The sequence below is a fragment of the Podarcis raffonei genome, chromosome Z (assembly GCF_027172205.1).
Source record: "Podarcis raffonei isolate rPodRaf1 chromosome Z, rPodRaf1.pri, whole genome shotgun sequence".
NCBI lineage: Eukaryota > Metazoa > Chordata > Lepidosauria > Squamata > Lacertidae > Podarcis > Podarcis raffonei.
Window position 1 is genome coordinate 23561912 of NC_070621.1, and position 227862 is coordinate 23789773.

The following is a 227862-nucleotide window of genomic DNA, read 5'->3' on the forward strand; positions in this document are numbered from 1 at the left end:
TAGGAAAGCTTCCACTGAAATATACTGGAGATTTGAATGAGGCCATCTGATAAGCAAGTTCCTTTCTTTTGACAACTCTTGGGCTGGGATATTGCTTAGGGGCTTTTGTTGAGCTGTGGGTTGTTGCTGTTATTGATATTTGTATCTTTATTTTGCATCTTGTATGTGGAAAATTGTTCCATTTGGTTGTGTACTTTTTGATGTTTTATTTACTGCTTCTGACTACTTTTGCTGTGTTTTGAATTGTATAACTTTTTTTCACTTTGAAAGCCACCTTGAACATTGTTTATACTGTGGGAAAGCGGCATACAAATAAAATTATGTATGTAGGTGGCACAGAATAATGAGATATAATGTAGGTATTTATGTATGCAGTGCTTTTTTCTGGGGGGTACGCAGGGGTACGCATTTTGTGAATCTTTGTACTTTTGTCCATTTACTGCATTTATTTTTCTAGATTTGAACTATAAAATGGGGATTTTCTTGAGTCAAAATGAGAGTACCCCTAAACATTTCTTAAAGAAAAAAAATCACTGCCCCAAAACATTTTGTGAATCCAAGTTTCGCCTCATTGAGGGGCAGTATTTCAATATGAGTAGGAAAATGAGAGTACCCCTAAACATTTTTAATAGAAAAAAGCACTGTATGTATGTATATATCATTTTCTTCTGAAGACGGTAATCTTCTTTGCTATGTCAGAGGAGTGTGTCATTCCCTCTAACCACTAGGTGATGCATTACCTAATCAATGACTCAAAATGATTATTATCACCTGGTACTCCACCCAAATTTATCACTGGAATGGTGGCGGTTTGTGGGGTGGTGGCACTTGCTTGACCCCCTATCAATGGTATCAGTGTGACCTACCGTAAGGCAGAGGGGTGAGGTAGTGGTGAGGTCAGCTTGGTGCAAACATGAGTTGAAACATGGTGGAAATGTCAAATTGTCAGTGGCAATTTAATTTTCCATGTTCCAATTAAAGTTAAACACTTTTGCATTACATGACGTAGTTAACTGGGCTTCAGTGTATTTATAATTGGCTGGTTCCCTCCAGATGTTTTGGAGTGGAGACTGGGGCTGATGGGAGTTGTAGTCCAAAGCATCTGGAAGGCTGAACTACAAACATTCTAGCTGAAATAAAGAAGGAGTCTTGAGGCATCTCTTTCAAACTCTCTTTTAACAGATTGAAGCAACTGAGAATGAGTTGCTTTCTATAAAGTGCTTTTCTTAGATATTATGAGAATATCTCATAAAAATGCCATTAAAAAAATGCAAGAAAATTCCATGTTTAAACGTGTTACAAGTTATAGCTGAAAATAATCAGGAGGAGGATTCCTACCAACCAAGAAAGAAATATGTTAATTTTTAAGTGTGAATTGTATTGGCGCTGTTTTTTTATGAGCCAGCAAAATATAATCAGGATAATTAGGGGGGAAATACAGTCGCTTAATGATGTGATATTTAATTGCACCTTTATGAATGAGCTGACACATTAGAGCAAATCTCTGTTGAACACATTCAACGTGTAGTGAATTGTTCCATTGACTCAATGTGTGTGTGCCCTTAGACACCTCCAATGTAACACCTATTCCCACAATTAGAAAATGTGAAGTAAGCAGGATCTTTTGGGAATGTAACTATGTTTAGAGAAGGATGTTCTTTTCCAAACAGGATTCCAACACAGGATGAATGACTTGTGATTGTTTCCTCAAGGTGCATTCTAGAATGACTTTCAAACAGATTTACACGGCTGCCAAATTTGCTTCTGTAGTGTTTAATTCATTGATTCTGGCGTCTTGTAGGGAGAATTTTCATGATACATCTGCAAAGGTTGTAAAAACATCCTGTGCTCTTTCATACTGGTGTCCTTATAATATTATGCTGAACGCTTTCCTGTCCCTACCAGTGGAAGACATTGGCATGGTGTGAGGAAATTGTTATGTATATATTCTTCACACAGTGCACAGTTAAACTATGGAATTTGCTACTACAAGATGTAATGATGACCACTAATTTGAACAAGTCAAAAAGACAATCTGGCAAGTTCATGGAAAGATGGAAAGAGGCTGTTAATGGCCATTATGGTTATGTTCTACTTCTACTGTCCGAGGCACTCTGTTGCTGGGAGTCACAAGTGGGGAGTGTACAATGGTACATCAGGTTACATATGCTTCAGGTTACATACACTTCAGGTTTCACACTCCGCTAACCCAGAAATAGTGCTTCAGGTTAAGAACTTTGCTTCAGGATGAGAACAGAAATCGTGCTCTGGCGGCGCAGCGGCAGCAGGAGGCCCCATTAGCTAAAGTGGTGCTTCAGGTTAAGAACAGTTTCAGGTTAAGAACAGACCTCTGGAACGAATTAAGTACTTAACCTGAGGTACCACTGTACTATTGTGCTCAAGTCCTGCTTGTAAGATTTCCAGAAAAGGTATCTGACTGGCTACTTTGAGAACAGGATGTTGGACTAGATGCTCCTTTGACTTGACCTAGTTGAGCTCTTCTTACATTTTGTTTACCTGGACAAATAACTGTCTTCATTCAGATGATGCTGAAAACCCATAGGAGTTTCCAGGGCCAGCACTACCACGAGCCTTTCTGAAATAGTCACCTGAAGCAGCACTCTGGGAGAGATGGCAGATCTAAGGGTCTTAGTTGATCACAAGCTTAACATGAGTGAACAGTGTGATGCAGCAACAAAGCAAGCATCAACAGAAGTGTAGTTTCTATTTGCAAATATCTATAGGGCTGTCACATGGAGGATGGAGCAAGTTGTTTTCTTCTGCTCTGGAGAATAGGATTAGAACCAATGGCTTCAAGTTACAAGAAAGGAGATTCCGACTAAACTTCAGGAAGAACATTCTGACTGTAAGAGTTGTTTGACAGTGGAACAGATCCCACAAGACATGGTGGACTCTCCTACCTTGGAGGTTTTTATGCAGAGGTTGGGTGGCTATCTGTCATGTATGATCTGGTTGAGATTCCTGCATTACAGGGGGATGGACTAGATGATCCTCAGGGTAAATTTTTTTGCGTTATTCTTGTTTCCCTTGCTTTCATATGTATACACCATAAGAACAGAGATATGATTAAAAATAAAATATCATAAAACAAAAGAAAATAGCATGGGTGTGTTGAATCTTATTGATAGTATTTTCATGTAACCCATACTACAGCATTAGCTGGAGGGATAATCCGTCCCTATGCCTCCTTATTTGTAAATGACATAAATTAAACCATAATGCAAAAGGGGGGGCTGTTTTTTGTTTTTTTTTACTAGACCTCTTAGAGACTTTCAGTTTATGAGAATTTTTTCCTAAGAAGGCTGTCTGCCAGACCCTTGAGTACCAAGAGTCCAAACTAACTAACTCAAACATTTTCCAAAATCTGGCTGCCTTTATATGGCGAGAGACGAGAACTATTTTAAATAATTACATGCTTTGCATGGGGAACAGGATTAATTTTATTACATTTATATCCTGCTCTTTCCTTTTGGAAGCTTAGAGCAGAGCAGCCCTACAGATGGCTCCATAGAGGCGGAATCTTTAAGCAATTACTATACATCAAATAGAGAAGCCGTTTCCAATTTGGTGTCTTCCAGCTGCTTTTGGACCACAGTGCTGGCTGGGGCTGATGGGAGCTGTAGTCCAAAAACAGCTGGAGTGCGCCGGTAGGAAAAGACTAAATACAGTGATCGTAATTCAGTTCAGAAAAGCAGAAATCATCTCTTCAAAGAGATACCGGATTTGTGGTGTGTAAAATCAATTAAGACATCTAGACTTTTCTCACCCCTCACCCCCAATTTCCTCTCTGGTTAAAGCAATTGCCCTCTCACAGTGCATTTCCCCACTGAGCGGCTCTAAATAGTTTTAATTGCCTGCGGATGAGAAGAAGGATCAACCCCTGGAGATGTTTACTGAGCCTATACAGGTTTTACTCTCCCCTTGTACTAGCTGGTGGAAGCCACTGCTGGAGAGAGACTAGCAGACAAGACCATTACATTGTTCTGAGCCCATCTGGTAACACCCCAGTTCAAGTGGTCATATCCAGGGCCGGATTTAGGTTTGATGAGGCCCTAAGCTACTGAAGGTAATGGAGCCCTTTATATGTGCAGCTGTCCTTTGTCAACAACAAATTGTCACTAGTTTTGTGTTGAATATATGCTATATGGTAATTTATGGACCTAATAGGTACCTAAAGCCATTTGAACATAACAAAATATGTATTTTAATCAAAGTAATTGTTGAACCGAAATACAATTAAGAAGAAGTATATTAATAGTGAAATAATTATTAAGCTCTAACTGTATGTAGGTTTTATTTTATTTGTTTTTTATCTTATATTTTGGAAAGGTACATCTGGTTTTTTCCCCTTTAAATTTTTTGGGGGCCTCCAAGAGAGTGGGGCCCTAAGCTATAGCTTGTTTAGCTTATACGTAATTCCGGCACTGGTCATATCAATTAGTATTGTTCTCCTTTTTTCTTTTGCTTGTCCTTTGTCCCCAGTAGGTCTGCACAGATACTGCTGTAGCACCTGCAATTTCAAATCTGTTTTATGTTGGAGCATCTGCATTCGAATAGAGGTCTTTGGCTTTTTCAGAATTTGGAGCCACCTTTAATCCCCATCTTCTCTCCCTTTCTGATATTCTGCTGTTTCCATTCCTCTTGTAACACCTAGCTGTGGTCCTTTTAGATGATGATGATGATGATGGTGATAATGAAGAAGAAGAAGAAGGGGCGTTTGGATGTGATATCCCGCTTTAGCACTACCCGAAGGAGTCTCAAAGCGGCTAACATTCTCCTTTCCCTTCCTCCCCCACAACAAACACTCTGTGAGGTGAGTGGGGCTGAGAGACTTCAAAGAAGTGTGACTGGCCCAAGGTCACCCAGCAGCTGCATGTGGAGGAGCGGAGACGCGAACCCGGTTCCCCAGATTACAAATCTACCGCTCTTAACCACTACACCACACTGGCTTTAGATGGCTTAAATCAGCCTTCAGTCTAGTGCCACTACTACTTTTGGACCACAGCTCCCATCAACCACACGGGAATTAATATAAGAGCATAAGAAGAGCCTATTGGATCAGGCTGAAGCCCCACCTACTTCAACATCTTGCTCTCACAGTGGCCAACCAGATACTTATGGGAAGCATCCAAGCAGGACCTGAGTGTTACAGCACTCTTGCCATTTGTGATTCCCAGTAACTGGTATTCAGGGCCACATGGCATCCAACATAGCCATTGTGACTAGTAGTAATTGATATCCTTCATGGATTTGTCAAACCTTCTTTTAAAGCCATCTAAGTTGTGGAGGTGAATTCCATGCTTTAACTATACTGTATTTATATTTTAGTCCAAAACATCTGCTGGGGCTGATGGGAATTGCATTCTAAAACATCTGGAGAGCACCGTGTTGGGAAAGGGTGCTCTAAATACACACACTAGTCTGCATGACACCTCCCCCTGCCTCTGCTTTTGCACACTAGTTTCTTCCCTAATAATCAGGGCAAACTTAATGGGCAGAAATGTTAGCAGCACCACTTAAGGCCGACTTACATATGCCATCAAAATATAGCCCAGTATTATCTACTCTAGTGGTTGGCAATTTTTTTTAGCTGCGGGCCGGTCCACTGTCCCTCAGACTTTGTGGCGGGCCAGAGAAATGGCACCGGGGGGGTGGAGCTGGAGGAAGAGGTGAGGGGGGCAAGTAGTCCTCCTCCCGACCCCCCAGATCCAGACCCAGCCGCTGCACTTACCTTCCCTGGGGCTACGACCACCATCATTACCACCACTGCCGCTGCTGCTTCTCGTGGGTAGGCAGAGCAAGCTCATCCACTCCACTCTCTGACCCACAGGAGCACCAGGGCGGTGGCCGCTGCGGAGGGAAGATGAGCGGTGCGAAAGGCCTGGCTCCAGAGAGGGGCTACTTAAAATGGCACTCAGCCAGCTCAGCCCAGGCCCCCTCCTCATCTAGACAGGGCAGGGAGAATCCAGGAGGAGGGAGGGAGGGAGGGAGACGCTGCACGTTGTGTGGGGGGGGGAATGGAATGGTGCAGGAAAAAAATGGTGCATCCCGAACGAACAGAATCCCCACGCTGATCCATAGACACTCCGTGGGCCAGATCCTGAAGGCAATTGGGCCTGATTCGGCCGACGGGCCTTAGTTTGCTGACCCCTGATCTACTCTGACTGACATCAACTCACTGGCAGAGAAAGGTATTTTGCATCACCTCCAACTTTTTATTATTATTGTCCATTTCACCATACACACAACCCAAGCACTGTCCTGTGACCAAAGGCAGAAGGTTCTTGCATAAAACATACAGGTTTGTTTAAATGCTTAAAAAAACCCAAAAAACCACAAACCAAATGCAGCAAGGGAGACACCTAGTGGTTTCAACTATTTATTTGTGCTTTTATCTTGTGAGATCAGGATGCTGGACTCCACAGGCCTCTGGTCAGATCCAGAGGGGCTCTTCTTTCTTTCGTACTTACTGCCAAGCTGGCCCTACTGTGTTTGAGGTCTGCCCTGCTCACTCTGCCTCACGGGGCCATGGGCCTTTGCTTCTGAGGCTGTCCTGACAATACAAGGTCAGCTTTTCATTGGCCCTGCAATATGTGATCCTGCCCCCACTCCCTAAAACTGCCTTTTGTTACCTTCGAGACTTACTTACTTATTAAATAATTTCATTAAAGTAAATCAAAGAAAATAATGTGATAAAAGTAACAGAAGTACAAAAAAGCAGACCATTATATCTTAGAGAGACTTAACATTAGGTTGTTAAGGTACTTAAGACCATTAGGAAAATAAAATTTCACATTGTACTGAGGGAGCACTGTGTTTTTTGCATATAAGATAATATCCTACCATACAGCAATTGTGGGTTATTTTCTCAGCTAGTGCCAAACTCTACACATTTTGATACCAAAGCAAAAGCAGCAAATCCTGCAAGGTTTTCCATTTTGGGGGCAGTTGAGGTTCTGACAGCTGGCAGCATCCATATCAAGAGTTCCAAGGAGCTGAAAGAGATTTATTATTTTCTTACTTTTATTTACCTGCCTTCCTTCTGCCATGGAACCTAAAGCGGTGGCGTTGGGTGGGTGGTTCCCAAGCAGTCACCATTTAGAAACTGACCAGACCCAGACCTACTTAGTTTCACCAAGGTGGTGACTTCATGTGCCTTCAGACCACATTCCATGAGGTCTTCCTCACAGCCTCAATGGGCTCATGGCCTGGCCACATATGGACAGCTGGTCACTGCACCTGGATCATGATTCTGAGAACCTGGCTTCCCAGAGATGGTCCTGGACCCCCTTGCCTATGTGCCAGCTGTTTGTGAAAATTTCAGAAAGAGATGGTATCTAGTCTTACAACATTTTTCTCTGAGCAAAAGGGAGGGGTCACATTGCAGCTTTCAAAACTGCTCTGCTAAGCATGAAGGTTGCAAATAGGGGGGAGGAGAGAATAATGCCACAACAACTCCCCACTCTGGGCCTCATTCCATGACTGGCTGAGTTTTAGGGGGAATTCTGAGGTACTTAGTTCAACAACTACCCTCAATGTCTTCTAATGCTGCTGCTGCATTCATTATTAACTGCCAAGTCCTCAGGTCTTTATGCAAACTGCAGTGGGAGGCTGAACATGCAGTTGAGGGTTGGGATTCTGTACGCTTGCATGCCAAACAGATTGGACGCTGGTGTATTGGACTTGGAAGATATAGAAAATTTAGCAGCAGTACAATTCAGACTGACAAATGGATGCTTGAAAATGACTTTTCTCCACTAGATGGCACTTTTAATACATCATAGGAAATGTTTCTGTTTCCTACTTTTACAGCCACAAATTACCCATTTTAGAATTGAGTTGATGATATTCGGTAAGTGATCACAACATAGTTCAGTTTATTGACCTCCATTGGCTTTCTCAATTCCTCTCAACTTTAACATGGCTTACTGATTAACTGGTGTGCGTTGCTTTACAGAAATGCAAATAGACAAGAAAGAAAGAAAGAAAGAAAGAAAGAAAGAAAGAAAGTGCATTTAAAGAGAGTGATCCTCCTTCCTCTTTCGGAAAGAAAGCTTCATTCTGAAAGACTAATGTTACAGATTATTGCTGCTCATACCCTATGTTTAAAAACTCAAAAATATGGATAGGGCTATTAATGGCTACTAGCCATGATGGTTATGTTCCCTCTCCAGTGTCAGAGGCAGCATGTCTCTGTGTACCAGAATTGTAGAGTTGGAAGGGACCCTGAGGATCTAGTCCAACCCCTGCAGTGCAGGAATCTCAACTAAAGCATCCATGACAAATGGCCATCCAACCTCTGCTTAAAAACCTCAATGGAAGGAGAGTCTGCCACCCTCCTAGGGTGTGTGCTCCACTGTCAAACCACTCTCATTGTCAGAAAGTTCTTCCTGATGTTTAGTTGGAATCTCCTTTTCTGTAACATGAATCCATTGGTTTGGGTCCTGGCCTCTGGAGCAGGAGAAAACAAGCATGCTGCATCCCCTATGTCAAAGGCTTTTAGATATTTGAAGATGGCTATTCATATCTCCCTCTCAGTCTCCTTTTAAACACACCCAAGTCCCTCAACTGTTCCTCATAAAGCTTGGTTTCCAGGCCCTTGATCATCTTGGTGCACACATTTCTGCTTGTCAATATCCTTATTAAATTGTGGTGCCCAGAACTGGAAGCACTACTGTGGGTGTGGTCTGACCAAGGCAAAATAGAGCAGTGCCATTACTTCCCTTGATTCTTCTGTTCATGCAGCCAGTGGGGAGAGTTGCTGTTGCACTCAAGTCCTGCTTGCAGGCTTCACAGAAGAAGCATCTGGATGGCCACTGTTGGAGCTGTTGGAAGAGATGGACCTTTGGCCTGATCCAGAAGGTCTCTGTGTTTTTATGCTCTTACAAATAGCTATTGATAAAACAACAACGGTGTGGGGGGTGGGAACAGTATCTGTAGCATAGCCCTCTTCAAGGAGAAGGCTCCCCATGATCTTGTGGAGGTTCCTCATGCATTTTAGAAGCTTGGGAAATCATTGTAATAAAATGTTTGCAGAATATAAGTGCAGAACATCATGCTCCAGACAGTTATCTTCACTAAAGATGAATGTATAGACATTTTTTATACACACACCTTGATATAATGCATTTGGGTATACTGTTTTCTTGAATGTATGCATTTTTGTGCACATTGTTTGAAGGATTGCATTGCATAGTTCAGGTAACTGCAGATTTTGAAGGATAGCTGTGTTTTGGTTCATGTATTGCTTGGAGAAGTGCAAATTGGGTAATTTCTCATTAAAATGCAAACAGAATTAAATTTATTCCTCCTCCCTAGTTCCAAGTGTGTATGGAAGGAAGCAGGGGGCTGGGTGAGGAAGCAGGTGGGTGGCGGGGATGGAAGAGCAGGGATAATAGTTATGTGTGGCAGGACTGGCTGCTGCATTGCAGCAGGGGCAGCAGTTTGGGGCTTGTTGCTGTGTAGCATGTGAAATAGCTTTCTGCCATTCCATTCAGTCTAGAAATAAATGCATGAGTGAAAAGTGTAACAGTGGTGTCAAAGGACCTTCCAGTGTCAGCAAGGAAGAAGCTTTGAAGTATTCTTTGTAGGTGGTTTGTCAATGTACAGCTGCAGTTTAAAGCAAATTGCTTTGCAGAATAGAGTAAGACGGGTTTAAAAATAGAAATGTGTGGGCAGTGAAGAAAACTCTTCCCAAGAAGGCAGCAAACATTTCTGAAACCTTAAATGAGTTCTATCTGTCAGCTGAAGATTTCGACACACGTCTCTGATTTCAATAAAGCACAATTTGCAGTATGATAGCTTCTCAAAGGCATTATTAGGAGGTTATCTCAAGAAAGACATTGCCACAATATGTCATTCACAACTAGGTAAAAATAGCAAAAGATTCAGAAAATGTATTGTGAGGGGGTTTGGGGGTGCAAGTGTGGGTGGGGAGTGGAGATAGGCTGTTTGCCTGAGTCCCTTCTAATTCTTGAATCCAGCAAGGGTTAAATAACCTGGAATAACCAGGCCACCTTCTTGGTCAGTTAATGGTCCCTAAGTATGGGTTGTTAGAGTAGCAAAGGAAGTGGCTTTGTGAAAGAGAGCAAATGGTAGGTCTCTCCTTGACCTGGCTGGTAGTGACAAGGCCACGGGTCAGAGGTGTGTGACCATCCAGGCTTTCAGGTGGGAACTTTTTCCAGCTCTACCTGAAAATTTTGGGGACTGAACCTGGGACCTTCTGCATACAGAGAAGAGGCCCTAGGGCCTTTCCCCTTGGATTAAGATACCTGATTAAAATACAGGTTTGAGACCTAAGGGTACAAGTTGTGCAAACACACCAGCCACGAATCCCGATGAATTTCACAGCATTAAGAATGTGAAACAGATTGTGGATTTTGTAAAGGACCATTAGAAATGGAACTTTTAATTGCCAGAGACTGAAGATGTTCCACAGCATTCTGCTAAGCTGCTACACACCGCCATGCAAGAGACAGTGTGGTTTGACAGTTAGAGTGCTGGATGAGGACCTAGGAGACCAGGGTTCAATTCCCCACTCATACATGAAGCTTACTGGGAGACTTTGAGCTCTGTCACTCACTTTCAACCTAACTTACCTCACAGGGTTGTTGTGAAGGTATAATGGAGAGGGGAAGAACCCTTGCATGCTTCCTGGATCTCACTTGGAGAAAATATGGGATATGAATGTAATAATGCAGGGTGTGTGTGTGTGTGTGTGTGTGTGTGTGAAGGTGTCAGGCATCAATGACCACTTGACCTCTCCACATTTGCAGCATCCTTAAGCCACATTAGGCCTTGTTGGGCATACATAGGTAGCCCTTCCACTCTCTATTTTGAAGACTCAGCAATGTGGCAAGAGCTTAGTATACCAGAATTAGGAACAGAGTAGCTGACTTATTGGTAACCTCAAGACTCAATCATTGCAATGAGGTTGTATTTTGTCACTGTTGGGCTGGTCCAGAAACTCCAGCTGTGGCATAATGCTGTGCCCAGACTAGGGTTTCCCAAACTTGGATCTCCAGCTGTTTTTGGACTATGACTCCCATCATCCCTAGCTAGAAGGACCAGTGGTCAGGGATGATGGGAATGGTAGTCCAAAACCAGCTGGAGACCCAAGTTTGGGAAACCCTGCTCTCAACTGTTGGTGGGAAGAGACTACCACTAGCACATAACTGTTCGTCCTGGTTTGAGTTCATCCTGGCTCAAATCAGACGAACTCCCCTTCCTGGTAAAGATTCTTATATTTCAGCTGTCTTTTTAAGTATGTTTTCTTATTTTATGGCTAGTCTTAGCTGGTTTTATCTTCACCTTATATTTTGTAATCTTACACCCCTTAGTGACTATGGTGGAAAGCAGCATATAAATGGTTGAAAATTCATATGTAAATAAAACAGTATAATGAAGGTGCCTGCCTAATGCACATTTTGGAAAAGTAAAAATAATAAGCAGCAAGTACGAAAGCACATCAAAGTGCAAGTAGATAAATAGGTACTACTCTGGCAGGAAGGTAAACGCCGTTTCCGTGCGCTGCTCTGGCTCACCAGAAGCAGCTTAGTCATGCTGGCCACATGACCCGGAAGCTGTACACCGGCCCCCTCAGCCAATAAAGTGAGATGAGCGCTGCAACCCCAGAGTCGGCCACGACTGGACCTAATGGTCAGGGGTCCCTTTACCTTTACTGCAGGGCAGTGGAGAAGCAGCAACAGTGCTGCAGGGACTTCCTTTCCCTGCCACAATCCTGGCAAAAAATACTAAAAACATGAGAAGAGCCTGCTTGAGCTGACCAAAAGCCCACCTACTACAGCATCCTGTTTTCATAGTGACCATCCAGATGCTTGTGGGAAGCCCTCAAGCAGGACTCAAGTGCAGCAGCAACTCTCCCCACTTGCGATTCCAAGTAACTAGGATTCGGAGGCAGTATGCCTCCAACAGTGGATGTACAACCTAGCCATCATGGCTGAAAACCATTGATACCCCCCAAAAAATTGTCTTTTGAAGCTGACCAACTTGGTGATATCCCATATCACCAAGTTGGTGGCAATTCTGACCTCTGAGGTTGTTGTTTGTGTTGGGAGCAGCGGCACCAGCTCATGGGGGCTGAACTGTTTGGAGCCCCTTCAATATTGGATGAGGTCAAGTGCAGAGAAAGCCAAGTGCAGAGGAGGCCAAGCGCAAGAGAGGAGCCATTGTCCACTGAGGTGGCTTGGCGCTTGGCTTAGCATGCTCAGCACCACTTGGCACAGCAACACTGGTACGGGGTGCTTGGTGCATGCAGCTTCCTCCCAACCATGCAATGTCATGCGCGTGCAACGTCAGGCCCACTCAGTCATCGGCGGAAGGTGTTGCCTCTGATTGGGAGAGAAGCTTCCATGGCTTCTAACATGCCAATGATAACATAGATAAGTCTTGCCTGTTGTTTCATGGCTTGCTGAACAACAGGATTCTGCAAAGCAAGTAAAAGAAATTCATCTATATCATAAATCCCTGGTAGTTGAAAATATTCACCTCCCTTCCTTTCAAAAAGCCTTGCCTGGGGGTAGGTGGTGGTTGGGACTGTCCCTTTCTTGTGTTAGGCACACAGCAGGAAGAAGTACCTGTGGCAAAAACTCCTTTCCCTTTCCAGCATCTTGATCTCAGAAGAGGCAAGCTGTGACATTTGGCTCTGGTGTGTGGAGCAAAGCTTCTGTTGGCCTCCCTGAGCCATATCACTACATCAGAGTATTGAGTGCCTCTGAAGGTGACCTGTTTGCAGAGTAAGAAGCAACTCACCAGTGAAGCAAATGTCACCTTGTCTGGATGAATAACTCCACAGAGTGTAACTAAATATCTTCCTGGTTTGGGGATGTGTCAGGTGACCAAGATAGCTTAGGGCCCTTCCCAGAACACTTTGGACCATCTTAAGTCAATATTGTGCTGCACCACAGTTTCAAGCACTTTTCTTTCTTTTTCTTTTCTTATGAGTTCTCTCCACCTTTTCCACATTATTTCTCTACTGAAATTTTTCAATAATATATGTATATAAAATTAAAAGTCGGAGCTCTGGTGCCATTTAGATATTAAAACAATTGCAGGCTGCTGGGAGGGAGACTTTAACATTGGATCTCCATCTTTGACCTCAGAGCACTATCTCCAACTTTGTAGAGCTAGATACAGTCTATTTCATGATCCATGGGAGTTGGGGTGGGTAAATCTGTTAATTTCAGTTTCTGATTCTCATGAGAATCCATCAGCATTTACTGCAAATTTCTCCAAATATGCAAATTTTTGTATGCTAACCATTTCCCCTAATACAATGCATTTTTATGATATTTTCACTAATATATGTATTTTAATGGACACTTTATCTTAGTATATGCATTTTAGTACACATTATTTGGCTGTAGAACTGTATTGCAAAATTCAGAGAAGGGCAAATTTTGAAGAATCGCTGTGTTTAGGTTTGCATGTTGTTTTGGAAATGGTAACTAGGAATGCTTGCCTTTAAATGCGAACTGGATCAATTTATCCTCAACCTCTATTTGGTCCCTCCACCCAGGAGTTATGTAATTCACCCAAAGCCCAGTTCAGCCCAAAGCTTGCTGAGCCTTGCTAGGTTCGCTAGGTCTGCAGAATCAGTAAACTAGAGGAAACTTGAAGTACACAGTAGAGCATAGGTAAATGATGGATGAAATGTACAACTTCATGTTGTTTCTGTGCAAGTTGCTTGGAACTTTATGCTAGACTTCACTTCCTTCTGTGTGAGATCTCTATATCCTGAGGGATGACAAGATTAGAAGGCAGGAAACAGTTGTAGACCCAGTACAAAACCAAAAACATAATGCACTTTGGCCAACCCTGTGTGGGGAATTGCTGATGAAGCAAGAGTCCCAGCTACACTGCTCCCCTCTTGGATAGATTATGTCTTAAGTAGGTCCACCCATGTAAGTAGTGAAATAAGGGCAAGTCCATGCCCAAGGTCCGGTTTGTTGTTGTTGTTGTTATATACAGTTATTGGCTCACATTTGCATGCATAACAGGGTTAGCCTGAGCCCTGAGCTCAAGTTGCCAATGTGTTTATCTTAGCAGGCTCTGCCCCACCCCTTTTTTTCCTACCTGGAACAAGCAAGAAGCCATGCGGCCATGGCTCCTTGCAAGTGAACTGAATATCTCTAAAATGTGATTTTACAGCCTGCATCTTTGCTAACCCAAGATTGCACAATCTTTTTTGTAAGGAAATCAAGTCATTTTCTTTTCAAGTCATTTAGAACCCCTTACATATTCATTTCTGCCCATGGATGGAGACTTGTTTCCAACCCAGCCTGCATTTGCAAGAATCACAACTAAAACACCCATGACAGACAGACACCCAAGATCTCTGATATTAATATATTTAGCATATTATACAATGTTTAGGCCTGCATGCTCAGATAAGGTATAGGATAAATGAGTGTCAATGTTCTGCTATAGTCCTAGATTAACATCCAGTATGTTGGGGAAGTTCCCATCATGGGATGCCAGTTGCAAGAGGTCTTATTTCCTGTGTTGATGAATTATTCATTTCACTGACATCATGCCTCAGTGGAATCATCTTTAGGAACCTAAGAAAAACCTGCTGTATCAAGCCAATTGCTCATTTAGTCCAGCATTCTGTTCTCACAGTGGCCAACCAGATGCCAACAACAACATTATTTATACCCCGCTCATCTGGCTGGGTTTCCCCAGCCACTCTGGGCGGCTTCCAACAAAATATTGAAAATACAATAAAACACCAGACATTAAAAACTTCCCTAAACAGGGCTGCCTTCAGATGTCTTCTAAAAGTCAGATAGTTTTTTATTTCCTTGACATCTGATGGGAGGACGTTCCACAGGGCGGGCGCCACAACTGAGAAACACACAAGAGTTGAGCACAAGTTGAGTTGAGCACAGTTTCCAGCAACTAGTGTTCAGAAGCATTGCTGCTTCCAACTGTGGAGGTACAGCATAGCTGTCAGGGCTAGTAGCCATCAGTAACCCTCTCCTCCATGAATTTGTCTAATCGTCTTTGGATTGCAGGGGTTGGACTAGATGACCCTCAGAGCCTTCTTCCATCTCTACAGTTCTATGATTGTGGTCATCGTTGCTTCATGGGGAAGCATGTTCCCTTGCTGGTAGAAATGAAGTCTTGAATAGGAGCACTACTCTTAAGCCTCAACTGCAAAATTTCCTTGCAGTTCCCTACTTATATACATATTTTTATACATATTCTCTAGTGCAGTGGTGGCCAGACTTGGCCCTCCAGCTGTTGCTGGACTACAAGTCCTAGCTAACAGGACCAGTTGTCAGGGGTGATGGGAATTGTATTCCCAAAACAGCTGGAGGGCCAAGTTTGGTAACCACTGCTGCAGTGAGATTCAAATGCAGGATTTCCCAGCTCACAGCTGATATTCTTAGCTAATGCAGGGATGCATTATGAGTTTTGATAGGACCCAATGCTTTTTGTGTCTTTAAATTGAAGTTTATCTGGTATAGCAAACTTATTTTCTTTGGTGTTTTAATAGCAAATAACTTCCACTTCTATAGGCTTCATTCATTGCTGCTGATAAAATAGATCATTTACTGACACAACATATTATAGATACTTTTTACCACCCTGGCTTTGCTTAGCCTAAATTTAACTTTCCTTCCCTACATTTTCTGTGATTTAGGAACTCACCAGCTAATGAAATTTCATGAAATTCTGCCTCTGTTGAGATGTTTGATTCAATATGTTTAAAGATGACTTTTATTTCTTCACATTCAGCTTAGCTGCCTCAGCTGGAGCTGTTTGTGGCAGAATAAATTTCATTTCTCATTCAAAAGCAGGGCTGAAGTTAATCAGTTTCAAGTTTAGAAGCTGATATTGAAATGACACTTGCTACAATGGCTTACTCTAAGGCTTCCTGCAACCTTCATGTCAGCATGAGAACCAGGATAGCAGAGACTGTTGGAAAAGTAGCAGAATCAACTTCCACCTTTTTAGATGAGGGACCCACAGCCCCCCTGCTTTCGTTTAAACACAGAGATAGAAAAGGAAATAATGTTGCTGTCTTTGGTGTAACCCAGTTTAAATTGGGGGCAACCAACCGGCTAAGGACCAATGTATTGTTTTTGTTCCATTTTTTAAGTGGGTAATGGAATGACATTTGTTATTATTATTTTTGCTTTCTTAGGGCAACCAAAATGCCAAATAGTGTGCAAGTGTTCAAGTTCTCTAGAATCTGATGGAGGCCTGATGAAGAGTTCTGATGAACCTGAAAGCTTGCACACTGTTTCATGAAATTTTGGTTGCCCTTGTAAAGGCATTGCCCCAATATGGACTTTGGAATGTTTTATCATGGGCTTGAGCGGCACACTCAGAGCACAATCCAAATCTGCTAGGGCTTTATGGAGCAGGGCAACTGCTGCACCTGCAACCTTGAACTAACAATAGATGGGGTGGAAATGGGGATGAGACAGGGCAATTGCCACACTAAGCCTGGAACTGGAACAGTGAGTGGGCCTGGACTGGGTCTGATGCCACTGCAAGATGGCTCCATCCACCCTGGAATGCTCCATTTTGGGGCCTTCTGCAGGTTACCCTGCTAGGGATCCTGCCAATGGCACTCCTTCAGGGGGTTGAACTAGATGATCCTTGGGGTCCCATCCAGCTCTATAATTCTATGATTCCATGAAGAAAACATCTCTCTACCAACTGTCTCCATAATATGCCACACCATGCATACTTTTAGGAACTTACTTGGTTTTTCTTGAAACTAATAAGACCCATATGCTGCTACATTTCAGCATAGAGTTGCTCCATTCTGTGGATCATATAAAGGCTTCAACTGGCTGGCTAAAGCAGGTGAGGGTAGCCAATGGATCGCAAACACTTGGTGAGTTAGGGACTTCCCCTTTATGCAAAGACAGGCTCCGGCAGATTGAGTGGACAAGGCCAATAGGGGTTCTAACAGTCAAGAAGGCAGTTTAGGCTTGTGTTGTATGGGACAGGTTGGGCTCATCAACTTGGGGAGGTAGCCCATCTAGGAGTCACAGGTGAGAACTGATTGCGGAGTGGGGGCCAAATGTGGACAAACTGCCCCAGAAGGAGCATGACATGTCGCCACCAGAGGTACTACCCCCTCAACTAGCACTCCATGCACCCTGGAGGGTTGTGTACTCAGAGTAGGCCCATTGAAATGAAGAGACCTAAATTAGTCATGTCCTTTCATTTCGGTTGCTCTGTTCTGCATATGACCATTAAGGGAGAGAACAAGCTGGGGCTGCTGGGAGTTGTAGTCCAGAGGGCACCAAGTTAACATGGCAGATCTATAGAGAGAGACTCACATAAGCTGCCAAACATAGTTACACCAAAACACATTGATGCTAAGGCAAATACTGTACATGGATTTCCTGCTCCCCAGAATTGGTAAAATGTTCTCCTTCAGTTTGCAAATTGGAGGAAAGAATTTATTAACTGTTCTAATGAATCAGCCTTCAGAATGCAAGAAAAAGGGATCTTGAAAAGGTTCTACAGGGCAATTCAGTACTAGTGTGCTGTTAGCATGCTATGTCTCTCCATCGAGCAAAACTGGAACATCAGCGCCTTATATTGAGGGCTTATCCACACTTACCTTTCTTCTGCTCTTTCCAGGCCAAGTCCGTGATTTAAACTTCCATGTGTCATCCACCCCCTGAAGCTTTCCTTGTGAAAACCCACTCTTTAAAGCTCAGTTGGAGCAAATGTCAATCTGCAGAAAACCCAAATCGATGTTTGCTCTGATTCAGTTTTAAAGAGTGTGTTTTGGTGGGGAATGCAGAGGGGAAAACAACAACAACTCTGACACAGAGCGTTAAAGCGCAAACCTCTGCCTGGAAAGAGTGAGGAAAAAGTTAAGTCTGGATAAGCCCCGAGTCTGGCTACTGGTCTATGTAGCTCAGTATTGCTTATACAGACTGGTTGCCACTGGGGATTGAATCTAGGACCTTCTGCACACAAAGCACATGCTCTGCTGTGGAGCTATAGCCCTTTCCCATTATTGGCACCCAGTAATGAATCAGAGACCTGTTTATAAGGAAAAGAAAGGGAGTTGTTACCTTCAGACAGCTTGTTTTCCACCCCTCACAACCTGCTCTCCTCATCTTACCCCCATGTTTCATTGTTTGCTGCTCGATTTGCTAAGACAGTTTGTGACATCCTTGCTCGTGGCGTAAACAGCAAATAGTGGAGTTGAAAAATATACATGAATAAAAGGTCAAAACTCTTCCAGGAAGGAATAAAGTTATCATTTTTTAAAAAAATGTGTAGTTTATGAAAAGCAAATTAACCTTTTAGAACTTGAAGAATTTGTTCTGACAAAGGTTCAACTTCAAAATTAAGAGGCAGCTACTTTGCCACCAGCAAATCCAAAGAGGCTTCTCCTGGCCATCTCTTTTTATATTTCCAATATAAAAACAAAACAAAACCGTAAGCACATCAACAAATCAATATCCCTTGCAAATCAGAGTCTATAGTTCTGGCTTACTCAAGTGACTGTTTATTGAGTGAGATTAAAGGACCAGATGTCAGAGAGTTATGAGTGAGGGCTGCTAGGTTCAAATGTCTTAAGAAAATAAGAGGAGCACGGCTGTTGGATCAGACCAAAGGCCCATTTAGTCCAGCATCTTATTTTCACAGTGGCCAACCAGATGTCTCAATGGGAAGCATGTAAGCAGGACTTGAGTGCTACAGCACTCTCCCCACCTGCAGTTCTTGATAGCCCATATTCCTTTCCATTTCAAGGCAAGATGTAGCTTCTGGCCTGGTTTGGATGACATGGTATAAACCTTAGCTACAGCTTATGGTTAGTGAGGAGAGAGAGCTTAACCATGAGTCCAGGTTCAGACAACACACTAAGCTACACATTGGCTTAGCAAACACAGCATAGAAGCACAGACTCATGGGATTGCAGAACTGGAAGGGACCCAAAGGGTATTCTAGTCCAATCATCTGCAATACAGCAAAGTGGGGAAGCAAAACTGCTGTGAGTTCCTTGGTGGGAGCCTGCATGTTTACATATTCCTGAAAAGCCATAGTTTGGCTAAATGCAGTGGTGGGGAAGAACAAGCATGGGGCCAAATGTGGACCCCCAAGCCTCCAAGTCTTAGACTTTTCCCCAGGCTGCACCTCTCACCAGCTCTGCTTCACACGCTCCTTGAGTGTTTCTACCTGGCTGAAATGTGTCCTTGAACTCTGGTGCTGCCTCTTGGTTGCCTGGATAGGCTAGATAGAGGTGTGTAGAAACTAGCATACTATACACAGGTGGGGTGTATGCGTGTGCATGGCTTTTTCTGTGTTTTGTGTGTATGTGAACATTGGTGGCTGTGTTGTATTTAAAACAGTTCAGCTGGCACTGAAACATTTCCATGTTGTTACTGTCTCCACCCCCAATTTATAGTTTTATTGTAAGAAGAAAAGAGGTTAGAAATAACAATTGATATAAAAAACTGAACTTAAAATATGAGTGACAGAGTCTGTGAATCTTTGGTCACAGCATTTTGCCAGACATTCACTGACATGGAACTAATATACAGTACAGAAGACATCTAGATACTGAGAAGTTCTTCAAAAGGATTCCTGTGAGGTCAGCGGATGTGAGTCACCCGGCTCAGAGCAGACAAATGAAAGTCGTCCAAACCACATACCTTAAAAGGGGCCTTGTTTAATTTCACTCCTGGCCAACTTGCATCATTGTGTTAGGATTTCTGCAAGAGGTGTTTGCCTGATTCTGTCATGCCATTGCCATATCCTACCCTCCAGCATTCCACCAATTAAAATCAGGAAGTGCATCTTTCGGTGTCAAGCCAGCTGGGCCCCATCCCCTGTCTCAGTTACCAGCTGCTACTCTTAGAGCAAGCACCGTACCGGCACCTCCAGCTCCTCCTCCTCTTCCGTTGTCACCCTTGACTTCCTTGGTTTCTTCTCCTCTGGTGGGGGTGTCGTTGGGTGGAGGCACAACCTTTGGGCCCAGTGGGGGAGGCCTGGCCTGCACCACCACCAGCCCTCCTCCCCCTCCATGGGCTCCAACTCAGAGTCCTTCTTTCACATGAAAGATGTGCATCTTTTGGAGTTGAGCTCTTGCAGGAGCCTGCAGGCTCGTGCAAGAGCTTGGCACCAAAAACAGGACATCCAATCAGAAGCTGGGATGTCTTTTGTAATTATTGGTTACATTGGCATGCCATATTGAAAATCAGTCTTTACTCTTTTATAAAAAGATGGTTTTCATGTGAGCTACAATGGGGAAATGCAATATTAAATCTTTAATAGCCCTGCTTACAGCATACTGATGTGCTGCCACCATTTTTGTACCCATGAATGTACCCTCCTTGTTTTAACAGTCTTCATTTTGTAAAGGCATTGGCCTGGATTTAGCCATGTGATCTTGACAAGGGTCATATGCTGCCCACCAAGTGGTGGGACACCCACAACTGTGAGAAGACCTGATTTCTTGCTTGAGGCCCCTGCTATGCTTCTTGTCACTGTGGCTTCCCAATCATTGAGCGCTTTCAGGCTTCTGCCATCAAGTGGATTCTTCCTGTTCTGCTGGTCACATAACAGGCTCTTTTGAGAGGCTGCCTTTGATTCTGTTTCCAATGTCCTTGTGTGCTTCCCCTCCCACTTCTAACATCCTTTGGATGAAAACTATAGCACTAAACTGAAAACTATAGCAGTCCAATGCCCCATTGTGGCCCCATGCATTGAGTATGTACCTTCCTTCCTAGGAAAGATGCCTTATTCTAGGTGAGATTATTTACCCACAAAGCCTGTTACTAACTCTGATTAACAGCAGCTCCTCAGGTTCTTGGCTAGGGGTCTTCCCCATTACCTGTCAGCTGAGCTTTTTAACAGGGCATGTTTGGATTGAATGTGGGTCTTCTGCATGCAAAGCAGCTGTGCTACTGTTGCAGTTCTGTCTATCTGTGTATTTTAGTGGAACCCAAAGATCTACCAACAAACCAGAGGCACCAGGCCTGCACTATGGTGTAAAGTGCTTTTAACTTGGGCTTTGAAAAGAAAAGAAAAAGGCATCATGATTGGGTTTGTTTTGATGCCTCAGTTTACATGGGAATTCCTATCTGATGCTTGGAATAGAGCATGAATTCAGAACATATGACACAAAGGAGGCTTAAGGCTGTATAAAATCAAATTATTTTTATTTATTTTTGGTTAATAATTACAATACATTTTTGAATATATAAAGAGAGCAGGTGTTTTGGTTTTCCCCCAGTGCATTCTTCAGACAGACAGGGTCTGGTCTCACTGTACATTCTGTAGTGTTTGGAGCAGAACGGGACATTTGCTTATTTGCTTGCTCTGCCATCTCATTATTTGGGTCACAGGCATTTGTTAATGGTACTGACAACTCAGGAACAATGGGAAAATGGGGCAGTAGAAAAAACAAACCCAAGACTATGGGAGTTTCTGCTCAGTGCGGTTCCTGATAAAAAGTCTTCCCACAACCAAGGCCCGGAGATTTAAGGACGTATGAAGAGCCCTTTTGGATCAGCATTCTGTTCTCACAGTGGCCAATGGGAAGCTCGCAAGCAGGAGATGGTTCCAACAGCACTCTCCCTGCTTGTGATTCCCAGCAAATGTCTCTCTCTGTCTCTGTGTCTTTCTCAACCGAGAGGCAGAAGGCCAAAGAAATATAGGGCAGGAAATATGGTGATTATTGCTTTTGTCAGTGCAGCAGATAACGACATATAATTAGAGCAGGACGAGTAATATATTTCTGAAAGAATCATCTCACTGTAAGAATAGGTTGTGGTTATGAACAAATGTCTTTTCTGAAGCTGCTGATTATGGTATAAAGGGAGAGAAAACCAGGGCTGACTGAAGACATTTTGCTGCCTGAAGGGAAGCATGTGTCAATGTCTCGCCCATTTCCAGGTACAAAAGCTGTCTAGACTGCCAGCTGAATTCTTAACTTCAACACTAGTGCCGGGACAAACTCCATAGGCAGCGGGCAGGTGGTGCAGGTCAGCCACATGGTACACAGTTTTGTGTGCCCCTCAGTGTCATTCTACCTAATGGTGGAGCCGGCCCTGGATACAAAACAGGTTAATAATACTATCTTCTCTGGTAATGTAGGGTTGCTAAAGGAGTGAAAAAAAGATAAGGTCTGGCTTGAAACAAAGAGAGACAGGTTTGTACTCATTAACATTGAACGTATCTGAGGTTTGTCAGGTCACAAAGGCAGGTGGCTGAGTATCTTCTGAAGTCACAAAATATTCCCTGAGTAGTCTTAAGATACCAAAATATACACTTCTATTGGGCAACTGGCTCCTCTTTTTGTCCTGCAATTGAGATCAGCCTCACATGGGAACAAGGTCAGTTATGTCTTTCTTGCTCTTTGATCCAAACACCACAAGATTCACATAGCTCCCTGTTTTCTGAAAGAAGCCAGGTAGCATTAAAAATAAAACAAAGATGTCCCCAAAATGATAAGGAAGATGGGGAAGTGGGTGGTGTTCGGCAAAATTGGCAGTAATTGTGGAACTGGGGAAATTCTCATAAACTGGGGCCTGTCCTGCAAGCGTTAGTGACATTTTCAGTAAACCCAGGGGATTTCCTGCTCTTTGGTACTACATAAGAATTATACACATTGCTACATAAATGAAAGTCTATATAGAACTGCGTTTACAGATTAAACACAATGAGCAAGATCCTGCAGAAGTCAAACATATTGGTAGCACCTTTGGGGAGAAAAGAGGTTATGCAAAGGAAAGGCTCACCTCTACCAGTGAGATCAGGTGCTTTGCTTCTGCAGGATTATATCTATCTCATATAGCAGCTTAATTGGAAACACACACACATAGTAATTAAATTAAGGGAATGGGAAGATAAGGGCAGAAAAAATATTAGTAAATAAAATACAAGTAATACAGGTTCATTTTTAGGTAGTACACAGGCTGGTTAAAACAAAAACAGTGAGGAAGTCTATGAACCCAAAGTCAGAACCATTCCTGCCAAGAAGCTAGGCACTGAATCCAGATGGGGTGCTTCTTGCTTTGGGAAGAGCCATACTACACAAATTCTTCAATTCCATATTAGTTCAATGAAGGCCTCTTTGGGTTTCAGATCCAGAACAAGAGGTGAATTAGGCAACCTGCCTGCAAGAAGATAAGGGTCACACCTACTCTCATGCCATAAGGCACTTTTTACATCTCCCTTTCTCAGTTTCCAATTAGCTGAATTTAGGGAGAACACAAACATGCACCTCTCTTGCTACGTCTCTGCTCAGTGCCGCCTTTTTGTACACCTGAGATGCTGAATGCAGCAGGCCTTGAGAAAGCTGAAAGTTCTTCTGCTGGTCCTGAAACCAGTTTTCAGAGACCTTGTTAGAAGGTTATGTGTTTGTCAGAGTTTCAGGATTGGGGGCTTGGGCAAAAGAGTTAGGGCACTTCTTCCACTGCTCTGCCTCTGAGGAAAGGGCCACAAGGATCCTTAAGTCAAGCAAAGCAAGAATCCACAGCACAGTGCCATTCTCTGGATTTATCAGAGTGGCTGGTTGCATCTTCCCATACTCCTTCAATACTAGTGTGGAATGAGCAGATAATCTGACTTCCAAGGAGGTACAACACCAGCATGGGTATCTCCCAAAAGAGAGCTGCATGTTAACATTAACTGGAATGGTGTGTGTGTGTGTGTGTGTGTGTGTGTGTGTGTGGTGGGGGAAGGACATCACAGAGAAATGGCAACTACACCTTTCTGGGAGCCATACAATGATTTTCAGGACCACAGTATGGTGCAGATGCCCTGGGGTGGTTGTGCAGCCAACACACCTCTTTGTGGGGAGCAGGAACAAGGTGGAAGTAGCCACAATCTCCACAGCATTCATATTACACAGCCAAAGAAAGCATGTTATTGATCAGAATATGCAAGATAGTGACTGGAATACAACCCCTGCCCCACCTTAAATAGCCATCTCTCCTCTCTTCCTCTCAAGGAAATGTTTTTGCTGCTCATCAAGGCATACTGTTTTCTTTTTTGGAGCCATTGTCTGAAAAATCCCTACCAGAATCGAATAGATTTTATTTCCAAACACCTTTCAAGAGGATGCTTTTAAAGTCACAGCTTCACAGGGTCGCAGGCTTGCCTTCCAGCTTGACCTAGCCTGGCTCAAAAACACCTGAGGCATATTTTCTCTTTATGTTTTTCCAGTATTGTTGGATCTATTGAACCTCACTACCCTAGATGGCTAAAGGTCTTTTTGGTCCCTGCTGAATGACTAACATTCATTGCCAAGAAAGTTTTCACACCCATTTCTTTCTGTAATAGATTTTGAGGAAAGTGGAGCTAATGGCAAATCTACAGGCCAGGGAAAAGGATGTTATGTAATGGTCATTTTCTCCTCCAAGGGAGATTTGTATGAGGAAGGGGCTGGGATGGGGCTTGGGATCTGCAATGGAGAATTATCCCACACCCTTCCTAAACTGTAATTTCCAGGGCTCTTTGGGGGAAGTCATGACAGTTACAGAGTTATAATTGTCAGACTTTTCATTGGGAGAAAGAGAGAAGGGAAGTTTGCTCTGGAAAAGAATGAGCTCATCTAATTATTCCCTTATTAGCTTTTATTTATTAGGAACAAAGGACATTGGCTGTCAATATAAATATGAATCCCACCCCAGCCCTGTTTTGCAGTGCAAGCTAATTGTAATCTGATGTGGACTGGGGAAGGGGTGGGATTCTGGCAGATGTAAATATGGTAATGATAACAAGGAACCAAAAATGAGGAAAAGAGAAATTCTTATTTCTACCTGAAACTGTGAGAGAAGTGATCCCTGAAGAATATGCCCCTGTTAACAGAACCAGAATTTTCAGTGTATATCCCAAAGCTTTGAGAAAGAAGCCCCCACAGAATGACAATGCAATGGGTACAACTGCATTTCCCCCCCTTTAAACAAATTTGCTGTGCAGAAGGTTAGAAAATAAGAGCTAGATCAGCAGAAATATACCCTTTAAGACAGCTGCTCTTCAAAGAACTTCTATCTGCTTTGGGGGTTTAATACCTTGGACAGATGGACCTGGATAAGAGTGTGATCTCTTATCCCCTTTTTTGTGCGAAAAAACCACCCCACTGGTTCCATTAAGCAGGCAGCACAAATAGGAAGCCTGATGAATATACTGTATGGTCAAAGATGTGTAAAATGAAGAAGATCAGCCCTGAGCCAATTACACTGGAGGAGCAGAGTACTGAATCACTGAGTTGTAGTCAGGAGGTGGGCTGTGGCACTCCAGGGTGGGATCGACTGGCAGGAGAACATACTGTTCCTGGACGGCATCGTTCACCTGTGTTGCCGACAGGTACTTCACAGCCTCACGCTCGTTCTCCGAGAATACAGACTCTTTGCTCTTGTTGATGGCTTTTCTCCTGTGGGAGGAAAAATGATTGAAAATTCAGCAAAAATGTCCTCACAAAAACGAACCAGCACTTTCATACACATTTTTCATAACATTTTTTGTTGGACTACTACATTGCAAAATCCAGTGAAGTGTGGATTAAGAAGGATAGCTGTGCTTTGGTTTGTGGATTATTTATGGAAGTGGGAATTAGGAAGGTTCACATTAAAATGCAAACCAAACCAAGTCTCTCCTCCATCCCTACCCTTAAGACATAAAATATTTGTGTTCCGAATAATGGTATAGTGGGTTAAAGTGTCACACTAAGACCAAGGAGTCCCAGGTTCAAACGTACTTGGCTATGAAGTTCTCTGGGTTTTCAGCATAACCTACTTCCCAGGATTGAGGCTGTGAGGATAAAAGGTGGATGGTGAGACCCTTACACATTGCCATGAGCTACTTGAAGGAAAGGTGATATATAATGTAATGAATGAATAAATTAATCTCATATCTTTCTGGTTCCTGGCCCCACATCAGCTTGAACCATTGTGTGCTGCAGAGAATTCTGGGACGTGCCACACGTGGTTCACCAAGGACACTGGCTCAGCCTGTGGGTTTGAGTGTTGTCTCATGTGAATTCAAACCATAATTTGCAGCACAGAAGAGGTGGTGGCAGTTGGTGGTTGGGATACGCTGCTACCAAATCATAGGTACAGTAGCATCCTGGATTTCTCCTGTGAGCACCTGTTGTTTTGACTGCTCTAACATCCTGGGAAGTCCTGTCCGAAGGCAAAGGTATTATCTGTATAGTACTATTATTTTATGGTGTCTGCCAAGAACACAGGTGGAAAACCACTCTGAGTGGAACATTAGGAACATAAGAAGCTGCCTCATATTCAGTCAGAGTTCTACATGGGCTCAGAACTGCCTGTACTGACTGGTAGCGGCTGTCCAGGGTTTTAGACGGGAGTGTGTCCTAGCTGTATCTGGAGATGCTTGGGATTGAACCTGGGAACTTCTGCATGCAGGACTATGCTCTACCATTTAGCTAAATAAGGTCTGTAAGATCCTTGCACCTGGGAAGGGAGACATTTGAGGCAAAGTCTGTTAACTATGAAAGGCTTTAAAAGAGTATTGGACAAAATCATGGAGGAAAAGGCCATCAATGGCTGCTAGCATTACCCTAGTCTCCCACTCTAGACTTTTTTTATGGGTAGGCCCAATGTGAATGGCACTTCCTTGGGTTGCCCATAGCTGAGTCCTATTCAGCTGTACTCTCCACACCCAGTACCAGGTGCAGCATGTTTCCTGAGTTTCGCAGGGGGCTTAGAGGATGGGAAGAGGACCCTCTGTTCTTCACCCTCTGTTCTCTCCTCCTCCTCTAGCTGCTTTTGCACTCAGGTTCTGCTTATAGGCTGCCCTGGTTGGCCATTGTGAGAAAAGGATGTCAGACTAGGTAAGCCTTTGTTTTGATCTCTTATGTTCCTATGATAATCATAGGCATGTTTGTATCCTTGCATGCAGTTGGCTGCTCCCCTCTTTTTGTTAAACTCTTCCTGTGAAAACGTTACTATTCATCTATTTCTCACCCACACACCCTGCCTTTGAAAACCCCTGATGTTTCTTCTCAGCTGACTCCATGGCTTTTATAATTTACCAGGTATTAAACTGGTCAATGGGGATGGAGAAAAACACAAAAATATCTGTGTAACTTGGCCCTTGGCCTGGGCGAGTCTTGCAGTGCCCAATAAAAGAAGTGTTATTAAGGCTTAGCCTGGCCACACAATGAGACTCTCTGAGCTCTGTCAGCTCCCAGTATGTAGGAAGAAGGGAGCTTGCATTTCTGGTTCATCCCAGCCACCATGTCAAATCTGGGAATGACACTGTCTGTCAGCTAATGTTTAAAGCGAGCCTCTCAAACAATGACATTTAATATTTGCTCCCAAGTCAGAGGGATGACAAGTTTGGTCAGAGGCAAGGAGTGTGGTTAACTATCTCTGGCAGATTTGAAATGCAATTACCATCCTAGAAAATACTCATTTCACCCAAGCTGCATACCCTGAAATTAAGACAACTCTTCAGCCTTTGTTTCCTAACCCTTAACAACTTTCTGTATTTACTGAGATTTCATTTTGTTCTTCCCCTGCTCAGCAACTGACCCAATCTTGAGATGCTGCCAGTGTTGTTTACATGAATTTAGATGCACATTTTGTTTTCCCATTGAAGTTCTGGAAGCCCCCTTTGCATCTCCTTTCCTACTAAGAGGACCAAAGCCATGTGGTAGAACACCTGCTCTGCATGAAGGGATGGGAACATCCCCTGTCTGAAACCCAGGGAAGCTACAGTCATTCAGTGTGGACAATACTGAGCTAGGTGGACCAATGGTCTATTCTTTTCATCTATAAAGCAAAGGTGAGGTTATTTTTTTCTCCACAGTCAACTGCTCCATCCATTTCCCCCCTATTCTTGGCTGATGTTGTTTTTGTAGCTGGAAATGGAGAAAAGTAGATAGTGCAAGATTATGAGGAGGTTAAGGTGTGGGAGGGGGAAGCACTCAGCACTTCTTTTATTTTTAAAGCAAAACCCTGATTTATATGTAAATAAGGCAGAGACCTTATGGTGGCCTCATAGGAATAGTGGCTCCAAAACCCTATGAATGAGAATGCTTGAGCTCATGCATACTTTCTTAGGAGCAAGGTCCACTATGTTCAATTGAGCTTACTCCCAAATAAGATTGCCTAGGATTGCAGGCTTAATAGATTTTCCCATTCATTAAAAATTCTGTACACAAGGAGCAGCAGCCCTCAAAGAAAGACATCCCAATCAATTTGCTGTTTGCAGCAAGTTATACCTTGCATCTGAGTCCTGTAACAATTGCGGTAATTGAGCTGCAGGGGCTTATAATGGGCTTTATGGCTTTTTATAGGTGTTTAATGAGGCTTTATTTTTATTTTTTTGCAGGGCAAGCATGTTTAAGGCCTTTAATGGATTTAATAATGGTTGTAAGTTGAATTAGAATTTGCAGTAGTGAACGTGGTTGTTGAAACAATGGATATTTTCCCCACAATCTGCTTCATGGGACAATTAATGGGATGTAAAGGCCTGGAACATGCTCTCAGTCTGTATTAACATGCTAGAAACAGGTGGTACAATCACTGAAAATTCTAGTGATGCCAGTTGGATGCTCAGGTTGTCTCCCCTGATTTTAGTCAGATTAATTTGGGGGGATACTATTTCGACATTCAGTGAGCACCTAGATTACCAGAGAAACTTTGCTATTTTAATAAACATCAGCAAAGGACCATGTACCAGGTCAGACTATTGGTCCATCTAGTTTAGTTTATGTAATATAATAATAATAATTTATTATTTATACCCCACCCATCTGGCTGAATTTCTCCAGCCACTCTGGGCAGCTTCCAGTCAAGTGTTAACGGTAGGCAAAATGTAGATCAAGAACTACTGATAGATCTCTGGGTGATTTGCAGTACAGCAGCAAGGGTTTCTGACTCCCAGTTGTTTGTGGATGACAAAGTCAAAAGCCAAAAGTCATATTTTCCCCCAAATGTAAAAAAGCCTGGGAGGGAAACCAGGAGCAGGTTTTTGCATAAAGTTGCCGAGAGTTCAGTTCTGGAACTGAAAACAAATCCTTGATCTGAGCATGTGCTCAGGATTTCAGCTAATTACAGTTGGTGAATTGAGGGGTTCTAGTAAAAAGCAAAGTATATTCCACAAGCCTGAGCTCCTTCCACTTCTGGATTACACTGATGGGCAATGGCTATGCAAGGTTTCAGTTAGGGGTCTTTCCCAACCCTACCTGCAGATGCTGGGGAGTAAACCTGGAATCTACTCAGCACAAGAGTGTGTGTGCTGTAGCAGTGAGCTATGGTCCCTGAGGCAAGTCCCTTAGCTTCAATATAGGATTCGGACAACCAGTTGGAGCCCCATCAGAAGCTGTTAATGATTATGATTTGCCCCCTAACACTTTAAATTGGAACAGGAAGGCCTGCCACAGTTGAGGAGGGTTGTTCGATTTGATTTTGCCGGGAGAAATGCGTCTGAGGCAAAGGCAGTATCCTTGCTGGAATGCTTTGGCATTCTGATGCCTGAAGCACCTCAGCTATGCCCTACTTGGGGAATATCTTGGTTCTCAGCTAAATCGTTAGGTCTAATTATTTCTGAGCTTAATTGGGTATGACAAAAACAAGGCAGAGCCAAGACTTCAATGTATATCAAATAATGGTTTGCTGAAGAAATTCAGAGGAGTATGATGACCAAGGTGGTTCTGCCCTGCTGCAGACGTAAACTTGAGGTTTACCTCACTGCTACAGGCCTGTTCAGACGAGAGTGGTGCACAAATTGCCAAATGAAAATCCTCCATACTGCTTGAGGGCACAGAAATGTTGGGGGCTATTTCACAAAATTCTCCCAGGAGGGGGAAAAAGAATGTATCCATGGGAAGGGGAGGAAGGGCAGCATATAAATTTTCTCTAAGAACATAAGAAGAGCTTGCTGGATCAGGCCAATGGCCCATCTAGTCCAGCATCCTGTTATCACAGTGGCCAGCCAGGTGCCTGTGGGAAACCTGCATGCAGGATCAGCGCACAAGAGCACTCCGGAAGCAGCCATCAATAGCCCTCTCCTCTCTCTCTGTGTTACGTGTCAGCCTGCTTCAGCCTTGGAAAATTTATTTAGGGATAGAGAAGAAATTCTCCCACAGTTTCTCAGGGCTGCAGTCAATCATTTCTGGTGATACATATAGTGAACGTTTGGAGGGAGGGGTCAGGACTGGACCCACTCCCTTCCATTGCCTGCCACCCATTCACTGGAAAGGCTGAAAACAGCCACATAGTGTGGGTTCTTAGTGTCTGGGGAGTGCGAGTACACCGGGGTGCAGAGGTGGCCGTGCCAGCCGAAGCCCTCACTGCCGAGTGAGCCGTGTGGCAGTCTGAGCCAAAGGTGAGTGAGGTGAGGGAAGGAGAAAGAGGCTGCCCTGTGATGAGGACAGAACTGAGGGCCGTGGTGCCCCATTCGCAGAAGTGAATGCCCGTGCCTCTTGCCTCTGTGGGCAGCGCCAGCGGTGACCCTTCACCGGCCACAAGGGAAAGGAGGCACTGCTGCTGCCCAGCCCTGAAGGCTCAGCTTGGGTGCAGCTTGGCAAATGAGGGAGCCTGGTTGCACCCCCTTACGCCCTTTCAAAAATCTGCACCCAGGGCCATGGGCCCCCTGGCCTTCCCCATGCTACACCCCTTGCTGAAAACAGTTCACTTTTCAGGGGAAAAGGATTCAGATCTTCCTTCCATTCATTTGATATATCTCTGGAGGGAAGATACAGGACTCACATCCAACTCATATTCAGCCTGGCTCTTTGGATGTTGTTTCTCTTTTCTTAACACCTGACACAGCATACAGTCATTGTTTGTCCAACAGGATTCCCAGTCCCAGAGTTTTGTATTTGTCTTCCCTAAACTCTCCAAATTCTTCACTTAAGCATTGCCAATTCCACCGCCTCCTCCACCCTTTCAACTCAGCAAATGCAAGTCAAATAAACAGCTAGATTTGGCGGGGGGTGGAAAGAGGACCGGAGCCTCAAGAGCCACCCTGGTTTGGAAAACACACTAAGCCTTCCGTAGGGCTTGTAGAAGTAAAGCAGGACTGTTTGTAATAGGTCCAGAATAAATGTTTTTGATAAGAAGAGAGATATCGTTAACAAGGGCGACATACTGATTCCAGCCAGCCTCAGCAAGCCATGGAGAAGAGAAGAGCTGATATTCAGAGCTGATTTTTCCAAGTTTGTGGGTAGATGCAAAGCTGTATTTTTCTCAGGGCTTAACTAGGTGTTGGCTTTCGATGACATGGAATGATCCTCATAAATATATGAAATAAACTTTAGGAGTGCTGTTATTTAGTCAACTGAGACTGAAACCTTATGCACCAAGGATGGGGAACTTACTCCAGCCCAAGGGCCACATTTCCTTCCAAGCAACCTTCCAGGGGCCACATGCTAATGGGCAAGACCAGAGATAGGAGTGGGCAGAGACACAAATGTGAATTTTACTTTTGTACTGTAGGCTACTGACCTCACACACTGCCATACCCACCTCTATCTATTGTCCAGGGTAGAAAGAGGCATTATTAGAGTTCCAGCCAGTCAGAAAGAGAAGGGGTGCCACTAGGGAGTGTGTGTGGCCTGGGGAGAGTCCTGAGGGTCAGATAAAGAGGTATGGAGGGCCAAATTTGGCTCCCGAACCTGAGATTCCTCATTCTCACTATACACACCAGGACCAGCCCTACCACAGGCAGTGATGTGTATGGGGTGTAGATGGTAGTGTTGATATGCTGGAGAACAGAGTTTTTATGTGCTGTGAAGCTCTGAGGTGTGGTCAGTGGTGCTTTACTACCACCAATTAAGGAAAACTAAAATGTGATAAATGTGTAGGTGAATATACAAGATGAACTGAGGTAGGTGTGAGGTTGGAAGGTTGAGAGAGAGTCCTTTGAGTGTTGGAAGTGAGCAATGATTGGACAGAAGATTTGAAAGGGAGTTTGAATACTGATGGGAGGGCAGTCGAGAGTGTTTGGGTGGTGGCAGGGTTAGTTTGATAAGGTAGGGTCAGCATTGTTACTAGATTTTGTTTTATATGAATCACAGTCACCATATGCTTTTGTACACTGAGTTATCAAAATCCCTTTTTTGCCAATTCTGTTTTAATAAATTGTTGTATTATACACACATGCCTCTTGACTGGCTATGTTAGAGGTGGGAAATAGTCAGATATTTGGTATTTCTGGTGGCATCATTAACAATGAGTTATAAAGATAGCTCTTAGAAACCCAGGTCAGGACTGAATATCTTCTTAAGATAGAGAAAATGGTACAGAGGAGCTGAAGTAAATACAAGGTGGCACAACAGTAAGTACCATTGAAATAATGTTTTGGGTATATATGTACAGATTTGCACTGCTAATCATTTATTTGTTTGATTACTAGCAGCCTCATATATGGCATTGTTTGGAAATTTCAAGAAACAAAAAAAAATCAGTGCAGTCTTGACAGGTTTAGTCAGCTTTCTTGATTCAAAATTATGTCCAAACATAAGCAAAAATCTGCTCCTTGATCTCATGAACCATCATTCAGAATTTGGTTAAAATCAGGGAAGTTTTGAAAGGTTCATCTTGATTCACACTGTTGTCTAATCGCATCCAAACATAGATGAAAGCTGCTCCTTGATCTAACCAAATTTAGAACCATGCAAATTTGGTTATATCGTAAGAGGTGTCCAAGTGCATAGCAAAAAACAAAAACAACAAACAAAAAAACTTTCCAAATTACATAGCAGAGACCAGCCAATCCAATTCAAATCTACTCAAAAGCCAGTCTCGCGGAGTTCAATGGGGCTTACTTCCAGGCTAAGTGGGTATAGGACTGCAATGTAAAACATTTATACTAAGTTTAAAAAGTCACAAATAGGGATCAGGGCCAGTGATATGGCCCTTTTCCCTCTTTCTATACAAGACCCCAGACATGAATAATGAATGAATACAACTTGTATTTCATCACAAACCAATTCTTGGATATATTAGTTTATGAAAGGATGTCAATGGTTACATTTGCATGTAAAGCTAAGTGTAGTTTGTTTAAAGCATGGTTTGTTTGATAAACCACAAGTCAGCTCACAGATGACGTAGCAAGCCATAGTTTGTTTCTTCAAAGCTTGGTTTGTTTTCCAGCTGCTCTTGCCTCATGAGAGTGTCTGTGGTGGAGTGGCCAAACAAACGGTGGTTAAGTAAGGATTTGGACATAATACCAAAACATAGTTAAAACAAACCATGGTTCATAAGCCAACAACAAAACCATGCCTATATATCACAACTTTTAAAGGAGAAAATAAACCATGGCTACTCTGCTGGGTTGAGTTTGCACATCCAAACAAACCACACTTATCCCAAATAAACCATGGATAAGCACACCAGGCCAGTATCAACTAACATGTACTCATCCAGGGGTACTTACGCCAGAGCCATGATTCCATAAGGCCAAGAACGAATCTCCAATCTCTTCCGGCTTTTCATTTCATCCAAAGTCAGCACCATCCCGCTATCTGACTCACATTCCTAAAAAAGGTAAAAAACACAAAAGCTTTAGCTTCTTCTAACTGAGGGCTGTACAGCTCCTTTCAAGCTCAAAATACAATCTCGAGGGAGGGTTGGATTCATAGCAAATGCAGCTTGGCAGTGGCAGAAAAAGCAGAAGGAAGTGAATCCAACACCAGCTGTTCAATTTTTGCTAACCCTTCCAAGCAGAGTTCCACCCCTCTACAATTTTTGTAATGCATACAGCTTTTCTTCCCTTAGTGATGACACCATCAGAACCACAGGAGGCTTCACAAGCCTTGTTTATGGAGGGTCCATTAAGCACATGGTTAGGGAACCACCAAATATTGAGGCCAGGCTTCACTAACCTGGTGCCCTCCAGATGTTTGGACTACAGTTCCCATCAGTCCCAGCAAGCAAAGTCGGGCAATGCAGAATTCCCATGATTAGGTTTTCCAGCTTGCTTGCTTTATTTTATTTTTAAACTAATTGGGAGATCTGCATAATTCCTGTGAGGATTGAAGATTGAAATAGTAGGTAAGTTTTTTTGGGGTTTTGGATCGACTCTTTCAGGTCATTTCCCCAAAGTAAATCAACACATCCCAAGCACCAGTTGGCACCATGAAGGGAAAAATACCAGTGCATAAGGTGCCAAGCCCATCATATTCAAAAGAGCCATTTGGGGATGTTAATTGGTAAAAGAGAGAAAGAGAGAGAGATCCTGATCACAGGTGTCCTGTGCCACATTTCTAGTTTGGCCCTAAATGTTTTTGTCAAAAGTCAGCCCTTGTCCAAGGAACATACTTAACCACAAAGCAAGCTGTTTTATACTGACTCAATACCATTGGCCTATATCATTCTGTCTTGTCTATATCAGACACAAGACTCTCCAGATGTGGAATCCAACTCCCATCATCCTTGACCACTGGAGAGGATGAGTGGGGCTGATGAGAGTTGTGGTTCATAACATCTAGAGGGCACCATGTTGACTATCCCTAGTCTACACAGACCAATTGCGCCTTTTCAGGATTTCTGGGGGTTTTTTGGGGGGCATTACCAGCACTACTTAGAGATGCCAGAGATTGAACTTGGGACATTCTGCGTACAAAGCATAGCCCTTTCCCCACATAGTCTTGTAGTTCATATAAGTGACTGTAATGAGTTCTGTAACACAACAACATTTCTGAGCTGCTGAAACCATGCGTATTTCCTTGCACATGTGTACAGGATGACATATGGAGACACCTGTCAACATAAACAGCACATCTGTGAGACTGCAGCTCAGCTGGGAACCCACCAGTGACCCCTTATGTATCCATGCATTCATTCAATGAATTGATCTGAGATGGGAGGGGGATCTTATGAATTAGTGGAAAGCTAGGTTTAAATACTTCCATGGAGAAACAGAATGGTAGTGCCCCACTGGTTTTAAGACAGATCTACTCCTGTGATTAGAAAGCCCACTCTTTACTTTAAATTCAAGGATATTCTTGGCAGAGAAATGGCTTAACCTCCCCATTCTCAGCCACCTGGCTTACAGCTGGCTGCAGTTTCATTTATAATGCTGGCACTCTGCAGTTAGCCTGTAAATTATTTCCTCTCTTAGTTTTATGAAGATAATGCTGGGGTGAGGGGAAGAGGCAAGTTTTAAAAACCATATAAAATTAACATACACAGATGGTATAGTGAGGGTGGCTAATTATATAAAAAGCAAAGATGCTTTTATTTGATTCATTTGGCTTTCCCATGTATTAAATCCTGGGTATGTTTAGCAAGAGGGATTTCTCCTGAGGAGGGGGTTAGTGTTTAAAGCAGGGGTGGGAAAACTTTTCCAGTCCCAGGGCCACATTCCACTGTGAACAACCTTTGGAGGGGCCACATGCTAGTGGTTGCAGGCAGGCAGAGGCAAAACTGGGTCCGATCAATAGATGTAATCCTTACCTTTGCACAGTAATCTACATTCCAGCCATGCAAAAGCCAAAGCTTTCTATACCCCCCTCCCACTTATCTCTATCCAAGCAATCAAAAAGCATTATCACACATTACAACCAAGCAAAAGCAGGAGCAGGGATGCCAAGAGGGGGTGAACTGGGGAGCATCCTGAGGGCCAAATAGGGAGACCTAGCCCAGAGGTTTCCCATCTCTTGTTTTAAAGCCTGTTATGAAAGAGTTGGGTAGCTGTGGATAGAGGCTGATTAGTGTCACTTCCATTTAGGTGAGGTCCCCACAAGCCATAACTGCTTGTTTCTTTAACAGATAGTGATGGGCACCAACTTGGATGGCTTTAAAAGAGGATTAGACGGATTCATGGAGGAGAAGGCTATCAGCAGCTACCAGCCACAAGGCTGATGCTCTGCGTCCACTGTCAGAGGTGGAATTCCCCTGAATACCAGTTTCTGGGAGTCACAGGTGGGAAGAGTGCGGTTGCACCTGGATCCTTCTTTTGTGCTTCCCACAACACTTGTTTGGCCACTGTGAAAAAAGGATGGGTCCTTGTCCTGATCCAGCACGGTTTTTCTTCTTACTTTAAAGCAAGAAGAACTTACTTGGCATTTGCCAAGGAAGGGCAATCAGTTAGCCAGTACCTTATCAAAATTTGTATCTTATTCACTGCAGCGGCTATAATTATGGTTTTCCACTGCTTGCATGGTTTTGACAAGTTCAATATATTCTTTACAGTTGTGATGAGAGAAATAAAAACATGTGTTCAGGCTGCAATGGCAATCAGAATGATCTCATTTTTTTTGCTGGCTGTACAGAGGGCCAAACGACAAATGACTTTTATACTGACAGTTCTGCCTTGGGCACAGGGTTTCCCTTACACACACTTGACCACACAAAGGGTTGCGGGGACATTAACCCCCCTTTGCTCCCTGTGCCTGCAATCTGTGTTGCAAAATATGCCCAGGAAGGCATCTGTCTTTGGTCTCCCTGTTCAGGTTTTCTATGCATTGCAGAGCACTGGAGGGCAGCATCCAACGAAGTGTCAGAAAATGACCCCGGCAAAACACATTTCTATGTATTCTGGCCCTGGAAAACCGGAAGTTGCTGTGATCAGTATGGTCACTTTTAATTTTATTTTTTATTATTAAAAATTACTCACACACTGCAATCCTAACCAAGAAAGAAAATAAGACGCCAACTTGGATGGCTTTGAAATGGGAATAGACAAATTCATGGGGGGTAGGGCTATCAATGGGTACTAACTGTGCTGGTTATGTTCCACTGTCAGAGGCAGCATGTTTCTGAATACTAGCTGCTAGAAATTGCAGAAGCAGAGAGTGCTGTTACTCTCTGTTCCTGCTTGTGGGCATCCTGTGAAAGCCCCCCTGGCCTGACTCAGCAGGCTCTTATGACAGCTTATGAACTGATAAATGCATCTCCTCTATTATTCTCTTCTAAGGACACTGTGAATGATAAAATAATTCATTATGAAAAAACATGATGAAGAGCAATGACTATTTATATGCATACAACGCACAGGCAAATATATTTGTAACAGGTGCGTTACTAAATTATGATACATTAGGAATGCAGGAAGCCACTTCCAACTAGGCCAGTACTGTCGGCAAGGGAAGAGTTATCAAGCCTCCTATCCTCCATACTATGGTCTGAATTGTCCCCCCCCCCACACGCTGACAATTTTGTGTTCAGAAAGTCCCAAGCCTTCAGCTAATGACACACAGATGTAGCTAATGCAACATCAGCAGTAGAGCATCTGCTTTGCATGCAGAATGTCCCAGGCTTAAACCCACCAAGTCAAGATAGGGGCTGGGGAAGACACTTCGCTACAGAGCTTCTGCCAATCCGTGTACAGGCCCCACAAACAGTACGGACCTAGATGACTCCTCCTGCCTTCCCTGCAACAAGCGCCTGTCTATTTTTGACTGGTAACTGATTCCAGAGAGCTAGAGCTGCAACACTAAAAGCTCAATTTCTAGTACAGGCTAAGCACACTTCTGGGGCATATGGTACTCTCCAAAGTGCCCGATCTGAGGAGTGCAGTTGCTGGACAGGAATATAGTGGGCAAGGTGGTCTCATAGATATCCTGGTCCCAAGTTGTTTAGCACTTCACATGTTAAAAACAGGTTTAAACTCAGTTTATTGGCTCTCATCCAGCTGTGACCAGACACTAGTCCAGAGGCTGCATGGCTACTCCTGATTTGGATGTTCTGGAGAAACAGAGCTGCATGCCATCAGCATAGTGATGCCACTTTCCTCCACACCCCTAATGGCCCAAAAGCTTCATATAGATGATAAATAGCACTGTGGACAAAATGGTACCCCATAACATAAATACCAACTGGCCAATGAACAGTCCTGCAGGTGGGACTGTAACTGCTGTTAAACACTCATCTCAATGGAGGATGTCGCGGTTGGAGTTATCAAAGCTGAGAAAATATCAGGCAAAAGAAGCAAGGTTGTAGTCCCCTTGTCCCTCTCCTGAGAGAGATCATCCACCAGAGTGACCAAGGCTGACTCGGTGTCAAAACCAGGTCTGAAACCAGATTGAAATAGGTTTGGACAATAAGTTTCATCCAAGAATGCCTGGAGCTGCCCTGCCACAGCCCTTTCAATCACCTTCCCAAGAAATGTTGTTATTAGCAACCATGATGATGTTTAGGTGCCTACTAAAGACATGTTTGTTTAGTAAGGCTATCCCAGAGGTGTAACTCAGTCATTTATGTAAAATCACTTATATATTTGATGAAATAGTTTGGTTGTTTCTAGAGTTTGTGTGGCTGGTTTTATCACTTTAGAGTTTGCCGAATCAATTTCACTAGAGCTTGTGCTTTGTGCTTTATGGTGTGAAGCAGTCTATAAATTTAACCACATAGCAGCCAACAGGGTGGAGTAGAGCTGCTCTCCCCACACCAGTGTCACTGCAGTTTGCTTAGATGGGCTGGGGCAGGACAGTGGCAAGCAGAAGCAATGCAGTGCTCCTGCTGTTGCATCATCCAGAGCCTCAGGTCTTATTCACACTTGTCTTTTGCTACACTCTTTCTAGGCAGGTCTGCACTGAAAAGCTTTGTATTTGAGTGCCCCCCCCGAGCTTTCCCTGCGAAAACCTGCTCTTTAAAGCTGAATCGGAGCAAATGTCAATCTACAGAAAACTCGAACTGACATTTGCTCTGATTCAGCTTTAAAGAGCAGGTTTCCACAGGCATGGCTCCAGGGCAAAAACCCCAACACCACTCAGACACAGAGCTTTTACAGCTGGAAAGAGCGGGGCAATAGGTAAATGTGGTTAAGCCTTCAATCATATAGGCAACCTGTGCTCATCTAGGAATTATGCAGGGGTGTGGGTGGTGGAGGGCTTGCCGATCAGAAGGTCGGCGGTTTGAATCCCCATGATGGGGTGAGCTCCCATTGCTCGGTCCCAGCTCCTGCCAACCTAGCAGTTCGAAAGCACGCCAGTGCAAGTAGATAAATAGGTACTACTCTGGCGGGAAGGGAAACGGTATTTCTGTGCGCTCCTCTGGTTTCGCCAGAAGCGGCTTAGTCATAATGGCCACATGACCCGGAAGCTGTCTGCGGACAAACGTCGGCTGCCTCGGCCAGTAAAGCAAGATGAGCTCCGCAACCCCAGAGTTTTTCGCAACTGGGCTTAACTGTCAGGGGTCCTTTACCTTTACCTTTACCACAAGGGCATCACTATGGCTCCGCCCCACCACACCAGCCACTACTGGTAACATATGGCAATCCCAAATGTATGATGCGATATCACTGCACTCCTGAGTGTTCCCACTCCAGTTCCAGGGAAGAGGTGCAAGGAAACTCAGAACACAATGATGTCACACGTCACATTTCTGTATTGCTAGATGTTTCTGGGGAAAAGAGAAGGAGAAGAGGTAAGGCTGCAGTATCTGGTGGTAGCTGTACAAACTCCCTAACATTTGACTCTTGCCTACAACTACTCTGCTTTCTATCCAGAGTTCGGTAATGATTTTCGGAGTCTTCTTATTGATTTCAGCCAGTCTGATAGCAAGACTGTTTTCTCTTAAGGACAATCCAGTTCGATGAACACTAAAAATAACACAAGCAAAGGGAGAAAAGAGCCTAAGCCTGCACTTTGAACCTTCCCAAGCAACTCTTTGAATCAAGCATACTGAATGATTTTGACATGTTGCACTGATACTAATCCTCATGTAAGTCATCAAATGGACTGGCGCGAGGGTTTGGCTGGGCAAGAGTCCCAAAGCAATTCAGAGCAATTAGCAGCACCATTATTTTAAAATGTCACCTTGATCTAAAAGCAAAGACAGATGTCACCATTAAAGTGTTTCAGTTAAAAACTATCTCCCCTTATGAAGCAGCTTGCAGAACAAAATGAGAAAAGATAGATGTCACCAATGAGAAAAGATGCAAGCTCTTGTTTGGAAATTGATAGGTATTCATGTGCCATATAGGTGCCACATAGTGAAAGAAACCCAAGAGCCATTCAGTTCAGGGATGGCCAGCTTGTTGGGTCTCTCTCCCCCACCACAAGCTATTTCAACAGGCTTCTGTTTTAATGTTGCCTTTTTGGCAATGACACCAACTGAGAGTCTCTCCTGTGCCCACAATAATGTACTTTCAGCAAAGACTTGTTAGAATCCAAGAAGGAGCCCTGCTGGATCACACCATCTAGTCCAGCTTTTGTCATCACAGAAGCCAACCAGATGCCTATGAGAAGCCTGCAATGGGACATGAGCGTAATGGTCTCTTGCCATTTGTGAATCCTAGCAACTGGTATCCAGAGGCACACTGCTACCAACAGTGGAGGTGGATTGCAGTCATCATGGCTAGTAGCCAATGGATAGTCTTGCACACTGCCCAGGCATGCGTCCTGGGGAGGTCACTTCAGTGCTGCTAGTGCAGTGGTTTGACTTTACCTCCAGAGGCACACTCCACTGTCTCTTGAAACAGATGGATGCTGACAAAAAAAGTGGGCAGTGGGATAGAGAGGTGTTTATTACCTGACCTTCTGGTAGATGGTTCACTGCTGCTTTCCAAGAGAGAGACTGGGAGGAGCAAGGAAGCACAGAGATGCATTGTGGGGAAGAAAGCATTTTGCCCAAGCTTACCTCATGCAATCTTTTTTCTTTCTTCACTGACACCTCATCAAATGTTTTCACACTGAGTGGCCGATTCTTGGGGTTAATACTGAAAACAAGGAGAATGAGAGATTCAGTCATGGACTTTTAGTTCTTTATTGTGTGGTGGAAAGATGAAAACAATAGCTGCATTTAGTTTTCAGGCACATGTGTACTGAATCATTTTTGTTGAGCCATGGCACAATCAGAGCACAAGGAGAATGCTGGAGCTGGTCCCCAAAAACTTCGGACTCACCTGTGCAGTTGCTGTGTGGCCTCAACAAAGTTGTTCTAGTGCCTAGCCTCAGTTGCATGGAAAATGGAAATAACAGTCACCAGCCCAAAAAATAGTTTGGAGGTAAAATTAGAAAGAAAGAAAAAATCTCCACAGCCTACTTTTCTCTTTCAGGTTTCTGTCATGCTCTAAATTAAAATTAAAATGCAGCTCCCTTCAATGAATGGATAGAAGATATGTACAAACTCACAACACATGAAAAAATTGCCTATAAACGTAGACTTCCCATGGACAAATTTAATGATATTTGGAATTTTCTATAAATGCTGTATTTGGTTAAATGTAGGTTAACTACAATAACAATCTTGTAATGTTTAAAAGTTCTGTTTTTGTTTTGTATTGTTGTCAGGGCTGCCCTAGGTCCCAGCTCACAAAGGACCAACGCTGCTTCGTTGTTAAGTATAAAAGTCTTTATTGAAGTTCAGTTTCACTTCCAGAGCCGCAGCGCGCAGCCCCACGTCTAAAGTGTCAGACCACTGATGCTCCGTCTGAGTCTCCTCCCCCCTGACACCAATTTAAGATCCTAGCCTTGCTCCACCTTCTCCGCTGCTCCTTCCTCCTCTGGGTCCGCCTGCCCGCCGGGGTTCCGCCCTTTCTAGCCTCTTCTCCCGCTGATTCCCCTGAGCCTTCTCCCTCCCTCCGGCGGGCTTTAGGAGCTGGTTCCCCATCCGGGTCTCCTGCTGTTCCGCGCGCCTGCACATTTGAACTTGGCGCGCGCGCCCAGCCAGCAGCTTTCCTCCTGACCGTTTCACTGCTGCTGCCACTGCTTCCCCCTTCGGGGGGGCTAGCTGCAACTGACCTCCCTTCCGTTCCCCCACTCTCCGATGGAGGCGTGGTCAGCCCTGACTCCCTCTCTGGAGGAGACGCTGGCCCTGACACATGTGACTCCTCCCCCCCACTATGCTCTGGTGGGGAAACTGGTCCCAATCCTCCACTGCTGCTTTGGGGTTCCCCTCTGGCTCCTTGTTTCTGGTGCGTCCCCCCTGGGACCCCCCTTGCCCTGACCATCGGCGCCCCCTTCTGGGAATCTTCTGATTCGCTGGAGAAGCTCATGGAATCTCTCGGGCCACTGTCATACTCCCCTACGCTGCCCTCAGATTCTTCCCCTTCGCTCTCCCAATCCTCTCTCCCCAGTGCTCCTGCTCCTGATTCCCTGACATCCATCCCCCCCTCGAAGCCCCCCCTTCCCCCCTCCCCCTCTTCGGGTGTGGGTTCCGGGTGCTCCAGTCCTGTGGGTGTGAGTGCGGGATACCATTCTTCCCCCCTGGTGTGTAGCCGGTCCACTGGATCCGGCCCAACCGCAACGGGCTCGTCGACGTCGATTTCCTCTGCTTCCATCTCTCTGCTGATGTGCCCGAATCCAGGATCCTCCCCCAACACGTTCATGTCCTCCCCTCCCCCGGGTACCTCTGGTGAGACTGCTTGCAAAGGTCCCCGCAGCAGCTCCCTGTGCCACCCCACCTCCGGTTGAGTGTCCCACCAATAGGAGCGGTCTGTGGCAAACCCCGAGAGAGACCCCTCCGAGGAGCTAGTGTCCGGCGTCATCTCTTCAGCTGATGAAAAACCCTGGAACGTACTGGCTGACAGTGTGGGTGTGAAAAGCCAGTCGTCGAAAAACTCTGCCGGCATAGGTCTGTGTGGGAAGAGTGCATGGAACTCGTCTTTAAGATAGTGCTCCTCCACGGCATAGCACGGTACCCACCTGTTGGCACTGGCTGGGGTACCTTCCCTGGCGAGGAGGTATTCCACCCCCTCTTCCCCCCACCTCGAGTCCAAAATCTCCGTGACCTCGTTGAGTGGCGTCGCCCTCCGTGACCCCTCCCTCTTCGGAGATTCACTAAGTGTGTCTGGCGCGTTCCCTGTCGCCTGAAACCTGTGGGGTTCCCTGTAGGGTGTGAGCACTGACCTATGAAAGACTGGGTGCATTCTGGAGCCCTCCGGGAGTGTCAACCGGAAGGCCACTGGATTGATTTGTGCCGCGACCTGGTAAGGTCCCAGCTGCTTGTGCTTGAGCTTCCTCTTAGCTAGCGTCCTGGCCGGCACTGCCTGGGCTGCTAACCAGACCCAGTCCCCCACCTGGATGTCCTCCCCGACCCTCCTGTGCTTGTCTGCCTGCATTTTGTAGGCGTGTTTCGCCAGTTCCAATTGCCTTCGGAGTTGCTCGTGGACCTCCTGTAACTCTGCTGCTAAGTGCTCTGCTCCCCTTGGCTCCCCCTCCCCCTTCGTCTCTAACCCCGGGAAAGTTCTGGGATGCCGCCCATTATTGGCGAAGAACGGTGTCACTCCCGTAGACCCGTGCTTCGTGTTGTTGTAGGCAAACTCGGCCAGCGGTAGGTAGTCCACCCAGGTCGAGGGTTGTTGATTGGCGTAGCATCGCAGGTACTGCTGCATGATGGCGTTGACCCTCTCCGCTTGTCCGTTGGTCTGCGGGTGTCGTGCTGACGCTAAGTTGATCTTGACGTTCAGGATGCCCAGCAGCTTCTGCCAGAAGCTCGAGACGAATTGGCGACCCCGGTCGGACAGGATGGACCGCGGCAAGCCGTGAGCTTTGAACACGTGGTCTATGAACAGCTTGGCGGTCTGTTCCGCTGTGGCCACCTTCGCGCACGGAATAAAGTGCGCCATCTTGGTGAACATGTCTACGACCACGAGCACCGCTGTTTTGCCTCGCGAGCTGGGCAGATCTGTGACAAAGTCCAGGGCCACTCTCTCCCACGGTTCGAGCGGCGTCTGTAGGGGTTCTAGTAGACCCGCCGGCTTCCTGTGTACTGGCTTGGCCCTTTGGCAGGTGTCACACCTGGAGACGTAATCCGCGACTTCTCCCCTCACCTTGGGCCACCAAAAGTCTCTGGTTACTAATTCCGCCGTTTTGTCCTTGCCGAAGTGCCCAGCGCTGGGCGCGTCGTGTAGCTGCTGCAAGACTTTCGCGCGGAGGTCGTCTCCGGGCACGTAGAGAGCCCCTTTGCGGATGAGCAGTCCGTCTCGTATCTGGAACTCGTCGTCCTTCGCTGTGCCTTTTCGCACCTCCTCCATCTTGGATTGTGCGAACGAATCCGTCTGCAGCGCTCGACGCACCGCGTCCAGGTCCACGGCAGCTGAAGCGCACGCCCACGCTTTCGGTGCGAAAATGTGCTTGGCCGCCACCGGCGCCGCTTCCTCGAGATACTGCGGCTTCCTGGATAGTGCATCCGCCATGACGTTGTTGTCTCCCGGGATGTATTCTATCCGGAAATCGAAATCCGCAAAGAACTCCGCCCAGCGGATGTGTCTCTGGTTCAGGAACCGCGCCGTGCGCCAGTACTCCAGGTTCTTATGGTCCGTGCGGACTTGCACTGTGTGTCTGGCTCCAACGAGGAAGTGCCGCCACGCCTTGAAAGCTGCATGAATGGCCAGCAACTCCCTGTCCCAGATGGTGTAGTTCTGTTCCGCCTTGCTGAGTTTCCTGGAGTAGAATGCGCACGGCCTCCATTCCCCTTGCGGATCTTGCTGCAACAGGACGGCCCCCACCGCTCTGTCCGAGGCGTCCGTCTCAACCCTCATTGGTCTGCTGGGGTTTACATGTAGCAGCTGTTCTTCGGACGCGAAGAGACGCTTGAGTCTCCGAAAGGACTGCTCCGCCTGGTCCGTCCAGGTGAACTTCTTCTTCTTGGAGCTGAGGGTGTCCGTGATGGCCGCCGTCTCCTTCGCGAACCCTTTGATGAACTTGCGATAAAAGTTGGCGAAGCCGACGAACTTCTGGACCTCCTTCCGATTGCGCGGGCTCTTCCAGTCCAACACCGCGCGGACCTTGGCGCTGTCCATGGCGAGTCCCTTGTCGGACAGCTTGTAGCCCAGAAAATCCACCTCCGTCATGTCGAACTGGCACTTCTCTAATTTGGCGTAAAGTCTGTGCTCCCATAGCCTCTGCAGGACCTCCTTGACGTCCCTCTCGTGAGCCTCCTGCGATTCCGAGAAGATCAGGATGTCGTCCAGGAAGCAGACGCACTTCTTGTAGAGGAGTCCCGCTAACACATGATGCATGAAAGCTTGGAAGGTATGGGAGCCATTTTGCAGACCAAAAGGCATTACGCGATATTCATAGGTGCCTAAAGGTGTAAACATGGCTGTCTTCCACTCATCGCCCTCCCGCATGCGTATAAGGTTGTACGCCCCTCGTAGATCCAACTTGGTGAAGATCCGTCCCTTCCTCACCGTCGCGAGCAGGTCGTCGATCTTGGGCATGGGGAATGCTGCGGGCTTTGTCTTGGAATTTATGATCCTATAATCAACTATGAGTCTCCGTTGGGGCGTGTCCTTCTTCTTCACGAAAAACACGGGACTGCCCCCCACTGCTTTAGATTCTTGGATGAACCCCCGCTTCAAGTTGTGATCTATGAACTCCCTGAGTTCTTGCAGTTCATCTTCAGACATGGAATACAGTTTCCCAGTCGGCAGCGTCGCTCCCGGCAGGAGGTCAATCTTGCAGTCGTAAGGCCTGTGGGGAGGCAGCTTATCCGCTTCCCTCTCGCAGAAGACCTCCAAAAACTCCTTGTACTTGTTGGGTACCGCTTGCACCATGCCTAGGTGTAGCTGCGGTTCATCCTCTTGCCCCTCCTCCTCCTGGCGGGTCTGGATGCAGTGTTCTGCGCAGTAGGAGGAGCAGAAGGTCAACTGCCGCTGGTACCATGCTAATGCCGGGCTGTGCCTATCCAGCCAACTCATACCCAACACTATGGGCGTGTCCGACAGGTGGGTGACGTTGAAGCTGATGACTTCGCGGTGGTTTCCAATTTGCATCACCAGAGGCGGTGTCTGCTGTACCACCTCTCCTCCCAGTAGCTTCCTGCCATCGACCGTGACGACGTTTAGGGGCATCGTGGCTGGCATGAGTGCTATGCGATGTTGCTTGATAAAGTCCACTCCAATAAAGTCTGCGTTGCTCCCAGAGTCAATGGTTATTGGTACTTGCATGGTGTGCCCATTGGGCAACTGGAGCGATGCGGTGAGTTGCACCACTGGTTTGGGTGGGAGGGGGTCTGTGGGCTGTAAAATCTCTGGGGACTGCTTCACTGACTTGCCTGGTTGGGCCCCAGTGGCTCTGTTTCCAACCAGGCTTCTTCTTCCCCCTGCAGCTGTTTCGGCTGCTCACCTGTTCCCTTTACTGTTGCTGAGGCTGCAGTGTGCTTCTGGAGCCTCTGGGGACACTCTTTGGCCATGTGCTGTGCACTGTCGCAGATGTAACACTTCCTGGTCCCTCTAGGAGCCTTCCCCTTGACTGCTCCCGGTGTTTGGGCTCTGCTGGCAGTCTGAGCCCTGGCACCACCAATCTCCATCGGCTCTTCTCCCCTTCCTAAAGGAGGCATGGACAGCGCCCGCCCCGCCTCTCTGGGAAAGAAAGGGGTTGTCCTGGCTGGGGTGCTTGCCTTACGTCCTTCCTCCCTGCTCCAAGGGCGTCCTTCCAGGCGCACACCAATTGCCAACGCTCTTTGGGCAACTTCTTGGGTACTTTGGGGTCGTTCCCCTCTTGCCAGCTCATCTTTCACCTCTCCACTTAGCCCCTCCCAGAACAGGTCTCTGACAGCAATAGAGTCCTTCTCCCAGCCCAGCACGTTCAGTAAGGCAAAAAAGCGCGAGTGATATTGCCTCACCGTCGCTTTCCCTTGCTGTAGTCCATGCATTTCCCTCCGAGCAATATCTACATCTACCGTAGATTTAAAGCAAGCGTCCATAGCTTTGATAAATGCATCGGAATCTTTGAGGGCGGGGTCTTTTTCGCGCCACAAATTCCGCAGCCACGCTTTTGCTTCCCCATGCAAATGAGTGATTATGAAGCCCACCTTCTCTTCCTCATCTCTAAAGTCTTTCCGAAGCAAATTGAGCGCGTAAACCACGTCAGCTCTGAAGTTAGGGTATTGCTGCAGGTTCCCATCAAAGTGGGCTACTAGGCTGCCCCCCCTCTTCCCGAGGCCAACTCCCTCCGGTTTGGGTCCTGGCAGCCCCTCTTTCCCCCAACGGTCCCACCTGGCCTGCAGATCCCGGCAGAGCGCTACTGCTTCTTCTTCTCTTTTCCTGGATGCTGCTACTTCTGCGTAAAGCGTTGTGACTGCTTCTTGCAGTTCTTTCACCTGGCTCTCTGTAGTCATCTTTGCCTCTCTTCGTGAGCTCGCAAAACACCAAGTCTTGCCCCTCGCTGCACCAACTCACGCTGCGAGGTTTTTATTGGAGACGGAGCATACTGTCAGGGCTGCCCTAGGTCCCAGCTCACAAAGGACCAACGCTGCTTCGTTGTTAAGTATAAAAGTCTTTATTGAAGTTCAGTTTCACTTCCAGAGCCGCAGCGCGCAGCCCCACGTCTAAAGTGTCAGACCACTGATGCTCCGTCTGAGTCTCCTCCCCCCTGACACCAATTTAAGATCCTAGCCTTGCTCCACCTTCTCCGCTGCTCCTTCCTCCTCTGGGTCCGCCTGCCCGCCGGGGTTCCGCCCTTTCTAGCCTCTTCTCCCGCTGATTCCCCTGAGCCTTCTCCCTCCCTCCGGCGGGCTTTAGGAGCTGGTTCCCCATCCGGGTCTCCTGCTGTTCCGCGCGCCTGCACATTTGAACTTGGCGCGCGCGCCCAGCCAGCAGCTTTCCTCCTGACCGTTTCACTGCTGCTGCCACTGCTTCCCCCTTCGGGGGGGCTAGCTGCAACTGACCTCCCTTCCGTTCCCCCACTCTCCGATGGAGGCGTGGTCAGCCCTGACTCCCTCTCTGGAGGAGACGCTGGCCCTGACACATGTGACTCCTCCCCCCCACTATGCTCTGGTGGGGAAACTGGTCCCGATCCTCCACTGCTGCTTTGGGGTTCCCCTCTGGCTCCTTGTTTCTGGTGCGTCCCCCCTGGGACCCCCCTTGCCCTGACCATCGGCGCCCCCTTCTGGGAATCTTCTGATTCGCTGGAGAAGCTCATGGAATCTCTCGGGCCACTGTCATACTCCCCTACGCTGCCCTCAGATTCTTCCCCTTCGCTCTCCCAATCCTCTCTCCCCAGTGCTCCTGCTCCTGATTCCCTGACAATTGTATATGGTTGTTATCTTTCCCCCCGTTTTCGCTTTCCCTCCTTTTTTCACGTTTTATTTTATCTTGTGCACTTAACGATTACATACACATTACTTTTTATATTTCAATAAAGAATATAAATATATTAACAAACAAGCAAACAAAGGTGTAAAAAAACAGAATCCAGAACAGGGCTATGCAGGTAACATGACTATGAATACAGGAGAATGATACATTATGGAGGATGAAGGAAACAGCCAGCAAATGGCATGACTGTTATGGAAGGGGCAAAAATGACCCCTCCAGAAAGCCAAGTCAGCAGGGGAGAGGGGAGGCTCTACTACCCACTGTGTTCCTGAAAATATCCCTTTATTGTCTCCTACATCAGGGTCAGGAACCTCAGGCCTAATAGCCAAATGTGGTCTTCCAACTCTCTCTATTCTCTATTCCCTTAGGATTCTCCCCTGGCTGCACCTCTCACTAGTCTTGCTCTGGCCTGAAAAAGGTTCTCCATCTGCACCTTGCCGTCTTCTTTAAGAAGAAGTACAATTGTTGCCAAGAGATGCATTGCTGTCCCCATAACTCACAGCCATGTCCTCCTGCAATGGAGCCACTGCCTCTGCCTCCTTGTGATAATGATGCCTTTTTACTGGTAAAGATATATAGATGCTGTATTATCTATTTGCTGAGATCCTGCAGGATGCCCCGGACCTCTTACATGAATCCCTTGTTTCCATCCTGGAACAGCAAACAAACCACTGGCTTTACCCTCCTGTTAGCAAAAGCTTAGAAACAGCAGCAGCCTTCTCGCAAACCCCAAAGAGAAGGACGAATCATTATGATTATTTTACAAAACCCATTTCCTTACTAGGCTTCCAGTGTACTCCAGCGATGAAAACCCTTCTTCACATTCTCTTCAAGAATGCTGATTTTGGGTTTGGAATCTCCATCTGGGCACAACGTAATGTTCAGTGGGATGTAGTCTTTCCCATCCTACATATTCCATAATCAAGAAGAAAACAAGGGATTCATTTTTCTTACTTGGCTTCAGACATTAGTGACTGTCACATTCTGCTGAGCTGGTTTCTAGCAGGTTACCTATCCCAGAAACCCTCTGGAGTTTTGCTTCTTTCTTTCATTTTTCTATGAAACTACTGTGAATATATTGGCAATGCAGCAGCACAACGGTTTAGGGCTTTTGACTGGTCTCTCATCTCTGAGGTGATCTAAGGATACCTAGTGAGCTGAGATTTAGTCTTGGGTCTCCCAGCTCAAAGCCTTGATCAGGAAGACAAAAATAACAAATTTGACACTCACTTTCAGTAGCTAAAAAGATCTGCTCATCTCTGTCATTTGGCATTTCCTATAACAATTTTCAAGGCAAATATTAGCAGAACTGGAGCACCCTCTTGCACATTTTAATGTTATGCCCTCAGTTCTCCTTGATGGAAGATTTAAGGAGTTACCTTATACTAACAGGTTATGTCCCTGTGGTTCAGACCTAAATGATACAGTAATCTAAGTTTTATTGTTTTATAATTTTAACAACACCAAATAGTTGATCAATCCTCTGATCACTTTGAATCTTGGAAGACTGATGGAAATGTTTATCTTCTTTCTGATACAAATAAGTTAATTACAAAAACGGTAGTTAAATTTCTGCTAAGTGCAATAATGATACATGTAAAAATATTTTCCAAATAAATAAAATCTTTTTTCCAAAGACCACACACAAACCCTGCCCCGAGATATTTGATAATTTTGCAGTTCTATTCTGGTATGTTTTATTATGAAATCTGGATCAATAAAATGAGTAATGATCACATATATCTATTTATTTAGGTAATTTATACATTGCCACATACTTTGAAAACGGCTCTAAGGGGTTTACAGCATTCTAAAAAAATTCATCAAAAATACAAAACATATTTTGAAAAGTTCATGTTGTAAAGCAGCACAGAAGAATTACATAACATCCTCCCAAACATCATTATATAAATCTAAAAGAACTAACATAGTAACTACTAAAAGATCAAAATACAGAAATACAGCAAAGACACCTAGTCCACTATATCATCATCTCTTACGCCCCTTTTCAATGTGCTAGTTTCGTTGAGTATTCTTTACATAGCCATACCCATATCCTCCAAGGGGTCAAAATAAAGGAGCTAGACCAGGCTTTGCCAACTAGGTGTCCTTGAACAGTTTTTGACAACAGCTCTCATCAGCCCAAGCCAGAGCACAAGGCTGATGGGAGTTACGGTCAAAAACATCTGGAGGGCATCAGGATGGTGCAGGCTGTGTTAGATGAGCTTCCCAGAAGACGTGTCTCAGAATATCTGCACATCATTGTTGCTACATTTTCTTCTAAGGAGCTCAAGGTGGGGCACATAGTTCTCCCCCTCATTTAATCCCCACAACAACCCTGTGAGGTAGGCTAGACTGAGAGGCAGCAACAGGCCCAAGATCTCTATTCAATTTCAGTTTCTGTTTGATTATGTATTTTGTGTTCTCATTTTATATTTTTATATTGTGAACCTTTCTGTGTTCTTTGGATGAAGGGTGGTATGCAAATTTAATAAATAATAGCAATAACAATGGCTCAGTGGGGATTTAAACCCTGGTCCCCCTAAGTCCTAGTTTGGTCCTCTAACCACTACATCACCCCACGAAGACCCTTTTCAATTCTGCCACCCCCCTCTTCACCTACTTTTATTTTTCTTGTTCCTTAACATCATCTTTTCTTTCTTGTTCTCCTTGGCTATGTTTGGAATACACAAATTATACTCCCCACCCCCACCCTCACATGGCAAACTAGGTCTCCATCAACTGAGCTTCACTGATTTGTTTCGCCAAGTGAAAAGGGAGAACTGAAAACCAAGATACTGAAGGTTACATAATAGCTCTGCTCTAAAAGCAGAAATAAAAGGTTGATCAAGCTATTGTGAAGCAGGCAATTATGTAATTGCCTTTGTGGGACACAAAGCCTTTTATGTTAAAGCCCTTGAAAGCAATGATGAGTTTAGGACACCGGATACATGTCTGTGTCCAAGCTACACATCTAAGGAGAAACAAGGTAGTCACTTTCTGGATGCTGAAAACTAATTAAAAAATATGCATATTGTTTATCTAGGGAGGCAAATTAGGCTTTCAATGATTGGACATGATTTTTTTTTGCTGGTCATGCATGGCTACAATGGGATCTGTGAGCATGAGATATATTGTGCCCATTCAACATTTGCTCTGTATTTTCCGCTATGATGCAACCTTTAACAAACTTGTTTAATGTAAGGTCCCATATTTCAGCAAAAGCACACAAGCTCTGCACACATTCATTCAACTTGAAACAAGATAGATTTCCCCGAACTTTACCTGTTGAACATTTGCCTGGAGCAAGTCTCCTAAACGTTCCACAAGTTCGGAGAAGGTGGGCCTCTCTGTCGGCACTCCATGCCAGCAATCCAGCATGGTCTTGTAGCTACAAGAAAAGAGAACTGAGCTTTAAACATCAACAGTTCTTATTCACTTGTGATGTTATCTTTTCTCTTCCTGTCACCATCTGAAAGCTGGTATAAGGACTTGTCCCGACTTCCTTTTGTGCCACGCTTTCAAGGTCTGTGTCTGAGCATGTGTTTTTGGTTTTTCTTTTGTTCCACTGCCTTCCCCAGATTGCAGACCTGGGTGATGCTTTTCTAGAGCAGATTACCAAAAATTCAGAAAGGAGTGGTACAATAGTAATGGGAGACTTCTACTACCCAAATATCTTTTGGATGACAGGTCCAATGATATTACATTGGCCGTGGCAAAGTTTCTTCCAGAAGTTAAAAGAAACAAAGATCATCATGCTTGAGATGTAACAAAATGATGGCCTCGGTTTCTCTCTCTTTTGTGATTGGCTGTCTTAACTGTATTTTGTTCTGAAATTGTTCTATGGGTCTTTGGACTGCAATAAAGATTTATTTATCTGTTGGAACTCAAACTCTGCCAAAAATGTAAAGTCCAACAAATTCCTCAAATGCTTCAATGACAATTTCATTTTCTAGAAGGTGGAAGAAGCAACAAAGGGGAAATCTATCTTGGATCTGGTCCTCACCAACAGGGAGGAACAGATCAACAAAGTGGAAGTACAGGGAATCTAAAATGATGCAGTGTGGGTTAGGATCATGATTAGGCCTGGGTGATGTATCAATACATTGTCCTGGACCGGTCTGAAGGCCTTCACCAGGTGGTATATCACTGGTGGGGTTTGCCTGCCACCTTCTTTCTTTCATTGGCTGCCTCCTTCGTCCCTGTGCTGGGTGCTATCGCTGGAGGGAACTGAGGCAGTTTCACCCCACTGCCTTGAAGGGCTGGGGCTGAATGATGCTCCTTTTCAACATGGCTATGTTTAGCTGGTGATACATCACAATGTTGAAAAGCTGTTATCACCCAACCCTAGTCATGACTGCCCACATTCTAGAAAGCTGAACTACTGAAAGGTAAGCTGACATCTTGGTATTTATGAGAGAAGACTGGTTACTACATTCTTCCCTTTTTATCACTCTTAAAAGCCAAATGCTTGTATGAATTGGTCCTAAGGTCATTTGTATGAATGAATGAACACATATTCCCAATTTCATAGTAAATTACAGTACTTTTACATGGTATAACTGTGTCCACATAAATGTTTTTAATGAAAAAAAATCCCACTTGTCCATTTAAAAGCAACTTGCATCCTACTTGTTTTTAGAACTTCTAAGGGAGGAACCCCCTCCCCCTGAATGGTAAAGAATAGATATAATTTCCTAACCGCTGCTTTTGGACTAGGTGTTGGGTCAAACAGCTGTTCAGAGTACATTACCCAGCCAGCAGCTCTGCAAGGCAAAAACCCACACAGTACTTGAAGAAGAAGGGAGAGGGTAAGGCAGGCACACTAAACATTCCAAAAGGAAGAGGAACAAAGAGGCACATATGCTGAAGCACATTAATACATAATGCTGTCCATTAGCAAAATTAATTGATAGATATGATTCAGGCATTTCATCTCCTACAGGGTCAATATATCAGTACACAAGAGTGACCAAGGAAGACATGTGAATCATAATGGGGGGATTGGAAGTCATGTTGGAATTTGTGACGTGTGAACTCAATCTTTTTTTTTGTATTGAGTGTTGATCATTTTGTTGTGTATTGTTTTGTACTTTTTAAAATAAAAAAAAACACAATAAAGCATTTAAAAAGAAAAAAAGAAAAGACAGACATGCGAGATGAAATTACATTTCTGGAGTTGAATATTCTGGTGATCTCATCCTTGTCCCTTCCTTAAGGCGTCGACAGAAGTCCTCATCAATCTGCACACCTGGATATGGTGTTGCTCCTGTAGACACAAACACAGACACAGAGAGACAGTTAATGTTCTGCCAGATGCCTTAAGCAGGGCCTGCATCTCCTGCAAGTAGGGTAACCCTTCCTTGATGCAACACCATCTAGCATCCCTACAAAGAAATCAGAATGGATGCTAACTAAATAGCCAACATGGACCAATCTCCTTAGGAACAGATAATGAAGAAAGCTCAATAAACTGGTCATCTGGAAGCACCCTGAAATGGAAATCTCCACTTATCATTATGGCTCAGAATTATTGATAGACAAATTATTTTTAAGCTGTCTAAGCTGGTTGCCATCACCAAATGTGGTAGCACTGAACTGCAGAAAAAGGAGATAAGGTAAGGGGATTTGTGACCTACATACTATTATGTATAGAAAGGATGGGCTCATAAGTGAGACCGGCCAGTATCCCATTGTCCAGATAGATTTTCCCTGAAAATCTATGGCCTGGGACTAGGTAAAGAAATGTCACGAGATGGTTGCCTGCAGGTGATTCAGTTCCTCTTAGTTATGCATAGATGTGAAGTCAATGCAGACATCCCCTTGCAGCGATCAAGCAAAATTATTGTGCGACTTCAGCTCCTTAAAAGACTCGGTCAAGAGCAAAAGTTTACGGCAAGATAGGCTCAAGCTCTTGTTTCATGAACGGCTGATGGGATAAAAAGAAATGTGAAATGTACTGGATAGAAAATGTCTAGAGAGACAAGCCACCTCAGCCCGCTGCTTGCACCTTGTTCTCTTTTGAAGACCCTGCAGGAGCCTTGCCTCCAGTAATGACAGCTGAACTAATATGACAAGGAAACCGAAAAGAACACAAATAAATCACCCTGACTAATACAACTGTCAGGGCAAAGAAAGTAAGTGTGCAATGGAGCTGAGCAGCTCTCTAATAGACCTTGATTTCCTCAGAGCGGGGTGGGGGCGAGGAAGTATATTCCACTTCAGAATTGCTAGTGTTGGGAAAAAACATGACTCTCTTCAACTATGCTTCAGGTTTTATCTCCCTTTTTGTTTTTGTTTTGTTTTTTTACAGGATGCCCATAAAACTGCTGGCTTGAGACAGCATTCATTCATTCTTGCATATGTACATTTTATTACATTTACATCCTGCCTTTCTTCAGCTTTGGAACTCAAGGAAGCGTAAATGTGGTTCTTAGTTTGTGTCCTCCATCCAGGTGCTGACCAGACCTTGACCTGCTTAGCCTCAGGTGCCTTAAGTTACTATTTGACTATAAGCATCTACAGGACAAAAGAGCAAAAGGAGATCATCTAGCTCACCATACTGTTCCCCACAGTGGTCTAACCCAGTGCTCCCAAAGTCACCCCTGATCCTGAAGCTTACCTATCTACTGTATGTGAAAAAACATGCTTTGGGGATTTAGAACTAGACAAAATATCTGTGCTGTATGTAGTTATTGCTAATTCATACAATCCTTCTGACATGTCAGGAAGTGAACCTGAAGCAACTCCTTGGGCTGTCACTGCACACCTGGTAAATCTTAAGTCTACCTCAAATCAAACAGCAAGCAGGATTGCCCCAACCCTTTGATTGCATTGCATTGTAAAATGTTAACCAACTACTTGCCAACTTTTCAAACAATTTATTGATCTCTTAAATGTATATTATAACTGCTTCTTCAATGCTGGACGGGCGTTAAAATAACTCAGTGTTTCAGAAAACAACAGATAATGTTCTGTGTGTGAGTTCCCTGTTCAGCAGCTTTCCCTGGAATCATGCCTCCTGAAAGCTCGAGTTATTATAAAAGTTAATAGAAGAATTAATTCCACTCTAACTCTGTAAGCTTCCCAATTCCTTTATTTCCCAGAGGGCTGTGGGATGTAACGTTCTTTTCATAATCTGGCCTCCCTGAAGCCTGAAGAATCATTTGGAAGAACATGTAATCCGGTTTTAACATAGGAGATTTAAAGGAATCTGAATGGGAGTCCAAGTTTTGAAGAATCTCTGTACACTTTACATTCCATGCTCAATTTCCTGTTTTTGTCTATCTCTGGCCTGACAGCTTTCACTGGATGCTTGGGAGCAAAGTAAGTAATGCAGGAACAAGGAGGAATGAATGAGAACCCAGGCCAGAGAACAACTGTTCCTTAAAACTGTTTGGATAACCTGGGGGTTGTCGCTTCAGCCACGGTATGCAAAGATGTGTTCCAATTGCTAAGGAGGCTTTTATGAAAACAATGTTGACAGAAGTTGGAAAATCCCTTTTGGGTGTATAAGAATATTTAAAATATGAATGTAATCAAACATAGAGGATATAAATAATATATCCTTAGGGTTTGGTGCTCCTTTGCACTTCCTCCTTTCCTCTTTGACTACCTCCAACTCCACATTCCTTGTATCAGTTTTAATCATAGGTCAGTGTCACGTCTGCACTACTTAACAAATGCTATGCCAAACCTTCAAATGGTCTTTATTTTGACTGCTTGCGGGGCAGCAGGCACAAAGCATAGTCGTCTCAGAAAAAGTGTGGTACGTGTGTGCAGAAGTGATGCCTTTTACTATCTGAATTTTTTATTTAATATAGGCAGTGGAGTGGAGGAGCCCTGTAAAAGAGGTAATTTTGGAAGCCCAAACATGCCCTGTAACAAAGGCAAACAAGCCTTCATGTTCTGGTTCTTAATGATCTGTAAAAAATTTTTTTATGTAAGTGAGTTCCATCACTGACACAGCTCCTCAATTAAATATTTATTGCATGAACTGTAGATAGGAGAGTGCCAAAACACAGAAATGCCTGGCTGATTTTTATCAACACATTGCTTTGGAAGAAAAACTTGCTTTTCAACTGCAGCCACAGAAAAGGAAATGGGACTCTAATCCTGAGTCACACAACAAGGTAATCAGAAATTGTGCTGTGACCAGAATGGGATGCAACCCAGTGCTGATAGAGCAACCCGTTGTCTCAATGGAGCAGTTTGGGTTGGCAGTAGGGATGCACAAATCTGTCATTTTTAGTTTTCCCCCCATTACTCATTTTTCCAGACTTAGATTCTGTACTCCACATTTCCACATCTGTTTGTAATCTTTTAATATATATAAAAGAAGCCCCATGAAAATCCAGTGATTTTCTCCTAATATGCACATTTCTGTATGTAACTTTCCCTCATGCGCATATTTTTGCAATATACCCAATATACTCTGTACCCAAAGAGAGTAGGTACAAGTTGGATTCCAGAGCAGAAGAGACTATTATGATTGACTATGCTCCTGAGAGCAAAGTATACAGTGGTACCTCGGGTTACAGACGCTTCAGGTTACAGACTCCACTAACCCAGAAATAGTGCCTTGGGTTAAGAACTTTGCTTCTGGATGAGAACAGAAATTGTGCAGCAGCGGGAGGCCCCATTAGCTAAAGTGGTACCTCAGGTTAAGAACAGTTTCAGGTTAAGAACGGCTCTCCAGAACGAATTAAGTTCTTAACCCAAGGTACCACTGTACAACGTAATGGACGTGAATAAAGGGAAAGTCAGCACAAGAGATGTGGTTCATTTACCTCGACTACTTTGCTTAGGTATTCCACAACCTTTGTGTGGTCTTGCTCATTTTCAGTTGCAATAATTAAACCATCTACATTGCCAAAACTTAATAAAATTATTCATTTTTGCACTTGGTGTACAAGCCCCTGTCTGTGTGATGCTATGTGTAACCCCAGCTGTATAGTTTCTCATTCTATGCTGTAGCAGCTTGTTCTGAGCCACCAAGCCCCTTCTGAAATTTGCATACTACTAGATGTGCTTCCTTTGGTTTGATAAAACCTTTAGGCTGTTCCATATAAATCTCTTCTGAGATCTAGCCATGCAAAAATGTGGTTTTAATGTTTCACCTCCATTTGTTTAGAAACAGTGATGCTGAAAAGCAGGCTAGCACCCCCCCGCCCTAATGTCTCAGACTTCTCCAGATGTTTTGGACTACAACTCCTATCAGGCAGTCTGGAAATTGGAGCCCAAAACTTTTGGAGGGCACCAAGTTGAGGGAAAGCTGAATATTGTAACTAAGTCTAAGCTGAGAAATAGAAACTGGCATTCTTTTCCAAGATCCACAGCCTGATGAAGCATTTGGACAAAAATAACTGCTTTGTTGTTATTCAGATTCTTTCTAATGGATCAGCCCGAATACTTGCAACTGTAGATTGTTATTCATGAAACCCTCTGCAGACTAATTTAGTTTTCCTGCTTTCTACTCAAAATGCCTAAGGTTTGTTCCACTGCCTACTGGGATAAAGAAGCAACAATCCACATCCCTTTCCAAAAATTTAAGCGATTTGATCTAGGGATTAGCAAAATCTGTCAATTTCAGTTTCTCTCACTTTCTCATTTGTCCACTCTTCAGTTCAGTTCTCCACATTTCCACACCAGTTTGTGAATTTTTAAATCAACAAGTTGCCATAAAAATGAAGCAGCATTTTAGTGTGAATTTCTCCTAATATACACCATTTTTGTTATTCAATTTTGCCTAATACATTAATTTTTGCAAAGCAACATTTAGTGATATCTGCATTTTTATGCACACTTGATCTTAGTATATGCATGTTTGCACACATTACTTGGCAGGTGAACTGCATTGCAAAATTGAGAGAAGTGCAAATTCCAAGCGGGGTTGTGTTTTGGTTTGCATATTGCACTGGCAAGCGTGAATTAGGTTGGTTTGCCATTAAATGAAAACAATCAAATTCTCTCCCCATCCCATCCTTACTTTTGCCTTTCTAGAAAGCCTTACCCCTTAAAAATGCACATGGGCATGAATGGAGAATGAATAATCATTCCAAACATTCTGTGGCTTGCATGAGTGGCACAGCCAGGGGGAAAAAACCATCTCTTTCTCCTTCTGGCAAAAGAACATGCAAAGTCCGGCATAACTGACTGCATTTCTGTGACAGTGGCTTCAGCCAACCTGTGGGCCCTGTGGGTGTTTTGTGTTTCAGACGGTCAGCATTTTGGAAAGAATTCTTCTAGGATCAAATATCTGCAGCATTCATTCTCTCCCCCCTCCTTGTTGTGGGAGTTCTTATATTGCTAGTGGTGGGCAGATGAGCCATCTGGGGCAGGAGCCGCAGCAAGCAACTCTTTGAGCTGTGTGGTCCCTGAGTTGAACCCGCTCGGCCTGTGGGAAAATACCATTTGACAGGAAGGTTTTCTGCTCCATCAAAATAGCTTTAATCCACAGAAGCCACGATGAAGAGTTTTCCACAAAGTCTCCTGGTTTGAACTGCTGCAAATGTCAATTCCAGCTTTGAAAGCATTTGTTGTGGGCCAAAATGTCTATCAGCCACATCAAGATCCATCTGAAATCAACCTCTGGCTTAAGAAGAGTGAATAATCAAAAATCAGCTTTTTTTTTAAGGGTTTTGGCTTCAAACCAATTCAGAGATTGGCAAAGCTACTCACTGAGCCCTCACAGACTGCCTCATGGAAAATAGGAAAGCTGCATCATATCACCCCAGACCACTTATCCATCAAGCTCTGTATGGCATATTCTGACTGGCAGAAATTCTCCAGGGTCAGGAAGGGCTCTTGCCCATCAGCTGCTCACACCTCTGCTTATGCCCTGCCTAGAGAAAAAGTGAGATTACAGAAAACCAGGCAGAGGGTCTTCTCGGTAGTGGCTCCTGCCCTGTGGAACACCCTCCCATCAATGTCAAGGAAATAAACAGCTATCTGACTTTTAGAACACATCTGAAGGCAGCCCTGTATAGGGATATTTTTAATGTTTGATGTTTTATTATGCTTTTATATTTGGTGGAAGCTGCCCAGAGTAGCTGGGGACCCAGTCAGATGGACGGCATATAAATAAAGTTATGATGATGATGATCCCTTCTGAAACCCTACCCATAGAAATGTTTGGCTGCAGCAACTTTGACTTGTTACTGAGGTGCTCAGCTTTGCTTTCACTTTACACCTATATATCCCTCATCACTGTGACTCCTAAATATTTGCTCTGTATGTGTGACTCTGCCAAGCAAGGGCTTGTGCACACCAGAGGATGTGAACAGTGCTGCATTCCAGTCGTTTTCATGAACAGGAGGTGAGATTGCTTTCACGGCATATGGAGGTGTAAGCACTGTGGATAGATGCAAATTTCCTTGTTCTGCTGTGGTTGCTGTTATTTAACAAATTTATAAACTGCTTCATTGGGTGCTGCTGCTCTGGTTTGCCAGAAGCGACTTAGTCATGCTGATCACATGACTCGGAAGCTGTACGCCGGCTCCCTAGGCCAATAAAGTGAGATGAGCACTGCAACCCCAGAGTTGGCCATGACTGGACCTAATGGTCAGGGGCCCCTTTAAAAAGGTAAAGGTACCCCTGCCCGTACGGGCCAGTCTTGCCAGACTCTAGGGTCGTGTGCTCATCTCACTCTATAGGCCGGGAGCCAGCGCTGTCCGCAGACACTTCCGGGTCACGTGGCCAGCGTGACAAGCTGCATCTGGCGTGCCAGCGCAGCACACGGAACGCCGTTTACCTTCCCGCTGGTAAGCAGTACCTATTTATCTACTTGCACCCGGGGTTGCTTTCGAACAGCTAGGTTGGCAGGCGCTGGGACCGAACGACGGGAGCGCACCCCGCCGTGGGGATTCGAACCGCCAACCATGCGATCGGCAAGTCCTAGGCGCTGAGGTTTTACCCACAGTGCCACCTGGCCCTTTACCTTTACCTTATAAACTGCTTCATGGTCTGAGGCCATCAAAGTAGTATACAGGATTAAAAGGGAATTCAATAAAATCAAAAAGATTTTTTTTAAAAAAATTAAAAGCACCCCTACACATCTATACTTAATATTTCATAAATGAGTTGGTCACACCTCAGTGAAAAACTTCTTAAATAAAGCTGTCTTTAGCAGGTGCCTAAACATCTATTTTCAGCTGTTGTCTAATTTTCAGATGGCTGGAATGGCAACTCTGAAAGTCTGGTTTCTAGGAGAAACCAAGCACATCACTAGGACATGTGGTACTCTCAGCACAGCTCCATCTAAGGGCTGCTGTAACTGACTCCTTTTGAATATAGCCACCACAGGCATGCTGCCCTTCAGTAGTCCTGACAAGTACAAGCTTTGTAAGAGAGCACCTCAGTACCTACTGGTAATGTAGACAACCACCGTTAGCACTGAAAAAGAATTAGGAACCCTTCATGCAGATTTGCACACAGAACTCCAATAGTAACTCAGTAATATTAAATCATGCCTGATTTGTTACTCTCTATTAACAAATATCCTACTCTCAATCTTCATCTGAAATGTATTTTGCGCAGCATTCAGTCCATTTAAAATAAAACACAATAAAAGTAAGCACAACCTTACCTAGAGAAAATATTTCCCACAGCAACACACCAAAAGACCAAACATCGCTCTGAGTGGTGTAAGTTTTGTCAAAAATAGCTTCTGGAGCCATCCATTTCAGAGGAAGTCTCGCCTACAAAATGAAGAAAGCAAAAGGAGACTAGTATTAACAATATTTACATTTGTCCAGACAGAGGCGGATTTAGGGGAGCAAAAACAGTTTGGTCATACTGGGCGTGGAGCCTCAAGGGTGCCACAGTGGGCGCTGCAGCTATGACACAGAATGGAAGGCAAGAGATGGGGGGATTTTGGCATTGCGGTAAAATTTGATACCCCAAGAGCCACCACTGGTCCAGATGCAGGGAAGTAATAGTGCCACTCTTATCTGCATTAGTCAGACTCCACTGGGAGTGCTGTGTCTAGTTCTAGTTTAAGAAGAATGTTGACGAGCTAGAAAGTGCAGAGGAGGGCGACCAAAATTATAAGGGTATGAGTGAAACTTTCGTGGAGGGGAAGAATGGCGGCGATAAAAATGAATCTACTCCCGAGAATGCTTTTTTTGTTTCAGAACATCCCAGTGATTAGAGGATCTAAAATATTCACAGATTGGCAAAGAACCCTGTCGAAATTCATATGGCAGGGCAAAAGGCCAAGAATTAGATTCAAAATCCTTACAGATCGAAAAGAAAGAGGGGGCTTCTCAGTACCTAATCTGAAGTTATATTTTGAGGCTGCCAGCCTTTGTTGGATTAAAGACTGGATTAATCTGGAAAATACCGACCTGTTGGACCTAGAGGGGTTCGACAACAGGTTCGGCTGGCATGCCTATTTATGGCAGAATAAAGAGAAGATACATAAAGGATTCTCAAATCATATTTTTAGAGGACCCCTACTCGAAGTGTGGGAAAGAAATAAAAAACTCCTGGAATGGAAGACGCCCTGGTGGTTATCACCAATGGATATTCTAATAACTAAAAAGGCAAATATGGAGGGAGAAAGGCTGACTTATGAGGACCTACTGACAGGATCAGAAAATGGATGGAGGATGAGACCTTACGAGGAGTTGAAAGACAAATTAACGGGCTGGTTACAATTCCATCAAATAAATGCAGTATGGAGAGATGATAAAAAAGTAGGAATGAATGAAAAGAAATCTAAGTTTCAGATAGAGATAATTGAAGGCAAATCCAAATTACTATCCAAAATGTATAACATATTATTAGAGTGGGATACCAAAGATGAGGAAATAAAGGGGGTAATGACGAGATGGGCAATGGATCTGGGGTATAATATAGAGTATGACAAATGGCAGAAATTATGGACTAGTGGAATGAAATTTACAGCTTGTGTAACACTCAGGGAAAATTTAGAAAAGATGATGTACAGGTGGTACATTACCCCAGCAAAGTTGGGGAAAATGTACAAAACTGGGAATAAGAACTGCTGGAAGTGCAAGGTTAAAGAAGGTAATTTTTTCCACATGTGGTGGACATGCGAAGAAATGAAGAAATATTGGGAATATATTTATAATGAGTTAAAAAAAATATTTAAATATACATTCCCTAAAAGACAAGAAGCATTTCTACTAGGGATAGTTGGGGATGAAGTTAAAAACGAAGATAAGACATTATTTCAGTATGCCACAGCTGCCGCCAGATTGTTAATTGCCCAAAATTGGAAAAATCAAGATATCCCATCAATTAGAGAGTGGCAAACAAAATTATTTGAATTTCTTGAACTTGCAGAAATGACTCAAAAAATCAGAAACCAAAAAAATACAAAGTTTATTAATGACTGGAACAAATTTATGATATACATTGAAGGGAATTACAGAAGCCTAAAAACTATAACAGATTTGATATAAACCTTACGACGGGTAAACTATTAACAATTATTAGCTGCGGGGAAAACAAATTATGTATATTAAGAAGCCTGAAAGCGGGAGGGATGGAGGTCAATAGAGCGTAGAAGAATGATTTAAGTTCTTAAGACACAAAGAGATAATTGTGAGGATAAAGAATTGTAACGGAAATAGATAATACTTATGTTATGTTTAGATATTTGTTTTGTATTTTTCTCTCTTTTTGTAATTGTGAAGTTATTTCTTTTTCTTTTTGGTTACTTATATGAAACTCAATAAAAAGAAGTTTAAAAAACAAACAAAAACAAAATTATAAGGGTATGGAAACCTTATGAGGAACAGTTGAGGGACTTGGGTATGTTTAGGCTGGAGAAGAGAAGATTGAGAGGTGATAGGACAGCTGTCTTCAAATATCTGAAGGGCTGTAACATGGAAGATAGAACAGGCTTGTTTTCTCCTGCTCCAGAGGGTAGGACCTGAACAATTGGATTCAAGTTATAAGGAGGGAGATTCTGACTAAACATTAGGAAGAACTTTCTGACAGAGCTGCTTGACAGTGGAATGGACTTCTTTGGAAGGTGGTGGACTCTCCTTTGATGGAGGTTTTTAAGCAGAGGTTGGGTGGCCATCTATCAGGGATTCTTTAGCTGTAATTCCTGTGGGAGCTGAACTAGGTGACCCTTGGAGTCCCTTCCAACTCTACCATTCTAGGATTCTAGGATTTATCAACTTGTATATACCCATATCCTATCCCACTGACTTATTTGTTTCAGTCTGCTTAAAAGGGTGGACCACACATGATTCTGCATGCCTACAAGACTTACGTCCCCTTTCCGCACATAGTCAGGATCTTTGTAAATATCTCTGGCCAATCCAAAGTCACAGATCTTCACCACATTGTTTTCAGACAGCAGAATGTTCCTGGCTGCCAGATCCCTGTGAATGCACTGGAGGAAAGGACAAATGAAATAAGAAAAATATTTTTAAATTTTATTTTATTTCATTTTGTTTTATTTATTATTTTATACCCTCATTGCAAGAGCTGAACTTCAACAACTTATTAAAATATTAAAGGGCATTTTTTTAAAATAAAAAAGTTTGCAAATAATGAAGCAAGTCACTGGAGAATGGAATCAGAATCAAAAATATTATTGAATCCCTCAAGATCAGATGTGTTTTCCTTTTATATTTTTCTTCAGAAACACTATTGCTAAAATATACCAATATACAACATTACTCCTAAGCCACACATTCCTCAGATATTTACACTTTCTTTACATCTTATACTTTACTATATGCTCAACTTCTACTTTGAATCCTAACATATACATATATCAAAATAACATATAATCTTTTATTCAAACCCATGTTTTTCAGATAAACTGATCTGCCATAACTAAACAGTTCAAATCTTTCTACCATACATAGAAAGGACACTGTCAATCTGATTATTTATACCTGATTTCATACCTTGTGCAATAATACTGCCTTCTATTAATAATTACCATATTTTTCACCCTATAGGACACACTTTTTCCCGTCCAAAAATGAAGGGGAAATGTGTGTGTGTCCTATGGGGCGAATGCAGGCTTTCGCTGAAGCCTGTAGAGCGAGAGGGGTCGGTGTACACCGACCCCTCTCGCTCTCCAGGCTTTGCGCAGCTCTCCGCAAAACGCGGGAGCCCGGCGCTGGGCTCCCACAGCTTGCGAAGAGTTGCCTGTTCTGGGGGCTGGGGTCGGGGGAAGCTGGGGCTTCCCCAGCCCCAGCCCTGCGCCTGGGGGGGGAAAAAATAATTCCCCCCCCTTTATTCCCCCCCCAAAAAACTAGGTCCGCCTTATGGGACGGTGCATCCTATAGGGCGAAAAATACGGTACGCATTCAGCTGCTTTGCCTCTGTTAAATGGAGAATGTTGGGCAAGATGGACCTTAGTTGGATTAGTTGGATCTTGTTCTGATTCAGCAAGGAAGATCCTACAACTTTGATTACATCTCCATATGCATGTGAAAGTGATTCTTGCATTAGTGAGGACTTATAAGACTGGGGTGTGCTTATCAACTGATCCACGGTTCTTAATAAAGATCATATGGGAGAAACTCACTCTCTTCTCACTCAATGTCTTTAACAGCAAAGGGGTTTTAAACAGGACTTACTTTCCTGGAGGCCAAGAACTCCATGCCTTTGGCGACCTGGAAGCTGTAGCAAATCAAGTCCTCCAAGGTCAGGGCGCGCTTGTATAGATCTTCAACATCTAAGAGAGACCAAGGAGCAATCTGAGCAATGCACATCACATCACAGGGTCAAGTCATGGATTCAGAACAGTAGAGGGAATTGCTCTCAGGATTAGTCCTAGCCAGAAGCACTCCCACAAGAGAAGCCCACTGCGGCAATACCCCTCCAGCCCCAGCCCAAGGACTCCTGCTTGGAAGTACTAGGGCAATCAGGGTCCCCCTGCTCTGCTAGAATCAATGATTGTTAAAACAGGCTGTCTCTCTCTACAGGAAGAGGCTCCCATCATCAGGTGTGAATATCACAACTACAATAGTGGCAAAACTCCCATTAAAGTTCAGTCTGAGGATAACAAGTGCTGAAGCAACAGCTGAGCTTTGCTGTTAAGGAGCTGTCCAGGGTACCATTGAAGACTTAAGTCTCTACTACAGAGGCCCACCTAGCAGTTCGAAAGCATGTCAAAGTGCAATTAGATAAATAGGTACCGCTCCGGTGGGAAGGTAAACGGCGTTTCCGTGCACCGCTCTGGTTCGCCAGAAGCAGCTTAGTCATGCTGGCCACATGACCTGGAAGCTGTCTGCGGACAAATGCCGGCTCCCTCAGCCTATAGAGCGAGATGAGCGCACAACCCCAGAGTCCACGACTGGACCTAACGGTCAGGGGTATCTTTACCTTTTTACAGAGGCTATGGCTCCAAACACATCCTAAGCATAGCTGTCACAACATTTCCCTTTTTAAAAGGGAAATTCCCTTTTTCCGAATAGGATTTCCCTTAAAAAAGGGGGAAAGTTGACAGCTATGAATTCCTAAGACACATGAAGGAGCCCTAGAAGCAACCGCAACAGAAAGCTTCAATCTTGACATTTGGTGGTAGAGGATCCATGATTGGCACAGCAGCTCCTTTTTTTTATGAAAAAATGTCAAAGTAGCTTCCTGGGACTGCCAATTTAAATGGGAAAGCAGCTCTTCAAGGGGGAACGTTCAGCACTCTTCAATTTATTTTTAAAATACAACTAAAGGGGTTATAGTACAGGTATACAAATTAATGAATATGACAGAGAGAGTAGATAGGGAGAACTGTTCTCTATGATACTAGAATATTAGGGGCAGAGGGTGGCTAACGAACCTGAGCTCCTTGGAGAAAAAGGTGGGTTATAAATGCAAGAAACAATCAGATAAATAAGCAATATATTTACCTTCCTCCTCTTCTTCTGAGTCTGTATAACTCTTGTCTTCAATGAATCCTGAGCTTGCAGAGCTTCCTGTGCTAGCCACGCTCTCCAGGCGCCTCTTGATCAGTTCTGTTAAATCACTGATGTATGCTTCCAGCTCTTTCTCTGCAGGGTCTGGATTTTCGTGAGGCTGGAGGAAAGAAAGACCCAAAGAAGCTCTTTTTCTCTCTGTCTTTCTCCATTCCCAGCAGTCATCACACCCTAATGTATAGCTGGATCAGTATATGTTCCTGCCATTTTGCAGCTCATAGTTAAACTATGCAGCTGGCTTCCACAGGAGGAAGTGATAGCAATAGGTGGCTTTAAAAGAGGATTGGACAAATGCATGCAGAAGGCTAATACTCCTGATAACTACTAGCCACTATGGCTATGCTCTTCCTCTACAGTTGGGAGGCAGCAATGCTTCTGAACACCAGGTACTGGATACTACAAGAGGAGAGCACTCTTATGCTCAAATCTTGCTTGCCAGCTTCCCATTGGGACACTGGGCTTGGGTCCTGTTTGCAGGTTTCCAATAACTATCTGGTTGGCCACTGTGAGAATAGGTTGCTGGACTAGATGAGTCACTGATCTGATCCAGCAAGCTTTTCATTGGTTCTTATGCCTGAGGTGGTTTCACGGGGGGGGGGGGGGCTTGAGCAAGACACCATTCATGGGCCCATTCCCTCCATGAGTCTACCTCCTCACTGAAGTCAGTCCAGGGGGCCCTTGCCAGTGGCTCTCTGCTGGGTGTGGGACCTCAAGTTGGGCTTTGACACCAGCCCTGTTGAGGTGAAACAGTAAATAGCAACCCATCCCATAGTCAAAGTGATTGAAGGCTGGTTATGTTCTTTCCCCCTGGAAAATAATCATAGCTAAACCACAATAATAAATTAAACCAGCTAGCAATCTTATCCCCTTTCATGACACTCAAATTCTTCAGCGAATTGGTGCTCTCTCTCTCTAGTGGTACAGTGAGACCCTAAAAAGAAAAGAAAACTGCTCTCCAAATCACCAGTGAAAAAGCCTGCTTCTACCTTACCAATAATCATCTGACCACAAAACGACAAACAGGGTTCCATTTATTGGTCTTTATGCCCTTACTGGGCAAGGGAGGGAAAGCCAGTCTTTCAGGTAGCCTAGTTGTTTATGGTTTTATATGTAAGTAACAAGACTTCAGAATTGGTCTGGTGTCTAATAGACAGCCAGAGATTTCTGTCAATGTGTGGTAATGCTTATGGAAAGAAGATCATCAGTGCTTTCTATGCACGAATGTGAGATCACTTCGAGCTAATCATAAACATGTCGCCCCCTCCCCTAAACTAAAAATAATAAAGAACCCTGTAACTCACTGCTATCTTCCCAGCACACTGGACTCGATTTCTTAGAGCAGCGATGGGGAACCTGTAGTTATACAAATGCTGCTGGACACTAGCAGCCATCACCCCCTGACCATGCTGGCTGAGTCTGATGGGAGCTGGAGTCCCAACAACACCTGGAAGACCAAAGGTGCCCCATCCCTTCTTTCTGCTCTTCAGAAATGGGAGTTTCTGTGTGCTTAGAACCATTTTTAAAAAGTGAATGGTTATTTAGTGTGCGGTTTTTTTTCCATAAATATGGTTTGATTTAGAGCATAAATGCCATCCCATGGAGGGAAAAAAACCATGGAGACATGTGGCTCAACACTTCTCTTTCTTCTGCACATTCTAGTCACAGGTCTGGGTTTTCCATGTCTGTGTCTAGTTTCTTTTTGTCCTGGTGCTTTTCCCGTGAAAACCCATGTTTTATTGCTGAACAGGAGCAAACAGCAATTTGGTTTTCTGAGGATTGCTATTTACAGTGGTACCTCTGGTTATGAACTTAATTTGTTCTGGAGGTCCGTTCTTGTAACCCGAGGTACCACTGTACTCTGATTCAGCAGTAAAACACAGGTTTCCCTGGTGAAAATGCCGGTACCAAAAATGAAACCCTGCTCAGAAGTAGACCTGAAAAACCTGGACCTGAGTTTAGAAAGTGCAGTGCAAATCTCATGCACCCCCTAGTAGATAAGGCTGTGATGGAATTTGAACAATACACCCAAAAGAATATACATAGCTGATGCTGTCTTAGATGCTGGCAGGGAAACAAATATTAAAGACAGGCTCAGAATTTTATAAGCACTCACAGTGGTTCTTGCTACTCATGGGACAAACATACATCGTGTCTGAGGTGGGCTGCCTACCTGTTTTGTTTCATTAAGTGGTACCTGTACATTGTATTATGTACACATTGAAAGTTTACCTTACACCTCCCTCCCAAAAAACATTCAAAACATTTAAGGCACACTTGCTCTGCAGAAGAAATGGTCTTTAGGTGTCCACAAAACCTGCAGAGTCAGCTTTTAAGAACTACCTTATAGTGAATCAGGCCATTGGTCTATCTATCTATGCAGCTCTCTAGGGTTTCAGAAAGGGATCCTTTCAAGGTCTATCTGGAGAAGCCAGGGATTTAACCTGGGTCCTTCTGCATTCAGATGACATACTCTACCAGTGAGTCACCTTTACTTTCTGAAAAGACACAACCAGCCTTCCTCTCATTTTTTTCAGACTTCCTCAGGAGAGAAAAACTTAAGCAGAGCTCAAATCAGGCTGCATCTGCTGCTTGGACAGTGTAATCCTATGCACAGATACTTGGGAGAAAGTACCATTGAATTCTTACTTCAGGAAAACATGCAGAGGACTGCAGCTTCGGAATGCCATGCCTGTCTCCACCCAACCATTCCTAGGGCCTGTTTCTCCTCAGTTCTCCTTCTTTCACTTGGTGTCAGGAAGAGGGCAAAACAGAATTTATCCGGGCTTTTGGTAGGAAACAAACAAATGGCCTTTTAAAGGACAGCCAATTTCATATGCCTCAGAGGTCAGATATTCATCTTACCTTGCATGCGATGAAGTCTCCTCGTTTTCCTCGTAGGTAATTAGACAGATTTCCGTACTTGCAGTATTCTACAATGACCATCAAAGGACCTGCAAAAATGATCAAAGAAAAGTTTCTAACATGACCACATATAAAGGATGTAGGAATCGTCATGTTTAAGAGAACATCCCTGTTGGATTTCTGATGGGAAATGAGATGCAGATAAAAGAACTACAGATTCAGGGGCAAATGGTGATCTGGTGTAAGGAAGTTACCAGGCTCTAAGTCGGGGTAGGGAATCTTTTTCAGACCAAGGCCCAGATCAAGAAATCCCCAAACCTCTTCAGGCCACGTAGAAAGAAGATGGGGAGAAGAGGTAAGATGCCGAGGGATATGGCAAGCCTTTCTTGTTCATGCTGCCTGCCTCACACCAGGAATTGTTCCCAACTTCTTGCTGGGTTTTTTTGGGAGGGGGGCAGAGCCCAGTTTCATTATATTTTTCCTGCTGCCTGCCCCACAGAAGGGTCCAGGGATTGTTCCTAAGTTCTTGAGCATGGTGGGGGGAGCATACTGCAGAGGCATAATCATCATTATTAGTATCTTAATTGCTATTGCTAATGATTATTATCATTATTTGCACAAGCTTATATTTCTGATACTTTTCTTTTTCTGATCTTTTGGAGGTGGAAGCCATTTTTGCGTTAGCAAATTGGTGTGGAAATGGGATGAGCTGAACTGATGGGCGGAAACATGAGAAACTGAGTGAACACAAAATGGACAGAGTCACCCATCCCTATAAACCCTCAATAAAAACACAGATTGTCCCTGTGATTACGTGCCTTTCCATCTCTCTGACTCTCTTTATACAGTCACGATTGAATTTTGTTTACATTCTGTCATCTAGCTTGACCTCCATACATTTTGTTGTTGTACATCTGGATGTGAAACTCCAGGAATGGAAGCATGTCAAAAAACAATTGCTCTTGAATCACACCCATCTGCCAGCATGTTTCTTCTGTATTTGGGGAGCCCACTAAGTATTGTTTAGTTTGCTATAATTGCTGTTGGTGTTCCAAGACACAGTACAATGTTTTAAGCAATTCCCTTTGTATTATAGTGAGAATCAGACAGCATCATTTTGAAGCCATCAGCTTGTATTCTGTGTCTGATGTATAAAAATAACAGCAAGAAAAAATACCTCAGAAATGCCAGAAAATATGAACAAATGGGGTTAGACCACATGGAACGAGCCATTAATAGCCATCTCAAGCAATCAGCCTTTCAATGTCTAGAAACCTTCTCCAACATGTAAGAGCTACAATTACATATCTGAATACTCAGAAAGCTGAATGTTTGCGTTCACTACAGCTAGCTTATAAAAGGTACACCAAGAGGATTCTCATGACCCAGTAAACTATTCTGCGGGGGGTGAGCAAATCCAGTGGTACTCTCAAAGCTTCAAGAAAGTCTGTGAACTCAGGCCCCTCACAATAGGTTCCCTTCCATTCATGTGTAAACTCTCTCTCTCTCTCTCTCTCTCTCTCTCTCTCTCTCTCTCTCTCACACACACACACACACACGTTTGCCCTGCCCACAAAATTTTTGTAAAGTTTCCAACTTCCTCAGTGAGTGTTGGCAGAAATTGGTCAGTGGGTGGACTAGGAGTAAGTCATGGTGTGTCAGAGGTGGGGCCTGGTGATTTTTAGTAGAATAGGGATCTGTTGGTCAGGTCTGGTGGATCTGGGTGTAAGGTTAATGGGGGAGGTATAATAGTCCCAAGAGGTGCTACACACATTGTGCAGAATGAGGTGGTAGAACTATTAGCTGTACCACTTCAGACTGTGGATTGCACTTTTGAACTCCCTTTCCCCCCACCCCCCTACTTTTCCTATTGATGGAAAACAAGCACCTCACATAGATATTTTTAACATAACTGCCTCCCTGATTTGCTCACTTATTATATGCAGGGTGCCATATGTGTGAGAAGATAGCTCAAAAGCATGACCTGCTCTGCACTCTAAAGCAACACACTTCAGAATTCTGTCACATCATTCTGGGTAATATTTAGAATTTGCATCTATGGAGAAGTTTGCTTTTTGGCCATGTCTTGGATCAGATCACTTGTGATGTGAGTTGTTTTTCCCTTACAGAAACAGATCTGAGTAAAAGAAAAAGATTGTAGTGGCTCACCTCCTGGCTTGGTGCAGGCACCCAACAGGTTGACGACATTCAGGTGGTGTCCAATATGAATAAGGATCTTCAGTTCAGACATCAAAGCCTTGCGCTCGTTGGTCGTTGAGCACTCTGCTTGAGATAAACAGGACAGAGCCATCTTGACACAACAGGATATTGTCAACGTGGGTGGAAAATCCTGTTTATACTCAAAACGGAAGCAAAACACCACCAACCACCATAGTGGAAAGGAAATGAATAAAGCCCTCCCAGGTTGCTTTGTGTGTGTGTGTGTCTTATTATTTATTCTCATTAGATTCGGAATGTCTTCCACCCAAACGTCCTGCCTTGGCCCTTACAACATCAAGTCCTCAGAGTAACTTCTCTTTTATCTGTGGAGTTGGGGTGTTAGTGGGGGGAGTTAACTGCCCTGCAGGAACTCTTCCTCTCCACATTTCCTGCTAGAGGTTGAAAGAGCTGCAGCTGATGAAATGTCTCTGTGCTGCCAGTTACAGGGAGAAGGGAGGCTTTTGAAGTTCTAAGAACATCTTCCCCAGTTGGGTGCCCTTCAGATGTTTTGGGCTGTAACTCCCATCATCCCCAGTCAGCACAAATGCTCCTGGGAGGGGCAGTCCAAAACGTGGAGCTATTCTTCTACTTCTTGTTATTATTTCAGTTTATTACTCGCCATTCACTATAAGGTCCCAGAGCAGTTTTCAGTCATTTAAATCACAATATTAAGTAACAGTGTAAAACAAATTACAGTCACAAGACTAGGGTAGGGCCTAGCAGGCACCAGGTTGGAAATCTGGAGGACACCAGTTAGGGAAGGTTTTCTCTAATACAGTGTATGCTAATAACCTGGCAACACAAAGTATCATCACCAAACCACTCAGCATCTTGCAAAAGACCAAAGTGGACTTTTAGGAAAGCTTTGTGGACGCTGGCTGTCAAGAATCCAGTGCCTTTCCCAGAGATGTTTCCTGCACAATCCACATGGATGGTGAATTGCAATATGACATTTTCCCACCTATGCTCTGCTGTGGGAACTGCCTGAAAAGCTGTTTGTTGTCAGAACTAACCCTTGACGGAGACCTGAAAATAATGTGCAGCACAGTGCAAAGGTGCCCATCCAGATAGCCTTGGGAGGAAGTTCAACATTTAAAGGGGTTGGGTGCCTAGGAGAGGAGGCAGAAGATTGTGATGGTTGAGCTAGAGAAGCATCCCACAACTTGGTGCCCCTCCCCCCAGTCATTTTGGACTACCATCCGTCCTAGCCAGCATGGCCAATGGTCAGGGATGATGGGAGTTATAGTCCAGGAACACCTGGACACCCACAGATTGGGGAAAGCTATACCAAGGTGTAGGGGGAGATTCAAAAGCAAAAGAGGCACTGAACTAACACCAGAACTAGTGGATAGGGAATGAAAGAATCATTTGCATAATTAGGCAAATGCACAGTTCCAAAAATATTTAAAAGTGCAACTAAAATATTTTTATAATGTATAACCTGACAGATGATTTGTTTGTTCATCAAGTTTCTGATATGTAAATGTCATTAGGAGGTACCATATGGCCCAAGCTTTGGATAAGAAACATATTCCATTGTTTTAAACATGGTAAGCCTATTGCCCTTAATTTGCTCTTGGCACCACTCACTTTCAGGCCCCTGAACTTCTCTCCATCCCCAAGGGCTGGGATCAAAGGTTTATATCCCGTTTCAGACAATCAAATTCCATTATGTTCTATGCTCTCCTTCCCCCACAACCTACTTTCTAATGGAGGCTGTCACTCCATTTATGCTAGGAATTCAAGGCTGCATCGATGGCTGAGTGTAGAGTTCACATGTTATTCCCTCTGTGTAGACAGCCACTGTGCAGCTGACAAATTGTTCCCATGAAGTCCACATTGTCTGTAGTCACTGGCAGGAAAGCTTACAACAAAGGTGGTGGGGCTGCACTGTCCAACTTGCTCAACACTGACTAGCAGTGACTATTTCAGGTTTCAGACCAGGAATCTCTTCCCAGCCCTACCTGGAGATGGGAGGGATTGAACCTGGGACCTGGGGGTGTAGGTAAATAATGCCTGGGTCGTGTGTACGGGGCACACCCCCAAAAGGAGTGGGGCGTGGAGGGAGCTGCTCTCTGCCCCCAGGTCAGTCTTGACCCAAGGAAGGCGGAGCCTTGGCTGGGTGCTTTGTAGCTGCTCTCCTTCCTGACCTGGGGAAGGAGGAGTTGAGGCTGGGTGTGCTGGGCACCACAGCCACTCTCTGCTTCTTGCTCAGGATTGACCCTGGGAAGGGGGAGCTGCAGCTGGGCCCACCAGGCGGGAGCAGAACATGCAGAGGGTGATCTTCACCCTACATACTCTCCAGCCCCTGCCACTGGCAGGGTGCAAGGGGGATCTCGGGAGGGCGCCTGGTTCGTGCCCCTCCCAGATTGTGCGCCAAGGGCCATGGCCCCCATGGCTCCTCCCATGCTATGCTGCTGCCTCCCATGCTATGCTGCTGCCTGGGACCTTTTACATGCAAATCCGATGTTCTGCCAATGAACTACAGCTCTTCCTCAAGTAGCTCTGGGATCAGATCTGTAGGCAAAAGGAATGGAAGAGTACCTCAGGTGCACATTTATTTATTTATTTATTTGTTTTGTTTTGTTCTAGCTGAACTCATTTTGAATGAATTACTTTCTGTCTCTCTCTTGTGCACCTTGAGTTCTCCTCCCTCCCTTCTTACGTCTGACGTCTTCCCACTTTTCTTCATGAAACAGCTCTGGAGCCAGAGGGTTGTATCCAATCTGTGCAGGCAGGGGACAGCTGGGTATATTTGCCCTGGGCCTCAGAGAGCTAAACTGGCTGGGGGGCCCACCAGGACCGGCAGCTTTTCTGTTTGATTTTATTTTAACAAGACCCCCACCCCAGGCCTCAGACAAGCTCTGCATGGGCCTGCAATGTAGCAATAAGTTAAACTCACTCAGCAGTAATAATCCTGCTGGTGCATATGTCACACAAGAGAATGCACAAGCAGGTTGCTGATAACTTTGTTGCACATCTGTGAAAAACGAGCTTCTTCTAGTGCTGCTCTTGCATTGATTCCTCTTTTGCGCAACATAAAAACAAGCAAGATTTGGATACAGCCCAGAGATACTGAGGTGAGGGTTGGCCTAACTGTACAATCCGTTAAGGACAGCCAGAACCAAAATATATCAAATTTAATATATTTAAAGTCATTTCATTATGTTAGATATTTATTTACATTTTACCAAATAAGGATCGATAGTGCTGGTCAGTTTTCCAGGGCCCTTTGCACTTGCTGTCCAAAGCACTAGAAGGCAAGCACAAGTTTGCACCTCACTGACCAAATGGGTAGGTTGCCAGATGGGTACAATTGCCCCCACAATTAGTTGACACTATATAAGTTGGAACACTGCAGGTGGATGTTTCCTCTAAAATCCCGCTGAATGTTCAAGGAAAGGTCCTGGGATCTCTAAGAGGGGCCTGCTCCATATCTGAGACGACTCTCAGCAAAGCAACCTCTGTTGGGCCCTCTCATGTTGGTGGGACCCCAGCCTTGGGCTTCTCTGGTGGCAAGGGCAGTTTCCACCTTGTCTCAACATAGTGTCACTCCGCCCTGCTGGAAGTTGCCATTTAATTTATTACAGTGCAATTCTATATCAGGGGATTTATGGGAAATTTAAGATACAGCATGCAGACCTATCCCTTTAGCCCCAGTGGCCCCAGCTGTGGTGCTGGGGTTCCAGCAGTTGTCCAGGAGTGCTGACCCCAGACCTGGTCCCTGGTGTGGACATCACCACACTGCATTTTCCCATCCCCTATTTCACATAATTCACAGACGGGGCTGTGAAGACACACAATGCAGTGATGTCAGCACAAGGGTAAGAGAGAGGGAGGGAGGAAGTCAGTGCTAATCTCCTGTTTCCAACAGTGGCTCCACGTTTCTGGTAATGCGGAGAAGGAGTGAAGAGCAACACAGGGCTACCATTTTCAGCAGTGGTCCCATCATGTGGAAAATCAGCCAGCAACGGAGAACTGGTTTGGCCATATGCCTTCTGAGATTCTAAGAGAAGTGTACCTTTAAGCATTTTAACAGCAACAGTTTTGCAGGTTGAAGATTTATCTATGCCAAAAGCAGATGCCTCCACCACTTTCCCAAAAGCACCATGACCCAGAGTTTTACCTAGAGAAGCAAGAGGAAAGAGTGAGCCAGGCAGAACCGTCAACAGTTTGCATCCGACAGAAGCAAGGCTGTGTGTAGTATGTGCAAAGGAAAAAAAACCTAGAACAAAACTATATCACGGTAACCTGAATTCTGCGCCAAGAAATACTGCATTCATCGACCTGAATAAATTATGCAAAACTGAACAGCTTTGCATAATCCCACTTATTCAGCACAGTTCATTTTGCTTTTCCTTCTTCTGCTAATCTTGGGGTAGAACTAGGGTCTATGCAGGGAACAAACCCTCACCCCCAGGATTACCATTTCAGATAAACTTGCTTTATTATCTTTAAACAAAAACTAAGAGTTTAAGGAAGCTGAATTCTACTCTCAAGACCACAATCTGTGCCTTTTTTGCAACTGCACAGAATTGACATGCATACACACAGCCCTGGATACAAGAGAAACATGCACTGCTTGCTGTTCAAGAAGAGCAAAACATTGGAGTCTTGGTCACATGCAGCAGCCACCAGAAATCCATCAAAGGCCCATATCACTCCAGAACATGTGCATAAACTAAGCAAAGTTTATGGACATATGTAGTGCTTTTTTTCTTTTAAAAAATGTTTAGGGGTATGCGCCCCCCCCCCCGCGTCCCTCCAGAAAAAAAGCACTGGACATATGTGATGTAAGATTTTTTTCTATTAAAAAAATCATCAGAGGGAACATACATTGCAGAGATAATAGACAGGGTAGGAGTTAGCTCTCAAGAGTGCAGTTATTCCAGAATTCAGGTTGCATTCAGACAACCTTGCAAAAAATGTGCTTTGTTAATCGTGAATTTTTCTACAGTGCGGATTGTTAAACTGGGATAAATTCTGAGGTCTGTTTTCCTCTACATTCATTGCACCACAAATTATTGCTCTCATGAAAAACCTGCAAGAAAAATAATTCTCTGCTATGCCTCAGCTGAGGGCGCTTGCTTGATAGAGGCAATGACATTTCTTCTGCAGAGCTGAGTTTGAAGATGCTTTGAAGCATATTTCTATGGTGGCCAGCACATCCCCTGCTTTAATGAACCCATCAGTTCCTGCAAAGATGATGGACTAAATTGGGAGCCATCAAGTTGGTCAACATGCCTACCAGGAACAGTGGCTTCTAAAACAGCATCTGTAATTCAAGATTCCTCAATGCAAATACTAGTAATGTGGACAAGTTTCCTTGAAAGACAGCTTGCCTGCCTCTACCAACCCTCTTCCAAGATTCATTAGCTGTGGAGGGGTGCATTCTTGGGTGTATATTCAATTACTTCAGAGCAATGAAAAGGCTTGACAGATTTGGACTAGGCTTCGCATGGAACTCAGAGCACACTGTAGACCAAGTTTAGTCAACATTGTGCCCTCAATATGTTGTTGGACTGCAATTCTCATCAGCCCAGCCAGCATGTCAGGGATTATGTGAATTGTAGTCTAGCAATATCTGGAAGACACTGCTTTGGCTATTCCTGCTTATATGATGGCCCAGTCAAATCCTTTTATACCATCTTGGGGTCCTGTAGCTGAAAAATCAATATGGAAAGCAGTTACTTGAAGGGTGAAAATTTGAAAACCACCATATGAGAATATCATATCTAACCAAGGTATCAGCAGAAGGTAGATTGGGATCTAGCAGTAGGTATCTGAGTGATTTGCAGTAGACTACCAAGTGTTTCTGACTCCCCATTACTTAACAGTGGCAACATGAAAAACGTCCCCCTTTTCTAAATTGCACTGCTGAGATAGAAGCATAAAATTGTGGAGTTGGAAGGGACATACCCCTTCCAATCTAGTCCAACCCCCTGCAATGTAAGGGCGAGGAGAAATGAAACGAGGAGCAAGGAAATCAGGAGAACATTTATGTTTTACAGGACTGTGAGGTCACTTCTGGTAGTGAAATAAAACCCCTGGGCTGAGCATGTGCTCAGAAGTATTTCCCCCACCCCTGGCCACACTTCTGCACACAGCTCTGACTGGTGGACCTTGGGGTTCTGGCAAAAGTGTGTCCTACAAGCATGAAATCTATCCACTCCTGACCTAGGCTGTGGTTCTCAGAATGCTCAAGCTCCTGCTTCTGAAGCTTGACATGATACATATCACTTACCCAGCCGCAGACGGTCCCTTGGGAATTCCCACTTGCTGCTGTCATATGGGAGACGCTCACACTGCTCATCAAGTGGCATCTCCTCAGGATCCATTATGATTGACAAGTATCCTGTTTTAATATCTGTGGCATCTGGCTGCAAAGAACGGAGGTGGGGGGTGGGAATCCCCAGTTAATGTGGCAAATGGCTGCTGGATCCGAAACTAAAGGAGAGGGAGTCTAACAAAAGGAGCACACGACTGGTCCAAAAACTTGGCTTCGCTTGAGCACAGACTTATAAATATAGATAGGCATTCACTTAGTCGCACCTGGCAAAGTTTAAATAAATACATCTCCAGGCAAGTAACCAGAGATGACTTTTTTAATATGCTCAATAAATATTAGATTAAATAACTGAGAAGGTTAAATATTTGAAATGATGATTAAATATTTAAGATAATGACAATAACAATGGTGATGATTAGAAATATATCATTTAATATATTATATACTATTAATAAATATTAAATAAAAATACAACGATTTTTTTTATTTAAAAACCCCCAATAAACATACTTAGCTGAAAAACCAATATTAGAATCATAGAACTGTGGAGTTAGAAAGGGCCCATAGGGTCATCAAGTCCAACACCCTGCTATTGATTTGGGGCACACATAAAGAAGCCATGCTGATTGGCAACCCAATGCATGCGAGAATAAAAATGTTTTAACCATGAAAGCTAAAAGTCAGTAAATTTGCCGCCAAACAAATCTATCTGAGGAATGTATTTCATAAGTGTGCCACCACAGAAAAGGTCCTGTCCCAATCACCATCTGTCTGCTCTTTGGAGGTGTAAATATTGGGAGCTGTGTGTCAGATGGCGGTTTCAGAAAAGGGGCAGGTTCACAGGGGAATAGACAGCTCTTCAGATACTCTGACCCCAAACAAAAACCCAGGCCAGATGCAGGGAGCACTTCTCATCCCGATGACTGCATTCTGTAACAGGCACCCTGGGAGGGGGGAGGAATGCCAGCAGGGGGTGCAGCAACAGCTGTGGCTCATATCTATGTACAGTAGGCTCTCACAAAAGTTGGAGGTTTCTACACCCACAGGCATCTCTCCATCACCAGAGTTGAAGGACATGTTCTAGCTAGGCAAAAGCACTCAAGGAGGTCACAGAACAGTGCCAGTAAGGAGGATGGCCTAGGGAGAATCTCAAGGGCCAGGTGGAGAGGGTTGGAGGGCCGTATTCCACCCCAAGGCCTGAGATTTCCCACCCCTGCCACAGATCATTATCTGCAGAATAGCTGCCTATTCCTGTTCGGAACAATTTTGGTATCTAAAAGAAAAGCCTAGAACATTTCAGAGATCCTCTTACTTTTCTCAGTTTCCGTATGAAGAGGGTGAGGAGGAGCCAGAAGAGGGTGGCTGCTAAACCAGTGCAAACCAAAATGATTACTTCAATGTTGGACTTTTCCTCGGAGCCTGGAAAAAGAAATGCAAGATTCACTCAGAGCAAAGTCTTTCCCATGGCACTATGCACAACATTCCAGAAACCACACATGTGTTCAGACACAATGCTGCAGGTAACTAAAAAGAACACCTTGTAAAATTAAAATGGTCATTCGTGTAGCAAACCAAGGGATTGATTTCAGATGGCTAGATTGGATGTTGCTTGGAGTCACTTTCATACAGTGGTGGAACACTGTAGGTGGCAATTTAAATTACTTCTCAGTTTGCAGGGAAGGTATGTGTGTTGGGGTACTGGGATTATTGATGACTACTAGGCGTGTGATGGCTGTACTCTGCCTCCACAGTTGGAGGCATCAAATCTTCTGAATAGCAATTGCTGAAAACCACAGGAAGGGAGAGTGCTCTTGTGCTTGAATCCTGCTTGCTGGTTCCCCACAGGCATCTGTTTAGCCACTGTGAGAACAGGATGCTGGACTAGATGGGTCACAGGCCTGATCCAGCAGAGGCTCTTCCTATGTTCTTGGAAATGGAAACTAAGAGACACCGCTTTTGGACTCTGATACTGGTTGGGCCAGTATATTGGAGGTTTCTGCATCACTAAGGGACAGCAGATGCTCTATTGTATCCTATGGCCTCTGGGTCACCCTTCCAGGGGCCACAGGATTGCATCCTAAATAAACCAATGGAGCAAGAAACAAAAGCAATGAAAAACAGCCCAATGAAGACTGGGCATGCTCAATAGCTACATTATGGAGGGCATGAGGAAGTAGAGTGATCCAGAACACCTGTGTGAGAATATGTGTGTTGGGTGGGGGTGGACTGGAATACCTGGAAGAGAGCATATCTGGCTGGTACGAATGACCAGAAGCACTGCTGCTAGGAGGCTAGGATATTCCGCAACATTTTGTTGCAGGCCCCAGCTCATCCTCACTGCAGCTTATCTAGGGTATCTTTACAATGTTTGACTGAGCCTGTCAAAGGTTTTTTTCCTCTTGCAATCTCACCTTCTATTTTAATAAATGCCTGGGTGCTGTCTTGGCCCATTTCATTGATGGCCTTGCACTTATAGTGACCCTCATCGTCCTTTTTCACTCGCTCAATCACCAGGGTGTTGTTTTCCATGGAAATTCCTGAGGGATGGATTGAAAAGTAGTTTTAGCACGTACTAGAGTGTTTTCATGGAAGAATTTTCAACATATAATTGGCATCTAGAGTTTGCTGGCAACATCACACAAAAGTGCCTGGCAGCGTAAAGGAACATGAAATCAAAGGGAGCTGCCTTATTCTGGGTCACACCAATAGATCATCTTGCTCAGGGCCGTCTGCTCTGACCGGCAGCAGCTCTCCAGCATATCAGGAAGAGTTTTGCTCTCTCAGCTTTCTGAAACCCTGTTAACTGGATGTATTGGGTACAGGATCATATGAGGCCTGCTCTCCCCTCACCCCCAACCCACAATTTGTACTACATCTAAGGCATAAAATAGGCCTCAGGCTTGCAGGAGCCTGCTGAAAAAAAGCACCAAATTGAAGAAGAGAGCTCAGGAATTTGTTTTGAATCTCAAAATGAAACTGAGCTCCTAGTCCTTCCACACAAAAATCCATTCCAAGTTTTCTTCGTTTTGGCAGCATAATTTAGAGCAGCAGAGGAGTCATTTTGCTGCAGCTATGGTTAGAAAATTGGGATTCAGGAATTCTTTGCCAATCTATTGCAATCTGTAATGGATGTGAAATTGCTTTTATATACAAAATTGTGTTTAAATTGTTGTTATATATGGAATTGTTCTTTAATTGTTATTGTAGTTTCTTTGTTTTTTCTTGTTAAAATCACTCTGAGCTTTTTATAGGAAGTGATTTGCAAATAGGATTAAATAAATACAAAATACTTAGTTCCCCGCCCCACCCCCTGGAGTAAAAGGATATTTTTGTTTGCCACTTTCTCAGTGCGTTCTGATGCACTCTGAAAAGCAACCATTTGGATACACACCTAAAAACGTTAAGATGCATGAGGCTCTCAGAGCCAGGCTAGCTGAACTACAACTCCCACCAGCTGAACTACAACTCCAACCAGTTGCAGCCAGCATGGCCACCGATCAGGTACTATGAAAGTTATAGTCTGGGTCCTTTTAGTTGAGAAAAAAGGTAAGTAAGAGGTGAGGTGACAGAAGTTTAAAAATTATGCTTGGAATGGAAAAAGTGGATCAAGAGTTTTTCTTCCTCCCTCATATTACTACAACTCGTGAAAACCCAGTGAGGCTGAATGTTGGAAGATTCAGGACAAATAGACGGAAGTACTTCTTTATGCAGTGCATAGTTAAACTATGGAACTGGCTCTCACAGGAGGCAATGATGCCCACCAACCTAGCTGACTTTAAAAGATGATTAGACGAATTCATGGTCCTCCAGCCATGGTGGGTATGCTCTGACTTCACAGCTGCAGACAGCAATACTTTCGAATACCAGTTGCTGGAAAATGCAGGAGGGGAGAGGGCTGTTGTGCTCAGGTCCTGCTTGTAGGTTTCCCACAGGTAACTGGTTGGCCACTGTGAGAACAGAATGCTAAACTAGATGGACCACTGGCCTGACCCAGTTATGTAGTTAAGTAACATCTGGAGGGCCACCCATAAGCCACCCATGCTTTAATAGAACTCAATGAAGGAATGGCTGTTCTAGAAGATGTAGTTTCAATGAAAGACCATTCTAAATAAGATGGGACAATATGTTTAGTCTGTCATACCTCAACATTTGGCCATATTTTATCATGACCAAGAAACAGAAGGTACAGAAGGTACAGACTACAGAGGGGGTTGTGGGCATGATTCTCAATGGCTGGAGTAAGTGTCAGTTGTTAGGAGATGAGTGAATTTATGACTGTAACATGGTGTGAACCCTTCAGATATTTTGTTATATTAAGCGGTAGGTATTAAAATGTATGAAATGAAATTGGCAGCTCCTGGAGACGCTGCTGCTGTGAGCACAAGTCCTCCCCTCCATCCGGACATTGGGTTGCCCCAGCCTCCACTTACAGGGATCATGCTGTGGGTGGGACCCACTCTTCCAAATTTCCTTACAACAGCGAAGGCCTCTCTGCGTTCACATGCTTCACTCTTTGTGGCAATGGAAGCTTTTTACAAGCACACTATGGAAAAGCCCATCGGCCTGTGCAGACACCAAGCAAAGCATTCTATCTTTAATTTCCCTGCTGATGCAGAGGATTTCTAAGTGAATCTGTTTTGCTAAGGAGGTATCATCACCAAGCAGGTAAAACCCACTGGGACTGAAGGGGGATAGGGTTTAGATCTGTAACGTGTCCTGCCTGTGAATACGGCTGTTGTTAACATAAGCTCTGCGTGCAAGTTTCCATGCAGAATGCTGAAATATTTACCCTGAGGTGTCCCCCCCACTCCAGATATTTTATTCATGTTTCCATTGGCTGGATGAGTTACATGCTTGTCCCTCTGGAATTATTTATGAAATTTCAGTAGCTGTAAAGGGTTTCTGCCCAGAACAGCCTAATCTGAATTATATATCCCTTTCTGCCTAACCCAAGAAGAAAAATTAAAGAGACAGGGGCAGCCACTGATGAGGAGCAGAGAAAAATATGCATCTTTGCAAAACACAAATTAATCAAGCCCTAGTTTGAGACACTGGTGGCAAATGTCTCTAAAGGATGAATGTTCTAAGACCAACAGAGGCTGGTCTACCCCTAAAAAACACATACCTTATTCCAGCCCTGGGACAAGTACTGAACAAATCTGGGAACTTTTGGGAACTGACTTTTTAAGGAAAGGGCTGGTGCTGTGATGTTTTAATTGCAGTAACCTGTATCCTTAAAAGATTATAGGTCGATAGATGAGAAATAGAGATAGATTTAATTCTATTAGTTTTTAATTGCTTTTTAATAATGGGTTTTCTGTTTTTTAGTTGTTTCTATCTCATCTGTAAGCTACCTTGAGTCCTTGTCTGGGGAAAATGTGGGATATAAATAAATAAAATAATAGTAATACTAGTATCAGCTCTGCAAGTTTTCAGCCTCAACTGGAGAAAAGCTGACCCCTTCTCTGGGTTATGGTTGTGATGGATACCTCTCAGCTAGCAACTGTTAAAACACACACACACACACACACACAATCCCCAGAGCAGTATTTATCTATAAAAAGAAGATTGTGAAGGGCAAATGACCATATGTCTCCTTCTCTCATGCATCCACCCCTTTCTAAAGGTCAGGCAGACTAGCTAAAATGAAAGGGGCAGTTAAGACTCGCTCGCCAATGCAGCATTTGAGTTACTTCTTAGTATATTTTGCACTGCATATGATATGGGGCTTATCCATACTTCCATTTGCTCCATTGCTTTCCCCACGCCCTGGGGAAAACCCAGAGTTTAGTGCTGAAACAGAACAACTGGCAACCAGGTTTTGCATGAATTTCCATTTTCTCCAATTTAGCACTAAAGACAGAGTTTTTCTGGATGAAAGTGGCAGGGCACTGGCAAAGCCACTCATACCTGTGCTTTCTAGGCATGAAACAACTGGAAGTATGGATGAGCCGTAAGTTAAGTCCATGCCATCAGATGCTTCACACAATCCACACTCATTAAATTGGGGAGACTCATGAAGCCAGGATTTCTCATCAATCTGCCAGTATCAGGACAATGACACTATCTGAATTGAAGTGAACAGGTGTGCGTTCCTGGATGTGGCCTGCACTATAGCTAGCATGCTGAGCATCCCAGAACTATCACAATTGCACAGAAAACATTTCCTCATCTCAGACCAAGAGGACAAAAGAAGCAGAACATCAGGAGTAATATTAACTGTGTTGTCCAGCAGTTAAAAGAATGAAACCTGCTGTTTTGATTTCTTTCTTATATAGCGGTGGGGCTGGATAACTTACTTTCTTTCTTTCTTTCTTTCGTCATATTATCATGATTAAAATGCATTTTGTATTTTTTACACATGGTTTTAGTAAGTTGCCAACCCTAACAAGCAAAAGCACTAAGGATGACTTGTATATTTGACAACCTAGTAATGTTTGCTAGAGACATTTATGCTTATGATATATCCCTGTATAATGCTTTTTTAAAAAAATGGATCAAATCTCTTTTTTCTACTCTATCCTTTTATTTTTAAAAGTTAAGTAAGCCATGTTTCTAACCCAGTTATGAGCTATGCAGAGCAGCATATTGCCTACACTGACTGGCAGCAGTTCTCCAGGTTTCAGATGTGAGTGTGTCTCTGATGTTAATCAAAGGAAAATACCACTACAGTAATCAAAGGTTGGAGAAACAGAGGCTCACCTGAAGCAGGAGTAATTGGATAGCCATTTTTCAGCCAAGCAATTGTGGGTTTGGGTGTCCCATTCACTTTGCACTCCAGAACAATTTTTCCACTAACATTAACTTCGAAGTCTGTGAAGTTCTCCATAATGTAAGGCACAGTCTTAACTGCAAATATAAGGAAGCAACACTTTTAAGGACCACATATTCACCAAAGACCTGCATTTCCATCCTTATACCAACACAGTCTCTAATGCATGGAAAGCAAAAAAAGAAAGGAAAGTGGAAAGGATACAGAAAGATCACATCAATAAAAACATAGCACAGCTTTAAATCCAACCAAACTAGGAACGAACAGATGGATGAGGCTATCCTCCAAAATTCAGAGGAATATGGTATAACAGAAAGTAGCTCTTGTGGTTGCAGATAACATGGCTGAAGCATGTGCTAAGTGCTTTTGCTCAGAGGACATCCGCAGGCCACAAATTCAGCCCGGGTGTCAGTTTTATCACATGCTCACAGGAGGTGGTCCTGAGCCAAATACTGGGGCGACAAGAATGTAGAGTCAGTTTTGTCCTGTAAAAACAAGAGTGGAGATGACCACCACCCTAAATTAATGTATGATATGCTCGAAGTATCAAGGACAGGTGCCAGGAAGCATTATTTACTTCTCCTACCAGTAACTGCCAGACATCTAGCACAGTTTTCTATACTTTTCATCCTTTCTGCCTCGACTATTGTATTTTAACCTCAGAAACATGGCTGGTGCCAGGGGTTGGTATTGCAGGACACTTGCCATGGACCCAAAGCCCAGCAGGAGCCCCACTGATAAGAGCCCTGTGCACCTGCATCTCATGTTTTCCATTGCAACCTACTTGTTCACCTGCCTCTTCCTCTGCCCCAGAGGGGAGGTGCAAATGAACAACAGCAGTGGGTGTCTTCCCCAAGGACTCCCTGCCAACAGCTGAAACTGGCACTCCTCAAGAAGACTAGTCGAGATTTGAAAGTTTTCTTTTCTTTTTCCATCTCCAAATAGTATCACCTTTATGCATTCATTTGGGTCATATCTACACCATACATATTTAAAGCACATGTAAACTACATGGCTTACCCCCAGAAAATCTTGGGTACTGTAGTTTATTGCTCAGAGAGCAACAATTCCCAGCCCTCTTTAACAAACTACACATCCCAGGATGATTTAGAGGAAGCAATGTGCTTTCAAGGTATGGTGAAGATGTGAACTTTGTGGATTTGAAATGTGGATGTGAACTGTTAGTTTTATACCAGATTATTCAGTATAAAATTTTTTGTTTGAAATATCGGGATCGCCGTCCGTCCCCCAAACAGTTCTAATGTCAGCACAAGGGTGTAAGAACACAATGAGAGCCATGCTGGATCAGGTTAGACACCCATTTAGCCCAGCATCCTGTTCTCAAAGTGTCCAACCAGATACTTGTGTCCTACGGACTGCAGCAATACCTCTCCCACCCTGTCCCACCCCGCCCTCCAGTCAGGGTTGATATCATACTGAGTAGGCAGAGCTGAGTCAGATCAAGTCCATCTAGTTCTCACACCCAGGTCTTAATGGTGCACACCATGTTGGTTTTATAGGATTAAGAGACCTGTTGCCTTTGAAATGTTGTTGGGATTACAGCTCCCAGTAAATATTGTTATCCATCAGCCATGTTGGCTGTGGCTGATGAGACAACATCTGGATGGCTACAGGTCCCCTACCCCTGCTTTAGCCATGGTGGCACAGCTCACGATTGCTCCCTAATAATGGAATGATTGAGCAGGCTAAACTTTTTCAACACTCTGACAGAGAAAATCTCCAACTGCTAAATAAATAAATAAATAAATAAATAAATAAATAAATAAATAAATAAATCCACCTGTACAGCTACAATATTTTGGTTCAAGCGAATGACGGACACAGCTCTTTGAAATAAAGTGTTCTGAGGCACCTGGCTGCAAATAATAACATCCTGACAGGGAGAATGCTGTTGCTGGAATTGGATTTTCTGAAAAAGCTGGAATTGGATTTTCCATTTGCTCTGCTTGAGAAATTCTCTCTGACTCAAAGAACGTCACAGCAAATCAAGTGGCCAGGTAGAGAGAAGCAGCTCTCTTTTAACCTTGCTAGTCACATTTTAATCATTCAGATAATTGTGGGGCTGCACTTCACTTTTATATATTTTATTATTTATTCTCTTACATCTATATCCCATCTTCTTCCATCATGGAATCCAAGGCAGTGTACATGTTGTTCCCAGAGGTCTCCCATCCAGACACTCACCAGACCCAGACTTACTTTGCTTCAGCAAGGAGGTGGCCTTTAGGCTGGACACTGGGGACCTTCAGGCTGGACACTGGGGACATTTGCTACAGTCCTGTATTGTAGCTGGCATGGAGGAATTTGTTTGGGAGCCAAGACTCTCTGTTGACTTATGAACTTGGGAGAATCACCCAATTTTCACAGTCCCCCCCTAACTAGCATAAACCGAATGGACCCCAGGGTGCAACTGGTGGCGGTGAAGGATATCCATTCCTGCTTTCTTTGAGGTCAAGTGGAGAAAATCTTCAGTCACTAATACCATGCCTAGAAAGATGGGACAACTGAGATGTGTAGAATTTCCTTTTTTCTTGGTATGTTCTTGGTATGTTAAGAAATCTGACAAGGACCCTTTGACCAGCAGGAGTCTTTTATAGGCTTAGATAACCATGAACATTCCTTAAAATCACAAATCAAGTTTTAGAAATTGCAAGATGTGAAAGTATTAATCTGTCTCATAAAGGTTTCTTTGGATGGTATTCAACAAAGTACTTTTGGTTGCACAATGAACTTCCCCTCCCTCTCCTCTCCCCATGCACCCCTAAATCTATTCTGAGGGTTCCCTCAACCTTCCAGATCAGATTAGAGAGGGGTATGGGGGCACATGGGCAGAGGAAAAAGAGGAAGAAAGAAACTTCCATTCCACAAGTAGAAATTATTGTGCTAGTGAATGTACTTTGTTGGATGCCACCCTTAGTCTTTATCATAGTCCACGGCCATATATTTATTCCTTCAATTATGAGGCTAATACCACAGGCTCTTTTGAAAATAAGGGCTATGATTTTCAGAACTTTAGCATATACCATGAAATGTACAGATGTGCTTTATGAAGGCCTCGAGGTTCAGAGCTCTTGTGAGATTTCAGTGAGATCTCATGTGCTCTTGCCAGTGGTGGTGTGAAGCTGCTCTTTGGTGTTCCACTGCTCAAGGCAACTGCCTCAGCCCACCTCATGCGTGGGTGGGCACTACTTAGAGATATCTAGATGGCCATTCTGGGAATCAGGTTACTATACTAAATGAACCTCTGCTCTCATCTATCAAGGGGTGCTCATATGTTTATATCTATTTGTTTTCACACTAAAGTCTAGAGCCACACAACTTGTGACCCACCAAGCCAAATACAATATATCAGACATATATTGAAGTTGACCTTGACAAAACCTCTTGCTGTTTTCTTTTTGTTTGTATTTCTACTTCTTGTCTGGGATTTCAGAAAAGTGAGACATGCACTGTGCAAATCACCACCTCCTGTTTCAATCTTTCCACACTGAGTTTCAGTGAATGGTCCTGAGTTCCAATATTGTGAGATAATGAGAAAAACTTGTGCCTGTCCACCTCTTCCCTACATCACATATAATTTTATGCACCTCTGTCGAATCCCTCTCAACCCAAGCTCTTTCTACTAAAAAAATCCCTAATGTACCTTTTCTGAACCTTTTCCAACTCTATGATATCCTTTTTGAGCTGAGGCCACTGTATACTAGAATGATACACAGTAGTCCAACTATTCCACAAATATGCATAATGATATTTGTAGTTTTATTTTCAATCCCTTGACCTGCCCAAGTATGTCCCTGTTCAACAATGTTCCCTTGGGAAATCTGGCCACCCTACCAGACTCACCTTTGACGTTGAGCATGGTGTTTTTCTCCAGCCCCTCAGTGCTATTTGGGTGGCTTCGAGCTCTGCACCTGTATAGACCAGCGTGGGCCTGCGAGACATTCTTAAGGCCCAATGTCAAGTAGATGGAATAGTTGTCCACCTTCTTCTGCATCAAAGCATCAGGAACGGCCTGCAAGGTGGGGTTGTACCAAGAGAGGTGGTTGTAGATGTACTTGGAGGACTTGCAGGTCAACTGGACATTGCTTGCTACAATGGCTGTGATTTGTGGCTCAGTCTGTAGTTGGGATGGCACATCTGGAAGGGGGGAAAGGAGGACACTTGTAACCATGCTTGAAATGCAATTGAGAAGATGGATAACTTCTTGTTTTCAAATGGCAAAAAAGCAATGGCACACAGGAAGCTGACTCAGACCACGGGTCCATCTAACTCAGTATTGCCAACACGTACAGGCAGTGGGTCTCCTGGGTCTCAGCAGGCAGGAGTCTTTCTCCAGCCCTGTATGGAGACTCCAAGGACTGAACCTGGGACCTTCTGCATGCATAGCTGATGCTCTGCCACTAAGCTATGGTCTTTACCAAATGAAGTGCATATGGACTAATGTAGTTTGACCTGAACAATGCTACAAATGGGAGGGGCAGGGAAACTGTGTGTGTGTGTGTGCCAGTTGTCAAACACTCTCCCCAGCCTCTGACAATGTTCGCTCACTCTTTATGTGGGTGATGTGGTATTTGCGGCCTGCTGCCATCTGTTGCACCACTGGGTATCGCTTCTGGCAACTGATAGGAGACAAATTCCCCTCACGCCAACTGCTGGGGGGCAACTCAAGGGGCCAGGCCTGAGACTGATTCCAAGGAGTCAGATCCACTCCCAGGATTTAAAAGCTGGTGTGGCCTCCCCTGATGCAGCAAGTCTGTGGGGGTTGTACCCACTTGATGTATGTCATGGGTCAGTCCCAAAACTGGCCTTGACCCCCGGTTTCCCTCCGGCAGGTGGGCTGGAGTTGATGGTGACTAGCCCAGTGCCAAGCCTAACTCATTCACATCTGTCATCAATAAACTTGTGGCCTAATATTAACCCATACAATGTTGTTGGTGGTCTTTGGTTTTGCTGAGACGTCCTGATGGAGGCAGGTTCATGGCACCTGGGCATACAGCCAGGCCTTAGCCATTTTTATAGTCTGAAATTACCTGGCAATTATCCTCACAGCTGCTGAACTGAGACTAATACATTTTCCATACACATAGATTTCTCTGTTCCCTTTTTAGGATTGAAATTAACAGCAGACTGGGCATCCACCATTTCTTCTACCTAAAACAGGAGTATGGAACCTCAAGCCTGGGGTCAAATGCAACCCTCTAGGCTTCTCTATCCAACCATTGGCTCTTTCTCCAGACCACGTCCGCCCCAAGACACCTCCATTGCTCTGCTCATTTTTGCCACTGGTCCCACCCACCACTATCATGCAGACCCCTGGAAGATTGCCCATGGGGGAATGTGGGCCTCATGTTGGTAAAGGTTCCCACCTAAGACATAAAACCCTTGTGTGCTGAGTCATTTTAGTCATCTATCCCAGAGAAGACCATGGCAAAACTCAAAACCTTGCTCACTACTTTGTAGAATTTCCCTGCTAATGAAAAGGTGTTGTTTCCTGGTCTAAATTTGGATTTTGAGTTATTTTCTTGCGATTAACAAGCAAGTTTATGGCTTGCTCCTCTAAAATAAAACACTGAAGGTAATAAATTCACTATTAAAGTCAAGCAATAACTATATGATAAAAACTCAAAAAAAGGCACAAAGAATTCAATCCTATATTCACTTACCTGGGAGTAAGTCTCAATGAACTCAACGGAGCTTAATTCTGAGTAGTTATATATAGGACTGCACTGTAAAGTAATACTTTATTTTTATGACTTTTCAACAGCCCCATGTGTTTGATTACCAGCTTTCAATAACTGCTGGCTTTTATATTTTCAAAGGAAGAGCGGCCATTGCTTCTTTATCCCAGCAGCAGTACGTAAAGCTGCACAAACACTCGCTCCACTCCATCCTGTGATGATTACAAACTGCAGAATGGGATCACGTCCAGTAGCAACATCTTTCTCCCTGCCCCTTTTCCTCTGTGGCTTAAAATCCAGCTCAAGGGGACTTGAAAGCTCGCTCACAACATTTCAGTCAGTCCTAATAATAGATATTACACTACTGATGCTTTTGGGTTGTTGTTTGTTTTCTACCCTAATGGATCAATATAGCTACCTGCAATGTTTGTCTAAAATAACATGGAAATCTGATGTAAAAGCAGCAGTCAAAACTTGTGCGAAACTTTTAGAAAAAAAACCATCATCCAAAAAATAAACTGAAATAAAGTAATATTTAGGCAATGCTAAGTTAGTCAGAAGCAAATGCCCAGGCCTGGCTCCTGATGGCTTCTCTCTGGCCTGAGATTGGTGAATCTGTCAATTTTAGTTTCTCTCAGTTTCTTTTTTTCTTTCTTTTACAGTCTTCAGTTTCCCCATATTCCCACATCAGTTTGTGACTTAAAAAAAAAATTCTCATGAAAATTCATCAACATTTTTGTGTGAAGTTGTCCTAATACAGTCATACCTTGGAAGTTGAACAGCTTAGCTCCTGAACGTTTTGGCTCCCGAACGTTGCAAACCCGGAAGTGAACTATTTTTGGAAGCTGAACATCCAAGGTATGACTGTATTCATATTTTTACAAAGCAAATTCCCCCAATACAATCCATTTTTAACACATTATTTTCATGCACACTTTACACCAGTATATGCATTTTGTACACATTACTTGGTTGGAGAATTGCAGTGCAACATCTGCAGAAGTGCACATTTTGAAGGGGGACTCTCAATTCATGTATTGCATCAGAAAGTGCAATTTGCATAAGCTCACCTTTAAATGTGTACTGAACAGAATTTCTCCTCTACCCCTAGGCCTGATCTGACCATGTTGCCATTCACTGAACACCCCATTAGGCCCCTAAATGGCTATTTTGCTGCAGGCATCTTCATTTACCCCAAACAGAAGGTATCATAGGTCTATAGGCTTGGGCATTGCATTTGGGATAAATAATGTAGTATTTGGCAGAAACTGAACTGCAGAATAGAAACAATGCTAATTGTGACAAGTGGCAATTCCTGCCTTCTTACACTGCCTATTGTAACTGGGCTCTGTTTGTATGGATGGTAACATACAGGGCAGGTCCATGACCATGTTTGTCACGTGTACGTAAAGATACACTGTCAAGGCCCTCAGCTGAATGCATGGAATCCATGAAAGGATTTCTCTCCAACACATGCAGATTTTCCAGACCAGAATTAGTAACACTCATTTCAGTCTGGAATCAAGAGCTGTTCAGGGATTCCAGATGAGGGCACACAATGGTTTGTTCAGCTGAGTTCCTCTTCCCTGCTTCTCTCAGCTAACATGTTGTTTGTTCAATGGACTGTAAACAAACTTCTGTAATATGGATTTATTTCACATCAACACTTGCAAGTTGTCAACTTGAAGGTGGGTGTGAATTTGCCCTGGAAACAACACCACAGAAAACAGGACATACCATACTTTTCCGTGTATAAGACGAGGGTTTTTTACTCTAAAATCATGTTCAAAATTGGGGCTCATCTTGCTCATAGTGCAGAGGGGGGAATGGGCAATTGGTTGTAGCCATGAGGAGGTTGTCAGTGGTGATTGGGTGGGTGGGTAGTTAGTGACTGTGGCAAGGGCTGCTGTGGATTGGCTTCCACTGCTGCAATGGTGTGTTTGCTTGCTGGCGGCTGGTGTCAATTGGGCAGACGCTTTGTGGTGATTGTGATGCATGTGATTGGCAGCGTTCGTCAGTCTGGTGAGTGATTTTCGGCAAAAAAAAAGCTCAACAACCCTGGGCAATCCCCTCCATTTTCTTAAATTGGAGTCTCCAAAAACAGGGGGTTTCTTATACATGGGGGTGTCTTATACACAGAAAAATATGGCAATTCCCCAAGTGATATTCAGCAATTGGCATGATGGGTCATTTTGCTGGGAAAGATATAGTTTGGAACTCTGAAATGAATGAATGAATGAATGAATGAATCAAAGCATGTTTAACTCCGCTCTACAACCAAAAAGGCTTCCAGAGCAGCTTAAAGATCAATAACAAGCATCTCGAGAGAAACCTCAGAGAGCTGTTGCCAGTCAGGGGGGGAACATTTTTAAGCTCAAGGGCTACATTTTTAAGTGCTTGTCAGATGCAATTTAATTCAGTTTGATTCTCAATTATTTTTAGGGCTGACACCCAATTAAAGAAATCTGAGTTAATGTATGGGTTTTAGTTGATTAATCAAATTAATTCGTCAAAATGTCTGCATGTTTGCAGGTGAGTAAGATAATATTGTGAAAGAAAGCCAAAAAGCAGAATTTACTTATTTTGAGATGATGCACACACCTGTAATGCCATCTTAGAAAACGCTTTCCCTCACGTGTAAGGGATAAGGGTGCGTGTGTAGAGCTTGAAAACTCATACATCTACTACATATTTTGGACCCGTGAGCACATCTGCAAACCAAATAAAATTCTGTGGGCATTACCCACCCACCACAGCCTATTCTACTGGCTGTAACATAATGCATCTCTTGAGGTGAACTTCAACAGGGAAGTGGGGAAGTAACATTGCGGGCACTAATGAAGGCCTCTGTGGGCATTTGTGTTCTGAGGTGCTTCCCTAATGTTACCTCCTTGTCACCGTCTAGAGGGACAGTTTTGCACTATAGCACCAGAAAAGTGGAACAACCTCCACCTCATCTCTGGGAAATTGTGGTATGAAAAGTTACAGGAGTTCAGCAGAAAGTTATGGGACCTGCACTGATCAGAAACAAAGCAGCGTGATTGCCCCCCAAACCTTTGGAGGCACCAACAGCATTGAAAGCAAGATTGTCGTTAATCACCCTGATGGTATCATGAGCACAAACTGTCATGAATGCATAACAAAAAGGAACATCTGGACAATCAACCAAAAAGTTTTGAATTAATTAAATAGCTTTCTCCACCCTGGTGTCCTACAGGTATTTCAGACTATAATTCCCATCAGTCCCATCTTGTGCATGTCTGGCACTGATGAAAGTTGTGGTCGGAAACATATTGATGGTTCCAAGTTGGGGAGGCTAGATTAAACATGGTGTCCCTATTATGTAAAAGGTTGAAAAAGGTGAAAACCTCTTGTGTCACTCTGCATACCATACCTAAGGAGGATGATTCACCTTGAGAGTGCATCTTCACTTTGATTGTTTGTTGAATGTCTGTGCTTACATTGTCCATACACATAAAATATAATTCACATCCTTGCACTGAACAGATGCAAATAGCCTTTAAAAAATCCACACACACAACTCACCACAGTAAAGCATGTGCTATGTGACATCTTCTAAAAGTAGCTGAGCATTTGCTTTCAGCTGTAGTTACTGTAATTATTAATTGCTATTACTGCAATTTGGGAGCTCAAGTGTCCAGGATTCCTTACAAAAATATATAAATTATTCCAATGAGAAAAGGTAAACTGTCAGTATATATCAAAAAGGAAGTCTGGTTCCATTTGTTTTTACAATGAATTAATTGGCTTTAATTTCCTGTCCTTTGCACAATGAACTGCATAATTTAAACCCTCTGTGCTTTTGCAAGTTCTGTATTTGAGCTTCTGCAGAGCAGCTGCATTGCTTATAGTGAGAATGGACAGAACAGCCCCCTTGCCAGCCTGAAAAAGCACAGGCCCTTTTCATGTGTCTCATAAATGTGTCGGGAGAGGATAAACTGCCTGGGGCAACCGTTTGTAACTGTCCCCATTTGGGAATCTGGCAGCAAATCTTATCTTATGTCTGTTAGGTAGGACATTTAAACTTTTGTGTGAGGAAATCTAGTGAACCTTAAGGGACACAATCGTACAGCAAAGTCCTCTGTGCAAGCTCCAGTAAAATTAGTCGGACCTGAACAGGCTTTAGGGATGCACGGTTCTGGCAAGTTTGGTTCTCGAAGGTTCTCATTTTCCCAATATTAAATTCAATGCACCACACTTCTGCATCAGGGCGGGGCCTGAAGGGCCAATAGGAACTGCTGCTGCGGTTGACACCCAGGAGGACTCCCCTGCTCAGCGCCTGAGGGCCCCAGTCCTGCCACGCAACACCTGGCCCAGAACGGGGCCTGAGAGACCTATAAGAATTGCTGCTGCGGTTGACACCCAGGAGGACTCCCCTGCTCAGCGCTTGAGGGCTCCAGTCCTGCCACGCAACACCTGGCCCAGGGCGGGGCCTGAGAGACCTATAAGAATTGCTGCTGCGGTTGACACCCAGGAGGACTTCCTTGCTCAGCGCCTGAGGGCCCCAGTCCTGCCACGCAACACCTGGCCCAGGGCGGGGCCTGATGGGCTCTATAAAGGACTGCTGCCACTGCTGCCGCTGGGCAAAGAGGGCTCCATTTTGTTTTGTTTTTGTTTAAATTGCTGTTATTTTTTACCTATATCATTTTAAACAGTGATATTAATGCTGTATTCTTAGTTTTAGATTTTGATTTATGTGGAAATTGTTTCCCATTTGGTTGTGTATTTTTTTGATGTGGTTTAGTTATTGTTTATTACTTTTGTAATTATGTAAATCTTGTTATGCTGTAAGCTGCCTTGAGCATTTTTTTTAACTGTGGAAAGGCGGCATAAAAATAAAAAATGATGATGATGATGCATCAGCTTGCAAATTCATCAGCATTTTTGTGCCACTTTCTCCTAACAAGCATATTTTAATGCACTTTTGACTAATGTACTTTTAAAAAAACCTAATGTCCCCTAATACAATGCATTTTTATAAGTTACTTTCACCAAAACATACATCTTTATGCACATTGCACCAAAAATGTAAATGTTTGTATATGTTGTTTGGTTGGACACAGTGCTATTTTCCCTAGATTTAAGAAGTGTGAATTTCTCATTAAGATGCAAATGAACTTGATTTTCTTCTCCACCCTTTTCATTCATATTGCATGGGACTTGTGCAAGAGGATTCTTCTTTGCAACATTCCTAACTTAAGGGAGAAATCCTAGCATACTGATGTTGGTGGCTGTGTGTATGTGTTTAGAATTCAGGGCAGGCTCCTCTCCACGAGTGGAGGAGAGCACTGTTGATTGGTGGAGGCTCTGAGATGGAGTAGGACTCTAAAACAGGACATTTTGGAGGTGGAGTTGGGCCAGCCTAGGATTTGCCAGGTGGGGTGAAGGGTCTGATCCAAGCACCTCTGTTGCACCAGCTGGCTCAGCAATAACGTCTGCAGGAGCCAAAAGGGCTCCCGATTCATTGGAGACTCAACATTCAACATAGATGCCTGGGACAGTCGTAACTGTGCAGGTAGGGTGAGCAGCACAGCCATACTTCACCTTCTACATATGGACCCTCTTTCCATGGGAAGAGAGCTACTGATTGTGTAGCAGGGGGGAGGAATGGAAGCTATGAAGGTGTTAATGAATTTAAGAATCAGAAATGTGTTTGTAAGCAAGCTGGCCATGCATGTGTGTCCCTTGCAGCTCTGGGATGAGTGGAATGTAAGATCTGTTTAAACCGATAACCACAGGCATCTTTGACAAGATTACTGTACATAGACTCATCACAGAAGATCCTGTTTTGCAACCTTGCTATTGTAAAGTGGGACATTCCTACTCTTGCCATGTGTATCTCTTTGTGCTATGTCACAATGTGTGTTTAATGGAAACAGAAGTGTGTTTCAGCTGTTGGCATCCAACTTGCTTCATCTGCATGGTGAGAGTATGTCGGAATGCTTGACTTACAGTTGGAGTCTGGCTTTTATTGACCACCCTGGCTGAACCCACAGGGTACTGAACCCCAATATTTCCCTAGCAAGTATGGCACATTCTGAAGCAGCCATGGTGTCCAGTGAACCTGCAGTACATGTATGCATAGATATATGTGCACTGCTGCAGATGCGCTTCCAGAATATAAGGTGTGAAGGCGCACTGGTACCTTACCTGAGACATAGAATCGAATGCTTCTTTCTTCTGTGCCAACCTTGTTGGAAGCCACACAGAAATAGACACCAGAGACATTGCTTGCTGTGGTTTCCAGGGTGCTTATGATCTACCACGTGGGAAAATAGAAAAGACAGCCTGGTTACTTTTAGAGGTAATGGAATAAGCAAATCTGCAGAATCTTTCATGCAAAGGACCCAAGAGTCACCTTTGGGGGATGAACAGCAGAGGCATTGTCAAGGGAGGACAGGAATAAAGTTTAGCCCAAGCAAGCCAAATTTCATCTTCCAGTGATACCGTTACAGATCCTCAGATGTTTTCAGCTACAGGTCAGGTACAGGTTAATCTACTTTACTTAAATATTGATACTCAGGAAACTGGTGGTGCAGACAGGGCCTAGCTTAGGGTAACAGCAAGGATGAAAAATTCCAAGAGTTTTCTACTTGAAAGGGGATTCTAGCTGAGGTCATTCCCATCTTGCTTGCTTCTTACACACATCTACCAGTCTGTCACACATTGATTTCACACTCATCCATGCAGCTTAGAGCTAAAAGATCCACATTAGCTAGGGAAACTTTGCAGTTTTAGGCTAGCCTTCATCATCCTGATGTTCTCCAGAGCATCATAATTATATTCCAGAGCATCATAATCATATTCCAAAACATCTGGAAGGGCACCAGGTTGTGGAAGGCTATTATACACCCTTACCTAAAAGTAAGTCCCATCAAACTCAATGGAGCTTACTACTGAGTAGACATTCCACTGCCAGAGAAGGAGCTGGGATCCAGGATATATTTCCCTCTTTTGTGTCATTTTAAATTTGTTTTAAAATTTATATGATATGGTCTATCCTCCTGGCCGCCCTGATTCTCGGTTCTATCTCACAATCCAGTTATGTTAGGCTTGTGAAGATGAACTAGGGGCAGGGGTCAAGAAAGGAGTTCAGACTATATCAGGCAGATGAAATAAGAGAGAGAGAATCTCCTTACTAATCTAAATCCAAGCTTACACCAGTGATGTGTCAGTCTTCTGACCACAGTTCACCCCCCAAAACTATTTCCAAGTACCGTATTTTTCGCCCTATAGGACGCACCGGCCCATAGGACGCACCTAGTTTTTTGGGGGGGAAATCAAGGAAAAATTTTTTATTTCCTCCCCAGGTTTGCGCAGCCATCCCCAAGCTAGAAGAGGGAGACGGAGCGCTCTTCTGCCTCCCTAGCCTCTGTGGGGCAGCGCACTCCAGTGCCCTGCAGAGGCTTTGCGCAGCCATCCCCAAGCGTTCCGTCTCCCTCTTCTGCCTTCAGGGACAGCCTCTCTAGCCTCCGTGGGGCAGCGGCTTGCCCCATTGTCGCCCGAGCTTGTGGGGCTGGCGATGGGGAGAAGCAAGCTTGCTTCTCCCCACCCCCAGCCTCCAGACCAGGTCAGGGAATAGCGGGATGGCAGCGCTTCGCCTCCCCGCTGTCCCCCAAGCTTGTGGGGCTGCCCGATATCTGCACGAATCGGGATGCAGGCTTGCGGATAGCTTCCTGAAGCCTGGAGAGCGAGAGGGGTCCGTACGCACCGACCCCTCTCGCTCTCCAGGCTTCAGCGAAAGCCTGCATTCACCCCATAGGACACACACACATTTCCCCTTCATTTTTGGAGGGGAAAAAGTGCGTCCTATAGGGCGAAAAATACGGTAGTTTTGTAGAACATAAAAAAAAATCCTGAAGGTGTTTTTTTGTTTCGTTTTGTTAGTCTTTAACAAGCACATTGGTCATGCCCAAATAAAAGAAGTCTGCCTTCCCTTCCCTTGCCAGTCTCCTCCTTTCCACAAGAAACAAGCCTTACTTTGGGGAGTAGGGGTGGTGGCGAAGTGGTAAAGAGGGCTCGCTTCCACACAGGAGAGGACCCACAAGGTCCCTCTTTACCTGGAAATTATACCTGGTGAGTCACTTCCTGCCAGGGACCACCCTTGTGGAGCCTCTGCTGAATAGGCATGGGATGAGGATTTTGCCTGAGGGTCTCAAATTGTTTTGTTCTTGATACCAAGATCCCTTTTGCTGACAGGGTTTGAATGTGAGAATTCCCCTAAGCCTTATCTTTGCAGAGTGCTTTGCAAAAAAATATATCTGGCTATTTCCTTTAACACCCTACACCAAATATGCACAGTAGGTTCCCTCTCCCTCTTTGTAAAACATTCACCTTGAGTGCATTTGTAGCAAAAACTAAGCTTCACTTTTCAGCTAGAGCTTCCAAACCAGGCTCAAGGGCAGCCCCAACTAGAGTACATTGCAGTAAACTAGCCTCAAAGTTACCACACATGGTCTTCAACTGGTCCAGACATGAACCCAACTCTGACTCCCAAACTGCAATATGGGACTAACTGGGCAGTCACCCAAGGTGTAGACCTCGGAGGAGTGCAGTACTGGCCTTTGAGAGGCACAGTTTTATACAGATTAGTTTTTGTTATATCTTATAAATTACTGAATATTTAACTTTTATATTTTGAAGAATTTTATCGTTTCTGAAATAATTCATGAATTAGAATTGTTCTTTATGTATATGTGAAATAGATAAAGACCATAGAGTTGATCGGAGGTTATGTTACATATTTCTAGTAAGCTACAGCTGATAAAAACTGGCCACCTGTAGCTCAGTACCACAAACAAAAGGCAGAAAAAGCTAAGAAGCAGGCAAAGCAAGAAGAGTTCTTCCTGAAATACCTTTATTCACAGAAAGCAATTGAAGAACAAGAATACGACTGTACTCTTCTTGAAGCTAGCACAGAGGGAGCTGAATGTGGTGCTTCTACTACAAATTAGATACGTTTCTTGAAAACACGCATAGGAAAAAGAGGATGTCAAGAAAGCGAGAGTAATGCATAGTCTGCAAAAGAAGAAGGTATTGTGCCTGACTTGAATTACAGTCACCTTGTTAACTGGCCCAACTATTGCAGTGATAATTTGTGACATCTTATAACAGAACATGGACCACAGCAGGTTGTATCACACGATTTCTCCAAAGACTAAAAAAGAAGAAGATTTTCTCCTGTACACTACAGGCGGAGACTAGCAAATAGTGAAGAAGTATGCTGTCAATGGTTGACACATTCAACCTCAAAATATGTGAGGGTTTTTTTTGCTGTAAGTTGTAAGTGAAAAATTTGCTAACCACCCCTACAAGGAACAGGTTCAAAGGACTGGGGACTTATCCACACATACCTTTTGCTCCAATCTTTTGAGGCACAGGTCTGCCCTTCAAAGCTCTATGTCTGAGCATTTTGCTTTTTGCCTTGTGGGCTGCAGGGGTGATGATGGTTTTCAACAAGTTTGGATATATGCTACTAAGAATGAGGCCCAGGAAGAGGCACCACAAGATCTAAAGCAGAAATTCAAAGCAGGTTTCTACTATGCTGCCTCTGATATGGCTAAACAATCTATTGAAGAGATTCCAACAGCTACAAAACCATAATTGCCTATTTGGCTTCACGTATGATATACACAGTATCAACAAAACATCTGCTGAAGATGTACCTAAGGCCTGCAAGAATTTGGAAAAACTACTGATGCAGATTTTCTGTGCTGTGAACTTATAACAATAGTTCAAATGCCAAAAGGTGTGCTTCCTTTCATATTACAACAAAAACTCCTGGATAATGTGCCCAATGTTTCTGTTGCACAAAGGATCTTTCTCACACTTCCAATGTCAGTGGCATGTGGTTGCTCAAAGCTTTAAGAAAATGCACATGCTCAACAATGTTGCAAAGGAGACTAGTTGGTTTGGAAACTACATCAATTGAACATACCCAAGCATCAGCACTTGACCTGAAGGAATTAGTGACAAAATTTGCGAAGGAAATGGCACACAAAATGAGATTTTTATGTGCCTGAAATTGAAAACCTTTAAGAGACTTGAATTTCAACATCACAATTCACAAGGTTATTCAAAATGATTTGTGTGCTAAAACATTTTCTTCTGTATTTGAGAAAGTTAATCAAAGACTGTTGTGTTACTTATTCTTGCAATTTAAAGCAAATTTAGCAGTTTCAAGTTTTGTGCTTCTAATTTTTTCTACAAGACATCTGTTTTTGAAAATTGAAGTTAGCAATTTTGGGGAGTGGTGTGTTCAAGTAGTTAGCCTTGCCTAGGGTACAAAATAGCCTGCCTCTGGGGCTACAGTTGGCCAGAAATATCTTTTGCATTGAAAAAGGCTTTTGCTTTTCTTTTGCCGTTTTGCAGCACCCATGGAAAGGAGACGCTGCTCAGACACTGCAAATAGTGTTCCTCTGTTTGGTCAGCCATCAGGGCAGAAACTACTTTGCCAAGGCCCACCTAGAATGGCATCACAACCGACCTATGGGTCCCGATCCACTAGTTGAAGACCTATGGACTACAGTGGTCAGACCAACTATTATATCTTGCAATGGCCAACAAGGTGCCTTCCTGATGTTGTTGAACTCCAACTTCCAACATTCCCGACAAACTGGGACTGGTGGAAGATGTTCTCTAAAAACATCTAGAAGGAACCTTGTTGGTTATCCCTGCACTTAATAATTTGGTACCAAGTTACTTGAAGGACCACCTTTACCCATATTAGCCTGTCTGGGTTAACCAGGGTCCCCAGACACATGCAAACAGATGTTTAGAGCTACACAGGCATTGAAACAGACATATGTCTTACATGCCCTCCATTCTTGTGTGGGAAATAAAGGTGTAACACAGGCAGACATTCACCAAACCCATTTGCTGCATAACTGCCTTTACTTGCAAACAACTCTTGAGCCCAGAAATTTGCAGGATTTCAGTGGGGAAATGAAAGATTGAGAGTGATTATCTTTTAATAAGAAGAATCCCTTGAAATGATTATGTGCCAGCTTTTCACTCAAGCTTTCTTCTTCTGCGTAAATCCCTGAGATCAAGAGTTCAGTTATCTTGGCAAGGATCTAATGCAAAAGTTTTAGTTGTCTGCATGCTCAGGTCCTCTTTCAGTTGCCAATACAATAATGCCACACGTCTCCAGAATATCACATTGTGCACATGGTGCATGAGCAAACCTATCTGTGGATTTCCCTTTCCAGCATATTAAATAGTAAATCAGAAAACTGAATTCATATGGAAATGGTCAGGACGTCAGCACTGGTAGCTTCTTTAGAAGCCAGGCACTTCCTGCTTGCAATCAAAAGATACAGAATGTCCTTAATGCTCTAAGGTTATCTGGAATATCATTCTTGATTTTAGTTTAGAAAAGGGATAGACATTGGGGTATTTGAGAGCGGAGTCTAACTCACAGTGGCTTTTTACAGCTGATCTGCCCCCTAAGATCATCCTGGTTCTCAAGGAACTCCTTTTACATTTTGTTCTGTTACCTTTTCACGGTGCAAATGGCTTAGGGTCAGACTAGATGTGACTTTTGTCTTTGCTGACTTGACAGTGGCTTTCCAGCATTTCAGACAGCAGTCCTTCACAGCCCTAACTGGAGAAGTCAGAGATTGAACCTGGATCTTTTTGCATGCAGATATCCTTTAGCTACTGAGCTGCAGCTCTTTCCCTAAAATAAATTAATATTCCAGCCTTCCTTGCTCTGAATAAAGGTTCAATTCAAAAAAGAACTTAGGAAGTCATTGTATAACAAGTCAGTTCATTGATCCACCTAACTCAGGACTTTATACATTGATCAGCTGTGGAGCTCCAGAGTTTTCAGACAAATATCTTCCCCAGCCTTACCTGAAAACACCAAAGACTGAGCCTGGATACTTCTGCATGCAAAACATCTCCTTTGCTAGTGAGTTATAGCCATTTCTCAGTGAGGAAGCAGCTCTAAGAATGACTCAGACACATCACTTAAAATGTTGTAACTAAATTGCAAATTTGCAATTAAAAAGATCCTGATGTTTCATTGATTTGATAACATTTTTTTAAAACAACAACAAAAAACCCTGATTATGCCTCATTTATATGCTCAGAGGGTTGAATGCAATGTCAAAATGTGCGGCTACGCCCCCTCAGTCCAGATATGGCCTGCACTAACACAAACGATAAACTGCCTATGACTACATAATGCAGATGTTTGCACAGATGTACCCCAGCTGTTATTTTAGGTGCTTAGAAAAACCACCTCGGGTTGGAGAAGCCCCACTTCCATGAAATCCGTCTGTGTCTGGCCATGAACTACCGTTGGGGATTAAGGGATTCTTCTTTCAAATCTCATCTCTTTGGAACAACTTTAAGGCACACGTTTTTTAAACGTGCAGAGAAAGATGATCAAATAATGAGAAGAGTGGGATAAAGGCAAGCAAACAAAACATAAATGCTGAAAAGGATAAATCCAGCGCTGCAAGATCAAACCAAAGCCTCTTCTTTCCCACTTCTTGTTTTCAGAAGTGGACAGGCCATTGCTTCCGGAAAGCCCACAAGCAGTGCTTGGAAGACATTCCCTCTCTCCTGCTGTGTAACCCCAGCACACTGCACCCAGAGAAAGACTGCCTCCAAGCATGAAGACTCTCTATAGTCACTGTGGCAGGCAGACACTGACAGAGCTATGCTAATCACAATTACTGGGGGTCCTGAATTATAGATTAAGGCATGGATGGAGAGCCTGGCCCTGCCCCCTTGATGTTGTTGGAATTCCAACCATCCCAGCTGCAGTCAACATGACCAAAGAACAGGGGCGAAGGGAGTTGTAGTCCAACCATTTCCGTAGGGTCACAGGTTCCCCATCCCAGGACTGAGGAAGAGGCAGTAATTTGGAGCCAATTAAGCAATCACATACACACACACACACACACACACTTTTGTAATGTGACTTTTGTAATGTGTCCTCTTCTCACACAGAAAAGTGTAGCCCTTGGGCAGTGCCAATGCTATCACAGTAGCAACAAAAGCTTCCTGTTTCCAGCTTATGACACACTATACTGTAATGAGGAGTGCATGGCCTGCAAAAATGGAGTCTGATAAAGATTAGTGTGGAACATGAGAAACTACCTTATATTCAGAACACTGATCCATCTAGCTTAGTATTACCTATGCTGACTGGTAGTAGCTCTACAGGGATTCAGACATGGAACATTCCCAGTGTTACCTGGAAATGCTGGGAATCAAATCAGGGACCTTATGCATGCAAAACAGATGTTCTGCCACTGAGCTTCAACATTTTCTCCTCCCCATTGGGTGACCCTGGCCTGCTAGTCATCCATGGTTATGGCTACACACAAATACTGCATGGCAAACTTTCAGCAGCCAGTCTATCAAGCTGGATCCCAGAATCCACTCTGGATTCCAGAATTCTCTTCTGCAATACCTGGAGGATTTCAGGTAAAATAGCTGTTCTTCTCACAAGTACTTGTAGTACATAAACAGGTGCTTCATATTCCTACTCAGAGCCTATACATACTCTTTGGTTCTATGATTCTGTGTATGAATGGACCATAACATGACGAAGAGAAATTTCTGATTGCATCAAAGCCAGGTTGGATCTACACTGATCGGGATAACATTATTTTTAGAAAGTAATATAGCTCTCAATGCAAATTTACATCGGCAATAGATCACTGCTCTACAGTGCCCTCGAGTGTCTCATGTTTATAACACATCTTTTATGTTTTCACTGACCAGTGTAGATTAGTCCCCAATGTGTTTCAGTGGAGCCAGCTGCCTCAGGGTTTATCCACACTTTCCTTTTGCCATATGCTTTCCAAGCAGAGGCCTGTGGTTTAATGCCCCATGCATAAGCATGGTGTTGCTGGTTTTTTGCCCTGAGCTTTCCCCGCGAAAACCCAGCAAACATCAATTCGGGTTTTCTGCAGATTGACGTTGACGCCAACTGAGCTTTCAAGAGCAGGTTTTCATGGAGAAAGCTCTAGAACAAAAAAAAAAGGGAGGTGGGGAGCTTGGATACTGAGCTTAAAATCGCAGACCATGCTTAGAAAGAGTGGAGGAAAGGCAAGCATGGAGAAGCCCTAAGTAATCTAATTGTGGAAGTATCCGTGGGATATACATTCACATAAGAACAACCCTCTGCTTTGAGACTGGATAGATTCAAGTACCATGTAGTAACCTCCTCTTTGCAGAATCAAATTCTAGAATGCACACCCTTGAGCCTCTAAGAAAAACACAATACATGACATGGTTATTTGCCCCAAAGGAAGGCTACGCCATCCATCATGTGTGAATAAGAAATAGCTTTGTCTCCAGGACTATTTGCAAGATTATTCTGCAAAGGCTAAAGTGATGAAGGGGCACGCTCTTAAATTGATCTTCCAATTAAGCCTTAAGAGACAGGAAACTGCAGTCAGCAAAAATAGACAGGGCTTGTGTGACTCCACACTTTTCAGTTCCATAGTCTCGTCCCCGTCCCCACCTCTATTTTCTCCCTTTCAGCGAGGCAGTGCGGGTGAGTAGGTGTGGGGAAAGTGGGTGGGAAACAGTTCAAGCTGTTGGATACTGTCACAGTGCTGTGATAGAGATGGTTATGGGAAGACAGAATTGGCAGGTTTACACTAGCGTCGTTCAGCGACTCCCTAAATCTGCCAAGTGCATGGCAACAAGCGAATGTTACTGCAAGAAAAGAAATCACTATTAAGCCACGGAAGACAATTCACCTCAAGTCTTAAGGATGATGGCATGTCCTCTAAAGATTACAAAGGGGGCCTGAAGCATACTAGAAACTTTCAGGAATGAAAGAAGTTTTACTGCCACCACCACCATCATTGGAATATGAGGGTCTGCTTCATTTACACTTGTATTATATATGCCACCTGCAATACATTTCTGGGTCAAGTTTATAATGCTGTTTTCAAAGCCCCTAGCTGGTTTCAGTACAAGCTACTTACTGCCCCAGTACCATCTTGTCCACACACCAAGAGAGAGAGAGAGAGAAGATGAAACAATGTTTTAAACTGTAACTGTTTTTAGAATGTTTTAACTGTTTTATAACGCTGTATTTTAAAAAAAATGTATTTGATGTGTTTGCCTCCCTGGGCTCCTTTGGGGGGAAAATGGCAGGATATTAAATAAATATGTAATAATAATAATAATAATTTGTGATGTGGGCAGTCCACATGAATGCCTCAACGTATAGCAAGCTACATTATGCATATAAATTTTGGGTGTTGCTATTTAGGTCCCTGCATCCACAGGCAACCCCATGGAGGGTTAGTGTCTCATTCTTTATTATACTGTCTTGACCCTTTGTGAGTGCATTTATTTATCAGACCAAAGCCAACATCTGACTGCTTAGTTATCTAAACTTCAGAATAATTGCATTCTCATCCAACCCTTCTGGCTCTTCAAATGTCTGCTCATCAGTCAGAGAAGATTTCCTTTGCCTTTCATGGTGACCACACATAATGGAGAATGAGGGTTGGGTTGTACTGGAGACAGAACTTAAGAGATGTCTGCTGCTTCCAAGCAAGGTGTCAGGCATGCATATACCGTATTTTTTGCTCTATAAGACTCACTTTTCCCCTCCCAAAAAGGGGAAATGTGTGTGCGTCTTATGGAGCGAATGAAGGCTGCACAGGTATCCCAGAAGCCAGAACAGCAAGAGGGATCGCTGCTTTCACTGTGCAGTGATCCCTCTTGCTGTTCTGGCTTCTGAGATTCAGAATTTTTTTTTCTTGTTTTCCTCCTCCAAAAACTAGGTGCATCTTGTGGTCTGGTGCGTCTTAGAGAGCGAAAAATACGGTAACTCACTCCTGACCCAGGAAGGGAGCAATGACAAAAAACAACAACAGTGCAGGACTCTTTCGAGGCCCTGAAATTGTGAAGTCTTTTAATAAGGTCTAAACTTAATGTAGCTTGCCAGCTGTTTTATGTGATAGTTAGTCACACTGTGAAGTGTTATTAAAACACACAATTTTAATAAACAAATAGGAGTTATGAACCTGGCGGGGAATGCTGTGCCTTGCCTATTTTATCACCACAACCACCACCACCACCAGAGCAGGGTAAGCATCTCCAAGCCGTGTGTTTTGGTTTGGTTTTTTAATAACCATTTTTGTTTGTTTCTGAAATTTCTGCATCCTTACAGGCCTCTCAATCTCCAAAATGGAAGTAGGCAGCAAGTGATTCACTGGAGGCTGAGGAAATTTGTCTCTCCAGTGAGGTCTGTGATGCGAGGCTCTTGATACAGTACAAGAGAGTCAAGGCACATAGGAAAGATTATCAGATCTGAGCTCATGCCAGCATCACAGCACAGTCAATTAAAGGCAGGCCACCAGAGTCTCTGGCATTTTTGTTTTATCTGGCTTGCAAAGCACCAATAAAATTACTTGCTAGTATATGGTGGGAAATGAATTGGTCTGTTTCCTTAATGTTCTATTTCTGGAGGTAATTGGCACTGATAAAAAGAGGGTGGGGGGAAGGCTGGAGGCAATAGGGTTTTCATCAGTGTGTTGTTTATAAAATTATATTCATTATCTGAAAGTTTTGCTTAATGCAGACACCCTTGGACTTCATTAAAGTGTTTGCGCAGGAGTTTTTTCTCTAATGGGCCTTCACAGGGAAAATGCTTGAAATCCAAGCCTCAGATAGTTTAGCTTTATGAGTCTTAGGCAGTTACCACAAAGGTTAGGAACAAAAGGAAAACCAATACTGTACAATTTGCACATGTGCACACACATACAGTTTCTATCGTGGTCTAGGGCAGGGGTGGGGAACATTTATCATCCCAAGGGCCACATTTCCTTCTGGAGTACCTTTCAGAGGCCGTATAGGTAAGGCCAAAGGCAATGTTTGCAACAATTGATGTCACTCTTATCTTTGTACAGTAGGCTACATCCTAGCCATATGAGCCAGATGTTTCTACCTACCTGCACACACAGAGATACACCTTTCCATCCCCCATCAGTGGATGCAAGGAACTGAAAGTTTAGTGCCAGTCCCACACTCTTTTATGAGACTGGTAGGACTGGGGTGTGGGGAGGAACGCCTTCTTAAACCCTCTAGAGACCCACTGCCATTCACCACAGATCTGCCTTCCACAACCTCTTGTCTTCCAGATGTTGTTGGACTGCAGCTCTCATCATTCCTGACCACTGGCCATGCTGGCTGCAGAGACTGATGGGAATTCAAAAACCATCTGGAGTACACTAGGTTGAGGAAGGATGGTGTAGACAGTACTGAGCTGGATTTTTTAAATCTTATTTTTATTGATTTTCAAGATAAGGATACAAATATAAAGAAAAGAAAAAACCCCCTAATACTGAGCAAGCTGGATTAATGGTCTGACAGGTAGGTATAAGGCAGGCAGGCAGACAGCAACATAGCTATAGAAAGGGCTTTTCCCCCAGCTGGAATTCAGTTCCAGCACCTCTCAGATGGGCACCACTGCCATTCTAAAAGAATGAGGGAGGTATTCATGGTGAGCTCCACCACTATTTTTTCCCTAGAAAAAAAGCACTTATTATAGATATAAATGCACATAGATGGATGGATGAAGACTACAGAAAACCAGCCTACATTGTCCTAACCACACTGTCCTCCCAAAAAGGGCATTTCTCCAAAATGGGAGAAAGTGAGGTAGGAATTTCATGCATTTCTGCTTTGTTTGGGGTCGGAACCATGGAGTGAATAGCAAGTGTGGCTGGAATGGTGGAGAGCAAAAAAGAAAGACAGCTGAGCATTTGGATGAGATAAGGGATCTCATTAGCTAGCTGCCCTTTGCAAGAGTTCTCATGGCTGGAAGCGCTTCTTGCACTTTCTCAGGCTCAAGACCAAAAAGCTTTCTGAGTGAGTCGTGCAATTTCTGAGAGCTTTAAAAATAAAATGAAAACCAGGGAAGGGGGACAAGTGGCATCATCACCACAGTCGATAAACAGAGAAGATTTGAACATGATCCCAGGGTGGAAGAATTCCAAGCATGTCAAAAATTCAGCACTAAAAGGAAATCAGTGCTTGAGATGTTTGAGAAAGGAGGCTATGTTTTATTTTATCATTACTAACACAACTGGATGTAGCTGCGGTTGTTATGGGGAGTGAACAGGGGGAAATTGTAACCGATCGTATGTTGGTTTTTTATATTCAAAAATTAATTAAAAAAAAAACAACACAAAGAGAGAAAGGGGGCTTTTGAGTGAAGCCACTGAAACTGCAGGAAATCAATACTCCGTACCTTTAATTTATTGCCATGTCTTATGTACTTAGGTTCAATGGACTTGATTTTATTTGCTGGGTAGGTGATTTCACGGCCAATGGTTTCTTCCACCTTGATCCTTTCCCCTCGTTGCTTGCATCTGAATTTTTTTAAAAAAAGAAAAAGGCAAAAGAATAAGAATAAGAATAAGCTGAAATGGCAAATCACATAAATCTGTGCACCTGACTTGAGACATGGCCATTTTTCTAGCATGGCAGCCAAGAAAATAGAATTAGGGTTTGAAGTAGGAGTGAGGAACCTGTGGTCCTCCAGTTGCTGTTGGGCTCCACAACTCCCATCAGTCCCAGTCAGCACAGGCAATTCTCAGGGGTGGTGGGAAGTGGAGCCTCCTAACATTTGGAGGGTCACAATTTAGGAAAGCCTAGAATAAAGTACATAAGAAGAACCCTGTTGGATCAGGCCAAAAGCTCATTGTTGGAAATAAAACAATAATGCTTGCAATAAATTACCTGAACCAGTGGGGGGGGGGGGGGGATGATAGACAGAAATGCACTGGTTCCTTCTCTTTTAGTAACCACCTGTTGGTAAAGTAGACTTCTTCTCCTAGTGAATTAGCTCAAGCCAGTTGCAGTATTAGTTAGCCCACGTGTGATTCCATTTTGGCCACATGTAAAACCCATCCTTAGAACAGCTTTCTTTGCCATGAGTAATAAACATTACATTTTCTTTACAATTTCAAGCAGTCTCACCAGACCATTTCTTTCCTGTACACTGCTGCTATATATTTACCAAACTCCAGAAAGTTATGGGCCCAATGCCAGCTTACTAAAGCCACAGAAGGTTTCTGAATGAAAGAACAAAGGCTCAGGCCAACGTTAACAGGCATGCCTTGATCCCAAAGTTGCAATCAGGAGATTTCCATGCTTGGCTGTACATAATCTAGTTGCATTTGAATGATGAAGGACTTGTGGAAATGGTGAAGACTGAAAAATCTGTGTAAGGTGCTGATACCATTGCTGGATGGGAAACACATAGGGCAAAGACTCTTTTAATCCAATGTTTGGCTAATTTCCAGCAAATACACATGAAAAATGAAAGTATTAAAAAGGGAGTGTTTCTAGCCTTAAAAAAATCTATATGGGAAATCAGGAATTAAAGATCAGATTCAGAGTTACAAAGAATTGTTTTCTGCTTGATGAAGGGAAGGAGATTGTTCTATGAAACAAATGGAATTATTGCTAAATTTGATGGTCAAATTAAGCGTTCCTGGAGGAAATCTAGACCACCACCCTGTTATTACAGTGGCAACCATATGCTTATGAGAAGCCCACAAGCAGGAATTGAGTGCAACAATACTCTTCCCACTTGCAGTTTCCAGCAGCTGCTATACAGAGGCACGACTGCTTCCAATGGTGGAGGAAGAACACAGGCACCCTAGTTAGTAGCTTATGTATTTTTTACATACTGCTTGCACCTTTGCCAGAACAGGGTACCAAACAGGTTTGGCATCATTGGGCACCTGCCAAGGACCACATCCCAGGAAGGGGCCTTTCCAGAGTCCTCTTGGACTGGCTAACCCCCCTTGCTATCTAGGCATGATCACCTGCCCTCTCTGAGGACGTGAGCAGTGATAAGAGAAAGGGAAAGAACAAGTAGCTTCCAGTTTGTCTTACACTACTCTGGATGGTTCTATGAACTGGGCCAAGAGATCAAACAAGCAGATGTCTTATACTAATTCAGGTCATTGGTCCACCTAGATCAGTACTTCCTACACAGACTGATACTAGCTCTCTGGGGTTTCAGGCAAGGATCTATCTTTATCCTACCTGGAGATGTCAGGGATTGAACATTGGGACATTTTGTACGCAAAGCAAATGCTCTAACTGCTGAGCTGTGGCTCTTGAGAGGTGGCAAGAAAATCAGTATTGATGACAGTGGCAAAGATGAGGTAGGCCCACACAGTCCCCGGGACTAGGCCATTGAAAATAAACAAATGAAACACAAATTCAGTTATTATTAGAAATATAAATATAGGATACCTATTCCCAGCACTAAAAACTGCCCTTGAACAAAAACAATGGGGCAGCTACTTATTTTAACAATATCAGGTAAATAAGGTGATTTTTTGATTATTATTATTTTGCTACACTACAAACACCTTTCCATTTAAGGAAATTATGCCACAACTTAATAATGGAGCACCTGTTTTGCAAACAGAAGATGCCAGGTTCAATTCCTGGCATCTCCCTGAAGGGTGGGATGTCCCCTGACAGCCGCTACCAATCAGTGCAGACAATACTGAACTAGAAGGGCCAAGAGGCTGCATTAGTAGAAAGCAGCTTCCTCGGCCCCTGTAATTTCCTGGTGGCTTTTGCAGTTTCCTTCAGACACAATATCACTCAATGAGTGCAAAGGAGACAGAACTCTCTGTACGCAGATTGAACAATGTCAGAAAATCAGGACATTAGAAAATAAAAATGGGAGCAGTGGGGAGTGGGGGTTAGGGGAAATGAAATAGCAACAGGAAATGAGGGAAGGGGTGTTTTTCTCACAAGAGGCTTCCCCTCCAGCTTCTGTAAGGAAAGATAAGGCTACTTTGGAGGTCAAGTGGAGATACAAACACACTTTGCCATTGTGTTTAAAGTGATAGAACCACAAGCTGGGCATTTTCATTATTTGGCTTAGTTTACACTCCTGAGGTCAGCAGAAACACTCAAGATTATATTACTCTGCAATCCTGTTTGTCCATTGAACAGGGTGGGCCTTACATGTGAGTAAGCCTAAAGAGGACTGGACTGTAAAGATGCTTAAATCCCTACTTGTAAGGCAATTTGCATGTAAAATGTGTCGATGTGGCATTTTAGCTAATGCATTGCCATGGGAAGAATGCCTGACTTGTTCTGGATTATCTAGACAGACTTCAATCTGGTTTCAGGTCCAGTTTTAGCACAGAAACAGCCTTGGTCAGCCTAACTGATAACAACAGACGAGATGCTGTGCAGATGTTGTACTAGTGCCTTGAAGCAGTAAGGCTGAAAGGGAGTCAATAATCTAAGGTTAAATGCTGGTAACGACTGGAGGTGCTTTGGGTGGGAGCTTCCAATATTGGGTAATTATGTGGATGATCTGTTCTGGGAGGGGTTGCACTGAGGGAATGGGTTTGTAGTCTGTGGGTACTCCTGCAGTGGTGGTCAATGAAGCTTAACTTAGAGGAGACCTAATGAAATTAATGAGCATGAATAAACTGCAACCATTAATTTCAATAGGTGTATTTGTATTGGATTCCAACCTGTCACTGGGGTCTCAAGTGGCATGCGCAAGGAGTGCTTATGCCAAGCAAAACCAGCATTCACACAAGTTTAAAGCACTAAGATTCCACTATAATTCTCATGCCTTCTCACAAAGAATTCTGGGAACTGAGTTTGTTAAAGGTGCTGAGAGTTGTTAGGAGACCCTGATTCCTGTCCCAGAGCAACAAGTCCCAGAGTGGTTTAACAATCCCCCCTTTGCAGAAAACTCTGTGAATTATAGCTCTGCGAGGGAAATAGGGGATCTCCTAGCTACTCTCAGCACCCTTAACAAACTGCAGCTCCCAGAATTATCTGGAGGAAGCCAGACAAAGTGGTATTACAGAGCTTTAAAGGTATGGTGTGAATGTGACCTTAGGCTGAGTTGCCAGTTATGGCAAAAACAGGCAATGCCTCTGGTATGCAGGGTCAGTTGAAACAAGAGGTAGAGTTCTATATTAGCAAAATTCCTCATCTGTAATTTTTTACATTTTCAATGCATACCAAAATTCACATTAAAAATGCCTACTTTAAAGCAAAAAGCACACAAAGATTCATATTTTAGGAAAACATACACAAGTTGTTTTTAAATGCAGATTGATTCCCAAATTCGATGGGATGTACTTGTGCATGAACACATGCAAAACTGATCAGAAATAGACTGATAGCATCAGTCTAAAACATCAGTCTATCATGGGAAAAACCGGAATTTTGTCACACTTCCTTACGCTCCATATTTCTGTTTTCTTTTTATTATTTATCCCTAACCAAACCAGGGGGCATCTTACTAACACAGATTGAAATAATGTGAGGAAATCAGATCCTGCCATGGGTTGCAATAAATCTGTTTTATTACTGACGTGCGCACACACACGCACACACACCAGTAGGTTCTCCTGGCTGCTCCTCCAATGAACTATCACCAGCCATGACCTTGGACAAATTAAGCTGCAATCTCAACTTCAAATATTTTTTCCATGGGTGTTCTTCAAATGACAGTAAGCTTCCCCATCCCAACAAAAACATCAGAAAAGAGACAAGAGGGGGCCCATTTGGCTCTTTACATTCCCCCATCTGTCCTTTATTTTTAAGGGTGGAAAACCTGACTCCAGCCTCCTTGCTGCACAGAAGGGTGAAAGTGCAGGAGGAGATGTTGGGTTTGGCTCCCAGACATCCCTCCTGGTGCTCACCAAGGGAAGTGCTCCCCATTTAGGCCTGAACCAAGGCATCTCTCCATGGGCTGCTCTGCTAACATTTCAACAGGAACAAAGGAAACTTGTCTGTTTGTTTAGAGAAACTGTGCCGAGCAGCACCTCATGCCTAACTCACTTAATTCCTGTTTGGTAGATCTGGGATTCTTTGTCCCTCCTCTAACCCCACACAGAGAAATAAGGCAGTTAGGGGGTTCCTGTATATTATGCCTGCTGGGCAATATGTTTTGAACAGTGAGTGAAGTCAAGGATAAGAAGCTGCCCTTCACATGCATGCAGAAGAGGCATGGGGATCTGGTGCGCCAGGCCTGCACAGCTGCAACCCACCAAGCCCAGCCCAGCTCACAATTCTGAGCTGTGCATGGTACGCTCCAGGGAATTGGGCTACATTCACATGGCAGTTTATTCCATTTCCTTGACCTCTCCCTGAATCAATTATGATTTTTCTTTATTCATGGGGGAATGCGGCTCTCAGGCTGAAAGACCAGAATCCTGTTCTCACAGCGGCCAATCAGATGCTTCTGGGAAGCCTCAATGCAGGGCTTAAGTGCATCAGCACCCTACCCTCCTGCAGTTCCCAGCGACTGGTTTTGAAAAGCATTTCAGCCTCCATCAGCCGAAGTAGAACATTGCCATTGTGGCCAGTAGCAACTCATGAATTTATCCTCTTTTAAAGCCATCTGAGTTGGTGGGCACTGAGAGTGAGGAAGAATGGGGACTAACCAAGGGGTTAAGAGCTGAACAGTGTTCTCTATAGCTAGCTGAAGCAGAATTAAGACCAGTGTCAGACTTTGGGCTCTCACATTTCAGCGCTGCCCTCTAAAACACAAAAATTCAGCGCCCCTATCTCTCCTGCTTCATTTTACAGCATTGTTTTGGTGCCCCCTACAGTGTGGCGTCAATGTGACTGCACCAGTTGCACCACCCAAAACCCACCTCTGATTAAGACTCATAGGAAGAAACATTGTTTCTTTTTAAGACAATTGTATTGTCTCAGTTCTGTCAACAACAGATATGTAGAACACTGTGATCATATCGGTGTTCAAAACTGTGGGAGATATGCAGTCAAATCTAACAATGCATTTTCTTGCTAGTTGGCATGTGAAAGGATTAAGACCATAGAGCTCTACTGCCAATTGGCAGACACAGACAATAGAAACGCAACTGGTAGAGAAGACTCCGTGTGATGTCAGTTCTTCTTCACTCCTGGGAGGGAAGAAGCAAAAGAAATACCATATTTACTCGAATCTAATGCTCACCATTTTTGGCCAAATTATGTTGCGAAAACTAAGGTGTGCATTACATTCGCTGACACATTTACATTCACCAGCAAATACTTTTTTTGGTTTCAAGGTTCTGGAAATTGAGGTGCGTATTAGATTTGATGGTGCATTATACTCAAGCAAATATGGTATTTCCGGTGCCTTCTCTCTCTCTCTTTCTCTTCAACCAGCCATAAAGAAGGACGTGCCTCTAGATGCTCCAGCATCAGGCACCTGCCAGAAGCAGAAGCTGTTTTTGCTGTAAACACAAGTATTTAACCTGCATTTACTTTTAATGCTGTTGCTGCTAAGGATAAATGCTTGACTGTGAGTAAAATATATGTTTTAAACTTACTTTTCAGTCTGTAGCCTGTTTCCTTGATAAACCTAATTTCTTTGCTTTCACTTAACCTGCTTAAGATGGAATTTAAACTCTGCTCATCCCCACATTTTTAAACTCAAGCAGTAAGTTGATTCTTTTATCTGTCTACACATGTGGCTCTGTAGGGGGATAAAATATAGTTAATTATATCTCCTCACCTGCCTAATAAAGTAAAGGTAAAGGTACCCCTGCCCATACGGGCCAGTCTTGACAGACTCTAGGGTTGTGCGCTCATCTCACTCTAGAGGCCGGGAGCCAGTGCTGTCCGCAGACACTTCCGGGTCACGTGGCCAGCGTGACAAGCTGCATCTGGCGAGCCAGCGCAGCACACGGAACGCCGTTTACCTTCCCGCTGGTAAGCGGTCCCTATTTATCTACTTGCACCCGGGGGTGCTTTCGAACTGCTAGGTTGGCAGGCGCTGGGACCAAACGATGGGAGCGCAACCCGCCGCGGGGATTCGAATCGCCGACCATGCGATCGGCAAGTCCTAGGCGCTGAGGTTTTACCCACAGCGCCACCCGCCTAATAAAACCCATCAAAATATCATTGGACTTCTGTTGTTTTGCCCATTTGTTCTTTTCCCCTTAACATCTCATCTTGGACTGTCAGAATATACAAAACTAGCTTGGTTTCTGTTCTGGCCTGAAGACCCTACAACAGACATTCTGTTTGCTTCTGAACAGCTGTTGCAGTTTGGAATCTCTGAAAACTTCAAAACTTCACAGTAGGGTGTGTGTTTTTTGTAGCTGTTTATTTGGGGGGGTCTTATCCCTTTGGAGTTAATTTGGCAATTGGGGAGCTTATTTCAAAGCTACAAAACTGAGATCAACCTCATAGTTTTATGTTCACTGATCTTCAGTTCTGTCAGAGGGGCAGCGTTTAAAAAAAGCCTGAGGTTCAAGGATTGGAGCTTAAGAGCTCAATGAAGATTCCTGGGGAAGGAGGTGAAGCCTGTCCTTATTAGGTGACTTATCTTCAGCGCAGGGTTCTTTATCTCAGGTGCAGTCAGCCGCTCAATCCCTCCCTCCAAGTAGAAGGAAGTAGAGGATCCTGGAACTGGAAGAGCATGCTGGGAAAAGGGGTCATTTAAATTTTGGAATGGAGGTGGGGATGGATGGAAATAGATCCTGTGCAAAAAAACACCTTGGCTTATAGCTTCCCAATATGAATGGGCAAATCTGTCAATTTTGGTTTCTCAGATGATGCTCAGAGCTGATGTTTTCTAATGTCACCAAGCTGCAAAAAATGTGTGTAGGTGGAAACACTTTTGACTGTGATTATCAAATGCAGGCAGAGCTGGAGGTGCCGCTTCCTTTTCTATCCTGTCCTTAACTTCTAGTTGGTAAAAGTTAACTATCTCAACATGATGATGACGACGCAAGTAATAATGATAGTATTTCAGACAAATCCATGAAAGAGAGTGTCTACTAGCCATGATAATAAATGGAACTTCCATGCCCAGAAGCAATATACCCATTTCAGATGCTGCATGCAAACCATTGGGAAATATTGCTAGAGGTGATGGGGAATTTTGTTATGTGAACTGACTTGACTTGTATTCTAGGGACTAATGCACAGATCACAACGCAGCTTTCCATTGTATTGCAAACTATTTAGAATGTTGCAACACAGTCCTGGGCTCAAAAAATGTATGCCAAAAAGATGCATACTTCGGAAGGAAATGCATACAAAACTGCCTATTTTATGAGGCAGCACGTCTCTGAATACCAGAGTTGATGTTGCTAGCAGGCTTCCAACAGGCATCTAGTTGGCTGTGAGAATAGAATATTGGACCAGATGCCCTTTGGCCTGATTGAGCAGGGCACTTCTGATGTTCTTATGCTAGGTGGAAATGTGTTAAAGTTAACTGTGTATTTTAATCTGTTTTCTAGAAAACAGATTAAAACAAACCTATGGACCACCACATGTGAAACTGGCTAGGAAAGAAAACAGAAAGATCTGTCCACCTGTAAGGGTGCTTGTGCAGTGGTGTAGGGTCCTGTTGGCTTGACGATCATATCTGGCTGATTGGTGGGGGAAGCCAGATGCCAGACTAGATGGATGCGTGAGCAGGGCATTTCTTGTGTTCTTATGTTTTTGACCCACACAGTCTTTACCAATTTTCTTCCACAGCTTAAGAGTTGAAGAAACACCTTCATAAATTAATACCCTGCAACCTCTAGTTGCATTAGAGAAAGCATTAGCTCTCTTTCCAGGACTTGAGTGAATAATGTTTCATATATCACAGTCTTCTGGCATCTTCAGTGCAGAGCCCTATGTTAACAGTCAGGGAAATGACTTGTGGGCAAATGGTTATTGATTCAGATCAGCACATTACAGTGGTAACTTACAGGTTGTCTTCATGACTGCATGGCTCCCATTCCCAATGTATAGCGGGCAGAGGATTCCCACTTGATGTGCACTGGAGGCTCTGCTCTCCTCCTTTTGTGACCAGCTCCATTTTAGAAAAATCTGTCTCCTTTTCATAAATCCTGGGTCTCTCTGCAAAGAAAAAGCAAATTTGTCAAAGGACCATTTTCTCCAGAAAGCTGCAGTTAAGCAGAAGAAAAAGATTGGTGGAAAGAACTTTACGAATCATGCATTCTGCCATAGAGAGTGTCCAGTAACTACAAACTGGTCTGAGAAGCCCATGACACACCTCACTGGCCAGGCCCCAGGCACTCTGAATGTTTTTGTCTTGCTGAAATTTGTCTTTGATTTATGACAGTCCACTTATGCCCCCCCCCCAAATCAGGATGTTGTACCAGAGGTTCTAGGACACTTGATTAACTAAAATTATATCCCACTCCTCTGCCCAATATCTAGTTAGCAGGAGCAGATCACAACACTGTGCTGGCACCCACAAATTTATTTAAAAGGTGAGTCTCCAGAAAGAAATGTTTTATGCCCCCCTCAAGTAGTTTAGTTGAGAAAATGCAGTGACTGATCACATTTCCCCAAGCTCTGTTATCTTGGTATAAACATGGAATCAGGTAGATGGTGAAAATAAGGAAGCTGTCAGGGTGTTGGGGAAAAGGCCATTGCTCAGTGGTAGAACATCTGCTTTGCATGCAGAAGGACCCAGGTTCAATCCCTGGCATCTCCAGGTAGGGCTGAGATTGTTCCCCATCTGAAACTCTGGAGACCTAGAAAGCTGCTCCCCCTCAGTGTTAGCTATACTGAATTAGGTAAAGCAATGGTATGAGGCAGCTTCCTGTCTTTCTCCCATCCAGGTACTAACCAGGCCTGACTCTTCTTAGCTTCAGAGATCAAATGAGATTGGTTGTGTTCAGGGTAGTACAGTCGTAGACATCTTCCTGTCTTTCTGTGTGTACTTTTTAAAAGGAGACCTGCATCGTTCCACACAAATGCAGAATTGTATGCAATGTCACTCCCCTCCATTGTCTCCACTGAATACCCACCAAAATATACATACCGCAGGATCAGTCTCAGACATCATAAACTACCTATGAACAAAGCACAGCATGTTCCTATGAGCGCTCATCACAAGAAACACCAGGAGACTTAGTCTCCTCTAATTTTAGTTTCCTTAGAATGAACACAAAATAAAGAATATTACTTCTTTTTTCTTCCTCCTTCTACTTAAAAAACAAAGAAATAAAAACAAAAGAGGCTGAACTGAAGGTTCTCTGACCCCAGAAAAAAGAAATGGTTCTGAGTTTGAGGTGAAAAAAAAGTCACCTCTCATTGTGCATGGATGTTTTCCCCCTATCCCAAGGCTGATTCATAACAGGAAATCGAACAGATGTATCCCTTTTATACCCACAGTTAGAGCACCTCTGTCCAATTGGGGGCAGCTGCTGTACTTTCAGCCCTTTTGACAACGTGCGGAATGGTCCACAAATTAAACTTTTTCGTTTTCTTGTCTTTGCTCAACAATTTTTTCTCTCTCACCTTGTCAAGCAGGTCCCTGCCTGGCAATTTCCTCCACTGTTCAGCCCTGCCTAGGTGCCCTCGTTTCTAAGGCCTAGAATGGGGAACCTCTTTGCCTTGGTAGCCACTTGCAAACCTCTAAGCCTTTCTATATGGTATGGTATGGCTCATTTATATGCCACTTTTTAGCCCAAGCCCCCCAAAGCTGTGAACAACATAGTGTGCATCTCCAGTTAGAACTGGGGTGCAGAACCTCCAGCCTGTGGGGTGAATGCAGTGCCTATCTGCCCATGAGGCAAGGTGAGGCTGTTGCCTCAGGGCAGAAGGCTCTGGGACTGCAGTTCCCTATCCTTGCCTCAATATCCTGAGATTGTCTGGGACTTGATTGCTTAGGACTTTCTAGAAAGAAAAGAAAGCATTTGTTTGTATTTCAGAATTAAAAAGAAATATATTAAAATAATTCATTTATATTTCAGGGGGTAACCTTTTAAACTTGTGATTAGGGATTTGGCAAAATCAAAGCAAATGAACATGATATTCCTGTTTTCTCTCTCTCTGAAGGAATCAATAGAACAACAATTCAAATATCTGTTTTTAGTAAGTATTGCCCCCCCCACTTTAGGGTTAATTAATATAATGAATAGCATGATTCAGAAACCCCTTTATAACTCCAGAATAATTTTTATATGCATTTTGTTATTAAATATTACTCCAACCCTGATAGTGAAGCAAAATGATTCATTGAATAAAATAATAATTTCTGGGGAAACAAATGAGTAATTATTGACTTTAAAATGAAAAATGGGACTATTGAAAACATTTTAATTCTTTATGAAACAGAAACAATGGTGGGTTGTGCACATGCATATAACAATTATGAGGGGCACATTAATTATGAGGCAGAGATAAATAGTATGAGAATGAGTGACTTAAGGAAGTCCTTTGTGGGAGGCATATATAATTCTGTTTTGTTGTATGCTAGAGGGATGTGATTGCTGTATAAGGAGTCAATCATAAACTGATAAGAGGTTACCATGGCGGCAACATTTCTTAAGCTACTGAATGAAATTAGTGCTTTGCTGAAATATGATACACACACCCCATTTCTGAGAAATATACTTCCATTTTTCTGCCTCCTTCTCAGTTCAGTTTTAGAATTTCTTTGGAATTTTGATGGGTGGAACACAGAAAGCTGCCTTATACCTAGTCAGACATTGGGTCCATCTAGCTCAGTGTTGTTGAGGCTGAGTTGTCCCTGGTGTCTCCAGGTAAGGTTGGGAAGACCCCTGCCTGAAATACACGAGGGCTAGAATGCTACTAGCCCAGAGATGGGTGGAAGAAGAAATACCAACAAAAGAAGAATGGCAGATGACACTGATGGAGTATGTGGAGATGGAGAAACTGACGGGGAAGATCCGAAACCAGGAAGATCAAGTATTTTCTAAAGACTGGAGTAAATTTGTAATTTATTTAAAAGACCGTTGTAAACAGTTAAAATCTTTGGCAGAGATGTAATTACACTTGCAATGTGGAATTATTTATGGTAATGATGGTAATATAATAGATGGATAATGGTAATGGTAAAGGTAAAGGGACCCCTGACCGTTAGGTCCAGTTGCGGACAACTCTGGGGTTGCTGCGCGCATCTCGCTTTACTGGCCGTGGGAGCCGGCATACAGCTTCCGGGTCATGTGGCCAGCATGACTAAGCTGCTTCTGGTGAACCAGAGCAGCGCACAGAAACGCCGTTTACCTTCCCGCTGGAGCGGTACCTATTTATCTACTTGCACTTTGACGTGCTTTCAAACTGCTAGGTTGGCAGGAGCTGGGACCGAACAACGGGAGCTCACCTCGTTGCGGGGATTTGAACTGTCAACCTTCTGATTGGCAAGCCCTAGGCAGTTGTTTAACCCACAGCGCCACCCGCATCCCTGGATAATGGTAAAAGATGCAGCAAATTTAAACTTAAACATGGAACCCATGGAGGGAGGGAAGGAGGTCTGAAGCTTAGAAAGAACCTTTTTATTTTTAATGTTTGAAATGGTTATGTTTCATATGTATAAAATTATCAAAAACCCAATAAAAATTATATACATATATATATATATAAAGAAATATGTGAGGGTTGCTGCCAGCTGGTGTTCAGCTAGATAGACCAATGGTCTGAATCAATATAAGGCAGCTTCCTCTGTGTACATAATCAAACTGGATTCTTCAGTATCTCCTTGCTGTGGCTGATGTGTAGCAACAGCCCATTTTTAACCAATTCCAAGATCTAAAAATAACTTGAGTTGCACTTTAAAAATCATGCATCTCCAACGCAAATTTAATAAGACAAGGACTGTGAAATGAAGCTGCTTTTACAAAAAGAATATTTCTTTAAAAGAGTGGGGGGGGGGAGATACAACCTACCACATTCATCTGGTGTGAATTCAGAGCTTACTAAGTGATACACTTGCAAAAGGCTAATGCACGGTGAACGGGTGTAACCAACGTCTTCAGGCACAGAAGTAACACATTGCCACAAATAGCAAATGTATGCATTTAGCATGTTGGAGGAATGAAGCAGCAAGCATACAGAGGTGCAACCAGTTCTCTGGCAATGTTCAATTCAGCCCATGACCCCCAAATCCAAGCTAGGATAGCAAATGCCAAAACTGTTTCGACAATAGTCTGTTGGTAACTTTGACAAAACTAGAAAACTGTCCCATGTCTTTTTCAGCAAGTGGGTGTGACTGTTAGGCACTTTTGTAGCAAAGGTAATTAATTTCCAGTTAAGATGTGTGCCACACTATCCAAAATCTGATGGTCAAAAACCGCAGACGGGCCTCAACTCACATAAAATGGAGTCAGTTTGCATGTCTGTGTGCAAATCACCAAATGCTGAATAAAGAAGTTGAGCTGACAGTCAAGCATGTGTAGACAGGCCCTCTGTGCATATTTTCATGCTGTGTGAAAGAATAACAAGGCTGCTGAGCAGTGGGCAGAGCATGAAGGGAGTTGAAGGAAAGGAGGATGAGTATCGGGGGATATGGAAAATTCTTCCATCATCAAAGACATCCAACAACTTCTTCCTCCACTCCCACATTTCCTTAGCTCCATCTGCCAAATCACAGAATAGCGTCAGCTCAGGCTTACTGAGTCTGCAGGTGTCTCTTGCATGGTACCCTGCTAACGTTACAACTCTAGCCAGACAAAGAACTCCAGTGACGCAGCGGGGTAATAGACTTGCCAAGTGATTAACCAGAAGTGTGTTTCTGAACACAGTGATGCAGTTCCTCTTTTTTCAGAAGGGGGCAACATGTCAAGGGGCGATCGACACCTGGCAGCAACACTGTTATATTACTGGCACTAGGCAAGGGTATTTTAGCTTCGCCTGTTATTTAAGCAGGAACAAAAGATGCTGCTTTTACACTGTTGGTCCACTTAGCTCAGTGCTAGGTAGGCTGTCCAATCTGACTGGCAACCGCTCTTCAAGGTACCGGACTGGAGTCTTTCCAGGGACTGAACCAGGGGACCTGCTGCTAAGATACAGCCCTCCCTGTTCCAGCATTTCAATGACTTTTTTTGTATTTTGTCTTGGTTTTGTAAACTATTCTAGAAGCTCAGCTGAATGGCAGTGCCCAATTTTAAAAAACAAAATAAGAGGAAAATCCACATTTGCTGTGCTTCTAATGCAATAGTGGAAACCTGTGGCTCTCCAGCTGTTGTTGGACTCAGCATGGCCAATGGTCATGGATGATGGGAGCTGTAGTCCAGCAACATCTGGAGGATCTCCACCCTCGCTCTAACAGCAGTGCGAGCAGCAGGAAGAAGCCGGTGAACATCTTTTTCTCCAAGCTGTGAAAAGCATTACTAGCTAATGTCTGCATGTTAAGTTTCTGTTAAAGGCAGAGGAATATATGTGGGTGTTACCACCCTTCCAAAATACAACAGCTGCCTCTCCTGGCACACTCCCTCCCAAGCCACCCTCCTGCCACAACTAAGGATAGATTAAACCTTTGGAGTTTGCCAATTGCAAATTCACACTCTTCAAACATACTAAACATGCAATGTCAAGTGCTACCCTTGTCTTTGGGTTAAAGTGTTAAAGGGCTTCAGGTCTGCTTTGATGAAAGGTGTAAAAGCTGACCTGAATAACAAAAGAGTTTCCCCAGTGCTCCACTTGAGAGAAGAATCAAGGAAGGGTGTTTTTTTCCTCCCTTGTTCCATACCTTTCAAATTTGTTGGTTTTACGCCACAAAACTCTAGGGCCTTAAAAGAGGATTGGATAAATTCATGGAAGATAAGGCTATCAATAGCTACTAGCCATGATGGAGGCTATGCTCTGCCTCCAGTCAGAGGCAGAAATGCTTTTGAATACCAGTTGCTGGAAACCGAAGGAGTGGAGAGGACTCTTGCTCTTGGTCTCTCTTGCTGATTTCCCAGAATGGGCTTCTGGTTGGCCCCTGTGAGAAGAGGACACTGGACGAGATGGGCCATTGGCCTGATCCAGCAGGCTCTTCTTATGCTCTTATTCCTTGTCCTAAACCCTTGGAGAGCTGCTGCCAGTCATTGCACACAGAAGCATCTTTTTTAAAAAACCTACATCTGCTATTGCAAAAACTTACATGGTCTGCTTCATCAGATGCAGTAACACTAATTAATTGGAGCTTTCTTCCAGTTTTAAATAGCAGGTGCGTTGCATTGCACTGTATGGTTTCAATCACTGGTTTCATTTTATCAAATAGGTTTACATATAAATATAATGCAATAGATGTAAACCAATTTGATAATTTCGTTGTAAAGGTGAAAAACATTATAGAAGTTTCCTAAATAAACATATTAACAACTTTTTAAGAAACATCAAATTCTGCTGAATATTCAGATTTTATAATTTGGATTTAGTGGTTGAAATCTCAACACCCACACACCCACCAAACACCCACCCACACAAAACCATAACTTAAATTTTGAAGTCAAATCCAAAAGTTTGATCAGGTTGCTTTTTGCAACTCCTCAAAAAGATGTTTTCTGATTGATGAGTGAAGGTATCACAAATATCTGCCAATTTTTATTACAAGTCCTCTGCTGCAGAGCAGAGAAGGCAGTAAGATGGCTGCAGTCTGTTTGTTCCATTTTGTAAAATGGTTCAACAAAGTTTCCAATTGTTTTACAAACAGAGAATAATATGCAGCTAGCTTCAACTGAAATGCTGCCGTTCCACAAAGCCTTGGAGAAGACCCAGAATATTCTGTTTATTTGTTCTAGGGTGAGAATTAAAAATACCCTTACCAGACCATAAGTAGTTTTTAATCCTCCCCCCACCCACCTTTGCTTTGTACTCAAGTCTGGAGTAACCATTTTCTCCCATGTTTTTTCTCCTTCTTTCCATTCTTGGCTCACCAGGATGTATAGTTGCCAGCTGTTTGTTAAGATTCCCTTTTGTTCACTCTCTCCCCTCCTCTCTAATATTTCATGACATTTGCTGCCTGAAACTTTGGCTCTCAACAAGAATTTAATCCAACAAAACAAAAACACAGCAACCCACCAGCTTCTTGGACAGCTCTTAATGTGCAAACATATAAAGGAAGAATGGGTTTATATATATAAAAAAAGGGGGTCCAGTGGCCTCCAGGAGACTCAAAGAGACCTACATGCAAAGCAAGCAAGAGGGTTATATTCCTCATGCCAGATTAAATTCCATCTGTCTGTAGAGTGGGTTGGAAACATGGGTGGCCCAAGCATAGGGCTACTACATGTATCTTTATACAGGAAGTTTAAGGAGGAACGGACTTTGCAACAATCCTTACATTTACGGATCAGTGAATCCATCAATTCTGGTTTACTCAGTTTCTCACATTCCAACCGCAAGTCCAGTTTGCCTCATTTCCATATTAACTTGCAATTCCTTTTATATTTTTGTAGAAGTCCACACAAAACTTTGGCTGTTTCTCCTCATATATGCAAACAACACCCCCCCCCATTAATACAGCAATCCATCAAGTGCTTATTACAGTGGATCAAACAATATACAAAATATAAAATGCAAAATCAGAGTCTCTGTAGGGCCAATGATTATTTATTACTACGGACAAGCTAGGAACTAACAATCGTAAGTCTGAGAGATGTGGCAACATCTAGATATTTGCCATTATAAGAGAATAAGTGAGTTCCGGCACCTCTTTTTCTAGAAAAATAGCACTGAATAGAACATATCCATTATAGTAAAAGTAGTCCTCAATAACCCTCTCTTCCATGAATTTGTCTACTCTTCTTCTAAAATCACCCAGGTTGGTGGCCAGCACTATATGCTGTGGGACTGAGCTGAATAGTTTAACTATAGGCTATGTGATTAAGTACCTCATGTTGTCTAGGATCATTCAAGAAACCCCTTCATTAGATGGTAAATTGTGCAATACGTTCTTTTCAGCACCTGAAGACATTCTTATTTAGACAAGCCTGCCCATAAGTTTCCAAGTTTGTATGAGTTTTATTTTGTTTTTAGTCTGTTCTATTGTGGTATAAACTTTCTGTATGTTTTAAATTACCATATACTTGCAAAATTATTGGGGTGGGGTTGTTGTTGCCTTTATCAGTATTAATTCTGTACCTTTAATTCAGATTTTCTTATGATTTATGTGGAAATACTTTAATTTATTTAATTTGATGTTTTATTTATTGTTTATGACCACTTCTGTTTTGTTTGTAATTATGTATTTTTCCATGTTGTTGACTGCCTTGCGCATGGTTTGAACTATGGAAAGGTGGCATGAAATTAAGTATGCAGGCATACTTGTACTTTATATGTACTTTTTAATTTTAATGGGGTTTTTTTGGTAAACCGCTTTGAGCATTTTTTCTACAATTAAGTGGTGTATAAATTTTCTCCAAGGGTCGCGGGTGGCGCTGTGGGTTAAACCACAGAGCCTAGGGCTTGCTGATCAGAAGGTCGGCGGTCGAATCCCCGCGACGGGGTGAGCTCCCGTTGCTCAGTCCCTGCTCCTGCCAACCTAGCAGTTCGAAAGCACGTCAAAGTGCAAGTAGATAAATAGGTACCGCTCCGGCGGGAAGGTAAACGGCGTTTCCGTGCGCTGCTCTGGTTTGCCAGAAGCGGCTTAGTCATGCTGGCCACATGACCCGGAAGTTATACGCCGGCTCCCTCGGGCAATAAAGCGAGATGAGCGCTGCAACCCCAGAGTCGGCCACGACTGGACCTAATGGTCAGGGGTCCCTTTACCTTTACTTAAATTTTCTCCAAGGTTTGCCATGTCAAAATGTTGTAGTGACAGTAAAAGCCACATCTGAGAGGACTTACAAGTACTTAACGGATCCACCAGTAATGATGTAGACCACACTTCCAGATATTTTGGACTACAACTCCCATAAGTCCCAGACAGCATGACCAATGGCAAGGACTGTTTACAACTGCCATTGAGCAACATCTGGAGAGCCGCAGGTTACCCCACCTTCCATACTACATAAATATGGGAGCACTGCATGCTAGGTGCACACAGGGGGCAGGAAATATGTCAATTTCAGTCTCCCTCAGCATCTTGTTTTTCCAACCTTAAGTTCTGTTCTCTACATTTCCACATCACTTTGAAATTAATTTATCTTTTTAAAAAGTCCTCATGAAAAACCACCAGCATTTTAGTTTAAATTTCTCCTACTTTACTGTTTGTGAGCAATTTTGCCTAATGCACAAACACACGCATAAGGAGCCGCCCTATTCTTCTGACTGTAAATTTTTAGAACTGCTTTTATTCTTGCATTTTTATATTGCTGTAACATGCCCTGGGACCTTGTGGTGAAAGGTGGGCAAGGAATATTGTTACTCCTCTTTCAGTTCCTTCTTTGACCCACTTCTACAACCAGAGGATGTCACTATATCTTGTAGCAGTCAATGTAAAGTAGAGATGAGTTTCAAGAATTTGGAACACCATGATATCAGGAAATTAGTCAGTTCTAGCAAACATTATACAGCAACAAGGCAGGAAGATTCTGTGAGCCTCGTGTTGCAATAGCCACATATGTGTTTACATCACGGTTAGTTTATCCCTAACAAACCTGTTTGCGGGGGTGGGGAATGCATCCACATTCATAACAAGAATAGTCATATTACTATTCTTGTTATTGCTATTACGATTATGATTACTGTAAGTCACATCACAGGGAAAATAAATCAACACCAGAGATTCCTTTTCAGATCATCTTTTTTGGAAGAGCAATCTGTTGCTAAAACTTATGAAGCACCTGTTGTTAATTTCTCTCCTGCCCTCTACGTGCAGAAATATTTTTTCAGTATATGAATTATCAGCATTCTTTGAGCTGGAACGGTTGCAATAAGCAACATATTTACAGTAATTGCAATAATGATCCCAGTTTAATTCATGCCACCATGCTGATGCATGACAAAAGAACAACAGAGAGCACTTGGGCATGAAATCGTAAACAAATACAAATACGAAAAGCTTGCAAAAGCATTAACGGAGATGAATTGAATGGATTGTAGCCAGCACACAAGAAACCCTTTTGTTAACTGCCTGTGAATTTCATGCCAACTGATTTGTGTTTGCATCCCTAGTTACGGACAGTCAATTCTTTAACTAGAAAATAATTCTGTCTTGCACACAACATGCAAAAAAATCCGTTAGCCATAATCCACACTCCATCCAACCAATATTAAACAAAGCCATGAGACAAAATGTTGATATATCAAAATCAAACAGGATTTCTTGCCCTGAAAAACATTGATGGAAAAAACTTTGGCAGCAGAAATACAAGCACTGCAACAGACCTGCAAATAAGGCCCCCAGTCCTATGAGATGCTGAATTAAAGCAGAAGCTCAAAAGAATGGACATAGCAGACCTTGCCTTTCTTGTATACTGAATTTATTTGTCAATGTGTTAGTTGCCTTTCTAGTTACTGAATTACTGAAGTGATGTAAAACAATTTCAAAAAAGCTACCTCAACATTAAAAGCCAAGCTGTGGTGTCAAAATGAATTAGCTCACCCAAATTCCCAAAACCATCTTTTCCCAAAATCTATCAGAAATTTCCTGGGTACTTGGCTATACACTGGTGTCTGTATTTGGCATGATATGGCAGAAGCGGTGGGAACCTTTTTCAGTTTGACAACCACACTGCCTCATGGGCAGCCTTCCAGAAACTGTGAGCCAGTGGGGTGGGGAGGAGAAGCAAAAGTGGGTGGGACAACAGATGCGACTCTTATTTATTTTTATTCCAGCCATGCAAAAGTCGGAGCTTTATACATCCGCACACCTCTCTGTCCAGGCAAGCAAGAAGCAAAGACACTTTTCAGCCTGGCAAAAGCACTCAGGAGCAGGAGAAGAAAGCAGTGGGCCTGGGAAATCTTGAGGGCTGGACAGAGAGACCTATAGGGCCACATTGTCCCCTGGACAATGCTTCATCCCCTCTCACATATATCCTGCCTGTCCTTCAAGGAGCTCAAGGCAGCATATATGGTTCAATTAATTAATTTTATAATGAATGATTTTAGAGTGTTGTTTGTGTTGTACTTTTGTATTGTTTTATTGTTGTTAGCCGCCCTGAGCCCAGCTTCGGCTGGGGAGGGCGGGATATAAATAAAATTTATTATTATTATTATTATTCACCCCATCCCCATCTTATCTTCACAACAACCCTGTGAGGTAGGTGAGACTGAGAGTGTGGGAATCGGCCCAAGGCCACCTAGTGAGCTTTATTGGAATTTGAACCTGGACCTTTTCAGTCCACACTTCCGCTTATCCCATGCCTAGAAAGCATTGGTCCAAGCAGTTTCCCACTTGCCCCATACTTTGTAGGCATGGGTCTGAGACGTTTTGGCTATGCCCCACTGCTTTGCCCTGGAAAACCTGCTCTGTAGCACTAAATCAGAAAACCCAATTGCCGATTGCTGCATTTTAGCGCTAAACTGAGGGTTTCCCCAGGGGGCAGTGTTGGGTCAAAGGGAACTGTGGATGGAGCCCTAAGTCCAGCACTCTAACCACTACAACACACAAGCTCTGTGTCATTTATTATACAGTAGTACCTCGGGTTAAGAACTTAATTCGTTCTGGAGGTCCGTTCTTAACCTGAAGCACCACTTTAGCTAATGGGGCCTCCTGCTGCTGCCGCACCGCCGGAGCACGATCTCTGTTCTCATCCTGAAGCAAAGTTCTTAACTATTTCTGGGTTAGTGGAGTCTGTAACCTGAAGCGTATGTAACCCGAGGTACCACTGTACTGAAATAATGATAGTAATAACAGCTATAGCAGCAGGAGCAGGGAGCTCCTTGGATAGATGCCACATGTTTGTACATCAATTATACAAAGCATTTGGCCAGAAACTGCTTGCCATTCTCCTTTGCCCTGGAAACCAGAAACAGAGGAATAAGCTGGTTATTTAGATCTAATAGGTGCTTACCTAATACATCCAGCTCGACAGTGTGTTGTTCATGGACATTATGCTTAGTGTTGCTCAGGGTTATGGTGTAATTCCCAGCATGCTTTGGTTTCACATCCCTTATGATGAGCCTGTATTTCACTGGATCTAGTTCATAGCAGTCACTGTTCGCATTGGTCAGCTTCTTGCCATCCTTGTACCTATAATGTCCAGCAAGAAAGATACCAATTGAAAGATAGAGTAGAGGGGAACAAGGGCAATCCCATTATAGGGTTACTGAGACTTATTCTTCTTATTCTTTATTAACATGACTTCTATGCAACCCCTTAATTAAAGTTTTCTGGGCAATGTACACAAAAATGGTTCAAAATAAACAAGGGATTGGGAATACCAAATGCCAAACAAAACACACCACAGCACAGATTTAAGCACTGCAATTAAGCACGGGCAAGCCTGAGTAGACCTGCAAAGAACTGCTGTTAGATTGTTATGCTTTCCTCGCCCCCCTGCATCAGCATTTTCCTTCTGTCAATTCAAAGTACCTCCTTGGTTCTTACCAGGTCACTATGGGGCGGGGGACAGCTTGAACCTTCCAAGACAATTTCAGCATCTTTTGCCCTTCGATAACTTCATAGGGATTGATTTTCTTAAAGGAAACTTTGATGAAAGCTTCTCCTTAAAATAAACAAGAAAAATTGCAGGCATGAATCTCAAATTTGCTTTTTTGCAAAACAATAGTAACACAACGGATAATAAAAGCTGTGGAGCAGAAAGCAAGTAGATGGACTGGCCAGCCAGAAGTTAGTATAAAGTAAGAATAGGAAATGATGCTGCCATTTGAAACATGTGCTTCATTTTTTAATTAATTTAAACCTGCAGTTGATTTTGATCCCTAAAGGACACATGATCAAACCATTTGGAGAAAGGAATTTACAACATCTGCCTTCCTCACCTACTTTTGTGCTTTTACCAGCTCCAACATTCAATATCACTTGGTGGCAGTAGCCATAAGATATGGTGTTACGACTTCCTGGGTGCTGGATTTTCCACTGATACACACAGAGCTGTAGAAAGAGCCATGGTGGCTTCAGGGCACTATAAGGACGAGGGCCCCTCCCCTCATGGTTGTGTTTTAGTTGAGTGCGGGGATTGTGGTGCAGGGAATGGGTGCCTCTGGCAATTTCAAGTTATTATTTCTTCCCATCTAACACACAGTTCTCCACATTTCCACATCCGTTTGGAATTGTTTTTTGAAAAAGCAAGTCCTTGTGGAAATTCACCAGCATTTGCAGAATTTGCAAGCAATTTTGCCTAACATTTTTTTGCAAAGCATTTTCTGATTATAAAATGCATTTTGTATACTATTTTCACTAATTATGCATTTTTAAATGCATAGTTTACTCTAGTACATGCATTTTTAAAAACCAAAACAAAAAAACCAAAACATTACTTGGCTAGAGAATTGCATTGCAAGATTCAAAAAAGTGTGGATTTCAAAGGTTGGCTGTGTTTCAGTTCTCATATTGCAGTGTTGGCCAAACTTGGGTCTCCAGCTGTTTTTGGACTACAATTCCCATCATCCCTGACCACTGGCCTGTTAGCTAGGGATGGTGGGAGTTGTAGTCCAAAAACAGCTGGAGACCCAAGTTTGGCCAACACTGCCATATTGTTTCAGAAAGTGTGAATTAATTAGGTTTGCCTATAAATGTGAACTAGAGCAAATTTCTCCCCCATCGTTAGTGTGGTGCTGTTCCAAGGTAAGTACATAAAATGGTTGGGGAAGTAGTTTGAGTCTGATCACTTCGCAGGTGGGAGCTGGAAACTGATGGTTGATTACTAGGGTGAAAAGACAGATCCTCAGCTGTAGAGGATAACTCTATGAATGTGAACAAGTGATTAGGTGAAGGATGTTAGGCTTTTATTGATGTTGGTGGGGTCCTAGATTGGATTTGCTTTTAGTCTTGTAGCTAGGTTGCCAATGTGGTGGGGTGGTCTATTTGTATATGCTTCCAGGGGGGTGTTGGGACCAGTAGCTGATTATAATGAAGCACAGCGGGTTTGCAGTTGTGCGTGAGCCCAACAGCTGGCAAATATGTACAGGTGTAGTTTGATTGAAGTATAGGTGTGTTTGGACCATAAAGAAGGCTGATCGCCGAAGAATTGATGCTTTTGAATTATGGTGCTGGAGGAGACTCTTGAGAGTCCCATGGACTGCAAGAAGATCAAACCTATCCATTCTTAAGGAAATCAGCCCTGAGTGCTCACTGGAAGGACAGATCGTGAAGCTGAGGCTCCAATACTTTGGCCACCTCATGAGAAGAGAAGACTCCCTGGAAAAGACCCTGATGTTGGGAAAGATGGAGGGCACAAGGAGAAGAGGACGACAGAGGATGAGATGGTTGGACAGTGTTCTTGAAGCTACCAGCATGAGTTTGACCAAACTGCGGGAGGCAGTGGAAGACAGGAGTGCCTGGCGTGCTCTGGTCCATGGGGTCATGAAGAGTTGGACACGACTAAACGACTAAACAACAACAACAATAGGTGTGTTTTTGGATGTGCAATTTTGTGGGGGTATTGGGTGAATGGAATCCTATTTTATGGATTTTGATGCTTTAATTGCTTTATATACTGTTTGTTAATTTTGTTCTTTATACCTGCTTTGTGAAAACTTTTTTCTGATGAAAGGTGGTGTATACTTGAAATAACAACATTTAGGCAGCAGAGACATTTTCAAAATGCCCACCCTGAGCAAAGGAGGCCAGCTGTTGGAATGCATCATTCAGCTGCTCTCTTTGCAGATGGGTACTCTTTTAAACTGTTGAATCAATGAATTTCTCACAGTACATAATTAGTTCTTTTATGACACATACTGTTTGGGAACAACTGCTTTAGATCAAAGGCACACACACAGTCAAACAAAGATCTCCAAAGGGCAAATATCCCTTTCTGTACTATTCTTTTTTTAAAGTGTGGCGCCTGTCAATGTAACAACATGTCACAGAAACCCCTGGAGTTTCTTGAATGCCGGCTGATGCAATCAGAAATATCGAGTGGTAAATCATTTCCTTGACTTTAGGCTGCATATATGTGTCAGTGAATGTTTGTGATGTTGATTATGATACAGTTGGGGGTCTGTGAAGTGCTGTAAACTGATTGCTGGAGTGGACAGGTGGACTCTGCCTCCACAAAAAGAAGTTGCTGCTTTCTAACCAGTGTAGGTAGGTAGGTAGGTAGGTAGATAGATAGATGATAGATGATAGATAGATAGATAGATAGATAGATGATAGATATAGATGATAGATATAGATGATAGATGATAGATGATAGATGATAGATGATAGATAGATAGATAGATGATAGATAGATATCATACGTACTGTATACAGTGATGTTGGCCTCTGATTTTAATTGTGTTGTATTGGCAATTATGCCTCTGCATACATACAACCCTCTGTTTTCCATTGTAACATTCTTGATGACCACATTAGAAGAAGCTTTATACACTGGCTCACTTAGGTCGAATGTATTTTCAGCCTTGGTTTCCTAAAGGGAGCAGAGTGGAGACAGAAAAAAACCTGCTATAAGGCCAGTTCAGAACAGCTCAAACAGAGAGTAACACATATCCAGTCAAGAACAGTGAACTACAAAGGCAAATCTTAGATTTCCTAAAAGTTTCCTCCTTAGAAAGCCATGAATTCAACAATGTAAAAGGCTAAATCAGGTGAGTCCTCAGACTCTTGGTTCTGAAATGTGACTTTTACAAGCTCCACCCTCATGGAATTTTAGTGAACATGAATTATGAAAATGAAAAATGGTATTCAATTGCAAAATGGTATTCAGTCACAATGATATTTGGACCCTCAATATTAGTGCAACTCATTCCTATAACAATGACAGAGTTAACTACCAGTGATGGTGGTGCATTGCAATGTAGGATGGGCTAGAATCAAAATTCGGGCCAGAATCACAGTTTGGGAGGGAATTTCCTCCTGAGTGGACACAGGGCTTGCCACTTTCTGATGGGTTTGGGGCCTGTGTCTGAAACAGCATGAGAGGTGGGCGTAGCATGTGCCTTTGTGTGCAAGATGCCTTGAAGGTGGGAGGCAGGTGGTGCAAAGACAACATAACTCTCCTTTGCTGTGCTGAAGGCCTCAGAGCAAATTTGGCAAGGCTGAGCAGCACATCCAAAGCACATCTATGAGCCATGCTAGATCTTCTCTCAGATGCTCAAAAACCTCTGGTGAGGCAAAGGGTGGTGGAACCATTACTCCATTTGCTCAGCAGCAGCCTTAGGGCAGTGGTATCTCCAGGTCTTTCTGTCTGTGACCCAAATCCTCTAAGATGGAAAGGGAACAAGGCCGTCTTACCCATAGGCACTAGGGGTGCGGGGCACCTGGGCGCCAGGCTCTCAGGGGCACCAGGCTGAGAGTCCGGGGCCCGAGAATTGAGTCTGGGGAAGAGCCCACCCGTCGGTTAGAGCACCGCGGCAGGCTCTTCTGCGGGCAGCTCTGTGCCACGAGTTCAAGGGTGACTGAGCCAGTGAGATGCTGACGCAGCCGGCAGGCTCCGCCCTCCTGCGAGCCGGGGACTGGACAAGCGGGGGGGGCACCGGGTGGATCTTTGCACCCCGGCGCCACATATGCTTAAGACAGCCCTGAAAGGAAATGACTGCAACAAAATTAGTATATCAGGGGATTTTAACCCAGGCTTTATTTTTCTGCATACCCTCCCCACTATCCTGACTAAAAACACAATCTTAGCAAACAACTCATCAGAATGGACTGCAGATATATGGTTTAATCTGCTGATCTATGAACCCTTCTGAGGGCTGTTTCACTACTCATACATATGAGGCTGCTCTCCTTTTTATTGTTTTGACATTGGAAAGATGCTTGAAGCAGCTTCAAAATACAATACCTGTAGCACACAAGGTAAACATGCTTGTTAAAATGGTACAGGAAGTGACCTTATGCCACTTCCTGTATAATTCTATGCACAAAGGGCCATTGTACATACAATGTACCTCCATCAGTATAAAATGGGGCAGCCATTTTGTTGTATGTAGAATGAACCGTTGTGCATAGAATTACACAATAAGTTGTTTCCTGTACCATTTTGAAAAATGTTTTCTTTGCTGTGCAGCTGATGTGCTGGGCTTTGAAGCTACTCCAATAAGATTTACAGTGTTAAAACAAGGAAACAGAAATTCACCTCATGAGTCCTCCACATCTGTGCATGGGGGGAGGGGTTATGGCTTTTTCTTTTACTTTTTAAGGATTTGTACAGAGTTATCCCCCCCCCCCCAAATGCACATGGGAACAGACAGGACATACTTTAAGACAGCCATGTGTGGAACCAGAAGAGAACAAACTGAGGCAGATTTATCCATCCCTAGACATGATGCTGGATTCTTCCATAGAGCTTTGCTCAGTGGTAGAGCAGCTCCAGGTAGTCCTGACAGAGACACCTGTCTGAAACAGACTGGAGGCTGCCAGTCAGTGTAGACAATACTGAGCGAGATGGCTTCATAGTCTCACATGATATAAGACAGCTTCCTATATTCCTATGTACATTAGCTCTCTCTGCAAACATGTAGAGTATGTTATGCCTTTAAATTCACTCAGGATGTTCAGTGGAGCAGCCATAATCATTTCTCTCCCCATCAAAATGTACTACCGCCAACCCAAATATTTCTGTGCATTCCTAGCAATTCTGAACTGATGCTAGAAAGCAGGCAGATGCTGTTGGGCTCCCCCAGTCAGGGCCAGCCCGCAGTCCAACAACATATCTGACATCATAATTTCTTTGATTGGATACTGAGCATTTGAATGCTCACTCAAAAACTATTTGAGGAAGTGAGGACAGAGATTGCTAGCACACAACAAAACTTCTGACTGGAATCTTTTGCATTCAGCAGAACCAATAACTGTCCTTGATCCAGGGACAGATGTGATTTACTCACAGTCCTTCCAGGAATTGTCCATACAAATTCAATGCGTCCATTGAAAAATGTCTCCGCACTGCATTCCAGGTTAAGGTTGTCTCCAACCACCAGCTTTTGGGGATTTGTTTTGAGAACCAGGTTCTGTATCCTTTTCTCTGGAAGACATAGCAAGCCAAAAGCCAATATCAAAATCCAAACAGTGGCAGATGTCAAATGCAGATTATCAAGTATCTGGCAAATATTATAATACAATTATCGATAAGAAAAATAGCCACAATTTAAAACTTCTGAAAGGTTAAAATAGCAAAATTCTAAAAACAGATTAAAACTTGCTTCAGCTTTCTAAACCTCTGGGTAGGCTTGTCTAAATGAAAATGTTTTTAGCAGGTGCCCAAAAAAGTACAGTGAAGACAGCTAACTGATAATCAATAGCAGAGGCAGATTTAGGGTAGCATAGCTGGTTCAGTCGCATGGGGGTGCCACAGGTGACGCCACAAATATGATTTAGAATGGAGTGTGAGAGGTAGGGGGCACCACATGTTGACATCACACAGGATCCCACTGAAATCTGTCCAAGATCTGCCACTGTCAATAGGCAGGGAGTTCCAAAGTGTAGGTGCTGCCACACTAAAAGATCATCAGCAAAATATCCAAGTATTTGAGCAGCCTTCCCAAACTGGGTGTCCTCCAGATGTTTTTGGACTACAATTCCTATCAGTCCCAGTTGGAGTGCACCAGATAGGGAGAGGCTGACTTAAAGGATATCTGGAGAACTTCTGACACCAGGCTCTGCAAGGTAAAACTCTGGGCAGCATTTGTGGAAGCATCTTAATTTGATCTGTAATTGAAATTAGGGTTCACAAATACTATGCTCCAGTGATGTCAGCAAGGAGAGCGCTGGTTTTCTGTGTCCGCCCTAAGGCAGTGCTGCTTACAATGAATACTGTACAGGATGGGATCTGCTTCCTCCTCACATCCCTACAAGCTACTCACCTACTTTCTGTGTCACATAGTAGGATGTGTATTCGTCTCCCCTGACCATAGCAACACACTTGAGCATGCTACTGAAGAACTCATAGGTAGGCAAAGTGACCACAAATCCTCTCTTGGGGTCCCATTCCATCTTCACAGACCTCACGGCACTGCTGGAAGGATGCTGAGGAAGATGAGAGGCAGATGTGATGCTACACCTGACATTCAAAACCACCCCAACAGTTATTTATTCATTCATTCATTCATTCATTTATACATTTTATTTATGAAACACTTTTCATGAAACATCCCAAAGCGATCACCTATATATCATGAAGTACGAAAACATAGAAACACAATTTCAAATCCAATGCACATACACACTGTGGATAAGAATCTCTACCTAGGAGGCTTGTTGAAAAAGGAAAAGATGATGAAAAGATCACAGGAATGGGAGGGAGTTCCAAGGGGCAGGTAAAGCTAAAGGTACCCCTGCCCGTACGGGCCAGTTGTGTCCGACTCTAGGGTTGTGCGCCCACCTCACTTAAGAGGCCAGGGGCCAGCGCTGTCCGGAGACACTTCCGGGTCATGTGGCCAGCATGACGAAGCTGCTCTGGTGAGCCAGCACCAGCGCAGCACACGGAAACGCCGTTTACCTTCCCGCTATAAAGCGGTACCTATTTATCTACTTGCACTTGAGGGTGCTTTCGAACTGCTAGGTGGGCAGGAGCTGGGACCGAAAGACGGGAGCTCACCCCACCACGGGGATTCGAACCTCCGACCATGCGATCGGCAAGCCCTAGGCACTGAGGTTTTACCCACAGCGCCACCCGCTGCCATGCTAAAAAAGATCTGATTCCCACATCGTACAGAACAGACCTCCTGATGGGATGGTATCTGCAAGAGGTGCTCCTACAAAGGGCAGATATTATTCTGGGAGCTGTAGTTTGTTAAGTGTGTTGAAAGTTGTTAGGAGGCCCCTTATTCCCCTCACAAAGCTAAAATTCTCAAGAGTTCCCTGTGAGGAGGGACTGATTATCCTTGTGATCGGGGATGGGAAGCTGTTTTTCTCTCCCTTTGTAGAGTTGGCCAGTATCTGCACATGCGCACACACCCTTCTCTGTCCTCTACCCAGGCAAGACCTCAAGGGTACAAATTCATTCAAGAGCATGCATGCAAAGCAGCAAGGCAAGAGGGTGTGGCCTGAGGAGAGTTCTAAGGGCCAAATGGAGAGAACTGGAGGGCCAACTTCATTCAACGCTCCTCATCCTTGTTCTGTATTATTAGCAGGGTTCCCCCCCCCATGGTGGTGAATAGCCAGAACGGCACCATGTGACAGAGCACAGCACCACATGCTTTGGTTGGTCCCTATTTAGTGAATGAATCAGCCTTCACAAAGAGTCATGCTCCTGCCCTCGTTTCTCCAGTGTGTTAAGTTTTATATTGGGGATGATGGGGATGTTGAAAAGGTTGGATTTTAAGCTCAAACCAAAGAACAAATCATGTGAAGTTAGCCTCTTTCCTTGAGTATTAGCAGTCTGCACACTTCCCCATAAATATTTAAAGGATATGGAGTGCAGTCATTTTAAAGTATAATGGAAACATAAGAAAGGTAATTTATGAGGGGGAAAGTACATTCCTACAGGAATAATACAATGGAATAGAGTTGAATATTATGGCTTTGTGCTTGAGTATCCCCCAGTGGTCAAGAAAAAGAATAGGAAGGAATATCTGCCTTTTTAAGATGGCCCCACATATGAAACTTATTCATTATAATAAAATATTTTAGCAACAACAACAACAACAAAAGGGTAGCATCTACCCAACCACTTAAAAAGACCTTGTGGTATTTCCCCCCTCTCTCTCCTTCAGCTTTATCAGTGGCCAGTTATTAATTTTGGGTGAGGATATTCTAAATTCGTCCGATCAACGGACTCCTTCCTTCCGCGTCCCCTCAAACTTCCTCTGAGTACAGGAAGCAGCCAGCATGGCTCTACACGCTTCCAGGCCAGGCCAAAACAGCCACTATGGTATTTCCTTAAATGGGAACAGAACGAAGGCGCCCAAGGTAAACACTCGCTCACTCACACACCTCCATGAATAGGTTCATCATCTTTACTGAGGATGTCCGGAGGCACCTTCCTTTCGCGGTATGATTTCCAGCCCTGCCCATTTGTCCCCTTTCAAAGAGGAAGAGTGGAATATTTGGCCTAGATTTTGTAGCAGCTCAAAGTGGAAACATTTTGTTTATCCACTCAAAAGGGTAGTAGGAAGAAGGTCCCTTCAGTTCCAATAACAAGAAATGACCAGCTAGAAATCTGAGACAAAGCCAGGTAAAAGGAAGGTTAAGACTCTAAAAATAAGGTATGTAATGCTCAGTTGCTCAAAGACAGTCACAAGGAACCTTCTTATGCCACTGGTCAATATTAATCTTTATACAGTTCTGGGGGTGGGGGAGAATGATTCTGGCCATGAACCAGATGCACCCCACATCTCATTCCACCCTCTGGGTCCCTTCAAGCCAACAGTTTTTCATTGGGATACAACTGTGAGGGTAATATCGTGCAACTGTGCATCTGCTACTCCTTCCTCTTACAAGAAGACCAAAGCAGATGGGATACTGTCTGAAGAAACTGGTACTCTTTGCAAATATGCAAAACATAGTCCATGAGTTTTGCAAATTGCATATATGAAATTTTGGGGATGCAGCTGCCTTTTGAAGTTTGATAATTTAAATAGATGTAAGGCGGTGCTTGCAGTTCAGCTGTGTATTGACATTATTTGCATTCTTTTGTAGGGACTACTGGGGTCTTCTTGCCTTTTGTATTCCTATGAAGAAACCCAGAAATGAAGCCCTAATTGGAAAATGTCTGCTGATGATGAAGTGTAGAGTTGCTCCTCCTCTCACTTTTTTCATGTTATCTCACCCTGCCTTCAGCTTAACTGGAGCCATCCTGTACTTCAGAAAGAATATTGTAAAGCTGGAAAGGTGCAGAAACAGGCAACCAACATGACCAAGTTCATAACAACTCCTCTATGAAGAAATGATTAGAACATCTGGGGCTTTCTAGTTTTGGCCTCATCTGCAGGGATGTCTTTTCCATTTGGCTTAGTGGCACCCTGTGCCACAGCGCCTGTCCATCAGGGGTGCTGGGCTCAGGCGCCCAGCAGCAGATGTTTCATTTCTTTCTGACCATGCTGCTTACAGTTTCTCTCTATCTCAGCAGGAATATCTGTCCCCTAATGCTCATAACTACCTCCCAGAACATTTATATTAACCCCCACTTCTAACCCATGAAACTTTTATCAACTTAAACCCTTAGTTTTCATCTCTTCCTAGTTTTGTAACTTGACTTGAGTATAGTCTTACATGGTTACCATCTTCTTTGGACTCAGCTACAATCAGTCAAAAAGCAGAGCTTTGTATGTGTTACAAACGCGCAGGCATAAATGGTATATTTGCCTGTTGATGTGACGTTGAGACTAAAAATTAACTGAAACTCATTCTTTATTGCCTTCAACTGGATTCTTAATTGTGGATTATGAATACACCTTGGCTGGAGTGGTTTAAAGAAGATTGAGTTTGTTTTCAAAGTACGTATTCTTATAGATAAATTGGAATTTTAAAGTTTGGAATGGGCTAGAGAAGCTGAAATATTGATAAGGACTGGATATGCCTGTGTCTTTTTGAAAGGAGAAATTATTTCTACAAAGATCGCTGGGAAGGTGGTGCATCTGGGAGCCCCCACACCACCTTCTTAAAGCTGGAAGCCGCGTGTGCTTATAAAAATGCTTGGAGAGATAAACTGAAACTTTAAAGTTTGGAACTGTGGGGATTGAACCCGGGACCATCTGCATGCAAAGCAGCTGCTCTGCCACTGTCAACTTGTCAATCACTGCTGCGCACAGAATGGGCAAACAGTTCTCTTGTCTGGCTACCCCTCCATGCCAGAATACGCCTGGCCAGTTCAGGGTTTTGTACTCCGTGGCCATCATCACCTTCCCTGCTAAGACCTTTTTAGGGGAAAATAGCAACCCAAATACCATACATACACCAGAAGAGCCTGCTGCTGGATCAGGCCAGTGGCCCATCTAGTCCAGCATCCTGTTCTCACAGTGACCAACCAGATGCCCCTTTTGGGAAACCTGGAAGCAGGATCCAAGCACAGGAGCAGCCTTTTCCCTTCCTGCGGTTCCCAGCAACTGGCATTCAAAAGCATCCCTGCCTCCAACTGAGGAGACAGAGCAGAACCATCCTGGCTGGTAGCCATTGGTAACCATCCCCTCCATGAATGTGGCTCGTCATCTTATGAAGCCATGAGGATTGGTGCCCCCACACTTTGTTTGGCCTGAGACATTTTTCTGCCTGTGGCAACAGAGAATCCTTGAATTGTAGGACTGAAGGGACCCCAAGGGTCATCTGGCCCACACACACCCCAAAATGGAAGAAGGCAGCACACACATTCACTGGTTCCATGGACGGAGTCCAGCTGGAGGGGTGGCTGGGTTTTATTCTAGCTCCACTAACTCTGGGAGCTGATATGATTTCAAAATTTGCAGAGAACAAAGTTACGAAAAAAGGGTTTTAAGTGCTTATGCTCACAATGTCAAGTAAATAAACCAGAAAATAACACTTGCAACTGTATCTTATTTTTCCTTCTTTAATAATTTCAGGGGGGGGTTGACAAAAAAAATTCCGCACCGGGTACCTCCTGACCTTGCTATGCCACTGGGTCAACAACTCTGGGAAATAGGAGGGGGGGCGCCAGAGGGATTTTTGCACCACAGCACCGGATATGCTTAAGATGGCCCTGCTCATCTATCTGCACTTTCGTTTGACATGTATTTTGATCATATCCTGTCCCAATTAATTCTCCCAGGTCTGAGGGCTTTTTCCATTGTTCTGTGGCTGTGCCTTGGGAAAATCCAATCCGACCTGCTAAATCAGATCTTATCAGATTCACAGAAAATCTGAGGAGGGATTTTGCTTAACCGAGTTACCTTAGATTTTCACAGGGCACAGCTGCGGAACAATGAGAAAAGTTCTCTGACCCAGGAGAATTCATCAGCACACAATGCAATCAAAATACAGGTCAAGCAAAAATGTGGATGAGCCCTGAGTAAAAAAAGGGCGAGTTAAGGGAGATAGGATACAAGTGAGTACAGTTATGTATGGTATGGAGAAAGAGGCTACAGAGACTCTTTTCTCCCTCTCTCAAAAAACTAGAAGCCAGAGAAGTGTAATAAAGCTGGATGGTGGGAGATGCAGACAAAATAAAGTACTTAATCACACAGCACATAATTAAACTATGGGATCTGCTTCCAGAGGCACTATCAATTTAGGATGCTTTCACACTAACCTGTTTGAACCCTAAAGTTTGTGTTTTTCTCAATCTGGAATCATTCATGCTCATCCTCAGCATGCTGCTTTCAATCTAGGTCGATAGTGTTGTTTTCAAAAAGCTAAAGGGCTGGATCAGGAATAGCTAAAAATAGCTGAAGTGAGGACTGAAGCAAAACGCTATGACGGGTGGCAAGTCTGTCAAATCCTATTCCAAGCCGCTACCAAGAATCGGATTACACCCATAATCTGGTTATGCCACTTGCAGAATTGATTATTTCCTCTTAGATGAGACTTAGAAGAAGTGTGCTCACCAGCAGGAGCGTTGGTGTGATATCCGGCGAGGTGACCCGGCAAGGCACGATCACTTCTGTAGCATTGTGTACGAAGATAACATCAGGAACACTTGGGCGGAAGTCTACAAAAGGCTGTGTGTTATCTGCGGAACACAGAGAAGATAATGTTAGTTATGTGCCAGCCAGCAAGCTTGTTTGGTCATTAGTCAGATGCTCATGCAGGCAACTTTGATGGTATTTCTCTCCTTTGTAACCTGTTAATTTTCTCCAAAAACAAAACAGCCCCTCGTTTTTCTCAACAGCAACCTTGTGAGATAGGTTAGACCAATGATCAGAAGCCATTTTAGGACCATGGGTACATTTTTATTTGTGAGTGAGTGATGTGGGTGCTACTCCTTCTGGTCACTTTTCTTCCTGTCCCCTGAATCAGCTCCCACTCACCTCCTATGCAAGAAACAGGAAGGAAAAAAGTGAGTGTACACACACATACACACACTTCAGTTTTTCAGGGGATCTGGATAAAGATCACAGTCACCAGTTGAATTAATCTGAGCCCTGAAAAGCATATAAGGTTGAATGAGGAAGTGGGAAAGAGCACCATTCTTTCCAACTTTCTCTTTCCACTCTATGTACTTTTCCTGGGAGAAATGGTAACCACCGTTACCTGTACCATGATGAAGTGGGTAGTGAGTGGAGGCCTCAGAGGCTTTGTTGTAACCTGGGGAGGCCTCAAGGGTGCTTTTCTGCCCATGGGTGCCACACTGGCAACCCCTGGGGTAGAATGAGAGAATGCTCGATTGAGCCTGGATCTGCCCAGTCTTAGCCTGTCACTCTACACTTTGCTGGCTTTACCTGTGAGCAAGACGTCCACAGTGTCAGGACTGAAGTCTGTAGGAAGGCATGAACTGTCAACCTGTGCGGTTGCAGGCAGGGGCTTAATCTGGTGCACCACCAACCAGCTTCAGTCCAGAAGGAAATGTAGAGGAAAAAGCCCCACCAGTCAAGGAAGCTTCTTTGCACCGATAGGTCAGAATGGGTCCTTAACCCTCGTAATAGTTTATGGATCCTGCTCACTGGTCTGGACAATGCTAATGCCTGCTTTTACAGGCTGTAGACTCACTTTTACCTCACATCACTCTCTGCTTTTGCTCAAAATAACAGAGACACAACTGCGATGAGTTTTCGTTTGTTTGTGTTATGTACTGAAGTTCTCACCCTGGGCCAGCAGGGCGATACTGTAGATAGTTTTTACTCAGGTCCACGTCAGTTATTTTAGGCGGGAAACCCTGGGTTGTTGTTGCTACAATGTTGATAGCTGGCTGCCTATAAAAGCAGGCCGGCTGAGCTGTTTGCTGTTCAGTTTTCTGTTCCAGCTTACAAAATAAAGAGCTGCTTTGGAGAAATCGCTGTGTCGTCTGCCATGTCTACCCACTATTCAACAGTTTGTTTGTTTGTTTGTTTGCAATGAGCTTTTGAGACAAATCTGTGGAGGGTGGAATCTCTCAGCTTTGTAATGACCATGACACCACAGTTTATGCAGTTACAGACGTGAAGTGTCAAATGCTGTGTATTGTGGGATCAGTTTCATACCTTCCAACATTCCTCAGATGAAAACAGGAAAAATGTCTCAGTCCCCCACCCCAACTGACCCTCCTTGCACCCCCCCTCATTCCCCCCCCCGATGCAGACCATTTCCTAGCAGAGGAAGGGCAAGTGCCCCCACAACTACAGCAACCGGACACAGCACCCACCCCTCTGCCATCCTGAGAAAACCCTTAGTCTGGATTTTATTTTGTTCTTTGAAAGATTTACAAAAAGAAAAACACACACCTATAAATAAATTTTACAAAGGGTGAAATCAAGACTCTTTGCGCTCCACTCTGCCCCCCTTTCTGGGGTGGCCCTGCCCTCCACTTGCCCCTCAGAGCTGGGCCTCAGCGGTGATAGCCTCTCCTCCTCGCCTTCTCTACATCAAACCCTGCAAGCTACCCAAGGAAGGAGGCTAGCAGCAGCGCCCATGGAGAGGCAATGGGATGCTAGTGCCACTTGAGACAAGCATCAGCTCCTCCTCCTCCTCCTTGAGCTCATTGGTGGCAGCACTGGAGGGGGGGAAGTACATTGCAGGATCAAATCAGCAGCTGGGATGGCTTTCGTAATTCTGGGGCATCCTCTGGAAAATCGAGACTCTTGGAGGGTATGCAATTTCAGCCAATGCAAAGCTGACAGAATGCAACACCAGAAACCTGTGCTGTTTGGCAGAAATAATAGTTGGTGTGATCCATCCAAAACACTTATATCCAAATACTGCATCTCTAAGAGGCTGTCCGTTGTTTAGATACTGCTGAAAAATAAATTCCTTGCATTCCAACATTTTCTATTTATTTCTCACATTTCTAACTTGCCTTCTTCCATCAGAAAAGTCACAGTGGTGTACCTGGGATCCCCAGGCACCCTGCACAAAGAGAGGGGATCAATAAGACAGAGGAGAAACATTACCAAAAGATATATTGAAGAAGAAGACAGCTACTCAGAGATAATAGAGCTGACTTTCTTCTTTTTTGTCTTGGGTTCCCAGGTTTATAAGCACTGAAGGAAGCAGATCACATGCCCAGCAGGTTCACAGATAATGCTGTTTACAAGAAAGCTCCATGGTCCCTGCTTCCACTACACACATGGTGAACTCAATAAGCTTAGCGATAAGTCTTGACTTCCTTTGGCTCACTGGTTTACAGGCTTCAAGAGCTGCCCCTCCCTTCCATCCGTGAGGGAAAGAGACAGTCATCAACATGGTTCATCTGCTTTTTACTGTGTTATACACTATGCACCATTCAAGCATGATGCTTCCCTAATGCTTTCAGGAGACCTTTGGCAGAAGAGTTCTGCAACACAAGCCCTGCCTATTACAAAGATGGATTGCATTAGATTTTAAAAATATGTTATTGAGGAGCCATCGCCAGCCTGATGCCCTTGGAGAACTACTTCCATCAGGCAAAGCTGCTGTGGCTTATTGGAGGTGTAGTCCAAAACCTCTAGAAGGCACTAAATTGATGAAGGATGCTGTGTAGCATATCTGTTGGGCCTAGGCATTCGTGATAACAGAATAACCTCAGGATTTGCAGGACAGGCTTGCAGGACAGGACTTGTTCTTCTAATGTCTCAAATCTGAGACATTGGTTTTACAACCCAAGTAAGAGACTCTCCTGGCAGCTCCATGCAAGTGGGATGCTGTTGTTTGACTTTGCAATATAGTATATCATTACAATTTCGCTATTTAAGCCTTGTAGCAAAGGATGCAAGTCTTACAGGCTGATCCAGTACCATGAAATACCAGTTCTTACCACACGAGGGTGCAGTTAGGGTGACTTCTAATCACATCCAAACGTTTCTCTTGGTACCAGTACTTTGTACAGAATTTTAAATTTTACCATACTTCTAAATTTATGCTTGGGTGGAGGAAACTGAGCACGTGAAGCAGAAAAGCAGCTAGTAAGAAGAGAAACATCCTCCCTCATGCATTTTGCATCCCTTCTCTTTTCGTTTTATTCAGGGCTATATGTACCCTGTCCTTAAAACACCCAAAACACCTTCACAAAGTTCTGCACCACAAACGGCTGCATTCTGCAATCTGCTTAAATTATTGCAAAATTTTCACAATTCCTCTTGGATTGTTCACTGCTTTGCCTAATTTAGTCTGGACTCACCAAGTCATTGGGAAGGGGAAGGAGATACATGTGGCCCCAACCCTAACTGCCACACCTTTTATATAGCTGAAATTTTGGCTGCCAAGATTTCAGCAAACACTGCCCATGCCTTTCCAAACTCTCTCCCTCACAGTCATAAAAACAATTCCATAAGTTTCTCAGTGTACCTTATGGCACACCCTGTGGTTTTTTCACTCACAAACTTGCCCATGTCATGCTTTTGCTGGGGAAGAAAAATCCAAAGGCGGGGGGGGGGCAGAGGATCCAAGACAGAGGAACAATGAAATTGAAAGCCTGCTAGGATCACACTGGAAGGGGCAGAGGAAGAGAGGGGGCAAGGAAGCTATTTTCTTGGCTCCCCTCATATTTCATTAGCTGTGCTTCCCCTGCCCACAGGGTTTGCTAATCACAGTCAATATAGCTCTTCACATTTTGACAGGTTGGATGGCATTATAGCTACTATTATAGCTACTATTCAAATTAGTTTTGGAAAATACCCAGAAGCAGCTCTTTGTCAGCCTAAAGTCCATCCATTGGCCAGTAAATTAAAATTTCCCCAAGAGCAAAGTGCCTAAGGAAGATGAGAGTATCTACATCAACTCATGTTTGCAATTTCACACTCTCAGAATGTTTTCTGCATCAGAAACCTGTAGAACAAATCCAGATGCGCTCCAGAAGAGTGTTTTCAGATTTGATTTTAGATTTGATAAAAATTGAAAGAAGGGTTCTATTGTCCATCCGATAATTTTGTTGTTATTTGCAACAATGTGCAATTGTAAAAATGATGAAAAGGTTCTTTCAAGATTTGGTTTGTCGTGAGAAAACAAGTCCAGCAAAGGAAACCTTCCATGCCCTCAAAAAACTATGTCAAAACATTGGATGACAAAGTTATACAATGGTACCTCGGGTTAAGTACTTAATTCGTTCTGGGGGTCCGCTCTTAACCTGAAACTGTTCTTAACCTGAAGCACCACTTTAGCTAATGGGGCCTCCTGCTGCCGCCGTGCCGCCGGAGCACAATGTCTGTTCTTATCCTGAAGCAAAGTTCTTAACCTGAAGCACTATTTCTGGGTTAGTGGAGTCTGTAACCTGAAGCGTATGTAACCTGAAGCGTATGTAACCCAAGGTACCACTGTATTTGGACAGTGTCAACATGATGCTCTTGCAATATGGTTATTTTATATTTTATTTTAGCTTGGGGGTTTATTATTTAAAAAATGGGGCAAAACCAGCTGAAAGGGGAAGTTGGGGTTGGCACTGGGGCCCCCACCCTGACCTCACAACTACACTCCTTAATCACAGATGTATTTCTGCCCTCAGTTCCATCATCATTACAGTAAATATATAATCCTTACATTCTGAAGTGATGGGGATGGAAGAATCTGTCAATTTCAGTTTCTTCCCATTTCATTTTTTTCCAATCTTAAATTCAGTTCACCCCTTCTCTGCATAGGTTATTTTTGGCCATTACGTCATTCCCCAATGGGATGTAATGGCAAGTTGTGATGTGGAATTATTTATGATAATTATGGTTATGTAATAGATGGATAATGGTAAAAGATGCAACAAATTTAGACTTAAATATGGAGCCCATGGAGGGAAGGAAGGAGGTCTGAAGGTTCTAAAGAATCTTGTAGTTTAATGTTTGAAATGATTATGTTTTATATGTACAAAACTATCAAAAACCCAATAAAAATAATAATAAAGAAATAAGTAAGTTATTTTGGGCAGTCTGGAGGTTACCGACAGTCTTTTGGTGTGGCAGCACCTACACTTGGGAACTCCCTGCCTGACATTAGGCAGGTGCTTTCACTATACGCTTTTTAGGTAAAGGTAAAGGGACCCCTGTCCATTAGGTCCAGTCGTGACCGACTCTGGGGTTGCGGCACTCATCTCGCTTTATTGGCCGAGGGAGCCGGCGTACAGCTCCCGGGTCATGAGGCCAGCATGACTAAGCTAGAGCAGCGCACGGAAACGCTGTTTACCTTCCCGCTGGAGCGGTACCTATTTATCTACTTGCACTTTGAACGTACTTTCGAACTGCTAGGTTGGCAAGAGCTGAGACAGAGCAATGGGAGCTCACCCTGTCGTGGGGATTCAAACTGCCGACCTTCTGATCAGCAAGTCCTAGGCTCTGTGGTTTAACCCACAGTGCCACCCGCGTTTAGCTCTTGCTAAAAACCATTTTTGTTTGGACAAGTCTGCCCAGGTATCTAGAATATTGATGTGTGTTTTTAGTTTATTGCTTAGCTTATTTGGGGGGAATGCTTTTTAAACAGTTGTTTTTAACTGTATTTTATTAATAATTTTATTGTTTTATTCTCTTTCTAGACTACCTTGAGGCTTTTTCTGGAATCAATAAGTGTATTAATTTTACTTAATAAAGAATTAAGTTTGTTTTAAAAAACTGTTTTAAGCCCTAGCCGAAATTCATAGGCATTTTTGTGTAGGCTTAACCTAACAGACACATTTTTGTAGGAAAGTTTCCCCAAAATTCATGTTTTTGCAAGCAATTTCCTCTAAGGTAACTTGCTTTTTGAACATTGCTCTCACCAACATACACATTCTTGCACACACTTTCTGCTAATCTTGGTTTGTGTTTTTTGAGGCTGGCAAACTACATCCCAAAATTCAGAAGCGGTTGGATTTTAAAGGATAATGGGTGCACTTTTTGTTCACATACTAATTCAGGAAGTGTGAATTAGGTGGATTCACATTAAAATGCGAACGTAGTCCTCCCCCACCCTTGGTCATAGGACACACAAACCCATTTTCCAGACTTCATTAAATGCCTCACTGCTTTTTTGCAGATCCTTTGCTGGCAAAAGGACAAAGCCATTCAGACCTCATTGTGCAAGTTCTTTCCTCACAAACACATTGTCCTTGGATCTGATAGTGACATTAAAAACAAGACAAAGAACCCAAACCGCTGACTCACTCTACATTGGTACCCATTATTAAACTTGAATTGTTCATTTTTATAATAGCTGGGCTCCATCTGAAAGACCATTTTCCTGCAACTGTCTAGTCTGATACCAGGATGAAATCTTCTCTTGAAGCTAGAAGCAAAAAAGCTTGAGTTGGATGTTCTTAAGACTACCCTATTCAATGAACTTTTGACTGTTTTTGGAGCTTTCAGAGAACAAAGACAACAATCTTAATAACGACAAAGAGTATCTGACAAAGTGTGTATTACACACGAAAGCTCATACCTTGAAAGCTTATATTTAGTTGATCTTTAAGGTGCCACTGGAATTATTAAAAAAGATTTTTTCATCTTTCATCTTGTTATTTAGTATGACTATGACAGATCAACACGGCTATCCACCTGAGTATTAATAATGAGCAGCTTTGGCAGAAAAGTGCTGCTTAGATTTAAGAACATCAGAACATAAGAATAGCCTGCTGGATCAGGCCAATGACTCATCCAGTCCAGCAACCTCTACTCACAGTGGTTGACCAGATGTTTGTGGGAAGCCCACAAGCAGGATCCAAGTACAAAACTGATCCAAGTACAAAACTCACACAACCTCACTATGGTTTCCAGCCACTGGCATTCAGTGTGTGGCACCTAGACTGGTGACTGGGAGTGGCCACTAAGACCACGTTCTGTAAACCTGAAGGAGCATCTCCACCCCCATCGTCCAGCCCGGACACGTCGGTCCAGCGCTGAGGGCCTTCTGGCAGTTCCCTCGCTGCGAGAAGTGAGGTTACAAGGAACCAGGCAGAGGGCCTTCTCGGTAGTGGCGCCTGCCCTGTGGAACGCCCTCCCAGCAGATGTCAAGGCAATAAACAACTATTTTATTTTTAAAAGACAACTGAAGGCGGCCCTGTTTAGGGAAGTTTTTAATGTTTGATGCTGTATTGTTTTTAATATTCGGTTGGAAGCCTCCCAGAGTGGCTGGGGAAACCCAGCCGGATGGGCGGGGTGTAAATAAATAAATAATAATAATAATAATAATAATAATAATAATAATAATTATTATTATTATTATTATTATTATTATTATTATTATTATTATATTTAGAAGCATTACAGAGCATGGTCATTGTGGCTAGTAGCCATGGATAGCCTTATCCTCCATGAATTTGCCTAATTTGTCCGTTAAGAGTTTGGGTGTAATCTTCGACACCTCCCTTTCCATGGAGGCGCAGATTGCAGCTATAACAAAGGTGGCATTTTTTCATCTCTGCCAAGCTAAGCAGTTGGCTCCTTACCTCTCTCGCCCTGAGGTGATCCACGCAACGGTCACCTCCAGACTGGATTATTGTAACTTGCTCTACGTGGAGCTGCCCTTGAGACTGACCCAGAAACTCCAGTGGGTGCAGAATGCCGCGGCGAGACTCCTTATGCGGTCCTTGCTGCGGGATCACATTCACCCAGTGCTATACCAGCTGCACTGGCTCCCGGTGGAGTACAGGATCAGGTTTAAGGTGCTGGTTTTAACCTTTAAAGTCCTATACAGCCTAGGACCCTCATACCTACAGGATCGCCTCTCCTGGTATGTCCCACGGAGGACCTTACGGTCTTCAAATAAAAATATCTTGGAGATCCCGGGCAACAGGGAGGTTAAGCGGGCCTCAACCAGAGCCAGGGCTTTTTACAGCCGTGGCCCCGATCTAGTGGAACACTCTGTCACAAGAGACTAGGGCCCTGCAGGACTTGACATCTTTCTGCAGCCCCTCAAGACGAAGCTGTTCCACCAGGCCTTTGGCTAAGACACAGTCTGACCCCTCTCTCCTTCTGTAATCCTCATAGAACTCTAGCCCAATGGTTGCCATTAATTTGATTCTGAATTGACTTTAGAACGTTTTTTAATTAACTGACTGTGATTTTATGTACACTGTGCTATTTTTACTTGTTAGCTGCTCTGAGCCCAGCTTTGGCAGGGTAGGGCGGGATATAAATAAACAATTATTAATAATAATAATATTTATCATCATCATCATCATCATCATCATCTCTTAAAGCTATCCATGTTAGTGGCCATCATGGCCTCCTGTGGAAGTGAGTTGCATAGTTTTAACTATGTGCTGCATGAAGATGTACTTTTTAATCTGTATTGAATCTTCCAACATTCCACTTGACTGGATGTTTTCCTAGTCACTTTCTCTATGCTAAGCATGATTTTCTAAACTTCCATCATGTCACCTCCTACTCTCCTTTTCTCTAAGCTAACCCCCCCCAAAACGCTGCATCCTTTCTTTACAGGGGAGTTGCTCTATCCTTTTAATAATTTTGGTTGCTCTTTTCCGAACCTTCTCCAACTGTACAATATCCTTTTTGCAGCGAGGCAACCAAAACTGTACACAACATTCCAAATGCGGTTGCACGACAGATTTGTGAAACAGCATTATGATATTGGCAACTGAACATGAGAGTTTCAAGGTGCTCCTAGATCTGCCTTTGCCACAGGCAGCTCAGGTAACCGCCTCTTTCAGCGGGTCTGGGAAGGCTCCCTCACAGAGAAAAGCATTCACCACCCCGCGAAGCCCATCGCCCAGCCCTTCCCGGCTAGCTTTTATAAGCCAAGATGGGCAAGGATCAAGGAGACAGGTGGATGGTTTCACTCGTCCAAGCAGCCTGTCCACATCCTCGGAGGTAACAGATTGGAATTGGTTGAAAACGTGGCTTCCCACCCAGAATCCTGGGAATGGTATTTTATTAAGGGTGCTGGAAATGGTATTTCTGTGAGGGGGAACTACAATTCCCAGGATTCTCTGGGGAAGCCATGTCTTTTAAATGTGCACTGAATTTGTGTTAAATGTATGGTGTGGGTCTGCAGCAAGATGCCAACACGGAAAGAGAATAATAGAAACATAGGACTGGAGGGACCATGAGAGTCATCAAGTCCAATCCCCTGCAATGCAGAAATCAGTGTGGGGCTCTAACCCACGATCCTGAGATTAACAGCCTCAGGCTTTACCAACTGAGCTATCCCAGGACAAAGGCATCGATACATCAACCACAAGCAAACAAAAACAGCAGGTTGGTTAACAGTCAGAACCAGAGGGAACAGATACCAAAAGGGAGAGAGGCGGGCAGTAAAGTCAACCCAACACCTAGGTCAAATGCCTGCTGAGCAAAGCTGTTTCCAGATGACAGCAGAATACTACCAGAGCAGGGAGCAGGGAGTTCCAAAGAGCAAGTGCTACAATGGTGGAAGCCCCTGTGATCACATCCACCCATCTCACAAAGGGTTAGGGTCTTCCCTGCTGACCTTAGTGAATGGGCAGAATTATGCAGGTTACGGTGGTGTCGCCCAAATCCTGTTCTCGAAGCCACTGATAGGGGCTTAAAAGCAATAGCCACTAACTTGAATCAAATACAGAAGCAGGCCATCAACTATCAGCAGCCATTCACTTACACAGCAGAAAAGAAAGAGATGAATCCATGGGTATCATCATCAGGCAGATGAATACAAGAATCATAGAACTGTAGAGTTGGAAGGGACCCTGAGGATCATCTATTCCAACCTCCTGCAATGGAGGAATCACAGTTAAAGAATCTCTGATAGGTGGCCATCCAACCTCTGCTTAAAAGCCTCCAACAAATGAGAGTCTACCACTTTCTGAGGCAGGTCATTCAAAAGGCTCTTGCCGTCAGAAAGTTCTTCCTAGCATTTAGTTGGAATTTCCTTCCTCGTAATTTGAATCCATTGGTTTGGGTCTTTTCCTTTGGAGCAGCAGAAAACAAGCTTGCTCCATCCAGAGTTGGCAGTGCATTTTTTAGCTTCCCAAGGCAATGTTTCTTCAATCCAGCTTTCACCAACCTGGTGCCCTCCAGATGTTCCCATCCAAAGCACCTGAAGGATTCCAAGTTGGTGAAGGCTATCTTAAGTGGATGAATGAACAAAGGTCCATACAATTATCTTGCAGGACGTCCACAAGCTTTTGGATAATGTCAAATGTTGACTAAGCAGTCACATGGGACCACCCTAGATGGAAGCATATCTGGCATCCTGAGCTCCTAGAGAAGTGATTTCCCCTGCGGTACAAAATGTCTGTGCTGCAAGGGCAGCTCACTGCCTCCCATTCAAACACCCTTCACGCCACCCACAGCTTCTTCAAGGGAAGAAAATTGCTATGAGCTGCAACACACATCGCACCCAGAGACAAGCAGGCACTGCAGAATGTTCACAGCTTATCGGCTGTCAGGGAAGTCCGAGGAGACGGAAAAGGGTTTTTTTGTGGGTCCCGCAGACAGGCTGTCTGGCTCGGCAGGTCGGTGGAATTTTGCAGGAAGGCAGGCAGGGCGGGGCTCACACAATTTATGTCCAGTGTAGGTCAAGGAGGTACACTTACATGGAAGAGCTGAAGAAGCATTCATGATGGGTCATAAGCTTTGGGGGGGGGGAGTGAAGAGGAGAGAGGGGCAGATGTGAGCTTAAATCAGCAGAGATTAGCAGGCAAAATGAAGCCACACCAATCTGTAGTGGAAAAACAAAACAAAGGTCACATCTGAAACATACATTTAACCCAATAGGATACCACTTTATAAACAGTTGTGGCTTTCCTCAAAGAATCATGGGAAGTGTAGCTTTTTTAAAGGGTGCTGAGAGTTGTCAGGACCAGGGCTTTTTTTTTTGAAACTCAATTCGAGCACCTTTCAGGTAGGCGCCATTGCCATTCTAAGAGAACGAGGGAGGTGTTCATGGTGAGTTCCAGCACCTCTTTTTCTAGAAAAATAGACACCCCTATTCCCCTCACAGAGCTACACTAAACCACCCCTCTCAGAGTGGTTTAAGAATCAATCCTTCTTCACAGAGAACGCTGGGAATTGTAGCTCTGTGATGTGGACAGAGATCTCCTAACAGCTCTTAGCATCCTTAACCAACTACAGTTCTCAGGATTCTTTGCGAGCAGGGAAGCCATTGCTTTTAAAGCAGTATCAAAGTGTTTTAAATGTATGATTCAGAAGTGGCCAAAAAGTAGAATGGGTAGCTTTGTGATTCATTGAAATTCATCGCAGTAGCTTGCACAGCTATCACTGACAAATGTGCATGCCACACAAATTCAGAACACTAAGGCCAATTCACACTTTACACCTGGAACAGAGTTGACCCTGCTATTAGGCAGAATGAGGCAACTACCTCAGGCAGCAGACTGGAGTGGGGGGCAACTGATGGTCAAGTGTTAGAGAGCAGAGTTGTGTGTACCACACACAAGTGGGCCTGCACCACCAGCTTGCTGTTCTCAGTTGTAGTGGAATATGTTCTTCTATAGCTAGTGTTGAAGTAAGATTCACCCTGCCAGCCTGGCCGGCTTTAGTACATGGAATTGGAGTGGAAGGGTGCCATCTTGTCCTTTGCTTCAAACTTCAAGTTGTGTTTTGTGTTGAGCCAGTCATTCTTACAGTGATTCTGTATTGTACTGACGGTATTTTATGTTTTGCTGCACTTGCATATTTTGTTGTAACACCTCCTCAATATTTGATATCAGGAGGTGTGTGTGTGTGTATGTGAATGCACACATGCCATGGTTTAAGATCCTGGTTATTAAAGTCATGGTTTCCCAGTTTGAGTTAACAAGGATCAGTATACCACAGCTGATATGCTAAGAAGGGCAGGCAGTGGGGTGAGGGAAGACGCAGAGTCCTGGCACTCATCTGGTTTAGCACCATTTAGAGATTACAAAACAAGACAGTCCCTGTTCCAGGGATCAAATTCTAGAAGGCACAACAGAAAATGAAAAATTGCCAGTGAGGGAAGGGGAAAGCCAGCAAACCCAGACTTAAAGCAGCATTGGTGTCATGATGCTGTGTTTGCAATGAAAACATTACAAATGTTGCTGGGGTGGAGAAGCTCACATGGATTGCAAAAGTCAATTGGCCACATGAGGCAGAGGAAAGAGCTTTGGAACAATATGACTGTTCAACAAAGCAATGTTTTCTCTCTTTTTGTCTGAGTAACTGACTACTGGTCTGTTTTTGAGCATAATTCTAAGTGCTGGTTATGACCTATAAAGCCCTATACAGCTTAGGTCTAAGCTCTCTGAAAGACTATCTTCTCACACAAACCTGCCCAGGCTCTGAGATCTTCAGGGGAGGCCCATCTCTTGGTTCCACCACTCTCACAGGCCAGCTTTATGGGGACATGGGGGAGAGCCTTCTTGGTGGCTGCTCCCAGACTTTAGAATTCCCTTCCTAGATAATCTAGGCTGGCTCCCTCACTGCTGTCCTTCCACTGGCAGCTGAAGACTTTGCCCTGAAATGGACTGGGTTTATTTAAGGAAAGGGCTTTAATAGTGCTGTGCTTCTTTATTATCTGTATTTCAATAAATTTGTTTGTTTATATTGTTTTAATTCTATTAGAGTTTAATTAGTTTTTAACAGTTATCTTTTACATGTTTTTAACTTTTTGTATTTTATCTGTGTTTTTAAAATTTGTGTAATTTGAATCCTGGCCGGGGGGAAATACGAGATATAAATAAATATGATAATGATTATGATAATGATAATGTACTTGGCTCAATCCAGCCTATTTTGTGCAGTCAGAGATGCAAGACAGCATCGTTCCCCATTCTGCCCTGTAATCAATGTATGCAGCATCACTTCTGTTCTGCTGCATTTCACTTTCTGCCAAAACTTATATTATTAGTCACTGTTCTCTGTGGCACAATTACATAATTTACACTGTCATTATATTATTCTACCCCATTCATTTCAATGCAAGGGAAGGACAATGCAAGTGAAGGGGGCAATAATTAATTTGCAGATTGAAAGCAACAGCAGGGTTTACTGATTATATTCATTCCAGACATAGGATGAATAAGTGAACAGTGGCAATTTCCACTCCACACACCAGGGATGTCTAACCTGTTCCCTTCTAGAGTCCAGATGTTGTCAGACTACAGCTCCCATCATTTCTGACTGCGGGTCATGCTGGCTGAGGCTGATGGGAGTTAGAGTACCACATCTGGAGGGCACCACATTGGCCACTCCTGTCTCAGGCAGTCTGTGCAGGCCAATATATTCAGCTGTCAAGGAGCCTAGTCTGACAGCCCTGCAAAACTCCCCGGGGAAGGCTGTCAAAACAGGGGCAGGAAACAGTAGCAAGGGCAGCAAAACTTCTGTTGCAACAACAATCAGGGACTTCAGCATTAAGCACAGCTGGGGTGGAGGGCAAAGAGGGATGGATACTATTTTTCTTCTCCTTTATTAAGAATGGCCTGGTGCTCCCAGAGGAAGAACAATTTACTCAGCAGTTCCTCTCACTCCACCTGCTACAGCCCAGAGCAGTTGTATAGACCTTTCAAAATCCACACTTGCTTTGATGCAAACATGAAACAAAAGCTATGGAAGAGCTTAAATATAAAGTAGTAGTTTTAGAAAAGCATGGCAGCAACCATAATACTTGGCAACTGTCCTCTCCCCACTTTTTTTTTACTCACAATGCCATTGATTGGAACTTCCATGGCACTGCATTTTGGGATTGCATTTAGGGGCCAATCATATGGCATCCTGCTGAGGGTTCTTTGATCCCCTAACCAGCAATCATCAGGAGGACCTGCATATTACATATAATGGAGATGGGAAGGGGAGGCACCTAAATCCTACATGGTGTTTTAGCACCATAGCAAGAACTAGGGTGAAATGCAAACTTCCGGCCAAGTGTACCGTGGCTGAATCTAGAGTCCTGTTGCTTACAAAGGCCATGATGGAATTTCAGAGGGGGCAGAAATTCTGCAATTCTTGCTGCAGCAGATCTGAATGGGCCTTGATGGGTCCCTTTGCTAGCTGGACTGTCTTAGCATGCAGTGGATCCTTGTCTCTGTCCTCATTGCCCCTTCCCAAACAACCCATTTTGTGGACTTCTGTCCATGTCTTTTAGTGGGTACAGTTGATGGTGAAGTCCACCCCCAACTCTGACCCTGTGCAGCCTGATGGAGTCTGGTGGAGAAGGTGACCTCTGCCACATCCTAACCCCCTCCAGCACAGCAGAGCAGGACAGATAAAAGAAAATCAGAGATGTGCAGGCGAACTCTGCCTAGCACCATGGATCATTTTGTTTTGGTTGGCTGTTAATGTGTTTGTGGTAAGGAGATTGTATCTAAAGAGGAGAGAGTTGTGAAGAGGAAGCACAGTAAACCAGATAAGTTAAGTTTTGTACTATCTGGCTTACAATGAGACCAATATAACTGCAGGTACAGGCCACATCCTGTATTGGTCCACTCATAGGTGTGAAAAAGAAGCAGAGATGTGTGATCTTAAGCTGGAAAATGGAAGGAAGGAGAAAGAAATAAGTATCCTGTCTCTTATTTCCATAGTCAGGTGTTCCCTGGCCATGTGCTAAATCACTGGTTCCCAAACCTTTTCAGGCCCCTGCCCTCTTGGTTCCATAAACTCATCCCCAGTGCCTCCACCTAGCATAGTTCAAAACTGTGGTTTGCACAACCCAGTAAGGAAGATAATAAAACAATAACAACTGGTTGCACATTTATTCGAAATCCAATTAAAACTATTTAGTTTAATTAATGCAACAAAACTGATGAGCTTGATCCAGTGATATCAGCTTTTCAAAGTCTAGTGGTTATTTACACTCTAGCACTCCCCTGCTGCCCCTGTGCCAATTAATGCCCCCCCCGGTAGGTAATCCCACCACCCCACAGGGGACAGTACTGCCCACCTTGGGAACCACTGTGGTAAAAAAAGTATCCAGCGATCAGCAGGAGAATGAACCACTGAGCTCTACATAATGTGTCATATGAAGAGATTTGGAACCAATTTTTATTTAAATCTAATTTACCTAAGTTTTCCTATTCATATGCATATTATGATTGCCATATTTTGTAGTTACTTACACAAATGGTTTTAATTTCCACTGCCTTCTTCTGTCCCCAGGGGTTGAAGGTATGATATTCAAGTTCCCCAATTATCAGTTTCATTAAAAAATATAAAATTAATAAGATGATAATTTATGAATTGCTGAAATGCAATACTGATTTCACAAGTCACATTTAAGAGCTGGAGAGTTAGGGATCATGCTGAAGTATTTCTAGAGTTAATCAGCCCTCATTTCTTGCTCACAACAGGGAAGATTTTCTTAATACCGGACTGCGCTTTTTTTAAAAAAGGAAAGACCTTGGGCACTCCTGGAAGGGTCTCAAAACCCACGTTGAGGCAATCGCAGAGAAAAGCAATTCAAGTCAAGGTGGTTTTTAATTTGCCAAGGGCACCGAATGCGAGAGGGGAATTGAATTTTTGTGTGTCCTGCTTCCTGTGGCTTGAGATGCCCGGGGTGAGTCAAGAGAGTTAAAAGGCAGGCAATCACAGCAGAATGTTGAAACAGGAAGAGGAAACAGCTCAAGACTAGAATTAAGGGAGATAAAGACAAATCAAGGTTATTGTGTTGCAAGGAGAGGGAATTCCAGGAATGTACAAAATGGAGGAAGAAGAAAAAGAGTAATTCACCGCACACACCGATGTAGAAATAAACCCAACTAAGATCAAGGGAACTCACTGCCTATTATAAGGGGTTTAGGACCAAAGTCCTGTGGGTGCGGTAGTGCAGCTGGGCAGAAGCACAGGGCCCACCACCCAAAGAGCACCCAAAGGACCATGCAGAGAGCGGCAGGTGCCAGGGGCAACAGCATCTGGACTGACATGGTTGTGACATCATGATTTATTCCTTTCTATTTTTTTGATAACATTTCATGGCATTCACTTTTAAAAGTGAGTAGAGAATAATTTCCAAATTCTGCATCATGGTATCAGAAGCAAACCCCGGTTTATTCCTGTATTCATGATGGCTCTCTGCTTTATGTGAGTTTTAAAATGCAAAACTGCACATGCTCTGAGTATTCCCCGAATTAAGAAAAATCTGGGTCTACAAACACTTTAATTTGGCTTTTTGTTTTTTCTTTTGCTCTAACAGATCAGGACCATAGAAAGAATTATAAAGTATGGAATAATGGCGATGGGGAAGGTGCGGAGGAGAGAAAGGTTAATAATAATAATAATAATAATTTATTATTTGTACCCTGCCCATCTGACTGAGTTTCCCCAGCCACTCTGGGCGGCTTCCAACAAAGATTAAAAATACATTAAAGTATCACACATTAAAAACTTCCCTGAACAGGGCTGCCTTCAGATGTCTTCTAAATGTCAGGTAGTTGTTTATCTCTTTGACATCTAATGGGAGGGTGTTCCACAGGGTGGGCGCCACTACCGAAAAGGCCCTCTGCCTGGTTCCCTGTAGCTTTGCTTCTTGCAGTGAGGGAACTGCCAGAAGGCCCTCGGAGCTGGACCTCAGTGTCCGAGCAGAAGGAGGGGGGTGGAGACGCTCCTTCAGGTTAACCGTTACTACACATACACATGGTTAACTAAAGGCAACCACCCTATAATACAATTAAGTCCAGGTTCTAAGATTACTGGGCTGCACCACTCCATGGGCAGTGCTTTAAGAGACTAAGGAACAGACCAAATCATTATTCAGATGACTTGAACATATACTGTGCCTGTCTTGGAAGATGCAGTGCAGTGTTTTGTTTTTTAATGGTATTAAGACACAAAGCCTATAGTGCCCCTCTTCTTCTACTAACAAAGGCTCCCCCAAGCCTTGCACTTTTCCAAAACCCTGCAAGGTATCTCAGTATGCTTTGGATAATTTAGAGGGAAGGAGGACCCTAAAAAAAAAATCACCTGACTGGTAGGATGCATTGCCTGCCCCTGCCCCTCCTCCCACAATTTGTGGAGCTGGTGTCTGGCATGGTACATCTCCCGTGGTCTCCAGGTTTCTCTGCTCAAGTTGCCTTATACTGAGTCAGATCATTGGTCCATCCAGCAACTGCCCCATTGTTTCAGGCAGGGGTCTTTCCCAGCCCTGCCTGGAAATGCTGATGAATGAAATTAAGCCAAGGCAGGTGCACAACCACTGAGCTGCCCTTCCCCCTGCTTTTTAGCCTTGGTTGTTCTCTGCCTTCCTAGGATTTCCACTTCCTCAAACTAAGAGGCTAAGGGCCAAGCAATGATGACTACAGAGGATTCCCCTCTACATCCTGTTTAGTTGGTTTGAAGGTTCATTTCTTCACTACTAAGGGCTTCCCTCCACACTCCCTCCACACAGCCAGCATGAACATACATGATGTGAGTGAGTCCAAGATCCTGCCCCTCAGGCTCCCACGCATATCTTTCTCTTCCTCGTCCTGTACTAGCTCATGTCTTTGTCTTTGCCCTTGACACCTTTCAGATCTTTGCTGTTACAGTCAATGATAAGCAAACAAGATAAGTAGTACAGGCTTTGCATTATCCAGGTGTGTATAGTAGAGTAAAAGAAAAAGAGAATAGAAAACAACAACACAGAAGTGGCACAGAGTGAAATAAAATCGGCACCAGCGTTTTCAAAGTTGTAGTCATGTCATGAACTCCAAAAGAGGAAAATTACAAAATGTCAGAAGGGTCAGTTCCTGGAAGGTTTTGCTTGCTGCAGCATAAAACTTTGCCACACCAAGAGTATTAGATGCACTTTGGTAAAGAGTAAAAGGACCTAAAATGCATCTGGTTGTCTTGGCAGATTTAACAAAGATGTTGTGGGCTACTGACAACCCCTCCAGAGTCACATGGCATTGTGGGCTTTGTGGTAAATTAAGTAGCATCAGGGTGGAATGTTTTTTAAGAGCGGGGAGCCAAAAGGAGACATCAGCATTCAGCCTGGCAGATTTAATAAAAGGGGTTTGGCTTGCCATCTTTCATGCCACGAGAAGAAGCAGCCTTGTAAAGACTGATAGCCTGAAAGACAGGTTAATGAGTACTTCATATATATCTTGAACCATTTACCTCTGACAAAAATGTATAACTCGGCCTTGAGTTCTTTGTTTGATGGACGGTCGCTGTAAAGGCAGGTGAAGTAGCTTGTGTCATTGGCAACAGCTCGGTTGACCACAAGGGTGCTGCAGGTGTGATGTGACCTGCCTGGGCATTTCTTTTCGAATACCTGCCACCGATTGCCATCCTTGTACCGGTCATTTCTCCAGATCCAAGTCAAACCAGGCGAGCCTCTGTCAAAAGAAGACATTGAGACATGAAACCTGTCTTCCGACATAATTAGGCAAGTACGTATGTGAGTGTAACATAGAGATGTATCACCTCAGCCTTGGGGAACAAATGTGGCCTTCTGGGCCTCTCTGTCTGGCCCTTGGAACTGGATGGAGGATAGAGAAGCGTGTGCAAAAATCCTTTGGCATGGCAAGAATGTAGCCTACTGTAGAATGTAAGAGTCTCCTCCATTGCTCCAAATATTTTCCCCCTCATTCACTCTGAGTCAGGACTCACCCACTCTGGCATGCGGCCCCCCTGAAGGCTGTCCATGAGGGAACATGGCCCTCAGGCTGAAAAAGGCTCCTCACCCCTAATGTAACATATTAGGCAGGCGTATATGTGAGTGCAACCTATGCTTCAAATATATGGAGTGGGGATGAATTGTATGATGCATGGATGTATGAATAAAATTATACACAACTTGGAGAAAGTGGTTATATAAAAGTTTTCGCTGCCTCCCTCACATCACCAGAACTCATTGACATCAATGAAGCTGAATGTTGGAAGATTAAGGACAGATGAAACAAAACACGTCATCACTCAGTGCATAGGAGGCAGTCACAGCCACCAATCTGGCTGGTTTCAAAAGATGACACAAATTCCTGCAGGAGAAAGCTATTAGTCACTAATAATTAGTGGCTACTAGCCATGATGGCTATGCTCTGAAGTTGGGGGCAGTAAAAAAAAAAAAGTGCACCAAAGAGGGCACATATTTGTATAATTTTTGCAGGTGCTAATTTATATATATAGTTGCACATTTAGAAATAATTTAAATAGAAATAAAATTAATGTTATAGTGGGGAAGAGTGGTGAGGTGGCCTGTGTGTGCTGGCTTAGCCTGCTGTCCTAGTGCCAGCCTCAAGCTTTGTCTCCCTGCCCACTCCTGAGGCTGCTCCCCCTTTATAGGGTTATATTTAAGCCAGACTTATTCCTGGCAGCTCTTCAAATAGAGGGCTCCTTCAGGTACATCCAGATCAGTGCTGCCTACATTGACTGATAGCAGCTCTCGTGGGATATCAGACAGAGAACATTATCAGTCCTACCTGGAGACACCAGGGATTGAACCTGTGGCCTTATGCATGCAAAGCAGATGCTCAGTCACTGAGCTATGGGCCTTCCCTACTCCAGACAGAGTCAGGCTCTTCTGCCAACCAGCTAGACACCATCTTCTGCCCTCACCATGTACTATCCTTGGCCCAGTAAGCACAACCTCTACATTCTCAGATTCTGCTAACTCAAGCAACTCAAACTGGGGACTTTCACAGGCATCCTAATCCCTGTTCCTCAAGATTCATTGGAAGAGAGTTTGCCTTCCATTCTATCTTTTACCCAAGTCACCTGCAAGGAGCAGGGCCTCCTCAGTGTTGGCTCCCATCTTTGCAGAATTCACTCCCAAATGCGACTCTGCCTGGCTACCTTTCTAGCTAGCTTCAACATAATTCATGTGTGTGTCAGAAGGCCACAAATGGGATGAACCAAACCTGCCACTGCTCTTTATTCCCTGGAGTTTGCTTATAGCTTGTTTGTAGACTGCTCATATACTATACTGATGGTGTTCATTTTGCTTAAAGATATCAATGTTGTATGTTGCTACGAGTTCCTTTAAAGCAGAAGAGTAGCTTCTAAGCACTCTCTCTTTTTCTTGGAACAGACAACCCCATCACGATCTGTATTCTGTGATCCCATCTTCTTTAAGTAAAAACTATGATTGGCTAGTTCAGGAGAACAGCTGCGGCTTGGAGACAGATCATCTGCTTTGCATGCAGAAGGTCCCAGGTTCAATCCATGGCATCTCTAGGCGGTCCTGGGACAGACCCCATCTGAAACCCTGGAGAGCTGTTGCCAGTCACTGCCAACAATACTGAGATAGATGGACCAATAAGACAGCTCCCTACGTTCCTGAGGTTGACTGCTAAAGCTGTTTGAGGAGTTATGCTAAGTTGCTTTTCCCCAAAAGAAAACTTCTGAAAGGTTAAGGGATGTGTGTTCCTGCGTTTCTTGCATGACATACGTGATGTTACAAGAGCAAGGTTATAAGCAGAACAGTATTGATTCTGGAGGAAAGGTATGATTATATTCCATTTTGGTGCAACAAATAGTGGCTGTTTGAAGTTGCTATAGAAATGCTCTAAGACATTAGTGGGAAAACACACTATAGATTTCTTCCAAGTTAAATTCAAATCTATTTGTTTCCATCAGTGTGAGTGAGTGGGTGTTGTAGGGGCAGGGAGGAAGGGAGAGGGAAAGAGGAAAGAGTGATCGGCTCAGGAGCTTGCAAAGAGGTTAGGATATTTTCACATGTTGTAAGGTTTAAACAGTGTTTTCACTGCAATATTCTGCCTTGTACTGAATTCCTTATTAGAGTGTGATTAGGAGGTGATTGCCAAAGAAGGTTTTAAAAAAGATTTATGGTCCAACCATAGACTTAAACAAAAGAAAGCCCCATTTAACTCAATGAAGATTGCTTCTGAGTGGACATGCATAGGATCACACTGCTAATATGTCAATATATACATGGTTACAGTGTTTGGGGATGCAGGGAGTGTAATTCAAAACATGTTCAGTAAGTTTTACTATCTGGTAGGAAGTTATTTGATTGGTTTGGACAGAATGCAAAAGCTGGAGTGGGGCACCAGTGGCCCTCCAGACCGATGTTTCAAACTGGGACTGCCTGCAGCCAAAGGATCTACTCTGCTACTCAGCTAAGCTTCCTTCCTGTCACCGCTAGGGATGAGTGAAACCATCCATTTTGGTTTCTTTCAGTTTCCATTTTTCTTAAATCCAGTTCTCTACACGTCCATGTCAGTGTCCTGATGAAAAGTCATCACTATCTCACAGTGCATCTTCTCCTAATACACCCGTTTGTATGCAATTTTGCCTAAAATACACATTTTTGCCAAAGATTTTTAAAAAGATTTTTTAATTTATTGCATTTATACCCCACCGTTCCTTCAAGGAATCTGGCTTTTGTCTTCTGTTTTCTCAAGAGTGGTGAGAGGGTTGCATTTTTATTTTATTGTTGGTTGTAGGTCTGATTTTTCATTTTCTTGTAAAAGCACCTTGAGTTCTGGTGAAGTAGGGTACAAATATTTGAAATTTCTGCCTCCTGCAACTTTTGGATCATGGCTTAATTAACACTCTCCCATTTAGAATTCCTCCCCTAATCTTTCCTGTCTGGGGAAAGTTGCTTGTTGGGAATCCATGCATCAACTCTGGATTCACCACCACACCTTCCTTTTTAGGCTGGAACCCTGGATTCTCAGTGCACCACTTACCGGCAAGTGATTGCGAAAGGCTTTCCGGCGGCAACTGTAATATGGTCACTGTTCAAGTTCAACTCCGGTTTCATCAGCCGCAGTTCCTTTGCATGACCTGCATCAAACATGCACAAAGAACACAAAGCAAAACAATTTAAATACTTGTGTCTATATAGTTCCATCCCTTTTTCACTTCTTGAACCCAAACTGATGGACAGGAGGTTGCAGATTTCGAAGATTAACACATCTCATGCAAAAGTCTTTCACCATTCAACTCTTATGATGACAATTTGAGAGTGGAATATGGGGTGGCTTAGGGCAGCCGTCACTGACCTGAAAGCCCTGCAGATGTTTTGGAGTATAATTCCCATCAGCCCCAGCATGATGCTGGGAACTTGGAAGTGCTGCCAGAGACTGATGGGAGTTGTAGTTCAAAACAACTGGACTACAGCTGGAGGGCGCCAGGCTGACAAAGGTTGACTTTAGGGGATATTCTGTGCTGGGCTTCCCTCCTCCCTCCCCTATTCCCTCCTCCTGCTTTTTTAGATGTTTAAAAACTTGTAAAGAAAAAAAAGAGCGCCTCCCACTTTGATCAGCAGTAAAACTTCCTCAGAGACTGGTGTCAGCGAAGCCTCAGGGGAAACGGAAGAAGAAAGGTGGAGAGAGGGAAGGCAAAAGCTCACAGACTTATTTGCGGGACGCAGAGATGCAACTTCCGTCGCCTAGTTTTGGCAGGGGTGTCAAGCGTAAGGAAAAAAGGCGGAGACTGGGCGTGTCGAGATTCTTATGATGGGGGGGGGCAGGAAAAGCCCACTCTCGGAATCCGCTAGCGACTGAGGGAGTCATGAACTTTGGATGTCTGCACTGTACATAGTTTGCACCAAATAAAACCTGTAAAAAGGCAGGTCGGAGTCCTGGCTGTTTACTCGTGAGCAACCATACTCATCCCTGACAGGAGGGTTGGAAAACCTCTGGCACAATGTACTATATGTACCAATTTGAGTGGCAGTGTGGAGGTGACCAGAAAAGAGTGCCCTGATGGGAATGTGAATCACCCTCACCTTTCATCTTCATGAATCAGCTGAGAAGAGGGACTGTGTGCGTGTGCCTGTGTCTGTGTGCATGCACATGTCCCTTGGGACAAAATACTAAGAAAATAAATAAAGATTAGCCACCCCAGCTAATGGTGGGAAAGTGGGGGGGGGGGGTGTAAACAAAACAGAGTATCAGCAAGAACCCAGACACTCACCATCTGAATTTGCTCAGAGACAGAGATTTGTATCTATACATATACAGTAAAGCTGCAATTTATGCAGGGTTACATTCTGGGGATAGTGCATAAAGCCAAAAATCAAGTATTGTGAAAACACATTGGGTGCAATGTTAGGTGGGATTGCCAAAGGTTTTTTTAATCCCAGACACTCACCCTGTTTCCACCCCATTTTTTAAAAAATTGCCAAGCACATAAAGCTGAATGTGCACAAGTTAAATGCACGTAACTCAAAATGATAGAATTGTAGAGTTCAAAGGGACCCTGGGGAACATCTAGCCCAACCCGCTGCAATACAGGAATATGCAGCTATCCCACATGGGGATCAAACCTGCAACTTCGGCATTATCAGCACCATGCTCTAATCAACTGCGCTGTCCAGGTCTACTGTATGGCATTTGTATCTTCTTTTAAGTTATGTAACAATGGTTCACTTGTCACTTATGTAACAATTCACTTGGCTTAGTGGTTTTCTGCAGTAACCGACCATAAATAAGAAATTTCTTCATGTGCAACTGAAGCCAGTCATAAGAACATAAGAAGAGCCCTTCTGGATCAAGCCAGTGGCACATCCAGTCCAGTTTCCCATTCTCAAGGTGGCCAACCAGTTGCCTCTTCTTGGAAACTGGCAAGCAGCACCCAAGCATAAAAGCAGGACTCTCCCTACCCCCCACCCCCGGCAACTTACAGCTACTGGTATTCAGAAGCATTATTGCCTCCAAGAGTGGAAGTAGTGGAGGCATCATGGTTCAACAATTCCGTTCTGTTTCACCATGGGACTTTACAATATAAATGTCACATGACACATCAGTGGAGCTTTAATGAGTCTTTGCAAAAACTCAAAGTTTTCTGGAATTTCCTAACTTATCACTAAAAAGTGGAACGATACTTGACAATGAAATTCTGCTTTGACATTTGAAATCTGAGCAACAGATTTTAGATGACACTTCTTGGCTTCTAAATTTTAAAAAGTACAAATGTGTTGCAAGCAGTTGCACACCAAACACGCCAATGCTATTTCATGTTGGCTATAAAATGCTGTCAAATAGTCTATGGCATTAACATATCACTCATCAGAAATGTTGACTCAATTGACTGCCAAATATCAAATGCCAAAATAAAAAGTAAAGCAGACTATCTCATATTAAACTAAACATTGTTAAATATTGTCGTTAGTTGTTGGTCTTCAACTGATGGGTTGGAGTTGGATTGCAAGCAACACCAAGAGAAGTTGCAGCAGGATCATAACTACCATTTTGTCTTTAAATAACAATAAAGGGTGAAAGACAGACAGACAGAGAGAGAGAGAGAGAGAGAGAGAGAGAAGAAACAAGGCAGAAGACTACTGCTTTTGACATGCAACAAACAGCTGGAACAGCGTTGGCCAACCTGGTGCTCTCCAGCTGTGATACAGTGTTTGCACAGTACCGAAATAACATAAAGCATGCACTTGGCTGGCATTCTGATTCACTCCAAGCTGATGTTTTCACTGGAGAGAGAGGAGTATGCAGTGTGGAGCTTTTCCTAATCCTTCAAAATGTTTTCACAAGAGGCAAGAGAGAGAAAAGTGCTTTCTTCCTCCGCAATTACAAGTGTTTGCATTAAACAGCTACTTCTTTAAGTGAGTTTCCTTTGGCTTCACAAAGTGGGGACGGGGGGGAAGGGTCAACGAAGTGGGCTGTGGATGTTTCCTCTCTCCTGTCCTGGCTTTTATAATTTCTGCCAAAATCTTTTAATGCTCAAATCAGTACAGGGAACACAAGCAAATTAAGGTTCAAAGGCACAACAGGTGGTGGACATGGCCAAGAAAGCGAAGAGGTTGAGCCAATGATCAACATGCCTCCTTGGGTCTCATTATAAGGGAATGGGATGGGCACAACTTCAGCAGGGCAAGCAGGGCATTCCTTTGCACTGGACATGGAAAGAGGAACTTCCTTTGGTGTGATGGACCTGAACTGCTTGTTCACGCCGCAGCTAGCATCCCTATGACCAAGGTGATAGTGGAGTTGGCAATGGCGGCTCCAAACCAGACTTGGCAGAGGATAGGCTGTGGATGGGTTCTGGCAGTGCTGGTGGTGGTTCCAGGACTGGAGGCAAGGTTGTCATGGGAACTGAGGGAAAAGTGGGCACCGAGCATCTGGTTAACATGAGAGAAAACGGGACAGATCATTGCAGTGTCACCTCCCACCACTCATTCTGGTCTGACCAGCCCCTGCATGGCATCTCCTCAGGACTCAGGACATCTCCTCCCCTCCTTGAGGCAGCAGAGTGAGTGAGAGGACTCCACTTGTGATTGGTGCCTTCCCTTATCCATCTATATGAGAGCCAGTGTGGTGAACTGGTTAGAGTGTTGGACTAGGACCTGAGAGACCAGTGTTCATATCCTCCACCACCCCCGCCTGGCCCTGAAGCTCACTGGGTGGCCTTGGTCCAGTCAGCCTAACCTACCTCATAGGGCTGTTGTTGGGGTTGAATGAGGAGGGGAAGAACTATGTACACCACCATGAGCTCCATGGAGTTAAAAGTAATATCCCACCTTTTCTCCCGACTTGGACTCAAAACAGCTTTCACAAAGCAAAACAATACAGATAAAATACAAAAAGCTACAAACACATTAAAAAAATCATTAAAAAGTAATTGTGGGGGGTTGCTGTTTTTACTATCTGTATTTTTGCATATACATAAACATGCACACACACATTAAAATACAGATAGTAAAAACAGCACAGCACTGTTAAAACCCTTTCCTTAAAAAACTCAGTTCCCAAAGGCCTGTTGGAATAAAATAGTCTTCACAGACAAGGAAGCAGCCAATCTAGCTTCTCTATGAAGTACCAAAGTCTGGGAATAGCCACTGAGAAGGCCCTGCTCTGGGATGCTATGGCTACTCCTTGATCATATATGATCAAGGCCTTCGGTAGGAAGCCAGCGTTCTGTTTTGCTTTCTACCTAGGATTATCAAGAAATGATGGGGGCTGGATTTCAAGCATAATTCCATAACTTCTCAAAAGTTTATGCTTATGAACTTATGGATAGCAGGGATGAAAGTTCAAACACCTTGAAAGACCCCAATAAATAGCTGGTGACCTGCATTTGTCTTACTGGGTCATATAATCAGGGGCCACCAACCTTCTTGAGCTTGGGGTGACATGCGCAAACTAGAGAATCTGTTTTGGGTACCACAGGCACACCACAACCAAGCACACATTGCAACCTATTGTATCGCCTACCAAAGAATGCTTCTTTCATGCCTGATCTGCACAGAGGGTCAAGGGAGCCTTGTGGGTACTCAAGAAGTCTTTTGTGGGCACCATGTTTGGAACCGCTGATCTACAAGTACTCCAGCCCCTGCCCATCCAGTTATCTGCACAGTTTAAAATAGCTACCAATGAACACACGACAGCTTGACATGAAGAAGTGTTCAAGGCACCGGATCCATTGACAACCAGCTAGCTGTCAAGCACTTGAAAAAAGGTGTTTGCTTTCTTAACAGGTCTTTGCCATGCTGAAAACTCAGCTGGCTCATGGCATGAAAAGCAAATTAATTGAAGAAGGACGACAATGAATGAAAGAGACATGAGGTGGGAGGATGACTTCAATCCCCTTTCAGCGAGAACATCATTTGTGATGCACATAGGAAGATCACCTTTGAATCTCGGGTTTCATTTTATTATTTTAAGTCTTGACAATTTCCTATTATGCAGCAGAACGCACGACAGCAGCAGAAACTGGGGAGAGGGGCAAGGTTGAAAGGAACACGCAAGCACGCTCACTGCTGCTGCTAGCTTGCCTATTGAAGGTGCGCATCTACTCGGCAGAATGACAGTGAATGTCATCCTGACATCTGAGTAAAAGGTCCACATGCCCTTTTGAAGTGGCAGAATAGGCAGGAAGGAAGCCAAAGCACAATACACACAGGAGGAAGCACAAGGACTTGTGATATAAATAGGGATGCCCTGGGCCCCCTCCTCATGAAGAAATGCTGCTTGTCTTCTCAAAACTTTCCCCCCTGCTCCTCAAAATTGATTGAGCACTTTGTCCAAGAACACACATAGATAGAGCAGGCTTTGAGCAAATGTCAGGGACTCTTCCAACAGCAGAAAAGCCTCGAAGTTTTGTTTCAAGAGAAACTCAAGAGAGGCAGCACTTCTACAAGAGAAAAACAAGAAGCCGAACGAATGTTAAGAACCTAAGAAAAGCCCTGCTCCTGGATTAGGCCAAAGGCCTATCTTGTTCAGCATCTTGTTCTCACAACAACAAAAGTCTAGATCCTACAGGATTATGCTCTTTGCCCAAGAAGAATAACTACAAAGCCAAGAAGACTTGTGAAATGGGCTTTCAAGTCTTCATGACAAGCACAAGGCAGACCCAAAACCCATTCAAACTTTACACGTGAAAAATCACCTCTGAGACTCTTTCTTGCTATGTTAAGCATATGTCTGATTTTTGCTTACGCAGAAGATAAAAGCAGGGTGGAGCAATTTCTAATGCAAATGGGAACTCCTGCATTCACATTCCAAATGGGTTGAATCCAGAACCTTCTTTTTAATCTTCTCAATCAATGTTCTCTCAATCAGGGTTATAGCTAGCATCTAGCTCAGGTTTCTCTACTCTGAACCTGCCAGCAGCTGTTCAAACACTCAGAGAGGACTTTGCCGCCACCAAATTACTGATCCGTTAAAAAACACACACATCAGTGTCCATAGAGGTTGCAGCTGAAGCTGACTGAGGGATCAGACCCATCAGTTTCTGCATGCAAAGCTCAATAGGCTGCCAATTTACATGCTGACCCCAAAATATGAAATGCATGTTCAAAGAACAGGACAAAATATTAACATGCACATCTCTGTGTCCAGCTATGCAAGAAGATTTTTGAATGTTCAAGTATATATACCAGCCAGGGAAAAGGCTGTAGAGTTGAGCCAGTGAGAGACCTGGTCTGGAGAGGGAGTATAGAGAGTGATGAGGCAAGGAGGGCCACATCTGGCACCTGACGCTTAGGCTCCCCACAGCTTTAAATGAAACTTGGAGATGAAGCCCTTCAAATACAAGACACCTTCAAAGATAGGATTGTCTTCTGTAGATGACATATGGCCACTTTGGTTCTTCATATCTTAACTATGATGCTTCCCAATGTCTTTGCATCAATCAAAACAGCAGTACATATCTGTGTCACCTTCCAGGCCAGCCAGAGGTTTTGAGACCAATCATGCTAATGTACTGCAGCAACAAGTCTTGTGTAAACAGATCTTCCTCGTCTGATGCCCTGTGGCACCCCAGAGGCTCTGAGTCAGAATCTGTGCAGAAGAACACCACTACATTCCCAATTTTCCTTTTAAGCCTGACAATTGCACGGGCGCTGCACTCTGCATCAAGCCAATTCCCCCTAGCAAACAGAGCTCTGCTTTATAACCCCCTTGCTTCATCCAAGCACAACCCTGAAAAACAGAAGACGTAACAATCTAAGTGAAGACATCTCTTTTGAGAGCGTGTCAGCACAACCTGCCAAGCCATCAGTCTGAAAGGGAGATATTTCCAGCACATGTGTTTCTCAGACACTTGGTTTAACCACAAGCTTAAACAGCAGCCTGGCGCCAAGCACAACACAAGGCAAGGCAGATATTTATTGACTTCTCCCCAAAAACGGCTTGGCTATAGTGAGCAGCTTGCAAGAAAGCGGGCTGATAAATGTATGCTGTGGAAAAACCATGAAAGGAGAAAAGAGGAACAGGGACTCAGGGGCTCCAGCCTGGAACCACATCACCAAGTGTCCAGTGAGTGCTCTCGCATGAGAAAATGGGAAGTCCCATCTTTTTCCAGGATACTTGTGGGGTATGATAAAACCTATACTCAGAATGGCTTTGTTTTCCATCACTAATAAACCTTAGGTTTTCTTCATCCTTTCAACCAGCAGTCTTACAAGACTCATCCATGCAGAGCTCCACTTGTCTTGCCAGTTTCACCCAAGTTTTCTTTCTTTCTTTCTTTCTTTCTTTCTTTCTTTCTTTCTTTCTTTCTTTTATTTCTTTCCTTGCAAGATTCTGACAGAATCGGAAATCAGTTTGCAATTCATCCTAAGGTATTGTCCCATCTGCACAGTTGTATATACAGTGGCACTTCAGGTTACATAAGCTTCAGGTTACAGACTCCGCTAACCCAGAAATAGTACCTCGGGTTAAGTACTTTGCTTCAGGATGAGAACAGAAATTGGGCTGTGGTGGTGTGGCGGCAGTGGGAGGCCCCATTAGCTAAAGTGGTGCTTCAGGTTAAGAACGGACCTCCGGAATGAATTAAGTACTTAACCCAAGGTACCACTGTATCTTTATCAATTTACTTTATAGTGCCTTATGCCCTAAAAGATCCCAAAGTGATTTATAATGTTCAAATTAAAAGAATAAAGTCACTTTAACAACAACAACACCACTATACATCTAAGCTAAAGTTACCCGATTTTTTTCAATTAATCCGGGGCCACTTTTCAATTTCAATGGATTTTGTATGGGGACTGATTTATAAATCTGGGGACTGTCTTCCTACTGGAATGGATCTTCCTGATCTTCCTACTGGAATGGAACAAGGAACTCTTGGTCCTCCTCTTCTGTGTCCCAAGAGTTGCAGGTTATTCTCTTGCCTCCTTTTTGATTTTCTCACCTGAGTTTGTGATCTACAGTGGTCAAGACGCTTAATGAAGAGACAGAGGTGGAAATTGGAAAAGGAGAAGATGACAGCAATCAAAATAAATTAAGGAAAATGAATGGTGTGTCTTTCATAATATTGCCTGTGGCTTGACCTCTTCTGCTGGCTGGGGAGCGGGGACACTAGACTGTCTGAAGCATGAACAGAAAGATTTGAAATATTCAAACCTGAACAAGTTATCCAATCTTTTAAAGACATGTCTGTTTTTCTCACCACAATAATTATGCATACACTCAGAATTTTGATGCAACATACTGTTTTTCAGTCTCAGGGGTGGTGGCAGAGTTCAAAAAAGCATCTCTTAACCTGGCATTGAGAACCTGGCTGTCACGACATCAGCAATAGCTACATGCCACAGTTCCCATGCATTTCAATAGGGTTTCAGAACAGGACATCCAAGAAGATTGTGCCCAATTTGTCTGTAATGCGGCATTATCTGAACTGCAATCATGAGTACTGCCAAATCTTCACCCATTAATAGAATTTGCTACCACATGATGTGGCCAGGACCACCAACTGAGATGGCATTAAAATGAGGCAGATGTGTCCGAAATAAAGCTACCACACAATGCTGGGTTTAAGTACAAGTTAAGTAAGCTATGGCTTAGGGCCTCATGGGGCCTCTAAATAAATAAAAATACTAAATTTAGAGTTTTACATAATTGGTTAAAAAAACAAAGAAAACAGGGAAAACAGACTCTAAAACAGACATTATTCTTCTGCTATGAAAAAGCCCATTTAATGGCTGCACAATTATTTGCCATATTGTGTTCGTAAATCTGTGCAGAAATATATGCTAATTAAAAAAATCATAAGGTTTTTTTATTTTAAAGGTATTTAATATGCCAAAAAAAACTTATTTCAGGATATATGTTTTAGTCAGAGTGTTATGTTTTTAGCTGCATCCTTACCTGTGTACCAATATATAAGCAAATATGAAAGATTCGTGTTTCTTTTTTCATCGCCTTTTCTGGTAGAATAATATACTTCTATGCTATGGGGCCTTCTCATCTGTCCCTGGCTATCACCACCTTATTAGTAGTCATGATTATGATTAGATCCATCATAACATAAGAAGAGTCCGCTGGATCAGGCCAATGGTGAGAACATGGTGAAAACCAACATTTGCCCATGAAGCTAATTGTGAGACCTTGGACTAGGCACTGTATTTCAGCCTAGCCTACATCACAGGGTTGTTATGACGATATCATGGGGAAATGGAAAAGCATGAATGCCACCTTGAGCTCCTTTGCAGGGGAATATGAACATAGGATAAGATATCCAGTCTATCTGCCCCAGTTCTGAAAGGGGCATTCATTCATTCATTTCATTTATTACGGCCATAGGCCCATACAGGTAAAAACAACACATAAGTGACAGCTTATGCCGTAGGGGAAAAAAAACAAAAACAAAAAACAGTCGCTAAAACACCACTATAACAATAAAATACTATAAGATGGAAAGGCATACTACGCCTTAATTAGCTTGTAGTGCTCCTTGTCGTCGCTTTTGGGAAAGGACAGCTGAAAGGGGCAGCTGAGGCTAGGTTTGGAATAATACAACAAACAAACAAACAAACAAACAAACAAACCTATAAATCAAAGAAAAGGGAATCTGGGACACAACCAGGATATTATTGCCTATGCACATGAGACTTTACATGCAACTCCTTGGCAAATCTGCTGTGTGGGTGTCTGCTGCAGCAGGCTAGCCTGGTTAGGTTGTGCAGGAAAGCAATCCATGCTCCTATATTGCACATTGCATTCTCATCTTCTTTGAAAAACTGTTCTTAATCAAGGATGCATTAACCCATCAGAGCTTCTTAAGGAGGACACACCACTGCCTCCCTCAAGGTGGATGGTATTTCCCCTCCCTCCAGAGAAGCATTGATCATTCCCTGGAGTGACCCGCCCAGTCAATGCCCTACAGCTACTTCTAAGAAGCCAAGATGGGCAAGTGGTTGGCTACATTTCTGCAAGCAGCTTGTCTATCTCCTTGGGGCAAAATAATTGCAACCAGTCCTGTGGAGATGGATTAGACAGGGCTCTGGTTGTTTCCATTGGACTTGTTCTAAGTATTACTATGGTAATATGCTACCTCCAGGATCAGATGAATAATTCTGAAGTGGAGAGAATGCTGTTGTGCTTGTGTCCTGCTTGTAGCCTTCCAGTAAGCATCTGGTTTGGCTAGTGTGGGAAACAGGATGCTGAACTAAATGGGCCTTTGCTCTGACCCAGCAGGCAGGCTCTTCTTATGTTATCAGTTTCCTATGCTTTCTGTACAAATAAGCACTTCACACAGGCACTTAATGTGGGTGCGAATGCATCATCTCCAATGCGCCTTCCCCTTGTCTCAAGCGAGTGGCACATTTTACCACATCACACTCAAAATAAGCAAGGAAGGCCACAGCTTCGAGATAAGAGGAATAAATCCCAAAGGAAGTGGTGGTATCTTGAGCTCCTATTGCATAGTGTTAACCAGGCCAGTCATATATGAATAAGCTTTTCCTGTTGAACTGCCATGGGGTCACACTAGTTTCCTCCTGTAATCAGTAGAAACCTTTCCATAAGGGTCACTCAACTGCCCTTCCTTGCTATTGGCAACTCCCTAATAACTTCTGAGGATTCTTCAGCACTGCACTTTTCTGAACCCAGAAGTCTCATTTCTCCTTATACCAGGGTTGTGGACCTGAGGCTCGGGGGGCCAAATGAGACCTTTTATCTGGCCCTCAGGACTCTCCCAGGACTCACCCCTCTCCAGGCCATGCCTCTCAGTTGCCTTGTTCCATGTCATCCTCAAATGCTTCTGCCTGGCTGGAATGTGCCCTAGAACTAGGATAATGCCTCTTGCTTGCCTGGATGGAGGTGGAAAACATATAGGTGGATGTCAGAAAGCTCTGACTTTTTCATGGGTGGAATGTAGCCAATTGTACAATGGTACTCTCATCGGCTGTGCCACCTACTTTTGCCTCTGGTTCCATTCACCACTGACATGTACCTCTCAGAAGCCTATGAAGGAATGGGGCCCTCAGGCTGAGAATGGTTCTCTACCCCTGCCCTGCATCTCTGGTTCTGGCTCACTGTCTCTGCACAGTATGGGATGCTTTAGAAGGTCAAGAACTTCAAGAATTTCCCAGCACTTCTTGTTAGTTTCTATTCCCCCCCCTTTTTTTGCATCCTTTATGATGTGCAGCCAGTAGCGATAAAGGAGTGGTGTCATTTCCTGGCCATTGTGCACTGCCAATGGGTGAAAAATTAGGGTTGCCACCTTTGGTCTGGCAAAATAAAGGACAGGCTGGGCAAAATATGGGACAAAAAAAATGAAATGAAATTATCCGTGAGAGAAATTAACAACAATTTAAGATTTTTGAAAAGATAAAATGACAATAGACTAAAAACAGATTAAAACTCACATCAACTTTGTAAACACCTGGGTAGCTTTGTTTTTAGCAGGTGCCAGAAAGAGTGCGGTGAAGGCTCCTGCTGGATATCAATAGGCAGACAAATACAAATAAAAGCTTTTTAAAAATATGATAACCACCTCTCACTTTTCTCTCTCTCTTTATCTTAGGAAGTGAGAGAGAATGGGCTGTATGCAACTAGGTTTCACTAAGAGTAGACCCATTGACATTCATTAGCCTATGTTAGTCATGCCCATCAATTTTCAATGGGCCTTTTACAACCCAGAAAGATTGAGAGAGGAATGGTGGTGACCTTAAGAGAGAGAAAAACTGCACATGGAGTGCTGAAGATGTGCATGAAATTAGTTTGGTTTCCTATTTCTATCCTAGACCCTTCAGAGATGTGCTGTCTCTCCATAACTCATTCTGGACTCAGAGACAGTCTTAACAGTTCTTCTTTCTTCTTCTTTAATTTTCCATTGGTCAGATGTTGATCTAATTTCCAGGTCCTTTGCTGTCATTTCTTCCCTTTCCCTTCTCCTTGGTTTTCCCTGGGCAGTGTGACATACCACTTTATCACTGCATTGTTGCCCATCAGAAGAACCACAATACTCCAATGACTGCCTCTCCTTTAGAGGCCAAGAGAGAGCGCCAAAACTTGGCACCACCATGATCTCCAGAGTTCTCATGAGCTGCACATCCTTTGACAAAGCAATTTGAGGGTTTTGCCCACATGATGCTATGACAATGGTGCAGACGCCAGTCAAACATAAACCATATGTTGTGGCTTTCCATTTGCCAAAACCCCCATCCTGGTTCATCCAGGTTAATCTATTAACATCTTTGTAAGAGACTTCATGTGTAGCAACTTCCAGCAGTTCTGGATTCTAAAAAAGGGGAATGTTTTGAAAAATGCACACATAGCTAGGACTAAGCTGCCATATTATTACACCTAACTCATTTATCAAAAGAGCACTTGCAAAGCTGGAAAGTCATTGGTGGCAACCTGCAGGCTTTGTGCTGTCATTCCTGCAGACCTGTGTGTATCAAATTTGGCATCTCCTCCCTCTGTTTGTTTCAAACCCATTTGCTTTCCACAGCCACAAAGGAATGAAAGCAATTGTTGCACGCAGCCTGGTCCAAGGAGCATTCTCCAACCTTTTAGCACATATCAAAGGAATGACATTACCAGAATCTATTATGATGCAAGCCAGGGCCTCATGTGTAGCAATAGCAGAAATACATCTGTATCTGCCAGCAGAGTGATCTGTTATCCATTTCCTATGTCATTTTTTACAAACTTATCTATTGGACTTTTCACCTTCAATAAAGACCTAGCTTTGGACCAATGGATATATCAAGGAATTGCCATTTCTATTCAAACAAATGAGGAGAAACACCTGCAGAAACACCTGCAGAAGAGGTAGCCAGCCAAGCAGAGGGAACCAATGTTGTGCTCTCAAGGGAATGCACTAGACAGACCAAGGCCTGCTTAATCTTCAGCAAGGTGGTGGCTTCATATGTCTTCAGATCATACCCTAAGACACTTGGAAAATAATCAGTAGATTTATTTATTTATTTATTATTTCATAAAATTTATACACTGCTTGATTGTAGAAAAAAAGCTCTAAGTAGTTGATCTAAAATGGATTATCACTGATGTCTTATTGACATTCTCTACTGAACTAGGATTGAAATGATGACCAGTGTTTTGAGTGTATTGGCATTTTAAAAGAAATTAATTAATTAATAGCATTTAGAGAGGGGCCAGTCTATCTAAAAGGTGGACTATGGCACTTTGATCTAATAATCTGACTGCAATAAATACCGTCTTATTGAGCTGAATCTCTGGGCTGGCTTTACAATCAGATGTTTTTGCTTGGAAAATCAACACTGTGGTGGCAAAGGCTGAAGGAATCTGGAAATCAAATGACATTCTCGCACTCACAGTTAGCTTTAGAACTCAGCTGTTATGATTCTTTCGCAACTTTCAAAAAGAAAGAAAGAGAAAGAACGGAAGCAAATGAGCCAAACAGTTCAGAGAGATCAACACGATTAACCTCCTTTTTTGAATGTTGACTCCTTTCTTTGACCTGTATAGATTCAGCATGCTGAAAATGAGGACATCCTTGCTGACAGGAACTTCACAAAGTGACTAATTATTATAGAGGGAATGTACAGTGGGTAACATTCAAAGCCTGCTCTTTCATTTCTGAATGTTCTAGCTCCACAAATGTGATCATGTAGAAACCAGTAAGTCTTCCCCTACGACTACCATCATCCCAGGGCAGCCTTCCCCAACCAGGTGCCCTCCAGGTGCCCAACCAGGTGCCCCCCCCCCGCCATGCCCACCAACATCTACCCTAAAGAATTAAGCACAGCTCCCTGGGTGCAACCTCTGTCCTCACTATTTATTTATTGACTGTATTTTTTATAACAGAGAAAATAAAATAAAATATTAATGTACAGTACAGAGAGAACATTTCCTCCCCTCTCCATCTGTAGAGTAAAAGACAGCAGCAGTTTAGAAGCACAGATTTTGAGTAAACTGCAGATCAGATGTGTGAATACTAACATTACTAGTAATAATGTTATTGATCTGGTGCTGAGAAAACTGTGACAAAGGTGCCAGGTGAGATTTTCTGGGGAGGCTATTCCAAAACTGGGGTGCCACAACCACCAGGCACATGTTTTTGGGAGGGCATATGGGACAGCTGCTCACGGTGGCAAATTTGAGGAGGTGGCATTGACATTGCTATCTGTGGTGCTGATACCAGTAAATGCCAGCACCTGTCAATCAAATAAGATATTGCCACCATACCACACCTTGCTAGAACATCCTCATTGAGCTTTAGTTGGATAACAGTTGAGCCTAACCACTCTGAAAGAGACTTTGCCTAAAGACACACTTAAAATTCCCACCAGAGAGTCCTTAAGAAGGGGGTTTTTACTAAGGTATCTCTGGGCAATCTGCTTCTTCATTCCTCACACCATTCACTGATTAGAGAAATCAGTATTTAGAAATATTTTTTTTTTAATTTCTGCTTCTGGATAGGAAAAAAACCCATTTTTTCTTTCTTTTTAAATGCCATGGGAACAGTGTATGAGCTTGTGTTCTGTATTTCAAGTTGCTTTGCAAGCTGCATTTGTTTTTACTTGACTAGAAGCTTTAAAAATACTTTTTATCTGGGGGCAGTTTTTAAAGCTCTGAGTCTTGTATGCTGTTTAACATTATTTTGGAAGGTGCATTTGTTTTGCTTGTTATATGGGAGTAGTTTTTAAGCTAGGTATGAGACTGTGTGCTGAAATTTGTTTTACTAAAAAATATGATAGCCACTGCTCCAACCCACCTGCCCTGGCATCTAATTCTGGTGTACTGCTACCATTCTTATATGGTTGTTTATTATTATTTTTACTTCACATGCTTCTCAGACACTGAATATAGATTTAGAGACTAAGGCTGCAATCCCAACCCCCCTTACCTGAGAGTAAGCACTATTGAATGCAATATGGCTTACATTTGAGTAGACATGGTTAGGATCGCTCTGGGCTTTGGGCTAGAAAGCTGCAGAACAAAATGAAATGCATTGAAATGTCCACAGCAAAAAGTGTCCAGAGCAAATTCTTCTTCTTCTTCTTCTTCTTCTTCTTCTTCTTCTTCTTCTTCTTCTTCTTCTTCTTCAGACATACCTACAGAACGGGGGATTTCTCCAACAAATTCTGGTAGTTGAAGTTTGACAAGGAGCTGAAAAATCTCCATTAGCAATAGTTTTCTCATATAATATGAGAAACAAATGGACTGTACTGTTACAGACTGTTCTGTTACATTTAAAGGTTAACTTGTTAAACTTAAAGGTGGGAGATTAATTGCAGGTGACAAGTAGGTGGCAAGTAGGCACTGTCTGTTGTTGAGACCCTCCAACTTTCTTGAAAATATGGATCAGGAGACACATAGCCCAAGGCTTTTCTGCACAGTGACTTGATTGGGTTAGCAGTTCAAGGCATGATCTCAAGAGAGAAAGGAATGAGGGTGCCATTCTAACATCATACAAAGAACCGCCAGTTGTAAGTTGGTAGGGAATATTTGATCTAGAGGGAAACTACATGGTGTTTAATGTTATATTTATTTGCTGTATTCTATTTGCCCTACTGCATGTAACCATTCTTATGTTAAAATCTCTTCTTTAAAAAACTACCCTTTTATCATTTAGCATACTTTTAATATTGTTTCATCGACCCTTCATTGTCTCCTTTAATGTATTACCCCACATCTAGTGTCAAGTCAGTGTCGCAATACCTGGGGGTATTCTCAGGGATACAGGGGAATTTTAGGCTGTCAGGTCAAAGCCAGCCAAAGGGTTACCATATTTTGAAGAGCAAAAAAAAGAGGACTCTATGACAGCCATTCAAAGCAAACAAATGCAATTTGTCTCGAATTTACCCCAGAAAAAGAGGATGTGTCCTGGAAAAAGAGGACATATGGCAATCCTAAATTAAATAACTCTAGCACTTGGTGGAAGCAAAGATCTAAAAGGAATGATGGGCAAGCAGACAGGTACACTTTAACTAGGAAGGATCTTCCTTCAGGACCCAAGGAAGCTGGGGTATCATACGCACACACACCCTGACAGAGCCACAGCTGACTGATTCCTTTGAGAAAAGGAATAACAATTAAGCCAGTTTAAGGGTGCTTCAAGACTGTCGGTATTTTGCAGGAGAGAGTTCAAGCACATACAGGACTTTAAACTGGATTAAAGTGCTCTGTTTCCCTTAATACAAACAATCCATCTTTTAGAGAAAATGGGACTGTTTGTGTTTTGGAAAATAATGGCTGAACCCTTTGAAAAGTGTAGAATGAACAAGTGGTCAACAGGAAGACACGTAAATATTGCGTAAGCAAATCAGGCTGGATGCTCATTGCCATATAACCTCCTTACAAACAAATCAGGAGGAATGTTCAGTAATGACCGGATATAGTCTAAGCTTGTACAAACAAATCAGGATGAATGCTCAATAAACAGGTTGTTGGGAGAAGCCCTAAGTTTATAGTGTAGTGCAACAGTGAATAACATTTTGTTTTCATTCCAAGGGCCACATTATCTGACGAGGAACCTTCAGGAGGGGAGGCTACATGTCAGAGGTGGATGAAGCCAGAGATAAAAAGTGTGCAGAGTGATTATTATTGTTGCTATGGATTTGGAGGGAGCAAGGATCCCCTAAAATTCCTGGGTGTCTGGTTCTCCCCATAATTTCTGATATTAGTAAATGTAGTAAATTCCTCAGGAGCTGGGCTTAGAGGAATGCCATCCAAGAGGAAAGACATGTGATTGCAGAGCCATTACCCTGACAAAAGGAGAGAGGTTCATCACCAGACATTAAAGGGGAAGGCTGCCAGGATTACAGGAAAAAATGTGCCTTTTGCAGAAGGCTTTTGAAATGGAGATTGCCAGAGTGGCAGAGGGTAAGGGGATGCTGAAAGTGGAAGGGGAGGAGCTGTTTTCTGGAAAGACTGATGGGCGGAAGGAGGGGGAACTAGGCGGAACTCCATGCAGTGCTGAAGGAAGAGGCTGCACTGAGAGACAAGTGGCCGTGACTGACAGCTGCTTTGGACTCAAGCTTGCTGAAGCTATGAGAGGAGTGAAGAGGTACACTCTTGGGGTGTAATGTTCTGTACCCCTGCTATTGAAGGCTTTAGGTGTAAGTATTTGTAAAATAAACCATATTTCTTAAAGACACCAGTCTCAATTCTGCTTTGATTTTGCAATGGAAACACAACTTAGAGTTAGTGCTTAGAACCCCCTGGAATTTTGCTACTGCTCGGAAGTGCTGTGCAACACTTTTATTATTATTATATATTTCTCTGGCAGACTCAAGGCAGCTTACAGGTGAAACAAGAACAGCTAAAAACATAGGGGGCAACAATCATTAAAAAGCAATTAAACATTAATAGAAATAACACAGTCTATCATTCTATCAATCCATGTAAAGGTAAAGGTACCTCTGACCATTAGGTCCAGTTGTGGATGCCTCTGGGGTTGCGCGCTCATCTCGCTCTATAGGCCGAGGGAGCCGGCGTTTGTCCGTAGACAGCTTCTGGGTCATGTGGCCAGCATGACTAATCCGCTTCTGGCGAACCAGAGCAGTGCACGGAAACGCCCTTTACCTTCCTGCTGGAGCGGTACCTATTTATCTACTTGCACTTGATGTGCTTTTGAACTGCTAGGTGGGCAGGAGCTGGGACCGAACAAGGGGAACTCACCCTTTTGCGGGGATTCGAACTGCTATCCTTCCGATCGGCAAGCCCTAGACTCTGTGGTTTAGTCCACCTATGCCCCTCTACAATGTATTAAAAACATAGAGACAATCATAACAAAAACAGCAGGGCACCAACCCCTCATTAAAAGCAGCCAGTTCCCCAAAGCCTGTTGGAACAAGAAGGTCTTGCCACCTGCCAGCGGAAGAACAAGGAGGGAGCCCATTCAACTTTTCTAGGGAGGAATTCCAAAGTCTGGGAGCAGCCACTAAGAAGGCCCTCGGTGATGGATGTGACTCTTACCCTTGTACAAGATGCTATTTGATGGTACCTCAGGTTAAGTACTTAATTCGTTCCGGAGGTCCGTACTTAACCTGAAACTGTTCTTAACCTGAAGCACCACTTTAGCTAATGGGGCCTCCTGCTGCCACTGCGCCGCCGGAGCATGATTTCTGTTGGCATCCTGAAGCAAAGTTCTTAACCTGAAGCACTATTTCTGGGTTAGCGGAGTCTGTAACCTGAAGCGTATGTAACCTGAGGTACCACTGTATACCAGTCACGAAAAAATTTGAGATTCCGATATACTCCCCATCAACCACACAACTCTTCATCCAGGCAAGCAAGACATGCTATCACAGTTCAAGATAGCTACAACTTATATTTGGTTGCCTAATTAATACATCTGAAACATGGGTATCACAGTTCAAGAACATTGCAGGACCTGAGGAGGGCACTAAGCAGAGCCAGTGAGAAATGCCCAGAGGGCAAGACAGAAACCCTAGAGGGCCACATCTGCATCCTGGGCTTGAGGTCCCCCATTCCTGGTGTAGAGATATGCCTTTTAAAAAGAAACAAATAATGATGTTGATGTTTCTGTTCCCTTTCCCAAGCAGCAGGTTCCCTGAATTTCCTGTTCTTGGAACCTCTCCTGGGGAAGCTCAGCAGAACTACACCCAGGCACACCAGTTGGACATAACAACAAAGCAAATACTTTCAGAAATCAGATTCAGTGGCAAATTCCACCCTCCCAACAAGCTATCCCTTTGCTGTTTCCTTACACGACCCCTGTTTGTTCTTGTTCAGCTTCTCCACAGCTGTGACATAACGACAGGCTCTGGAAGAATTCTGCTTGTGGCAAGGCTGTGGAGGAGAATCTGCTTTGCATTAGCACTCCACCTATTTATCAAGTCCCTGTGCAGCAAACAACACATTTCCTTTCCTTTGCCTCCCCACTGCTGCTGTCTACCAAGCTGTGCTTCTAAGCACACTTACTTGGTAGGGAGCTCTGCGAAAATCAGCACACCATAGAATTGATCTGCATGTTTTGCACAATGCGGGTCCTTAACATGCTTGGTATACAAAAGGTCTCTGGCCTCCCCAGGCAGGACTGGGCAAATTCCTGGTGAGATGCTGCCTGCCATTGTAGACTGCAGTAAGCAATTTTGGATCAATGGTCTGGCTCAGTGTAAGGCAACTTCCTTAATTGCTCATTTTGAACTGAACCACTTCAGGTGCTTGTGTATGTCTATCATATTTTTCATGCTTCCCTGAATGTGGCACATCGGGGTGGAGGGGAGAGAAAGATGCACTTAGCCTTTCTCTCCCTGATTTGTTTTCTTCATGCAGAAAGTGTGTGTGAACACACAAAAATGCTGAACATCAACTATAGTATACAACTATAGTATACAACATTATTTTTAATAGGTCAGTTGGCTGAAATGTTCTATGATATAATGGGTTGTATTCAATTAGGTTTTACTCAGAGTAGGTCTACTGAAACTAATGGACCTAACTTAATAATGTGCATTAATTTCAGTGGGTCTACTCTGAGTAAGAACTTGTTTTATTTGGTTTAGCTGACCATTGGGGGTTTTTTTATTCTCATAAGTGGGGCAGACAATCTATACCAGAAGTATTTGCCAGGAATATACACTCTCATTCTACTGGAACTCCAATGAAGCTCAGTGTGGGAAGATTAGGGGCAGGCAAAAGGAAATGCTTCTCAGTACAGTGCATTGTGTAGAATTCACTCCCACAAGATAGCCACCAACTTGGAAGAGTTGTCTGGTTGGCCACTTTGAAAAAAGCGTTCTGGACTAGGTGGACATGAGCACAACAAAGACTTCAGTACCTCTCTTCCACATGCTCTTTCATCTAGGGTTTCAACCCAGTGAACAGGTATTTGCCCTATCTGTGAGAGAAAGAAGAATCTCTCTCTAAAAACTGGTGGTCACCCTCAGCAGTTTTGAAAAGCATTGTATCAAAAGCAATATTGAAATAAATCTGTTGCCTGTTAGTTCGAAGCATCTTTTTAAAACTATCAATCTGATTAAAGGAGGGTGGGCAGCGTGGGGCTGCATGGGGCCCTTGGACCAATTTAATGTGGGTGGGAATAAGGTTGTAAAACAAGGGAAGAAAAGATGACAGGGGGCACGGAGAGAGGGAGGGAGGGAGGGAGGGAGGGAGGGAGGAAGGAAGGAAGGAAGGAAGGAAGGAAGGAAGGAAGGAATAGTGCTCCACCTACTTTGGGGTCTGGCCCCACCTACCACTAGCTTTAGCCCCGCTCACAACTGCCCTGATAGCTTACCCCTAAGGAACTGTGGCCTTCAACAGAAAAACGTTTCCCTACTCTGGATTAAACATTGCTTTTCCTACTTCTAGCTGGAATAGCAGTGGGTAAGATAAGCATCTTGGATGGCATACTATATACAAAAGCACAAAACTTCCCTAATTCAGTCTGGGCTGATGTTGTGCCATGAGTTCCATATGATACCTGTGGGAGGAAAATATGAATCCCTGTGACCCATGTGTGTGGGGTAAATAAGAATTGGATGGGTGCCTGTATTCAAAACGCAGGGCTAAACTCACTCCCCAACAAGAGAGCCCCCAGCAACAGAGTTTAAACTCTAAAGTAATGTGGGAACGTAGGCTATTAAACCCTTTTCATTTCCTGTTTAGTTGCATACAGCTCTCCTCTCTTTCTACCCCTGTTACAATGAACCAACCAGACACTGGTAAGTATGTTTCAAATGCTGTACTTACAAAATGTCCCAAAGTTCAGATTCATTTATTTATCCATGCAGCAGCAAGAATGCAGAATACTCTTGAGCAGAAAATACAGGAAGACAGGTTGAAACACATGTTTTCTTAGTCAGTTACATGGAGCTGAGAGAGTAAGGAAGAGAAGCAGCTTCAGTTACTCCCCCACGGTGATGAGGGGGTGTGACCTAGCCAAGTCTAGGAACAGAATTCTACGGTCTTAATCCCTTCAAGCACTAACTGACACACATGCGTAATTATGTTTGACTGCAATTTTCCATGTTATTATCATCATCAACATAATCAATTAAGCAATTAAAATTATTAAAACTGAAAATTAAAACTAAAATTAAAACTGATCTGCTTGGGGGCTTCCCCAAAGAGGCATCTAGTTGGCCACTGTGAGAACAGGGTGCTGGACTATTGGCCTGATCCAGCAGGGTATTCTTGTGTTCTTATGTTTTACTTATTTGTCTTATTGAAATGCAGTGCTATTATTGAGTTCTTATTACTGAATTCTTTTTGAAATGCTTTTTGAAATGAAATGGCAGTAGATAGTTACAGAAATAAATTATTATTATTATTATTATTATTATTATTATTATTATTATTATACCAAATAAATGCTTTGCTGAACTGAACCTTACCGCACAGGCACACACTCAGTGACAATGTCTAGCTGGCCTCCAATAGTTTTCAGGAATGAACCACCACCTCTGGTTATTTCTGCTACAAGTGATGCCTCTGAGCTTCTGCAGGTATTTAGTTGCCTTTGATGAAATGGGTTACATGCATAGTAGACACACGGATCAATTTAGTAACAGCAAACCTTCTGGCAAAAAACACATTCCTCGCTTCAGCAAGACTCCCCTGGTGGGTGTCTATGTGTCTATGTAGATCCCTGTTCATTACACTGTTCAGTCCAGGTGGGCAATCCTCTTGACCAAACACACATCACTAGAACCTGAAAGTGTGGGCTAGGGTTTCCTAAAAAGACTGAATGTGTAATGCAGTAATTTTAAATACACTTATACACTGAATTTAGCAGCACCAGCTCAGTTTATGCGTTGCCTGTATCAGGCCATCTCATGCCTTGCCATTTTTAAATTGTGTGTAATGTATCTAATGTATTTTGTGTTCTCATTTTGCATTTTTATGTTGTGAACCTCCCTGTGATATGGGGATGGGGGGCAGAACCCCTGGCTTTGGGAAACCCTGGGCTAAACATTGCATCAGTTTTCAGTTTTGGAGATATCTGAGTTGTACAACTGTGAATTATAAAAATGAAGGCTCTCATCCCACTCCCAAGGTAGACGTGACTCGTTATGCTAATAAATTGAAGAGCTGATCCTGTTAACAAAAGCCAGGTCCTGTGCAGCAACCAAACAGCTTGGCAAGCTGCTAGGAGCATTAGCCACAGTTACTGAGTTTATCCCACTGGAGATCTGTTTCCTCCCCATCTCCCTTAGGAAAAGAGTTTTAGCCTGGCACAAACCTCTTTTGTTATTTGAGAATATCTGCTTGAGCCAAGTGGAAAGCAAATATGTTTCTGGTTACCTTTTGCAGCATAGAGACAAATAAAGTAGGAAAAGGTTAGGTGGGTGTGAACAAAGGTTGTCAAGATCAGGCCCAGGATAGAGGTAATACAAGATCAGGGGTGAAGCAGCAGACTTGAAAATGAAAGGTCAGAGGGAGATTTAACAGGTGAACAAAGTATCTGTGTAGCTGTGTAGAACAAGAATATATTCCTGTTTATTTGAAAGGAAGATGAATTATAGGACCTCTGTGACTACCAAGAGGTTTATACTGTTTCTACCTATATTCACAAACCTCCCTCTATCCTCCATCTAGACAACCAAGAATCATTATCAAAGTCCAAGGACACATTAAAGCCAGGCCAAAACGCTTGGGCATGAAGCAGGGCTGTGGCTTCGGGAGGAATGAGGTCAGGAGAGAGTCCCATGGGTCAAACAGAGAGAGTTCTGAGGGCCTCATTTGGCCCACAGACCTGAGGTTTGCCGCACTTGGTCCAAGCAATGCAATTTCTTTTCTTCTTCTTCTTCTTTCTGTCCAGCCTTTGACTTCTTCCAAGCAAGTTTAAAATTTTGTGTATGCTTGTAATTTTTTCCAATATTGCCACTCAAGGTTTGAGCAAAATGTTGCATTCAGAATTTATATTTACATTTGAGTGCTTTTAGGCTTGTTGTTACATCTCGACAGTTTTGCAGATGCCAAAAGGGGATGTTTCTTTTGCTGTTTGATGCTGTATCATTTAGTATTAGCTGGTTATCAAACACTATCCCCATTGCATATTAGCTGTTAAAGGTAAAGGGACTCCTGACCATTAGATCCAGTCGTGGCCGACTCTGGGGTTGCAGCGCTCATCTCGCTTTACTGGCTGAGGGAGCCGGCGTACAGCTTTCCGGGTCATGTGGCCAGCATAACTAAGCCGCTTCTGGCGAAACAGAGCAGCGCACGGAAAACACCGTTTACCTTCCCACTGGAGAGGTACCTATTTATCTACTTGCACTGGCATGCTTTCAAACTGCTAGGTTGGCAGGAGCCGGGACCAAGCAACGGGAGCTCACCCCATCACGGGGATTCGAACTGCTGACCTTCTGATCAGCAAGCGCTAGGCTCTGTGGTTTAACCCACAGCACCACCTGCGTCCCTATGTTAGCTGTTACACACTGTCAAATGCCAATAAGGGTGAATGGCACATTGTCCCACCAACCTAAGCCAGTCTCACCTGCTTGCTTTTCTACTTGCTTGCTTTTCTGCTTGCAGCCAAGGGAAGACTCTGCCTGTCATAAGCGCTGGTTCCACCTACTGTTAGTCTCCTTGCCCTCCACCCTGCCAGTCCTAATGGGCACCAGTAACTACTGCGGTGACCATGGAATTACAGGACCTGAGTGCTGTGTCCAGATCAGGATACCAGGAGTCCAATATTTTGTGTAGAAAGTGGTAGCGATTCTGCAGGCCACCCTAGAATTCATTCCACACTCTGAAGGGTCTAAAATCTCATATTTAAGAGCACTAGTATGCTATTTTTCTTTTTCTAAAAATAAAAATGAAAATCTGATTCAGATTGCTAGATCTAATTTTTTATTATTATTACTTGTTCCAAAGAAGATAAGTTTAAGGTTTCTACCATTGTTCTTTAACAAGAATATCAGAAAATGGAATTCCTGAGGAAGAAAAAGCCTCTCAACTCAGATAAAGAAAACAGAGTTTGACTCAGAAATGTGTGAGACAAGGTTTTATAAATGCCACAAACAAACACAAATCCCCTTTCTAAGAAGTGCACATTGACAGTTTTCTACATTATTATTAGCCAGATTGTGATTTTAGATACCTCTTTTCAAGGTTCTGTATTTCAATTGATTATTGGCAGATTTCCCCCTGAAACCATCTTGAGAATCTGGCTGGACATTGATTTGTAGCAGACCTTCAAAACACCAAGTTTCAAACTCAACCCACCTACAATGTCAAAGTCCTTTACAAAGCTTGTTCTCTGACTCATTTAAAGCGCCCCCTCACAGTTTTCTCAAGCTGCTTGTAATTCAGAAGTGCAATATTTCTACTTTTACCTCATTTGTGTAATGCGTGAGTGCCAAACTGACATACGTATACACACACAACTAATATGCCAGTTTCAGATTCTCTAAACTTTTCATTTTTCCAGTTGTAAATTCATTTTGGCCCATTTACATATTAGTGTGCAATACAATGGAAATTCGTAATTTAAAAAGTACACATTTCTTCTACTATAGGCAACTTTGCAGCAGTGTTCCCCCATCTTATGGATTTTTGCATCCAATGAACAGGGTGGGAGATTCAGGACTGACAAACGGAAGTACTTCCTCATAAACTGCACAGCTGAATTATGGAAATCACTACCACAAGGTAGAGTTCAGTTGGCATAACATGAAACTCTTTATCTCAGGGTCATGGATTTGAGCCCCACCTTGGGTGAAAGATTCATGCATTGCAGGGAGTTGGAATAGATGGTCCTCATGGTCCCTTCCAACTCTTGTTGTTGTTGTTTAGTCGTTTAGTCGTGTCCGACTCTTCGTGACCCCATGGACCAGAGCACGCCAGGCACTCCTGTCTTCCACCGCCTCCCACAGTTTGGTCAGGCTCATGTTTGTAACTTCGAGAACACTATCCAACCATCTCATCCTCTGTCGTCCCCTTCTCCTTCTGCCCTCCATCTTTCCCAACATCAGGGTCTTTTCCAGGGAGTCTTTTCTTCTCATGAGGTGACCAAAGTATTGGAGCCTCAGCTTCACGATCTGGCCTTCTAGTGACCACTCAGGACTGATTTCCTTAAGAATGGATAGGTTTGATCTTCTTGCAGTCCATGGGACTCTCAAGAGTCTCCTCCAGCACCATAATTCAAAAGCGTCAATTCTTCGGCGATCAGCCTTCTTTATGGTCCAGCTCTCACTTCCATACATCACTACTGGGAAAACCATGGCTTCCAACTCTACAGTTCTATAATTCTATATGCTGATGGCCACAAATTTGAATGGCTTTAAAAGTGGGTCTAGACAAATTCATGGAGGTCAAGGCTACTAATGGCTACTCAACCATCACTGGACTGTCTCAATACTTTTGACACTGATTTGCAGTGGCTCTCCAATATTTCATCCCAGAATCCTTCCCAGACCTATAAGAAGTTGCCAGGGAGTTGTCCCCTCGTGCACTCTCAGCTTGGTTGTGGTCTTCACAGGGACTTTTGGTTGGCTCAGATGTGCAAAGCTGTTCTTATGTTCTTATCAGATATGGAGTACTACTAGACTTGGAAGCTGTCAGATGCCATCAAAGGATGACAGCTGCTGCATAAATATCAGATTTCAAATGCCAATCCTGCATATCAATTATTTGCTGGATATTTGCCTTCCTGGAGAATATGTGAATTCAAAATATGCAGAGGAGAATTTTGGAGGAGCTGCTCCAATGAGAACATCAGACATTTGGGTGGTGGGACTGACTTTTATTTCACCAGGAACAATATTTCACTTACTCTCTTGCCCTGAGCACCATCTTTTGCAAAACAGCCTAGAGTCTATTTACTGCTGGGCAAAGGAAGTTCCATATCACAAGAAACAATGGCCGGAATTCCTCTATCTGTGACGACTCCTGGCGCTCAGGCCCCTTCCCGTCTCCTAAGTATACACAAAGTCCCACTCCCCACTTTTTACTTCTGCTGCAGCCCCAGCTATTAAAGATGCTTTATTCTTAAAAATCTTCCTGGGGCAGGATTTTGTTTTTTAATATTAAAAAAAACCCCTTTCCTTTCTGAAAGGTGTTCAAGGTGAAAAGTTAACAATAAAGAATAATGAAAGGGAATAACAACCTCTTTGTAGTAAATTTGACCTTGACTGTTTTCAAAAACACACACACTTGGGTTTCTAATCTAATAAGGGAAGTGCATCAGTGAGCTGATTATTCCTCTGTGATAAATCTAATTGCAGCTATTTAGCTACTGTCCCCCTCTTGTTCTCCTAATCTAAGGGGGGATGTGAGGGTATAAAGAAAGGGAAAAAAATGTGAACCAAGTTATGCAAAGGCTAACATTTTAATCAGTAACAATGAAGTGTCTTGTGGGACCTTAAAAACTATGCATTATGGCATAAGATCCCATTTATCATTAGGCCACCATCAGTCTTTATGGTGCCAAAATTTTCTGGTTTTGCCACAGGAGGCTAACATGGTTACTACCCCTCTGGAATCTGCAGCCATTGAATTGTTCTGCAAAATGTAAGAAACTAACACTTCTTAGACATCTCACCAGAGGAGTTCATCCGATTATTCCCTTTAAATGAAACGCCATTGACAACTCCCATAAAACTCCTCCAGCAGCCAAAGTATTTAGCCATCCCCAGCCTTTTTTCTTTGCACACAAAACAGGCCAAGGGTGGCTGCATGTTCAGTGCAACCTTGCAGTCTCTGTGGCAGGATGCAAGGCAAGATGTGGCGGCCCTTGGCAAAACTACATATGCCTGGTCTACTTGCAGCCTGGCACTGGGGTGGGTAGAGTGCCTTCCCTCCTTGGAGCTTGCAACTGCCATAGTGTCATCAGCAGACACTCATTTGATATTGTGCCTGTCTTCTGCCCTGCCCCCCGGAACAGTGGTCCTCCCCTCCCTGCCTTTTTGGCCAGTCAGACTTTTCAACCTTTTTGGGTCCTTGGCTTCCTTGACCAACTACATTATTTCTGTGGCGCCCCTATAGGGCTCAGGAGCCCAGTTATGTCAACCCTTGCCTGCAGAGCTGGCAGCCCCTCACCCTTTTTAGAACATCCTTCTTTGTGGAGTGTTACCTCAGCCTTCTCTCCTCTCCCCTCTCCTTGGGAGTCCTCTGAGCAGTCTCTGCTGCTACGAAAAGCTATGTAAGCCTTTGGGAAGCAGACACACAAGAGGGCATCAGAGGAAGGAGGGAAGGAAGGAGAGATGGAGGCCACTGTTGCCCATGGCACTCCTGGCCACGGCACACTGATTGAAAACCACTGATTAGGGTATTGGCATACCCTCTGAGTGTCCCGATCTTCCAGGGACAGTCCCAGAATTATGAAAGCTGTCCTGGCTTCTGATTTGATCTCAGAATGTCATGGATCTGGAAAGAAAGCCTTATGAGGAATGGTTGAAGGAGCTGGGTATGTTTAGCCTAGAAAAGAGGAGACTGAGAGGAGATATGATAGCCATCTTCAAATATCTCAGGGGCTGTTACATGGAAGAGGGAACAATGGCTTCAAATTACAAGAAAGGTGATTCCAAGTAAACATCAGGAAGAACTTTCTGACAGTAAGAGCTCTTCAACTGTGAAACAGTCTGTGGACTCTCCATCCTTGAAGGCTTTTAAGCAGAGTTTGCATAAAAATGGATCAGTTAGGGGGGGAAATAGCATGTAAAACTGCTTTATCCTTGGGAAATTGCTTGCAAAATATGTAAAATGCTGGTGAATTTTAATGAGGATGATCACTATCTTTACAAACTGATATGGAGGACTGGATTTAAGACTGGAAAAAAGGAACAATTGAGAGAAACAAAAATCAACCAATTTACCCATCCCATGGCACAGCACTACTTTCTATTGGAGATCTTAGTGCTGGGGAATTTGCTAAGGAGCAAGCTCTGGCACTAAACCCTGAGAATAAACTTGGAGGCGGAGCAAACCCACAATTAAAAAAGGATCAAGTAACAGTTCCTTTTGAAGATACAGTGACTATGCACTCCAAAGAGCTTGAGATATGTGGAGTGATAACAGCAGCGCCCTGTGGTTGACTCGCAGCCCTGTCCAGAAGCAGGTGTTAACTCGCATTGTATGCAAAAATAGCGGAAGCATCGCTTGTGTGAGTTTTGGGTGCTGGTTTCTAACTGATCCAGTGGTGCATGTATTCCCCTGCCACAAATTATGAAAGCCTGAGAACTTGGCGGCCATGGGGACATCTTGGCAGCTGAAGTTAGTTCACTGGCCCACTTATTTATGGCCTTGCTGCTTGAAGGCAGAACCAGATGTCCAGTCCCTGAGTTCTATAGACTGAGACTCTCGTTTGCATCAGCTTCTCACTAAATCCAGATGCCAAGGGATTATAATTAAAAACAGAAAGAGAAAGCTGGTTGGTGCATCTCACCCAGGGCAGCCATCTGCACTGTACATTTAAAGCAGTATCATGTCACTATGAACACTCGTTGTTAGGAGACAACCCCCATTCCCCTCACAGAGCTACAATTCCTAGAGTTCCCTGGCAAGAGGGATTTACTGTTAAACCACTCTGAGAACTGTGGCTCTGTTTTCATTCATATAAACATTTTATTTTATTTCCTGCAAATGCACATTTTTGGGTGCCGCTGTAGGTTGAAGAAGTGTGGATTTGAAAGATAGCTGTGTTTCAGTCTGCATATTGGTTCCAGAAGTGTGAATTAGGCAGGTTTGCCTTAAAACGCAAATCAAACAAATTTATCCCCCACCTCAAAGACTGATGCAGCTTCATATGACATAGGAACAGGGCTGTTCCCATTTGCAAGGACACTAGACTTTTAAGGCAGTGTGGTGTAGTGGTTAGAGTATTAGACCAGGACCTGGGAGACCAGGATTCAAATCCTCACTCAGCCAGGAAACTCGCTTGATGATTTTCGGCCCATCACTCACTCTCGGCTTAACCTATCTCAGAGTTGCTGTGAGGATAAAATGGGGAGGAGAATAATGTATGCCACCTTGAGCTCCTTGGAGGAAATGGAGGGATATAAAAGCAACAAATAAATACATAAAAAAATCAGCCCAGGCCACAGCCTCAGAAGTACTCAGAAGCTGTAAAGACCCACAATGACTGACAACTTTCAAAGATGTTATTTAATGAAATGCTGACTGAAAGCAAATCAAACCAAAATTCATGCAACCTAAATTATTCAGAAGCGTTTGATCCAATTGATATTCTGTTTCCAAGCCTAGATGCAGAAATCAGATTTCCCTATAATGCAATTAAAAGCAATAACAACAACCTGACATTACTGTGTATAATAGATTTTCCTTACAGTCTCTAATAACTGACACCGAAAAGAAATTACTGATACTACAGTGATAGGATAATTCATAGTATGGATAGACTGAACGAATAGAAATACAAGGCAGAAGAGGGCACATAAGGGACAGGGCCATAGTTCAAGGGTAGAGCAGCTGCTTTGCATGTAGAAGGTCCCAATAACATCTCCAGTATTTTTAAAAAAGATACGGGGGGAAGGTGAGAGGAATGATACCTGAGACCCTGAAGAGCAGTTGCCAGTCAGAGTAGGCAGTAGGGCTGGCTGATTAACAAATGGCCTGACCAGGAATACAGCTGCTCCCCCAGAAGAGGTTAGATCAGAGGGGATGGCAGGATTTATTTGCATTTGTGTTTTAGGGGAACCAAGTTAATCTGGACTTCCTGAATTTATAAGCAAACTGAAAAATGGCTACTCTTGAAATTCACACTTCTCCAAATTTTGCAGTGCAATATCCAAAGCTCAAAGTATATTAGGGTAAGCTAACACAAAAATGCTTACATTAGCAAAAAAAAGGTACAGAAATGTAGTACAATAGGCACCATTGTTTGCAGAGGTGAATGCATGAGGTAAAATTGTGTACAAAGTGCATATAGTAGGAGAAATGCACAAAAATGTGAAGAGATAGAAATTTCATGTTTGCTTAAAAAAATTAAAATGTAAAGTTATTTGGAAAAAGATTTAAATGCAAACTAAGAGAAACGAAAATTGTCCAATTCTGGAGAGAACTCACAGCATGATAAAATAATCCTTTCTCTCTTGTTTTTGAGTTCACAACTCTCCTGTGCCTTGATCTTTCATTTCCATTTCACCCTGAGGTGCACTCTTACAAGATTGCAAGCGGCTTCCCATCTTTATTTACCCAGAAAAGTTAAAACAACCGTTCTGTTTTCCACATGGAAAAATGGGAGATGTATTTTGAGACTCCATCTTTTCTCAAGAGTCTATTTTAACCATAAGATCTTCTAAAACCCAGTACCTGGGTATAAACAAGCAGCCAATCAATGTGGTCCATTGGAGGGAGGGATTAGCAGAGAAATGTGAAAATTCCTGGCATGCTGGATTGGTAGTTTATGAAGATTATTCTCGGCTCATGAGTCACTTTTAAAGGGTGTTTGTATCAAGCCTCGGTCTCAGTGAAGACGATCATGCCAAATCATGCTCTCTACCTCTAATTTGTAAAAGCCGGCTTTTCTGTTAGAAACATCTTCTCCAACTGAGAATATTGCAGCCTTGCAGGGGGATATGCAATACATCAGGGGTGGGGAACCTGTGGCTATCCAGAACATCTGGGAGAGAGGCACAGGTTTCTCATCCCTGCGTCACATGGTAAGGAAGTGCTGCAGACTGAGGTGAAGAAACAACATCAAGGAGCAGAAGGACACACTGGTGATCTAAACCAGCAAGGAAGGTCGTCATGTGGAAGGCAGATCCATTGAGTTGATCATGGACTAGCCACAGTCTATCAACCTAACTGATCTTGTGGGGTTCTTGTGGAGATAAAATGGGGAGAAGGATGGGGAGAGAACAATGTACACTGGGATGAAACAACGTACTCCTGGGAGGTATGGAGTAAATGCCATAAATAAAAGAGTGGCTTGCCTATATTAAAAACAAAACCTAAAAATGCAGGAAAGAGTTTGAAAGGAATATCCTTGACAGGGAAAGCCCTCGAGGTCTTCCCACATTTACCAAAAGCATAATCTTAATCCCTGATCCTGTGACATGCAGTGAAACATATAGTTGACAAAAATATGTGTTGGGCAAATCCCTCACCCATGTGCCCAACACCACTTGACTGGCTGCTTTTCACAGGGGTGGGGAATCTCAGTGCAATTATATCATGTTAGGACAAGCCTAAAGCACCCACTTTTACCTATTTTCAAGGTGCAGTTCTGCATGCCAAATCTGAGTGCCGAAAAACAAAGATAAAACTCCCAGTTGTTGTATTTAATCATAGTTTCAAATACCTGTTGCAGCTCTGGAGCCAAAGACGCATAAGCTCTTCAAGCACTTTTCTCACAGCTGCCATGCATCCAAAGGCCTTAATCGAGATCTTCCCTGAGGCATCCTATCCTATCATCTCTTTAAAAGAGCCTCAGAAGATCCCCACCCTTTTCCTCCCTCAACTGTGGTAAACACAACATGAATGTAGTTGCATGAATTCTGACAAGTAAAGAGCACCAAACTCCCTTTTCCTGTGAGGAAAAATGAATGATGGAGCCAATGTGGCTTGCAAGAGATGCAACCACATCACTGCAGAGATTTGTTAGTTTTCTCAGCGACAGCAAGAAAGATATAGTTCCAATTCCAGCAGTGGCCCCTTTGAAAGGTTCCTGGACACAGACTGTGCATGGGGATCAAAGCGCAACTCCTTAACCCTGGCAGATGTTGAGTGAGAATTCCACTTAAGACAGACAGGAACAGGCTCTGAGTATTTCATTCTGATTGGGAAGGCTGCCGAAATATAACCAAAGTGGCCTTTGGGGATGAATTCCACAGCTGAAGCCATTATTTTTCCTCTTCATGCATTCCCTGTTCAATGCACAATATGCATTGTCCCTGCTAGGAAATTAGGACACTGCATTGTGTTTGTGGGCAAATAACCCGGGGGGGGGGGGAGGATTGTATTCAAAAATAGATGCAAGGAGACCTAACAGACCCACAGCTAATCAGTGTTTTGCACAGATGGCATAATTAAAATTTATGGCAGGAAAAGGTGGGGGGATTCTATGGGCATTCCTACAGAGGAAGATGTATGGGGCATAATGAAGATTGCGCACATGCCTGGCATTTCAGAAACTCATGTCATGATTTTGCAGTAAAGCAAGTGTTGGAATCCAGGAGACAAAGTGTAACCACCTAAACACCCTACTATTCATCCACTCCCAACTACTAAAGGAGGAAGGACGGGATCATCATAGTCATCTTTTATCAGTCTGTGCATAACATAATTTGCCAGACAAGGATTCCTCCTAATTTTGGGAGGTGTGGTACAGATGAATTAACCAATACTGTAGCTTCATGGCGCATTCTTTTCCCGCTATTTTTTTAAAAAAGATAAATGCTGGGAAATGGAAAACAAAAAGGCTGTTTTTGAACATATGAACCTGCCTTCTACTGAGTCAGACCACTGGTCTGTATCTTCCCATATACATAAAAATCTAAGTCTGTCATCATGCTGTGCAGTACATATGGCCACCAATAGGTGAGGATGCCAACTCCAGCACAATAAATACCAGGCATCAGAGTGAGAAAGAATCATTGGGGGTGAGCATTTAACTGAGGGTGGTGGAGCTGCTTCACAGACCGCTTTAGCAAGCCACTTTGTGAATGACAACTCCACCCATTAAATGCAGCTGCAACAAGGTTTTGGGGATTGGAGTGAGCTGTGAGAGGAGGGGGAGGATGGGCTAGGGGAGAGCTTTAAGGGGATAGGTGAGGAGTTGGGTAAAGTGTAATGGAGTGGGAACTGGTCATGTGAAGGAGAAGGTGGGGTTTGTGAGGAGAGCAAGCAGAGATGGAGCCCTTAGACGTTTAATTTCTTTTTCTTCTTTGACAGGCAGCATATTTTCTAGCTCAGGGTGGCTGCCCTGTGGCCCTCCAGCTATTACTGAACTACAACTCCCATCAGCCCCTGCAACTGTGGCCAATAGAAGTGATGAGAGTTGTAGTCCAGCAAGTTCTGTCAGCCCAAAGGTGCTTTAAGTAGAGATGTCGAGGAAGTAGCAGAAAGAGGAGATGTGTCTAGATGCTTGAGAAAGAACAGTGAGTGTCCTTTTACTATCCTTGGGAACTCTCCAGATCAAGCCTTCTGTCACCTGGAACTGGGTGTGTGCAGAGCAGCTGATTGGAGTGCTGAATGGGACATAATTGTGGGCAGCTTGAGGAAGCTCCATTACGCCTGGGTGCCTGCTCACAGACCCAAGTGAGAGAGACTAGGGTGGCACTATCAGATTCCAGGAACCCTCTTGGGGGTGATCTGTGAGTTTGTTTGAGCCCTGGGTGAGAATCAGGGTAGCTGGGTGTCCGACTCTGAGGGCCAGGAGACTGAGAGGCATTGAGTGGGGAAGTGTGTCAGAAAAAGGATTTAATATTCATTTATTAGTAATTTGTATTAATAGTTTTTTGGGGGTATTTGTTGTTAGGTTTTATGTGCACTGCTTGCAGATTCTTTTAATATATTGCCCAAATAAATAAACCTCAAACTTTATATATGTATAGCCCGTGCTTTACAACTGAGCTATGGTAGGTTTACTAAAATCAATAAATTCTCAATGGCATCATTTCCACCCAAGGGAAATTATATACAGGTTGTTTGCAGGAGCATAGGAAGTTTACTTATACCATGGTGGAATCTACACACATATAAAAACTGTTCTAAAAATGCTTTTTTTAAAAGCGTTTTTAAAAATATATTGAATTTTCCATAAAGCTCACCATCGCCATCTGGTGTAACATTGTGTATTGCACTTAAAACATGCTTAAAACGTTTTATTTGCAGCTGTATAGATGAGTCCCAAGTCAGGATGTTGTTGCATCCAGTTCAATATTTCCTATACTGACTGGCAGGAGCTCTCCAGGATTTCTCTTAGACCTACCTGGAGATGCCGGGAATTGAACCTGGGACTTTCTGCATGCTCTGCCACTGAGCTACAGTCCTCCAATGGTGAGCTGCTTTCCCCAGCCCACATTTGCTGCCAAATGTCACTCCTTTTAGCCAGTGTGCTAATGGGCACAATCCAGTATAAAATAACACCAAGTTGGATACTATAAATATACCAAGCTTTTTATAGACCCATATCCAGGTGCTTTTTTTTCTCAGAGAGGCCCTCCTTCTCATTCTGCAGAGACCTACCCCACTGGTAACACTGCCTTGAGGTCTAGCTAGTCCCAAAAAGAGCTAATCTGAAACTGTACTTGATAATTTTGGAGTACCCAGCACATGTCCTCAAAATTATTCAGTTTTAACTTAGCCTTTTCTCAATTAGATGCAGAGATGAGGCAGCAGCAGGGCTGTAGAGATGTCCACCCATCACTTGGTTGGAGATGGAATAGAGCAGCAGTAAATTCAAGGCTGTATTGTGTGAGCACCAGCAGGCCTAATCTGGCACTCCTGCCAGCACATCTTTGCAGCCCTGACCTTGCTGTCTTCCTGCCCCAGCCACATCCAGGTAAACTGCAGTGAAGTCAGCAACAGAAAGAGGTATCCCTGGCTCAAAGTGGACAGAGGTCTATCCATTTTGAATAAACCCCAGTCTGCCATGGTACAGTCCAGAATTCTACCACCCAGGATGCTACAACTTTATTCTGTTTAACATGCAGATATGCTCTGTTTTTACACTATGGGCCGTGTGTGTGTGTGTGTGTGTGTGTGTGTGTGTGTGTGTGTGATGTAGCTACATCTCAGAAGCTAAGCAGATGTGGGTTCTGCTGTGAGTCTCCCCACACTTGGAGCAACTTGAAAAAAGGGAGGGGTCCAAATGCAACAGACAAAAATGTGTCTCTGTTTACAAAAGTACCATACCCAAAATAGCCACATCTTCTCAGAAATGAAAACTATTCCAAGGGCTAAAAGGTTAGATGATTCTCTTGGATTCTTTTCTTGAACCAGCTCAGAATTATGTTTGAAATGCATATTGGGGTGACATCATTGTTTATGTTTGCCTGGATGCCTTCTAATTGCAATAGCAGAAACATTTTCTCAACTAGCCAAATCTCCCCTCCCATTCTCCCTACCAGTGTCATGTCCAGAAAAAGCCATTTAAAAGTTCCCAGCTTTTCAAATATCTGAGAGTGAGAGATAAGAGGGTGTGATTCAGGGAAAGTTATCCAGGGCTTCTCTTCTTCTCTCCATGCTCCTCCCCAGCAAACACAGCAGCCATGTGCAGCCCTAGAACAATGTGTTGCTCTCTTTAGATAATAACAACGTGCTTGCATCTGGGAAACTTGTCCTGATCCAATTCACACTGCTTATCTTTGGCTAGGTCATTCCTAAACTGATGAAGGCACTCCAGATGAGAGTATTGGGTCCAACAGCAATCCATGTGTTGGGCTGGAGACATCCTACCAGCACTGGCACCAGTACAACTTAACGAGATAGGGATGAGGCAGGGAAGGATGATGGTGAGGTTGGGGCTGTTCCAGATGAGCAACATCATACGACATGGGAGTGATGGTTCCAGCTACCCCACTCCTTGCCCTTTGAAACCTTATAAGCATCTGCTGCAGATGACGGACTGTGAGAAGCATCAAGGAGTGGTGGTGAAACCGTAATGATCCCTTGCTATTTTTGCTATTGGATGCTGCAAATTGCTTAAGAGATCTTTTTATATCTATAGTATTGAAATGTCTTTTTTGTTATGCTATTATATTTTTGTTTTACTATGTTATTATGAAATAGTTTTTGCAGTGTTTGTTTGAAATGCATCCCTGTTTCTTTGTTGTAAGATGCTTTGAGCATGGCTTTTATGTGTGAAAACCTTGTATGCAACAACAGCAGCAAGAATACTCATTGCAAAGTATTGGAAGACACAAGATTTACTCACCCTGGAAGAATGGCAGATGAAGGTGATGGACTATATGGAACTGGCAGAAATGACTGGCAGAATCCGTGACCAGGGAGAAGAGTCGGTGGAAGAAGATTGGAAGAAATTTAAAGACTACTTGCAGAAATACTGTAAAATTAAGGAATGTTAAAATGATGTTGGATGGAAAATAAGTGGTATTGGTAAAAAGTTTTACAAGAATATGCAAGTATGGATTGATAACGGCTAAAATATATATTTACAATAGGTGATGATATTGAGCTATGAAAAATGGTAGAGGGTAAGGATTTGCTGAAAGGACTTTTTAAATGGGAATACAAAAGGGGAGGTGTGAGGAGGTCAAAGAATTAAGGAAATGAGACTAAGGACTATTGAAAGATGGAGTTAATTTTGAATTTTTTCTGTTTTCTTTCTTATATTTTGCTATTATGATTTCTTCTTTTTTATATATACTTTTTCTATGTGTGTTTTTTCTCACTTTTTTCTTTAGTTTGTTAATTTTTTTATTTTGTATTGTGTGATTATATGTTTGTGTTTAAAACTTTAATAACTATTTATTTAAAAAAAATATGTGTGAAAAGGCAATATACAAATAAAATGAATGAATGAGATAGGCTCTGCTGGTGCACCCACCCAACCCCATTGCCTCTCAGCTACACCACTGCCCCATCTAGTTATGTTGCAGTAATGCCAGGGATGTCAAGAGGGTGCCTCTGCCCCAGCAGACAGGCTGTGTCCAGTTCTGGGCACCACACTTTAAGAAAGATATAAACTGGAGCAGGTTTAGAGGAATGCAGTTAAAATGGTTAGGTATATTCAAAACAAGGTCTGTAAAGAAGGAATGCGGGTTAGTTAGCTGAAATAAGTACTCTTCAAACTCCTGAAGAACTTTGGCAAAGACTTGTTCTCTGCTGCCCATTTTCTTAGGTATGACTAGCTACTTGGGCTGTGAAGATTCAGGTCCTGATTCAGGCTGGATCACTTCAGGCTCAACCCAATCCAGGCAGGATCCAGGCTCTGAATGGAGCCAGGGGTTTTGCACAGCCTTAGGGTCAAGTGCCAACGGGGTGGGGAGAGATTTCTCACCTGCACAGTCTAATTCTCCCTTCTCCTTGCCACCTGGCTGCATGTTTAATATCCTCCCCCAAATTTTCACAGCTCCAGGTTGCTCTGAGTGAACCCAACCCAATCCGAGATGATCTGGGGCTGCATTGACCCACTCCAGACTGGATGCTCAGCCTTAGCTGCCACAGTCATCAGTCTTCAGAATTCAATTTTCTCTTCAGGGTCACTTCAAGTTAGTTTTCTGGGCAGGAGGGTGGTTGCATCTTGTCTTTATATATGCATGAGCCCTAAGGCACACACCCGCCATGTTTATATCTATAAAGTGTTGAAGGGCATACAGAAATGCATCTTGAGAAACCTGTAGTTTTTCCTCAACAGCTTCTGTATTTGCCATCTGCCCTGTACCGGGAAATGTTTAATGCCTGATGTTTTACAATTTTTTATGTGCTGTAAGCTACCCAGAGTGGCTGGAAAAACCCAGCCAGATGGGCAGGGTATAAATAATAATAATAATAATAATAATAATAATAATAATAATAATAATACTTCTCATGGTGCAGAAAATAGGAGGAAAGGTTCTGTGAGACAGAATGGGAGTTTCCTTTGTCATTTATTTACTTTTTTCAGGTTTTTAAAATTAAGAATAAAAAGAGATACAAAGGTACGCAGCAGGATACAAAACCAGAAAAAACCAAATGGAGCATCAGATTAAGGTTTCAGCCATTTCCAAACAAAATTGTATTTGGACTGGACTTGCCAGTGTTGAGTCTAATTTGATAAATAAGTCACAAAAAACCACCAGGTGGCTATGTTGTGGAAATATTGGAAGGGGGCTCCCTCCCCAACCCACAATACCTGTGGGTTCAGCCTGGATGGCCAAAATAATCCAGACACCAATTTGTTGGCCAAACAGGATGTCTTTATTAAAAACTTTGCAATAGATGACATTTAACGCCCCCCTAAGGCAGAGAAGGGATGCGGGTGGCGCTGTGGGTTAAACCACAGAGCCTAGGACTTGCCGATCGAATCCCCGCGACGGGGTGAGCTCCCGTTGCTCGGTCCCTGCTCTTGCCAACCTAGCAGTTCGAAAGCACGTCAAAGTGCAAGTAGATAATTAGGTACCACTCCGGCGGGAAGGTAAACGGCATTTCCGTGCGCTGCTCTTATTCGCCAGAAGCGGCTTAGTCATGCTGGCCACATGACCCGGAAGCTGTACGCCGGCTCCCTCGGCCAATAAAGCGAGATGAGTGTCGCAACCCCAGAGTCTGCCATGACTGGACCTCATGGTCAGGGGTCCCTTTACCTTTACCTTTAAGGCAGAGAAGAAAATACTGCACCAGGTAAAAGACACAGAAATCTCTCTACCTTAAGCATTCCTAAACAACAGCTATTCTGTCTGGCTAAGTCATATGGCATAACAATGGCCTTCACCCTTATCTCCTTTGTCCTTCAACAGTTTCTCTTGTTTATGTGCCACTTTGTCTTTCTTTCATGCCTCTCTTGCAGACACGACCTTCACTTGCTCAACCCTTCTCATGCACATTTCAATTTTCATTCTAGAACTCCAATAAGTTCAATAATTTCTCTGACAGCACTATAGTCCAGTGGAGCAGTGTCTCCCCAGACAACCCTTAGTTGGTGACTCACATTTCTCAGATATGGCCATGAACTATTTAAACCATTTTAACACAGAATGCAGTGCATTATTCTATCCTTGAGCTATAACCAAATAGGCTGTAGCCGTCAGGTGGGTAATCAGAGTCTTACTGTGAATTTCAGAGCTACCTTCTACAAACAGAGAAATCAAACATAACTTAGGATCCAAGAAAACATTTTGCCCAGTAAATAATCCAATTTCCAGCACTATCTGACCCCAGAACTTATTTACTTGGACACAGTCCCACCACATGTGATGGTTGGTTCCTCTCACATTACAATGTGTTTCAAACATGACTTCTTGAGAGGGAATGGTAGGTGAGTCAGGATGGCTGACGCTGGACAAAGGGACTTGGCAAAGTGTCCTCAAAGGAAGTTGCCTTGCACAGAGTCAACTTAGCTTAGGGTTGCCATATTTCAAAAAATAAAAAAGCAGGATACCCCAAAAGTTTATGAGCTTTTTTGGGGAAGATTCCAAAAGTTGTTGAGCTTTTTCTTTGCAAAAACACATTAAAAAATTGTAATTTTTCGATTGACTTACCTAAGATCCAGGACAAAGCGCCACATTTCTGAAATCCCCCTTGGACATCATTTCTGGCTTTGAAATCCTGGACATATGGCAGCCCTAACTTTTAGCTCAGGACTGTCTGCATTGACTGGCAGCAACTCTCCAGGCTTTCAGGCAGAGAAGGGATTTCAAGGACAATTACATTTAATCCCTGTGGCCGCAGCTCAGTGGAAATCACACATTGTGCATGTTTTTCTGCCATTACCACTTGAGAAACAATGTCCTGGAGAGTAAACCCCACTGGACTCAATGGAACTTGGTTCTGGGGGGGTGGGTTGCATGTGTTTGCTGCTGTCAAGCCAGACCCTTGCTTGAAAGGAAGCCCCAGCAGTATAAACGGGACCATACACTCTAGTAATAATGCCTGCATGTCTCTTCTTCCCTGGCCACCCTGCCTTTAGACACCCCTGGATCACTCCAGGTGGGTCCAAATGATGCAAGGCTATCACAACACAATCTGTTCAAAGCCCAAATCAACCCCATATCAGGTTAATGTGGTTCACTATCTGGGCTTCAGATGGATCTGACTGAGCCACTAATCTGAAAGTGCTTTAATCATTCCAAAGTGCTATAAAAATGTGGAGATTTGTATTGGTTGGGATAATAATGTGAAGGTTGGCCCTTGTGTCTGAAGCCAATAGAAGGCAGAGCATGATACCTAACAATGAGAATTTATGGCAGCAAAAGCAAGCCACACATTCTGGCTGAGGGGGAAATCTTAGGTTCCAAGTTTTTCACCAAGGAACAATAATAATTTTAATTGTGGTTGGATGTGCTATCTGTAGATCAGGCTTTTGAAACTAAACAAACAAACTGAACAGGTAATGGTGGGTCAGCTTTCCTTGACCCTCAAACCTCAGAACAATCCCAGTGATTCTGCAAGCTCTTCTGTCCACTTCCTTGGCAATCTCTTTCCCACACTTGAGAAAAAACACAGGAAGATCTAAGGAAGCCTATGTGGAAACACAGAAGACAAAAGCCACGAGTCCTGAAAATAGAACGAGAGACCATACATTTCCTTTACATATCGCAGCCAAGACCAGGATTTTGCAAAATCTTTCGGGCCCATAGGCTTTCATGATTCCCCATACACCATAAAAGGAAGCATAGCAAGAGCCATGCCATCATCAACTAAGTGCTTAAACAATCCTGTTTTCTTTCCCTCTTGACCAGTCCTTTCAAAAACTCCTTTGCGGTGCTAAAAGCTTTCCCATGTCAGAACCAAAACAAAATCTCTTTGCATCTGCACTGTGCAAATTCCCTTTCTGTTATGGGGGCATGAGAGGAACTAACAACAACAACAACAACAACAACAACAAAACCCCGCCCAGTTCTAGCTCACTTCAGTGGCAAATGAAGAACGGCTGCCTTCCCATCTGCAGAAACGGAACATGCCAACTTAACCAATTGGACCTGCTGCTCTCAATGGGCAACAGGGCTGGGGCATCCCTCTATTTGAATGAATAAATAAATAAATGGAGAAGGAAGAAGCAGCATTGGGGTGCCTACTGGTCCAGTCTGGCACCATGCAAAGCCCTTGACTGCCCCTTCATTATGCACCTTGGGTACCTCATTTCAAGTGAGCAGAGAGCAGCTCAAACAACTCTCCTATTCACAGAGTGGACAATAACTTATTTAGCTCAGTCTCTGTTTGGCCACTTTGCTCATGTTATAGGGATGGGCAGACCTGCCGACTTAAGCACCTCTCAGTTTTTCATTTTTCCAGTCTTAAGTTCAGTTCTCCACATTTCCAAATCAGTTTGAGGGAGATGTTGTTGTTGTTGTTTTAAAAAAATCTCCATGAAAATTTATCAGCATTTCAGTGCAACTATTTTCCCTAATGCACACATTTTTTGTATGCAATTCAGTCTAATGTACACATGTCTGCAACAACATTTCCTCTAAAACCTTTTCTTTTTGTACACATTATTTGGCAGGGGAACTGCACTACAAAATTTGGAGAAGACCACTATTCCCCTCAAGAACCCAGAGTTACCCAGAGTTCTCTGGGAAGAGGGATTGACTGTTAAACCACTATGAGAATGTAGGTCTGTGAGGATAAATGGAGTCTTCTAACAACTATCATCACCATTCAATGAACCAAAGCTCCCAGAATTCTCTGGGAGAAGCCATGACTGTTTAAAGTGGTGTCATAGAGTTTTAAATGCATGTTGTGAACATTGCCTTAGTCAATGTTCTAAAGTGAGGGACTAAAGTGCATAATAGTAATTGGAGGGCTCTGTCACTTAACTAGATGATTCCTTGGCCTGATCCTTATATTCTCATTGTATCATGTATTAATGTTTTGCCTCACTTGACTCTCCCACTTTCCCCTCTTCCCCTCTTCTTTGTAACAGAAATGGGCCTGGGATGAGTCATTAGCATCCCATCTGCTGCACAATAACAGTTACATATGGTCAACTGCTACATTGCCTTGCTCCTTGCTGGCTGGGGCCTTCTCCTGCCACAGCAAACGCTCCCTTGGTAAAAATGTGCTTATGTGAAGTGGCATTGCCAGATAACAATCTGGGCTGGTTGATTTTGGCAGGTATTGCTGCTTTCTCTGTCTTTCCTGGCAGATAAATAAACAAGTAGTGGATAAAATATCTCATCAGCTAGTGAACTGAGGAGCGTTTAGCCTACCATCATTCTTATGCCAGGGTGCCAACTTGGCCAGAGTGCTTTGGGTATGGAGCTGGGCTTCCTGCCCAGTTACTTCTCAAGGGGTGAAGGGATGTTGGCAAAAGGGCAGCTTAACTTCATGTCAGTCATTTCATGCAGGCTGCAAAATTGGGGTAAAACTACAACAACCCTGATCTCTTATTTCAGGAACTGTTAAGAGACTGAAAGCATGGTTTTGTTGTGTCCATGTTGCTGTGCCCCCCCCTTCAAATTGCAGTTCATTCTCCAGAAGGAAAAATGGAAGTGTGTGTGTGTGTGTGTGTGTGTGTGTGTGTGTAGTGATGCTTTCTAATTTCAACTATGAATTTGTTGGCACATTTACTTGGAAACAATCTCCATTGAGCTCAGTGGGACTTACATCTGAGTAAACAGGTATAGCGAGGGATAAAGACTCTCAAGCTCAAGGGTCTCTATCCAGCCCTTCAGACTCTTCCCAGGAACCCCACCCTCCCTAGAAAGCACTCCCTACCTGCAGTGCTCTGTGCTCTCCTCAAGCGTTTTTGCCAGTCTGGAATTGTGTCCTTGGACTGTAGTGATGCATTTTGCTTGCCTCTGTAGATGCACAGATGTGTGTGTAGAAAAAACCCCACTTACCTTTGCATGGCTGGAATGTAACCTACTGTATACAGGTCAGTTGCATCTTTTGCCCAACCCACTTTTTCTTGTTGCTTAACCCACTGCTGACATGTGGCCCTGGAAGGCTGTCCACAAGGCAATGTGGCCCTCAAGCTGAGAAAAGGTGGGTGTGCTACTGTCTGCTTCAAAGTATCCGTAAGTCTGTAAATGTTAGTCAGTCTTAGATACAAATCTATGTAAGATGCTTTAGCAATTTTGAGTAGCGCAACCCAAAAGCGCTCAACCTGAAGCAACTTTAACCCGAGATATGACTGTATCACCTATCTGCATAGTATATTTTAATCTATAACTGCATGTACACTAAGTAAAAGTTATTTGTTATTTAAACATGAAAAGAGAGTGAAAAGAGAACTAATTAAAGGGTCTAATGACACATAATTTATATACATAATTAATGTCTAATGACAATAATTTATATGCAGAATACATCATGCGAAAGGCTGGGCTGGATGAATCCCAAGCTGGAATTAAGATTGCCGGAAGAAATATCAACACCTCAGATATGCAGATGACACAACCTTGATGGCAGAAACTGAGGAGGAATTAAAGAACCTTTTAATGAGGGTGAAAGAGGAGAGCGCAAAATATGGTCTGAAGCTCAACATCAAAAAAATGAAGATCATGGCCACTGGTCCCATCACCTCCTGGCAAATAGAAGGGGAAGAAATGGAGGCAGTGAGAGATTTTACTTTCTTGGGCTCCATGATCACTGCAGATGGTGACAGCAGTCACGAAATTAAAAGACGCCTGCTTCTTGGGAGAAGGGCAATGACAGGCCTAGACAGCATCTTGAGAAGTAGAGACGTCACCTTGACAACAAAGGTCTGTATAGTTAAAGCCATGGTTTTCCCAGTAGTGATGTATGGAAGTGAGAGCTGGACCATCAAGAAGGCTGATCGCCAAAGAATTGATGCTTTTGAATTATGGTGCTGGAGAAGACTCTTGAGAGTCCCATGGACTGCAAGAAGATCAAATGCATCCATTCTTAAGGAAATCAGCCCTGAGTGCTCACTGGAAGGACAGATCGTGAAGCTGAGGCTCCAGTACTTTGGCCACCTCATGAGAAGAGAAGACTCCCTGGAGAAGACAGTGATGCTGGGAAAGATGGAGGGCACAAGGAGAAGGGGGCGACAGAGGACGAGATGGTTGGATAGTGTTTTCGAGGTTACCAGCATGAGTTTGACCAAACTGCGGGAGGTAGTGGAGGACAGAGGTGCCTGGCGTGCTCTGGTCCATGGGGTCACGAAGAGTCGGACACGACTAAACGACTAAACAACAACAACAACAATGACACAGGGCTGTCTTCCGCATACTCTGCAAATACTCTGCAAATTCCCCTTCTCGGACAAAGTGCTATGTACAATTATTATTTTTAAACATTTTCAGACCGATTTTGTCTCAAAGATCGTTGAAACTTTTTTTTTACTCTGAAGCAGACAGCAGCACAACACAACATGCCTGCTGCTCTAACTGTTAAGACTGTTCTACTAATTGCCATAACTGTACCAACTGACACAGAGTCAATGACATCATAGAGTTCTACAGCTCTTGCAACTGACCTTTTACATATGCATTGATGCTAACATCCCACAAAAGGTTCCCCATCTCTGAGGTGTATAAGACAGAACTGGCAATATCTATTTTCTTTCTGTGACTCCTGGTCCCCCTTTCCTAGTTGCATTACAAGTCTCATTGGCTTCTACAGCCATTCATTACTGCTTTTTTCCCAGTTGGGACACAATATTGAAATCACTGGCTGGGGGTGGGGGCAGTGACGGTCTGCTTTCACAGCCCCACCCGGCCATGGAGAATAAGGAACAAGATCAGGTTTCGAGCATTTTGAAGGGAAATTACACCCTGTCTGAAGCCAGGTTTCTCTGCAAATCTTGGCACACACTTCAACATCTGATGAATGAGAAGAGATAGACTTGTGTTGTTTTAAATAGCAAGCATGCAGCATAAGAATGATTCCAAGGCAAACCTGAGACGTCCAGGGCGATATGGCAGCATGTTCTCCACGAGGTAGGCAGCTCAGTCGTAGAGCTTGTGCCTCTAAGGTTCAATCCCTAGCATTTCCAGGTAGGGCTAGGAGAGACTCCCACCTGAAACCCTGGAGAGCAGCTGCCAGTTGGTGTAGACAGTATTAAGCTAGACCAACCAGTGGCCTGGTTCAGTACAGTATGTCACCTTCCTATGCTCTTATTCACCTCAACAGTGCGCAAACAGGCTATTTCCTCTACCTACTTCCATTCAGATTTGGGCAGACAGAATTTCAAACCTACAGACACTGACTTGGAAATATACGTTGAGCTCAGTGGAACTTACTTCCAAGTAAACATGTGTTGCCTCCTGCCGCATAGTTGCGCGGAGCCTGACACATTTTTATACCCTAAAATTCAGGAACAATTTTATGAGCACTAGTAACATGGCAGAAAGTTTGCATGGTGGTGGTGGCTCCCAGTGGGAAGACAGCTAGTGGTGTATAGTGGTTAGAGTGTTGGATTAAGTCATGGGAGACCAGGGTTGAAATCCCCACTCAGCCATGAAACTCACTGGGTTGACCTTGGGCTAGTCAGCAGTCTCTCAGTGTGCCCTACCAAACAGAGTTGTTGTAAGGATAAACTGGAGAGGGAAAAGAAACTATGCAAATCCACCTCTAGCTCCTTAGTGGTTCCCAATTAGCCAAGTACTGCAGGTGCCCTGATTTTCAAAAACCAAGCCATGGACCCCCTGTGGAAATTTTTATATCTCTGTGATAGTTTTTATTATGTGAATGGTGCCACAGACCCTCTGGGTGTGTTACACCCAGAGCACTACTTGGAACAACTGATTTAGAGGAAAGGCAGGATCCTATATTGTGACTGTAATCTTAAAGGGACAGGAAAGTGTGACATAATTAGGTAGAAGTGTTCTGGGAATTTAAAGAAAGACTGTATATGACTCCATTGCAAAGTCCTTGCCTGTGTGTGTGTGTGTGTGTGTGTGTGTGTGTGTGAATGCCTTTCAAGTACAGTGGTACCTCGGGTTAAGAACTTAATTCATTCTGGAGGTCCGTTCTTAACCTGAAACTGTTCTTCACCTGAAGCACCACTTTAGCTAATGGGGCCTCCCCCTGCCGCCACGCCGCCGGAGCACGATTTCTGTTCTCATCCTGAAGCAAAGTTCTTAACCCAAGGTACTATTTCTGGGTTAGCGGAATCTGTAACCTGAAGCGTCTGTAACCTGAAGCGTCTGTAACCCGAGGTACCACTGTATACAAAACTACAATGAGATTCCACATACAGTACACACACAAACACAGAGAGCTTTCTTGATTTTTACACTCTTCTAACAAGGGGCTGATGCATTTTGAAGTGGGCTTGATCTCTTTGGCAGGGACTCACACCTCCAAAGGTCTCCTGTTGCTTCATCTGACCACCTGTAGGCTGCTGGATAATTGGAGTTGACTTCTGGAAATCTAAGGGCTTGTTTACTGGAAGGAGGAAATCAAGGGTGAGGATGCACAAGTGGTAAAGAGAAGCCTATAAAGATGGTATCTTGCCAGAGTTAGCAAGGAAGGATGGGCAGATCAATCTCTTTTTGGACAGTGTCAGCTTCACATATGTTCAGTCATAAATCCATTTCATCCCTTTACTGCTTTTTTATCTATTTACTTAAACTCCACATGAACGGTCATATTTACATATGTATCTAACAAGTATTGAAATAAAATACATCAATAGTATTTATCTTAATGTTCTCTTTTTGAAAATATATATTTGTAATGCATTTTGGGCACGTATTTTGAGCTGACAACCGTATTGCAAAATCTGGAGAGGTGAAAACTCTGAAGAATAATTACATTCCAAATTGTTTATTGTCCAGGAGTTGCAAATTAGGTCAGTTTGTTTTGGAATCCACAGAAATTGAATTCCTAAAGGCAGGGCCAGCTCAAGACATTTTGGCACCTGACATGAACCACAGAATGGTGCTCCCCTCCCTGGCAGGAAAGAAGTGGGAAGTGAAGATTGACACCAGAAATAAAGGTGAAATATAGATTTACATTGGGATCCACTCCCTTGTGGATTCTGCCACCCGAGGTGGTTACCTCACCTTGCCTCATGGACAGGCTGGCCCTGTCTAAAGGATCCCTTGTTGCAAGTCTCCGTGGACAGTGAATGATGCAAATTTCATTTCAAAGCATGACTTAGTACAGGTTTCTCATCTGTTGCTTTGCTTGACCTTTCTTTTCTGTTCTTTGTCCAGCTGTCAAAATGTAGATTGCAAGTTTCTGGTGACACTGACCTGTCTATATGTGGATGTGCAGGAGGGATCCTTGTATGGGGGAATAACCCCATGTCTGCAATAATAATGGTACTACAGTACAAAACCAACTTTGCAGTGAGTTCTTTTCGTAGTAGAGACCCATCTGGACTCTGGCTGTACAAACTCACTGGGGAGATCTGCATCTCCCTCATGCTAGTCTTTTCAAGTTATTGCTACATAGTATTTTCTGGTATTTACCAATTGCCCCTGGCTCTTCCTGCTATTTTAAAAATAGAGTTAGGCAACTTCATGTCAGTTAAAGTGAACAATGGGTGTTAGCGATCATACAGATTGTGCCTGTATGTTCAGAGGCAGCATATCTGTGAAGCAACTGCAGGGTCTGTTGCTCTCACACGTTGCTTATAAATGTCTCAAAAGCACACAGGTGACTGATGGTGGGAAGAGAATTCCTGATTAAATGAACAGGCGCCTATACAACAGTGCTCACTTTATGTTCTTAGCTCTGTTCCCATTTTTCCCCAGGTTGCAAGCTTCTTTACCAGCCCTAGCTCCTGTACATTTAACAACAACTCAGTTGGCTGACAACTACATGACACTCTGATTTTGGAAGATCAGGTTGCTAATAAAGGCATGGAAACAGGCCAGGCTTGAGTTTTAGAACAATTGGCAACCCTGGGTATGTCTCCCTACTACGCAGTGTTCATGGGGCTATAGGTATGACCAAGAAACAGAGCAGAGGGTGCATTCCTGACTTCTGATTCTAACTGCAGAATCCAGTTATGTATGGAGATACCTCACAAGGCTCAAAATGTAGGTTTTGGTGTGCAAGGAAGATTGGCTGCAAAGGAGGGTCTTTAATTGCTGTCCTGCAGAAGGAATGGTTGACAAATTCTCACTTTCCTTTCACAAGCAGCACCTGCTGACATTCTGGTGTTAAAAGGCACACCTGTCCTCTCCTGTATCAGGTCACCCTATAATGGGTACCTAGTGACTGAGCAACTGCATCCAGATTTCTTTTTAAAAATCCTGTTCACACACTTAGGTTCCAAGGGGTTCTTCAGGGCAAGATGAAAATAATGGTTGTGTTAATAAGTGTTCACAGGCAAGTGGGGAGTTAATGAAAAGTTGGGACTCTTTTGCGGACAGGGGAAGGGCTGATCATCAATGCAAATTTACTGGAAGGAGGACAGTAATTGCAAAAGGTAATGCCCAGCTACTACTGTCTTTACTCCATCCTACTGAATACTAACTGAATGCAGGTAGTGGGTGTTCTGCTTGCAGAAGGTCCCATATCTGATAACTGACATTGCTAGCTTTCTTCTGCCCCCCCCCACCTTTTTAAAAAAGGTCAGGTAGGTAGTGACCTACCATGGAAGACTGCTGTCATTCAGAGTAGACAGTATTGGGCTAGATGGACAGCTGGCCTGACTGGTAATATCAAGTTGTAGGTTAGTGTTACGTGCACAAGTCTCAAGCTCTGATTCCCTGGTGCAGCTATGAAGAGGAGCATTTCCCTCAGTTTTCAACTAACAACACTTTTGCATGATGTCCAAACAGGGAAATGAGGTTAATATTTATGGTTTGCTGGAATACACCACAGTTCAAAGGTGGCTTGCTCAGACAAACCATTGTTAAAATTAACCACTGGTTGTCCAGTCTTGGACTTAACCTCAAAATGCAGCTAGATGAACCTGGAAGCAAAAGCTTACAAGACCTTCCATGCAGCCATGCCAAGAAGAAAGTGAGAGAGGACATAAGCCTGAGGCTCATGCACACAAGCACTAAATGATGGTTTGGCATTATGTGCAAATGCAGTAGTGCAGCAATAGGAGGCATCTTCCTGAATTTCCACCTAGCATCTGTAGCAACTACGAAAATGTTTCTAGCAGGAACCGCCATCTAGTGCCAGCCCCCGGTATTAATGTGCACATCTCCAGTTCTGCTTTGCTTCAAAGCGAAGAGAAAAAGCATTGTAATTGGAAACATATCTAGGAAAATCCTGGCCAATTAAGTCAACAGCATTTTTGAAATACTTGTGTCTATGAAGGAAACCAAACTGAACTCTGTAACCGTTCAACTTTAGGCTGAATGATTTCCCCCAACCAGTGCCCTCTCTTCAGACAAGTGCAGCAGCCATTATCATTACCATTTGATGAAACTGTCAGAACCTAAGCAGGAACAGTCACTCCCTAGCTCTGTGCTATGATAGGTAATGAACACATCTGTACGACTAGACAGCAGTGCATACCCAATGAAGGCTTCTACACAAGAACAGCCCTCTGTCAATCCACCCTCCTTCTACTTTGGAGCCATTAATTCTGAAAGAACTATTCTCTCCTTCTCTCAGCCTCACTATAAACACATCCTAGAGTGAACATGAAGCTCAAGTTGCCTTTCAGTCTTTCTCCTGCAATCAGCATGGACACCTGCTTATCAGAAACTACATTAACCAAAAGACGCTCTAAACCCAATGTGTGATAGAACCCTTTACATTGCCTATTCCATGCCTAAGCACTGCTGATAAAAAACATGTACAAGTGTGTTCCCATGTGCCAATATCTTTTTAGCATCCCAGCTTCCTGTAAGTTCATTTCATATTGACCTCTTGGTAAAGTATTCTTCTTATTCGACTAACAGAACTACCCCTCCAGAAATAGCTAAGGGGTCCTTGCTTTGTGGATAGGATGAAGAATATAATCGGTGTTCAAAGTTGGGAGTACTGAAGCAGGGGACAGGTTTTTTTTAACCCAAAGTAAAAATAGCATTGGGGATCTGTCCCCTTAATTGAAAGTACCAAATGCTGGAATAACTTGCAGGAAAATTATTCCAGATAAAAGATGCATCCAGACAAGGTGGCGTGTCAGACACCTCAGAAGTCAAACTGAAATTTTGAGGCTGGCAAGATCAGAATAAGTGGCACTAGTGAAATGCAGGTCTGGCTTTAATTTTGAGAAAAGGCATTTGGGGTGCAAGTCTGTTTGGGAACAAACACATGACTATTTAGAAGCCTTTAGGCACACACCATGCCTAATTTGATGCATTCTGCACCAGCTTTGAGAATGCATTTTTACTTCATATATTCCAGGTTCCATTCTGGCATTAAATATGGATGCCCGGGCTGACATACACACACAAACTGCCCCCCAAGCCCCCCAGCACAAGTGAAATCCTGCCTATGGGCCATTGACTGACTTTGTACTTCATTTCACCACCCCCTCGGTTTCATAAACTCATCCCCAGTGCCCCTTACTCTACCCTACAAAAAGCATTATTCACAATTGCAGTTTGCATGACCCACTAAAGAAGATAATAACACAATAAAATTCAAAACAGTAACATTTAATTACACCTTTACTGCAAATCCAGTTTAAACTATTTAGTTTAATTAATTCCAGAAAACTGGTTAACTTGATTTAGTGATGCCAGATATTTCAAGAAATATATTTTTGTGCATTATTACAAATGAAAACAGAAATGTGAAGCAAATTTATAGCTTAAAGTATTTATAGATAACTACTTACCGAACTAATTTATAATAAAATCAATAGCTATACCCAATAAGAGGCTATCTTGTGACTTGAGACAAATGCAAGAAAACATGACCAAAGGAAAAAGCTTTGAAAGCAGTAAGAGCAGTAAAACTTTAAATTTGAAGCAAGGAAGGTATTTTGCTCCAAGCTCTAGCCTGGTCAGTCATAAATAAGAGATCATCACACTTTAGAAGGACCCACTCCCAGTGTCCCCCTGTCACCCCTTGCCTCTTAGTGACCCTCTAGGTAATCCCACCTCCCACTTTGGGAACCACTGCTTTAGATGTTCTATTGGAAAGTGGATATATGAGTGATTTTCAGAGCTGTTTCTGTGCTACCAGCATAGCACCCGAAGAGGGAATTACTCTCATTACAAACCAAATGCAGAGATGTGCATAACATGTGCATTTGGGATGCTGCATAAGAGCCACAAAGCATGGACCTGGATGAGAGGGGTTTATATACACATAAACACAGTATATGATGGCTAGCTGCAAAATCAAAGGGCAATCTGCATATGTTCATGTGTACATCTTCTTCACCACATGACTGCATCACGACTAAGCCACCTCAGAAAGCATTATAATGTCACCTGGATCCACTTCAGGCACTGCACCTTTTACTGCAAATGGTTAATGCTCAAACTGTCCCCAATGAACACTGACGTTCTGGCCCCTGTGGGATTACTGTCCCACATTCACATTCTGGGGAGACTATGGGGATCCCTTTCAAAGCACAGGTGTGTATCAAAATTCTTCAAGTTTCAACTCTGTCATTGGAGACTCCGGAAGTTAACTCTGTCCCCATATCTTTGTATACATCTTGCTTCTGACACACGTGCATCTAAGCACTGTGCTTCCTTTTCCTCCCCTCTCCCTGGGATATAACCTACCCACCTCCATATGAAGGGACTCTAGCCTCATTGCAGAGCACTTTCTTTCCATGCAGAAGTCCCAGGCCAGCACCTCTAGTTAAAAGGGGGTATTAACTACAGGTGCTGCCAATCAGAGTTGCAAATAACTGGGCTAGATGGACAAATTGCCTGACTTGGTATAAGGCCATCTCATCTGTTCACGTGGATATGTAAAGAGTTGCAGCTGCTGTTCAATAAATACAAACAGTTCAACTAAACATCCTATTTAGTTTTTATAAATAAAAAAACCCCCAACAACAACAGCAAGCAAACAAACAAACCTGCTATGGTCAGCCTGCTAATATGACCTGCTTCAAAAGCCAATGCAGGGCAGAGAAAATAAGTGCAACATAGAGATGACACAGGAGAAATCTTGTCAATGCATGATTTGGGGAGAGAGATCGAACAGGGATCTTTGATAAGGAGAGAAGAGGGGTGCTACATGTGCCTAAGGGTGTCCTAATAGTCCCCCATCTAAACCCCGGGAAGGCCATGCTGAGCTAAACAGTCCTATGGTCAATTGGTATAAGGCTACTTCCTATGTTCCAATATACTAAATAACAGCTGCCGATCAGTGAAGGCAATACTGTGCTAGATGAACCAGTGATCTGACTTGGTACAAGGCAGCTTCTTATTGTCCTTTGCAAAATGTTGAACAGCAGGTTGCATGCAACAAACAAGGGTTCAATTATCCACTGACAAGATACCAACATATGCCACGTTTCTGTCCTGTCTCTTTAGGAAGAGAGAAAGCTGCCTTATACCAAGTCAGCTTATTGGTCCATCCAGCACAGTGCTAGGAATTGAACTTGGGGCTTTCTATATGCAAAGCCTGCACTACCCCATTGAGGGTACATTCTCCCACAGGGCATATTTCAGCATATGACACCGGCCTTTTGCTGAATCAGCGCACTGGTCCATTTAAATCAGAGTATTGCATATTCTGATTGGCAGCAGCTTTCCTTGCACAGGTAGGTGTTTCCCATTACTGGAGATGCAAGGAATTAAACTCAGGATGTTCTGCATGTACCACATCATAGCTGTCACCGTTTCCCTTTTTTTAAAGGGAAATTCTCTTATTCCGAATAGGATTCCTTGCAAGAAAAGGGAAATGTGGACAGCTATGTACCACATGTGCCCTGCCACTAAGTCATATTCATGCATATGTGAAGCAACCTCAAAATGTTTGCATTCATGGCAGAGAAAGAAAGCAAAAGAAGCAGAGGCTAGGGGAGCGGGGGCGGGAGGACAAATACATGGGATATTTGTTCGCTCCTTTTATCCAGTAATCTCCCTGACAGTGTATGTTTTGGCCCAGTGGGAATGCCTTGAAGCCAGGCCCAAGAACCCAGGAGCTGAAAACAAAGGCCACATTTTTAAAGGAGCGCTGACCAAGATCAACATGAAAGTGGCTGATGGGATTTTGCAAAGTGCCAATCCCACCTAAGGGCTCTTTCAACCCAAATCCACCTCGTCCTCAGTTCACACCAGAACAAGGTGGCCTGGCTGGCTTTGGAAACCCCTCGTTTGTCAAGGGTGGCTGTCAAAGTGTGCCATGCCTTACAAAAAGTAACTCTCAGCCAATCAGGTGGATGGAAGAAGAAATAAAAGCAAGGAGCCTTTTTGCAAAGGTGCCCCTGGAAGGTGGAGAGTGTGAGAGGGAAAGCCAGGTAACCCAGAAAGTTGATCCTGCCTGTTTTAAAAAAGAACTGAAATGAAACCAGATTGAGTCACTAAAGAAGCCGCTCTTACCTTGAAGCGACAGCAGTCCATGCAGAAGGGACAGCAGCAGGGAAATCCTGAGGTCTGGCAACATTTTCAGTTGCAGTTGAAGCGGATTCTTCTGAAAGGTGCCAAGAGGCAGACGACGATGACGACGAGTACTGCCAAAGGATGCCCGCTTGAGCAGCAAACAAGCTGAGTTGCTAGTAAGCTAGCTGTCTGGGCTGGAGGAGACGTCCAGCGCTGTTCTCTCACTTGTTGCTCCACTCACTGCTGGGGTGAAAAAAGTTTATCTCTCTTTTTTCCCCCTGCTGATGCAAATCTTAATTTTTCGTTTTAAAAAAGAAAGAAAAAATCCTTTTTTGATCTAGAAGGTGTTTCTTTCCTGGAGTGGCTCAGTTTCATAAAGGAAGAGCAGTCCCTAGAAGTGGTTAACGATGGGGGAAATAATCAGCAAGTCACTCCGACAAAAGTTTGCAGACACCCCAACAGAAGTCTCTCTCTTGCAGTCTTCCACTGGGCTGCAATTATTTCTGGTAGAAAGTAAGCAGCTCTCTCTCGGCTTGAGGGGGCTTCTTCGCAGCTTCACCCGAGCTCTCCCTGGTGAGCCCGGGAGGCACAGGTGCTGCTGCTGCAGCTCCCGCTGTGCGGGGACCGAAGTTTGAAGCTTCCAAACTTGCTCAGGCTTTCCAAGGGATGGTGAGGATGCTTGAGAGAAAAGAAAAAAAGAACCGCTTTAAGTTCCCAAGAACTCACGAGGATCTAATGTTGTGATGGGGCGGAGAGGCACAAAGCCGGGAAGACGCGACCAGCTCTGCTGCTGCCTCTCAGAGGTCTGGGGCTTGTCCTGGACAGATCAGAGTGTAGGTATTACACACACTCTCTCTCTCTCTCCAGCTCCTCCCAGACGGATTGCTTTTGCTGGGATGCTTAATGCAAGCCTGGAATTCTTTATAGCGAAAGAAAAGGAGGAAAGAGAGACGTCAGAAAGAGAGAGAGAAGAGTGGGGGGGGGAGAGAGAGAGAGACCCCCACCACCACCTCTGTCACTTTTCCTCGGCTGCCGGGAGTACTGCCGCTTCCTGTTGCTTAGGTCTGGGCAAGATTTCTCGACGTACCCACCTACCCACACATTTCTATATGCCAGACTACTTTGCCCTGAGTTTTGCTTCCAAAGTTTGAACAAGTAGCAGCAGCAGCAAGTGACAAAACAGAAAAAAAGACGAAGCAGGATGACGGTGGCAGTTTTGCATAGTGGCTAGAGTATTGTTGGCGAGACAAGTTTAAATCCTTGCTTTGCCATAAAGCTCACAAGTGACCTTTTCTCAGGCCTCCTCCAATTGATGTGTTTAATAAGCATTCATCCCGATTTGCCTACACAAAGCTGACATGGAGGTCAGATGGTGTGCAGTCTTTACTGAGGATATACGTTCCAACTTGTATGCGGGAAGGTTATAAGGCAGTAAACATTCAGCCTGGTTTCTCCTGACTGCCTCCTTCCTGGCACTTTATTCTGTATTCATTTATTTATTACTCTTATAATAATAGCATTTATAATTATACCACAAAATTTATAAGATCATTACTCATAAGAGAAAACAACAAAAGAGCAATAACAATAACAATAATCTTGCTAGACAAAAGCTTATCCAAAAGATGTACCCTTTTTGTTACCTGTTATACTCCTAGGTTAAAATAAATATAAAGCACTCTTTCCATAATTTATTTGATGTATCTCATAATCAATAACATATACTTGCATGTATTTATTATTTGCTTACTGCATTTATATCCCATCTTTTTCTCTGAGGAGTTATGCTTCTCCCTCTCCTCATTTAATCTCCACAACAACCCTGTGAGGTTGGTGAGGCTGAGAGGTGGTTACTTACCGCAGGATCACCCCTGAGTAGGGCTTTGAACCCTGGTCTCCAAGGTATTGGTTTGACACTCTAACCACTACACCACACTGGCTCTATTTTCCTGATATTATGCATTTTTTAATGTCATTTTCACTAATATATAATCTTTGCAAACACTTTACCCGTGTAAATGCATTTTTGGAGGGGCGGTTATTGGGTTGTTTTTGTTTTTATTATGCATTTTGTGTTTTTGTATTGTGGTTTTATGTTGTAACTGCCCTGAGACCTGTACAAATTCAATATATAATAATATACAATAATTTTTGCTGACATTTATTGGCTGGGGAGCCATGCTGCAAAAATCACAGAAGTGCGAATTTCAAAAGGATGACTGTGTTTCTGTTCACATATTGTTTTGGAAAGTGTGGATTTGAGAGGCACGCCTTTAAATGCAAGCTGGCTTTCTATCTAGCATTTCTATTTTCCCCACAGCTCCTTCTCATTCAGCACACAACACTTTGCTTGCAGGATTTGCGTTGGCTGCCAATTGGCTACCTGGCTAAGTTCAAGGTGTCAACATGCAAGTCTCAATACAGCCCAGGACCAGGTTTCCTGAGAGACCTCCTTATTCCTTATACACCCAGTAGATCCCTGCAGCCTACAGGAGAGTTTCTCCTGCAAGTTCAAAAGTCCTCAGAAGTTCACTTCACAGTAATGCAGAGCAGAGCTTTTGCTAGCGGTTGCCCCTGTGCAGTGGAATAGTGTTCCTGTCGCAATACAGGCAAGCACTCGCTATCTGTTCTTTCTGGAAACAGCTGAAGATATTATTGTTCCAACAGTCTTTCCCAGTGGGATAAATGGGTCTTTACTGCATGTGCCCACTTGTTAGGGTTTTAGTCTTGTTATAAATGTATTAAATTAATTGTAGCAATAATAATATAATAAGAACAATTAATCCCGAATCCATCCTGATTTGCTTATGCAGTGGTTATGCCTTTCCATTTATGTGGTCATTTATTCCACCCTTTGTAGTGCATTTCCCCATCACCACAAAGTCTTTTTTTAAAGCAGATTTATCGTGCCAGAGCAATAGAGTACTTTATAGTTCCACTTTAACTGTACAAATCTAAATTTCGGTGGAATCCCTCCCACAAAATGTTGACAGCCTGGAGGTGACCTCGGCCTAACCTACCTCACAGGGTTGTTGCAAGGATACTATGGAAAGGGGAGGACTTTGTATCTGTGGCTTCTTCAGATACCTGGGCCCCCAGCCACTTAGGACTTTGTAAGTCAACAGGAGGAATTCAGACCAGAAGTCACCTGGCAATGAGTGGCACTTTATGAGGATTAGAGTTATATGATTCTTTACAACTGTCTCTGTGGATACCCTGGCAGTTTCATTTTGGACTGCTTTCGAGAGCAGCCCATTCTAAAGCACAATGCAGTAGTAATAAGAGGCTGCCAGAACATGTGTCACCATGGCCAGGCTATCTCTGACTAGGAACAGCGACCGCTGGCATACCAGCTTAGGCTAGGAAAAAGCATTCCATGCCACCAGAGCTACCTGGGCTTTTAGCAACAAGGCTGGATCAAGGAGTGCTCCCAGGTTACACACCTGTTCTTTCAAGGGGAGTGCAACCTCATCTAGGACAGCCTGTCCACCCCACGCCTAGACACAAGAGACACTCATACATCATACCTCCATCTTGTTGGAATTCAGTTGCAATTCACTGGCCCTCATCTCACCCATGACCTGTAAGCAGTCCATCACTACCTGCACAATGACCTTACTTGACTCAGATGACAAGCAAAAATAGAGGTGGTGCTGACCACTATGTGTTAATAACCATTGTTATTACTGTTGCTACTATTATTGTCCAGACAGAGAGGCAATTCATTCACCTTTACGAATAAATAGTACATGACCTGTTTGGCATGCTCAAAGGCTGAGGAGGGGTTCAACTGAGGACTTCCTAGTTTGCATCTCTCAGCCTAGCTGGTTGATTATTTTGTCCAATCACTCCCCTATGTGCAGCAGTGAACAAGACTACCCTTTACCTGCTCATCCACCTGGCAGGCATGTCCTGCCCTCTCATTCAGTCTTATGTAGATACCACATCAGGTAACCCACTTCCCAGATAAAATCCAGGAATCACCTATGCAACCTGAGCCTGCAACTGCTGCACTGTGCAAGCATTAAGTGATGAATGAGCATTATGACCACCCTTCTATGAATAGCTGGTACTCTTGAATAGGACAGGTGTGCTGGGTCTTCTTATAGGACAGATTTATTCAACCTCAGCACTCCAGATGTTGGATGACAACTCCCATCAGCCCCAGACAGCTCCACCAACATGGATGGTGAGAGTTGTATTCCAGCAAAATAAGTAAAGAATGCCACAGTGAAGCCACTGTAGAAGTGGGACAGAGGAAGCCAGAGGCAATGCAGAATAGCCATGGGACTCTTTCAACAGGCTATTTTGACATGCATTCAAGCCATGAGGCTGGAGGCTAGGATGGAAACTAAATGCAACTCCTCCTTGCCTCCAGTTATTAACTTTCCTATGGCTCCTCCTCAATTCTTACTAGTTTGCAGGAATTTGGAATCTTGAAATATAGCAAGTAAATCTCTGAGCAGTGGAGATAGTTGCAAATGAATCTGTGACTTAAAGGAAATGAGTGATGGAACTCATTGGATTCAAAGTGGCTGTATCACAAGCAAATTGTAAGGCACCTTGTAAATAAATGAACATCTGGGGTCCCATGGTGGAAAGAAAGCTCTTATAGGACATGGGCTCATCACAGCAGATATGCAAAAGAAGGAAGAAATGGAGTAAGAAGAAAACTCAGCAAGGGCAGTTTAATTGGTCATTTGCCTGAATCTCCAAAAACACCTGGGTTTTGAAAGTGAGCTAAACTGAGGAATGAGGTGCCAGTCAGGCCATGATGTTTGGATTACATTGGTGTTGAAACTTGCAGAAGAAAAACAGAAACTGAGACAAAGCTTATGTGCTTGTGGTCCTTCTATTTATAAGCATGTATTGGCTTTTCCAGCTTGTTTTGCCTACTGAGCTCTGAAGCCTCTTCCAAGCTTTTGGGAAGAAGTGGGGGAAAGGACTGCCAGAGGTTGTTTACAAAAATCCAGGCTGTTCCAACTAGTCTTGGACAAGGTGATAGTTCAGAGGGAAGAAGCTGCTATGTTCCCATTCCATGAGGCTCAGAGACAAGCAGGCAGGCAGTTTTCCTGCAAGGGAATCCCATAAATCACCTGGGAGAGAAACTGCACAATCTGGTTTCTTGTATACATGTATTCACCAACTCAAAACTGCTCAAGTATGTTCATGATACCAATACAGTGGTACCTCGGGTTAAGAACTTAATTTGTTCCGGAGGTCCGTTCTTAACCTGAAACTGTTCTTAACCTGAAGCACCACTTTACTTAATGGGGCCTCCTGCTGCCGCTGCACCACCGCTGCAAGATTTCTGTTCTCATCCTGAAGCAAAGTTCTTAACCCAAGGTAATATTTCTGGGTTAGTGGAGTCTGTAACCTGAAGTGTATGTAACCCGAGGTACCACTGTAGATCAAACATCTCAGGTCTGAATATGGATGCTGGAATGTAAGGAGTCTCTTAATGGGGCAAAGTTCACTGATGCCTTGAGGCATGCAAATTTGGAGAGGGGGGGGATGTCCCGACTGTATTTAGTGCTACAGTGCAGTTCTTGTTTTTTGTATATACACACACTTATTAGAGTAAAGGGGGACATTCTGCCAGCTTTTGAAGATGCATCTGTCTACACAGGCATTCCCTCCTCCTCCTCCTCCTCCTCCTCCTCCTCCTTCTTCTTCTTCTTCTTACCTCAGACACGGAAGGTGCCACATCAACACTGATAATAAACCATTTAGATGGGAAGGGCCATAAGAGTGTGGCAACAAAGATGATTCAGTCATTTGATAATTCAGATATACAGTGGTACCTTGGTTTGCAACCGCTTTGGATTACAACTGTTTTGGATTAGAACCACATCAAACCCGGAAGTGCATGTCCCTTTTTTTGCATTACAACCCATTTTGGGGGGATAACAACCATTTTTGGGGGGGAGGCCCCATTGGCGAAAGCATGCCTTGGGTTACAACCTGTTTTGGTTTATAACCGGACATCCAGAATGGATTATGGTTGTAAACCAAGGTACCACTGTATAAGAATATTTGAGCCCTACATTGGTCCATAAATCCCTAAATTTCTGGGGGTTGGACAAGATGACACTTATGGTCCCTTCCACCTCTACACTTTTATGGTTCTATGGGAATGGTCACATTATTGCCCACTCCCTGCCTGGAATCCCATTAACCTGCCTGACTGGGATTTTATCACATACTAAAAACCACTTTTTCCCCACCTAGGCTTTGCCAGACTAGTTTGCTTCTTTATTTATTTATTTATTGTGCACTGCTAGCATTTTTTGTATGTGTTTTGCTTTTTTTAATTTAACAAAATCAAGCACATTTTAGGAGTATAAGTGTGTTGCCAGTTAGATTTTCATTGTCTACTCAGAAGTGATTTCCACTGAATTCAATGAGAATTACTCCTGGGTCAGTGGGAATAGAACTGTAGCTTTAATGTTTTAAAAGTGGAATTAGGTACTCACACAACTCACCTACAAAATATAGTGATTGGCCCTCTCCCTCCCCATCTTCTGCCTTTGCTAGGATGACTCACTTTCTAGTTTCTGCAGAAGGATGTGATAAATCTGACACTACTGCACAAAGACTTTTGAATATAATTTTTAATAAAGAAGGGGCTGGAGCACTTCCAAATATAGCTTTCTGCCCATATAGATGTAACTCTCTCCATTTCAAACTGTTAAGAAGAAAGAGCATTTTCCTAATTGCCCTTTATTAAAAAAATAAATTATGATAAACAATGCTGCAGTCAAGACTGGCACTATTATCTGCTCTCTCTACAGAATGGGATCTTTTGAGATAAATTACTTTTGAGAAACTCATATATTAATTTATTGCCAGGAAAACTAGAAAAAGAAGATAACTTTTACAATAATCTGAATATAGTTTGTCATTATGTGATGAAATATGAAACAGAGGATTCATTTATGCAGAAATATTGTAGTAGTGAATTGAACCTCTTATTTAATATACTATTTTGTTTTTGTTTTTCAATTCACCCCACCTGTTTTAAATCTTTTTATTTCTTTCAAATCATAACATGTTGCTTCTGATATTCAATATACATAGTTTTTCATAGAGTCATGGAATCACAGAATTGTAGAGCTGGAACGAACTATGGTGGTCTTCTAGTCCAACCCCCTGCAATGCAGGAATCTCAACTAAAGTGTCCCTGACAGATGGCCATCCAACCTCTGCTTAAAAACCTCCAATCAATGTCCACCACCTTCTGAGGGAATCTGTTCCACTGTCGAACAGCTCTTACTGTCAGAAAGTTTTTCCTGGTGCTTAGTCACAATATTTTTTCTTGTAACTTGAATCCTAGCCTCTGGAGGTCTATAGCAGACACCCACAGTAAGTTCACAGTTGTTTTCCTCTCCTACAATTTCTACCCATGTACTCTCAACCTACCTTCCATTTTCCAGATCCTGGAGCTCTTCATAAGTGTACACCTCCTTTACTTATAATGCTGCTACTCCTCTCCTGTTTAGTCTATTCTTTCAAATATGTTATACCCCTCAGTTTCTATATGCTAGTCATAGGTCTCATCCCAGCAGGTTTCACTAATGCCTATTAAGTAATATTTGCCATCTTGTATTAAGAGCTACGTGGGAAGGTAAACGACGTTTCCGTGTGCTGCTCTTGTTTCGCCAGAAGCGGCTTAGTCATGCTGGCCACATGACCGGGAAAAACTGTCTGCAGAAGCGGACAAATGTTGGCTCCCTCAGCCTGTAAAGCGAGATGAGCACTGCAACCCCAGAGTCATTTGCGACTGGACTTAATTGTCAGGGGTCCCTTTACCCTTTACCTTTATTAAGAGCTAGAATTTGTCTTGCTTGTTTCCAATACTCTGTGCATTAGTATTGAGAAAACTTAAACCACGAATCATTCCATCCAGCTGCTTCTTTCTTACAGTTTCTTGCGCTTTAGCAGGTTTCTGTAGCACTACCTCAGTTTCCTGTGCATCAGTGAAGCTATTATCCCTAGCATCAATTGTTCCTTTGTGATCTGTAATATTGTCTCCTGCTTCCTCAAGATTTAATTTAAAGTTCTCCTGGTCAGGTTTGCAAGACTCTTGGCAAACACATTCTTCCAGTAACTGTGAGGTACAACCCATCTCTTGCCAAAAGTCCTTCCTCAAGGAAGTGGAGACCATGGTCCAAGAAGTCAAACCGTTCCTAATAACACCATCTGTGCAGCCAGTGGTTTACTTCCAATGTTCTCCTCTCCCTTCCTGGGCCACAACCTTCAACAGGAAGGAGTAATAAAAAAAACACCTGTGCCCCAAAGCCCTTCAGCTTCCTGACCAAAGCCTTATAGTCCCTTGTTATGCGTCAAAGGCTGTGTCTGGCAGTATCATTTATTTTCAAAGGATTATCTGCATATTTTTCCCCCAGGTGTGGGGTGGGGAAATGTCATTGGCAAATGATGCTTCTTAGAGTCTTAAAAAGGGTGCGTAGATGCAATTGGGACCTGAAACAAAATGTTGCAGAATGCCCTTGGTACCTAACCAAAGTGCTAAAGTGCTTCTTCATTTCATTTCATTTTAATTTGCATGTTGCCTTTCTATATTGCTATACACTGGCCAGTTTACAAGCCACAGAAACAACAGGTACAACAAAGCTTACAAATTCTATAACTATCAGACCCAATGCAAATAAGTCATAATAGAAAATATGACTTTAAAATAAACCTATGTCAAATAAATTGATATTCAAAAATCCAATAAAATTAACTCAGAATGCCACCAAATAACAATTAAATAGAAATTCACTCTCAACATAAATAATTACTAGACTATTATCAATAAAAATAACAGCAAAGGCACCGTACATAAAATACCATGTAAAAAGATTACACCGAGCAACAAAGTTATATAGCTTATAAAATTACAAAATGCACTAACATAGCTAGTCCCCTGGTGCAGATCCAATATCTAATCCATGACCTCTGGCTCTAAGCCTCGTGTGTCATAACAGATCCAGGGAGGAAAAATATCCTGAAGGTTGTGTTGATAAGTGTGTGGCTTTTGTTTTTTATTTATGCAGTTCCTGCCCTACCCTACCATTGCAGGTGATCTCAGGGTGGGGAATAACATTGTTTTAAATAAAACAAAATCCAACAAAACACATCACAGTAAATCAAAACAAGGAAATTATGATGCAGTACATCATCCATCTGTCCCAGTGCAGTGCCAGTAGGTGCAGGCTAGAAACTGATAATAATAACATTATTATTATTTATTGAATTTATATACTGCTCTATACCCGGAGGTCTCAGGGCGGTTCACAGAAAAGATCAACATATATAATCAAAATAAAAATAACAACCCGATAACCCCCCCAAAAGAGCCACATTTTAAAAGGACATAGGACATCAATCAGATCAACCAAAGGCCTGTTTAAAAAGGAATGCTTTTGCCTTGCCCCTAAAGGTGTATAATGAAGGCGCCAGGTGAATTTCCCTAGGGAGATCATTCCACAGATGGGAAGCCACTGCAGAGAAGGCCTGTTCTTGTTTTGCCACCCTCCAGACACACGAAGAGGAGGCACATGAAGGAGGGCCTTGAGGTATTGTGGTCCTGAGCCATTTAAGGCTTTATAGGTCAAAGCCAGCACTTTGAATTGGGCCTGGAAACTAATTGGTAGCCAGTGCAATTGGACCAGGATTAGGGTAATATGCTCAAGTCATCTTGCTCCGGTGAGCAACTTGGCAGCTGAATTCTGCACTAGATGAAGTTTCTGGACCATCTTCAGAGGCAGCCCTACACATAACGTGCTGCAGTAATCTAACCTTGAGGTTACCAGAGCATAGGCAACAGTAGTTAGGCTATCCCTGCCCAGATAGGGGCATAGCTGGGCCACCAGCCAAAGCTGATGGAAGGCACTCTGGGCCACTGAGGCCACCTGAGCCTTGAGCGACAGCAAAGGATCCAGGAGGGCCCCTAAGCTATGAGCCTGCTCCTTCAGAGGTAGTGTAACCGCATCAAGAGCAAGTGACCTCCCACCCATCTGGTCTAGAGAACCACCCTCTAACAGTGCCTCAGTCTTATCTGGATTGAGTTTCAGTTTGTCCAGTCCATTACCGAGGCAAGACTTCGTCCAGCACTTCTACTGCCTCACCTGCAAATGTAAAGGAGAAATACAGCTGAGTGTCATCAGCATACTGCTGACAACGTACTCCAAACCTCCAGATAACCCCACTCAGGGGTTTCATGTAGATGTTAAACAACAATGGGGGATAGGACTGAGCCCTAAGGAACTCCACATTGAAGATTCCATGGGGCTGATTCCCCAAGTGACACCCTCTGGGAATGATCATTTAAGTAGGACTGGAACCTCTGGGAATGACCATTTAAGTAGGACTGGAACCATCACAAAGTGGTGCTACCCAACACTAGTTTGGAGCGTCGCTCCAGAAGGATACTATGGTTGATGGTTTCAAAAACTGCTGAGGGGTCAAGAAGAAGTAACAGGGACATGTTTCCCTTGTCTCTCTCTCAACAGAGGTCATCATACAGGGCAACCAAAGCAGTTTCTGAGTCAAAACCAGGCCTAAATCCCAATTGAAATAGATCCAAAAAAATGGGTTTCTTCCAAAAGTGCCTGGACTGCGACCACTCGCTCCAGAACCTTGCTCAGGAAAGGGAGATTAGCAACTTGCCAGTAGTTAGTTGGGTTTTCTGAATACAGGGAAGGTTTATTAAGGAGTGGTTTACCACTGCCTTCTTCAAACATATTAGTGCCTACCAAGCCTTGGGGAAATGTTATTCCAAAGTCCGGGTGCCAGTGTTGAGGATATCCTCTGGCATGTCACAGTGTATCTGTCTTCACCCAAAAGGAAAGCAATGCTCAACCTGATGATTACACAATAAGCCACTGTGGTGTAGTGGTTAGAGTGTTAGACTAGGGCCTGGGAGATTCCCACTCAGCCATGAGGCTCACTGGGTGACCTTGGGTCACTCGCCTCCTCTCAGCCTAACCTACCTCACAGGGTTGTTGCAGGGAGAACCATGCATGCCCCCCCAATCTCCTTGGAGAAAAAGGTGAGAGATAAATGCAATAAATAAAAATATTCTGGAGCTTCAGAAAGAGTAGCAGTAATTGGGCCACACAGGTGGTGCTGTGGGTTAAACCACAGAGCCTAGGACTTGCTGATCAGAAGGTCGACGGTTCAAATCCCAGCAACAAGGTGAGCTCCTTAGTCATGCTGGCCACATGACCCTGAAGCTGTACGCCGGTTCCCTCAGCCAATAAAGCAAGATGAACGTTGCAACCCCAGAGTCGATCATGACTGGACTTAATGGTCAGGGGTCCCTTTACCTTTACCCCATACTTCCTATCTGGGAACCCTAGAACAATACTTCGCTCCTTGTTATAGTCAGTAGTTAGCAATGTTGACCTCCTACTGGTAGCAAGTTTGTGGACCATTGCTGAACTTTGTATGGAAAACTCCACTGAAAAATAAAACCTCTCCAGTCATAACAGACTGACTGAGAGAAATATGGGAGATAGCATTAATGGCAACATACAAAAGGAAAGCTTCAAGCAATAACCAGCAAGACAGATTTATTGAGAGGTAGGCCTTCATTATTCAGCACTGTACTGGAATGAAAAAGTTACAGACAGTATTTTCCCCTGTAACTCTTTCTCCTTAAATAGGATTACATTGTTCTGTAAACCTCTCCCCTCCTCTTCATTTTCATAGCCTTGTTATTGTTTTCTGTTTTTCAGTTGGTATTCTCTATATTTTTTTTAATGTAAAAAGTATATTAAAAATATCAATAAAAACAAAACCCACTATTATAGTTGCCAATTTCTTTCTGAGCTCAGTTAAGAGTGCTAGGTTTATCCAGCCCTAAATAGGCAGATACCACGTTAAGTTAGTGGGGTGTTGTGGTTAGAGTGTTGGACCCCAGAGCATGGGAGACCAGGGTTCAAATTCCCACAGAACCATGAAGCTCGCTTGGTGACCTAATCTGCCTCACAGGGCAGTTGTACAGATTAACATGGGAGGGAGAGAACTCTCTTTGCCACCTTGACCTCCTTGGAGTAAAGGTGGGGTTACAAAGGTGATATATAAATAAATAATCTCTCAGGAATCACCTCCTTCCC

At 43.5% G+C, this 227862-nt stretch overlaps 1 protein-coding gene and 1 long non-coding RNA gene across 4 annotated transcripts; one reads left to right on the plus strand and one right to left on the minus strand.

The window, feature by feature from the left end:
• Positions 1-24934: 24934 nt before the first annotated feature.
• Positions 24935-216061, minus strand: LOC128406212 (vascular endothelial growth factor receptor kdr-like). Of its 3 annotated transcripts, none has more exons than XM_053373359.1 (30): positions 215738-216061; positions 162936-163032; positions 159400-159620; positions 140941-141065; positions 135307-135469; positions 134332-134468; positions 131747-131912; positions 128927-129044; positions 128391-128569; positions 116442-116592; positions 107966-108086; positions 95875-95983; positions 87869-88162; positions 83935-84081; positions 79644-79769; positions 78545-78651; positions 77188-77323; positions 74965-75069; positions 70893-71006; positions 68724-68812; positions 65796-65961; positions 64524-64621; positions 63197-63319; positions 60533-60644; positions 53116-53215; positions 51232-51337; positions 48728-48852; positions 40542-40620; positions 33394-33494; positions 24935-25411 (listed from the first exon to the last, which is right to left on the minus strand). In XM_053373359.1, exons 1-30 carry the CDS (start codon positions 215799-215801, stop codon positions 25213-25215), a joined length of 3978 nt encoding a protein of 1325 aa, XP_053229334.1. In that variant the 5' UTR covers positions 215802-216061; the 3' UTR covers positions 24935-25212. The 3 variants fall into 3 exon arrangements, with proteins under 3 accessions (XP_053229334.1, XP_053229333.1, XP_053229335.1); XM_053373358.1 differs by having other exon boundaries at positions 70893-71009; XM_053373360.1 differs by lacking the exon at positions 215738-216061 and adding an exon at positions 163505-163616 and having other exon boundaries at positions 70893-71009.
• LOC128406213 (uncharacterized) lies at positions 206805-210182 on the plus strand. Its single transcript, XR_008328443.1, has 3 exons — positions 206805-207298; positions 208652-209301; positions 210065-210182. It is a non-coding gene; the product is annotated as an uncharacterized LOC128406213 (long non-coding RNA).
• Positions 216062-227862: the final 11801 nt, after the last annotated feature.

What these genes read in the sequence shown, in the direction of transcription:
- LOC128406212 (XM_053373358.1), bottom strand. Translation starts at nt 215,801, where the DNA reads ATGTTGCCAGACCTCAGGATTTCCCTGCTGCTGTCCCTTCTGCATGGA. An exon ending in CACCATGCTCAACGTCAAAG is followed by an intron (nt 84,082 to 87,868) that starts GTGAGTCTGGTA and finishes TTATATTTGCAG; the next exon opens with TTAAGACTGTGCCTTACATT. An exon ending in GAATATTCAACTCCAGAAAT is followed by an intron (nt 51,338 to 53,115) that starts GTAATTTCATCT and finishes CTTTTCTTGTAG; the next exon opens with CTACAAGACCATGCTGGATT.